The sequence below is a fragment of the Monodon monoceros genome, unplaced genomic scaffold (genome assembly GCF_005190385.1).
Source record: "Monodon monoceros isolate NGI ecotype Baffin Bay Population unplaced genomic scaffold, NGI_Narwhal_1 Super_Scaffold_21, whole genome shotgun sequence".
NCBI lineage: Eukaryota > Metazoa > Chordata > Mammalia > Artiodactyla > Monodontidae > Monodon > Monodon monoceros.
The window spans coordinates 56,259,078-56,485,693 of record NW_021703778.1 but is presented as its reverse complement, the minus strand read 5'-3'; the positions used below and the strand labels follow the sequence as shown (position 1 = coordinate 56,485,693).

General features: G+C 39.5%; 2 protein-coding genes across 7 annotated transcripts; both read left to right on the top strand.

Moving 5' to 3' along the window:
* Positions 1 to 5,253: 5,253 nt before the first annotated feature.
* On the top strand, positions 5,254 to 19,937 carry ARPP19 (cAMP regulated phosphoprotein 19). 2 transcript variants are annotated; one of them, XM_029239026.1, is made up of 4 exons: positions 5,254 to 5,339; positions 5,570 to 5,624; positions 15,039 to 15,161; positions 19,018 to 19,933. In XM_029239026.1, the coding sequence occupies exons 2-4, from the start codon at positions 5,580 to 5,582 to the stop codon at positions 19,186 to 19,188; spliced, it is 339 nt and encodes a 112-aa protein (XP_029094859.1). In that variant the 5' UTR covers positions 5,254 to 5,339; positions 5,570 to 5,579; the 3' UTR covers positions 19,189 to 19,933. The 2 variants fall into 2 exon arrangements, with proteins under 2 accessions (XP_029094859.1, XP_029094858.1); XM_029239025.1 differs by lacking the exon at positions 5,254 to 5,339 and having other exon boundaries at positions 5,444 to 5,624; positions 19,018 to 19,937.
* Positions 19,938 to 35,351: 15,414 nt separating this feature from the next.
* On the top strand, positions 35,352 to 222,510 carry MYO5A (myosin VA). 5 transcript variants are annotated; one of them, XM_029236767.1, is made up of 41 exons: positions 35,352 to 35,510; positions 95,648 to 95,758; positions 98,898 to 99,069; positions 101,065 to 101,209; positions 110,583 to 110,739; positions 115,776 to 115,919; positions 118,213 to 118,294; positions 118,938 to 119,045; positions 121,211 to 121,317; positions 132,600 to 132,865; positions 133,495 to 133,576; positions 136,884 to 137,024; positions 139,248 to 139,373; positions 140,672 to 140,755; positions 146,488 to 146,649; positions 147,837 to 147,934; positions 149,981 to 150,067; positions 150,156 to 150,264; positions 152,697 to 152,908; positions 153,827 to 153,983; positions 158,381 to 158,620; positions 159,627 to 159,875; positions 162,549 to 162,642; positions 164,834 to 164,982; positions 170,758 to 170,871; positions 177,012 to 177,155; positions 177,394 to 177,447; positions 179,575 to 179,802; positions 184,868 to 184,968; positions 188,664 to 188,744; positions 190,541 to 190,739; positions 193,811 to 193,885; positions 195,307 to 195,400; positions 200,683 to 200,829; positions 201,389 to 201,543; positions 203,354 to 203,443; positions 205,056 to 205,206; positions 207,368 to 207,650; positions 209,515 to 209,689; positions 215,197 to 215,277; positions 215,570 to 222,510. In XM_029236767.1, exons 1-41 carry the CDS (start codon positions 35,484 to 35,486, stop codon positions 215,720 to 215,722), a joined length of 5,634 nt encoding a protein of 1,877 aa, XP_029092600.1. In that variant the 5' UTR covers positions 35,352 to 35,483; the 3' UTR covers positions 215,723 to 222,510. The 5 variants fall into 5 exon arrangements, with proteins under 5 accessions (XP_029092600.1, XP_029092601.1, XP_029092604.1 ...); XM_029236768.1 differs by having other exon boundaries at positions 164,834 to 164,979; positions 215,570 to 216,233; XM_029236771.1 differs by lacking the exon at positions 188,664 to 188,744 and having other exon boundaries at positions 215,570 to 216,233.
* The last annotated feature ends 4,106 nt before the right edge of the window (positions 222,511 to 226,616 follow it).

Below are 226,616 nucleotides of genomic sequence, written 5' to 3'. Positions count from 1 at the left end.
GACTTTAAAAAAAATTTTTATTGGCGTACGGTTGATTTACAATGTTAGTTTGAGGTGTACAGCAAAGTGATTCAGTTATACATACACATGTATCCACTCTTTTTAGATTCTTTTCCTGTACAGGCCATTACAGAGTATAGCAGAGTTCCCTGTGCTATACAGTAAGTCCTTATTAGTTATTTTATATATAGTAGTGCGTATATGTCAATCCCAATAGACTTTTTATATACATTTGACAAAAGTCAATATTGATAATTTTATATAAAACTCGGAAGATACCAAGTATTTAAACATCAAAATGCCTTTATTTAATTTAAAAAAATGTTATTGCTGCTTTAATCTCTCTAGTACTCCAAAAATTAATGATGTATGTGTATGCAGGTGTCTTTTTCTGTGGATACGACACTGCAATCTTTCTAGAATTATTTCTAGTACCTGGTTTTCCACCTTTCTGGGCATTTTAAAGAAAATTTCCAGAAAATGACTGAAGCAGCTGGATGCATCTTGTGCTTTTCCTGGCAAGTTTGTGCAAGGGAAACAAGTGCTGACATTTTGTCCATCTACTTCTTAAGGCCTTTTTTGTCTGTGTTCTTTTTCCCAGTGAGGTATGGTGACCCAGCACCTGTCTGCTCTCACTTGCCCTGGCACTATCTCTATCATAATGGTTCTTTTTCTACCCTTCTTTTGTCATAGGCCGAGACTTTACCACACTTCCTGTGTGGCTCCTCTTTGTACTCACAGATTATGTCACTACACTGAGAGTTGGCTTGCAGGTAAAGACAACCAACACTGCTACCTGTGACAGATAATAGAGATCTCCTCACTTACTGCAGGCTCACTTGGCAGTTTTGCAGACTAACAAAATGAGTGATAACTTCTTTTTAAAAGAAACTTCAGGACACAAGTAACCTCCGGAAAGTCCTTGGAGATTTTCTTATCAGAAGAGAATGAAAAATATTAATAAGAAGTGATGACAATGGGGACCGGCTGCAAGGCACCCAACAGAAGGTTCCCTCTCCTGTCATTTTACCCCACCAGTTCTCTCTCATTCCCAGAGGGTTAGAGAAAGGAAGCAATTTCTCCTTCAAAAACTTCACCCTTGGGATCCCCACTCTCCCTGGTCAGTTTGTGAGTGAAGCAATGATTTGTTTTTAAATTTAATTGTTTTAATTTATGCAATACATGTTTACTATAAAATTTTTTTACAGTACATAGTTATGTAAAGTAAATGTGAAAGTCCCTCCTTCGATCCACCTTTCTAGTTATCACTTTACAGATGTGGTGGCTCTTAAAATTTTAGTATATGACACTCCACATGATCTACTAGACCTGGGAACACAGTATCAGTCTAGATGGGAAGTAGGCTTTTCATCATGGTAGGAATTCACTCTCAATCCCTAAGACTGTCTCTGTGTGACATTGGAATCAGCTCACTGTAGTCCACCATGGATTATCTGTGAGAGATATATGTCTTAAACTTGAACACTGTGGGAAGAGGCAGGGAACATATGAATGCCTACTGTGTGCCAGGCATTGTAAACAATTTATATGTTATTTAATACTTAAAGCCATGATTCAGAGAGAGTATGGATATAGTCTACAATGAAAGAAAAAGGACACTTGAAGTACTTGCCCAAGGTCCCATGGTCAGTAAGTTGAAGAGCCAGGATTCAAATCTAGGTTAAATCTTCTCTTTTCCACTCTACTACACTGGCATTTCACCCCTTTTTTCTTTTTTCTTTTTTCTACTACTAATTGTGGCCTGGCATCAAAATATACTTTTCATCAATATTCTTGGCAAAAAAGTTAATTTGCTGTGTAATGAGATTATATAATAAGGCAATGCCTATTAATCATTAGGGGGGAAAATATTTTGATTAAAAAATAAAAGACTTTAGGAAGGAATGTCCTAAAGCAACTCAGAGGCCCTTCAACTTAGTATACTGTCAGGAGGCATGCAAATACAGTTGTGAGACGTTTTAGAAACATATTGTGGCAAATATTTTATGAGATTTAAATGTTTAAAGTTTTAAACATCTCTTCCAGACCCCACCGTTCATCATTCTTTTTAATTCATTCAAAAATTTCCTATTCCAGCCTTTCTAGTTCGTATAACATTCTCTTGTCTCACTAAGTCCCTAGAGAAGTGGCATCCTCCACTCTCTTAAGTTCCACTTCCAACACTCAAGTTGTTAAAACTTTTATTTTGTTTTTTTACAGTTCTCTGACCTACTTATTCAGGTAATGTTCCCTGAGTTTTCTCACAGACATCACCATTTATACTCAGGGTTTTTTGGCACACTGTTATCTAACTTGGTTTCTCTGCATTGGTCTTCCAGTCTCTCCCTTTCATTAAAAATGTATTCTGTTTTTAGAAAGACAAATATCATATGATATCACTTATATGTGGAACCTAAAAAAAAATGATACAAATGAACTTATTTACAAAACAGAAACAGACTCACAGAATTAGAAAACAAACTTGTTACCAAAGGAGAAAGGGAATAGGGATAAATTAGGAGTTTGGGATTAATAGATACAAGCTACTATATATAAAGTAGATAAACAACAAGGACCTACTGTATACCACAGGGAACTATATTCAATATCTTATAATAACCTATAATGGAAAATAATCTGAAAAAGAACATATTTATATATATATATATATGAATGAACGTATATATAAATATATATATATATGCATCACTTTGCTGTACACCTGAAACTAACACAACGTTGTAAATCAACTATACTTCAATTAAAAAAAAGATATTCAGTTCTTGATATTTGCTACAATATCAGCAATGATGCAGGTAGACTTCCTCGCTCAGCTGTTTGAGGAATGGATTGGGTGTGACTTCTCATCTCCTTTACTCACTCCTACAAACCCTTGAGCTAGGGCACCTAAACCTCAAAAAGACCCCTGATCTTTTTAAAACTTTTATATACCTACCTAGTTCCAAGCCTGAAAAATCTTTTGTGCGTGTATGCACCAGAATCACCAGGGGGAGCTTTGGCTAAACATCAGTTCTTTGACTTTGCCCCAGACTTAATGCGAATCTCTGTCACTAGGGTTTCTCAGTGATTCTAATCCTTGTAGCTAATTTAATTTAATTAAATAAAATTGAAAATTCACTTAGTTGTGCCAGTCACATTTCAGATGCTCATTATTCATATATGGCTACTGGCCACTGTATTGGCTAGCACAGATACAGAATATTTCCATCATCACAGAAAGTTCTCTTGGACAGCACTGATCTAGAATATATAAATGGCAGTTGAAGCTATGAGGATGGAAATGATTTCTCAGAAAGTATAAAACTGGAAAAGAAGGGGATCCAAGGACAAAATTGTTAAAATCCTCCCATTAAGAGGCAGGTAAAGACTCAGCGAAGCAATGAGAAGTAAGAGAGAATAAGGGAGTGGTATCCTAAACATCAAGGGAAGAAAGTTTTGAGAAACAGGGAATTGGTGATCGCTGTGTAATTTTAAACATTAAGGTACATGGTTGATGATGCAAAAAGGAATATTACTTGGGGAAGGATGGCTTCTCAGACAGTCCCCACAGTGGGACATTGGCCTTTGTGGATTCTCCATTGACCAAAATCTGCCTCCCAGAAATCCAAACTTGCCCTCATGTGAGTGTCAGTATCTTTCAGGAACAGATTCTCTTTATCTAAGGTTACATATACTGATTTTCTATATGTGTGCATCTATCAGATTTTAGCTCACAAATACATTGATGTAGGATATATACCAGAATGTCAACTCAATAAAAATAAAACTGTTAGATGCTTAAGTTAGCCTGACTAGTGCATTCTGCCTTCTCCCTGTAGGTCTGCATAAAAGAAAGGCAAATTTTCAGTAGGTTACTTTGTGAGTATGAAATGAGAACAAATATTTAGTTGATCTTATGAAGTTTCTCAGCTGGCCCAGCTTAGGTCACTCCCAAGGCATATACTTGTCAAAGAAAGAGCTCAGTCTCTTGAACCCTTGTATTTTAAATGCTCCCTTGCCTGACAAACCCCTTCTTTTCTTTCTCCAAAAGGAGTGCACTTTTTGTTTTTCAAGTTGCAATCCCAGTGCAATTTTTCCTGCCTGAGAGTCTACGTAGGACAACCTGGTTGAGTTTTTATGGTTTCCAAATTCCCACAGAACTGCATTCATCATCTGTTGCTTTTTACTAGTTTAACTTTTAGAGGGCAATCTTATTTCCAAGTTTCTGAGAGATGCTTCATTGGAACCACCACATATTGCCTGTATCTATTCAGATGTCAAGTAGAATAAGGATTCAATGTAAAGCCAACGGATTTGGCAATTAAGAAAGTCATTGAGGGACCTCCCCGGTGGCACAGTGGTTAAAAATACACCTGCCAATGCGGGGGCCATGGGTTCGAGCCCTGGTCCAGGAAGATCCCACATGCCACGGAGCAACTAAGCCCGTGTGCCACAACTACGGAGCCTGCACTCTAGAGCCCGTGTGCCACAACTGCTGAAGCCCACATGCCTAGAGCCTGTGCTCCCCAACAAGAGAAGCCACTGCAATGAGAAGCCTGTGCACCGCAGCAAAGAGTAGCCCCCGCTCACTGCAACTAGAGAAAGCCTGTGTGCAGCAATGAAGACCCAACGCAGCCAAAACTAAAATAAATAAATTTATTTAAAAAAATCATTGGAGGAGTTTGGTGTCAGCAGTTTGAGTAAATTTGTGGGAGTGGACCCCTGGGAGTTGACAAATGAGTAGAAGCTGAATTCCTTCATCAGATATTTATTAACTATCTAGGAATTTCTGGGCTCTGGGAACAAAACATAAGCAAATATGGACGAGGTCCCTGCCCTGATGTGGCTTATCTAAAGAGGAAAGGTGACATAAATAATCACAACAAATACTGTCTAATGATAAAGCGTGCATTGTCGAACTATGCAGAGATGTGACATCATTTAAGAGGTGGATCTGACCTAGTAGGGTCTCAGTAAAAGCCCGAGGCGATGACGTAGTATTGAAGATGTGAAAAATAGGGTTAAGAAGGCGAAGCAGAGTGGGGAGAGACTTGTGGAGCACAGAGCTATGGGGCGCCCAAAAGAAAGTATGTATGGCCGCAGCGCGGAGAGCCAGGAGGAGAGCGGAACCAGGCGAGCCTGGGGAAGTGAAAATAGGAACGCTCCTGGAACCGAAGGGACCAGACTAGGTAGGTAAGGGCGGGGAGAGGCGGCTCCACTCATAAACTACAATTCCCAGGAAGCATTCGGCGGACGGATGTGAGGTGAGGCGCGAGCCGCGACCTTTGAAGGAAAGAAGGAAGTTCTTGGGCGTCGCAGAGCGGGAGAAGCAGGCTAAGGTAGGTGAGGGCGCGGCGGGCCGAAGGGGCGGGCGGGCCAGCGGCGGGCCGTAGTGGTGGCGCCCGCCGGGCGCGGCGGGGCTGCGTGTCGTCATAAGGCGGCGGCCATTTTTGCGGGCAGAGACGGCCCGGGCGGGCGCTCGGGGAGCGGGGCGGGCTTGAGGCTGCGCGGCGGGCGGGCGGCCTTGGCCACCCGGTAATTGCTTCTCTTCCCGGCGTTTTGTCCGCAGAGGGAGCAGTATGTCCGCGGAAGTCCCCGAGGCAGCCTCCGCGGAGGAGCAGAAGGTGAGTGTGCCCGTGGAGCGGGCCGGGGAGCCCGCAAGGCCCAGGGCCGTCGCTGCCGTGGGCCGGGCCTGGCGGCGGCCTGGTCCCACCGCGGGCGGAGGGGCGCAGCCGGAGCCAGCCCGGCGCCGGTGCAGAGCCGGTGTGCCGCTCCTCCTCACCTGGCAAGGCCACACACTCCGGAACCGGCCGCCCGCAGGAGCTCGGGTAGTTAGCGCCGGCGTGGTGTGAGTTGGAGGTTCTCAGCGTCCTGGCTGAAACGTTCCTTTAGCGCCTGGGTGTGTCGGGGTTTCCCTTAATACTCAACTGTACACAAGAGCCCGTGACTTGGTCCTTATGCGTGGAGCCTAAGTTTTTCCGTGGGCTACACTTGGCTCATGAACCTTTATTTTTCCCTCGAAGAACTAACTGTCCAACTGCTTGTATTGTCTGCGTGTTCTTAACTCTAAAGGCGGTATCTCGTGTTGGGGCGGTGACTTAGACCTGGGTTGGAATTTCAGGTCCAGTCATTGTTAGCCGTGTAACTTTGGTCAGTTACTAAACTGTTCAAGCTTCAGTCTTCTCATCTGTAAAATAAGAATAATAGTCCTTGCTGGATACAGTTGTTGTGAAGCTTAAATGTGGTGGATAACTTACCGCTTTGGCGCAGCGTGTGCTCCGAAATGTGTGCCAGTGGGATTCGCCTATGGTGCTTGACTAAAACTCGAAAGGTTGGAATTTAAATTTTTTTTTTGCCAGCTGACTTGATCACGTGTTTCGTGGAAACATGGGAACATTTTGTAAACTCACTTGTAATACCTTGCTGATGTAGGGAAATAGGCCACGGATCGGTGTGATTCAGATTATGGATATAAAGGCTTTATATTTGTCTAGGCTAGTGCTTGCTTCTAAATAACCATAATTATTTAAAGAGTCAGAGGGCATTGTCATAAATAAGATTTGGTCTAATACTTGAATTTTGTAAGGGCTTCTGCTTTAGGTTACAACCATGCTCCTAATCAGGCTGAAAATTTGATTAGTGTTTTAAACCCATTCCATGTGTTCTTTACCATGTTAACTTTCCCTGAATTGGATGGTTCTGTTATGATATTACTTGTAAAGTAACTGGAGAAAAAAGCAATAACAAATAACAGGCCAAGTCACTACCTTATTCGAGAATATTCCGATGTAAACTATGTTGGGTATTTTTCACACTTTGCTAAAAACCGAACTTGGGGGCAAAAGAAAAGTATATATGCTATATATAATTTGAGGATTACAGTCATAATTGTAATATTAAATATTTATTGTAAAATATTTATCATGATGTTCATTATTGCTTAGGACTTAGGAGCCCACATAAAACAGCAAACCCATGTCTGTGCTGTCTTGTCCTAAACACTAAAATCAACCTCAGTTTTGACTTCTGACGCACAATAATGTGCTATGTAATTTTCTTTTATGAGATGTGTTAATATGTTGCCAAAGCGTGGAGTGTTGATTTCTGCATTGTAAATGCTTTCACTTGGGAGAGCCTAATATTTATGTCTCTTAACAAGTTTAAGGCTATCTTCAATGTGTCCTTTTTGTGTCTACATTAAAATTTTAATTCAGGTCCTTTGGTTTTAGGGCTGCTGTGTGAGGTTAGTAATATAACGTCCCTTCTTGAATTAAGGTTTGGCTGTAGATGTTAAGTGCCCGTAGCATGGATACCATCCCTAAACATGAGGAAAATGTGCAGAGTCACTTCTGTGTTCCTGTGAGCCAAATCACCTGTTTCTTCTATTTGGAAGAATAGTTAGATGACCTAAAAAAATTGGATTATTGTTTTTGTACCCAATTGACCTTCGAATTAAAGCCAAAGTATTCAGCTAAAATACCTTTATAGTTTTATGGTACGTCAGCCTATTGCTTCTGAAAAACTAAGGTAAAGAGATGAGCCTGGCATAGAGTAAGAGCCAAGTCACTATTTATCTACCTGAGTAGTATGCGCACCCTTGTTAAGAGAAGAAAACTGTATAGGCCACTATTTTTTATTGCAATACTAATTAAATATTACAAATGTAAAAGTAAGTATAAACTCTTATCTCTCTTACACCACTCTAAATCTGAAACAAACTAAATACAGACAAAAAGATTCTAAATTATTAATTCACTGTGGCATGGTATTTTGCTGAAACTGAATTTCCAGTGTATTGAGACTATGGTAGCAATCGTTAAAGTGCAGGAGCCTTTTGAGTTTGGCAAGTTAACACTCCCTTAGACCATATGAATTCTCAGTTCTCCCTTTTTTAAGAGTTAGTTGTATGGTCATTTAACTGTAGTCTTAGGTAGATCATTTACATTTTAAATTCAGCTCTGTAGTTTTCTCATTATTTGGACAAATGGAGTAGTAAATGAAAGCTCAGACACCCAAGTACCATAGGACTGCTTAAATATAAGATGACAATTCAGATGCCCTAAGATATGCTTATCTTTTTCTTTAGATTATCACCGAAGTGAAAAGTCAACATTATTTTAGCAGAGACCTCGTGGATCCATCATCCACTTTGAATAATACTTAGCTGAGACACGCATGCAGTCTGATCCTGGGGGTGAAAAGGGGCATGTGGAGCCTTAAAACACATAGTTCTGTTTTCATTGTGAGCATCTTAAACTCAGGACTCTCCTTTATTTATCTTTTCTCCCATGGCACCTAGGATAGTGCCTGGCATTGTTCTGAAAATGTTGGTTGAATGAATTTTTCTCCAGACTTTTCAGTTGCCAAAGCACTATGTCAATACAAATGACGATACTAGTACTGCAGTTAAAAAAAGAGAGGGATAGACCATGGTAATATAAAAAACCTTACCTTAGACCCACTTAAGAAATCTGAATGAAAGTAGAAGGATGTTTATATGTATTTTTTCATATATATGGCTTTTAACTTTTCCTTAGAGAAGATCTTAATAGCAGATTCTCTAGAAAACAGGTTTTCTAGAGATTTTATTACAAAATTCATCAAATTAAGTTAGTAAGGTGTCTTGGGAAAGGCTAACTCAAGTAGAGCTTTCAACTTAAATATCTTTGTCAGTTTAAAAGGTATGCTTGGTGCTTTTGTGACTGGTGGAAGAGGAAGAGAACTACTGTTTAAATTACTTCATTATGTCATCAGTAAAGAGTGGATATAAATTGCTGTCCCATTTTCCCAGTTTTTAAAAAATCGTGGTTAATATTGGCCTTTTCTGGGACTGTTTTGACAGTACTTTTGGTAACCAAAAGGCTTAAGATATATTCAGTTTGGAGCACAACCTGCTCCTCTGGTTTGTTGTGCAACCATTGATTCTTAACAATCTAGAAGTAAACCTCAGAAAAGTTTTAAAATGTCTTTCAAAAAAAAAAAGCTCTTTCATTTGTTGTATAGTAAATTGCTGAGATAGCAACAGTGTTTAGGCTTGCCTGTGTTTGTGCAAGACTTCAATACTTAACAACTTCTATTCCTGAACTTATAGTGTCTACTAAACATGAAATATTCCAAAGATAAGCTGTTGGTGAAACTATCACACGTTTAGAAAGTTTCTTAACTTTTAAAAAACAGTTGGAGTACATTGTATTTGTTCATTCAGTAGACTTTTATTGAACACCAATTAAATGCCAGGCACTGGGCAAGCAGCAAGGACTTAATAGAACTACAGAATTTTTCCACAGAGGTTGATAACAGTATTGGTCCCTTCCTGACACTATACCAAAGGATTTGTTGGCTTTCATTAATCTTATTCATCAATCAGTGCATCAGTGAACATATTGCTGAGCAGATTGAGAATTTACTTAGAGAGGTCAGATTTTTATTTGCTGATGTAGTTGTGTAACTTCCCTGCTGAAGACCAAAAAGTGGTATTAATCATTCAAACTTACTATCAATTCCATGACAGACTACAAAATAATCCTTAATTATTTGAATATATGTATGTTTATATATGTGTATATATATGCTTTTATACCTTATACTCCTCCTACTTACAGAAAGCTTAGCTAGTATATTTCAATAGAATGATTCACAAAAATGCAAGTGCCTAACGTGAATAAATATTAGGCCCTGTGCTAATTGTAGAGTATACAACGAAGATTATTTTGGGGCATATGTTATTGCCAAGAGAATAACTACCACTTAAAATATTGTTTTTAAGTTTTTGTTTTTTGTACATCATAAGCATACATCTCTGTTGCAGTATCCTGGATTTCTGCTTTCCCAGTTTGTAGCCTAGAGTAAAAGTTCCAGAATTCTAATGATGCTTTTTCCCCCCTCCTCCCAAAGCTATTATCAGCATAGAAACCACTTAGCTAAATGAAGTCACTCATATTCCAGCATCTATTTCTAAAAACTAGTAAAATTTCTGTGTAACACAAAGGCCTCTTGGAGAGTAAAGATTCAAAACCAGACTTGAATTTTTAAAAATACTTTCTTCTTGGTTAAGCATGTCATTTCCCATCTTTGTTGATCCTTTCTATTGTATCTTTCTTTTTTATTTCATTAATTTCTGCTTTTTATTTTCTCCTGTTTTCTTTGGGTTCCGTTCTTTGTCTAACTTCTCAAGTTGGATGCATAGCTCATTGAGTTTTAGTTTTCTTTAATATAAGCCCTTAAGGGACACTTGTATCCCACAAATTTGGTATGTGTAGAATTTTTATTATTAGTTCCAAGTAATTTTTTTTATTCCTATGATTCCTTTTTTAACCATGAATTATTTAGTAATGTACTTTAATTTCCAAATGGCAGGGATATATACAGTTTGAAATAATTGACTTTTAACTTTCTGAATTGCAGTCATAGATTGTGGCCTGGATGGAAATGGTTAAGACTCGCTTTATGGCCTAATATTTAGTCAGTTTTTCCATTTGTCCTTGAGAAGAATATGTATTTCCTAATTGTTGGATGCAGAATTAAAATCAAGTATGTTGACTACTTTGTCTTTTTCACATACCAATATGAGGAAGGTCTGTTGAACTCTCCTATGCTGATAGACCTATCAGTTGCTCCCTATAATTTTGTTGATTTATTTATTTTGAGGCTTTCTTATTAGAGGCATAAACATTAGATCTTCTGTATTCCTAATAAAGCTTTTTGGTCTTTTTTTTTTTTTTTTCCATTTCTTGTCCTCCTCACCCCCCCCCCCCCCCTTTTTTTTTTTCAATTGACTGATTTTCTTCTTCCATTTTACCCCCACTATTAGTTTGGAAGTTATATACTTTATTTTGTTATTAAATTGATTCCCCCTGAAATTTTATCAAGCCTCTTCAACTAAGCAAAGTGTAAAATTAATATCATAAATCTTTTTGTAAATGAGACAGAAACATAGAACACTTAAAACTTTAAAAAACTGTTGTATATTTTTGTTCTGTCCTTTTTTAACCTCACATATTAAGACATTAAAATTAGGAAAGTGACTGTGTCAATTATATTTCAATAAAGCTGGGGAAAAAATTAGAAAAGTGACTTGTTCAGTATGCATACATACATACCAATTTCTTGTTTGCTTTTTCCTTCTTTATCTCAGACCTTTTGAGGGATGTATTTTCATTCTAGCTGGAATAAATGTTCAGAAATTCCTTTGAAGGATGTCCAGAAACATGCAATCACACCAGATTTTGTGTGCTTCTTTGCATTTTTTAACGTGACTGTAGGGATAAATTGCCTTTTTAAAAACAAATTTCTATTGCAGCTTTTTATTTTAAATCACTGTGAAATGAAGTTCTCACAACATAAGACCTCTTCAGACTCCAAAGTCAGGCATCTGGAGTAGACTCTCAGGTCACTTCTCCCTCTTAGCCCTGTGTCCACCCCAGTCACCCAAAATCCTGCCAGGACCATCCTGGTGATCTCTTTTTATTTGTAATAGTTCTAGCAAAAGTTATACAACAGTTTATTCCTTTAATTTTAATTGGCAGTTTACATATATACATACTGCTATACATATTACCTCCTTTCTTTTAAATTACACAAATACTTTCTAGGAACTATTTCAGTAAATTGCTTATTTTACCTGATTTTGTCAGTTAATGTCCTGCTCTGGAGAATAGAAATCAATTTGGGTATTTCAGACAGAAAGGGATATGATTTAGGGGGTTAGGTTACAAATTATTTGAAAGGATAGAGTAGCAGAAAGGGGAAGATGATGTTTCCAGAGGTGAGGGATTGCAAAAAAATCTTTGACCCTGCAAGAGTGAGCACTATTCTGAGCCCAGCATCCTCTGCCCCATCTCACGTAGCTGCTACAATAGACCCTAATCATGAGCTTGATGCCCTTCTGCAGGAACACACAGGAGCTACTGCTGTCTGCACATTGTGTGGCATCACCAGGAATAAAATGGATTCTTTTTCCCATGCCTTTTAATTTGTTGTAGGTACCATTGGCAGAACCTTATAGGAATTCAGTCTGAGAAATGTGCTTTCAGGCTTATTCTAACTGTAGTGATTCAGGGGAGTGTTTAGAGAAGGGTGAGTGTGGGCTGAATGCCCATGGACACAGTCCACCACCTGACATGTTATTAATACTCCACAAGCAAACTGTACCTGCGTCAGATCATTGGTGAACATCCAGGCATTTGAACTTGCTTATCAATAAGCCCTAGAACTGTATACATTTGCAGAAGGTTTAAGAATGTTTCTGTATGATCCATTAAAAGTATTGTATGTGTCTTGATGGTACTGACTACATTTAAAAAATGTAGCTTAGGTCATATTTTCCACCCTTTTGGTGTTAAATGTAGCTGAAATCCTGAATCCAACTGCCAAGTTACACCTAGCAGGGACTTGCCATTGTGCTATGTATTTGGCCAGGAAGTCCAAGAATTGGTTTGTTTTTCTAGGACGTATTACAAATTTATTGTAAATCTAAATAATATTTTCAGCTGTAGGTGCTGTTTTGCCCAAAATATTTTTCAATAGTAAACTGTTTCAATTTAATTAAACTGTTTCATTTAATTCAATATTATATGTAAATATATACATAAATGTGTTCCTTATTAAGAAAATAGGGGAGTGCCAGATAAGATGGCGTATTGTGCACAACTTTTTTCCCCTCGTATATAAAATGGGGAAATCTCCAGAAACGCTGGAAATTAGGGAAAGTTGCTACCCCATACTATAAATTTTAAGGAATCTTTTCTTAGATACAGAGAACTCATAATTCAAATCAAAGAAGTAGAGTGCTCTCATTTCCCAAGCCTAAGAAAGCTGGATGGTTTTAGTGGAAATGTAGGACTCTGTTAACACCCTTTAATTTGAAGGTGCTGGGACTGAAAGCCTATAATTGGGTTGGAGTCCTTTTCAACCAGTGTCCAAATTTAACGTCAGCCAATTTAAAAAACAATTGTATAGTGGAACCCAAGAGTAGGTCCCTCCCAAGTCCACTTATGAATTAACCACTATGGATACCCTGGGGCTGTAGTAGCGAAGTGAAGCCTCTGTGGTGACCCAGCGCACTCTCTTATACTAAACTGGGAACCTTAAATTTATATTATTTCTCCAGCTTATCTGATTAATACAATGTAGTCATATCTTGTATAGGGGTTAGGTTCTAAAGTTAGTAAGGCAAAAAATCACATATAACTGAAATCACCCTTGAAAAACCCAGTGAAGTCATGATCACATTAGAGACTGCCCCATCAATTCTCAGTAGGTCAGGTGGTAGTCACTTTTTTGTCTAGCGTTTGAACAGATGGCCGAGCTGGTTCTTCAGTTGATTGCCAGCTGAGGTAGTTGACTCCTGTTACAGGGGCCGAGTTTTTAAACACTGGAATGATAAACAGCATGTTGATACACTTACACTCTGAAAGAGACATACTCTGGGATTGAGACTCTCCTGGGAATGCAGGGTTGCGTCATAAACCTCACACTTGAGCTACCCTTTTTGAATGGAATGACTGGCAGAATCACCGATACTATTTAGAGTCTCTATCTCTGGCTGGGCACACATAGTTGAATTTTTTGTACATCGAGTGAATGATGCAACCACTGTAAAAAGAATGAAAATCAAAATATGTAGATGCATGAAACTGCAGCATAAGAAGAGAGTAGAACACTTGAAGCAGAAGGAAGCATACACAAAAGAAGCCCCATAGAAAGGGTATATTTGACAGCAGCAGCAGCTTTTTTCTCAAAATCCTCTAAGACTAAAAATGAGAAAAGGTAACGACACATGAGGAAGCTTTTGAAGATGGAAAAAAATATTGACAATCTATAGGGTGAATAAAGTTGATTATAAAACATGTATGAAAATACTTCTGAGGAAGATATATGCAAAAATTATATGAAGTTGTTTCTTGAGTTCCTAGATTAATAAATGATTACTTGCTGCTGTGTAAGAACAGTAGGCTTGGCATTTATGGATAACATTTCTGCTTTTTGACTATTCATAAATAACCTGGAAGAATCAAGATATGCAGAGGTGTGTAATTTTGCTGAGCTGGTGTGCAGAAGTGAGTCCATTAGCTAAAAAGTATGCCGTGCCATTGCCCAGCCTCCCCTATCAAGGCAGCTCTATTTTTCTTGATTCATTCTTTCTTCTGCACTACTTGCCATGAAGTGGTAAACACTGCTTCCCTATAAAATATTACTCTTGGGGACTTCCCTGCAGTCCAGTGGTTAACACTCCCCGCTTCCACTGCAGGGGGCACAGGTTCCATCCCTGGTTGGGGAACTAAGATCCCACGTGCCGTGTGGCACAGCCAATATATATATATATATATGGAAGAAAGTAAGCTATATCAAGACTGGTGTTAAAAGTGAATAGGCTTAAGATACTGATAGTCCTTGGTCAGAAAACATATTTTTGATGCATTAAAGATGGGATCTTTGGCATGAAAACTGTTTTCCATTAAATATGAGTAGAAATTAGGCAATAAAATATACAGATGTAAAGATTGACAGAGATGATGTTTCTCTTCTTTAAAAATAACAAGGTCTTCTGCATTATTCAAGGAAAATATGATGGTAAGTAAGCTGCTGTTAATTTCTATTAAAGATTCTCAGAGCTTTCAATTAAATATGATCTTGAATAAACAGGAGGTCAAAAAGCTCTTTTTTATTTTAACAGTATTAAGATGGTTCTCTAAATATGGGCAAAGAGCTGATGAGTTCCATAGAAGGTGACTGACTATAAATGTATTATACATGACTGGAAAGTAATGGCAAGCAAGACTTCAGAGCTGAGCTATCTTGATATTTTTATCCAGTGTGTGGGGTGTTATACATGCATCACAGCTATAATAGAGCTGTCACATGGATCATTTGAAAAACAAGACAGAGATGTTTTAAAAGCCTCTGTGCTTGATTTCTTAGTCTGTTGCTGCATTATTTGGTATTTGACAACTAAAACCAGAATCCAGATATTTAAAAGGTGGAATTATCTAAAATAACTGAATTGTAATAGACAAGTAATTTATTTAAAATTATTTCAGGAAATGGAAGACAAAGTGACTAGTCCAGAGAAAGCTGAAGAAGCAAAATTAAAAGCCAGGTATCCTCATCTGGGACAAAAGCCTGGAGGTTCAGATTTTTTAAGGAAACGATTGCAGAAAGGGGTAAGTTCTCATGTGTAAATCTTCATATGTTTTCAGTCCTGTGAACTCATTGTGCCGAAAGAGATTGTGAAATGGGTGTCTGTGTATATAGCTCTTTACCACCAGATGTGTGTGCATTGATAAGTATATATGTTGGCTATAGTTATATGTGGATTATTTTCTCAAATGAACCAAATTGCAAGGGAATATTTTTTTCAGCTTTATTGAGTTATAACTGATGTAAAATATTATGTAACTGTAAGGTGTACAGTGTGATGATTTGATACATGTACATATTGCTAAATGCTTACCATAATAAGGTTAGCTAACACATCTTTTACCTCACATAATTACCATTTTCTTCTTGTTATGGTGAGAATGTTAAAGCTTGACTCTCATAGCAACTTCCAAATATACAGTCCAATATTGTTAACTGTAGTTAACACCATGTTGTCCATTTATTAGATCCCTGGAACTTACTTATCTTATAATTGAAAGTTTGCACCCATTCACCAGCATCTCCCCATTTCCCCCACCACTCAGCCCCTGGCAACCACTGTTCTACTCTGTTTTCTATGAGTTTGATTCCACATATAAGTGATGTCATACACTAATTGTCTTTCTACCAAAAGAATATTTTAACATTAATTTTAGTTTAACAGATTACTTTTAAAAGTGGCAAAATATAGAATGGTGTTTTTATATAGCATGAAAGAATGACATTCACAGCTTTGAAATAATAGAATGACAAAGAAGGATTATACCAAAACATAAAAATAAAATCCTTGTTCCATGAAAAGTAATATGGTGGGGAAATTATTATAAAAATGTTAGTTAATATTTGTAATACATAAAATGGTTTTTCAAATACACAAGGAAAACATTAAGGTGCCCTAGATAAAGGATTTTAGCCGAGGAAATATTGTTATGAAACACAAAAAAATGTTTATCCAGGATAGAAATCAATGGAGTATGCATTAGAACAATTATTTCTTTGTAGCTTTAACTATAATAAAAAGCAGCATCATTATTCAACAGCAGAGATATAGTAAATAAATTGTGATAAGTCAACAAAGTAGAACATTATGTGGTCATTTAAAAAGCAAAGACCATAATATACAGGATAAGTAGAAAAAAGCAGCATTGAGAAACATGTTCTGCATTCTGTGTAAAATGTATCTGTACCAAGTCTCATTTTGAAATCATCCCATCAGATGTGGTTTTAGTATGAAATTATGTAATTTTCTTTGATTATTATTATTTGGATTTGGGATTTGACTATTAGTGTTTAGGAAACTTTTTTTCCTTTGCTAATCTTCAGTATAACTTATGCTAACAGCCTTTCCTCCAACATTTGGGCTGTTGACTTTGTCATTTTTCTAGCTTCAACGATTTATGACTTTAAGTATCTTCAAGTTAGAATTTATATACATTGTATCTTGGCGTTGGTGTTATAGATGTAAATAGTTGCCAATAAGAAAATGCCACTTGAATCAAGAAATTTATATAGAATTTGAGATGGGAGCTCTTGAATGATTCTGTATTTTACCAAAATGTCAGTGAATAAGCACTTTTATATTAGGGAAATGAAATGTTATATTCAACTATATAATTTCTTACTATGTTAAAAGAGTTTTTTAAAAAAATGTCTGGATCACAGGGTTTTAGCTTTCCTCTGTCGTAATAGCAAACTGACAAGTTATCTTAGTATCTTTAAACAGTTTCTTGTTCATTTGAGAGGGTTGGTTAGATATCATGTATTTTAGGTCCCTTTCTGTTTTATTGTACTTGTTAATGTTATTTATTCGGATACCTCTTTTTAGGCTTTTAACAATATGACGTGTAAGGGATATCAAGCAGCAGTCTGGCCCATGTTTTTTCATATTTGTGGAGTTTGTGAAGTCCCAAGAAAACTGAGGGTCCAGCTTTAAGAAACATGACCTTAAAATTAAGTATTGTCACTTTGGTGATCCATTAGTGTCAATGCAATTATAAATATGGATGTAAGTGTGGCCCTTAAATTGAAGTGGGAAAAGGCTCTTATAAGAGTGTCATCTAGATGGTACAGAATATGTTAATTTTTAAATTTTTCACTTATACAAAATTTAAAAATTGTTAAAGACAAGTAATATTGCCTTCTTGAACTGTATCTTTTCCAATATGAGAAACATTGATCTAGTTCATTCCTCTACCCAGAGCAGTTATAATTATTAAGCATTGAGTTTAGTTTTTCTCTCACCACACTAAATAAATTTAATCCCTTTTCCTCAAGCAAAGTAGCCTAATCTACAGATAAGTGTGACCCCTTGTGATGAACCTTTGTTTACTATAAAATAGGTAACATTAGAAACAGACTTTATTACATTGGGGAAACTCTGCCTAAAATTTGCGCTATGTGTTAAAGTTCTCATTTTGTGCTTTTGACTCTAAGAAATTTGGCAGTCTACTTTCTCTTTTAGAGGCTACTAAACTTCAGAAGTAGCTCTCTAATATAATATAGTACATCAGAAGTTCTGAGGTTTTTTTTTTCCACTACACTTATTTTAAAACATGCAGAAATGAAGCTGCAGCAAGTCTTAGAAAGGCCTGGTCCAAGTTTCCTACTCTATGTGTAGTGACACATGAAAAGCAATTTCTAACTTTAGACTCTGGCCTAAGGCCAAATGCTTATAAAAGAATAGTCACTGGAGGGAGGCAGCCAGTGAGACCTTTTATTTCAGGCCATTCAGCAATCTTAAACTAAGCTGTGAGTTCCTAGCTCCTTGATTTACCACTTGAGTTACCCCTGAAGGCTCAAAGAGGATATTTATATTTCCTCCCCTTCATCCTTTGTCCAAGCCCTCATCTCGTATCTGGATTCTTGTCTATGCTATAGGCAAAGGTTAGGTTCCCCTCCTTTGAGTAACCATAGCACCTCATGTATTTAAAACTGTAACAGTGGATTTACTTGGCTGTTGTCCATCTTTATATCTCTCTTCATGATTCACACAGTGCCTCGTGTAGTAATTGCAGGCACTCAGTAAAGGTAGGCTAAACATGATAGGTGAAAGTCATAACCCAGGCAAATTCATCTGTTTTTACCTCGGAACAGACTAACTCATGTAGGTTATCTATATTAAGGTTGATCTTTAGGTCCACAATTTCTATTTCAGTGATAAATGGTGTGGTTGTTACCGCATCCATCTCCAACTAATAAGAGCGATTGTTGTACTTAGTGTCTTAGGTGAAAAATGGTGGTATAGGATAGGGTTGTGTATTTTAAGTGATAATTAATTTCTAATGAGTTCATTTCTTTTATTACCCTAAGCATTTATATTTTAACCTTAATTTTTATGTTAGTGAACTGCTCTAATTCAAATAAATGGTTTAAATCCTTACAGAACAGTTCATCTTAGATGACAGAGTACCAGCAACTATAAATAATAGTTTTAATAATTGTAAGCTTGATTGGAGGTGGGTGACATCCCAAATGCAAGTTGGTGGATTGTGTGTTTTTATTTTCAAAATCATTTAAACAAGAAATTCATGCTGGTTTTTCCATTAGTAAGTGAAAGGCTTGTGTCCCACTCTTTAAGTCCAGGGCTATTAGCTCCCAGATAGATTGATATGGAAGTTGATGTCAATATTGAGGGTTCCATACTGGAACTAGAATGGTATATGTAAGCCTGAAGAAAGGGTTCTTGCCTGACTTCTCAGCTGTTGACTTGTGATAGAACTCACTGTAGAGTCATAGCTATTTCGTGTAGCTGATGTTTTTGTTTAAAAACTTTTAGGTTTATTTTATTTTGACAGTACACGGTCACATCTGTATCTTAAACCAGTGTAATTGCATATGAAAGCTTTTTAAACTCTACTCTGAATTTTTTTTTTCTTGTAGCAAAAATATTTTGATTCTGGGGATTACAACATGGCTAAAGCAAAAATGAAGAACAAGCAACTTCCTACTGCAGCTCCGGATAAGACAGACGTCACTGGTGACCACATTCCCACTCCACAGGACCTTCCTCAACGGAAACCATCTCTTGTTGCTAGCAAGCTGGCTGGCTGATTAAAAGAGCTGAACTGCATGAATCTTCTAATTCCCATTATTTCTCCTTAATATGTTACTTCTCCACTTTTTATTTCCTTTCACTCACTAAGTCGTTTGAGAGTTATGGCTTTGCAGGTAGTGGTAGTGTGTGTGTAAGGGAATATACACGTGTAGAGTTTTGATTAGTTTAACAGTGCACTGATGAAAAGAACATGTTAGAGCAATGTAAAGTAATCTACTTGAAAATAATTGTATATATTACCTAACTCCTAGTGTAGGACTGGTTCCAACAAGTAACAAGCAAGTTTTACAATTTTAATGTTTTGGCTTTCTTTAATTCATCTTAATTATAGCTTTGTATGTTACTCTTATTTAATGTAACCTTTATTGTGTTGATTTCTTCTGTATTTTCCTTTTGAATTTTGTAAAACGGAAGTTGAAGACCACAAGTTAGAAGAAAGGTCACATATTTCAAACATAAATAGATGCGGCTTCAAAAGATTTGTATCCTGTGCTTGAACTTGAATGGCCTTAAATCTGTTTCAGCTTTAACAATAGAATTTTACTTGGGCAATATTTGCCCATTCTGGTGTAACTTATGTGACTCTAGTGCTTAACAGCTGCTGTTGAAGAGTATTCTTATTCAGTTCTGTAGTGTTAGAATACCTTTTGTTGTTGAAGATGTGAATGAAGTGTGCATGTGCATCGACTGTTGAATTCACTTTTGTGCCATTTTTGTAAATACAGTAGTTTTGCACAACCTCTCACAACTGTCTGTATTAATTTCACATATTAAAGAGTAGATGATGTGCCAACCAGAAGCACAAGAGTTCCTACACAAAACCCTATGTGTCATTAGAGCTTCTGCATAGTAAGAGTAGTTTACAGTCTTGGGGTTATAGAATACCAAACTGAAATCTTTGCTCAGTCTGCCATAGACTTAAGCTTTTTCATTTGTTCCTCATATCCATGACATTCAGTGGCCTTGTGCAAATACGATATGTTGCTTAGGCATATCTTTTGTCCTATGCAGAACATTTCATTTTGACTTTTATGAAAATTACAATTCATGTAATTTATATAAACTTTTTTAATGTAGAAACTTTTTACTTCCACAGTCAATTTTGGGGACACTAGAATAAAATACTTTGCCTCCTGTGGCCCCTTCCTTCTTTTTTTCTTGCTTCTTTGACTCAAATTGCGTTGGGCTGTGCCGTTCAGTCTCTTCAGAAACATAGGTGTCTATATCTTTACTCTTGAAATTTGCTCTATTGAATGCTGTATATTCTAACACAATGATGATATTTTCCTTATAATATTTCTCAGTTGTTAATTAACCACTCTTAATCCTGTATTGTTAAGAATTGACAATTGTTTAAATAAAAGGAAATTTATAATGAAACAAATATTTGAGAAGATTGGCCCAGGAACCTAGTCAGGATGAGCTGAATTTTAAGTAATATAATGAGCTAGGTGAATTAGGCTTGTGACAATTAGAGGAATTTACGTGATAGGTGGAACATATTCATAATAAATACTTAGATATTTTGTTTCTATAGATATCACTTTAATAAAATACAATACTTATGGTTTATCTAGTTAGTAAGAACTTTAATTAACAGACTTAACTGGGAGAAATTTCCTGGTCTTTTAGGAGCTCTTCCCATGATGCTGAGGATATGTAGCCTGAAATGACAGTATATTTTTCTTCATCTTTGACTTGTGCAGGGCCTTCCCCTCTTTTGGATCCAGGCATCTTTTCTGGATCTTGGCTCCATTTGTATACCTGCTTTCCTATGACCCCATATCACCATAGATGGTGCCTTGAGCATAGTACCTGCACTTAAAGGCTGCCTAGCTCTCTGAGGAAAACTTGGTGATTATCTTCGTGCTTCACCCACCCCAAAAGGCAGAAAACAACAAAATCGATAATGTGTTAATTTGTTATTGTAAGGATTAGTTATATATAAATAGATTTCTAACAGGAGTATGTAGGTTATTCCAAAGTATGTATAATCATTGTAGGATTATTTAAGAATTACAAAATAGCCCAAAGTAGACTATCTAGTGGTTTTGTTTTGTTTTTATGACTATTTGCAAGCTATCACCATTAAATTCACACACACACATCAGAGATTAATCTCAAAGATCAGACCATGTTACTGATTATGGTAGGACTCCTGCTATGGTTTGTGACAAGTGATGTAATCTCTGCCTGAGTTTTCATTTGTAAAATACAATGCTAATATTAACCTACCTCAAAACTTGTTGAGGGTCTGTGAAATACTGAGTAAGTGCCCCAAATAAAACATTGTTGATTGTCTTTTTATTAAAACTAAATTTCCTCATTAAACCAACCTGCCTTCTGTAAAGTCACAGTAATAGAAATCTCAGGATTTTCCATCAGAAAAGACCTGTCATTTAGGATTTGTAGGTATAATTGCTTAGCCTCCATTATTGGTGCTTGGGATAGAGGTTTTACATTTTTCTGTTTTTGTTCTGCTTGAAAGCTCAGTTAATTGAAGACATATTTGCAGGCTGTTTCACCATTGCTTGAATGAAGATTTTTGACCAAGGTGGGCTTAATCAAACATTTCTGTGGTTTCAGAATTGTGGTTTGAGAAATGGCCAGTTTTAATCATTGTCCTTATTATAAATGAATGTTGGAGTAAACAAGTTGGAGATAAATACTTCATGAAAACTAGCTAATGTCTGAACTCAGTTACCTGTTTTATGTCCAGTAGCTCCTATTTGATAATACAGTTCTGAGAAACATTTCATTTTTAAAGGCTACATCTGACTAAAACAATTATTGGCATGTTGGGATAGTAAGGACCGTTGGATTGTTTTGAGGAACTGAAAGGAGCATTTTTGCAGTCTATTTACAAGTTATTCAATATTCCTTTGCTGCTCACCTAAAAATAAGTCTTAACTATTCATCAAGCCCTCTACTTGTTGTTACTTCACTTGGAATTTGTTGCTGTTTTTACTTGATGTAACAAAACTATACCTCTGAATGTTTATTGATACTTTTTACTAAATCAGACATGTATTCTTTCTCAATCCAAATTAGTGAAGTTTTATCAGTGCTGAAATATGATCTCTACTTGAATTGTGCTCTAAGCTTGGTGTTTGGTGATCCAGGGGCAAGTATCCAATAGGAAGAGCATGTCTGAATGGCAACTTAAGCAGTTTCTGTGCTTAAGAAACTTAAGCAGTTTCTTTTTACATTCCCCAACATTCAGACACATTTCTTCCATTTTTCATTTTCCTTTTTCACCTCATTTTACTTCAATTCTCCCCCCTCCCATCCCTGCTTATTTCTTAAGCCGCCTGATGGCATCTGTTAAATGGTATTTAGGACTGATGAAGGATCAATCCTTTAATACCCTTCTCAATATAACACAATTAAGGACCCATTTAAAATTTTCTAACACACTGTCCTCATCTGGATAATGACAAGTTTGAGCCACCGTCCCAACTCTGCAATTCAGCATGCACTGCCAGTCTTGCCCCATATCCCTTCTCCCCCTGACATCACACCACACCTTGTAAAATTGGGATCAAAGAAGTCTCATTCTGGGATTGTTAATCTAAGGATAAAAACACTGATTTTAATACTGTTTTACTAGTTTCTGCCTGTTAAAGCAGGTAGGCCTATAGGTTTTATTCTGGAAATCACTGATGGTCACGACAGCCATTAATTATGTTTGTATTTTGTTATTTATCAACTAAACAGCATTTGAAAGAAAAATCTAATTTCTTTAATATACCCTCAGATCTGTTACTGCATCTTTTATTTGTGATGCAGTAGGACACTTGCCTGTATTAAAAGGGCCAAGAGTAAATGCCTTTTTTGTTGAACATGTCTATAGAGTTGGCAGTTAATGCTGAAATTTGTTAAATAGCTCTTCCAAAATTACACTTGTGAAATACACAAAAATAAATTGATCTACTTAATTTCTATTGATTCGATTTGCAGTTTTTGTCTCATTTAAGTGTTATATTGTTTTTCAGTATATTTTCTGAAGTTGATCCCTTTAGATTTCAGCTACTACGATATGCAGAAAGAATTTGACTATGGTAGTCTTAAATTTTCTTGTAATTTACATAGTGTTTGTTTATGAGGTCTTAGCAGCCTAACTTATATTTGTAAAGGCTTTGTAATTTAGGTAACATGAAATGCTTGCAGATTGTGAGTCTTCTCCATCTCAGATATAAAACACTCTAGTACAATACTGTCAGAAATAGAAAGATGGATGAGACATTCGGAGAAATTTTATATACATACAGTTGACCCTTGAACAATATGGGGGGTTAGGGGTGCCAACCCTGGGCGCAGTTGAAATTTTGTGTATAACTTACAGTCTTTCCCCCTTATCCGTGGTTCTGCATCCACGGATTCAACCAATCACAGATCGTGTAATATTGTAGTGTGTATTTAGTGAAAACACCTCTAAGTGGTCCCGCACAATTCAAACCCGTGTTGTTTAAAGGGTCAACTGTATGTGTGTGTGTGCATTTAGATAGATGGATAGATAAAACTTAATGCAAGGTGGAAGTATTACATCCCTTAAGAGAAATAGGAATAAGAAAGTTCCAGGAAGTCTAGAGGAATGCATTATTAAATTTAGGGGATAAATGGGATGAGTGGTAAATTAGGGAAATTTTAGAGGTAATTTTGAGAGATGGGTTGCTGTAGGCATTGGTGGAGGGAAAGGGAGAAAGAAGCATTTTAGGTGGAGGGCTGTTATTTTCAAATAGGCAAGGAGTTGGGAAAATGTGGCTCTGTATAAGGAAGTTTGGTTGGAGATCAAGGCATGCGAAGGAACTTGATTTTCCTGCATAACACTGTCCTTTCCTCCAGCCTTCAACTCAGTAAATACACCTCTGTGCACTTGCCCACTTGAGTACTCGAGCCAACGTTAGAAGTTATCCTTTATTCCTCAGAGGCTGTGACCAACACCCACCTAAATACACTGAATTTGTCCATTTCTCTTCCCTGCTGGCACCATACCCAAAGCCACTATTTCTTACCTGGACAACTGCTATAGTTCTAACACGTAACTTTCTTTTTTTTGCGGTACACGGGTCTCTCGCTGTTGTGGCCTCTCCCGTTGCGGAGCACAGGCTCTGGACGCGCAGGCTCAGCGGCCATGGCTCACGGGCCCAGCCGCTCCGCGGCATGTAGGATCTTCCCGGACCGGGGCATGAACCCGTGTCCCCTGCATCAGCAGGCGGACTCTCGACCACTGCGCCACCAGGGAAGCCCTAACACATAACTTTCTACTCCTGCTCCCTTGTGTGTGCTGCAGTCCCACCCATTCCCACTGCCCCATCCCATTTCCATTCTGAAATCATATATCCAAGATCCTTTTGCCCCTGTTGAACATGTTTCTTTTCCATTAAACACTTCCCCTGTTTCATAGTTTGGCTAGCTCTTTTTCATTCTGAAGTCGGATCAAATTTAACTTCCTTAGATGAAGTCTGATTCGTTATTGCATCCCTAGCACCTAGAAACAGCTTATACATACTACATGCTTGTTGAATGAATAAAGTGAAATGGAATTGGAATACTGGGTTGGAAATTAAGTGAGAAACCAGATTAAGGTTATGGATGCAGAGAGATGATTCTCCATTCAGTCACGTCTGACCTTTCCTTCATTGCAGTAGGCCTTTATACTCTGTTTCTCTGCATGAGGAGAAATGTCAAAGAGCTTTGCTCTCATAAACCTCACATCACTGAAATTGGTGCGCCTGATTTTCCATGGCAAGGATGTATTAAATGTTCACTGCTTCTCTTGTGATCACAACCTTGCAAACATTCTGCATCTGGTTTCTGAGGCTCTTTATTGCCCCATTACCAATAACTTGGGCTGATTAGTGTCTTGTAGACTCTCACTTTCCTGCAACTATACAAGCTAACATTCCTAATGACTTTGTCTATAGATGTAAGGTGCCAGTTGCTTGAGTTACTGCAAAAATGATCACTATAGAGCAGCCATATTTTTAGGATAAAGATCAGAAGCACACACACCAGTGCGCAGCTTTCTGTCACACCACACTTAACAAGTTACAGAACACAAACCTTTCACTTCTTCAGTAGAATATCCTGGGTATATTCTGTTACAGTATTGCCAGCTGTTTGCAGTATATTCACATTCCTATGGGAGATTGGTTCTACAGAAGCAAAGGGAGGAAAAACTTCAATAAGAGGATGGTCGTCTACAGAGTAGAGTGCAGCAGAATGAAGAGTGGCACCTGAGAAAAGGCCACTGGAAATTGGTATCACTGATCATTTGGAGAGAGCAGTTTCAGTAGAGGTGTGCATGGGCCTGGGACAGAGGGACAGAAAAGGAACAATAAGTGATTAAAGGTGAGTTAGTGGAGAGGATGTGATTTTTTGAGAATTTCTGAGGTACATAAAAGAAGATACAGTCTTTGGCTTTGCTTTTAAATGTAGGAAAGATTTCAGTTTGGTTACAAATAGGCAAAACAAAAGCATGGGAGAAAAACCAAAGATACAGAAGAGGCAAGAGGGCAAGAGCTGGGGTTGAGAGCATGCGTGAGGAGATTAGCCTTGGCATGTCTTCTAAACAGAGGATGAATGACTAGAGTGCAGGTGGGGGAAAGGGATACTAGAGGAGAGTGGTCACTGAATGACCTTAGTCCTACTTGTAAGAGAGGGGGGTTGAGGTCATTTTCCTGGAGGGTATGAAGAGAAGAGGGTAGAGCTTTGAGACCCAGGGACTCTTTATAGCTTTGTAAAAGCATGCATGTACTTAACAGATCCAGAAAGGATCTAGAAATTTAAAAGTGGTTTCATTGGGATCATTGTTTGAATTCACAACGTTTTTTTAAATTTAAAATTTTTAAAGGAGAACTGAATGGAGCAAATGCCTTCTGTGGGGCATCAATCGTTGGGGTAAAAATGTGGAAAAGAATGGTAGAACCAAAACCTGGTTCTAAATTAAATTATTAGGTTTCTTTTCCTGCTCCTCTTCACTTTTTTAAAAGGTAGAAGTATACTTGTAATGATTCTAAAGTCAAGTAGTATAGAAGGACATGGTGAAAAGCTAAGAATCACAAAATATGCCTCTACCACCAAGTTTAGCTCCTCTACCACTGGAGACATTCAATCTGTTTTGTGTTTCTTCTGGTAGTTGCCTTCATGCCTCTCAATAGTATGTTTATACCACTGTTGCTTAATTTCTTAATTTTAAACATAATAGTTTTCAAGACTGATAAAAGGATTAAGCTTACATTTCCCACCTCCCTTCCCTCCCACCCTCTTTCTAGGATCATATCACTACTTTTGATTCCTCTATAGGCTTCCTTTACAATGTCTAATATATTTTCACCATTATTTCTTATCCCATTGGCTGTCAACAGTATTTCTTGTATCTCTAGTGTGTAATATGACAATATTAATACCACTATCCTTCCTTTTGACTCTCCTCCCTTCTCTTGGCCTTTGTCATCTGTGTTCTTACCTTATTAAGGTTGATAACACTTGCATTCTATTTTATAATCATTATTAATAGTCCTCTTAGCTTTATAGGTTGATATAGTTCACTGCAGATCACAGTGTATACTATGATTTCATTTTTTTAAATCGCTTTTTGTTTTTCTTGGTGTTTCTAATTATTTTTTCTCTTCATCCTTTTGGCCTCTATCATAACCACAATTATTTTAATGTCTCCCATCACATCAAGTATTCTATAGAGTCATCCTTTTACTCCAGAAAACTCCCCTGTAGGCAGGTCTCCTTGCTTCAGTCCGAACTTGTTGATTTCTTATCCTAATGCACAGTCATCATCTTGGGACTCAGCTGCTCTCCTGAACTGAATCCATTATTTTCTAGATTACATACATGGCAACCATTGCCTTTTGCCAGTGTCTTATGTCATATTCCCCAGAAGTGGGAACTTCCCTAGAAGTGGAAGTTCTTTATTTTTTAAAAATTTCATGGATAGTTTTATGTGTCATGAACATCTTTCTCCAGTCTGTGGCTTGCTTTGTCTTAGTTCGTGATATCTATTGATACATTCCTAGTTATATTTTAGAACTTAATTCAAACATACCTTTGTGAAAACTGAATATTCCCCTCCCCTACATCATGTTAAATGTTCCATTTTCTGAGACACAATAACCATTTCCATATAACACTGTTTTAGCGCTTAATCACAATACATTCTAATTGACTTCATTTATCCTTTCTTACAGGAAAATTATCTTATTTTGCTCCAGCACTTAGCCTAGTGCCTGGCCGTTTTAAGTGCCCAATAAATATTTTCTGAAAGAAACTATACCCTTGAGATATAGCCATTCCCATTCACCACATTCATCCCATATACCACTCTATAATGGTCAGGGTTCTTAATCACAAATTCATAATTGGCTCATTTAGGCGAAAATGGATTCACTGAAAGATTATCAGGTCACTTACAAAATTGTTAGAAAGGCTGGAGAAACAGTCTTGATGTAAATCTGGGAACAACCCCAGAAACGTGCTACAGCAATGGCCTGATGTGGATGCTGCTGCTGCTACCACTGCTGCCACCAACCACTGAACGCCAGGAGCCCGACTTTGATGTGACCACTGTTGTCCTACAAACTTGGCTACCTCTGCTACTACCTTCATTGGCAAATGGAAGTTCTGGGCAGAGCCTGTTTCTCCACGTTTCTCACTTCTGTAACCTAAGTCTTGTGCAGATGAATCTGATCTTTGTGGCTTAGGTCATATGACTGCATCCAAGCTGCAAAAGAGGAGGGAATTTGCAACTATCAGGAGGCAGGACTAGTGTAGAAAATTCCCCCAAATAGAGAAAAGATGACAGACAAGCACAAATATGATAGAGGCCATTATACCTTCCGGTGTGCTTCTGCAATACAACATTGCAATGTTGTCTACTTGAGGGTGCAAGAACTTCATGGAGCTTATGATTTCCTTACTCATTTTGATTTGACATGCCTGGAAGCATTAAAAGAGGATCTTAAACTATACAGCGGTAGTATACCCAAGTAAGTCAATAAATTGACACAGTGCTAATCTTTGAACTATTCATCATTTCTGGCTGACCCATCAAAATGCTCTTTTAGAAGTCACTCAGTTTTTATTCAGCTTCCATTGGATCCTGCAACATGGCACAACCAGGCAGTCAAAGGCAGGGAGTGAATATGTGAGGAGAGATAGGACTGAGAATTTGATTAATAATATCTTAAAATTGTAGAGCACTGTCGAGTTTCCAGTACACTTTCTCATTTATCTAATTTGAACCCCTCAACAACAATACACATATAAGTTGTCTGGTTTTTGCTTGTTTAAAAAAAAAAAAAAGGCTCAGGTTTCTCACACTGGTAGAGTTTATAGGTGAGCTAGGGGACAAGGCAAGAAATCTATGTGGTAATAGATACAGAGTTGCAGACATCAGTATGAACTCTTGTTTGATTTAATATAGAGAGCTACATCAGAAATATTTTTAGATATGTGTACATACACAGGTTAGTGTACACATAATTGCTTGCTCTGTGGCTGAGAGGGCCTAGAAGCAATGATACCCCAGTAGCAACAAGGCCCAGATCATAGCTTCTAATATCATTCTCCAATGAAATGAACCAGGACTCCCTGGAGAAATGGCTGATTCTAGGACTGTGGCAAGGAATAGACAAGATAGAATCTTGTAGTGCTAAAAAGAAAGTGCTTAAAAAATAAATAAAAAAACAAAACACACACAATGATGGGGCGGTATGTCAAATGGACACAGGTACCAACTGAAATCTCCCAACGGCCAAAGCTTGAACAATTTGAGCAGCAAAATAAAGCAGTATTAGATTATAATGCAGGGACTTCCCTGGTGGTCCAGTGGTTAAGAATCGCCTTCCAATGCAGGGGACATGAGTTCGATCCCCGGTCGGGAAACTAGGATCCCACATGCCGCATGGTGCAGCCAAAAAAAAAAAGTCAATTATAATGCAAAGTGTAAAATAAATATCCATGAGTCTACACTGATATAAATGAATGAATGAATAAGTGGGGAAGATGAGACAAATTGCCCACATAGAAGAATTCCAAGTTTATGGAGGTACTCTCCTCAAGGAGGTGGAGAACAACTCTCCACTCCTTAAGTGTGGGCTGCATATGGGACTGTGCTCAAGTGTATGGAAAGGGGCCCGAATTAGTTTGCTAGGGCTGCCATGACAAAATACCATAGACCGGGTGGCTTAAACAACAGAAATTTATTTTCTCAGAATTCTGGAGCCTAGAAGTCCAAAACCGAGGTGTCATCTATTTTGGTTTCTTCTGAGGTCTCTCTCCTTGGCTTACAGTTAGCTAACTTCTCCCTGTGTCCTCACACAGTCTTCCCCTTTATACATGTCTGTATCCTAATCTGTTTTCCTAAGGAAACCAGTCATATTGAATTAAGGTCCAATTGACCTCATTTTAACTTAACTACCTCTTTAAAGACACTATCTTAAAATACAGTTGTATTCTGAATTATTGGGGGTTAGAACTTCAACATATGAATTTTGAGGGGACACAATTCAGCCTACGACAGGGGAAAAGAATAGCTTTACAGTGAAAAAAACTTGACACTTCCTGAGCCAGATGATCAAGGTCAATGTCAATCATGATGTTACGTCAACGGTGTTGTCATGTTGATACTATGACCCTTGATATAATGTGGTGAAAATGGCATTTTACCTCTGTGGTTTTCCTCACAAAAACCTATAACCCCAGTCTAATCAAGACAAATCCCAACTGAGGGACATTCTACAAAATACTTGACTGGTACTACTCAAAATTCATGAAAAATATCCTTGTCATCAAAAACTAGGAAAGGGAGAAACTGTCAGCCAAGAAGATCTGAATGAGACATAATGACTAAATGTAATGTGGCATCCTGGAGGGATCCTGGAACGAAAAAGGACATGAGGTAAAAACTAAAGAAAAACTAAGGAAACCTGAATAAACATAGGTTTTAGTTAATGATACTATATCAACATCAGTTCAGTAATTGTAACAAACCTACCATACTAATGTAAGAAGCCAATAAGGCAAACTGATTTCTGGGTGTTTTAATCTGTTCAGGCTGCTGTAAAAAAATACCATAAACTATCGGGTGGCTTATAAACAATAGAAATTTATTTCTCACAGTTGTGGAGGCTAGGAAGTCCAAGATTAAGGTGCCAGCACATTCAGTGTCTGGTGAGAGCTGACTTCCTCATACATGACTGTTTTCTCACTGTATCGTTACATGGCAGAGGGGTGTGAGATCTTTGGGGGGGGGGTCTCTTTTATAAAAGGCACTAATCTCATTCATGAGGGCTCCACCCTCATGACTTAATCACCTCCCAAAGGCCCCACCTCCTACTATCATTCCCTTAAGGTTAGGGTTTCAACATATGAATTTGGGGGTGGCGGCATAAACATTCAGGCCATTGCACAGGGTATATGGAAACTCTGTATTATCTTTGCAGTTTTTCTATAAATCTAAAACTGTCTAAAACAAAATTTATTAAAAGACAAAACGGGGAGTTCCCTGGTGGCCTAGTGGTTGGGATTCCAGGTTTTCACTGCTGTGGCCTAGATTCAATCCCTGGTCGGGGAACTGAGATCCAACAAGCCCTGTGGCGTGGCCAAAAGAAAAAAAACAAAACAAAAAGCAAGGCTCATATTGGCTAAGAGGCTTGCCCCAGGTTAGCACTGGGACTAGCATCTAGGTCATTTGTTTCTAAGTCATTTTCACTACTGAGGGGCTTCCACCACTACTTCACGGAAGGGAGCTGTGTGTCAGTGGCTGTGGGAGGTACAGGATGAGAGTAGCTAATAAGTACTTACAATCCAGTAATTCTGGAAGACCGAGGCAGTATAAAGCACATGAGTGCTATGGATTCGAGCAGAAAGTATTTCACGATCTAGAACAATCAACTGATAGAAGGAGCTAGGTGCAGAGGCTGCTCCAATAGCAGGTGGTCAGCACACAAGCTAGAAAACTGGGAACAAAGGGCCAGAGATGAGAGATATTTTAGGAAACCCAAGATTAGAATCTAGAATTAGAGTAATAGGTACTGGGAATAAAAATAATAGTACCATTTGAGTTAAGTACTGTCCTTTTTATCCTCCTTGTCTGGGGAGACATAAAGTGTGGCTAGGCCTAAGCTCCCAAGTGAGAGGGAGTGAGGATAACTGGCTGGGGCTAGGGAATTGAAGGGGTGGGGATCCGGGAGTACCTGTCTGCCTTCCAAATTTCAAGTATTTTAGGTCAGTCTTCCTCTCTTCTTCACTCTGCTTTTTCTGCTTCAGAGCCTAGTTCCCTCTGGCTGTTCCTTTATATATCTTGCAATGATAAATGACCGCTCCTCAACTCCATATCATCATTTGGATCTCCTGATGAGCTATTTGGGGTTCCCACCCAAATGTCGCCTATGCCCATGGCTAGTCCTCTGAAACGTTAAATATTGGGATACGCAAATGCCAACGAATGTACTATAACCAGTAACACAGTACTTTGCCTCTGGCCTCTAGAATTACGCCAGTCTTACAGAATTAGAATTACTACTTTATATGACCATGCAGCATGGACTGCCCCTTCTCCTACCCTTGCAGCCACTCCTTGCAGTGAGTTCCCCCAGGCCAAGGACCATATTTCATTCACCTCCATCTTTACTGTCTTCAGTGCTACCACATGATAGACCCTCAATAGATTTTTTCTTCAATTTGAATAAAGCAATGACCACCCTACTAAAAATTGCTTTTTAGTTTTTCTCTCTCTTCCCTATTTAGTTTTTCTCCATTGTACATTGTTATGTGTTGAATTGTGTCCCCCTAAAACATGTTGAACTTCTAACCTCCACTACCTGTGAATGAGACTTTATTTGGAAATAGGGTCTGTGTAGATGATCAAGTTAAGATCAAGGCACTAGGGTGGACCCTAATCCAATATGACTGTGTCCTTAGAAAAAGGGGAAATTTGGACACAAGCACACATGCACACAGGGAGAACACCACGTGAAGATGAAGACAGAGATTGGGGTGATGCAGCCGAAGCCAAGGAACGCCAAAGATTGCTAGCAAAACTTTAGGATGTAGGAAAGAGGCATGGAGCAGATTCCCCCTTCCAGCTCCCAAAAGGAACTAACCCTCCCAACACCTTGTTCTGGGACTTCTAGCCTCCAGATCACCTAGTACATTACTGTCTAAAACACCCAGGTCATGGTACTTTATTATGGCCCTAGCAAATTAATACACTTATCACCTTCACCTTCTAACTTTATAATTGTCTATCTTCCAGACTAAAATGTAAGCTTCGTGGGGTCAGGGATTTTATCTGTTTTGTTTACTCTCGAATCCTCAACATGTAGAAGAGTTTCTGGTACACTGTAGCTCTCAATATTTGTTGAAAAAAGTAATATCCATGAATACTTTAGAGGAAAGGGATTGTTCACAATAACTTGGACACTGTTTTTATTTGGAAAACAACCTACATGAAAATATTCCCACTTATAAAGCAATAATTGAAAACATTATCAATTTAAAATAATATACAATATACTCTGGCTACTTTTTCGGAGGGGGAAATCTTAAACCCTCAGAAGTTGGTCCTATTGCTGGTTTCCCCAGTTTACCAATGACAGAGTGCTTGGGACCGTGAATATACATGGTTAAGGTAGGGAGGTCAGCCATCAGGGCTTCCTAGTTGTTTCTTCCACCTTTTTTTTTTTTGCTGTACGCGGGCCTCTCACTGCTGTGGCCTCTCCCGTTGCGCAGCACAGGCTCTGGACGCGCAGGCTCAGTGGCCATGGCTCACGGGCCCAGCCGCTCTGCGGCATGTGGGATCCTCCCGGACCAGGGCATGAACCCACGTCCCCTGCATCGGCAAGCAGACTCCCAACCACTGCGCTACCAGGGAAGCCCTCTTCCAGCTTTTAAGTCTGCTCTTCTGAAGGAGATAACGTAAGGTCCAGGGCAGAAAACCCTTCTCCCTTTCCTCATCCTTATTACCTTCCTCCTATCATGGGCCAAATATTTGAGTGGTTGAATGCATGTGTTCAGGTATTAGAAGAGAATAATTCTAGTGTCTTTTCTTCCCTCTGTCACTAGGGAAAACAAAACAAAACAAACCAAAAAACTTCGCTGACACCTGTAACACAACACCGTTTTAATTTTTTAGTTTTTTCTCAGTTTAGGGGAAGAAAATGTTTTCCTCCACCCTCCTAGGGTCCCTGGTTGGGCCTAAAAATTAAACTGACAGAAATAGATTAATGCAAGAAAAGCATGCTAATTCATAGTGTTTTACATGATACAGGAGCCTTCATAAGGAAATGAAGACCCAGATAAATGGTTAGCTTTTATATTGGGTTGAACAAAGAGAAGCAATTGTGGACAAGTGACTTAACAATGTGGGGAGGCTAAAGGAAGATAAGAACTATTTTAACAAGGTCTGTTTGTTTAGAATTCTCTTGGCCTTAACTTCTCTCCTTGATGATAAGAACGGTACTTTCCTTCAGATATTAGGGAGGACATCTTTCATATAGGAATTTCATCTTCTGCTTTTAAGAAAAAGAAGGAAGGTCATTATTTTTCTTGTATTTGATGTTTTGCAAGTGCCCCCAACTCAAAATAGTCAATATACCAAAGCAGCGTACCCTGGGGTGATACACCCTGCACCGCTTCATTGGCATACTCAGCATTTCTCAACAGTCCTAGGAGGTAGGTACTAGCTGGAGGATGAGAAAACAGAGTGGTTACCACCTTACACAAGGCACAAAGAAACTCTTAAATCTCAATCCAGTGCCTTTTCTGGTGTACTGCTGATAGCTGCGCAGGTTTTCTCTTTTAAAGAAAGGGTGGTATCCAAAAAGATGAAAGAGATTTACTTTCAGAATTGGAAGGTACAGAGCATTATGCAGGACTCTGTAGCTATTACCTCTGGCATGTCTGAGGAGACTGTGGGCAGTGAGCAAGGGGAGGAGAGGCCTGAGTTCCAGGGAGTGAGGACTGGCCCCAAGTGTCCCCCTCATCAATGATCTTCCTTCAAATACACACGCAGGATACACACACTACCAAGGGGGCCAGCCTTGAGAGACAGTTTTGATAAAAACCATCCCAGAGTCCCATGACTGGCACTGGGCACCACTTAAGAGTTCAAAGAAATAAGGAAAGATGAGCACACTAAAGAGGCTGGGATGAAAAAATGGAGATTAGCTAAACTGGAATGAAAGTGTGGGTGGGGAAGAGGTAGAGGGTGAAGACGGCATCAGGGTGGGGTGGAAAGATCACATTCTTGGGCTTGAAGTGCAAGGATAACAGCGATTAGATAGAGAAAGAGGGCTGGGGCAGAAGGTGAGTGGCACCGTTATGAAGGCGCAGGCCTAGGATAGAAGGAGGCTCTAGGGCCGCCCCCCGGGGGCATCTTGTTACCAGGTGCACTTAAATTTCTATAGCTTAAAACAGGCCCCTACGCTCTGGCTTCACGAAACGACCCTACGGCAGATGCCGAGGTGTTCAGGGTGACCTTGGTGATTCTTTCTCTCAGATTATCCGTCCTCGCTCACTCCCAGACGTGTACTGCTAATAAGGTTCTTCTGGAATTCTAAGTTATTCCATGGCCTTCCAAGAAGCTTCTCCCCCTATCCGTTCCCTACAAATGTTTGGAAGCACAGGAAAAGCAGCCTGCAGACTCCCATTCACCTGGACACCCTGAGTGACACCGCTATCGCTGCCCCTCTCGGGGGCTGGGCTATTCTGCACGGTCCAGGGCTCGCTTGGGGCCTGGGGCATCCCGGGGGCGGTGTGCGGCCAGTGGGTGTCCTGGGGCGGGCTTCTGGGCCTCGGCAGCGCGGGAGGAGGCAGCGGCGACGCTGGCTGACAGGCTGATGATGCCCGGTGCCCGCAGCCGATGGGAGGCAGCGTGAGCCCGACAGAACCCGGAGCAGCCGCGGTGGCAGCGCTGGAGCGCAGCCTCCTCCCGCTCCCACAATGCACAGGGCGAGGGCGGCGGCGGCGGCGGCAGCGGCAGCAGCATCACCGGCTGTAGGGTTGGCAGCGGCGGCAACCCCGAGGACCCCGGGCACGCCGAGCGCGCGACACTGCTCGCGGCGAGCCCGGGAGTGATGGCGAGGCCCTCGCTGGCCGCCCGCGGCTGAGACGCCCCACCCCACCCCGCCCCGCCCGGAGCGGCCCGCCCCGCCTGGCCCTGCCCTGCTCCCTGCCGGCTGCAGCCCCGGCGTTTCCTAGTCGGCGCGGGCAGCCGCCCAGAAGAGGTGCGGCCTCCGCACAGGCTGGGGGCGTCGGCGCCGCGGGGCCCGCCATGGCCGCGTCGGAGCTCTACACAAAGGTAAGGCGCCCCATGAGCCGCGCCTTGGGGAGGGGGCCGCGCGGCCCGGCGCCGCCAGCTGTCAGGCCGGGGAGGGGCCGGGGCGCGGGGACCCGGTCCGGCCCCTCCGGCACCACCCCCTTTCCGAGCATTTCGAAATCCTCTGCCTTGCCCGCCGGTCGCCCGCAGAGGCACCTCCCTTGTTCGGGCGTTGATGGTTAAGGCGGCGGAGGGAGGCCTGCCTCGGGGTGCCTCTGTGGCCCCTGCCACCCTTCTTGGCCTGGGAGCAGTGCGGGTTTTTAAGTGGAAAGCGGGTCTGTGTGGCTTTAGTAGGGCGAGCCTGGGCCAGGATTGCTCAGCCCTCCGTCTTGCTTTAGGAAAAATCCTGGCTGGTGGGAGATCCTAGATCTGACAGATTAGATGGTCGGTCCCTCCCCTGGGGACACGCGCTTAAAATAACGTCTGGTGTTGGTATGCGGTGCCACTTCTACCGCCACCCAACCTTTCTGTGAGGTATGGAATCTTGCAAAAGGTCGCCAGTCGATTTTCACCTTTAGGTGCCCGGTTTCCGATTGCTACCCTGTGGTGGAGAGCCCCTGGGGAAGATGCAGACGAATAAATGCGAGCTGATTCACTGGGATGGTCGGTACTCATTTGTCGCTGGGAGTTTGCAATCTGCATGTAATCCCTTAGAGCCTTGTTAGGCTCCATGTCTTCACTATCCTCTGGGGTGAGCCTTTTCCTTCTGGGTTTTGTTTAAGGGAAGTGGCAGCCTTTCCTTCTTTCCTGGGGCTGGTAATCTCTGAATGGCATATTTTGGAGAACTGTCCCTTCAAGACAGTGTGTGGTGCCCTTTGTGACTGTGTGTAGTCATGGCATTTTATACTATCACTCCTGTGTAGGTAGATGTTTTGCCAGCTGTTAATTACCTCTAATTCCAGTTAACAGAATTACCTTAACTTTTTGAGTTTGCATCTGCAGCCAAGTCTACATTTAAGGTCTCAGAATCACTGCTTCCAAATATGACCCAAGTAAGCCCAGGGCTCAAGTTGCAGCATGTTATAAAAGGAAGAGGTCTGGACCCGCCATCAAGAGAACTGGATTCTAGCCCTTGATTCTAGCCGGGGCCTTTTCACTTACTGTGTGACCTTGGGCAAATCACTTAACCTCTCTGTGCTTTAGTTTCCTCATCTGTAAATGGAGTTAATTATACCTGCCCTACATCTCTTACAAGGTTGTTGTTGTGAGGATCAAACAGTAATACATGGGAATGCTTTTCGTAACCTGTGAATTTCTCTACAAATATGAGGTATATTTCTTCAACCATGAAATGAGTTTGCATGAAACATTTCCTGGGACCTCTCTCTTTCCAGCTTCAGATTTGAGGACTACACAATGAAACTTCTCTCTAAACCTGGTAATTCTTTAGGCATTGTAGATACCTAATGTATGATTGAATGCAATTGGAAATTGATCCAAAGTTACTTTATAAACAAACATTTATATAAAGCTAACTATGTGCCAGGTACAGTTTTAAGTGCTTTACAAATATTAACTCATTTAATCCTCATAATAAACGTATGAGGTGGGCACTAAGAAATATCAGAGTCATTTTCACAAGAAGAGATATGGTCTGTAAATATTCCTTAGTTACTTTGTATAGACCCCATTCTTCACTGCCTGAGGAGTCCATCCTTCAGCTGCCTGACTAATTGTAGGCTGCTTAACTAGACACTGGTTGGATAATACGTTGCTCTTGGGTTTTGGGTCTGCTTTTTTCTCCCAAAATAATTGGCAAGAAAAAAATTTATAAGATCCTGTGATTTTTAAAATTGTAAGGTTTGGGGTGGGCTTTGGGCATAATCACAATCTGTTTTAAAATTCACCCTCTAGTCATTGTAAAGACAAACTGGTTTAGACATCAGTAGGGAAGTTGAGCTTAAGTTGCCTTCTCCTAAATGCATTTATACCTAAGGATAATCTGGTTACTTGGTTTGTTTGTTGGCTCATTCTTTTTGTGAATGGACCTTAGCTTAATGGCGGACAAAAATATTTATTGAGCACCTCCTGGGTGCCAGGTACTCTGCTTAATGTTGAGAGGTTCTAACATAAACAAGACACAGTCCTTTCCCTCGAAGGGTTTACAGTCTGCTTCTTATATTCTTTGCCCGCTTTGAATCTTCAAGGGCATAAATAACCTGCTGTTACCTCAGCAGCAGTCAGACAGCTGGTATGGTATTTATTTGTAGAAGTTAGGGCAGAGGTTGGGACATGAGAAGGTTGGAATGATTCTAGAGATAAAAGCTTGGGTAGTGATTTTTAGAGGACGAGGGAAATCATTAGAGGAATATAAATGGATATTAAACACAAGGATTAGACTTCCCTGGTGGTGCAGTGGTTAAGAATCCACCTGCCAATGCAAGGGACACAGGTTTGAGCCCTGGTCTAGGAAGATCCCACATGGTGGAGCAACTAAGCCCGTGTGCCACAACTACTGAGCCCACGTGCCACAACTACTGAACCCGTGTGCCACAACTACTGAAGCCCGTGCACCTAGAGCCCGCGCTCCGCAACAAGAGAAGCCACCGCAATGAGAAGCCCACGCACTGCAATGAAGAGTAGTCCTCGCTCGCCACAACTAGAGAAAGCCCTCATGCAGCAACGAAGACTCAGCGCAGCCAAAGATAAAATAAATAAATAAAATTTTAAAAAAATTGTATATAAACACAAGGATTTTCCCCTTGCAGAGGATTATAGGGAAGGAAATTCTGGGGGTAGACTACAAGGAAAGATATAATAGTGACATGCCATAATTATGGTATTCAACATAGTGGTTAAATTTGAAAAGTGCCCTTTTCAAAATGTCATTCAGAGCTTAAAGGCAGATTTTGATGTGTGATAGAAATCAGCTCCTATTACAGTGAAAGACAAAAGACCATTCAGTTTATTCTTTTTAGCTAAAATGATAATGGTTTTGTCACAGCAATTTAGCAGGGCTTCCCTTTTGTAAATTTTTCCAGCAGTATAAACATTTTAAAGGCAATAGCTGGGTTACTAGGATATAACATTTCTGGAAACTAACATTTTGGTTAAAACATGTTTGTTGATTGTTAAAATAACAGCTTTATTGAGGTATAATTCACATAATGTACAATTCACCAATTTAAAATGTACAATTCAAAGGTTTTTAGTATAATCACAGAGTTGTGTGTTGATTTATTTTTAGATCCACCTGACTCGTTCCTGAAAGAATTGAAGGTGGTTGTGACATCTTATTGTTTCTGGTTTTGAAAATATTTGCTGGTCTTGACTTTGCAGTGGGTGTCTGAATGATGACATCACTTGTAGCTACTTTCAGCAACTTCAAAGGATTCAGCATTTGTGGAGCAGGGTTTATTAATTAGACCTGGATGGATCACCGATAGCAATAAAATGGCATCCTAGTCATCCTCACATGAAGTTCCCAGACACCATGGGTACCACATAAATGCTGTAGAATGGCCAAGATTACCTGAAGTTTAATTAGGAGTCCCATAGTATGTCAGGATGCTGAATTTTCTAACAGTACAGAAACAGTCTAAAACCCTCACTCCAGAAGCCAAGTACACTTTCCTTAGGTGAAACAACTATTAGGCCAGTAGATTGTATATCTGTAATCTTCCTTTCCCACCATATTTCCTCATACCTACTGAAGCTGCATGGACTAGATTTTTTCTGGGATAGTCCCAATTTTATATTCTATGCCATTGTCCCTTTAAATCATCAATCCTGGAAATTCTAATATTTTGGTGTTGAAATTGCATTTCTTAGACTGCTTCCAGCCTCTTAAAGCAGAACAGAAATCTCTGATCATGTTCCCTGATTTGGGCTTTGGCAAGTACATTCACTTTTCTTAAATCTCCTGTCATGCTCCTCCTATCTGTATTTCTTCCTGATGTCCTTTGGCCTGTTAATGGCTCTGCTATTTTCCTAGTCCCTCATGCTGGAAACCTCTGTATCTTTTTCTTTGTCTCATATTCTACTTCTTCTTTACCAATTCTAATTTTACTTGACATCCAGCTGACAGTTCTCTGTCTTAATGACCTGTACACATTTCTATCTTATTATAGTTATCTGTATATATGTAAGCCACTCCCACAATACTGTAAGCCCCCTGAGATGCTGGTCAGGGTTTGTTTACCTCCTGTAGAGCCTATCACAATGTCTTCCACATAGTAGGTGTTCATTAAATATTTGTTGGGTGGATTAAAAACAATTTAAACAGGAGAGAAACAGAAAATAATGGTTTGGGAGGATTAGTCCACTTGTAGGAATGAAGCAGGGTGTAATGGAGTGGTTAAACAAGTAAGCACATTTTCAGGCATGATGAACGGGGTGAGTAATAAAGAGAGCTGGGAGCCAGGGAGACCAAGGAAAATGTGGTAGGAAGCAAAATGGAAAGTGATGAAAGTCTGGTAGATTGAAGTGCAGGCAGAAAGTGTGAGAGACAGGTCTCTGTGATGGAGTAGATACAGGAAGAGAGGGAGAGGGAATAGTGTAAGTTAACACCAGTGGCCCTAGCTTTGGAAACTGGAAGTTAATTCTCATTATATCATGCATTTTTGCTGACTCTGGAATTTGTAAGTGGCTCAGAAATACTTCTTTAGACTGTTTGAGCAAAGCAGAATGGTTGTGATCTCCTCTTGAAATTTGTTACTGTTTCTTGAAGTGTGACAGTTCGGTGTATTGCCCAGTGGCTAAAAGATTACAAAAAAAGTTATAATTTTAATGAGAGTTGCTACTGCCACATAAACAGGTTAATTCTTCCTGGTGCTTTTAGCTTTTTGAAGTAAGGGGATACTGGAGGAAGGTCTGAATGGGGTTCTGGGGATTTAACTTCAACCTCCAAAAGGTTGAGGTGGAGTGGGGGGGATAACTTTCCTATAGGAGACTGTGGGAGAGAAGAGTAATTTAGCTTTTGTGTTCTTCACTTTATCATGAATTTTGCCTCCATCAGGAGAATCTAGGGGCACATGGCCCACTAGAGGATGGATTGGACTTATCTGTCTCCACTTTAGGTAATTCCTCACGAACTATGAGGTATTATCAGAAGTATAAACTCCTGGCTGATCTATGGAATGAGGTCTGGCCCTAGGTGAAATATTGTGTGGGCGACACCACTCCACCCCACCAGGCGTGTCCTGTCCTACAGTAGTTTTCGCAGACTTTCTCCATTTGTCTACCTGGGGAGGTTGTCCTCTCCCTTCCCTCTGGCTCCTGCCTCTGTATCTCTGTCTCTCTCTAATCAACTTTATTGAGGTATAATTTACATTTAATAAAATTCACTCATTTGGGACTTCCCTGGTGGTCCAGTGGTTAAGACTCCATGCTCCCAATGCAGGGGGCCTGGGTTCGATCCCTGGTCAGGGAACTAGATCCCGTGTACCACAACCAAAACCCCATATGCCACAACTAAGACCTGGCGCAGCCAAATAAATAAATATTTTTTAAAAATCACTAATTTTAAGTGCATAGTTTAATGAATTTTGATAAATATATTCTGTCATGTAATCACCATCACAAACAAGATATAGAACGTTTCTATCACCCTCAAAAGTTCGTTGGTGCTTAGCTCCTTCTCTTCCCCAGTTTATTCAGAGAGTTTACTGGAGTTGGCTTGCCCGCTGGGGCAGAGGAAAGAGTTGTTTGTTTTCATAAGTGTATGTTATGATTCCACCTTAGCTCAACCAATGTTGATAACTGAATATAGAGACTTGACCTTGGGTGTGACTCCCATGGAGTTTCACTGACAGTGGGAAGTGGGAATAGTTGGAAAGGAGTTTAAGTGGTTTATTTAATCTTTTCTTCACACACTTACCACCTTACCTTTACTAATGGTGTCTGCTTTTGATGCCTTGTTTCCTTAGGTCCTTAGTGTGCTAAAATGCCCTTTAGTCAATTCTGCCCTTTAACAGTTCTCCTGCCTCATCTACCTTGGTAGTAATGTCCATCTGGGTTCGTGCTGATAGAGATTTTAAAACTTTGCAGAAACTTATCCCCGGCTTCTTCATGCCTCAGTCTCCACTTCGCTTCAAAGCCCTTCTCAGTTGAAAGTCTCCTTAACCAGCTGCCATTTGCCTTAAACATCTCCATGTACCACAGAGGCTTTTTGCCAATTATAGAACTTAGGGATGATGTAATTATGCTTTAGTTTCAAAATAATGGCTGCAAACTTGGTTGAAATCAAGGAAAAAGTGCGTTATCCACTCCTAAGTGTTCATGAAGATCGTCTATCTACCTCCTTTGGCCCGATGTCATGCTGTGTTCAAAAATGTGAGCACAGGGACTTCCCTGGCGGTCCAGTGATTATGATTAAGACTCTGCCCTTCCACTGCAGGGAGCGGGGGTTCGATCCCTGGTTGGGGAACTAAGATCCCACATGCCACACGGCATGGCCAAAAAGTTAAAAAAAAAAAAATGTGAGCACAGTGCTGGACTGGAGGGAGATGGGACATTAAAAAAAGACAAGTTTTGTCTCTCTTTAGTCACTTACACAAAAACATGCATTGTCCTGGCCAGGAATCCTGTGTATGTGCTTGGAGTTTCCTCTTTTTTTTTTTTGTATATTTATTTTTGTCTGTTTTGGGTCTTCGTTGCGGCACGTGGGCTTTCTCTAGTTGCGACTAGTGGGGGCTACTCTTCGTTGTGGTGTGCGGGCTTCTCACTCTGGTGGCTTCTCTTGTTGTGGAGCACGGGCTCTAGGCACACGGGTAGCAGTTGTGGCACATGAGCTCAGTAGTTGTGGCACATGGGCTCAGTAGTTGTGGCGCACGGGCTTAGTTGCTCCGCGGCATGTGGGATCTTCCCAGACCAGGGCTCGAACCCGTGTCCCCTGCATTGGCAGGCAGATTCTTAACCACTGCACCACCAGAGAAGTCCTTGGTTTCCTCTTGATAAATACATTCTGAAGGAATTTCAGAATGAGAGAAATAAAATGATCAGGGCAGTGAGGAGGCTAGACAGATTAAAAGGACAGACTTCAGAAAGATGAAGGTGAAGTGGGAAAATGGCAAAGTATTTATTTAACACCAAGATTAGAAGTTTATAACATCAAATCCCAGTTTAGTAAGGATACTTGTTAGTTCTTTAAATAAATAAATATGTCATTTAAAATGAATTTCTACTCTAACCATTGTTTTACACATATGAAACTCATTATCTCAAGTTATGATACCAGCTAAGATGTGGTAGATAAATAGAAAGGGTCTGGCTAATTCATGGATCATAGTTCTGATACACCGACTTTCCGAACCTCTCTTTGACAGTGTTAAACAATTTACCAGCCAGAGCTGTTTTAGTTGAAAGTGATGGAAACCCAACTCAAAGCCAAAAAGCATTTTATTTGCTTAGATGCCCTGAAAGCCCAGGCATGGCTAGATTCAAGACTCTGACATGGTACCTCTGGGGCTCTCTGTCACTGGCTTTCGTGTCAGACTGCTATTTAATATTGCTTTCATCCTCAGGACAGCTCTTTTCAGGGTCAGTGGCACCTGCAGACCACATGGTCTAGCTCTGGGCCTGGAGGAAGAGAGCCTGGTAGAGGAATTCTGGTTGTCCTTGCTTGTGGTTGTGTGCCGAGGAGGTGGTGGGAGGGAGACCGTGAGCAGTCCAGTCTTGCTCATCTCAGAGGCCAGAGAGAGGATGGGGCATCCTGACTGATAGTCGTACTCAGACCTGGTGGGGTGGCTGAAAACTGTTCCCCATCAGAAGGAATAGTGCTAGAGAGACAGAACAAAACAGCTACCCTCAACCAATGTCCACTATGAATCAGTCACCAAAAGTGACAAAGTGACTGAGTTCTGCCTCTCCTTTTCTGATTTTTGAGAAGATGAATAGGAGGGTTTTGACTAGGAGGACATTGGATATCTTTCCCCTAGAGAATCATTTTTAATTAAAAAAAAAAAGGCCATGGAGAATCAAGTGCAAATGTTGATAAAAGCATATGAGGGGCAGATAAATTAGGAGTATGGGATTAACAGATACACACTACTATATATAAAATAGGTAAGCAGCAAGGATTTATTGCATAGCACGGGAATTATATTTATAACAACCTATAATGGAAAATAATCTGGAAAAAAAATAGAACTGAATCACTTTGCTGTACACCTGAAACTAGCACAATATTGTAAATCAACTGTACTTCAACTAAAACAAAAAAAGCATATCAGAGATAGATGATTTAAAAAGTATTTTTATTCAGTCTTATTTAGGGGGCTCTGAACCGTATGTAACCTTCCCTTCTGATCTCTTTCTGCCATATTTCCTCAGCATTTTATTTTCCTTTATTTTCTTCACATCCTTGTATGCAAACATTATTCTCTTACCCCATTTTCACCCAAGGATAAGTTGCAAAATTTCTTATTTCCCCCTTTTGACTGTTCAGATCATCCATTATTCATCTACAGTGTTCTAACCTTTTTTTTTGCTCTCTTACTTTCCACCATGTCATCTACTTCTTGATCCTGTACTACTGACTGTAGTTCATGTACCCACTCCTAATGCTCTCTTGTGCTTTGTTATAACCAAATTTCTTATGGAGTGAATTATTTAGTAATTTAGGTTGAGGAGGGTACTTCATTTCCTCAAAGCTTTGTATTCTTGCTTTGTTACCATTCCCTGAATCTGACATCACCAAGTAGAAGTAATTTTGTGTGAGTTTACATAAATCATTTTCTGTGTATGTGAGTGTGTATGTGTTTCAAACAAACACTTTTGTGTTAGACTAGTTTTGACTAGTTAGACTAGACTAGTTAGAACTTAGTTTTTCATCTTATCATACTGGAGTGATTACAATAAGATAATCAGCTATTCCCTTAAGGATACGAGCTCACTTTAAAACATTTTTATAGCAGTACTTAAAAAACGTTTAAACAGATTTGGTCTCTCTATGCTCAAGCTGAAAAAAATCTTCTAATTTGATAAGCATCATGCTCAGTTTGGGAGCAGAACTGCTAGAGATATTTTCCATAAAATTAGGAAAAGTATATCTTAATAATAAGAAATTTGGGTCAAAACCTGGGCTAAACTTTCATCAATTCAGAATGTGTATTCGTTAAATCTTATTTTAGAAATGGAAAGTTAAACCCACTAGAGTTAATATTGTATTTTAACCCAATCTTCACGCTTATACTCATTTTCTTCATTCTAACCAAGATTTCTCAACCTCTGCACTATTCTTTTTTTCTGGGGGCTTGTCCTGCATGTTGTAGGATATTTAGCCTCATCTCTAACCTTTATCTGCTCGATCCAGTAGCGTCCTCCACCCCTAGTTGTGACAGCCAATCCGTATTGTCTACAGACTGCCAAATGTTCTCTGGGGAGCAGTCCCCCATCCCCCTGCCCCTGCTTGAGGACCACTGCCCTAGATCTTAAGACTTAGATTAGGGTAAGAAAAAGTGGGAAAGAGTTAAAAATAAAAATGGAGATTAATTGGAAAAACTTTTAAAAAATTGCCTTTTCAGGGAACTTCCCTGGTGGTGCAGTGGTTAAGGGTCCGCCTGACAATGCAGGGGACAGGGGTTCGATCCCTGGTCCAGGAAGTTCCCACATGCCGCGGAGCGACTGGGCCCATTTGCCACAACTACTGAGCCCGCGCTGTAGAGCCCATGCTCCACAACAAGAGAGGCCACCGCAGTGAGAAGCCCGCGCACCGCAACGAAGGGTAGCCCTGCTCGCCCCAACTAGAGAAAGCCCACGCGCAGCAACGAAGACCCAACGCAGCCGAAAAATTAAAAAAAATTTTTTTTAAATTGCCTTTTCAGTAATATCTCTTCTGCTTATAGGAATGATATATTGTAGACAATTTGGAGAATACAGAAACATAAAAAGGGGGCTTCCCTGGTGGCGCAGTGGTTAAGAATCGGCCTGCCAATGCAGGGGACACAGGTTTGAGCCCTGGTCCGGGAAGATCCCACATGCCACAGGGCAACTAAGCCTGTGTGCCACAACTACTGAGCCTGTGCTCTAGAGCCCGTGAGCCACAACTACTGAGCCCACATGCTGCAACTACTAAGCCCACGCACCTAGAGCCTGTGCTCCACAAGAGAAGCCACGGCAATGAGAAGCCTGCGCACCACAACGAAGAGTAGCCCCCACTCGCCGCAACTAGAGAAAACCTGCATGCAGCAACAAAGACCCAACACAGCCGAAAATAAATAAATAAAATTAAAAAAATAAAAAAGAAACATGTAAAGGAAGAAAATTAAAAAAAAACTGCCATCCAGAGATGATTATTTTCAACCATTAATTTACTTCAAGTCTTTTATCTATATTCATAATGTTAATTTTTATGATTTTTAAGCTTAATATGTATTGTGATAATTTTTATGTTATAGAATATTCTTTTTTTTTAATGAAAAAAACTTTTTTTAGGCTGCGCCATGCGGCATGTGGGATTGTAGTTCACTACCAAGGATTGAACCTGCGCCCCCTGCATTAGGAGTGCGGAGTCTTAACCACTGACCACCAAGGAAGTCCTATAAAATATTCACTGAAAATGTTTTTAGTGGCTGCATAATATTCCATCATCTGGGTGTACCATAATTTATTTACTGTTGGGCATTTTCACTGTAATAAGAAATGTACTATGATGAGCATTTATTGTACATAAATCTTTGCTTGGATTAGTCAGCTTTAGTCAATTTTAGATTCCACATTTCCCTGGCAAGGGTTCGCATTTACAATTATGCAAGATAGGGTATTCACATTTATTTCATTTTAAAAATAGCACTTTTTATGTACATTTCTTCAGGGCTAGGATGACCAGATGTCCCACTTCTGTGAGATGCTTTCTGCCATCCAGTACCTTTTTTCTGCTTTGAAAAATCCTCTAACAGTAGAACTATAATAAGTTTATTTCAAAAACTTAACCTTTTGGAAATCTAAACTATTTCCTTTTTCTGACAGTTTTCCTTATTGTTGCTCTTATTCACTGTTTCTCCTTGATCTTGGGTGAATCTGGGCCAGAAAGTATAATTGAATTAGAAAGATTTTAATTTTATTTTTTTAATCATCATTTGGTTATGTTTATTTTTAAAATTTATTTATTTACTTTTACATATCTTTATTGGAGTATAATTGCTTTACAATGGTGTGTTAGTTTCTGTTGTACAGCAAAGTGAATCAGCCGTGTGCATACATATATCCCCATATCACCTCCCTCTTGAGCCTCCCTCCTACCCTTCCTATCCCACCCCTCTAGGTGGTCACAAAGCACCGAGCTGATCTCCCTGTGCTATGCTGCTGCTTCCCACTAGCTAACTGTTTTACATTTGGTAGTGTATGTATGTCGCTGCTACTCTCTCTTTACCCCAGCTTCCCCTTGCCCACCCCATGTCCTCAAGTCCATTCTCTATGTCTACGTCTTTATCGTCTTTATTCCTGTGCTGCCACTAGGTTCATCAGTATCTTTTTTTTTTTTTTAGATTCCATATATATGCGTTAGCATACGATATTTCTCTTTCTGACTTACTTCACTCTGTATGACAGACTCTAGGTCCATCCATCTCACTACAGATAACTCAGTTTCGTTTCCTTTTATGGCTGAGTAATATTCCATTGTATATATGTGCCACATCTTCTTTATCCATTAATCTGTTGATGGACACGTAGGTTGCTTCCATGTCCTGGCAATTGTGAATAGAGCTGCAATGAACATTGTGGTACATGTCTCTCTTTTTTTTTTTTTTTTTTGCAGTGCGGGGGCTCTCACTGTTGTGGCCTTTCCCGTTGCGGAGCACAGGCTCCAGATGCGCAGGCTCAGCGGCCATGGCTAACGGGCCTAGCCGCTCCGCAGCATGTGCGATCTTCCCGGACTGGGGCACGAACCCGTGTCCCCTGCATCGGCAGGCGGACTCTCAACCACTGCGCCACCAGGGAAGCCCCCATGTCTCTTTTTGAATTATGGTTTTCTCAGGGTATATGTCCAGTAGTGGGATTGCTGGGTCATATGGTAGTTCTATTTTTAGATTTTTAAGGAACCTCAATAGTGTTCTCCCTAGTGGTTATATCAATTTACATTCCCACCAACAGTGCAGGAGGGTTCCCTTTTCACCACACCCTTTCCAGCATTTATTGTTTCTAGATATTTTGCTAATGGCCATTCTGACCAGTGTGAGGTAATACCTCATTGTAGTTTTGATTTGCATTTCTGTAGTAATTAGTGATGTTGAGCATCTTTTCATGTGCATCTTGGCCATCTGTATGTCTTCCTTGGTGAAATGTCCATTTAGGTCTTCCACGCATTTTTTTTTTTTTTTTTTTTTTTTTGTGGTACGCAGGCCTCTCACTGTTGTGCCTCTCTCATTGCAGAGCAGAGGCTCTGGACGTCCAGGCTCAGCGGCCGTGGCTCACGGGCCTAGCCGCTCCGTGGCATGTGACATCTTCCCGGACCGGGGCACGAACCCGTGTCCCCTGCCTCGGCAGGTGGACTCAACCACTGCGCCACCAGGGAAGCCCTTCCACGCATTTTTTAATTGGATTGTTTGTTTCTTTGATATTGAACTTCATGAGCTGTTTGTATATTTTGGAGATTAATCCTCTGTCCGTTGTTTCATTTGCAAATATTTTTCCCATTCTGAGGGTTGTCTTTTCATCTATTTATGGTTTCCTTTGTTGTGCAAAAGCTCTTAAGTTTCATTAGGTCCCATTTATTTATTTTATTTTTAAATTTTCATTACTTTAGGAGGTGGGTCAAAAAAGATCTTGCTGTGGTTTATGTCATAGAGTGCTTTTCCTATGTTTTCCTCTAAGAGTTTGATAATGCCTGGTCTTACATTTAGGTCTTTAATCCATTTGGAGTTTATTTTTGTGTATGGTGTTAGGTAGTGTTCAAATTTCATTCTTTTATTTGTAGCTGTCCAGTTTTCCTAGCACCACTTATTGAAGAGGCTGTCTTTTCTCCATTGTATGTTCTTGCCTCCTTTGTTGTAAATTAGGTGCCCATACGTGCGTGGGTTTATCTCTGGGCTTTCTATCCTGTACCATTGATCTATATTTCTGTTTTTGTGCCAGTACCTTACTGTCTTGATTACTGTAGCTTTGTAGTATAGTTTGAAGTCGGGGAGCCTGATTCTTTCAGCTTCATTTTTCTTTCTCAAGATTGCTTTGGCTATTCGGGGTCTTTTGTGTTTCCATATGAATTGTAAAATTTTTTGTTCTAATTCTGTGAAAAATGCCATTGATAGTTTGATAGGGATTGCATTGAATCTGTAGATTGCTTTGGGTAGTATAGTCATTTTGACAATATTGATTCTTCCAATCCAAGAAATGGTATATCTTTCCATCTCTTTATGTCATCTTTGATTTCTTTCATCAGTGTTTTATAGTTTTCTGAGTACAAGTCTTTTGCCTTCTTAGGTAGGTTTATTCCTAGGTATTTTATTCTTTTTGTTGCAATGATAAATGGGATTGTTTCCTTAATTTCTCTTTCTGATTTTTCGTTGTTACTGTATAGGAATGCCAGAGGTTTTTGTGCATTAATTTTGTATCCTGCAAACTTACCAAATTCATTGATTAGTTCTAGTAGTTTTCTGGTGGATTTTCTATGTATAGTTTCATGGCATCTGCAAACAGTGACAGTTTTACTTCTTCTTTTCTGATTTGGATTCCTTTTATTTCTTTTTCTTCTCTGATTGATGTGGCTAGGACTTTGAAAACTATGTTGAATAGGAGTGGCGAGAGTGGACATCCTTGGCTTGTTCCTGATCTTAGTGGAAATGCTTTCAGTTTTTCACCACTGAGTATGATGTTTGCTGTGGGTTTGTCATATATGGCCTTTATTATATTGAGGTAGGTTCTCTCTATGTCCATTTTCTGGAGAGTTTTTATCATAAATGGGTGTTGAATTTTGTCAAGAACTTTTTCTGCATCTATTGAGATGATCATATGGTTTTTATTCCTTACTTTGTTAATGTGATGTATCACATTGATTGATTTGCATATATTGAGGAATCCTTGCATCCCTGGGATAAATCCCACTTGATCATGGTGTATGATCCTTTTAATGTGCCATTGGATTCTGTTTGCTAGTATTTTGTTCAGGATTTTTGCACCTATGTTCATCAGTGATATTGGTCTATAATTTTCTTTTTTTGTGATATCTTTTTCTGGTTTTGGTGTCAGGGTGATGGTGGCTTCGTAGAATGAATTTGGGAGTGTTCGTCCCTCTGCAATTTTTTGGAAGAGTTTGAGAAGGATCGGAGTTAGCTCTTCTCTAAATGTTTGGTAGAATTCACCTGTGAAGCCATCTGGTCCTGGACTTTTGTTGGAAGATTTCTAATTACAGTTCCAATTTCATTACTTGTGATAGGTCTGTTTATATTTTCTAATTCTTCCTGGTTCGGTCTTGGAAAATTGTACCTTTCCAAGAATTTATCCATTTCATCGTGGTTGTCTGTTTTATCGGCATATAGTTGTTTGTAGTAGTCTCTTATAATCCTTTGTATTTCTGCAGTGTCAGCTGTGATTTCACCTTTTACATATCTAATTTTATTGATTTGCATCCTCTCCCCTTTTTTCTTGATGAGTCTGGCTAAGGGTTTGTCAAATTTGTTTATCTTCTCAAAGATCCAGCTTTTAGTTTTATTATCTTTGCTATTGTTTTCTTCATTTCTAGTTCATTTATTTCTGCTCTGATTTTTATGATTTCTTTCCTTCTACTGACTTTGGGTTTTCTTTGTTCTTATTTCTCAAGTTTGCTTTAGGAGTAGGGTTAGATTGTTTATTTGAGATTTTTCTTGTTTCTTGAGGTGAGATTGAATTGCTATAAACTTCCCTCTTAGAACTGCTTTTGCTGTCTGTCGTTGGTTTTGGGTTGTCATGTTTTCGTTGTCATTTGTTTCTATGAATATTTTAAATTTCTTCTTTGATTTCTTCAGTGATCTCTTGGTTTTTTAGTAGTGCACTGTTTAGCCTCCATGTATTTGTGTGTTTTTCAGTTTTTTTCCCTGTAATTGATATCCAGTCTCAAAGCATTGTGGTCAGAAAAGACTCTTGATACAATTTCAATTTTCTTAAATTTTCCAAAGCTTGATTTGTGACCCAAGATATGATCTATCCTGGAGAATGTTCAATGTGCACTTGAGAAGAAAGTGTATTCTGCCACTTTCAGGTGGAATGTTCTATAAATATCAAATGTATCTGGTTTATTGTGTCATTTAAAGCTTGTGTTTCCATATTTATTTTCTGTTTGGATGATCTGTCCAATGGATAAAAGTCTATTTTATCTGATACGAGTATTGCTACTCCAGCTTTTGATTTCCATTTGCCTGGAATATCTTTTTCCATCCCTTCACTTTCAGTCTGTATGTGTCCCTAGGTTTGAAGTGGGTCTCTTGTAGACAGCATATATATGGGTCTTATTTTTGTATCCATTCAGCCAGTTTGTGTCTTTTGGTTGGGACATTTAATCCATTTACATTCAAGGTTATTATTGATATGTATGTTCCTATTAACATTTTCTTAATTGTTTTAGGATTGTTTTTGTAGGTCTTTTTCTTCTCTTGTGTTTTCCTCCTAGAGGAGTTTGTTTAGTGTTTGTTGTAAAGCTGGTTTTGTAGTGGCTGAATTCTCTTAGCTTTTGCTTGTCTGAAAAGCTTTTGATTTCTCCATCAAATCTGTATGAGAGGACTTCCCTGGTGGCATAGTGGTTGAGCGTCTGCCTGCCGATGCAGGGGACGTGGGTTCGTGCCCCAGTCCGGGAAGATCCCACATGCCGTGGAGCGGCTGGGCCCGTGAGCCATAGCCGCTGAGCCTGCGCATCCGGAGCCTGTGCTCCTCAATGGGAGAGGCCACAACAGCGAGAGGCCCGCGTACCGCAAAAAAAAAGAAAACAAAAAACTGTATGAGATTCTTGCTCGGTAGAGTAATCTAGATTCTTGCTTGGTAGAGAAATCTTGGTTGTAGGTTTTTCTCTTTCATCACTTCAAGTGTATCCTGCTACTCCCTTGTGGCCTGCAGAGTTTCTGCAAAAATCAACTGATACTTACAGGGATTCCTTTGTATGTTGTTTTTTGTTTTTCCCTTGCTGCTTTTAATATTTTTTCTTTGAATTTAATTTTTGTTAATTTGATTAATATGTGTCTCAGTGTGTTTCTCCTAGGGTTTATCCTGTATGGGACTCTGTGCTTCCTGCACTTGGGTGACTTTCCTTTCCCATGTTAGGGAAGTTTTCCACTATAATCTCTTCAAATATTTTCTCAGACCCTTTCTTTTTCTCTTCTGCTTCTGGAACACTAAAGTGCGTTTAGTGTTGTCCCAGAGGTCTCTGATATTGTCTTCAATTCTTTTCATTCTTTTTTCTTTACTCTGTTCCTTGGCAGTTATTTCCACCATTTTGTCTTCCAGCTCACTTTGTTCTTCTGCCTCAGTTCTTCTGTTACTCAGTTATTCTGATATTTGTTTGTTCTTTAGTTCTTCTAGATCTTTGTTAAACATTTCTTGTATTTTCTTAATCCGTGCCTCCATTCTACTTCTGAGATTCTGGATCATCTTTACTATCATTACTCTGAATTCTTTTTCAGGTAGCTTGCCTATTTCCTCTTCATTTATTTGGCCTTGTAGGATTTTACCTTGCTTCTTCATCTGTGACATATTTTTTTGCCGTCTCATTTTTTTTTTTTTTTTTTTATGCGTGGGATTGTGTTCCTGGCTTACTGGTTGTTTGGCCTGAGGCTACCAGCACTGGAGTTTGTAGGCTGTTGAGTAGAGCTGGGTCTTGGTACCGAGATGCTGACCTCTGGGAGACCTAGGTCCAATAAATATTCCCTGCAGTCTGAGGTTCTCTGTTAGTCCAGTGGTTCGGACTTGGAGCTCCCACCACAGGAGCTTCAGCCCAACCCTCAGCTCATGAACCAAGGTCCCACAAGTTGCACAGGGTGGCAAAAAAAAAGAATGAGAACAAAGTAAAAAGAATTAGACTAGGAAACTAACAGATATGTTAGAAAGAATATAAAAGTAAAAATATAGACGAAACAACAACTGGAAGGTAAAACAGAACCAAAATAGTAAAAAAGAGGAGGAGAGAAAAAAAAAAAAGGTGGAAAAGGCCTTGTCTGTGGAGGTCAGGGCCTAAGCAGGGGTGGGGGCTGGGCAGTGGGCGGGGCATATGCTTAGGACCCACAGGGCTGGAAAAGGCCCTGGGAGGGGTGGGGGGTGGGGCTTAGGCTCAAGGAACAGAAGGGGCCCAGGCGTGCCTCTGCCTCTGGTCTCAGAGGCCAGGGGACCCCACCTGGGAGTACAGCCCTCTCCTGCTCCTCCTGTCCTGGAGGCCCCCTCCTTTCTGCCTCTCCTTTTCTCCCCTGGCCTCCCTCCTACGCCCCCAGGACCAACGTGGCCTGGAGGGGCCTCTGAGGGCGTAGGACCTGGCCTGAGAGCTTGGCAGACTTACCTGGTTGATTGCGCAGGGGAAATGCTCCCTGATCTGAGCCCCTGAGGGACCCTCCAGGCGTGGGAACCCCTCCCCACTCTCAGCCACCCTCAGGGGTGCTGGTCCTGTCCGGCCTCCACTTCTCCTCCCTCCTCAGTCCCCCCACGTCCTACCAGTTTGCTTGGGGGTTCCTCTTGTCTCCTTGGGTGATGAGGTCCCCCACCAGCGTCCGGCAGGCACCCTAGTTGTGGGGAGACACATACTCTGTGTCTTCCCACACCGCCATCTTGACTGCCCTAAAAAGATTTTTAAAAAGAGAAAAAAATCTGTGAAGCTAGTCTTTTTTTTTTTTTTTAAAGCATTAGTATTTTTATTTTATTTTATTTTATTTTGGCTGTCTGTGTTGGGTCTTCGTTGTAGTGCGTGGGCTTCCCCTTGCAGTGGCTTCTCTTTGTTGTGGAGCACCGGCTCTAGATGCACGGGCTTCAGTAGTTGTGGCACACGAGCTCAGTGGTTGTGGCTTGCGGGCTCTAGAGCGCAGTCTCAGTAGTTGTGGTGCATGGGCTTAGTTGCTGTACAGCATGTGGGATCTTTCTGGACCGGGAGGGTCAAACCCAGTGAAACCAGGGATCGAACTCATTATCCCTGGGTTCGACCCCATTGGCAGGTGGATTCTTAACCACAGCGCCTCCAGGGAAGTCCCTAAAACTACTGGCTTAAGCATATAAACAATGTAATTTTAACTTGAAAATTACCTGAAAATATGTTATTTCATTATAGACAACATACCCTTCTAATTAGAACAAACTACCATTTGTCTGGAGTGGTCAGAGGATGAGTTTTCCTTCAGTGGGCAGTCAAGAACCTGAGGGACCTTCAGTATCAACTACCTGCTTTAAAGCAATTAAGATGGAACAAAACACACCAGTGCTAAAGACAGTGTCGTAGAATGGAATGTTCATAGCTCCCAGAAGGTGTTTTGAGGTTTGTGAGGCCTGCAGGCATTGCTGTGCACAGCAGCCCTCCTTAAGGACTGGTAGCCAGAAATGTGGTTAAATGTTGATTGTGTGGAAGTTTAGGTATTGAAGACATAGGAAACTGAGTCGAAGCCTTAGCATCCTTGGTAGTTCTTTGCTTTTCTTCCTCCACTAAAACCTAAGATTTTTTTACCTTATTTAGTTTTCATTTGCTTTCTTCTAAAAGCTGCGACTAGCATAAATGCATGATTCCATGGCACTATAATTAACAAATAATAATGGCTAATATTTACTGAGGCCTTACTGTAGACCAGATACTGTTCAGAGGACTTTGTTACAACTGTTCCTTCCGGAACAGAGAGGCTTCCACCTCTCACAGTACCCGAAAGTCAGGCAGTGCATTATAGCTGTCAAGGCATGAGCTCTACACTTGAATTCTGGTTCGAATCCTGGCTTCTCTATTCACTTTCTCTGTGACCTTAACAAAGCCACTTAATCTCTCTATGCCTCAATTTCCTCATTTTTATAATGGGGATAATAATATCTACCTCATGTGGTTTTAATAATGACTGAATTATTTAATATATAAAACATACATAATACTACGCGCTTATAAACGTTAGCTGTTAGTATTGTTGCTGTTCAGTTATGGCTATCATTCTCCGTTCTATCCGGCTGCTTTGTCTTCTTTATAAACTTAGCTACCTCTTATTGCCTCTTAGAGATTGGTGCTCCTAGGCTGTGTCCTTGACCTACACTTTCTCCCACTGTGGCCTGATCTGCTCCTAATGAGTCAGGACCAACCCTGTGCTGATGATTTCCAAATCTGTTTCTGACCTACTTGCTCTCCTTACAAACTGAGATCCTTACAGACAACTGCCTATGGACACCTTTACAAGCACCTCAAACCTAGTGTAATTAAAATTGAAATTGTCATTTATTCCCTCTTCATGCTACTTAATTTCTCTGTGCTACTTAATTTCTCTGTCTTAGTTTTCTCATCTATATGATGGGATAACAGTAATACCTACTTCATAGAGTTGTTTTGAGGATTAAATGAGATAGTTCATGCAAAGCACTTACAAGAATGCCTGGTACAGGGACTTCCCTAGTGGTCCAGTGGTTAAGATTCTGAGCTCCCAATGCAGAGGGCCCAGGTTTGATCCCTGGTCAGGGAATTAGATCCCACATGCCGCAACTAAAAGGTCCCACACGCGGCAATGAAGATTCTGCGTGCTGCAGCTAAGACCTGGTCTAGCCAAATAAATAAATAAACAAATAAATAAATAAATATTTTTTTTAAAAAAAGAATGCCTGGTACATATTTAAGAAACATTCACCATTCTGATTGTTGTTTTTATTTGCTTTCCTTGTCTAGTGAATAGCATCAACATCTAAAGCATTAACCCAAACCAAAACTTAGAAATTTTCTTGATTTACTTCCCCTCCCGCATTCCCACCCCTGTACCCTAACTGATCAGTTTCCATTTCCTGGTATTATTTTCACTCTATTTGGACCCTTATTAATTCTTTCCTGGATCCCCAAACAGCTTCCTAAGCAATTTTTGGTCTTACCTCCTGTGATCTGTTTTTCGTTCTGCTACCAGAGTGATCTTTATGTAATGCACATATTTGATCATGTCACTCTCTGGCTTGAAATTCCTCAGTGATTCCCCATTGAATTTTGTCTTGAGAATAAATTTATTAATGTAGTGCTTCCTAAACTTTGGTGTCCATCTGAATCACCTGGGAATCTTGTTAAAGTGGAGATTCTGATGGAGATCTGTGATGGAGCCCCAAGACTGTATTTCTAACAACTTCCTGGTGATGCCAGTGCTGCTGGATTGAGGGCCATGCCTCGAGCAGTGAGGCTGTAATGCATAGGGCTCTTCCTGACCTACCTTCACCTTGGGCCTGCCTCATCTCTTGTGTTTCCCTCCAGGCATTCAGGTCTTCACTTTAAGTCAAGAGCTCTCCAGGGTGCCTTTTTGCCACATTGCAGCATTCGCCTTGCCTGGCTTTCTCTACTCCTGTTCGTGAATTAGTTCCCCCAGACCCATTCTGCCTAAGATGCCCCTGTGTCCTGACACTTACTACACTGCATTGCAGTTGTTTATCTCCTTGTGCTTCTCTGAGCCCCTTAAGGACAGGGGAAATATCTTGTTTGTTTTGTTTTAGTAACAACTTTATTTTAGATGTATATTTCACATACAATACAATTCATGCATTTAAAGCATGTAATTTAATTGTTCTCATCTGTTTTTTTTTAAGAAGATGTTGGGGGTAAGAGTTTATTAATTTATTTATTTTTGCTGTGTTGGGTTTTCGTTTCTGTGTGAGGGCTTTCTCTATTTGTGACAAGCGGGGGGCCACTCTTCATCGCGGTGCACGGGCCTCTCACTATCTATCGCGGCCTCTCTTGTTGCGGAGCACAGGCTCCAGAAGTGCAGGCTCAGTAGTTGTGGCTCACAGGCCTAGTTGCTCCGCGGCATGTGGGATCCTCCCAGACCAGGGCTCGAACCCATGTCCCCTGCATTGGCAGGCAGATTCTCAACCACCGTGCCACTAGGGAAGCCCCTCTCATCTGTTTTTTGAACCAACATCTAGACCAGGGTTTGGTCTAGTAACAAGTCCATGATTGAATGAATGCATTAATTAAATGACATAAAGTACCATTGGTAAGTTTTCTCTAAATTTTCCTCTCCATATCTATATTTTTGGGATTTAACATTTCGGCATTCACATCATCTTATTTATTCATCAATAACTCTTCATGAGCTTCCTCCTCCCACCCCTCTTTTTGACACCAGGGATGGGAACCACTTCATTCTTCCCTTGGTCAGTTTTGAGGCATTATTATAGATCACTGTCCTGGGTTCTCCAGTGCTTCCAGTTCTCTTTTTCAGCTCATGCTGTAACAAGCAGTACTGACTGAAAGCACAGATCTTTTTTTTTTTTTTTTAAACATCTTTATTGGAGTATAATTGCTTTACAATGTTGTGTTAGTTTCTGCTCTATAACGAAGTGAATCAGCTATATGTGTACATATATCCACCATCCCTTCCCTCTTGCGTCTCCCTCCCACCCTCCCTATCCCACCCCTCTAGGTGGTCACAAAGCACCGAGCTGATCTCCCTGTGCTATGCGGCTGCTTCCCACTAGCTAGCTATTTTACATTTGGTGGTGTGTGTATGTCAGTGCCACTCTATCACTTCGTCCCAGCTTACCCTTCTCCCTTCCCAGGTCCTCAAGTCCATTCTCTACGTCTGTGTCTTTTTTTTTTTTTTTTTTTGGCAGTACGCGGGCCTCTCACTGTTGTGGCCTCTCCCGTTGCGGAGTACAGGCTCCGGACGCACAGGCTCAGTGGCCATGGCTCACGGGCCCAGCCACTCCGCAGCATGTGGGATCTTCCCAGACCAGGGCACGAACCGTGTCCCCTGCATCGGCAGGCAGACTCTCAACCGCTGCGCCACCAGGGAAGCCCATGACTCTTTGAATTACGGTTTTCTCAGGGTATATGCCCAGTAGTGGGATTGCTGGGTCATATGGTAGTTCTAGTTTTAGGTTTTTAAGGAACCTCCATAGTGTTCTCCACAGTGGCTGTATCAATTTATATTTCCACCAACAGTGCAAGAGGGTTCCCTTTTCTCCACAGCCTCTCCAGCATTTATTGTTCGTAGATTTTTTGATGATGGCCATTCTGACTGGTGTGAGGTGATACCTCATTGTAGTTTTGATTTGCATTTCTCTAATGGTTAGTGATGTTGAGCATCCTTTCATGTGTTTGTTGGCAATCTGTATATCTTCTTTGGAGAAATGTCTGTTTAGATCTGCCTATTTTTGGATTTGGTTGTTTTTTTGTTTGTTTGTTTTTGATATTGAGTTGCATGAGCTGTTTGTATATTTTGGAGGTTAATCCTTTGTCAGTTGTTTCGTTTGCAAATATTTTCTCCCATTCTGAGGGTTGTCTTTTCATCTTGTTTATGGTTTCTTTTGCTGTGCAAAAGCTTTTAAGTTTCATTAGGTCCCATTTGTTTATTATTGTTTTTATTTCCATTTGTCTAGGAGGTGGGTCAAAAAGGACCTTGCTGTGATTTATGTCATAGAGTGTTTTTCCTATGTTTTCCTCTAAGAGTTTTATAGTGTGTGGCCTTACATTTAGGTCTTCAATCCATCCAGTCTCTTCTAAAATCATTCTTTTACATGTAGCTGTCCAGTTTTCCCAGCACCACTTATTGAAGAGACTGTCTTTTCTCCATTATATATCTTTGCCTCCTTTGTCATGGATTAGTTGACCATAGGTTCGTGGGTTTATCTCTGGGCAAAGCACAGATCTTAACATGCTGCTCTCCCGGTCAAAACCCCTGGCTAGTCTCCAACACCCCCCCCCCCCCCGCCACCTCCAAGTGTCTACTATAGAATTAACTTATTCCTTAGCCTGACATTCAAGACTTGTGATCTCTCTAACTGTAATCTCTTGACTTGATCTTTTGCAGCACTGGGAGTTCTCAGACTTTACTATATGTAGCAATCAACTGGAATACTTTTTAAAATGTAAATTCCTGGGTCTTTCCTCCAGAAATTTAGCCAGTGGTTTTGAGAGTCCCACGAATCTGTTTTTAACCAGTGCGCCGTAAGGGATTCTGATACAGGTGGTCTGTGGAAGCCCACTCTCAGACGCTGAAGCAACCTTGCTGCTGGAGACTGTGTTCCAGTGTTGCTTGACTCTGGACTTTGTTCACCATGCTTCCCTCTTGCCACCTAGGAAACACTCAATAAGAGTTAATGGAATTGAACTATTTGTTGAGTGGTGGTGCTGAGTCTTTTTAAAATTGTAAGATGACATTACTGTAGACATATTTTCAGCCACTTTTTTTTCCCTGGCTGTCCTTAATGTGTTACTTTTAATAGAATATGTGAGAAGACCTGGCACATGGTAGTGACCCAGTAAATCTTTTTGCTATTTTTAAAGGCAACTGGAAAAACTGCCTCTTATATTAAAACTTAATTGAGAGTCTTCTATGGTGAAAGATATTCCATTACCTTTACTAATAATAGGTGTGAAATAGTATAAGAAATGACTTGCAAAATTACTTTGGGAGCTTTTTTTTTTTTTTGTTAAATAAAGTTTTTAAAAAACGGTAAAAATAGGGACTTCCCTGGTGGTTCAGTGGGTAAGACTCTGTGCTTCCATGCGGGGGGCCCTGGTTCAATCACGGGCTGGGGAAATAAGATACCACAGGCCACGCCGTGCTGCAAAAAAAAAAAAAAAAAAAAAGTAAAAATAATGTTCAGTGCAGAACCTTTGGAAATTCAGAAATACAAAAGGAAAAACTTGCATGTAATACCTCTATCCTTAGATACTTTTAATATTTGATGTAAGTCTGCTCATTTTCCTGTGTATATTTTCTCTAGCAAAATGATTTATTTTGTGCATACTAGTTTGTAGCAAGATTTTTTCTCTAAGGAGTATATGTGAACATTTTCCTGTACCAATACATACTCTTCTACACTGTGTTTTTAATGCTTCAGGGTATTATATTGCATGAATTAGTCATATGTTATTCAACCAATCCCCTACGATAAGTACGTCCAACTTTTTGACAATTTAACTGAAGAGAACCAAAAGCCTTTGTGTGTTCCTTTGAAAAGAAACGAATTGTAGTTGTTAATGAATCCGACTATAATTAAAAAACATCGCATTTTTCTATGATAACAATATTGGTACAGAAACTTGGTGATTATCATATCAGTATTAAGAAGATTAATCTAGTTAGAGCTTAGAAGGACTAAAAAGAATACAGGAATATCAAAGCACTCAAGAGTAAGTCCTTAAATATAACTGCATATTTGGTCTCAGAGTGTGTCAGCCACAACAGCTCTCTAGAGGAAATTCTCCAGACTAGAGTTAGATAGATCAAGATTATTAATCAGAGTGCCAAGGCAATCAAGCTGTAGGTTAGCTCCAACCTGAGAGGACACTGGATCCCTTCCTTCTCTAGTATTTTGGAAACCATACAGTAGGATAAGTTGTATTATAATGAACACATTTACATACCTGCCTATTCTTGTTAGTCGAGGAGACTATCTCTGACTGATAAAAGCTATTTGGGATTTGTCAAGCTCCTTCATCCATATTTAATGGCAGGATAGCCTGGTTGCTCAGAAATTGCTGGCTTTAGAAATGAAAAAGTTGACTTAGGCTAGAGGGGAAAGAAATATAACAGAGGCAGTTATTTAAAAAAAAACACATTTACTAAGTAACTTGGGAAATAATCCATGAGACATGAGATCTTGAAAACCCTGAAAAGGAGTCTTTTTGTTAATGTATTTCAAATAGGCCCCCCTGGTTTACAAATACTGTAAATACATGTTTCTTACAATGAGCTTCCAACTGAAATATGTCTGGGAAACTGGCCAGGGGTTCTTAGGGCCTGGTTCTTCAGAAGATGTTCAGTCCCCTGGGGGCAGAGGTGGCACCTCTTTGGGTCCAAGAGTTTTCTGAGTCTGTGTCAGGAACAGTGCCTTATACTCAGGAAAATTGGAATAATTTGCGGACCGTGCAAAGTTGCCTCCTCGGTCATTGCCTGCTGGAGTCCTCAAGGTCCAGTTTGTCTCTTGGAGCCAGGGCTCCCACTATGGTGTGTTTAACAAGGATCTGGACAAAATGTGTAGCGTGCAGTTTAACTGTTTAGAGTAAGGATTGGGCTGTCTCATTTGAGTTTATGAAAATCTACGTGGTGGGGTCATTTAAAAGAACGTTAGTACCAATTTAACAAATCTGTAAGAGTCAGTTGTAATCTATGCCATTTTGTACATTAAACCTAGATTCTTAAAATAATGTTTTTCTTAAGGTTAAACATCTCCTGTATTCTTATTTGGGTTGCGTATCTATTGGTTATTTTTCAGGATTTTCTAAGGTAACTATCATAGACTGGTGAAATTTAATAAGTCTGAATGAGTAGAGGCCAAATTAATTATTGTAAAATATATATGGGTAAAATAGTGTCACTACACATGATTCCAGCTTGCAAACTGCTTCTCTTGGGCAGCAGTTAAGGTTTTATAAGAAAGTATATAGGTTGAGTTTATTCAGAATGTGGTCAGTACATAGACAGAGAGTCTCAGCCAGAGCGCCAGAACTACCTCTGTGCATGCTTTCCACTTTAATTCCATAAGTAGCCAGTTGTCCTTTGGTTTTCACTCTTCACTGTCATAGCATAGTAACATCAGATGCAGCTGGAGCTTAAAGAAGAAGGGTCATGTTAATTAATTCCAGTGAAACAAAAACTGCCTCAAATAATTAATGGAATACAGTCTCATTAAAAGACCTTAGAGCTTTTTTTTTTCTGCTCTTCCCCCCCTCCACTCCCCAAGGACTAGAGAAGGAGAATGGCACAGATTGTTCACTTGAGACCATTTTAAGCTATTGATGCATCATCTTACAGTCCTCATTTGGTGGTTCTGATTTCAACATGAATCATTCAGGCCATGTAGTAATTTTCTCTTATTTTCTGTTGAGGCTCTCTTTTTGCCTTCAGTGACAGTTTTCAAGAGAGCAGTTCATGAACTTAGGCTTTGTCAGAATCTAAAAATGGCCTCTATTTTATTGTCTTATTTATATCTGTCATATTTTAGTTTAAATACAGCTGACCTAGCAAGCAAACATTTGTGTGTACAAGTAGGGTGGCAAATACCAGGTCAGGTTGCCTGCTGGGTTATTGGAGGGAAGAAGAGGCTATGTGTGTTCCCATCATTGTTTCTATCAGCTGATCTTGCTATTATAAGGTTCTTTCTTTTTTTTTCTTCCAAATAGTTAAGGAAAGAGGGATTATTGGACTGAGAAAGCCAGAGTTAGGGAAAACCAGGTTGAGAGATAAGTAGGATGATCTTTTCCCATGCGATTGATTATCTTGGTTTTCCAACCCAACATCTTATAATCAGTAGAAGCTTCCATCCTGTGACCTATCCTTTGAGGACACTGCCTTTGAGCAAACTAGAAAGTTTAATCCACTTCTAATTTTAATAGTAGGTAAAAAGAGAATAAGAGGAAATTAACATATAACATGTGGTTTGCAGGGTTTTTTTTAACAGATAAAAAGATCTAGATTTTGTTGTGTTGTTGAAAACATGTTCAAGATTTTATGTGTGTTCCAGAGCTGCATTTTTGGTAGCGTAATAACAAAGATGTAAAGAAAAATACATACATACATACATACCATAGAAATGTAAAAAAAAGCTGAGGAAAGGATGGCTTGAGACTGAGAGATTTGGGTATGCTTGCCCAAATATGTGTTACCATGTATGTGCGGGGCAAGCATTATTATGTCTGGGAAAGGAAACAGCCCAATAACTCAGGGAACCAATGACTCATCTACAAGTAATATTGGCCATTGTGCTATAGAGGTAGCACACTCAAGAGTAGATGAAACGGAGGAGGGGTCAGACAAACAGGGCTAATAGAGATATATAGTTATGTTTCTACTTTTGTTTGTACATTGTGTTGTGATATCTTTTTTTTTTGGTTGGTTGTTTTGTCAGGTTAGTTGTAGTTTTTATCTAAGCTTTCTCAAACTAGCTACAAAAGATTTGGATTATTTGACTCTATGTTTTGGAAAGATGTGATGTGATTGAAACAGCTTTGCCACTTTAGGATTTGTGTGAATCAGATACACTATGAAAAGGAAGTAGAGAAAAGGCTATTTAAATATATAAACAAGAGTTAAGCTTTATGAATCTGAATGAATTAAATAACAAATACATAAAGTGAACGGGAAATACTGAGAACAAATAGTATTTGTTCAGTAACGTGATATGGTTAAAAGTATGGTGTCCAGTGTTATGTTGAGCTTCTTCCTGTGTGACTATAGGCAAATAGTAAATGTACCCACTCACAGGGCAGCTTGGAGGTTTTATATATAAGTATATATGTAAAGCACTTAGCTCAGTACTTGGCACATCATAATGGAGCCCATTAATATTAACTCTTCAGCTGGTATTATTGGCTTGTGTATTTCAAATGATTTGTAAGAATTCATTTTGTTAAAAGAGAAATCATAGCCCTAGGTAGTTCTCTACTTATCGTACTTTTAACGCTTCTAGAAGGTTTCAGGACCTAAGTTATACACACTAATACAATTCTCCCTTCATTCTAGATAGGACTTGGCTAGAAATACTCTTTCAGTTATAATCCATCTACAATTCAGCATTGTCAGCACCATCTGACATAGCTGTAGCTTTCATACCAGGCCCTTTTGAATGTCTCCTTCATCAGCATTCTCAACCTTTTTTTTCTGCCAGAAAGAGGAACTTATTCTAAACCAGGGCTCTTAAAGGTCCTGCACCCAGTTGTAATTAGCCAGCATAACTAGCACTTTATGAATCATATAGACATGTGTCATAAACTACTGGTTAAATCTCAAGAGCTAGTCCCAACCCTGTTTCTCTTGCCAGTATAAAGGTTTGAAAGACAGATACTCCTTTTTCTAACTTCCGTTGTAGTTAGAGCTAGCTGTGTGATTCAGCTTTGGTTAATGTGATATAATCAGAAATCTTCTGGAGGGCCTCTACGGGGGTGGGGAGGTGGGGATTGCTTTTCAGATAAAAGGAACAGAAGCAAGAGAACAGTTTGGTTGCGTATCTTCTTTCTTCCATTCATAAGTGTGGAATATGATGTATGGACTTGTGGGCAGCAAAATTGCAATCATGAGATAACAAGCCTGAGAATGGAAAGTTAACAAGCGGAGGTGACAACAGCAGAAAGATGGAGTCTGGGTTCTATGTGATATTACTGAGCTGTCAGAACAACCCTGAGGTAACCTTCTCTGGACTCTTCATACATTATTAAAGTCTATTTAGTCAGACTTTTCTGTTCCTTGTAGTTGAAAGCATTCCTAACTTAAACAAGATGTAGCAGCTTTAATGTGAATAAATTAATATAAATTTGGGAGATTTTTTTCAATTTGTACAAATACAAATTTGTACAAATTCATGCATAAATAACATGGGAATATGACAGAATCCAAGAGGCGAAATGTGAATTCTCATCAAGCTTTTGACATTGCACAATATCAGCAGTAATGTCATATAAACTAGTCTTAGGCATAATTTATAGGTTCTCTGGCTACCTTGTGAGTCCTTTCTCACATTACCTATGGCTTTTTAAAGTCTTGCTTTCTTCAGGCTTAGCCACCTGAACATGACAGGGGCAAGGACTGAAGTTTCAATAATAAGGGAAAAGCTGGATATGAGAGAAAATGAGTGGGTGGAAGACATCAGTTAAAAGATGAGTGTGTAAAGACCATACCAGTCTTCCAGCCAGGGTTGTCTCTAGGCTGTCCTGTAGTTCCATGTTCTTGAATTCCAGTGGGGCAAGAGGAGAACAAGATATTAAAAAGGCAAAGAAGGGCTTCCCTGGTGGCGCAGTGGTTGAGAGTCCGCCTGCCGATGCAGGGGACATGGGTTCGTGCCCCGGTCCGGGAAGATCCCACATGCCGCGGAGCGGCTGGACCCATGAGCCATGGCCGCTGAGCCTGCACATCCGGAGCCTGTGCTTCACAACGGGAGAGGCCACAACAGTGAGAGGCCCGCGTACCAAAAAAAAAAAAAATAAATAAAAAACAAAAAGGCAAAGAAGCAGCAGCAGCCGCAGCAGCCGGTGAAGGCCTAGAAGAATTCCTGGCAAGCATTAAAAGCTCCTTCAACTCTGGGGTTCATTTCACTTGGTCTCTCAACTCTATATGAAGTTTATGGTGAAGCCATACCAAACACACGCTTAGCTCAATGCTTGAAATTTTAGATTATCCAGCGGTGTTAAGATGTTTGGTAAGTCTGTCCGTTTGGTATGAAAATTTAAAGTAGAGGTAGGCAAGGAAGGGAATACAGGTGAGAAAATAAAGAGGACTCTTGTGGAGAAAAGTAGTTAGAAAATTAAGAAAATTTGACCATATCATAGATGAACATGGTAGTAACATTTTCCACTGAGGAATTGCTCTTACTTAAATTTTGTCATTTGCTGAGACTCCCAAGGGAATGCCTCTTATGAGCATCTTTTAAAAAGTTAATCATAAAGGAAGACTAATTTTTTGTGTAACTAAAGAAATAAACCAAAATATTTTTTTACCAATGGCACAAAGAATCATACTTTATTTTTTTTAATTTAAAAATAAATTAAAAATAATTAATTAATTGATTTTTGGCTGCGTTGGGTCTTCGTTGCTGTGTGCGGGCTTTCTCTAGTTGGGGTGAGTGGGGGCTACTCTTCATTGTGGTGCGCGGGCTTCTCATTGCCGTGGCTTCTCTTGTTGTGGAGCTTGGGCTCTAGGTGCGTGGGCTTCAGTAGTTGTGGCATGTGGGCTCAGTGGTTGTGGCTCGCGGGCTCTAGAGCGCAGGCTCAGTGGTTGTGGCGCTTAGTTGCTCCGCTGCATGTGGGATCTTCCCAGACCAGGGCTCGAACCCACATCCCCCACATTGGCAGGCGGATTCTTAACCACTGCACCATGAGGGAAGTCCGAGAATTATAATTTAAATGGAGGCTGGCACATGCAAACTCCTATTCATGTTCATTTGTTGATCATCAAGCTTGACAGTCTCTCTTTTCTCTCACTATACGTTTGGGACATGACTGGCCTTACTGATCACACATTTCTGTAGATGCAGCCTTGTTTCTGGTACGGAGTGAGAAGGCATTTGTAAAAGCACTGTAGGCAGATGTGGAGGGGCTGCAACAGCAGCAGTATTAGATTTAGATCTTATGTATAAGTGATACAGTGTAATCACAGGCTCCACTTTCCATTTCCTCCTCACTCTGTTGTTAATAGACTCTGAAGTGCTTTTCATCTTATTAGAGTCTATTTATCTTGTGAATTTTTTAAAATTCAATTTTAGCTTATGTATATAGATATTTTCATGACTGCTATTAAAAAAGATAATTAACGTTTTGTATTGATATGGATAGATGTCCAGGATATATTGTTAAGTCAAAAAAAAGTGTAGAAGTATGTATGTGTGCACATATGTGTGCGTGTGTATGCCTACGTTCTGGAAGAATTTATACTAGACTGTTGAGATTATTGAAAGCAGTTATTTCTAGAGGTGTGATTATGGGAGACCTTTACTTTCTAATTTATCTATATCTATAATATTTGGATTTTTATAATCAGCATACTTTTTTGTGATCAGAAAAAAACAAGTCTTTTCTTTCTTTAAGTAGTATAAACAAAGATGTTTCAGGGCTTCCTTGGTGGCGCAGTGGTTGAGAGTCCGCCTGCTGATGCAGGGGACGTGGGTTTGTGCCCCGGTCCGGGAAGATCCCACATGCGGCGGAGCGGCTAGGCCCGTTAGCCATGGCCGCTGAGCCTGCGCATCCGGAGCCTGTGCTCCGCAACGGGAGAGGCCACACAGTGAGAGGCCCGCGTACCGCCAAAAACAAAAGAAAATGCTTTTTGTTTGGAAACCAAGAATGGCACTGCTCAGTGATGATCACATGTTTTCTTCATATAAGTCAGGAAAAATGTATGAGTCTTTATTCCTGGTTTGGGCTGGTCCTCCCTGCCTCATTTGTCTCCATCTGTTACAGGTTGAGCTATCATATCGTGGGGTGTTAGAGCAAGGGGCCAGGCAGCGAAGCTTGTTATGCTGGTAGTTCATCCTTTAGCTTTTAGTTGTTCTTTCCAACCTTATATAAGACAAGCTAAAACATGGTTTTGTTATATTTTTGTTACAAATAATTTATTATTAAAATCAGATTATTTTAAGCTTCAGAGGAAAAAGTATATACTTTTACTCATACTTCTCCCTACCTCCTGTATACCCAGCTAAGTAAACCAAAATTTAATGGGGTCTATGGAGGCTGTATAGCAGTGAGTCAGAATGCTCAGTATGTCTAGTGTTTGGAACTTCTTGCCAAGGTTGTAGGTGCTCTGAGTCTAATGTTTTCCTGAGTACAGTATTGTGTGAGTTGCATGTTTCAGTGCTAAAGAACACATTTTTAAAATGGAAGCATTCTCCAGTCTTTGTTAATGGGCTTTGGGAAAGAGTGGCTACATATTTATTTTATGGTTCAGCAATTAATGACGCAAAGTATAATAAATCTGATTTGCAAAACACTATAAATTGTTTAAGATCATTTGTCGGTCACTTAATCTGTGGGTACAGTCAAATCACTCTCAAACTGTTGGCTTTGAGATATAGTTTGCCTTGGACAAGAGGCTGCTCTTTCTGTCCCTTTCTTCCAGAGCATGTTAAATGACTCTCGAGTGCCAAGGTTCACAGCCTATTCACACATGGCCTGGGACAACCTCTCTCCCCTCGAACCGTGGTAGCAGCCCAAGGGTTCTACAAGCTTCAGTTCTTATCCCCACATGCCCATAGCCCTGTTGATGGTTCTGAGTTTTCTCCTATGATTAAAAACAAACAAAATAGCTTTCCATTGATGGAAAAATCTAAAACATGTACTAAAGTAGAAAAAACAGTACAATAAGTTCCCATGTACCCATCCTCCATCTTTAACAATATCAACTCATGGCCAGTCTTCTACCCCCACCCACTTCTGCTCTTCCATATTATTATTATTATTTTTGGGGGGGTACACGGGCCTCTCACTGTTGTGGCCTCTCCCGTTGCGGAGCACAGGCTCCGGACGCGCAGGCTCAGCGGCCATGACTCACGGGCCCTTCCCAGACCGGGGCACGAACCTGTGTCCCCTGCATTAGCAGGTGGACTCTCAACCACTGCGCCATCAGGGAAGCCCTCTTCCGTATTATTTTGAAGCAAATCCCAGATGTACTGTCATTTTATTCCAAATATTTCAGTATGTGCAGAAAAGAATTACCATATTAGGCCTGACTGTTGTTCTTTGAAAGGCTTGCTTACAGGTTTGGCCCTTGGCTAGCAACTGGGAACTTGGATTTTGGGAGGGTTCTCACTGTCTTAACTGATAGTGGTGCACTGTGCTTAAGCTTTGTGTACAAATAATATCGTTTATGCTGAACACCTGCTTTCCTTCTGGGAAACTGGAATCTTGGAACGTGCTAGACAGAGTGGGCCTCTGTAACCAGCCCCCAATAAAACCTTGGGTACCAAGTCTCTAATGAGCTTCTCTTGTAGACCCTATTGTCACAACTTGTTCCTGGGAGAAATTCAGCGCATCCTGTGTGACTCCACTGGGAGAAAACTCTTGGAAGCTCTCACCTGGTTTCCTGTAGACATCACCCAATGTACCTTTTCCTTTTGCTGATTTTGCTTGGTATACTTTTGTTGTAATAAATCTTAGCTATGAGTATGGTATAGGCTGAGTCCTGTGAACCGTCCTAGGATATCACTGAACCTGGGAGCGGTCTTGGGGATCCCTGACACAGTATCTCTAACACAAGCACTTAAAAAAAATATATATATATATATACACACACACACACACACATATATATACACACACACAAACATACATACAATCTCCATAATATCCTTATTATTCAAAAAAATTAATAAAATTTTTTTAATGTCATCAAATGTGAAATCGGTATTTGCATTTCCAATTGTATCATAAATTGAATCAAGGTTCTGGTACTACAACTGGTTGATATTTCTTTAAGTCTCTCTTAATCTATATGTTCCCTCTCCTTCTCTTTTCTTTTTCTTTCTTTCTTTTTTTTTTTATTTCCTTGAAATTTATTTGTTGAAGAAACTGGGTCATTTGTCCTATAGAATATCCTACAGTCTGGTTTTTGCTGATTATATTGCCATAGTGTAGTTTAACGTGTTTCTCTGTAAATTGCTAGTTGAACCTAGAGGCTTTTTGTATGAGTTCTTGAAAGCCCAGTGCCTTCATATGTCTTGAGGCTATGCCTTAATTTCTATTTGATTAATGTTTGCCAAACACTTTGAGGTACTTGTATAAAAGGCGTTCTAACAGTAAATAGCTTTGTTTTCATTAGCATGAGAGTACATCTTCTGACACTTGGAGCCTGAGTCATTGCACTTTAGAGAATCCAATAGAAAGTACATGGCTTAGTGTTCACTATCTGTCTTAAGGTACTACCCCTGGCAGAGTTCCCTGAGCTAAAGGTGGCTTTAGTGATTTAGGGTTGGTACAGTGCCATGGGGACCAGATATTATGACGTAAGTGGAAATGTAGTTTTTTCTTAAAATCTATCTTACTGGTTTTGAAGACCCTAAAACTTAAGATAGAAAACATCAGAAACCTACTAAAATCTGTAAACCCGTTAAATTAATTTGCTATGCAACAGATCCCTTCAGTATCTCAGTAACTAAGTTCTAATTAATGTTACTAAGTTCCTCTTATTTCAACTCTATAGGAATAGTCTGACAACAAAGATCCAATGTAGGTGTCACAGGTCATCTTTGGTGATGTGCTTTTTTGAAATGACTATGTATTTGGGCATTTAATAAACATTTAAAATACAGGTGTACACTTTAATTTTTAAAATTTTTAATAAAATAAAGATTCCCATCTTAACCATTTGTAAGTATACAGTTCAACAGTATTACGTACATTCATATTGTGTAACTAATCTTTGGAACACTTTTCATCTTGCAAAACTAGAACTCTGTACACATTAAACAACAGCTCCCCATTCCCTCCTCCTTCCAGCCCCATGGCAGCCACTCTTCTACTTTCTGTCTATGAATTTGGCTACTCTGGGTATCTCATATAAGGGGAATTACAGTATTTGTCTTTTTTGTGACTGGCTTATTTCATTTAGTATAATGTCCTCAAGGTTCATCCTTGTTGTAGCGTGTGTCAGGATTTCCTTCCCTTCCAGAGCTGAATAATATTTCGCTAAATGTATATATAGTAGTCCCCCCTTATCTGTAATTTCATTTTCAGCTTCAGTTGCCTGTGGTCAACCACAGTCCAAAAATATTAAATGGAAAATTCCTGATATTAGATTTGGCAGTGATTTCTTGGACATGAAAAATCTTCGTAAGTTTTAAATTGTGCACTGTTCTGAATAATGTGATAAAATCTTGCACCATCCTGCTCCTTCCTGCCCAGGACATGAATCATATTTGATGTCCTTTGTCCAGCATATCCCTCCTGTTAGTTACTTAGTAGCCCTCTTGGTTCAGATCAACTGTCCTGGTATCACAGTGCTTGTGTTTAAGTCACCCTTATTTTACTTAATAATGGTCCAAAGCACAAGAATAGTGATGCTGGCAATTCAGATATTCTCTTACTGTGCCTAAATTATAAGTTACTTTATCATAAGTATGTATGTATAGGAAAAAAATAGTGTGTATAAGAGTTTGGTACTATTCAGAGTTTCAGGCATCCTCTGGGGGTCTTGGAATGTATCCCCCACGGAAAAGGGGGAACTACTCTACTACATTTTGTTTACCCATTCATCTGTTGATGGATACTTGGATTGGTTCTACGTTTTGGATGTTATGTATAATGCTGCTGTGAGTATGGGTGTACAAATATCTCTAAACCTGCTTTCAATTCTTTTGGGTATATACCAAGAAGTGGAATTGCTGGATTGGATGTCAATTCTCTATTGTTTTTTTAAAGAACTGCCATCTTGTTTTCCACAGCAGCTGTACCATTTTACATTCCCAACATCAATTTCTTCACATCCTCTTTAACAGTTGTTATTTTCTGGGTTTTTTTTGAGAGGTTAGGCAAGTATCTCATTGTGGTTTTCATTTGCATCTCCCTAATGATTAATGTTGCTGGCCATTTGTATATCTTTTTTGGAGAAAAATCCTTTGCCCATTTTTGATCAGATTGGTTGTTTTTGTTGTTGTTGTTGAATTGTAGGAGTTCCTTATATATTCTGGATATTAGCCCCTTATCAGATACATGATTTGCAAATATTTTCTCCCATTCTCTGGGTTGCCTTTCACTCTTGGCCACACCTCACAGCATGCAGGATCTTAGTTCCCAGACTAGGGATCAAGCCCGTGCCCCCTGCAATGGAAGCAGGGAGTCTTAACCACTGGACCACCAGGGAAGTCCCTGCCTTTTCACTCTTGATTGTGTACTTTGATGCACAGATTTTTAATTTTAATGAAGTCCGATTTATCTGTTCTTTTTCTTTTGCTGCCTCTGATTTTGGTGTCAGAGCCAAGAAATCATTGACAAATCTAGTGTCAGGAAGATTTTCCCCTATGCTTTCTTCCAAAAGTTTTATAGTTGTAGCTTTTACATTTAGATCTTTGATCCATTTTGAGTTAATTTTTGTACGCGGTGTAAGGTTAAAGTCTAACTTCATTCTCTGCAGTTAACGCTTTTACACTTTGGTTTAATAATGCATGAGCACACCATCTCAAAGGTTGGGGGAGGGCTCTCAAGTCAGTTGCACTGTTGACAACTGCTTGCTGTGGGAAACTTGGGTCAGTGCCTCTCCCCAGGGGCAATTGTTACCGATCTATCTCATTTTTCTCCAAAGAAAATTTTTTCTAAGTTTTAATAAGGTAAGAGAAATTGTTAAATAAATTTTACTAATTGTAAGTAGTAATTAATTTATGACTTTTAGCTTAGATTCTTAAACTTTTTGTTATGAAAAGTTTTTAAACATACACAATGTAAAGAGAATAGTAAAACAAACCCCTAAGCACACAGCACCATCAGATCTTAGCATTTTGCACATATTGCTTCTTCTCTTCCCTCTCCAAACATTTTTTCTTTCTGGAGTATTTTAAGGCAAACCCTAGTCATTTTATCATTTCGCTCATATTTATATGTTTAATGTAAACATACAGATTTCAAATCAAATATGTATTATGTCAGAGTATGCTTTTTCTATGTGCTTTATAGTAGAATATTTGTATAATCAATTTGTATTGTTTTAAAACCTAGGACTCGGACCAGCAGCATAATTTTAATATTTGAAATTGCTTCACAGTTTTATAATTTTGCATATTGCTTTTTGGCATTTCTTGGATCATATCTACGACTAGTATGCTACCTAAGCCTCGGGGACCCAAACCTCAGTTGTAACATTGCTCTTTTAGGAAAATATGAACTGCTTTACAGCTCTCCATGGTAGAATGTGGTTTCCGAGAACTCATTTTTTACAGTTATCAGCTACATATATTTATAAACTGCTATATGAGAATGCACAGGAAAGATTACAAAAATATGCTTCTCTTTTTTTACTTTCTCCCTTGATGTTTTGAGTCCTAGTAGATATCATGTAACAAGTCCAGCCACCTGATCCATTATTCTTTCAACCCCTTACTTTTTTTTAAACTGGAGAATTTAGTAAAGTGGGGGATTTTTTGCTCTAGAAGAAGGGCTACTTGGAAGTTAAGAATTCAGAAACACATGACCATTGAATTGAGAGATATTCAAAGGCCTCATCCAAGGTTAAGAAGTTTTCTTCTTAGTTTTCTTATTGCCTGATTATCCAGTGCTACTGGAACCCAAAGATGGACTCCAGATAGGTCATCTCATCAGGCTGTTTGGTAATTGGGAGGTTGGGAGCGAAGTGGATCAGAGGTGTGGAGAGCTCTTGCTGTACAAGTTAATTTCTTTAATCAGAGAGGAATAAACACCTTATACAGGGTCTGGAAACCCAAGAATGATGGTCAAGAGTAATGCAAAATTGAAACCAAGAAAAGCCATAGTGTAAAACCCATTTTAGCACACTGTCCCATACATGCCTCAGATAGGTAGTTTTGTGTCGTATAATCTATTTCTCCTCTCTGAGAGCCCCTGCATTTTTAATATCGAGGTAAAAACTATCACAGAGTCTTCTGAATAGATATTTAAGAAGTATTCATACCTAACACAAATACTAATTCATTACTTTCTTAAGAAAGCCCACATTCCCCATGCTGACATTTCAAACTCTGAATATCTGCTTCACCCACGTGCCTCAAGGGCTGTTTGTGGGGAATCTTCCACAGAGGCTTGATTGTGAGCATCTGATGACTCCAGGGAGCATGATGGTGGTTAGGTGTGCACACTTGGCCTTTGGAATCGGCCCCCACTCCTCTTAGCCTTTCAGTGAATGACAAGGAGAAAGTATAATTCTGTTTCATTTCTTTTTTTTTTTTCTCCTGTTTTAGAAGAATTTCACCTAAGTTGCTCTTTGAAAAAATAGCAAAAAACTTTTTTTTTTTCCAGCTGGAAAAGCCTCTCATAATTTATTAATGGAGCCAATCTCTTTAAAAATGTGAAGAAAATAATAAAACTGCTAATATAAAAGGATGACCTCTCTGAGATGGTGACATTTGAGCTGAGGTTTGAATAAGAAAGCTCCTAACAGCACAGTGTAATACAGAGAGAGGTAAAGTTGGAACTAGACAATCTTGGGTCAAATCCTGGCTTCACCATTTAACTAGACATGCCATCTTAGTTACCTTACCTCACCCAACTTCAGTTCAGCGTAAAAGATTTGCTATAGTGTTTTCACAAGGACAACATGCAGAGCAGACAAATACGTTTTATTGTTAAAAAAAACAGGGGGGTGGTTTAAAAATCTTTATTCTTCTCCATTAAAGTTGTGGGGCTTTTTCTACAAAAAGTGTTTTTTTGTTGTTGTTTTAAAAATAGTCCATCCACTTCAGTTCCTAGCTGTAGTGTGTATAGTAGAAACATGTACAGTTAGTATCCATGGAGGAGGTCACTTAATAAATCTAAAAAAAAAGTGTAAAGATTATGCTAATTTATGTTATTATTTCATTTCAGTAACATTGATCAGTACAACCCAGGGTAAGAATTTCCAAAAATAGACCTTGTTTTGTGAGAATTCAGTATCTCATGATCTAATCAGAGGTTTCATGGAGAGATCAACTGACTTCTTTTAAACAGGCTACTTAACTCATGTGATGGATAACTTGACCTCTCCAGGAGTCCCGTTTATTCCAGGAGTATTTGTGAATGTGCTCTACTTTGTTCAAATCTAACATCCAAAACATTTTTTGACAATGAAATGATTCATCATCTGACAATCGTTTTTCACATGACAAACTCATATTTTATTCTCTTTTAAAGATTAGTGCACTATCATGTACAGATCATTAGTAGAGGCAGAATAATCTAAAGTATTAGGAACTTCTGTGTCCACTGAAGACGTATTAGAAACGAGGATAATTTTTAGTGACAGGTACTTAGGTATGAAAGATCTGTAATTATTCAACTCAGTCTCTTTGCTTATTATGATCACTCAAAAGAACAGTTTATTCAATTTAAAAAAGACAGTATTAAATCAGAAAATACTGGGGAGAATAAGAAAATACCTGCAATTTTTGATTCTGTCTACAAAATTGTTTTATTAATTTAGGACCATAAAAATGCACTCTGTATTCTATGTCTTCTCATATAATGATCACTTTGAAATATTTACATCTGCAAAAGCCTGTGAAAACTGAAACAATGGTCAGGGTTAAAGTTCATCTCCTGCCCCTTTTTTTTCTGGTACTAAAAAGAATTAGAAGGGTACAGTGTTTTCCCCCTAAATATCTACCTCCTCCCTCCCTGGCTGTTGGAACAGGTTTACATTATTATTTTTTTAAAAGGGGCGTGTGTGTTTGTGCACATGTGTTCTATTGCAGCTACCCAACTACCCAGGGCCTCTTGTGTTACACTTCTTTGCATCTAACTCAACTATACTTTTGAGAAAAGTGTAATGTGTGAAAGCAAGGCACAGGTATAAAATATAAAATGTTCAACTTTCTACAGTTGTCACAGAATAGTTTTGATTCTGCTTGTATAGTTATTTGTTCGTTTAGTGAATGAATCTAATCAATTTATTTTTCCTTAAAATGGAGCTTCAAAGACTAGCTGCCTTCTACCTGACACACTTATTCGTGTGTCAGAGCTCAAAATTCCTGTGTATACTAACAAATCTTTGAGGAGGAATAAAGAAAGTGGTCTCTCTAGTGCCGACTGATTTCTTAGGGAGACTTCCGGAGCTCTGGTTGCTCTGGATGCTTCCCGATTGGGAGAGGGCTGCTTGTAATTACTTTAGGAAGGGATTAGGACCACCAGAAGCAAGGCTTTTGGTCAGAACTACTCATTTCTATAGTGTGACATTAGCCATACAGACCTGACTGTTTTTCCAAATTACTATATTATAACGATAAAACTTGAAGAACCACAGTTAGGGCTATGATAAGGGTGTGGACACTACCATAAGCTAAGGAAAAGTTCATCTGGTTTAGGAATGGAACTTCAAATCCTTGCCATTGTGTCTTTTAAGGTCATTTGCTCGATTAAAATGCCTTCAGAACCTAGGATACTGGAGAGTGGGGGCAGATGTTTTTCTAAATTATGGGATTGGAATGGGTGGGGAAGGAGTGCTGAGTGCTAGGAATGGATTTTTCAGAAATGTCTAGGTGTGTCTTGACTGCTAAAGGCCTCACACACAAACTTTTTTATTGCTAAGTCTCTACTACCACCCGGGTGTCACTTTTTCCATCTTCTACGCCTGAGACTTCTGCCAAGGCATTGCCATCATCAGTGTATCATAAATGAATTCACAGTGCTTGCCATACCCACAGTTCCTTCTAAGGGCAACTGTCCTCACCCTCTAGGACTCCTGCTGAGGAAACACATGACCCAGCCTCTCTGGCCAAGCTGACTAGACCAGGAGAGGACCTGACCCAAGGATAGCTCATTCATAGGCCAACTAGGGTCATATGATGTTGCCTAGTCTCAAAAGTTCAGTCTAAATAGAGGCAGTAGGATTTAACTGAGCCCTTCAGATGTTCTGTTTTGGAAATCACAACTGAAGAGGAGAATAAAAAAGATAAACTAGACAAGAGTGATGTAGACACATGGGCAATAATGACCCCATTAACAGTGGTACATCAGAAAGGCCAACAAATCCCTACCACTGAGCTTCCTGAGTCTGCCTTGGAATCAACACTATGTGTCATTTTTGGCCTCTGTGAGACTCAGCCCTTCTTTAGTTCCTTATCCTTTTGTTTCCCCTGTATTCTTAATACTGTATGCTCTTCCTGTTCTTCACTTGAATGAGCTTAAGTGAGTCTCAGATTCTCGTAATCATCTGACCCCAATTATAGGCCCTTAGATACCTGGAGGAATAAAAACAGGTAGGTGGTCCAAGGGTGTCAGGGGTCAGAGTCACAATTCAGGGCCAGGGATTAGGAGCCTGGGCCTTAGACTCCCAGCCTTGAGCTGCTTCAACTTCTATACTAATGGACTGTGTCATGTTTTTGTTTTCTGTTTTTTAAAATTTTAAATTTATTTAATTTTGGCTGCATTGGGTCTTCATTGCTGCGCGCGGGCTTTCTCTAGTTGCGGAGAGCCAGGTCTGCTGTTCATTGCAGTGTGTGGGCTTCTAATTGCGGTGGCTTCTTTTGTTGTGGAGTACAGGCACTAGGCGCGTGGGCTTCAGTAGTTGTGGCTCGCGGTCTCTAGAGCACAGCCTCAGTAGTTGTGGTGCACGGGCTTAGTTGCCCCATGGCATGTGGGATCTTCCTGGACCGGGCCTCGAACCCATGTCCCCAGCATTGGCAGGCGGATTCTTAACCACTCAGCCACCAGGGAAGTCCTGTCATGTTTTTTTAAAAAACAGATTTTACATTTTAGAGCAGTTTTAGATTCACAGCAAAATTGAGCAGAAAGTAGAGAGTTCTCATATAGCCCTCCCCACACACATGCACAGCCCCCTTTTTAAGTAAAAAACAAAAAATAAAAAAAGATATACTGTGAACAGAAAGTCAGTGTTAGAGATAGCAAAAGGTTAAATTTCACCTTGTTGAGTTGTTTTTTTCCTCTATTTTATTTTTTATTTTATTTTTTGACCACGCCAAGCAGCATGTGGGATCTTAGTTCCCCGACCAGGGATCGAACCTGCATCCCCTGCATTGGGAGCACGGAGTCTTAACCACTGGACCACCACGGAAGTCCTGTTGAGTTGTATTTGATGTAAGTGTGATGAAAGATTTTTAGAACTTATGACCAGTAGTTATGGTGTCTTCTGCCCCTTAACCTCATTGCTTCTGTTTTCTTATACTTATAGAAAATCTGTTCTGGCCCAGAGTTCCTATTGTTTTTGATATGAAATTGTTAGAGTATAGGTTGTGTTAACTTCCTTTTCTCCCAGCTCTGGGTATTCTCTTGCCTCTTCAACAGCAGCAAAGGACTGAAGCCCACTCAAAAAACCACCATCAGGGCTTCCCTGGTGGTGCAGTGGTTGAGAGTCCGCCTGCCGATACAGGGGACACGGGTTCATGCCCCAGTCCGGGAAGATCCCACATGCTGCGGAGCGGCTGGTCCCGTGAGCCATGGCCGCTGGGCCTGCGCGTCCGGATCCTGTGCTCCGCAACGGGAGAGGCCACAACAGTGAGAGGCCCGCATACCGCAAAAACAAAAACAAAAACAAAAAAAACAACCATCAGGAATAATATGAGTTCTGTTCCTTCCTAGTTCAGGGTTTCCTCCATGTGATGCCATGAGGAAGGACGGGTAGAGTTACAGACGATTTATTTATGTGGGCTGTATCTAGGCCAGTGGGAGAAAAAAGACATGGTTGCCATATCCAAGAAGCTTTCAAGCTGACAGATCCTGAGCATCCCCCTCTTATCTTTCTCCATATGATCTCAGCCCATATCTTCTGTACAGACACCACCCCAGCTCTTCCCTCTCTTGTGGTCATAAGAATATCACAACTATGCAGCCACTTTCTCTTTATTATGCCTGCAGCTCCAAGTATCATGCTGAGTGAGCCATATTCTTGCTGACTGCCTCATTTTCTTATAATTCTATTGATGCATTATATTCTGTTTCTACTAACAAAATGAATATACACAATTTGCCCAACATGCCTAACTATATAATCATACCTTTTTTTTTCGTTTGTGTTTGTTTTTGTTTTTGTTTTTTTTGCGGTACGCGGGCCTCTCACTGTTGTGGCCTCTCCCGTTGCGGAGCACAGGCTGCGGACGCGCAGGCTCAGCGGCCATGGCTCACGGGCCCAGCCGCTCCGCGGCATGTGGGATCTTCCCAGACTGGGGCACGAACCCGTGTCCCCTGCATCAGCAGGCAGACTTTCAACCACTGTGCCACCAGGGAAGCCCCCCCCTTTTTTTTTTTTTTTGATGAAAGCTCTAGCCAATTCTTTCATCAACAGGTATTTATTGAACACCTATTATGTGCCAGGCGTGAGCTCTGGGTATCTCTCTGGTGTCCTCTCATTTCTTGTTATAATGATTCTAAACTGCTCATTATTCCTCACACGTATTTCATTCTGCTTCACATCTTCATGGCTTTACTCATGTTGTCTCTGTCTGGAACACGCTTCCCCCATTTGCCTAGGTAATTCCTTTTTGTCCTACTACCCCCTATTCAGGTGTCCCCTCCTTCAGGCAGCCTCTGTGTGCTCCATTCCTTTGCCCAAGATGAGTGAGGTTTGCCTCCACTGGGCTCCTGTGTTGTCACCTTGTGCATACCTCCACCACCACCCTTACCACATCAGTGTGACCATGTCTGTGTCCATCTCATCAGCAGACCCTTGAGGGGAAGGCCAATATCTTACTCATCTTTGTTTCCACAGTTCTTGGAACAGTGCATGGAATAGAATATACACATAATAAACGTTTGTGGAACCAAACAGAAAATCTTGTAGAATCGCCAGGTAATCCATGGTTGCATTCAACATTATTTTTTATTGCTAGAGACCGTTTGCCCAAATCTCCAGCAAGGACAACCCTAGCATCCATTGCAACAATATGCAATCATGAATTGTAGGCACACCAGCTTTTTTTTTTTTACAGGTGAATTTATTTATTTACTTTTCAATTGGGATATAGTTGTTTTACAATGTTTTGTGAGTTTCTACTGTACAGCGAAGTGAAGTAGAGTTCCCTGTGCTATACAGCAGGTTCTCATTAGTTATCTATTTTATACATATTAGTGTATATATGTTAATCCCAATCTCCCAATTCATCCCACCCCCCCTTTCCCCCCTTGGTGTCCATACATTTGTTCTCTACATCTGTGTCTCTATTTCTGCCTTGCAAACTGGTTCATCTGTACCATTTTTCAAGATAAATGTTCTTAAATCTAGTGCTGGTCTTGACCTCTGAAGCCAGTCAGTCGGCATGATTATGAAGATTCTTAATTCAATGAGTGTGTACAGTGTGGTCCATAGCACAAATGCCATGGCTCTTGCAGACCCTCCAGTACTCCCAAGTGGATAGGTATAAGGCAACCCAAGCATAAGCCTAGCTACCAGTGCAGATGCTATATCCCAGGACCTAGATCTGTGCCTCGTACAAAGTCGGTACTCAGTAAATACTTGTTGAGTAAACAAATACTATTGGATAAATGGATTTAGTTATATGTGAAGGAAGCTATGATTTGTCACTTGGTAGCTGTGTAGATTTTCATTGTGCTGGAGGGTTGAAGTTAAGGGGAGATGATATGAAGGAAAAAGTTTTCTTGTGGGACTTCTTATACAACAGTCTCCAATAACTGTTTACTAGGGAAAAAGTGTAGGAAACCAGTTGTGCAATAATGAAAGAATTTTAGTTGAGTCTTGATTTTGCTTTCCTCTTGCCATCTGTGCTGCTGTACAATTTCTTACAGATCTGTTAACTCTGACTCAGAGAGGAAGTTGATGGGAGAGAGGCAGAGGGAGCGAGAAAGAGCCTTAGGACTTGGGCTCAAGGCTTCCTGGGTCTGGTGCTGGGCCTGGGTTGAGCCAGCTTTGCAGTCTAGATATATTGCCCTTGGAACTTTATATTTCCTTGTGAATGAGATGTTTGGGCCAAATGAGCTTTAACCTCTCTTCTGGTTCTGAAATTTCACACTCTCTATGGGGTTTGAAAGAGGGGATTTCCTAAATTCTGCAGGTGTTTCCTGGGTAGGTTAAAAGCTGAATATAAATAGATCAAATTATAGATGATATAGTGGAGGTTCCTTGAGTTTTAGGTAAAGACTCTGTAGTTGTTTAACAATTAAATTTCCATGGTGATTAGTATTTAGTTCTTATTTCTTCTCACATGAAAAGTAAAATAAACATGCTGTAGAAAATTTAAAGGAACCAATTTCTCTTCCTGTCATAATCCCAATTAATTATTAGAGCCAACACTGTGATTGATATGAAAAGATAGACCTCGTTTATGTAAATGACAAATTTGAACAAAGTGGGTAACCTTTTTTTTAAGACATTTTTTTTTTTTTAGAGCAGGTTAGGGTTCATAGCAAAATTGAGTGGGAGGTACAGAGATTTCTCATATACCCCCTACCCTCACACATGCACAGCCTCCCCCATTATCAGCATCTCCCACTAAGGTGGTACATTTGTTATAGTTGAAGAACCTACACTGATACTTTATAATAACCCAAAGTTCACAGTTTACACTGTGGTTCGTTCTCAGTGTTGTACATACTTTGGATTCAGATAAGTAAATAATGACATATAGCTATCATTATGGTATCATTACAGAATTTGGGTTTTTTGGTTGGTTGATTGGTTGTTTTTTTCTTAAACTGCCCTAAATATCTTCTATGCTCTGCCTGTTCATCTCTCCCCACCCCCATCCCTGGCAACCACAGATCTTTTTATTGTGTGTACCTGTAGTTTTGCCTTTTCCAGAATGTCATCTAGTTGGAATCATACAGTATGTAGTCTTTTCAGATTCCTCATGCCTTTTCATGGTTTGATAGCTCATTTCTTTTTAGTGCTGAATAATATTCCATTATCTAGAGATATACCGGTTTATTTACCCATTCACCTACTGAAAGACATCTTGGTTGCTTTCAAGTTTTGGCAATTATGAATAAAACTGCTATAAACATCTTTGTGTAGGTTTTTATGTGGACATAAGTTTTCAGCTCCTTTGGGTAAATACCACAGAGTGCAATTGCTGGATCATATGGTAAGAGTATATTTAGTTTTGGAAGAAACCACCAGGCTTTCTTCTAAAGTTGCACTACCATTTTGATTCCCACCAGCAGTGAATGAGAGTTCCTGTTGCTCCATATCCTTGCTAACATTTGGTGTTGTCAGTGTTCCAAATTTTGGACATTCTAATAGGTGTGTAGTGATAGTTCATTGATATCTTTTTTTTTTTTTTTTTGCGGTATGCAGGCCTCTCACTGTTGTGGCCTCTCCCATTGTGGAGCACAGGCTCCAGACGTGCAGGCTCAGCGGCCATGGCTCACGGGCCCAGCCGCTCTGCGGCATGTGGGATCTTCCCGGACCGGGGCACAAACCCGTGTCCCCTACATCGACAGGCAGACTCTCAACCACTGCACCACCAGGGAAGCCCAGGGGCTACTCTTCGTTGCAGTTCCCAGGCTTCTCATTGTGGTGGCTTTTCTTGTTGTGGAGCACCAGCTCTGGACGTGTGGGCTCAGTAGTTGTGGCTCGCAGGCTGTAGAGCACAGGCTCAGTAGTTGTGGCACATGGGCTTAGTTGCTCCGTGGCATGTAGGATCTTCCTGGACCAGGGCTCGAACCCATGTCCCCTACATTGGCAGGCGGATTCTTAACCACTGCACCACCAGGGAAGTCCCCAGTGCCATTTATTGACAAGACTATTTTTGCTCCATTATACTGTCTTTGTTCCTTTGTCAAAGGTCAGTTGACTACATTTATGTGGATCTATTTCTGGCCTCTCTATTCTGTTCCATTGATCCATTTGTCTTTTCTTTCACCAATACCCCACTCTTTTTTATTACTGTAGCTTTATAGTAATTCTTAAGTCAGATAATGTCAGTCCTCCAACTTTGTTCTTCTTCAGTATTGTGTTGGCTATTCTGGGTCTTTTGCCTCTCCCTGTAAACTTTAGAATCACTTTGTAGATATCCATAAAATAACTTGCTGGGCTTTTGATTGGGATTTCACTGAATCTATAAGTCAAGTTGGGAAGAGCTGACATCTTGACAATATTGAGTCTTCCTAATCATGAACATGGAATATCTTTCTACTTATTTAGTTCTTCTTTGATTTCATTAATCAGAGTTTTGTGGTTTTCCTCATGTAAGTCTTGTGCATATATTGTTAGGCTTATACATAAGTATTTCATTTTTGGAGGATTCCAGTGTAAATGGTACTTCCAGTGTAAGTGAATTTCAAATTCTACTTGTTCATAGTTGGTGGTAACTTTTTGTATGGTGTGTTTAATATATTATCCATAATCATACATTCATATACACATACTGTTCATTCATGTGCCAGGCACTGTTTTGGGTGGTAGACGTGCAACAGTGAGTAAAAATAGACAGGATGGAGCTTAGTGGGAGGAGAGAGACAAATAACTGTGCTAAGCACCCAAAAGGGGAGGTTTCACATTGCTGTGAAGACACACAGAGCAACAGGAGGTAATCAGTCAGGGGAGCTTCTCAGAAAGAGTGTAGGCCAAGCTGAGGTTTGAAAGAAGCCAAGCTGTTAATGAGGGGAGGGGAGGAGAGTTCCAAGCAGAGGGCACAGATTGTGAGAAGTCTCATGGTAGGGAGAGTCTGGCACTTTTGAGAAACTGAAAAAGACCAGTGGAGTTGGAGCACAAAAAAGTGAGGGGAGGTGTGGTCAGAGAGAAAGCTTGAGAGGAGGGCAGGGACCTGTGACTTTGTGGAACAAAGCTGGGCAGGGTTGTGGGGATTGGGATAGAGGAGATAGCATATGGTTAGAACAGTCACTTTCAGAGACCTCTTTACATAAGCTTCACTTCTATCACACGTACAAACAGGTGGCTTTTTTTTCACAGCTCTCTCCTACAAAGAAACATTTTCTTAAATCTCTTTAGGAGGACACACATAGACTAATGGAGAGGAACAAAGCCACACTGAGATGGAGTCCAAGGCACGGCCAGCCCCACTGCCCAGCTGTGGTCTCCCTTCCCCAGAGAGGTCTCACAGAGGGTGTCACTCATTCATGATTGGGCAGAAGGATGAATGTTCTAATGACAGACTTTAAGCATTGTTCACAAGAGTGTAAACCATAAATGAAAACCTGTTGACTGTCAAGCCACCATATTATATGGATATATGAATATATATTAAACAAAAATAGAATCATAAAATTATGCTGTTTTGCATCTTACCGTTTCCAATCAACAGTAGCTTTCCACGTCAGTACATATAGACCTACCTTATTATTATTGTTTTTTTTAATATTCCATTATATAGATATACCATAAATTTTTAACTATATATTACTATAGTTATATTAACCTTTATATTAATGTAGATATATATTAACCATTTTGATTTCTAAGTTTTCACTTTTGCAAACAATGCTACAGAACATTTTTGGAAATAATTATTTGTATTTTCTAGTATTTCGTGGGAAAATTTCCTAAAGACGTTATGAGTCAAGGATGTGCATATTTTTAAAACTTTTGGTTTTATTATAAAACTAATACTTATCAAGAAATGTACAATATAGAAATACATAAAATACAAAGTCAGAAGTCTGCCTGCATCCCAGTTTGGTATGCATCCCTGAAGTATACATTTTACATTGTAAAAGAAATTACCAAATTGCTGTCTAAAAAGGTTGTGCCTGCTTATCCTATCACCAATATGTGAAAATGCTTAATTGTCCACTTTCTTCCCCACACATGTTGTTATCAATTCTTTAAATCTTTTCAAATCCAGTACACATTATTTTAAATTGTGCTTTTGCGTTTCTTTAACTATTAGTGAATTGGACATCTTATGTTTAATTTTTTTTAATGATGCTTCTGAGAGTTGCCTGTTTTCTTTTGCCTATTTTGCTACAGGGTTATTTATCTTTTTCTTATTAATTTGTAGGAGCTCTTTATATGATAAGGGAATTAGTTTGCTACAAAATTTTGGGGGAGCCAATTTGTATTTTGACTTTGTTTATGATGTATTTTGCCACCCAGAAGTTTTAAATTTTTCTTAAACATCTTTTGAGCTAGCCTTTTTTTTCCAAATATAAAGCCTAGGGCAACTTTTTCCACTGCTTTCCCCAGCTGAAATTCAGCTAAAAGGACATTTGTTTTAAAAAAGAGAGGCGGATGGGATAGGGAAATGGCCTGGAGCCCAGGGTTAGTGCTTTCATTGAGAAGCAGGCTAGCAGGGTTCTTTTCCTTAGGTGATTCAACCAGCCTGCAAGGTGTCTTGCTCATTTGCTCTCTCAGAGCTATAGCTCATTTAAGTGTCCCTCCCCTTGCCCCTGCCATTGAACTTACTCCCAAGGCTCTTGCTTCCAGGGTAAGAATTTTTCCTCTAGCTCCCAGCATTCATGAAATAATACAAACTGGACCACCCTCCCAGCCCCTGCTCTTAGGCAAAGATGACTCCCAATCCCTCCAATGCAGACCCCATTTGCCTAATATGAATGACATTTTGGAAGCATTGTGTATATTAGATAAATTTTGTTTACATTTAAAATGTGAGTGACAGTAGTATACACACAACTTGGGGGAAGAACAACTAATAACAAGCAGAAGTGGTACAAGATATGCTTTTGACTGTGATTAAGGAACTGCTGATGAGAAATAGGCTATTAGAAACATCTGGTCACTCATTACCCTGCTTACAGGCCGTTGATGAATCCCTATCTTCTGCAGTGTAAAGGCCAAACTGCTTAACATGAGATGTGAGGTCTTTCACATCCTGGTCCTGACCTATTTTTTCAGCCATATAGACAGTATGCTAACCACTTTTATCCACACATATTTATTGATTACTTGCCAGGCGTTGTTCTAGGTTCTAGAATTAGTGGTGGTCCCTGCTTTCACAGGGCTTTCAGACTAGTTGGGGAGACAGATAATCAAGTAAACAAATCAATTTATAGGGTGGCCAGGGAGGACCTTTCTGCAAAGGAGACATCTAAAGTGAGACCTGAAGAGTGAGGAGCCAGCTGTAAGAAGCGTTGGGAGTTGAGTGGAGGATGCTCTCAGCAGAGGGCACAGTAACAGCCTTGAAGTCAGAGAGAGTTGGGGTGTTCTAGGAACAAGAGAAGGCTGGCACAGTCAGCTCAGAGGAAGGGAGAAGACCCCAATGAGGTGATGTTAAACCCAAGGGCAGGGACCAGACTGCACAGTACATTGTAGACTCTAGTAAAGGAATTTAGGTTAAGCCAAATGAGGTGCTTAAATCTGGGGTTGGGGTGGAATAGGGATGGTGACAATATAATGTAAAGGTCTTTAAATTTTAGCTCATTTTTCTGCTAACAACTCTTTGACGTGAGTATTATTAGTAATTAGTTTTATATGGTGAGGTCACTGAGGAAGGAAGTTGGGTAATTTGCTCCAAGTCTTCCAACCCAGTGGAAGTATTGAGCCACTGGATCCGTCTGACTCCAAAGCCGGTGTGCTTAACCTTGACTCTAAATTCTCTATTTTCTAATTGCTTTATTTTGTAAGTGAGAAAATTGAAATTCAGAGAGATTAAAAATAAGAATAAGGCACTGTTCAAAAAAATTGGACTCTTCAATCTGAAAGGATAAAGAATGAACTTTTTATCTGGTGAAATCTCAGAAATCTCACAAGAAGAGGGCAACGTGGACTTATTCACTGTATACATAAGGACTCGGGGGCATCTTCTGAAGCCTCGAAGAAGTGATTATAGGTCAAATAAAAGGAAGTACTTTTTATACTGTGGGTAGTAAATAGAAGAAGCTGATTATCCCAGATACAGATTGAAAATGAAATAAATTTAGAGTAGCTTTTATGAAGGCTGTAGAGTGAGATAGCAAAGCAGAATCTGTTTTGTATGAAGCATGCTAAAATAACTTATGAAATTGTCCATAATAGAAGCTTAAATAACTAAGAAAGTTAGGAAAAATGAGTGAGGGAAAACTAATTCTATGTATAATAATAAAAAAGGAAAGCAATTTTAGGTGTGATAATTTTGCAGTATTTAAAAATTTTAGTTTTTTATGTATTAAGAAGAAGTACATAGACTCATAAAATTTTTGTAAGAGTGAGAAGCCACTATAAAGGGGTAGAAAGAAGTAATGTCCTCCTCAGTCATCACAGACAGAATAAAATTTTTATTTCCAGGGAAATCCATTTTGATCAGCTAGAAGGGTGTGGTCACATCAGTGCCAGGACCCCAGCTTGACTTCTGAGGAAAAAGCTGAGGCCTTAGTTCTTTTACAGCCTCTGCTTCTTGTGCTGCATTTGTCTTTCAAAATATTCTCTCAGCATATGCAGTTGGAGTAACTCTTGCTTAAGAACCAATGTCCTTTATTTCATAAACTAGGAGATTTTTACATCCTAAAATAGAGCAGCAGTTGAATTTGAGCTTTCTCATATCCCCATTGTCCAGTCAATTTCTGTCAGTCCTGTGGAGAACCCCCAGCCCTTGTCAGTTCAGTGCTCCTGATGCTGATTCGGATGCTCTTGTCAGTTCAGTACTACTCTTTAGCACCTTAAGGCTGTCACAGTTGAGGGAAGAAGAGTGTACTCTTGGTCTCTAGAAGTTTGGGAATTGCTGAGTTAGAGTTTCATAACCTCAATATCTAATGATTTCTGCTTCTTGGTTTTCTAGTAATTGTCTCACCATGATCAAGGTGCAAGCATGGCCAGCAGCTGGCCTGAGTCCAGCAGCACTTCTTCTGTGGTTCTCTTCCCTTAGGGTATCTCTGGGGGCACCTGCCTCCTTGGTACTCATCACACACCTAGTTGAACTTTCAATATATCAAACGAACACTGCAACCTTGTACTATTAGCCTAGCCTGTTGTATATGCAATTAAAAATATTAATGCTACAAAGTAGAAACTGTGAGTTTTGTTCAAACAGTTTTTAAGGGAATTCTGTTGATCAAAAGTCTACCCAAGCTATGGACAGAGAGATAGTTAGCACATAAGATATAAATATGAATATCTTTTACTAACACAGAGGCTCTTCATGTTCTGTTCCTTATCTTTAAAGTAACTTCCTGTTGGGAAATGGTATTTCATTTGCGCAAGCCAGCCTTTGGTATTTTTAAGTGTGAGTGACTCATGCTTGCACTGGTAGCTAATGAAATTATTTTCAGTTCTATGGCTTCTGCCATGACTGGCTTTGTGTTTTAGTGTACCATTTCTCACATTTCAAATCTGTGGAAGTTCTGTGACTCCTAAAGACTCGTCTATTCAGTTATTCATTCATTCAACTGACATCTCCTGGCATCTACTTTGCTAAGCATTGGGCCAGGTATGGGTATGATGCCAATGGGCATATCATAGATCCTGTCCTCAAGGAGGTCACAATCTAGTTAAAAAGACAGGCCTGTGGGAAGATAATTACAGTGGAATGTGAAAAGTGCATAGAGATAAAACCCAGAAATTATGCAAGGTCCAAGCAGGAGCCCCTACCTTAACTTAATGGTCAAGGAAGGCTTTCTAGAGGTCAGAACACTTAAACTGGGTTTTGTTAAGTGGGTTGTTTTATTTTTAAAATTCTGCCTTGGGACTTCCCTGGTGACGCAGTGGTTAAGAATCTGCCTACGAATGCATGGGACACGGGTTCCATCCCTGGTTCGGGAAGATCTCACATGACGTGGAGCAGATAAGCCTATGCCCCACAACTACTGAGCCTGCACTCTAGAGCCCGCGAGTCACAACTACTGAGCCCGTGTGTCACAACTTCTGAAGCCCGCGTTCTTAGAGCCCGTGCTCCACAACAAGAGAAGCCACTGCATTGAGAAGCCCGCGCACCACAACTAAGAGTAGCCCCCGCTTGCCGCAACTAGAGAAAGCCCGCATGCAGCAACAAGACCCAATGCAGCCAAAAATAAATAAATTAAAAATTTTTTTTAAATTAAATAAAATTCTGCCTCATTCAAGAAAGGGTATAAATTTCTTTTAGACAAATTTGAAAAAGTAGCAGAAAAGGAAAAAATGCAGAGATATAGAGTCAGAGATGTGGGTAAGAACAATGTGTACAATAATAACCTGTCATATTTATTGAATTCTAACATTTACAATGGTTTTCACATTAGGAATGTATCTTATTATTGATGGTGTCTTAGATGTGATGAAACAGGCAATTCATTTATTCAGTAGGTACTTATCAGACACCTGTTATAGATAAGACAATATGTTTAGCTCTGGGCATCAGTTTTGAGCAAAATAGACCCAGTCCCTGTCTTCATGGTCTTTATAGTGAAGAAAAAGTACAGGATTATGTGAGAAAGCATTAGCAACAGGGCTTAATTTAGATGGAGAGGTCAGGGAGGGTCTTTTCAAATAACAGATACTTAAGCTGAGATGTGAAAGATTAAGTAGGAATCAGTCACATAACCAGTGAAGCTAAGGGTTCCAGGCCAAGAGAAAGCATGAGAGAAGGTCTTGAGGCTTGAGGTAGCACGAATTGTTTAAGCGGTTGAAGGAAAACCAGTGTAGATGGCCCTTGGTGGGGTGAAGAAAGGGGATAGAGTAGGGACTGTCATGAGATGAGGCTGGTTCTCCAAAACCTTCTGGAGGAGGTGCCAAATAATACAAGGCTCTAGAGGTTATGTGAATGTTTTATCCCAAGTCATTAAGGATTTTAATAGTTATGTGAATGTTTTATCCCAATTTATTTAAAATGATTTTTCAAAGTAATTTAATATTTTATTTGTTTTTGGCTGTGTTGGGTCTTTGTTACTGCGTGTGGGCTTTCTCTTGTTGCTGTGAACGGGGGCTACTCTTCGTTGTGGTGCGCAGGCTTCTCAATGCAGTGGCTTCTCTTGTTGCGGAGCACAAGCTCTAGGCGTGTGGGCTTCAGTAGTAGTTGCAGCACGCAGGCTCAGTAGTTGTGGCTTGCAGGCTCTAGAACGCAGGCTCAGTAGTTGTGGCGCACGGGCTTAGTTGCTCCACGGCATGTGGGATCTTCCCGGACCAGGTCCCCTGCATTGGCAGGCAGAATTTTAGCCACTGCGCCACCAGGGAAGTCCCAAGATGAGACAGTCTTAAGTCTTACCTGATGACATGGACCAGTCTAATAGCAGTTTACATTACAACACAAAGGGGAACAATTTTGGAGTGGGAGAGGGGAGTTTCTTCTTTCTGAAATCTACTGTTTTTACTAGGGAGAAGGGAGGTGGAAGGGAAAGAATGTTTGTCTTGTAGTGTAGACATAGATTTGGATCCCAGCTCTACTACCTTTTTTTTTTTTTTTTGTGGTACGCGGGCCTCTCACTGTTGTGGCCTCTCCCGTTGCAGAGCACAGGCTCTGGACGCGCATACTCAGCGGCCATGGCTCACGGGCCCAGCCGCTACGCGGCATGTGGGATCTTCCCGGACCGGGGCACGAACCCGTGTCCCCTGCATCGGCAGGTGGACGGTCAACCACTGCGCCACCAGGGAAGCCCACCAGTTCTAGTACTTTTAAGGTCTAAGCCTTGGCACAGGCATACCTTGGAGATATTGTGGGTTCAGTTCTGGACCACCACAATAAAGTGAATATCGCAATAAAGTGAGTCACAATAATTTTTTGGTTTCCCAGTGCATAATAAAAGTTATGTTTACACTATACTGTAGTCTATTAAGTATACAATAGCATTATGTCTAAAAAAACAATGTACAATACCTAATTAAAAATTACTTTGTTGCTAAAAAATGCTAACCATCATCTAAGCCTTCAGTGGGTCATAATCTTTTTGCTGGTTGAGGGTCTTGCCTCGATGTTGATGGCTGCTTGCTGATCAGGGTAATGGTTATTGAAGGTTGGAATGGCTGTGGCAATTTCATAAGACAACAGTGAAATCTGCCACATCGATTGACTCTTCCTTTCGTGAACTATTTCTCTGTATCATGCAGTACTGGTTTATAGTGCTTTACCCAGAGAGCTTCTTGCAAAATTGGAGTCAATCCTCTCAAACCCTGCTGCTTTATCAACTAAGTTTAAATCTTTTGTTGTAATTTCAGCCATCTTCACCAGGAGTAGATTTCCCTCTCAAAAAAATACTTTCTTTGCTTCTCCACAGGAAGCAACTCCTCATCCATTAAAGTTATGTCATGAGGTTGCCCTAATTCAGTCACAACTTCAGGCTCCACTTCTAATGCTAGTTCTCTTGCCATTTCTACCACATCTGTAATTACTTCCTCCACTGAAGTCTTGAACTCCTCAAAGACATCCATGAGGGCTGGAATCAACTTCTTTTAAACTCCTGTTAATGTTGGTATTTGACCTATTCTCATGAATCACAAACGTCCTTAATGGCATCTAGAGTGGTGACTCCTTTCCAGAATGGTTCAATTACTTTGCCCAGTTCCATTAGAGGAATCACTGTCTATGGCAATTAAAAGTATTTCTTAAAGAATAAAAAAAGTATTTATTGGGACTTTCCTGGTGACTCAGTGGTTAAGAATCCGCCTGCCAATGCAGGGGACATGGGTTCGAGCCCCGGTCCAGGAAGATCCCACATGCCATGGAGCAACTAAGCCCGTGTGCCACAAATACTGAGCCTGCGCGCTAGAGCCCGCAAGCCACAACTACTGAGCCCACGTGCCACAACTACTGAAGCCTGTGCACCTAGAGCCCATGCCCCACAGTAAGAGAAGCCACCACAATGAGGCACCCGTGCACCGCAACAAAGAGTAGCCCCTGCTTGACACAAGTAGACAAAGCCTGCATGCAGCAACAAAGACCCAACGCAGCCAAAAATAAATAAATAAATTTCTTAAAAAAAAAAAAAAAAAGTATTTCTTGGGCTTCCCTGGTGGCGCAGTGGTTGAGAGTCCGCCTGCTGATGCAGGGGACACGGGTTCGTGCCCCGGTCCGGGAGGATCCCACATGCCGCGGAGTGGCTGGGCCCGTGAGCCATGGCCGCTGAGCCTGCGCGTCCGGAGCCTGTGCTCCGCAATGGGAGAGGCCACAGCAGTGAGAGGCCCGCGTACCGCAAAAAAAAAAAAAAAAAAAAAGTATTTCTTAAAGAATAAGACTTGAAAGTCAAAATGACTCCTCATCTGTGAGCTGCAGAATGAATGTTGTGTTAATAGTTATGAAAACAATATTAATCTTGTTTTACATCCCCATCAGAGGTCTTGGATGGCCAGGTGCCTTGTCAATGAGCAGTAACATTTTGAAAGGAATCTTTTTTTTTCCCGAGCAATTGGTCTCAACAGTGGGCTTAAAATATTCAGTAAACCATGTTGTCAACAGGTGTGCTGTCATCCAAGCTTTGTTCCATTTATAGAGCATAGGCAGAGTAGTTTTAGCATAATTCTTAAGGACCCTAGGTTTTGGGGAATGGTAAGTGAGCACTGGCTTCAGTTTCAAATCACCATCTCCACTGGCCTCTAACAAGAGAGTCAGCCTGTCCTTTGAAGCTTTGAAGCCAAGCGTTGACTTTTCTTTAGCTATGAAAGTCCTAGATGGCATCTTCTTCCAAAATAAGGCTGTTTTGTCTACACTGAAAATCTGTTGTTTAGTGTAGCCACCTTCATTATCTTAGCTAGATCTTCAGGATAACTTGCTGCAGCTTCTACATCAGCCCTTGCTGCTTCACCTTGCACTCATGTTATGGAGATGGCTTCTTTCCTTCAACCTCACAAACCAACCTCTGCTATCTTCACATTTTTCTTCAGCTTCCTCACCTCTCTCAGGCTTCATGTAATTGAAGAGAGTTAGAGCCTTGCTCTGGATTTGGCTTTGGCTTAAGGGAATGTGTCTGGTTTGATCTGCCTTCCAGACTCTAAAACTTTCTCCATATCAGCAATAAGGCTGTTCTTCTTTCTTATCATTTGCGTGTTCATTGGAGTAGCACTTTTAATTTCCTTCAAGAACTTTTTCTTTGCATTCACAACTTGGCCAACTATTTGGTGTAAGTGCTTTCAGCCTATCTGAGCTTTTGATGCACCATCCTCACTAAGCTTAATCATTTCTAGCTTTTGACTTAAAGTGAGAGGCCTGCAACTCTTCCTTTCACTTGAATGCTTAGAGGCCATTATAAGATTATTAATTGGCCTAATACCAATATTGTTGTGTCTCAGAGAATAGGGAGGCCCAAGGAGAGGAAGAGACAGGCAAAGAGCCAGTAGTTGGTGGAGCAGTCAGAACACACAGAACGTTATCATTTAGGTTCGTCATCTTATGTGGGTGCGGTTCACGGCACCGCAAAACAATTACAATAGTAACATCAAAGATCACAGATCACCATAACAAATATAACAATAATGAAAAAGTTTCAAATATTGTGAGAATTATCAAAATGTGACACAGAGATGAAGTCAGCAAATCCTGTTGGAAAATGGCACCAGTAGACTTGCCTGAAACAGGGTTGCCACAAACCTTCAATTTGTAAAAAAGCCATATCTGCAAAGTACAATAAAGCAAAGCACAATAAAATGAGGTATGCTTGTATCTGTTAAAAAGCTGCAGTAGGGGCACAGGACACTTGCTCTTTACTTCCAGCCCTACTCAGAATGCACCTTGTGTTCACTCCAGCCGATCTTTTCTCCTTCCGCCATTTTAGTGTGACCCTCTTTCCCTGCTCTAACCCCTTGGCCTACCTTTCTTCCCATCTGTTCTCCCCTTTGCTGCTCCAGGAGATGGCTGGTAGAAGTGGTGGTCACAACACCTCTTTGCCTTCTAAGTAAAGAATTTGTGGTGGGATTGGAAGTGGGGCTCTCTGTTCTGGAAGTGAGGTATAGCTTCCACTCTAAATACATGAATTATGAAGAGATGGAGGTTTGCGGTGGTGGGGAGGAAAGGGTGTTTCATTACTTCTGTACTCCTTTCATGTCTGGCTCTTTTTCCTTCTGTCACACCAAGATTTCCTGTATAACTCACCTCTCCAATGTCACTTTCATCTTTCTCTACTTCTGGAAATTATAGACCCTTTTAGAAGATTCTGGGAGCCTCTGGCCCATACTTCTTTTAATCTGCCCTCTTAGAGTATAATGTCTAAGGCCAGGAACATTCATATAACAAAAGTTTATTAAGAAATTATTAGGCAAGCCCTGTGTTAAGTGCTGAAGAGACAGAGATGAATAAGATGCACCCCTCCTCTCAAGGAACCTACAGTCTACCGAGTGAGATAGGCAAGCAAAGTCATCACTTAGTGGGGTAAGGATTCTGGAGGAAGATTGTATGAGGTAATGAGGACATTGAGAACAGAGTGCCGAATGATGATGATAAGTCAGGAAAGTCTTCTTAGAGAAGGAGGTACTTTAACACAGATGTGAAGAATACATAGGAGTCTGCTATCTGAAAGGGGGAGGGGCTGTGTTTCAGATGGAGGAAATAGGCAAAGCAAATGTAAGGCAGCAGGGCTTATTCAGGATACTGCAAACACATAGTTTGGCATGACCGGGCAATGGCAGTAGTGACTGAAAATGGAGAGAAAATGAAATGTTTAAGAATATATCCCACTGAGGAGTAATGTTCTATTTCTGAACCTAAGTGGTGGGTATATGGGAGTTCATTATATCACTCTTTCATTCAACAGATATTTGTGTGTGTGTGTGTGTGTGTGTGTGTGTGTGTGTGTGTGTAATTTCTGGAAGCCCATTATGTGCTTTAGCATAGTAGGAATAGAAAATTCCATAGAATTTTCTACCTCAAAAATATGCCTTAAGGGTTATGTGAATTACTTAGTAACCATATGGAGTGTCAGTGTTAATGTCAGCGTTCAGAGGAAGGGGTGTTGATGATTTGGGATTTTTCTTCTGCTTCAGTTCATAGCCTAGAGGGACACTTAGTTTTTATTATAGGCTTGTTTGAATTGTCACATAAAGCATTCATTTTTTGTGAACATTCACAATGGGGTATCAAAAATGAACCAAGCAGATTCCATGTTGCCAAGCTGCTTATTATTTAATAGGGGAGCTAGGAAAGATGTGCACATGTGCTGTATGAAAAGCAAATTATGTGTGTGGGAGTTTGGGGAAGGAGAGAGAATCACATGGGTCAGACTTTTTGGGATTCAGGGACTGGTCATTTACTGTTAGTGCTGTCAGTCTTGTTCCCAAAGTGTCTGAGGCATCAGAAACAATTACTCTTGGTGCCCACACTTTAGGGTTCCTTGACTGACAAAATGCAAGTTAGCAAAACTTCCAGTGAGTCATCTGCATTAATCAAGGACCTCTTGAGTGTTGTCCTTGTGGTAGGATACAGTAAGAAAAATGCCTGCTACCTCCTTACGCACACAGGATGGGTGTAACCCCTGAGAAACCATGCTAGGCTGAACCAGTGCTGTTTGGTGCCCCTCTCTGCACATACCAGTGCAGGCATGTCCCCTGAACCCACCTTGCCAGTGCTTTCCCATTAGACTCGGTCAGAATTACCTCATCATAAATTGTATTGTAGAAGAACAGATGGTTTTTATTTTCCTTGAAAGCTACTATGCAACTTAAATCTGTGCTAGCACTCTTTTCTCAGATTTTGACTGTTTCCATAAGATTTAGCCCATCTCCATTTTTGCCCTTACTCTCCTTTCTAATTAGGGGTACCTTTGGATTGTCATAAATCTTTGATGTGTGTTTATATTTTAGTGTATCTAGTTTAAGGCTTTTTCTCTCTTCTTCATCTCCTACAGTTTTTGTGGCTTTAGTCACAGTACCTCAGATCCCAAATCCTTGTTTATCCTTCTCCTACAGTTCCTACATCAGTGTTTACCCTTTCTTTGCCTACTACTCCATGAATCTCTTCCCTGAGTCTCTGACTCCTACCCCATCTCAGCTGTGCTTTGTGGCTTCAGGAAAAATCCTGAGGTGGGTCTGTGATGTTTGCCTTTGCTACCTCTCATCCCCATTCTCCTGACTTTGTTTCCTTCCCTTGTCCTACCTCTGTCTTACATAAAATCAAGACAAATGCCCCACGAACTGTGGGCAAGGAGCTGAGCCAACCTCTAGGGGGCTCAAAGATGGCTTAAGGAGCATGCAGCCTAGTGTAGGAGGTGGACAGATCCATAAATAACTAAAATAAGGTCTGAGGAATCATAAGTGAGATATTTGAGGGACTCACAAGGTAACGAGGGGTAAAACTAGAGCAGCATGAGTAAAATAGGGAATGGGGAGCATTGCAGGAAAGTCACACCCTCTATTAGCTAGTGGAGACAGCTGGTGACAGAGCTGTTATGTGACACTGGACCCTCCCTTGTCTTGCTGGGAGCTCTGTCGGCTGGTTCACTTTGGCTTGGGTTATCTGTCGCTAACTGCTTCTGTTTCACCAGGTACCTGAGCAGACTCAGTGGGTAGGTGTGTCCAGCCCTATTTCTAATTCCTCCCTGACTCTTGCTGCCACATCCGATTTCTAGGTTTCTCATGGGATCTTAGGACCTTGCCTTCTTGTCTTCCTTCCCAGTCTTCACACTGGATGTGGCTGAACAAGCTTAGTCCTCTTCCTCAGGGCTGCCATGTGTATTTTCACTGGGGGTCTAAGGGGAGAGTGGAAAGTAGGGTTGGAGGTGATAGAGGCAATAGGAAGGGGCATTGGCAAGTTGAGCTTGCTCTCCGTCTCAACATCTAAGTTATATATACCTTCCAGACTGACCCAGTTCTGGTATAGTTGTTTCTGCAGAGCTACCGATCTCATTGGTTAAGATGGAAAAGAATTATAAAAAGACAGTGGTAATAATAGACTGACTTCTGACCTGTTTCTCTTTGGATACCTTCCCCAGAGATAGAGATAGGATAAAGGGGAAGTTGGTTGTCAGAGTGATGTTTGCTATTTAAATATCTTGTCTCTGGTGAGTGTAAGGGCCTTAGCCTCTGTCTACTATCTGTAAGTGTTGTTAACACCTAGCTCTTGGAAATCTAACCTTTGGCAAACTACCTACTCATTACTGTTTCCAAAATACTTGTGGAAGTCTGAACTGGAGCTTGCTGTTGACAAAACACAAAGGTGCTTCTTTCCAGATTTAGTTGAAAATCTCCTCATGTTTAGCGCAGGTCAAGAATGCTTGATTTGCTGGTTTAAAATTTTTTTTTCTTTTTGTCTTCTAGTTTGCCAGGGTTTGGATACCTGATCCCGAGGAAGTTTGGAAGTCAGCAGAGTTGCTCAAAGATTATAAGCCAGGAGATAAAGTCCTCCTGCTTCACCTTGAGGATGGAAGGGTAAGAATTTTGCTTTTATTTGTTGTTATTGGCATAAAGTGAAGGAAATTCAAAAGTGTAAATTTGCTGTGACATATTTAACTTCACTTGGAAGTTAAATTTTGAATTAATATAATATTTTCACTTACTTAATTATCAAAAATAGCAAAATGGCAAACTCAATTTTCTATCCCAATGGCTTAGTGAAAATAGCAGGTACTTTTAAACATCCATTATTTTGATTTATGAATTTATTATGACCTGGTTTAGATTCACATCTAATCCTCCCAAAGATATTCCTGTTTATCTGTATTTTGTTTAGGATACTATTAAAATTATTCACATTAACTAAGAAAGCAACATTTAAGGAGCCAGTTTGAGATATGATATTTGCTGGAACTAGATATTTGAAAAATATTTGCTTAGAAGCTGTTATATAAAATACTTTGCTAGTGGCCAGAAAAACTTAAAACCAGTTGTATCTCTTTCCCATCAGCATTCACTGCATGAGTGGAGTCTTAGTTCTACCCTTTTTAATCTCTCCACTGCATTTAACAGGGCATGTCACACTTTTTTCTTAAAAACCTTTATGACGTTAATTTCCTCTAAACAAGTTATAAGCTAGCCAGGAAAACATAGGATATAAAAAGTAGTTCAACACAGCAATATTAAGATGTCAAAAGATAAGCTTATGATTAACTGCCAAGTGAATAATGCTGTCCTGACTGTTAATATATATTGAGCACTTACTATGTACAGGCATAGTTCTAAGTGCTTTATATGCTGTAACTCACTTAATCCTCATAACAGTCCTGTGAGGTTGGGCTATTATCTTTACCACTTTATGGATGAAGAACCTGAGGCTCAGAGAGTTTGGGACTTGTTCCGGGTTATACACGCATTAAGGGATGAAGCTGGGAGTTAAAGCCAGGAGATTGCCTTTCTGGTCTGTGCTCATTACCACTCTGCTGTACTGTAAAGACAGTGAGGACTTTAGGATCCCAATAGAGGGAAGTATCACTGTGGGCTGCTTCAAGGAAGGCTTCAAAGAGAAGGAAGAATTTTGACTAGATAGAATTTGGATTAACAAAGAGAAGGGAGTAGACTTTGTGAGGACTGGAATATATTTTGGAGATACTGAATATCACAAGTTGACTGGAGCAGAGATTTAGAAATGTGTGCGTACTAATTCAAGGCTTGTGTGTTAAGGTACCTGCTATATACCATGTTGAGAGGTGGCAAAAGATATGCTTTCTGACATTAATGTCAGGTAGGAAAAGTACATATACTTATGAATAGTGTGACACATGATATAATAAATATAAACAAGAAACAAAAATAGAACAGAGTGGGTAGTGGCCAGAGGGACTGGTGAAGGTTAAGGGTCAGAGAGGCATTGTCTAAAGAATGAGTAGACAAGGAGGAGTGCATTTCAGGGATCTAGAAAAGCATGGACAAAGGCAGGGAGGCTTGTACAGTGATGTGTGTTTGGGGAACTGCACAAGTTCCATGTTGTTGGGATGTGAAGTGAGGGTACAGGACTGGCAAGAGGATGGAGGTGGGAACCAGATCACAGAGGGCCTGTTGTTCATGCTGAAACTCTTGGACTTCAACTGGTGTGCTATGGGGAGTGATTTTAGTGTTTTTAAACAGAAGAAGGGTGCCAGGTTTGTGTTTTAGAAAGGACTCACTGTTGGCAGTATGGAGGATGAATTTTAGGAGAGCAAAACAGAGACAAGGAGATTATTCAGAAAGAAGGCAGGGAAGAATTGAGGGCCTTGACTGCTAACTAAGGAATTAATTTATTCAACATTCATTGATCATCCACTCTGTGAGGCGTGATGTTAGGTACCTTAGGCTATATTTTCTTCTTCTTTTTTGGCCGTGCATGTGGGATCTTAGTTCCCCAACCAGGGATTGAACCCGTGCCCCCTGCAGTGGAAGGGCGAAGTCTTAACCACTGGACCACCAGGGGAGTCCCTATATTTTCTTATGTTAATTCTCACAGCAATCCTGTGGGTTCACAGGTGGTATTATAACCATTTTCCAAATAAGGAAACCAAGACATTAAGTAGTCTACCTGAGATCACACAGCCAGAAGTGGCTTTTTTGTATGGTAGGAGCCAATGCAAGGACCAGTCTGCTTTGGAAAAGTTTTATTATTATACCCTAATAAACAGGCAGCGAGATTGTAAAAATTTCCTCCCCATTTTGCAGTCATTCCAACCTGATTTGAACATTTGACCTCTATATATCTCTTTAGTATTAACAAAAGTATTAACAAAAGTCTTTTTACAAAATCAGCTTGTCCCTCTCTGCAATTATATTGCCATTTTTTTTTCCTTTTCATGTGTCGTGTGTTGTTTGTTCTTAATACGTAGTTGAGTAACAATCTCCATGCTTGGCTTTGCCATAAAGCCATATTCCCTTGGCTTTAAAGTAAGTAGTACTTCTTAATTTGGGGGCCCAAGCACCTCATTAAAAGTTGAATAAAAACTATGGACTGTGTTTTTTAAAAAATACACATATATGTATATATTTATACATATGTTCATACACACAAAGTGTTAACACCTAATTTTAGGGGATTCTTGGACCTCTCAGGGTTCAGGAGTTCCCAAGTCCGTAGCACATACCAGGCACTGTCTCACTTAATTTTTACCACACCCCTATGAGCTATTTCCATTATGCCCATTTTACAAATGAAAGATTTAGGTTAAATAATATACCCAAGACCACAAAAGGAGTAAGTACCAGTTTTAGGATTTGAACCTGGGTTGATCTGGCTCTAGAGCCAAGCTCTTACCACTCTCTTATGCTGTCTGTCACTTATAATAGGTGAAGAGGAAAAAAAAAAGCTTATTTAACTAAAGATTAAAAACTCTGGTCTAGTAACTAGGTAAAAAAAATTCTAGGCTTTGACTTTTCAAAGTGTATTATCAAAAATTGTTAATATGAGTTAATACATCTAGTGAAAACAAAGACTCTCCTTATTTTTTTTGCCATTTCCACCAGTTTCTGTGGTTTTGGAAGGTGCCAGGAAAAGAATGTATTTGATAGCTGAGAAGCAAATCAGGAATAGGAAATAAGCAAAATGTATGTGCCTGTTTGGGGTTTATTGTCATTATTTATCCAGATGCTATATCTTGTGCATTTTCAGGATTTGGAATATCGTCTAGATCCAAAGACGAAGGAGCTGCCTCACTTAAGAAACCCTGACATACTTGTGGGTGAAAATGACCTCACAGCCCTCAGCTATCTTCACGAGCCTGCTGTACTCCACAATCTCAGAGTCCGCTTTATTGATTCCAAACTTATTTATACATATTGTGGTGAGTGTGCGTTGCTGTCTGAGTGAAGACTGTGAATTCTTTTCTCTAATGGACAGGACCATGGAAATATTGTGCATGGGGACAATTCTTATTTTCTCCCATGTCCCCAGCTCTTTTTTCTCTACTGACTTCTTATCCTTCTTTCACTAATCATTCTCTGCTGAGACCCAGGTCTGGGATTTCCATTCATTTCCTTCTAAATCTACTTGCTTGGTGTACCCAACTCAGCACTCAGTATTTCTTCATTACGCTCCTGTTTTGGAAAGGAACAGGTATCTTTTCTTCTTAAAAGAATTTATACCTTTTATATCCTTGATATTTGCTCTTTTTCTTCCCTACCTATTGACTGAATATTTATTTTTCTGAATTTTCATTTTTCTTCAATTTATTTTTTTCTTGCACATGTGCTACCTTCTCAGTGAAGCCTTTCCTGTCCGCCCTATCTTTTCTTCTCCTAGTTGTCTATCTTCCTTCTCTGTTTAATTTTCCCCCCTTTTCCTTACTACTGTCTAACCTATGATATATATTTTTCTTATTTTATTGTCTGAATTTCCCTCTAGAATATAAGGTTCATAAGGGCAAAATTTTTTCCTTTTGTTAAAAAATTTTTTATTGAAATATAATTGATGTACAATGTTGTATAGTTTACAGGTATACAGTACAGTGATACACTTTTTGTTTTGTTTTGCTTTTTTTGGCTGCGTTGGGTCTTTGTTGCTGACATGGGCTTTCTCCAGTTGTGGCGAACAGGGGCTACTCTTTGTTGTGGTGTGCGGGCTTCTCATTGTGGTGGCTTCTCTTCTTGCAGAACACAGACTCGAGGCACAAGGGCTTCAGTAGTTGTGGCCCGTGGGCTCAGTTGTTGTGGCTTACAGGCTCAGTAGTTGTGGCCCATAGGCTTAGTTGATCCACGGCATGTGGGATCTTTCCGGACCAGGGATGGAACCCGTGTCCCCTGCATTCGCAGGTGGATTCTTAACCACCGCGCCACCAGGGAAGTCCCCACAATTTTTAAGCGTTATACTCCATTTAGATTTGTCTTTTTGTTTGTTTACTGTTATAAATATAGCACTTAGTAATGACTTGAAAGCTAGCTGTAGTCAAATATTTGTTGAATGAATGACTTTATTAAGTTAATATATACTTGCTGTAAAATGTAAGGAAATACCAAAAAAAGTATAAAAAATGAAAAAGAATTACATGTAATTTACCACTGAAAAATAACCAGTATTATGTTGTCTTATATCCTGTGTGTATATGTGAGAGAGTATAAATAGATATAAAATTGGAATCAGTCTATATATAGTTTTGTGTCATGTTTTCCTATGACACAATATTTTTTATAGACATGATTTGTGGTGGTAGCTCAATAGTCTGTTACATGGATATAATAATACATATTAAACCACTCTCCCTTTTTAAAAAAAATTTATTGAAGTATAGTTGATTCACAATGTTGTGTTTAGTTTTTGCTATACAGCGAAGTGACTCAGTTGTACATATATATATGTTTTTTCATCCTTTTGCATTAAGGTTTATCACAGGATATTGAATATAGTTCCCTGTGCTGTACATAACCACTCTCCCTTTATTATATACTTTGTTTCCACTTTTCACTGTTATGAATAACATTATGATAAACATCTTTATTTCAAAAAAAAAACCTTTATGTGAATCTATGATTATTTCATTTGGATAAATTTCTAGAAGTGGAATTTTTGGTTTAAATATTACAAAAATATTTAAAGTCCTTTCAACATTGCCACCGTTTTTATTATTTTAAATCACCTAGTCTAGTTCGTAAATGGTGTTTTAGTTAGGACTAGGTATAATGGGTTCAGAGGCAAAGGCTATGATATATTTTGACCCTTAACAATTTGTTAGTTCAATATTAACTGAAATTGAATTAGTATTAACTATGATTCTCACTTTACCAAGTTTGATATGCCCATGAGGATATTATTGACTTTTGCTTTTGTTTACCTTTCTCCCCAGGTATAGTCCTAGTAGCTATAAATCCTTATGAACAGCTGCCTATTTATGGAGAAGATATTATTAATGCATATAGTGGTCAGAACATGGGTGATATGGATCCACATATCTTTGCAGTAGCTGAAGAAGCTTACAAGCAAATGGCCAGGTTGGTGGAAGCTCTATTTATTATTTCATGACTTTTATTAGATGTGATAATTTCTTCTTTGCTGAGTCACAGATATTTTAAAATACAGTGAATAACAACTAGTAAATTATTAATTAAACAGCCTTGATTGATTTGTCTCAGATGGCCTGCATTTTTTTTTTTGGCCGTGCCGTGCGGCATGTGGGATCTTAGTTCCCTGACCAGGGATCTAACCCATGCCCCTTGCAGTGGAGGTGCGGAGTCTTAACCACTGGACTGCCAGGGAAGTCCCTGGCCTGCATTATTATTAAAATAACCTAACATTTGTAAAAGGACATATAGTTTATAAAAGCTGCCTTTGGAATCTCATTGTAATTCTGTGACCATGCAAGGACAGATGTTATGTTTTACAGATGAGTGGATCAAGGTTTGTAGGTATTAAGTGACTTGCCCAATGTCATTCATCTAGTGAGTGGCAGACCAGAGCTAAAAGGCCTAAGTGCTGAAAGAAATCTGTCTGTATCTGGTAGAATTAAATCTCAAGGAAAGTGTGAATTTTAAGGTTAGCAGATGCTGGAGCGTCAGGGATCCTGAACAGCATCAGGGAAATGTCTTTGATGTTAATCGGGGAACCCTACTATTTTGAGAGTGGAGAATGGGAGAAAAAAAGCTATTTTCAAGACTAGATTATACTCTTGATAATATAATGTAATGCAAAACTGTGCATGTGTAGAAGTGTGAAATGTGCATGTGACAAGTGAGAAATGGTATCCTAGTGTTGTTTTTTTTTCTTTTGCGGTACGCGGGCCTCTCACTGTTGTGGCCTCTTCCGTTGCGGAGCACAGGCTCCAGACGCACAGGCTCAGCGGCCATGACTCACGGGCCTAGCCACTCCGTGGCATGTGGGATCTTCCCGGACCAGGGCACGAACCCGTGTCCCCTGCATCGGCAGGTGGACTCTCAACCACTGCGCCACCAGGGAAGCCCCTAGTGTTGTTTTAATTTACCTTTCTCTAAGTAGGAAAGACTTTGCACTTTTTTACACACATACACACGCACATACCTATTTGTATATTTAATATATATATTAAAAACCATAAGTTCACACTGATACCTCCAAATCCAGTTCAACACCACAATTTTTATTCTTGATTTCTTTTTCCTTCTTTTAACTTTTTTTTTGACCTTGAAAACCCTGGCTCTCATTATCCATAGTTTATTTACTTGTTTGCTCAATCCTGGAATACTCTTTGTATCAGAAATGCTAACCCATATCCCTGTGAAAAGCAAATATACCACTCAAGTACATTTGCGTCCAATTCATTTTGTCTTTAGCCTTATGTAATATAAAGTGCCAGTTTCCAAAGTTACTTAGGTTGGTTCCTTTCTTCCCCACCACTTTATGAATTTATTCAACCACTCTCCCATATATGATCACTTAGATTGTTTTCAACATTTTGCAATTGCAAACAGTGCTACAGTAAATAACCTTGTGCATATACATTTTTGTATTTATTTATTGCTCTTCCGAATTGCTTTTAATGAAGCTATGGCAGCAAAATATACAACGTGACCCAGATACACTGTGGAGCAAAGGCCTAGATAATGAGATGGTTTTGTCCACATCTTGGGGAAAAAGGTGATATGTATGTCTTTATGAATAAAATATCTAGGAATAAACTTGCCTCACATTCTTGCCAGTCTTTTCTCATGCTGAAACTCACTGCTCTCTGATAACTAAATCACAATATTTTATTCCTTAAAACATCAGGGTTTTTTTTTTTTTCTTTTTGTTTCCTTAAAACCAAGTAATATTGATTGCTTTGATTTGGTATTTTTTTCCTCCCTTGTTAATGGTAGAGCAAATAAATTTGATCGATTAAGTTTCATTTATGAGTTTTCTTGAAATAAATTAGAGAGTTATAGTCATAACCTTAGTGTAATGGAAAAGATATCTATACTAGTCACAGCTCCATCAGTAAATAACTATATAAGCTTAAATCTTCTGGTCTCCCAGGGCCTCAGTTTTATCACCTATAAAATAGAACACTTGCACTAGATGGTCTAGCTTTACATTTAAGGCATTCTGTTGTACACACTTGTTACCTTTCAGTTTCATGGGCACTAATGCATAAGTCTTTTACTCTTTCTAGTGGAGGGCAGGCTATGATAAGGAGCTTGTAGCAAAGCAGAAGGAGCATAGTATAGACTTTTCCTCTGGAAGCTAAGAGATGTGGAGTATAACAACCCAACTCTACTCTAAACTTGGATAAGCCGTCTGACCTTTCTGTGTTATTGTTTCCCCCAATGAAGAAAAGATAATATTTATCATGCTTACTTCAGAGGTGAAAATTACATTAGATGATAAACATGAAAAGCACTTTGAAAAACACTATTTAAATATAAGCTGTTACTGTCATCACGGTCTTCATCATCATGGAGTCTCATGTCTGCATTCTCTTTCTGTTCATTTTAGCCTCTCATCGGGTTTTATTCTTCCTGACTCTCTTGCTAGGCCTTTCCTTAGAGTGGCCCCTTCTTGCATTTGTTTAGGCAGACTCTGAATGCTTCACACTTCTAAGGTCCATTGGCCAAGTGGATGCTGGCTGTTATAGATTATAAAATCTCTCCTGTTGCCAATTGTGACTCACCTGCCATGTGGTACCAAGTATTCCTACTTAGGCAAGTAGACATGCTACCTGATAAGGAATTTTATGTATGATTTATAAAGGTGAATTAACTCCTATTAGTTAGCAGCTACCATGTTTAGAGGTATACTGTGTGCCAAGCATGATGTCAGGCATGTTACCTCTAATCTTCATTACACCCCTGGGAGCAGACATCATCACCTCTGCTTTACAAATGAGGAGACTGAGGAAAGTAACTTTCAGACTATCATGCTAATAAATAGTATCTGGGAGCTGAGATATGAATCAAGCTCTGAGGCTACAGAGCCTTTCTTCTTTGTTGTTTAATTTTCTTACTTCCAACTGTATGACCCTATTCTAACACAGTATTATCACAATATTAATCTATTCCCTCAGATTAACTAATGTTGCATACTTTTATTTCTGTACCTTTTATTCAGCCTAGAGTATCCTTCTCCATGCTCTGTTATCTGCCTGGTTTCTATTTATTTTTCATGATCCCACTCAATTTTTACTTTGAGACCACCTCAGTTCCTGATAAATGATTCCTCCTCAGAATTCTTTACTATATGAATTTGGGACTTATTGAGAACTATCTACCCAGTAAGTTTGTAGTAGGAATAAAGTACAGTAAGTATATGAGTCTATAAAAGTTACAAACAAATAAAATTGGCTATTTCTGAGAGAAAGACAAATACCATATGATGTCACTTATATGTGGAATCTAAAATACGACACAAATGAACTTATCTATGAAACAGAAACAGAATCATAGAGAACAGACTGGTGGTTGCCAAGGGGGAGGGGGTTGGGGGAGGGAGTGAGTGGGAGGTTGAGGTTAGCAGCTGTAAGCTTTTACATATCGGATAGATAAACAACAGGGTCCTACTGTATAGCACAGGGCACTATATTCAATACCCTATGATAAACCATAATGGAAAAGAATATTAAAAAAATATGTATAACTAGAAACAATTGGCTATTTTTGTTATGGAATCTTTATATTAATTTCATAGGCTCTATACTGATGGAACAGAAAAGTCAGATTGACATGAGAAGATCTGATAGTCATGTAACAGACTTCTCAGCAGGAATTTGGTGTATCTCCAGGAAATGCTTATTTTCATTTCCTGAATAATCTCTCTACCTCTCTAGCACAGCTTTCATCAGTGTGCCAGCACAGTCTTATGGTAAATATTTATACTTAAAAACTGATACTGCACATTGTCTTGTGAGCTCATTGTCTAGTATCCACTTTAGAGTGTAAATCTTTTCTTCTTGGGATTTTGATCAAGAGCAGAAATCTTGGAAAAACAGAGCTGAGCAGCTTGAGGTTTGACAAGTGATAAAAATGTAGAAAAACTTAGCACCTCTCTAACAAGAGAAATGAGGATTAGAGTCTCAAGTGAAAGCCACATCACAGTAAATACACAATGTTGGAAGAAAGCATTATATTACACTAACTTAATAATTTTCCTTTTTAGCAAGGGATCAGATAAAGGAGAAGCAATTAGATTGAGTGCCTGCAAGAAAATAAAACTCTAGATTTTGTTTCATGAGAACATGTTCACTCATAAGCTAAAAATTAGACCTAGGTGCTTGTACACTTAACCAAGGTACATGGCAACACCCAGTGGATGGTTATGAGAGAGTCAACATTGAGGTGTGTGGATATAGTAAAGTGGGTCCTGCATGAGTCAGGTCTGAGGCTGGCATTACTTAGTTTCCTCATTAACAACCTGGATGTGAATGGAAAGTATGCTCATTAAGTTTGCAGAGGACAAGATGATGGTCTTGGAAAATATGAGCACCATAACCTAGAGAGATTACATTTTTAAAGGGTAAAGTTCAGAAGGAAAATGTATAAAATAATATAACTGATATGAAATGAATCTTACTAGGTATAATCTAAGGAAAGGCTGGACAAACCAAATATATAGATAGAAGGAATATAGACTCAAGTGTAACATCTCTCTCTTTCATCAACCCAGAGTGGATAGTCTATCCTTGAATAATTTATTTCCTGGGGTTTCAGGTACCTCTCCATAGTTTAATTCCTATTGCCTTTTCCCCATACAACCTAGTTTTCTCCTAATTATCGTATAAGGGTCAATTCAGGCATCACCTTCTCTAGAAAGCATTTCCTGACAGCTCTTCCTCACATCTTCCACTAGTTCTATACCCCTTCTCCATGCTTTCATAATATCCTGGATAGACCTCTTTTCTTGTAATTACTCCACTGTATTTAAACTGTACTTTTCAGTCTCTCTCAATAGGCTATGACCCTAGAGTCTTTTATCTTCATAAAGTGTTTGGCACATTGTGGCTACTCATTACATATTTGTTGCATGCATGAATGAAGCAGTATATTTACGTAGTGGCTTTTCGTTCACATTATAGCCTCTGGAAGCAACATTGACTGAAACAGGCCGCAAGAGTTCACCTCTGCTTCGGGGCACCCAGTACACAGGCTATTTAGGATCATTGCAGGGGCCCTTGAGAGGACTAGCCAAGCCAGAAATCATAAATTTTCAGTTCCTGCATCCTTAGGATGCTCCAGATTGATCTGTCCTTGAGGAAGAGTGGTGAATCTCTGTTCCTTAACTTGGTTTTATCAGGTCCTTGAAGTGATATCTACATCCCAAAAGTAAAAGAAGTTTCTTATAAGGACAAGAAACCTGAAGAATTGTGAATAGTGGCTGACCAGCTAATCAAAATTTCAAAGAATAATGAATTATTATTTACATAGATGTAACAATCTAAAGCTTACAGCTCAAATAAATAGAGTAGGGTAGACTCTGATATTCACGTTAAAACCATAAAATTTTTTATCCCTGGTGTTTTTGTCTATTTTCGCCGCATCTCTATTATACTTTCCTTGTTTTTCCCTTTGCATGTCTTTATTATGTATTACCCTTCTCCCTTCTGTGTCTCTAGTTGGCTCCCTACTTCTACCTGTCTCTGCTCTTGTCTCTTTTTGGCATTTCTTCCTGTGGCTACATATAACTGAAAAATGTTTTAAAAACTACTGTTCTTACTTTATAAAGATTTCTGTTTCCTGTTCTTAATTTAAAAGCAGGGGGATGGAATTTACATTTTTTCTCTTTGTAGCCCTTTATTGATTTTGGCCATCTCAGATTCAGGGGTCCTACGGAGAAGAAATGTTTGCCCATTTCAAGTACAGCCCTTCAAGCCCATCTGAGCATCTGTAAGCATGTCCTATTCCAATTGTACTTGAGTTTACCTGGCTTAGACTGCAGGCTATGGCCCATCCAACATCTGAAAAATCAACTCTGGAGTTAGTTTAACTTTTACGTTATAGTACTTTAGAATTGAGAAAGACTTTAGATGCTATTTAATCTTAAAAATGAGGGAAACTGTGACCCAGAGAGGGCATGCAATTGCTCAGTCATGAAATTGGTAAATGACAGATCGAAGACCAGAGCCCGTCAGAGAAATTTATGTAATGGAAAAGTCATACTTACTTATATATTGGAATGCTCTACTAGGCTTCAAGAAGAAGGGAAGCCTCTGCCAAAGTCAGGGAAGTGTAATAAATAATAAAGTCCCTTAAAAATTGTTGGTCATATGGATCCAGGATCGTAAATCCTGGAAGAGAAAATGTATCTGGTATGTGCTTGACATCAATGTGTATATGTGTGTATTTGTACAAATCTGTGTGATTCATTTGAATAATCCTCAACCTTATCTCCTTTAACAGTTCTCTTCTTCCCCATGGTATAGGAAAGGGCTACTACATAATGAATGCTTCAGTTTTTTTGACGTAACATTTTGTCATAAAGACTTGAAATAGTATTTCAAAGGCAGTACAGTTTAGGATAGCAGTTCCCACTAATAATTCCTTTTTGTCAGACTAGTGGAAGTCTCTTCACCTTGTTTGTTATTGGAAGGAATGCTGGGAGAATTTTGTCAAGGTAGCTATCACACAGGGTGTAGTGACAGAACTGATCATGCAGGAATTAGGAAGAGATCATTTTTCTAGTTATATTTTGGAAGGGAATCCAAAGAATGATGGTACTGTCCTTGATTAATGTATCAAAGACATCAACTCTGAGAACATTAAAATATTCTAAATGACAAAAATAAGGGACATTGGCCCCACAATGAGAACTGTTTGGGTTTTTTGTTTTTGTTTTTGAGTGATTTATCTTGAAATCAGGCATGTATGAACAGAGGCAGTGGGAATATCCAGTTGAGTCTAGAAGTTCAAATAAAAAGGGAATGAGATAGTATGAGGTTCAAGAATGTTTTATAAAAATGAGGGTTACATGCAAGCCTTTACTATAAGTATTAAACATTCCTTGTGTCACCTAGGTCCTCCTGATTTTCCCCACAGTATGGGAGTCAGAGTATCTGAACAGGCTGCTTACAGGTGCTGGTAGTGTGATGTGAATGTACTTAATCAGGCCTGAGTTGGGTACTCCTATTGTATTTTTCAGTTTGTAAAATAATACAGTGACCACCCTTTCTCAACGAAAAAACAACCTTTACCGTAGAAAAGTCTTTCTACTTTGGAAACTTATTGCAGGTACTTTTGATTCTGTCACTTTGGTGTCTCTTAAACCCATCTGCCTGTCTCAGTCATGGCCACCATAGTCTTTGTTCAGACTTTCATATCTTTTCATCTGGATCTCTGCCACCCATATCCACATTGCTGCCAGAGCGTTTTTACTAATTAGATTGTTTATTTTCTGTTTAAAACCCTGCAGTAACACTCCGTGACCTTTAGGTAAACTTCAGATTCCTTAACATCTCATTTAAGATCTTTATGATCCATTTCTCATTAACCTCTGCAACCTTATCTGTCATTACTTCATGTTCTAGTCAAATTAAATTATCTGATGTTTCCTAATTTCTCATGCATCTGAGCCTTCATTTATGTTATCTCCTTTCCCTGGAATGTTTCCTTCTTAACTTACTTTTCCCTTGCTTGCTTTCTCTTACTCATCTTTCTAGACTTTGCTGAGGTATCATCTCCAGGGTGCCTTCCCTGATCACCTCTTCCTTCTCTCAGTACCCCATCCCATGTATTATAATCTTTAATTATTAGTTTGTCTTTCCTCTTAGACCCTCAACCACTTGAGGATGCAGATCATGGCTTTTTAAACTTGTATCCCTAGTATTTAGCACAATGTTTGGCACATAGTAGGTGTTTGCTAAATGTTTGTTGGATAAATAAATTTCTTTTAAAAGATAAAAAGATCGTCTTCTATAGTGAAATAACCTCATAATCTTGTGGCCTAAAAACCTTTGAACTCATTTTGTCTCTCCATAAATTGAGGGCAAAATTGTTACTACCGGGCTTCCCTGGTGGCGCAGTAGTTGAGAGTCTGCCTGCCGATGCAGGGGACACGGGTTCGTGCCCCGGTCCGGGAGGATCCCACATGCCGCAGAGCGGCTGGGCCCGTGAGCCATTGCCGCTGAGCCTGCGCGAATGGAGCGTGTGCAACGGGAGAGGCCACAACAGTGAAAGGGGCCCGCGTACCACAAAAAAAAAAAAAAAGTTACTACCTTTATGTACTTGTTCAGTTAATTTGATGGATTGAAGCTGACTGCTGGTTTCATCTCAGGAAGTGGAAGTCTCCTGCTTCTTTCCCAGTCGAAATCGTGGCCAAAGCAGATTTATTCCTAGGCTAGGTTGGTTATTAAAGTTTTATTTACTTATAATCAATACACATTTACTGAGCACTTGTGATGTGTCAGACTCTGGACTAGTTGCTGGATATTAATGATATGGTGACATAGGTCCTCATCCTCAAAGAAATGATAGTCTTATGAGCAAGTTCTTCACCTAGACTTTTGAGTCATTGTATGAATGAATTAAAGATGTAATAGTAGATAGTCTTTGTTTTTTTAATTAATTAATTAATCTTTTTTAGCTGCATTGGGTCTTCATTGCTGCATGCAGCCTTTCTCTAGTTGCAGCGAGTGGGGCTACTCTTCGATGCGCGGGCTTTTCATTGCAGTGGCTTCTCTTGTCGCAGAGCACGGGCTCTAGGCATGTGGGCGTCAGTAGTTGTGGCTTGTGGGCTGAGTAGTTGTGGTTCACGGGCTCTAGAGAGCAGGCTTAGTAGTTTTGGTGCATGGGCTTCGTTGCTCCACGGCATGTGGGATCTTCCCAGACCAGGGCTCGAACCCGTGTCCCCGGCATTGGCAGGCGGATTCTTAACCACTGCGCCACCAGGGAAGTCCAGTTGGTAGTCTTTGAGTTCTAACATATTTGAATGAATCAGCCAACAAATGAACCATTTCTTCTCTGGTAATGAGGGTACTTTAGTAAGAGCTGGAGTTTGTGGGAGACACTACAGACAGTTAGCTAGTAGATAATTTTTTTTTCAATTAAGTAGTATTTTCTTCTAAATTTGTTTGCTGTAACTTCTGTCTCTTCTAAAGGTGGTTGACAACAGTACTCTAATAGACCAAATTAATTCTCTAGGAATAAAGTGTGTTTGAGATATGTACACACAAAAAATTCAGAGATTATTCATCCTTAGATGTGATGCTCTCTAATTTAATGCCTGATATTTCTTCTCCCTCTCTGTTCATTGTTAATTTATAAGTAGTTGTTTTTATTAGGAAATGTCATTCTTAGGTTCCTTCCCACATTTTTGCATGTGTGAACCAGCAGGAACTCTCCATGGCTCATTGATGAGAATACAGAGAAAATCATGTTAATCACATTCAAAAGTGAGCAGCACTGTCAGTTACTCTTCTTTGTTTTACAGAGATGAACGAAATCAGTCCATCATTGTAAGTGGAGAGTCTGGGGCAGGAAAAACAGTTTCAGCTAAGTATGCCATGCGATACTTTGCAACTGTAAGTGGTTCCGCCAGTGAAGCCAATGTTGAGGAAAAGGTGTTGGCATCCAACCCCATCATGGAGGTAAGGCCATAGCGTTCTTACTATATTCTCTCATTAAGAAACAGGCTCAAAAAATTGATTGATACAGCACATGTCAGAAAGTCTAGGATCTCTCAACCAGTAATAGTAGGAAAATACTTTTCTGGATGTTAGTGAGAGATCTAGGAAAAGTAAAAATTCAGTAAGGTAGACATTTTGAGTAAAGTCTAGCTATAGAGGAAGCTACTTTATTCCATAAACCTGCATTTTTAACCTACCATTGGATCGTTGCCTCCAAGTAGCTGGCAATGGCACTTCATTTCCTAAAGTTTCTTTTCTCCCAGTTAATTGACTTGTATCTATTGCTCCTTATACTGGAAGTATAAGTTACTCCTTTTCCCACAATGCTGAGCTTATTTAAGCTCTTTCTAAAATACAGGATTCACTATGCTCAAGCATGAATGAGTTTCATTATTCCTTTGCCCGCATTTCGTTTTCTGTACTTAGTCCAACCTGTTTAGCTATAAGTTTTTACATTTTTCCAGATATGAACTATAAACTTAAATATAATCTTGAAAGCATTTTTCTGCTTGTTTCTGTCAAGCATATCACACAGCTTTAGTTTAGAAAAAGAAATTCAATAATATAAATTCTTGGAAAAGGAAGATCTGTGAAAGGATATCCTTTCAAAAGTGGACTACGTATACAAAGTAGACGTGCTCATGCCAAAGAAAACAGACCTTTTTGTGTGAGAATTTGAGTATTTTAGGATTTGTAATTAGAGAATTATTTGTGTATTAATATGATTTTAGGAAACTTACATTTTTGTAAGTATTCCCATTAAATGGAGAAAATAAGTCTCAATAAATGGAGAGAAATTACTTTGGGCATGCAGAAACAAACCTTTCTTAATAAAAACCCAAGTCAGCATTCTTTATTCCTGTTTTTTTTCCTTTGTCAAGCCTTACATGTCACCCAAACACAGATGGCGTTTAGGACTGGCTTGGTGCACCCGTGGTGCAAGTGGTTTTCGCACTGATCAGTCCAGAGGTAATTGTGCCTGGTGTGCAGTGCTGTGTGTGACACTTCAGAATAGTATGCTGTGACCCCTTGCCCACAGGGCTGCCCTCTAGTGCAGCATGACTTCTGTTCTTGGGATTAAGAAAATAAGAGATGCTGGGGAAGTTAAGAGCCTCCTGGGCTGGGTGACCTATGGAAAGAGAACTGGAAATGTTTTCTGAAATAACACAGACAGGAGAAAACAGATGCTTATGCCAAAAGAGAGTAGTAAAGATTTTAAGCAAATATTAAGATTTTGAAAGAATTTAAGCTACAGATATAGTGGTGGATCCCACTTGTGTTAATATTGCGAAAATATAATCTGTATAGCCAGTTTCTGATTTCGGTTCAGAAAACAACAGGGCTTTGCTTTCTACCATTATTTTGACTGTTTTTGATCATAACAACAAATTCTTGGTATTTGGCAGTAGTTTAGGCCATTCTTAGTCCCTAATGTTAGAAGATCCCAGAGTCTTGATTATGAACGCATCAGGAAATCCCATTTCTCCTAGGCCTAGACCATATAATAACATAACTCTGGAATACGTCAAGTTGAATGAACTATTTTATGACCTTGCTATAGTCTCGTTCAAAAACTAGCTCTACTGTTTTTTCTACAACGCAGGTTTGAGTTGTGTTAGTAGGAGTGATATTAAAAATTTGGAATGACTACAGATACTACTTTTTAATATGCAGTTATAAGGAATTTACCCTGTTTGCTAGGATGAACAAAAAAAGATAAAGACAGCAGTTATACTTTTTAAAAAAATTTAGGAAAAAAAATTTTTTTAAAGACAATAGTTATACTTAGCTACTTCACGCTATATTATTTAGTTTCTCTGCAAGAATTTGGATTTAGAAAATTTGTTAAAGAGAGAACTAATTTTCAACAGCTACAAATGAGGGCATCCCAACTTGAAAGATTAAAATGGAATGTAGGGCTGAAGAATGGTGACAAAGGGTTTGCAGTTACAGGAAGAAAATATAGGTAAAATATTGAATATGTGGCCTAGAAAATTTGTAGCTTTTAAACCTGCCTCAAGATTATGTCTCTGGAGGCATGGACATATATACACTACCAAATGTAAGGTAGATAGCTAGTGGGAAGCAGCCGCACAGCACAGGGAGATCAGCTCGGTGCTTTGTGACCACCTAGAGGGGTGGGATAGGGAGGGTGGGAGGGAGGGAGACGCAAGAGGGAAGAGATATGGGAACATATGTATATGTATAACTGATTCACTTTGATATAAAGCAGAAACTAGCACACCATTGTAAAGCAATTATACTCCAATAAGGATGTAAAAAAAAAAAAGATTATGTCTCTATATCAGAGTCCTTTACTGTGATGTCAAGAAAGGAATGTCTGGGTCTCCAGTGATCACGAGCATCCCACACCTTGAACATCACAGCCCAGTGCCGTATGGGATTTGCACATTATCCTTTAGAAAGCAAGCTCCTCATCCTCGTCATAGGCTCCTTTTGCAAAATACGAATAATGTACAGTGAAATAAATGATTCTCTTTTACTCAATTTTATGACATTTTCCTTTTCATCCTTTTTTCCTAGAAATTTTCATCCTAAGATGGGGACAGGGAAGATGTTGGGGGCACACTGGGTCTTTTTTTTTTTTAATTTTAATTAATTAATTTATTTTTGGCTGTGTTGAGTCTTTGTTGCTGTGCGCAGGCTTTCTCTAGTTGCAGTGAGTGGGGGCTACTCTTTGTTGCGGTGCACGGGCTTCTCATTGCGTTGGCTTCTCTCATTGCAGAGCACGGGTTCTAGGCACATGGGCTTCAGTAGTTGTGGCTCATGGGCTCAGTAGTTGTGGCTTGCGGGCTCTAGAGCGCAGGCTCAGTAGTTGTGGCTCACGGGCTTAGTTGCTCCGCGGCACGTGGGATCTTCCCAGACCAGGGATCAAACCCATGTCCCCTGCATTGGCAGGCAGATTCTTAACCTCTGCACCACCAGGGAAGGCCCCACACTGGGTCTTAATAGTTCTATTTCCTCTTGAATAACTGTAGTTGAAGATTTTCATCTCCATTTAGTAAAGAAGAATAATTCACTCAACATTTCTCTGAAATCAGTAGTAAAATCAAGACCACAAAACTTCTTTCCTTTAACAATTTCTTGCTGTTTGAAATGAAAATAGCATTAGGGAGGCTGTTATAAATATAGTACTTATAAGGCAGAGGGAGCAATTAGGGGGAATGAACAAAATAAATGAATAAATGAATAAACATCATTTATATACAGAACCTTCTTTCCATATTGGGTTAAAGGCTTAGAATCATAGAGTTTTATTTTTGAAAGGGACCCTAGAGCTCATGTATTCCAGTCAGTTTACACCTGGGGACACTAATGCTCCTTAGAGGATTAAATGATGGCAAGTTAGTGGTAGGCCCTGGTGTGATACCCAGATCTTCAGACTTCTATTTCATTTACTCCTTCTACCATTCTTTGCTATATGTTTATATACCTTGTACTCAAAGACAAAAGGGTCTGTTTCAACTCTGGCCTACTCACTTCTTCTCACAGAGTGTAGTATTATCTGGGCAGGTTGGCCACTCTGATCCCCACTGTAAGTAGATTGGGGCAGGGGGATGACATATGGAGGTTGGGATAAGAGTCTGGGAGGGAGGAGAAGCTGTGGACCACCCTCCCCTAACTTGCTTAGTTGCTGGGGGAAAGTGCTTAGGACAGTGCCTGGTAAACACTCAGTAATTATTACTGCTGCTGCCACTGCTACTACATGTAACCCTTCATCTGCTCTTTGACAGAATATGTTGTGCTGAAAGAAAATTTCACGTTTATTTTTCTAAACAAAATAAAAATAATGGGAATATATGGAGACTTTTTGTTGTGCTTTTTGTAATATCAAGTTTTGCTGGGAAAATAGCTTCCAACTATTCTTTCAATCTATAATGTTAATCTGAAAGTTAGCAGTGTTCTCATTGCCAAGACAGAATAGGGTAATACATGTCTTATATTTCAGAGAGTGAAGATACGTTTTCTTTGATTGATCAGAGAATCTAATGTGTTGACTTTTATGGCTCTGTTACTACTGTTTTCATCACTTGTGTTTGTATTGCTTTTTTTTTTTTGTATTGCTTTCTTAATGCTCCAGAGCATTTTCGTATCTTTCTCTCTGCTGTGGTTTCAATATACTAATCCTAATAGTCACAGGCTTTGCGCAGTGAAAGATATTAATTGTATGAAATTATCTTATTAAGCATTTAATTTATGCAATATGTTAACACTTGCTTTTCTAACTACAGCATGTTTTTTGCTTTGCTTTGAAAGAAAAATGTATAGATGCATGTTACCTAAATCAGAAAGCAGTGCATATTCAATTTAAATTTTTAGGATTATATGAAAAATTTAGCAGAAAGTTACATTCTCTGCATTCTTTAGCAGATGTCTTGCCAAGTTAGATACAACTATCAAAATCCAAAGCCAAATTTTACTGTCTCTGGTTTCTGAAAATGGCTTTGAATTAAGTGGGTAATTACTAACACTCCACTAATAAGCAGTCCGTCTGGGCCTACTGGCTAAAGAGACCCTGAACACCAAAGCAATATTTCCAGGAAAATATTAATTTGTCTTAACCAGCTTATTTACATAAAACAGACTAAGTTTTTCAAGAAACCAAACCCTGTTATTTAACTAAGAGGGCATGTGCCTAGGCAGCCCCTGGTCCCATCCGTTCTTTTCCTTTGTTGACATGAATATGTTCCATACCACAAATGGTGGGCGAAGACCTCCCAGGCACTGGGCTCGAGTCTGCTGTTTCTGAAAATAATTTGTGCGAGATAAACAAGGCCGATACGGACTATTAGTGTATACCTGTGTGGTTGTGCAGTGAGCAAAGCATACAGTTGTGCCTGCAGGGGCCAAACTGGTTCTGTTTTTAAAAGAATCAATTTAAAAGGGTTGTGTTCTTTCTCTCCCTGAACAAATCTGTAAATGTCAGGGCATGAATTGCACTTCTAAAACCTTATTGTTTTCCCTTTGTCTCTTAGTCAATCGGAAATGCTAAGACAACCAGGAATGATAATAGCAGCCGTTTTGGGAAGTACATTGAGATTGGTTTTGATAAGAGACATCGAATCATTGGTGCCAATATGAGAACTTACCTTTTAGAGAAATCCAGAGTGGTGTTCCAGGTAAGCCGGGCAGGTATACATATAGATTGCCATAAAATTCCAGAGCTCGTGTTTGTTGGTGTGCATTTTATTCCCAGATGTTCTTGAGCATGTTATGACAATATTACTGCAATATTACTGCAAACCACACTTGGACTGGAGCATGTAAAACAGTGCCTATCAGAGGGTACCCCTTAGACTAATAGTCTTTGGGACTGGGCACTGATTTAGGTTTAATGGTTTTGACTGTTTTCTCCAAATGCTTGTAGGAGAAGCTTAGTTAAGAAGAGGCGCTATTAGTTTAGTCTCGTCTGTCACATTTCCCAGTTGATAGGGACGACATTGGTCTATGCTTCAGTGAGTTACAGTTTAAACTCAGTTCAAGAAGAAAAATATTATCCTTGTCCTTCTTCCTTCCTTCTTCTCTCAGAATGTAATACTGTTTAGATAGAATAATGAGGGTTAAAAGATCTTCACAACTCAGTTGTGAACTACTGTCAAAGAACACACTCAAGTGTATGGATCAGTGCCAGACTTGCATTTGCACATATGCTCTTACTCCTTTTCGGGGGGCGGGGATCTCAGTTCCCCAACGAGGACTAAACCCAGGCCACGGCAGTGAAAGCCCGGAATCCTCACCAGGGAACTTACTCCTTTTTTATTTGTAAATGGGAAGTACTACACATTACAGCACCGGCAGGTGTGCGTTCACATGTTTATAGGTATACTCAGGGAATGTGGACTTATCATTGGAAAACTCCCCATATAGGACTTCTGGTGACCCACTGCATGCTGAGATGGGGCTCCTGTAGTCCCTTAACTAGATGCTCACCATATTGAGGTTCAAATAGCCCTGGCACCACCATGTAGCAGAGTCTACAATTTCCATTGCACAAGTGTCTTAAGGCTTTGAAACTGTCTGGGACATACTGAGAGTCATGAGTTTGGGCAGCCTAGAGCTACCCTGGCTTTGACTTTGGGGGTGTGCCTGATTTGTGGCTACCTAAATGTAATACCTGATTTGTATAGCGAAGGAATAGTCACCCTCCTCCATTGTTCTAATATCTAGACACATGCAGAGCTGTGTTACTGTGCACACATGTATACTTGAATAGGTCCAAAAAAAAATGTTTAGTAGCCAGAGGAAACAATGGGGGAAATATATGTAGACCTAAGAGAAGATTGAGTCTAAATAGTACAGATTTGATTGATAGGTGGACGATTAAAGGGAAAATGGGTATGGTGACCAGAGGCTAGTGGTGCTTAAGACAGAATGTTAAGGCCTAATCCTTATTGTCTTGTCTAGAAACATTGAAGCAATTCTAGCTGTTCCCCAACACACAGGGCTATATAATGTTGTGGGTGTTTGGTTATATCAAAGTGAGTCAAACAGTCAGAAAGAGCATACTTGATATTGTCCTTCGTGTACAAAGATGACCAAAGCATTTCTGCAGATCCCCCTGCTTTTCTAGTTGTCTGTGTACTGAAACCCCTGACCTCTTGCCTATTCATGCTTCTGGTCATTGGTATATTGTTAATTTGTTTAGTGTATTCTGTGCACTAAACACAGAAAACTAAGTTTTCTTTACCAGACACCAGCCCCTGTTGGGCATCAAACCTGACCTTGGCCTTACTTGCTCTATTCTTCAGTTAACTGAATACACTGTAGAATTCAAGGATATGACAATAGAGTATAATAATATTGTATAAACAATATGATTACAACTGTATTTTTAAAGTATATATGTGGAAAAAGACTGTCAGAAAATAGTAAGAAATGATCTTAGCATTGTACATGATTTATTTTCTATTTAAAAATTTTTTTATTTATTTTTAAATATATAAACTGAAATGATATGGACGATGTAGTGCATTTGAGGATTTCTTACAAACAGCTACAGTACATATGGCAAAAATGGGATTTTTTTTTTTCTAGTCAGAAGTCTTAGGAAGACCATGAATCTAAGAAAATACTGTGAGAAAATATTGAGTGTTGCAGGGAAAAAAATAAAAAGGTTTTAGCTTGCCGCGGAGGCACTGATCTCTTATGACAGTGCCATAGAGCAAGCTGTTCACTAGTTCAAAAAGCATTACTATCAGGTATATTATTTTGAATGTGACCAACAGATACACACTCACACAGATGCACATAGCTAATAAATCACAAGGTTTAATAATCATAGATATGTATTAGGAAATTTGGGAGAGGACAGTTTATTTCATCAAATGAGATAATTAAATTTTTATTTTTATGATTGAATTTTCTGAGTTTTAGATTAAAATGCTGTAATTGAAAACTCTTCTTTTTTCAAAGGCAGAAGAGGAGAGAAACTATCATATCTTCTATCAGCTTTGTGCCTCAGCAAAGTTACCTGAATTTAAAATGCTGCGATTAGGTATGAATATGGCACTAGATTTATTGTGCTGGTATTGTCTTATGTTAATTTCTGAGTTCACAAATTTACTTCTTAAAAAGGAGATTATCTCATACTGAAATATTTATGGGTGAAATGATAAGAGGCCTACAGTTGGCTTCAAGATAACTCATGGGATGAGGAAGTGGTGAGTGGCCGTATAAATGGAACAAGATTGGCCTTGAGTTGATACTTGTTTAAGATGAGTGATGAGTACACAAGGGCTCATTATACTAGTTTCTGTACTTTTCTATATGTTTGAAATTTGCCTTGATTAAAAGGAAAAAAAATGTAAAGGAGTTTACGTGGTGGAAATCTATGCGGTTCCATAGGTGGAACTCTATGAAGAAGGGAGTAAAGTGTTTGAAGAAATTATCCTAGCCTGTAGATTGGAATAAAACCTTTAGGAAAGGACTATTCATTTCACAAATTCTACAAACATTTCACTCCATTATTTAATTTTGAGTCTTGTATTAAAATATAACTAAAAACACAGGAAGTCAAATTTCAGACTCTATACACTTAATTGTGCTGTCACTGTCTCTAATTCAGAGTGGACATAAGGGTAGAAGTCAAGGCCTTTTCATAGACTGCACATCTTTTAAAAATTTTTCCTTAATTGCAGGAGACGCAAATAACTTTCATTACACGAAGCAAGGTGGCAGTCCTGTGATTGAAGGAGTAGATGATGCCAAGGAGATGGCACAAACCAGGCAGGCCTGCACTTTGCTAGGTATGTAATCTTATTCTTGCATTTTTAGAAGCAATAGCTTTTTGACTCGAGCAACCTTTGATTGGAACATTGGCTTAGCTTCATATTAAGTAGTGAGAATTGTTGAGAGACTTAACATTCATTTTTGGTGTTTTGTTTTTAATTTATTTTTAGATTCTTTATAAAACACAGTTGGACAGCAGATGAGCACAGTGTTTCTCTTGGAGGTGATGGGGACTGTACTGAAATTAGGTTATGGTGATGGCTGCACAACTCTGTAAATTTACTAAAAACCATTGAATTGCATATTTAACACGGGTAAATTTTATGGTATGCAAATTATTCCTCAGTAAAGCTATTTAAAACATACATTCGAGGGCTTCCCTGGTGGCGCAGTGGTTACGAATCCGCCTGTCAATGCTGGGGACACAGGTTCGAGCCTTGGGCTGGAAAGATCCCACGTGCCGCGGAGCAACTAAGCCCATGCACCACGACTACTGAGCCCACGTGCTGCAACTGCTGAAGCCCACACACCTAGAGCCCGTGCTCCGCAACAAGAGAAGCCACCATAATGAGAAGCCCGCACACCGCAACGAAGAGTAGCCCCCGCTCGCCACAACTAGAGAAAGCCCATGTGCAGCCACAAAGACCCAGTGCAGCCAAAAATAAAATAAATAAGTTTATTAAAAAAAAATACATTGAGGGCATCAGGGGATGTGGGACTGTTTACTTAAATTTTTACAAAATCTGAAAGCTAGAGCCAAATGAAATGGGTTTCTATACAGAAACTCATGTTTTATAGGATTTTTTTGTGTTTGTTTTTTCGATTTGGGTGTCTTTTGTGGCCTGGAAATGTGGTTAAGCTGGCTTGGTGACAAAATACTGTATTACATGTAGTTTATTCTGTTTCTGAAATAGCTCATGTCACTGTCTTGTTTCTGGATTAAAAAAAAATATTGGATCTACATATAAATAAATTGACCTTTAGAAATGTACTTATATAACTTTTAGTGTTGAATTATTTATTTAAAAGCTTCAGAATATGAATAATTCTGAAGTCATATATTGGTACTTTGAGGAATAACCTGAGGTGAGTTAATTTAATTTAAAAGCATTGCTAATCAGAGTATGGTCCAGGACCACTATGGAGCTTGCAAAAATTTAGAATCTCAGACCCCGTCTCAGACCTACTAAACCAGAATCTGCATTTTAACCAGATCCATTGGTGATTCATGTGCATATTATAGTTTGAGAAACACTGCTTTACTTCCGGGGCTAATTCTGTTTGTAAATAGAAAATTGCAAATTTGAAAAAGCCATAATTCAGGAGATGGCAGAAACATTCCTTGTAAGATGAACTGTCTATTACTCTGTATATAGTTACACATTTGGAAATCATTTTACTATTTTTACTCGAATATAATTTATATGTAGTATTCTGGAAAAATCTTACCTTATTGAAAAATGAAGCCCGAGCTGGTAAAATACCAAGGGCTGTCCAGCTTTCTCATCCTGCCTGATCCTTCAGGTCCTGTTCTAATGCTGTGTTTAGATACTCGCTCATCAGGCTGGAGTGCAACACCAGCCTGAGCACTTCTAATCTTGGGGTCTCTTTGACTTATAGTTGGTCTGTAGTTAGAAGAAGTAATTAAATAATCTGACTTAAAACAGCCTTATTGGGCTACAACTTGCATTTGGAGTAGAGATAAATAGAAAAGGTAATAATGTTAATGAGATACTTAAATTCATTGTGTGACAATGATGGTGATAGTTTGTTTAGCACCTACCATGTGTCACATAGTGTGTTAAGTTTACTATGTGCATTTTCTTATTTAATGTTTACAAACTCCCTTTGAGATAGTCCCTATTGTCCCTGTATCTCAAATGAGGAAACAGAAGAATAGAAGGGTGAAGTTACCTGCCAATGTCAGATGGCAGGTCAGGAGCAGAGCCAGGCCTCAAGCTGAGGTCTGTCTCATTCCACAGCCCATGCTCTCAACCATAATGCTAAAGCGCATTATGTGTTAATGTCAACAAAGATGAAAGTGTTGTTAACTATGACACATTATAATGTGTACAACATCTGGCATTATTCAAGGGTTAAAGATGGGCTTAAAATTGTCTGCTATAATTGTTTAGTTCCTGTTCTGAAATTGATCACTTGTTCATTTACTCTGCTGTTTCAGGAATTAGTGAATCTTATCAGATGGGAATTTTCCGAATACTTGCTGGCATCCTTCACTTAGGCAATGTTGGATTTATGTCTCGAGATTCAGACAGCTGCACAATCCCTGTAAGTTCAGAGCAAGCTTCGTGTGATGACAGTTGATTTATATTTTAGTTTTGTTGATTCTTTATGGAAACAATGTGTTTGAAGTCTCTCTATTAACTAACATTAGTAACTATCAGAGGTAATTATTAGACAGATACACTATGCAGAGTAGAATCTTGAATTGTAAACAAAGAAAAGTGGATTCAGATCCCTGGTGCACAGTGATTGGGGTGGGGGGCGCGGAGGGAGGGGAGGAGAGAACTTGGATATATGTCTGAGCCATATAAACAGCAGTGGGAAATATTAGATGTGAAAGTTGGATTGGTGAGACTAGAGAGAAGGGCTCATTTGGCCCGTGGCTCACATAGCAGAATTGGTAAGTTCATTTGTCTCCTCAGCTGTGGAAATGTAATATGGTTTAAAAGTTACTGAAGAAACTGTTAAAAATAGCTACTCCTGGGAAGAAGAATTAGATGGCTGGGGAGATAGGCCGTCTTCACTATGATTTATATATTCTTCCGCACATAGTGATAACTACACACTGAGCATTAAAATTCAGTTCATTTGTTTAAACTGTAACAAAACCTGACAGTCTCAGATTGTTCTTATTGGGCATTTGTGATTTGTGGTATTTTCTGATCACCACCATCAAAGATCACACACATACACACACTCACACTTACACACACGTACATATACAGTATATATTAGGTATTTTTAACTTTATTAAAATGGAGGCAGTTTTAATATAATTCTTTTTCCATCCTGCTTCCTCAAGGAGTATAATAGGAAACAATTTTGAGATTTATGTTTCACTCTTAGGACACCCAAGTTGATATTTGCAAATCTACATGTAGATTAATTCATGTGACTTAAATTTGGGTAAATTAGACTTTAGTTTTGAAATATGTGTTTCAGTGTCTCTGTCTGGGTTCAATCCCAACTTTACTATTTACTCTCTCTGTTTTGGGGTGAGTTGCTTAGCTTTTCTGAAGCTCAGTTTGCTCATCTGTAAAATGAAAGAGACTTTCTTTTCTAGCAGTTTTGGACTGGTTGCTCTGATTGAGCTTCATGCTGGATAAATTATATTTTAAAATATTTTTAATAAATACATAAGAACTTCTCAGAGGCCATAAACTAAGTGAAAACAGGAACTCAGAGAATGAAGCAGAACTCTGAAACTAAGACTCACTTGGAGGGCGTTTGCTGAACCCAGTGACGTTGAGCTTCAGTTTTCATAGCCAAATGGGGTGCAGAAGACAAAAAAACAAAGCCTAGGACTCGTATAAACAGGGGAACAGGAAGGAAAACTTCTGGCTAAAGCTGAGACCCTAAATGAGGAATTTGCTCACCGCACTCTCCAAGAGTACAAAGAAAAAGCAAGTCTCAAAGCTAAGTGGAGGGGGAAAACATAGTTCCCTAAAAAGTTATAACAATAAACTGACCCTCACACATACTTCCCAGTCTGATTTCATAGTTCCTGGATGGTCCTCAAAAGCCACATACACAAAACTTAGTTTAAATTGGTCCTGGATTGGTAGTGCCCTGGATGCCTGACAGAAGCAAATGCAAATCCACCTTCAATCCAGGACTCAACAGAGTCCCAGAAGAAAAGTTACAAGAAATATTGGCTCACAGTCAAAAATCTCAAATCCCATGGTAAAACAAAATAGAGCTAGGTGAAACAACAGAGAGCAGAGTCAAACCTACTAATAATGCTGAAAGAAATTAATAGCATATTTGACACAACTGAGTAGGGAAGTGATGAGCTGGAAGACAGAAGTGAAGAAATGATGCAACATGGGCCCCAAGCTGGAGCCCTTAACAATAGTTAAAAGAGACTGAAGGATGGAGTAATAAAATCTAATTTTAATATAATGAGAATTCCTAAGGGAGAGAAAGAAGAGAATGAGGCAGACATAATGTTTGAAGAGGTAATTACTAACAAATTTCAGAACTTGTGAAAATGACACTACACCACAGATTTGGAAAGGCCAAAAAATCCCAGTTAGGATAAATAAAAAGAAATCCACACCTAGGCACACCGTAATGCTACCACAGGCGAAGAGAAAAATCTTAAAACAGGAGAGAAATAAGACATACTACTCTTGAAGTAGCAATTAAACTGATAGCTCACTTGCCAACTGCAGTAATAGGAGCCAGAAAACAGGGGACTATCATCAGTGTTCTAGAGTGAATAACTACTAACTTAGAACTGTATATCCAGTAAAGATACCTTTCTACAATGAGGAAAAAAACAGAGGTGTTTTCAGACAAATAGAAACTTGTGAGAATTTGTCACCAATAGGCCCTCACTAAAGGAAGTATTAAAAGACATAGTTTAGGCAGAAGGAAAGGGATCCAGATACAAGATCTAAAATTCCAGAAGAAATGGTGAATCAATAAACTAGTAAAGGGCTTCCCTGGTGGCGCAGTGGTTGGGAATCTGCCTGCCAATGCAGGGGACACAGGTTTGAGCCCTGGTCCGGGAAGACCCCACATGCCACGGAGCAGCTAGGCCCATGAGCCACAAGTACTGAAGCCCGTGCACCTAGAGCCCATGCTTCGCAACGGGAGAGGCCACCACAATGAGAGGCCCACGCACTGTGGCAGGGAGTGGCCTCGGCTCGCCACAACTGGAGAGGGCCCACACGTAGCAGCGAAGACCCAACGCAGCCATAAATAAATAAAATGTTTTTAAAATAAATGAACTAGTAAAGTATGGGCAAATGTAGATAAAATTTGATTAATTAAAAGAATAATAATAATGACTAGTGTATTGGGCCACAAAATACTTATTCATTACAGAGGGAAAGGTAGTGGAGAAACCTGGCAGCTACTCCCTTAACCAAGCAACCAGTCAGCATCACATGAGTTCTGATGCAGCACCCTGAGGGGGGTGCCACATCACTTCTCTAGCATTCCGGCCAAAAAGGCATGGCCCAAATCTGAGGCAACATAATACAGACCCAAACTGAGAGACATACTATTCTTCTAAAATGTCAAGTTCTCAAAAGACAAAAAAAAAAGAGTGAAGAGCTATTCAAATTAAAGGTGATTAATGAAACAAGATGACTAAATTCAATGTATAAACCTAGATTGGATCCTGGACCACAGAAATGTGGCCCCTCCCCAGCCCGCCCTCAGAGGACATTATTAGGTCAATCAGCAAAATTTGAATTAGATCTGCAGGCTAGGTAATAGGGTTGTATCATTGCTAATTTCCTGATTTTACTCACTATACTATAGTTTTATAAGATAATGTTTTTGGATTTTAGGAAATGAACAGTGAAATATTTAGAACCAAAAGGGCATTATGTTTGTAACATGCTCTCAAAAGGTTCTGAAAAAATAACATGTATGTAGTATATGTACGTGAAAGAGCGAGGAAGAGAATGATGCAAGCCAACTTGGTAAAGTATTAATATTTAGGGAATCTGGGTGAAGGGAATTCTTAGTACTCTTCTTGCAACTTTTCTGTTAGTCTGAAATTAGTTCAAAATAAAAAGTTTAAAAAAAATAAAGTGAATCACCAGGCCCTCCTTCCCCGCAAAAAGATGGAACTAAAGTACTGGATAACAAAGCTTATAGATTGGGATGGAGTGTTTGGAGTTTGTGTTAGTTAATTACACTAAGTTAACTAATGTAACTTAATGCTTCTATCATAAAAATAGAAACAGAAGGTAAACCTTTCGAACTAGTAGAGAGAAAAATTAACTGAAAAAAATAATCCAAACATAGCAAGAGAGGTAGAGAAAATTTTAGAAAAGGTGGGACAAGTAAAGGCACAAAAGAAGGTAGAAATAATTACAAATGAACCACTGTTTCAGCTAATATGGATTGTCAGACTGGTTTTAGAATTCAGGTATGTACTTTTGAAAGACGCATTCCTAACACATAAAGATACAGATAGTTCGAAAGTAAAAGGTTTAGAAAACACACACCATAGTAGCTAGAAAAAAACTGGCAGACCTGTATTGATACTGGACAAAAAAGACTTTGAGGCCAAAAGCAATACTGGAGATAGAGTCACTATGTATTTTTATTTTGAATTTTATTTATTTATTTATACAGCAGGTTCTTATTAGTCATCCATTTTATACATATCAGTGTATACATGTCAATCCCAATCTCCCAATTCATCTCACACACACACACACACACACACACACACACACACACACCACTTTGCCCCGTTGGTGTCCATACATTTGTTCTCTGCATCTGTGTCTCAATTTCTGCCTTGCAAACTGGTTCATCTGTACCATTTATCTAGGTTCCACATATATGCGTTAATATATGATACTTGTTTTTCTCTTCTGACTTACTTCACTCTGTATGACAGTCTCTAGATCCATCCACGTCTCTACAAATGACCCAATTTCGTTCTTTTTTATGGCTGAGTAATATTCCATTGTATATATGTACCACATCTTCTTTATCCATTCATCTGTCGATGGGCTTTTAGGTTGCTTCCATGTCCTAGCTATTGTAAATAGTGCTGCATTGAACATTGGGGTACATGTGTCTTTTTGAATTATGGTTTTCTCAGGGTGTATGCCCAGTAGTGGGATTGCTGGGTCATATGGTAATTCCATTTTTAGTTTTTTAAGGAACCTCCATACTGTTCTCCATTGTAGCTGTATCAATTTACATTCCCACCAACAGTACAAGAGGGTTCCCTTTTCTCAACACCCTCTCCAGCATTTGTTTTTTGTAGATTTTCTGATGATGCCCATTCTAACTGGTGTGAGATGATACCTCATTGTAGATTTGATTTGCATTTCTCTAATAATTAGTGATGTTTAGCAGCTTTTCATGTGCTTCTTGGCCATCTGTTTGTCTTCTTTGGAAAAATGTCTATTTAGGTCTTCTGCCCACTTTTGGATTGGGTTGTTTATTTTTTTAATATTGAGCTGTGTGAGCTCTTTATATATTTTGGAGATTAATCCTTTCTCCGTTGATTTGTTTGCAAATATTTTCTTCCATTCTGAGGGTTGTCTTTTGGTCTTGTTTGTAGTTTCCTTTGCTGTGCAAAAACTTTTAAGTTTCATTAGGTCTCATTTGTTTATTTTTGTTTTTATTTCCATTACTCTAGGAGGTGGACCAAAAAAGATCTTGCTGTGATTTATGTCAAAGAGTGTTCTTCCTGTGTTTTCCTCTAAGAGTTTATAGTGTCAGGTCTTAGATTTAGGTCTCTAATCCATTTTGAGTTTATTTTTGTGTATGGGGTTAGGGAGTGTTCTAATTTCATTCTTTTACATGTAGCTGTCCAGTTCTCCCAGCACCACTTATTGAAGAGGCTGTCTTCTCTCCATTGTATATCCTTGCCTCCTTTGTCATAGATTAGTTGACCATAGATGCGTGGGTTTATCTCTGGGCTTTCTATCCTGTTCCATTGATCTATATTTCTGTTTTTGTGCCAGTACCATATTATCTTGATTACTGTAGCTTTGTAGTATAGTCTGAAGTCCGGGAGCCTTATTCCTCCAGCTCTGTTTTTTTCCCTCAAGACTGCTTTGGCTATTCGGGGTCTTTTGTGTCTCCATACAAATTTTAAGATTTTTTGTTCTAGTTCTGTAAAAAATGCCATTGGTAATTTGATGGGGATTGCACTGAATCTGTAGATCGCTTTGGGTAGTATAGTCACTTTCACAGTGTTGATTCTTCCAATCCAAGAACATGGTATATCTCTCCATCTGTTGGTATCATCTTTAATTTCTTTCATCAGTGTCATATAATTTTCTGCATACAGGTCTTTTGTCTCTCTAGGTAGGTTTATTCCTAGGTATTCTATTCTTCTTGTTAAAAATGGGAGTGTTTCCTTAATTTCTCTTTCAGATTTTTCATCATTAGTATATAGGAATGCAAGAGATTTCTGTGCATTAATTTTGTATCCTGCAACTTTACCAAATTCATTGATTAGCTCTAGTAGTTTTCTGGTGGCATCTTTTTCTCTACCTATAGTATCATGTCATCTGCAAACAGTGACAGTGTTACTTCTTTTCCAATTTGTATTCCTTTTATTTCTTTCTCTTCTCTGATTGCTGTGGCCAGGACTTCCAAAACTATGTTGAATAATAGTGGTGAGAGTGGACATCCTTGTCTTATTCCTGATCTGAGAGGAAATGCTTTCAGTTTTTCACCATAAAGAATGATGTTTGCTGTGTGTTTGTTGTATATGGCCTTTATTATGTTGAGGTAGGTTCCCTCTATACCTACTTTCTGGAGAGTTTTTATCATAAATGGGTGTTGAATTTTGTCAAAAGCTTTTTCTGCATCTGTTGAGATGACCATGTTTTAGTTTTCAATTTGTTAATATGGTGTATCACATTGATTGATTTCTGTACATTGAAGAATCCTTGCATCCCTGGGATAAATCCCACTCGATCATGGTGTATTTTTAATGTGTTGTTGGATTCTGTTTGCTAGCATTTTGTTGAGGATTTTTGCATCTATATTCATCAATGATATTGGTCTGTAATTTCCTTTTTTTTATAGTATCTTTGTCTGCTTTTGGTATCAGGGTGATGGTGGTCTCATAGAATGAGTTTGGGAGTGTTCCTTCCTCTGCAGTTTTTTGGAAGAGTTTGGAAAGGATGAGTGTTAGCTCTTCTCTAAATGTTTGATAGAATACACCTGTGAAGCCATCTGGTCCTGGACTTTTGTTTGTTGGAAGATTTTTAATCACAGTTTCAATTTCATTACTTGTGATTGGTCTGTTCATATTTTCTATTTCTTCCTGGTTCAGTCTTGGAAGGTTATACCTCTGTCAGAATTTGTCCGTTTCTTCCAGGTTGTCCATTTTATTGGCATAGAGTTGCTTGTAGTAGTCTCTTAGGATGCTTTGTATTTCTGTGGTGTCTGTTGTAACTTCTCCTTTTTCATTTCTAATTTTAATGATTTGAGTTCTCTCCCTCTTTTTCTTGATGAGTCTGGCTAATGGTTTTCAATATTGTTTATCTTCTCAAAGAAGCAGCTTTTAGTTTTATTGATCTTTGCTATTGTTTTCTTTGTTTCCCTTTCATTTATTTCTGCTCTGATATTTATGATTTCTTTCCTTCTAATAACTTTGGGTTTTGTTTGTTCTTCTTTCTCTAGTTCCTTTAGGTGTAAGGTTAGATTGTTTATTTGAGATGTTTGTTGTTTCTTGAGGTAGGATTGTATTGCTATAAACTTCCCTCTTAGAACTGCTTTTGCTGTATCCCATAGGTTTTGGATCATCATGTTTTCATTGTCATTTGTCTCTAGGTAGTTTTTGATTTCCTCTTTGATTTCTTCAGTGATCTCTTAGTTATTTAGTAAAGTATTGTTTAGCCTCCACATGTTTATGTTTTTGATGTTCTTTTCCCTGTAATTGATTTCTAATCTCATAGCGTTGTGGCCAGAAAAGATGCTTGATATGATTTCAGTTTTCTTAAATTTACTTAGGCTTGACTTGTGACCCAAGATGTGATCAATCCTGGAGAATATTCTGTGCGCACTTGAGAAGAAAGTGTAATCTGCTGGTTTTGGATGGAATGTCCTATAAATATCAATTAAATCTATCTGGTCTATTGTGTCATTTAAAGCTTCTGTTTCCTTATTAATTTTCTGTTTACATGATCTGTCCATTGGTGTAAGTGAGGTGTTAAAGTCCCCCACTATTACTGTGTTACTGTCGATTTCCTCTTTTATAGCTGTTAGCAGTTGCCTTATGTATTGAGGTGCTCCTATGTTGGGTGCATATATATTTATAATTGTTATATCATCTTCTTGGATTGATCCCTTGATCATTATGTAGTGTCCTTCCTTGTCTCTTGTAACATTCTTTATTTTAAAGTCTGTTTTATCTGATATGAGTATTGCTACTCCAGCTTTGTTTTGATTTCCATTTGCATGGAATATCTTTTTCCATCCCCCAACTTTCAGTCTGTATGTGCCCCTAGGTCTGAAGTGGGTCTCTTGTAGACAGCATATATATGGGTCTTGTTTTTGTATTCATTCAGCAAGCCTCTGTCTTTTGGTTGGAGCATTTAATCCATTCACTTTTAAGGTAATTATCGATATGTAGGTTCCTATTACCATTTTATTAATTGCTTTGGGTTTGTTTTTGTAGGTCCTTTTCTTCTCTTGTGTTTCCCACTTAGAGAAGTTCCTTTAGCATTTGTTGTAGAGGTGGTTTCGTGGTTGCTGAATTCTCTTACCTTTTGTTTGTCTGTGAAGCTTTTGATTTCTCCATCGAATCTGAATGAGATCCTTGCCGGGTAGAGTCATCTTGGTTGTAGTTTCTTCCATTTCATCACTTTAAATATGTCATGCCACTCCCTTCTGGCTTGTAGAGTTTCTGCTGAGAAATCAGCTGTTAACCTTATGGGAGTTCCCTTGTATGTTATTTGTCGTTTTTCCCTTGCTGCTTTCAATAATTTTTCTTTGTCTTTAATTTTTGCCAATTTGATTACTGTGTGTCTAGGCATGTTTCTCCTTGGGTTTATCCTGTATGGGACTCTCTGTGCTTCCTGGACTTGGGTGGCTATTTCCTTTCCCAGGCTAGGGAAGTTTTCGACTATAATCTCTTCAAATATTTCCTCGGGTTCTTTCTCTCTCTCTTCCCCTTTTGGGACCCCTATAATGCGAACGTTGTTGCGTTTAATGTTGTCCCAGAGGTCTCTTAGGCTGTCTTCATTTCTTTTCATTCTTTTTTCTTGATTCTGTTCTGCAACAGTGAATTCCACCATTCTGTCTTCCAGATCACTTATCTGTTCTTCTGCCTCAGTTATTCTGCTATTGATTCCTTCTAATGTAGTTTTCAATTCAGTTATTGTATTGTTCATCTCTGTTTGTTTGTTCTTTAATTCTTCTAGGTCTTTGCTAAACATTTCTTGCATCTTCTCAGTCTTTGCCTCCATTCTTTTTCCGAGGTCCTGGATCATCTTCACTATCATTATTTTTTTATATATTTTTTAACATCTTTATTGGGGTTTAATTGCTTTACAATGGTATATTAGTTTCTGCTTTATAACAAAGCGAATCAGTTATACATATACATATGTCCCCATATCTCTTCCCTCTTGCATCTCCCTACCTCCCACCCTCGCTATCCCACCCCTCTAGGTGGTCACAGAGCACCGAGATGATCTCCCTGTGCTATGCGGCTGCTTCCCACTACCTATCTATTTTACATTTGGTAGTGTATATATGTCCATGTCACTCTCTCACTTTGTCACAGCTTACCCTTCCCCCTCCCCGTATCCTCAAGTCCATTCTCTAGTAGCTCTGCATCTTTATTCCCGTCTTGCCCCTAGGTTCTTCTGACCATTTTCTTTTTTTTTTTTTTTAGATTCCATGTGTATGTGTTAGCATACGGTATTTGTTTTTCTGTTTCTGACTTACTTCACTCTGTATGACAGTCTCTAGGTCCATCCACCTCACTACAAATAACTCAGTTTCATTCCTTTTTATGGCTGAGTAATATTCCATTGTGTATATATGCCACATCCCCGCATAGCCCAGGGAGATCAGCTCGGTGCTTTGTGACCACCTAGAGGGGTGGGATAGGGAGAGTGGGAGGGAGGGAGACGCAAGAGGGAAGAGATTTGGGCACATATGTATATGTATAACTGATTCACTTTGTTATAAAGCAGAAACTGACACACCATTGTAAAGCAATTATACTCCAATAAAGATGTTAAAAAAAAAAGACAAATCCATCATAGTGGGATATTACTGACCTCTCTAAATTATTGATAGGTAAAGAAGTCCAAAAATTAGTTAAGTTATAGAAAATTTGAACAAAACAGTTAACAACGTTGATCTAATAGAATGTTTAGAGAGTGCTGATCCACTTCTAAATGGTGTCACACCATTCATGTATATAAATGAATGAAATAAGCTGCTTATTTAAGGGAGTTGATCCATGTTGTTGGTAATGGTGGTGATTTGTATCTGAAGTGATTACTTGGGAGGAGGGGAGATGAAAGAAGGAAGGGACTGCTTCAGTGGGAAGGGTCAGGGGATGAGGCTGTCAGGAGACCCAGGTTCTAATGGCAATTCTGACATAAACTTGTTGTGTGATAGTTTTAAAAAAATATTTATTTATTTATTTGGCTGTGCCGGGTCTTAGTTGTGGCATGCGGGATCTGTACTTGTGGCATGCGAACTCTTAGTTGCCGCATGTGGGGTCTAGTTCCCTGACTAGGGATCAAACCTGAGCCTCCTGCATTGGGAGCATGGAGCCTTAGCCACTGGACCACCAGGGAAGTCCCTGGTTGTGTGATTTTCAACAAACTATTCTCTTGGATCTTATTTCCTCATTTGTAAATTAGAGATGAATGTTCACCCTACCTATTCCCCAGGAATGTTATCAGGTGCAGTTGAAACGTGTGAGTGAAGGTGTTGAAAAATATAATGCACTAACATGGGTTAAATTAAACAAGTATTTATTGAATGCCTACTCATGCAAAGCCTGTGGAAGACAGCTGTAGGGGATACAGGGATCCCTGTAGGTGATACAGGGGATGCTTAGATTAGAGATTCTAGTCTAAGAAGTCACACAAATAACCATCAGGTTAACTGTTTATAACCTTTCAGTACCCCCGCCATGGGCCCCCATTGCTCTTAGCAGAAAGACCAGCCATAGTATAGCCTCTGGCTTCATCTCATATATTTTCTCCCTCACTCAGCTTCAATCCCTCACATCTCTGGTTTCCCTCCCACCACAGGACTTCTATACCAGATGTCCCCTCAGCTTGGAAGACCCTTTCACCAAGTTAACACCTTCTCATCCTTCAGATCTCAACTCCATTTCTCAAGGCCCTGTCTCCTGCCTCCCTCAATAGGGCATTCTCCTTTCACATGGCATCTTAGTATAGTGTCCTCCTTTGTAGTAATTTTAATTTTAGGGAGCAATCATTTAGTTAACACCTATTTCCCCTAGTGACTCTAAGTTCTAGGAGGACAGGGTACATGTCTGTTTTTGTTTGCTGGCATATAATAGACGCTCAGTAAACATTTGTAGACAAGCTGACTCATTTTCTGACTGACTGACTGACTGAATGTGCCTGAAGAGAGATCCAAACAAGTACTGTCAGGAAACAAAGGAAGAGGTAATTTTAAAAATGAGCCCTAGAAGAGATTACAAAATGCTGCCTAGATGCTGGTTTGTTGGATGATTGTGATTATCATTGATCAGCTTCAGGTGATCTTGGTGTTTGTTATAACAAAGAAATTGTGGGGTTTTAATTGTTCCCTCTTTCTTAGTATTTTTTAGTAAATTTTTGCTTAATTGATCTGGTCCTAGGAAATAACCCATTCTCTTTTGGCAGCCCAAGCATGAACCTCTCAGCATCTTCTGTGACCTCATGGCTGTGGACTTTGAGGAGATGTGTCACTGGCTCTGCCATCGGAAGCTGGCTACTGCCGCGGAGACATACATCAAGCCCATCTCCAAGCTGCAGGCCACGAATGCCCGCGATGCACTGGCCAAGCACATCTATGCCAAGCTCTTTAACTGGATTGTAGATCATGTCAATCAGGTTCTCCATTCTGCTGTCAAACAGCACTCTTTTATCGGCGTGCTGGACATTTATGGGTAAGTGTATTTGGCTTAGTGGTCTGAGCATTTCTTTCTAGAGACTATCTAGTAACTCTAAGTGGGTATTTGATTATGTTTCCTACTGGTGAGGAGAAGGGAAAATTAGAAGAGAATTTTTAAAAGCCTAATTTCATTTGCTAGTTTGCCTTCTCTGGGTACCTTTCTTTAATGTTAAAACCCTTCCTGTACATTTGCGCTGTACGATGCCTTTTTCATTATCTGGTTCAGTTTTTCAAAAGAGTGTATGAAATTTCTATTCCCCGTTCCTTTCTATGTGTATATAGACACTGTGCATCTGTGACCTGACAAGAGCAATGGCTTTATCGTAATTCTGATCGTTCCCTACTTGAGGATGAATATGCCGTCCAAAGCATATACTGTTAGACACATCCATAGGCTGCAGCCTTTAAAAAAATCTCTCTACCACCTGGCTGATGCTTATCTGCTGGGTACATATTTCATGTTACTGAGTTAAAAACCCTTATTTATCTTCACTGATGTGGAAAGGAAGTTTCACAATGTTGAGGAATTTCCTATTTCTTTCTTTCTGATTTGCACATTTTGAATATTTTTTAAAGTTATTTCTTCCTTTTTCTCCTCTTCCCATATTATTTTTGGTTTTACAGATTTGAAACATTTGAGATAAATAGTTTTGAACAGTTCTGCATAAATTATGCAAATGAAAAACTACAGCAGCAATTCAATATGGTAAGAATTTTCTTGCTTGAATAATATTCTACCAAAAATTATTCTCTCGAATTCCTAGTATGTGTTTAAAGTTTGGTTCCAGAAATGAAGTTGTGAATTACAATTATTACCTATGGTTTAAAACAGCTAAACTGCTGAGGAATTTAGGATTAGTAAATGCTGCAACCTTGGAAAGATGTTTATGGTCCAGATTGGATTCAAGGTCATCCTTAGATTGCTGTCTGAGAATAGTGAAAACTTGGTCCAAATAAATTGAGAGAGGGAAGCCGAAAGTGTGTTAAGGAGTAATATAGGGGGTGTAAAACTTTGATCCCAGGGATATCCTTCAGTTGGTCGTTCCTGAGGCTAACTATATGTGGAGTTATGACTGTCTTAACTCTTACTTGCTGTATTAGCAAGAGGTCAGAACAAGAAAGCCAGGACAGATTCTCTTTTCTATATATATATATCAATAAATCAATAGATAATGTTTCAAATGAATAAGTAAAAAAATAGCTGGTAAGCATATTCTTTAGAGGTAAATATCAGAAGAAATAGCTGAGGGAGTTAAAAATGGCCACTTCCAGGGAATGAGACTGGGGTTGGGGAGGGATAGGACAAAGGATTGTTGCTCGTCATCATAAAACCTTTAAACTATTTCATTTTCAAAAAATATTGCATGTACTTTGATAAAAATTTGGACCACCTTTATTTAGCAAATTAAGCTACTTAGTATAGTGAAATAATGTAGAGGTGATCTTAAAATCCTAGGCTTATGACTGTTTCTACAAGAACACGACTGGTGTATTTTGCATCTCTGCATAAGGAACATTAATAAAAACCTATCAGAGACTAAATTGAGCTTTATTTTTTCTCAAGGTTTTCCTGAGTTTCTTAATATTTTAATCAGTGGCGTAGCCTTCTGTTCTCTCCCAGTATATTTTGGCACAAGGTGACTAGAAGTATAAGGAACCAGTGCCAGCCTTATTAAGGACTGGCTAATTTGTTTATTTCTCAAGGACCTCATATCTCTGCATGTGTGTTTCTGACTCTCTCCTTTCTCTTTCCCTCTTTCTGTCTCTATCCATCTGTTTCTCCTCTCTCTCTCTCTCTCTCTCTCTCTCTCTCACACACACACACACACACACACACACACACACTGCATCCTAGCCTCTCTCTGCACAACTGCTCCACTCCCTCTTATCAGATGGCATATATTTTTTTTCTGTTCTGTATATATTTTGTCAAGGTTTCTGCTTCCTCACTCACCTCACACTTCCTGTGAACCAAGCAGTGGTTGGAATGCTCCCATCCTCTTAACTTGTTTAACTCTCATTCATCTTGACTTCTTTCAGCATCAGCTTCCACTGTTAATTGCCTGTTTCCTAGTTTTTATACCCGAGAAACAGAATTTGATTAACCCAGTTCATTCGTTCATCAGAGATCTCTGGCACTTGACTAGCTGTGACTAGGAGCATGGGGTCTCACAGTAAAGAATTTGGTGCTTAGGACTGCTCCCTCAGCAGGGGCTGTGGGTAGGGTAGTGGGCAGGAGAAACATGGTGATTGGCAGGTTTAGTGCTTGGAGGCATTACCTTATCCACCAAGGATCTCTTGCCATATTGAACCTCATGCCCACCTGTCATTTTGGAAATTGAGAATCGAAAATTTTTGGGGCGCCATGGATTTTTCCAAACTAAACGTAGAGACTTGTATGAGAAACAGGCTCTAAAGTTTGGAGCAGTGTTTTGTTGTCAATGTGGAAACTGCACTGCATGTAAATTTAAAAAATTTTAAAAAAGATAGGGCTCATTGTTTTGGAAATTATTGGTACCATCAGACAGGGCATCTTGCTGACACATGGTGCCCTATTTTCCTTCTCATTAATCAAAAGAACAGAAGAAATTTGCTTTCTAATTAACATGACGTAAATATTCATATGGATGACAGGTTTGGTTGTTGTTGTTTTTTTTAACTAAAGCTTTTGTAGCTGGTTAGACTATAAATGCTGTAAATGAGCCAAGAGCAGCATTATAATAAGTGTAAAATAAAGTGGAAAAGTTCCAGATGCGTGAGGAGAGTAAAGCATCAGAAATCTTGGTAACCCCTAAGTTTCATGGGGTTTTGGGTTCTAGGAAATATATGTTGTCTGGTAATAGCCACAGAGGGCTTATCTTCCCAGAAAAGTTGCAAGATGTGTGAGATGAACCAAGGTGACAAAGGAGACAAGAAAGAAAGCAGAACCCTCCAAGAACAAATGAGTAGAGGTCATTAGCATCTGTAGAGACTAGAATTTATGGGTTGGCTTCATTGGCTGTGCAGCTTGAAGCAGGAGCTGCAGCAGTGGTTGGATTGCCCTTCCCTCCTGGACCAACTTAACTACCTTTCACTGAAGGACTCAGATCACACAGCCCTTCCTCAAGGAAGCCTTCCCTCGCCACCCTGTATCCAAACTGGATAAGGACTCCTGCTCTCATAGTTCGCCATTATTTTCCTCTGGAACATTATTACAGTTTGTAATTATATTTCTTGTGATTACTTGATTTCTGTTTCTCCCACTAGTCTTCAAAGTCCATGAGGGCAGAGCCCATGTCTGTTTTGCTAATGGTATGCAGTGACTGGCCTAGGATAGGCAGTCAATACATATTTCTGCTAAATGCTTCAGCCATTGCTTCTCAGTGGAGATGAGAAGCATTTAGCAGAAATAGCAATGGATTCATAGTGGTTGCAGCTGCTTGCAGATTTGGATGTAGAAGCCAGAAAAGTGAGCCGTAGATTCCCTGACTGTGGAGGATAATCAAGGCAGACACAAAAGACCAACCAAATGTTAATCTAATTCTGAGACACATGAACTTCAACACCACAGTCCCTTAAGAGAATTACTTTGTTATGCTGTAAGCATCACCCAGAGTGTTTCAGTAGTCTGGAGGGCATCCTCTCTGCATAGTTGTTCAAGGCCAGCTAAGACATTTCTGTGCCCATGTGGTCAGCAACACTGTGCAATAATTTAAGGGACCAAAAAGTATATAGTGCAGTTTGGGATATATATCAAAAAATCAAAAAGACTGCCATATTTATCAGCTATTTAAGTATTCACATACTTAGATTTTCTTGTTTGCCAAAAATCCTATATTGCTGAGGCTTTACTGTCTGTGGTTTATATTTGCTTTCTTATTTTGTTCTCTGCATGTAAATCATGCTTCTCCAAGATTGTTGCTAGAAGCCATTGACTATCTCAAATTATGTTGGTGTCCTTTTATAAATGTTTCTTGACTAACATTATTTATGACAATGATGCAGTAATGCCAACTTTTTCTTTTTCATTTCAGCATGTCTTCAAATTAGAACAAGAGGAATATATGAAAGAACAAATTCCATGGACACTCATAGATTTTTATGATAATCAGCCTTGCATTAATCTTATAGAATCTAAACTGGGCATTCTAGATTTGCTGGATGAGGAATGCAAGGTAAGTATGGTTTTCTGATGTACTTAGTATATGAAAATTGATACATCAAGGTCAAATGGTAAATGGGTTTAAGCAGAGATTCACTAGTATACCATGAGGTGCCATGGTGGCAACAAGTGTAGGTCACCCTAACTTGCATTCTGAAGGGTCACTAGACCCAAAGAGTTCAAAATACATTTGAAACCAGGAGAATCTCCCTTCTCATTGGCATTAGATACAACTACTACCAATTTTAGCCACTTTTGTTATTGATATGCTTATATTTGGTACTTTCTGTTCAGTGGTATGATATAGTTAAAGAAATGCAAGAAACTGTACAAAAGGCATTTTGAATAACAGTTCTAAATATCCATAATTTTAAAATTGACTAGTTGTTCTTTAGTACTGATATATATGGTGGAGAGGGAGTTTTAGCTTTAATATTTGAAGATGCAGCATGTGGAAAATATATCAGATTCCCAGCTTTACTGCTAACTGAGTTATCCTAGACAAATAACCTATCCTTTCTCTTAGTTGCTCTTTAATTTATATGCCATAAATTACCACTTAACGTAGGTTGATCCTCCTAAGCATCCAGATTTCCTGCAACATTAAGAATGCAAAGACAAATACTGTATCTTTTCACGTATATGTAGAATCTAAAAAATGAAACAAACGAATGTAAGAAAACAAAAAGAGCTTCACAGATACTAGAGAACAAACTAGTGGTTACCATTGCGAAGATGGTTAGAAGGAAGGGCAAGGTAGGTGAAGGCGGGATTAAGAGGAACAAACTACTAGCTATAAGATAAATAAGAGATACAAGGATGTTATGTACAGCACAGAGAATATAGCCAATATTTTATAATAACTTCACATGGAGTATAATCTGTAAAAATATTGAATCACTATATTGTACTGAAACTAATATAATATTATATGTCAACTATACTTCAGTAAACAAAAAGAATGCATGTAAAGGTGCTCTACCTTGCTTGAAATTAAATAAAATGTAAATCAAAACAAAAATGGGATACTGCTTTTTACCTATCAAATGAGTTTAAATTTGATAATACCAAATTGATATTTTTTTAATGACTTTTTTTTTTTTTTTGCGGTATGCGGGCCTCTCACTGTTGTGGCCTCTCCCGTTGCGGAGCACAGGCTCCGGAAGCGCAGGCTCAGCGGCCATGGCTCACGGGCCCAGCTGCTCCGTGGCATGTGGGATCCTCCCGGACCGGGGCACGAACCCGTGTTCCCTGCATCGGCAGGTGGACTCTCAAGCACTGTGCCACCAGGGAAGCCCCTTAACGATGTTTTTGATGTGGATCATGTTTAAAGTCTTTATTGAATTTGTTACAATATTGCTTCTGTTTTATGTTTTGATTTTTTGGCCACAAGGCATGTGGGATCTTAGCTCCCCAGCCAGGGGTCGAACCCGCACACCCTACATTGGACGGCAAAGTCTCAACCACTGGACCCCCAGGGAAGTCCACCAGATTGACATTTATTGCATATATACTCTTGATGAAGGGCATGAGTTAGTACAACATATTTTTGAGGAAATTTGACAATATTTGTGAAGATTTTAAATACACATACCTTTTGACCCAGCCGTGGAACTGCTGAGAATTTACCCTATGAATATGCTTACAAAAGTATTCAAGCTTTTTGTGTAAAAGGAGCCATTGTGGCAGTTTTCATAATAACAAAAAATCAGTATCAACCTAGTGGCCATAAATACAAGAATGCTATTGTTAAGAAGAAAAAAAAATGCAAGGAGTTTATAGAATAATCCTATTTGTGTCCATGCCTTTAAAGACAGAAAGATAAAGAAATTGGTGGAAATGGTGAGAGGAGACTATTCTCTATTTTATACCTTTCTGAATTATATAAATGGCCCACTGTGTGCAAATGTTATTTTTATTTAACAAATTTTAAAAAATACATGATAGTCATGATATTTCATCTTTCATCTGTGAGGCTTTTGTTGCTTTAAAAGCATATCGTATATTTATTTGATGACCTCTGGTATAGGCAGGTTGAGTTGCTGAAGGTCTCAGTCATAGCTTGTCATTAGTCATTGGTTTGGGGCCTCTAAGAGAGAAATGTGGAAGGAATGAGTTCCTAAACTGGATGTAAAATTTGTTAGGAAAGCCAAAACCTGGTCTCTTGGTTGATGCATCAGAAGCATCTCATAACAATATTCACCTTGTTTTCTTCTTTTTTTCCCCCTGAATGTAGATGCCTAAAGGCACAGATGACACTTGGGCCCAAAAATTGTACAACACACATTTGAACAAATGTGCACTCTTTGAGAAGCCCCGTCTATCAAACAAAGCTTTCATCATCCAGCATTTTGCTGACAAAGTAAGGAAGTTTTATTATCTCTCTTCTTTTTGAATACTTAAGCTCAAAGAGGAAAAAAATCAGTAGTCAATAGATAGCATTTTTTTCTTTGCTGAGCTTGCATTCTTTAGCTCCGTTTAGGAAAAGTAAGCTTAAGTGTTGGCTTATTGGTTTTCTCTTTCTTTAACCTAAATGGGATTATATTAAGAAATAAATACATGTTTACAGTCCTCTATCTATAATTCTGAAATCCAAGAAACTCTGAAATCCATGTCTTTTCATAATTCATTTAGTGGCTAAGCCTGATTTTTGACCCGAATTAACATGAGGTTATTTATAGTCTTTATTTATCCCAGTTAGGCTGGATATTTATATATTTCAATGTAGAAATGTTAATATGTTTGATTACAGATTGCTGCCTCAGATTCTGCTAAAAGATTCTGGGTTCTGAAACCCAATGGTTTCAGAATAGAAACTGTGGACGTGTGTCACCCTCTGTGATTGATTCAGTGGGTCCCTACTAATGAGGCATGCAGACTTGCTGCTTCACAGGTTCTGTAGTATACTCAGAAAATCTGGAGCTATGACACTAGTTTATATTTCCAGGAGGTTGTGGGGTGGCCTTCTGGTAAGCTCCCCATGGTCCCCTTTAGGAACCCTTTAGGAGGGTTTTCCGAGTCTGTCCTGCTCCTAGCTGGAGACCTTGGAATGGCTTCAGGGCCACCTAACGGCTTTGTGGTACAGGCTGGGGACTCTGAGTGGTAGATGGCTGACGTCTTCTAGAAGCAGGGAGAGTCCATTCTCACGTAGTTCTACTTACCGGATCATACAGTGTTTACCCAGCCTCCATCTACATCTATCGTCGCCACTTCAACTTTCTGCCAGACAGCCATTTGTTCCTTCTGACCCTCTCTCCAGCTTTTATCTCTTCTCTCCCAGAGGAGACTTACCCCTGCGGGACCGTGAGCTAGGTTTGAAGGAAATGCAGTGGGTCAGCCTTGGAGGAGCTCTCTTTGGCCTGCATGAGAGAAGAGAACAGCTTCTTATGAGTCTGCTTACCCATGAACTGGGATGATCTTAGATCACAGTTAATCAGCACTGCCACTCTTCCCTAGGAAAAACAATATTTGGGGAGTTTTACTCTAGAGTTAACATGCTTCTTACTAAGAATGGTACTAGTTTCTTAGAATAAAACTAATGATAACACTTCACTGAGAGCCCATCACATAGCCTGAGCCTAATAAATATTTTTGTTGTTGATGACAATCATATCTATTCAAAAGTTTATTAGCTAAGGAGATTTTCCCATGTGTTTTCAGGTGGAATACCAGTGTGAAGGCTTTCTGGAAAAGAATAAAGACACTGTTTTTGAAGAACAAATTAAAGTTCTTAAATCAAGCAAGGTAACCATGTATAGGCTTTCTCCAATCAGGATATATTCATTAAAATGTTTCTTATTTAAGCATTAGCTTTTTAACAGTAATAATAATTGTTCTAACAAAATCAGCTTTACTGTTAGTTTTCTATTTATCAATACATGTGTCAGGTCCTGTTTTTTTAAATGCCTTACAAGTGTTAACCCACCTAATCCTATGATGAAGTGATATTATCATTACTCCCATTTTACAGATGAGGGAACTGAGGCAGGGAAACTTCATAGCTAGTAAGTTTTCAAGCCAAATTATTGATAAAACCCAGGCTGTTGAGCTCAGAGTCTGCACTCTTAACCACTATGCAGTGGTGTTTTATGTGAAATTTTTGCCTCCACAGCGGTTATAGGCTCTCTTGTGCCTTTGTGAGAGACCATGAGAGAAAACATTTTGTTGTTGTTGTTGTTTTTGGCTGTGTAATTTTGAAGGGATACGCTAGAGACATGGCCTTAAGCATTCCATCCAAATAAAGATTGACCTCTGGATCATTGAGTGCAATTTTCAGGTATGGTCCAAAGCACTTTGAAATTATTCTTCTTAGGTATAGATACCAGAAACACTGCTTTCTAGTGGGAGCAGAATATTCCAGATTGCAAAGAACTATGATGGCTCTCTGAGGTTAATCCCAACCTCCACCCTTTGACTTTCTTCAGGAAAGTATGGGGAGGGGAGCACGGCTCACTTTCATCCTGTAGGGAGCAAACCAGAAAGCTGGTTACTTACATTTAACAAAGTAAATATTCAAATATTCAGTGAAAGACTAAAAATATTCATGTGAATTCTTCCGGATTTCCGACCAGCACTTTTTGTTTTTCTGGTTTATTCTAACAAAATCGTTTTAACTTCAATGGAATGTTATATGAACATTTTTTTTTTTTTTTTTTTTTTTTTTGCGGTACGCGGGCCTCTCACTGTCGTGGCCTCGCCGTTGCGGAGCACAGGCTCCGGACGCACAGGCTCAGCGGCCATGGCTCACGGGCCCAGCCGCTCCGCGGCATGTGGGATCTTCCCAGACCGGGGCACGAACCCACGTCCCCTGCATTGGCAGGCAGACTCTCAGCCACTGCACCACCAGGGAAGCCCCTATATGAACATTTTGACTCTTGTTTTTGGAATAAAAACTTTTACTTTCAATTATTTTGGTAAAAGAAAGATGATGTAAGGACCAAATTCCAGTTTTAACCCTCAGAAAAGAATGAGTCTATAGTCTTAAATGTCTGTAGAAAAAATCATTTTTTCATTTATCCTCTTAAGCCCTGGACATTAACACTTTATACCTTATAAGAATGATGTATAAGAGAAAATTCTCTCACAGTGCCGATCCCTGATTCAGTTAAAGATTATAAATCATTTTAGTTTATGAATACTGATGAAAACCCTGGAATTCTAGTGTTACTACTCTAAATAATTTAGCTGACACAGAACATTCACAGGTTCTCATTCCCCAGGCACCCATAATCTTTTGTGTCTTTTTTCTGACCTAACTTTTCTGACTGGCTCGTGGCTCCTTAATTTCCAGAAAGTAGCTATGCATTCTGAGGAATCATTTGCAGTGACTGCCAGTCTATATAGCACTGTTGCAGTTGGGTGGAGGTGGTGTGAGGTTTACATAGCTTAAAGGCCTACACTGCTCCCAGTCAGCAGAAACCCAACCCAAGCGTATGAACTTTATGTTTTAATTTTTCTGCACCTGATAGGAAGCAAGTGTAACCTAGTGTTGATTTGTCCTCTTGGAAGTACTAATTTTAGAAGATCAGTATTTGTGTTATGTGTTTTCAACAGAATTATTTTTGTGGTAATACAGTGTGGGGTTCTGTTTGTGTGTATGTGTTTTGTCTTTTATTTTTCTTTCTTTCATTTTGCAGCTTCTAGCCACTTTAAAAGGAATTAAGGTATAAAAAAACTTAACAGAAGGTGTCTTAATTTATGTTTTCCCACCATAAAGATATCTGTTGCTACATCAAATAACAAGAAGCACATAAGTAAATTGCAGCTCGATGAAATACTACTAAATTGCAACTCTACTAAATGTCACTAAAAAGAGTTATATCCCCTACTTTCCATGTTGCTAATTGATGAAGGGAAGCACAGTTCATCTACTGAGTTTATGCCTCAAATCTCTCATCTGTAAAATAGAATCATGATAGTATCTACTTTCAGAGGTTGTTATAAACATTAAATAGGTTGTATTAAGCCCTTAGAGCAGTGCTTCATGTGTAAAAAGCTCTTAGTGAATAATGTTGTTGTTGTTGTTACTGAGATGATTTCCCACATCTTTATGAAGCAGTTACTTGGATTCTTCTGTCTTCTTTAACACTCTTTCCTAGACATATAAGTTCAGTCTGAAGCAATTCAGAGCCCTGTCTTAAGCATAGACAGATCAAAGAAACAAGATGGAATGTCCAGGCATATCTACCTACTTACATATTTGACTTTCTGTTTATCTGCCTTTCTCTCTTCAAATGAAGTTGGCCTCCTCAGTCAGTGGGGAATGGCTAAATTTTTCAATGAATGATTTAAGAAAATTGGGGATTTAGCAAGGTAAACAGGTAAATGAGATAGGCAGAGGAGTTAGGTAATAACCGCTTAACCAAATATTTAGATGATATCATATCATAAAGTGGTAAGTGCTATAAAGAAAGTAAACAGGGCTTCCCTGGTGGCGCAGTGGTTGAGAGTCCGCCTGCCGATGCGGGGGACACGGGTTCGTGCCCCGGTCCGGGAAGATCCCACATGCCGCGGAGCGGCTGGGCCCGTGAGCCATGGCCGCTGGGCCTGCGCGTCTGGAGCCTGTGCTCCGCGACGGGAGAGGCCACAGTGGTGAGAGGCCCGTGTACCGCAAAAAAATAAATAAATAAATAAAAAGAAAGTAAAACAGGGTACCAAGCTAGAGAGCGACTAAGCTTGGGCAGAGGTGAGGTGCTTCACCAGCCACAGTGGTCAGGAAAGGCCTCTCTGAGGATGTAACATTTGGGCTGTACCCTGAATAATAGGAGACAACTGTGTCAGTGGAAGAGCAAGTGCTGAGAGGAGTGCTGAGACTGTATAAGATGGTTGTGTTTGAGGTCCGTAAAGAAGGCCAGTATGACTGGAGCATGGTAGCTGAGTAGGATGGGTAGACAGGGGCCACTTTCTGGAGGGAAGTGTGGTAAAGAGTATAGATTTTATTCCTGTTCCTGTGGAAAGTCTGAACAGTTTTCATATGGGGAATGATATGCTACTGTGTGGAGATATGGTGGGAGGGCTGGGGATAGGGGGGTAGTAATCTAGGGGACAGATAGTGGACTGAGATACTGAAATTATAGCAGTGGAAATGGCTTATGATTTGTGGGTAGAGTTGACTGGTCTTGTTGATGGTTTGAGTATGGAGAGTGAGAGAAGGAGAGAAATTGAAGATGACTTCTATGTTTTGGGCCTGAGATGCTGGATGGATAATGGTGCCACTTACTGAGGTGAAGACTTGTAAAAGATCAGGCTTCAAGAGAAAGAATCAAGAGTTCTGTCTTGGACTCATGGATATGGAGAACAGACTTATGGCTGCCAAGGGGGAGGGGGTTGGGGGAAGGATGGAGTGGGAGGTTGGGGTTAGCAGCTGTAAGCTACTATACATAGAATGGATAGACAATGGGGTCTCGCTCTGTATAGCACAGGGAACTATATTCAGTATCCTTTGATAAACCATAATGGAAAAGAATATGAGAAAAAAGAATGTATATATATGTATAACTGAGTCGCTTTGCCGTTCAGTGGAAATTAGCACGATATTGTGGGTCAGCTATGCTTCAATTAAAAAAAAAAACAGTTTTATCTTGGACATGTTTTGCCTGAGATGGCAATTAGATAGTCAAGTGGACATGTCATATAGGAAGTAGTAAATGAAAGTCAGCAGGTCAAAGGCAAAGTCAGAGTCAGTGATATAAATTTGGTAGTCTTTAGAACTAGATGGCATTTAAAGCAGTAGGACTGGATAAGATTGCTTAGGGAGAACAAGTAGGTGAAAAATAGTAGAGAGTAAGGCATTCCAACTCCCAGAGACTGGCCTGAGGAAGAACCAGGAAAGAAGTCTGAGAAAAATGGCCCACAAGGAAGCAGAAATACTGCCTAAAGAAGAAATTGTAGAGTAGTTTCTAATATGACAATGTGAAGTGTTCTCTTATTTTTTTTTAATGAAAACTCAATGTAGAGAATTTTAAATTTATAACTTGTATGAAGAGGAAGACATATATATGCATCTATATGTGTGTATGTGTTCTGAACTCTCAACACTGAGTAGTTTTCTGGTAGATATTGTAGAACTTCAGTTAAATTGTAACACTAGTGGTGAATATGATATTTCAAGCCAGCTCTATTAACCATTTCACACAGAAGAGAGAAAAACAAAGTTTAGGTAGGCAGCGCTAATGTAGAGCTAGCAATTTACTCGGAAATGACAGAAGTGTGTCAGATAGATCCTAGAGTCTTTGGCCTATTATCGAATAGCCTTACATCTTAACTCTGTGCTGAGTTTTCAAATCAAATCTATTAGGAACTCGTATTTTTCCCCTTTGTGATACAAGATAATGGTAAAACGTTCCCCTACCCCCACCCCCTGCCCTGCTTTGTAGCTAACCAAGCTATATGTATTCCGTAAAGCTAGGGATACATTCCTTTGTGCAGCAAGCAACCATTATTGGTATGTCATGTATAACAATTTGTTATATACATCATGAATTGTATCCTAAATTACCCTTATAATTGATAGATACATTATACCAAATGAAATTAATTTTGTTTTTAAATGAAAGAACTCTCTTAAGAAAATTATTGCTTCTGGAGATATTCTGAGTTTATTAGATAAATAATTGGCTGTTGCAGTTACACTTTGACTTATAAGAAGGATTTATTTTATGTATGTGGACTGTTTCACTCTTGTAAACATATGTACGTATATCAAAATGTTACTGTCGATTAGTCTGAAGTCTCTTTTGTTCCATAAAATGTCTTCCAACCACATTAAATTATACTATCCACCCATTTATTAACTACCAGATCTTTTAATAGCCTTTCATTTCCTTAACCTGGTAGAACACAAAATTGATTGCAGATTATGCAGTCATGCAAAGCTTACAGGATACGGGCAGGGTTTCCTTTTACTTTTTTTTCCCAATAATGCACATTACTTTCTAAAAATTACTGTTAATTCATGATTTTTTAAAATCTTATTAAATTGTAGAACTAGTTCATGACACCCTTTCTGATGAGATTTTCAGTGATAGTTTTTAGTTGGTACTCACCATTTGAGTTATTGGGTAGACAGATGAAGCATGATGATAAAACATTTGGTGGAACTGATGTAATAAGACTTTCAATTAGTATGTTGCTCATAAAATAATTATCGTTTAAAACCAGTAAAATGGTTAGAGCGGCCATTTCCTGTGGATTAAGATTTCAAGTCTCAGTGGAGTAGTTTTGATTTTGTTTTCCCCCAAATAAGGTTGTAGAATTACTGCATTTTTTCCATCTATATTTTTGTAGCATTGATGTCACCTCCCTCTCATATTTTTGGCTCCTAACATAGATACTGATTATTTCTGGAATGTGACTCTGAAAGGGGTTACTTAAGGAAGGGAATCACTATGGATTGCAAATCATCATAGTGTTTCTGCGAAGATCTCCAATTGAGTTTGGGTTTAGAGTGTGATTTCCTTTTACTGTTTTTGACTCAGTTTAAGATGCTACCAGAATTATTTCAAGATGATGAGAAGGCCATCAGTCCAAGCTCAGCCACCTCTTCAGGGCGCACGCTCCTTACCCGCACTCCTGCAAAGCCCACCAAAGGCAGACCAGGCCAGGCAGCCAAAGAGCACAAGAAGACGGTGGGGCACCAGGTGAGTTCAGGGAGCCGCTGCTGCAGTGCTACTTCCCCTCTGGCTCAGCTGGAGCCTCAGGTCTTCCTTTGTCAGCCTCCCAGGTGGGGTCCTCAGGTGAGGAGAGGCTGGAGCTTTCACTGTGAGAACACAGAACACTGTCCACTCATACTTCTCCCCTCCTAACATAGACCCGTAACTCTGCTTAAGCGTTTTCCAAAATAATTTTCTCTACATTTTAATTCTTCCAGTACATATCCTCCCTCACAAACCACTGCTGCCTTTGTTTTGTTCTCTGGTTGTTTCCTCTCTGGATTTGTACAGCTCCTTCAGCCCAGGAACCGTGCCCTCTGCTTTCTTTGATGTTTTATGCACCATGGGGACTGGGAAACATGACACACGTGCTTAGTGCCTGAACTAGGGCTGGGGGCTTTGGGCAGGAGGCTGAGTGCTAGTCAGCTTGTTTTCCTGAGCAGATAGGAAGCAGGACCTGGCACAGGTCCACAGCCCCCAGTATGATCCCATGTCCCTAAAGGTAACCCCACCCTGGCTGTACTCTTCCATCCTCTGCCCCCCCCCATTTCCTATACTCTTTTAAGTCATCTGCTACTTTTTTCAGTATCATACAGCAAAATTCCTACTGTACATGATTAAATGACCTTAATATCTTTAAAGCAAGCTTATATTTTTAGTCAAAGTTTTAAGTGTACAACATAAAGCTACAGAAATCTATATTAAAAGGGTGGGTGGAAGAATGAACTCTAATGTAATGATGATAATGATGTGTGATAATGATGTGTCTAAGTAGGTTCATCAACTGTAACACATGTACCACTGTGGTGGAGAATGTAGATAATGGAGGAGGCCATGCCTGTGCCAGGGTAGGGGGTATGGAGGACATCTCTGTACCTTCTGTTTGATTTTGCTGTGAACCTCAAACTGCTCTAAGGAAATAAAGTCTATTTTAAAGAGGCGGGGGCAGTGGTGGTGGTGGGAGGAGCGAGAATATCTGTTTGGCAGAGTGAGCATGTAAATGGTAGGGTTTAAGCAAATTTGAACCAAAAGCCCTAGCAGCTCCACTGTTGAGGGCTGGTCAGGTTCACAGGTGGCAAAGTCATCTCCACTAGTGTCATTTGAAGAAAATTTTCAGTTGTTTTATGTCATCTTTGACAAAACCTTGATGCCCCTTTCTGCTCTTTTTCATGCAGTTCCGAAACTCCCTTCACCTGCTTATGGAGACCCTGAATGCCACTACCCCTCACTACGTGCGCTGTATTAAGCCTAACGACTTCAAGTTCCCATTCACGTAAGTATTTCTCAACTGCTGAATTTAAAGTATCCATATCTCATAAGGATTGCCAAACCAGCAGCAGAGAAAAAATACTTAGGTAAATCTTCATGCCTTGTAGAGGGAAACAACTAGTTAACAGAACTTTTTCCGTTTTTGTTCCCTTTTAAGAACGTGAAAACAGGGAATTCCCTGGTGGTCCAGTGGTTAGGACTCCACGCTTCCACTGCCAGGGACCCGGGTTCCATCCTTGGTCGGATCAGGGAACTAAGATCCCACAAAGCCTCACGACGTGGCCAAAAAAAAAAAAAAATGTGAGAACAAATTAGTAGTTGGCCTTCTGATGATTTTAAAAGTTGAGATCAACCACACATTTCTAGTACTATTTTCTATTTGTAATTTACTTCATTTCAAGATCTTTTTGGTTAACTTGGGCTTTAGTTAAAACCAGAGCTGGGTGAGATAAGGTTGCTTTGGCAAAGGCTCACAATCATCCCTGCTACTTTTCAACTGTTGAAACTATCAGAGAATGTCTACTTTTACCAAACATCTTGTCCTGTGTCAAATACCATTTGTGAGAGGAAGTTTTTTCCAAAACGGAAATATTTCTCTAATTTTGAAAGTAATGTATGCACATTATAAAAACAATTTTCAGGAAATATAAAGTGGTGTAAAAACAAATGAAAGAGCATTTCATTATACCCAGAGAGATAATAAGTATTAAGTGGCATAGATCCTTCTTGATCATTCCTTCCCTGCTATATGTGTGTGTGTGTGTGTGTGTGTGTGAGAGAGAGAGAGAGAGAGAGAGAGAGAGAGAGAGAGAGAAAGAGAGAGAGAGATTAATAAAATGGAAGGGATCATGCTGTAATTGTTGTTTTGTATCTGCTTTCAACTTATGGGTGTTTTCCGTGTTAGTAAATACAAATCCACATCATCATTTTAATGGCTACATCATATCCCATTATATACACATAACACCATTCTTTTAAATTATTCCCTATTGATGGCCATTTGGGTTATTCCTATGGCTATGATAAACATCTTTTGCCAAACATTTTTATATATTTGCCTGATTATCTCCTTAGAATAATGTATTTCTAGAAGTGGATTTTGTGGGTCAGAGATTAGGCACGCTTACCAAAGGCTGTAATAACTCCCACTCCGCAGTGTGTGCGTGCTCCTTTACCTACACCCATGCCAGTCTTGCCCTTGGAGAGTCGGCCTTAGACTGCAGGGCACTTCTCAAAGACTGTTGTATTCTTCTCATTGCCAAGAAGCCCTTTCTGGAGGAAGTGAGAAGCTGGAAGATGCTGCCACGCCCTGGGTGACTTTCCTGGACAGCCCTAGGGGCCATTACCTTCTGTCAGCCAACCGCATCTCCCATCACCAACAAAACACTTGAGAAGATAGCGCAGCAGAAGCCTCGGATAGGTTACTCAGGGCTTAACTGGGGAGTAAGAGGAATCATCATCCCGTAAGAAGCAGGCCTTGCTACTTCTTCTTTTAGTGTCAATTTAACATTAAGGTGCCGTTTATCTAGAGTGAAATACACATAAGATATAATATAAAATATTTTTCACTGACATGGACACTATTAATGCTTAGTATGTATACACTGAGTTGAATAGCTTTTAGAACACCAATAATTTTTTAAAAATACCTGAATGGGGCATATTTAATTTGTTCTTCTTGCTAGAGAAATCTCCAGGGCTGGCCAGTCTTTATTCCAGGGGAGCTCTGCATGGTGAACTAATGAGTTATGAGAACAGCTAGTCAGGCCAAGGCATGTAATGAGCATGGCAGTGCAGAGGAGTTTGGGCTTTTTAAATATGTTTAATGGCATTTCTTATAAGTTTGTGGTATGTATTTTTACTGCTAATGGTCTCTTCCCCTCTCTTGCATGGAGTTTTCCATTCTGATCACTGTTCCAACTTTTGAATTTTTTTTCTAATTTATCCATTTGGCTCTTTACAAAAGAATTCAGTCTCTGGACTGAGGAAAGTAGTTTGTGGCTAGAGCCACGCTTCTTTGTGTATTAATGATTTCCATTTTTACACATAGGTTTGATGAGAAGAGGGCAGTACAGCAGCTGAGAGCGTGCGGTGTCCTGGAAACCATCCGAATCAGCGCAGCAGGTTTCCCCTCTCGGTGGGCTTGACATTTTTCAAATATAAGGGATCCTAAAGGGGGAGGTTCCTGCTTCTTTAAATAAGCTGACATGAGTTTCTTTTTATAGGTGGACTTACCAAGAATTTTTCAGCCGCTACCGTGTCCTAATGAAGCAAAAAGATGTGCTAAGTGAGAGAAAACAAACATGCAAGAATGTTTTAGAGAAACTGATACAGGTAAGAAAGATTTTTCACTTACCTTTATCGGAACAGATGTTTGCCAAAGGCCTTGTGATTGTAACCTGTGAATGTCCTAGGAATATCCATAATACTACTAATCCGGGTTATTCAGGGGTGGAAAGGTGGAGAGGCACACTGTCTTGGAGGTCAAGGTTCCCTGTCTTTACGATGGAAGGACTAGTAAAGATGATGGTCCAGTATCAAGATACAGGATGGTGAGGCCTGGACCCAGACTTGAGACACATTCTTTTTATTTATTTATTTATTTATTTTGCGGTACGCGGGCCTCTCACTGTTGTGGCCTCTTCCGTTGCGGAGCACAGGCTCTGGACGCGCAGGCTCAGCGGCCATGGCTCACGGGCCCAGCCGCTCCGCAGCATGTGGGGTCTTCCCGGACCGGGGCACGAACCCGTGTCCCCTGCATCGGCAGGCGGACTCTCAACCACTGCGCCACCAGGGAGGCCCCCAAGTACTAAATTTTTATTGAAAATTACTTATGACAGACACCAAGCCAGATGCTGTGTGATTAAGAAAAATAAGTCCTGTCCTCAGGTGACATAGTGTGTCTTGGAAGTTAATGCATTTTAAAGATAAGTATAATATACCTTAGTGTCTGTCAAATGCTGAGTGAGTGAGATAAGAAATCAACGGAAGACAAAGCCATATCTGCTGTGGGAAGCAGGAACTATTTCATGGAAGACATGTATTTTGAGTCAGGCCCTGAAGAGTGGGTAAGATTGTATAAAGTGGAAGGAGACTATCCTACTAGGGAGCAAGGAGCAGAAAAGCATAGTTTTCTCAAAAAGCAGTTAGAGTCGGATTTTTGTTTTTGCTTTTGCAGTAAAAGAAATGGTGCATGGGACAGTAGGGAATTGGTTAGGAAATGTGGGTTGGTGTTTGAAGAGACTTGCATACCGAGCTAAGGCGTTCACAGACTTTAGAATGCACCAGAGTCACCTTCAGGGCTTGTTAAACTTCAGAGTGCTGGGCCCCACCCCTAGAACATCTGATTTGGTAGGTCTGGGACGTGTCCAATAATGTGCATTTCTAACAAGTTCCCAGGTGATGCCGATGCTGGTTTGAGGACTACATTTTGATAACCACTGATGTAGGTTGTAGAGAATTTAAGACTCATGAGATGCTGTTTAAAGAATATTTTCACTTATTTGACACTAGGTTGGATGGATTACCTCACTTTGAAGTAATTAGTCATAATTATTAGCTATTAACTAGATGTAATATCTCTTCTTTGGTGATAATAACTTTATTTTTCTTGAAAGCACTTAGGCCACTTTCCTGGTAATGTGTAAAAGAATCTGATACATTTTGAATCTGGCCTAAGTCCTTTCTAGGGAATGGAGAGCAGAAAGTAGGGAAAGCCTCCTCCCCCAGACTGCTCCCCCCTGCGCTTGGGGCCACAAGGTAAAGGAGTGCAGGCTTGGGGGCGAGGGAGAGAGAGCTGAGATGAAATGGGGCAGGGAGAAGGAGACAGGGAGAGGGAACCACTTTCTAGCTCTTCCAGCTAGCCTCCTTTGCAAACTTTATTGATTTAAACTGAAACAGTTTTAGATATATGTGGAGATTTCTGATGTTCTGTTTTCATGTACAAGATAGGAAATATTTGCTTACAGTGAAAAGTGATTTTCTCTGTTTTCACTTAGAATTTCAGATCACAGTATTGATTAGTATAAATAAATTCTACTCTTCTTTTGATATAAGATGGTTAATAACTTGCATGCTTCTAGATAAGTTGGATCAGAATATAATAGACCAAAAATAGCATCATATATATCTGTGTTTACTGCTCAGCTTTGTTTATAATCAGAAGTCAATGAGCGTTATAAATGATTACATTTTTGTAAAAGGAGTTTTGAAATTTGTAGGAAGATTTACTGTTGATAAAACCAAGAGATAACTGTTGAGAAACTTAACTCTTAACATGAATATGCAAGATTTTTTATCTTTTAGTTTTTATTTTGTGTGCATTACTTCCTGCCTTTTTCTTCATATTGGTGTTTTTGTCCCTTCAGCTTTCTCATGGAACACACAGCCCGATGTAATTCTTACAGCCTGGGTCAGTCAGAGGGAGTGTCAGCATCTCCATTTCCTTGAGCTATTTAAAATACAGACAAGCAAATAGTAGCTGCCTATAACCCACAACCAAGTTTTGGGCCTCATTTAATAATTCCAGGTAGAATAATTCTGGAAAATAACTCTTAACCTGCAGTTTTCCTTGAAGTCCCTTCTATTTGCTCCACTTGCATAGGATCAAAAAGCTGGCTCCATTAGTTAATTGTGATGTAGCCCAAGTTTTAGCTAATAGTTTTATCCCTTTACTAATTCTGCTTTTAGACATATATTTTCTCTTTAAAATTCATTTATCTAGTCATCATTTCTACTTCTGAGTATACAGTTTCTTCCAAAAATAGGACAAGGACAAATACCAGTTTGGGAAGACAAAGATCTTTTTCCGTGCCGGTCAAGTGGCCTATCTGGAAAAATTGAGGGCAGACAAATTGAGGGCTGCCTGCATCCGGATCCAGAAGACGATCCGAGGGTGGCTGCTGCGGAAGAAGTTCCTGCGCATGCGCAAGGCTGCCATCACTGTGCAGAGATACGTGCGAGGCCACCAAGCCCGATGGTAGGTCTCCTGGCAGCATGTCCACTCTGGCTCATGGGCAGCGAAGATTGGCGGGCTCATCTGATTGATTGTCCAAACTAGGACAGTTTTGAGTGGTCACCCTACCTGAGAAGGCAGCACCTTACCTCTTCTTAGGTCCAAGGAATTAACTCATAAGACAGTTAAATAGAATACAATTTCACTCACCTTTGTGAATGATTCAGATTGAACCTCAAAAAAATAATTAAAAATTACTGCCTACTCATGTCCTCAGTATTTATTTTTTATACATTTATATGGGCTTGAAGAAATCATCTGTACATTAGAACAGTCATGAATATAACTAGTTAATAATGACTCTGTTGAGGAGTTTGGGGGAGCAGTTAACTGAGAAGGTGTAGAAGAGAGTTAGTTACACTTACGTGTGATTACGTATTAGGATAATTTTAATTTAGAGATATCAAAAGACATGAATTAATGGTAAAGAACTTGTGCCCAAATGGATAGATTAAGGAAAAACATCGTGCATTAGCAATGGATAGAGCTAAGAAGGCTGGGTGATAAGTAAGTACAGGATTACTGTGTAAGCTCATCTGCTATGTAAAGGGGACATAGCCTGGGGTAATGAGCACAGTCCTAGAAGGAATAAGCCTTTATGACCTTCGCTTTCTGTATTGTAAAATCAAGTAATATGGGACATCCCACTTTTCAGGGTTAGGTAAGACTCAAATGAGATAATGGATGCACAGATATTTGGGGGATCATCAAATAACTATACAAATATAAGAAATATAAATGTTGATTTAACATGTATGTTATTAGAATAATACAATGGAGGTGCTACTTATTCTGCCAAAGATATTGGTGATTTCAGCCTCTACAAAAGGTATTCATGGGTTTTTCTGATTACTGACTACGCACCACTCTTTCTCTGGCCAGTTATGCTAAGTTCCTGCGCAGAACCAAGGCAGCAACCATCATTCAGAAGTACTGGCGCATGTATGTAATCCGCCGGAGGTACAAGATCTGGCGGACTGCCACGATCGTCCTTCAGTCTTACCTTCGAGGCTACTTGGCCAGAAATAGGTATCGCAAGGTGAGGCCTTGTTTTCAACTTTGTTTATTCATTCCATTAACGTTAATCAAATTCCATGTCTGTACAAAGTGCCACGGGGGCTCCTATGGATGTAGGAGTCATATGGAGACAACCAACAATTGAAATACATTTTTAAATATTAAATAAGCCACATATATTTATTAACATGATGTTGAAAAAGAAAATTTACATTTTTCTTCCCCTGTCTGTAATTTGAAAAAAAAGTGAGTATATTAGTTTCCTGTGGCTGCTGTCATAAATTACCACCAACTTGGTAGCTTAAAACAACAGAAGTTTATTTTCTCACAGTTCTGGAGGCAAGAACTGTGAAATTAAGGTGTCAGCAGGGCTGCTCTCCCTCCAGAAGCTATGGGGGAGAACCCATTCCCTGCCTCTTCTAGTGCTGGTGGCCACCAGTATTCCTAATAATTGTGGCCATATCACTCCAGTCTCTGATTCCATCTTCACATCATCTTCTCTCTGTGTCTAACTTCACTTCTTTTGTCTGTCTCTTATGAGAACACTTGTGATGGATTTAGGGCCCACCCAGATAATCCAGGATAATCTCTCCATCTAGAGATCCTTATCTTAATCGTATCTGCAAAGGCCCTTTTCCCAAATAAGGTAATATTTACAGATTCTTAGTATTGGGGGCCTTTATTCAGCTGACTGTGGTGAGCTTTGAATAGGTAAAAATATTGGGTAGGCCAAAAAGTTTGTTCGGGTTTTTCTGTAACATCTTACAGAAAACCCAAACGATTTTTTTTTTTCTTTTTTTTTTTTTTTGGCGGTACGTGGGCCTCTCACTGCTGTGGCCTCTCCCGTTGTGGAGCGCAGGCTCCGGATGCGCAGGCTCAGCGGCCATGGCCTACGGGCCCAGCTGCTCCGCGGCATGTGGGATCCTCCCGGACCAGGGCACGAACCCGCGTCCCCCGCATCGGCAGGCGGACTCCCAACCACTGCGCCACCAGGGAAGCCCCGAACGAACTTTTTGGCCGACCCAATATATGGCAGATGAACAGATTAAGAATGAAACAACCTTGGAACAATTTACCATGGTAAAAATGAAATCAAATATAACATCAATGTGGTCAAAGTTGTATTGACTGGAGTATTATGCTCTAGAAAGTTTTGACAAATAATCTTTATGTCTAGCAATAATCATCATGGCTATAGACAGTGGATCACCAGATTAGTCTTAGTCATCACCTCTAACAATATATGATCTAGTCGATGAAAGTTTTTCCTCTTTCATTTCGGCAAGGTTTTGAGTCGGTTCTTTAGAATATAGCCCTAATAAGCCAAAAATACAGTCTGGATCTTGGAGCTCTCTGGGCATCACTGTTAGGAGTGTCAGTAGAGTGATGTGAAGGACATTTCTCTAATCACAGGCAGTGATTATGTGGGTGTGCCCTAGGCCCTATTCATGTATTTATTTTATTTTCTTATTTTGAATTAATTTTATATAACAAAGAAAAATGGAACGCTAATGAGGCTTGAATGAGCATATTTAATAGCTATGTTTTGAAGAAAATTTGAAGACTTAGCTACTCCAGGTCTTTCTGCCCACGCCTGCTTTATAGTCAGATGTTCTTTCTCTTCAAGCATGAGCTTTCAAGGGAGGGAAAAGCCTTATTAAACTTGACCTTTTAGATATACCAAACCAGTTACCCTCCTGTTTTCCTCACTACTCTCCTCAGGAACATCTGAACTGGCGTGTGAGGCCTTTGGTTTAGCAGTAGCAGTCTCTAGCTAGCTTAGCTCCCAGTGTGACTGGACATAGTAGGGGAGGCAGGTTAGAGACAGGCTCGTGTGTAGGCCAGTAGTACCCCCTTAGTGATCCTTCTAGCTGTGATTCCAATCCAAGCTTCCCCCAAGCTTTGGGGGTCTTAAAGTGAGAGCAAGTGTTATTTAATGTCTCTGACTCACTGATGGAAATGAGATTGAGAATGGAAGCTCTAATTATATACTGTTTCCATTTGACTGAAATTAGAGAAATGGACCAGTATCTGAAGTTACATGGGGAGAAGGAAATGGAACAGGAATATTGGCATTAATACCTTTGCCTCTGTGTGCTGCTTGAGTTTTAAAGTCTGAAAGCCTTCAATTTGCCATCACTGAGTCTTATCCAGTTTGTCACTAGTCATCCAGATAAGATAGGTGGCTCCCTTGGGATTGTGTTGTTGAGTGAGAGCTCAGGATGCCCTGCCTCACTGCGGCATGATGCACGGTGACTGCACTTAGTGGGAACTGAAGGCTGCCTTAGCATTAGGAAAACATCCCAAAGGGACAGCCTTGAGTTGGCTGAAGATACTATGAAGGTCTCCTAAACACCTGTGTTTATTTTGTATTTGTTGGCTTTAAACACAACGACTTATTTCTTAATTGTATCCTCTAGGATGGCATATGTTTTTCATGGTTTTTCTCAGCTACATAACCTAAAAATAGGAACTGTTCTTTTAATGATCTTACTAAACTGCTACCTATCTGAATAGATGGTTTCAGAGATTTTTTACATTTAAAAAGTTTCATAAAAGATACATTGTATCCATTTATAATAATCACTAATAAGTACTTAATCAAGTGCATACATTTAAACATTTATATCACACAAGACTTATTTTGTAATATCGTAGACTTGAAAGGACATCAAAGTTTTGCTAGTTCAACCGTTCTTAAAATTTAAGAACTTCTTCCCCATCATTCCTGGAAACTGTTTACACAATCTCTGCTTGATGGTCATTAGTGACAAGAAATTCATCTCATAAGGCAATCTTATTTTTTAAATTTTATTTTTATTATTATTATTTTTTTGGCTACATTGGGTCTTCATTGCTGCCTGAGGGCTTTCTCTAGTTGCGGCGAGCGGGAGCTACTCTTCGTTGTGGTGCACGGGCCCTAGGCAAGTGGGCTTCAGTAGTTGTGGGACGCGGGCTCAGTACTTGCAGCGCGTGGGCTTCAGGGCACACAGGCTTCAGTAGTTGTGGCACACGGGCTTCAGTAGTTGTGGCATGCGGGCTCAGTAGTTGTGGCCTGAGGGCTCTAGAGCACAGGCTCAGTAGTTGTGGCACACAGGCTTAGATGCTCCATGGCGTGTGGGATCTTCCCAGAGCAGAAATCAAACCCGTGTCCCCCTCATTGGCAGGCGGATTCTTAGCCACTGTGCCACCAGGGAAATGCAAGGCAATCTTATTGTTATAAGTTGTTTATAAGTTTAGGGCAATATCTTTTTTTTTAAGAAAATACAATATAAAATTAAGATTTGTTTACTTCACTTTATCTTCTTTTTAGCTTTCCTTTTAAAGTTCTCTCCCTACTACCTTTGAATCCCGTAAATGGATTTGTGCTGCATTTATAATAGCAATGGGAAATCCTCACTAGGATGGTATTCCTCAAATATAGCAAACAAGAGTGTCATTTTTTTGTTGCTGGGGAAAAAAATCAATAAATCAGTAATAAACTTTGCAGTACCCCAAGTGTCGTCTTCTACAGCCTGCTTACTGGCCATACCCCATGTCCTCAAGCAGAGACCTAATGCACAGTGACATGGTATCAGCAGTAAGGGTAGTAGGTAAATCTCTTATTTTACTAGCACATAGTTCACAGGGTACCAAGTTCTCCTTATTTTCTAAAGGATCACCTGTTGCTTATAGAAATCATAGAGCAATAAGAAACCTAATGCATTTTTTCTTTCTTTGTAGACTAGTTTTCTATTTAGTAATCTGGTACCTTTTATTTAGACAGCTTCTATCTGTATACTCCATTTATCATCATACATATACATGTAATCATACATATGACATGTGGATATAATACATATTTTTATATATGTCTCTGAAATCTCCTCTTTTTTTTATAAAATGAGTTGAGTTTTTAAAAAATTTATCTTTATTTTATTTATTTATTTTTGGCTGTGTTGGGTCTTCGTTGCTGCACGCAGGCTTTCTCTAGTTGCGGCGAGCGGGGGCTACTCTTTGTTGCGGTCCGCGGACTTCTCATTGCAGTGGCTTCTCTCGTTGCAGAGCACGGGCTCTAGGCGCGCGCGCTTCAGTATTTGTGGCTCGCAGGCTTAGTTGCTCTGCAGCATGTGGGATCTTCCCAGACCAGGGATCAAACCTGTGTCCCCCTCATTGGCAGGCAGATTCTTATCCACTGCACCACCAGGGAAGCCCTCAAATTGCCTTTTAAAGACTACATTTCAATCACCTTTTAAAATAATTTTGTGCTTCCATATATTTGTGATAAATACAATCCACATAATACATTGTTGCTTCAACTTTTATGTCTTTCCCTTTAGGTAATGTGTGGGTTCTCAGCCTGACATCCATAGGTTGATAGAGTTGAATATTGAGTCTAGTCCAGGGTCTGACGTTACTTGCACTTACCCTCTTCTGCAGATACTCCGTGAGCACAAAGCAGTCATCATTCAGAAGTGGGTCCGGGGCTGGCTGGCTCGCACCTACTACAAGAGGAGTATGCACGCCATCATCTACCTTCAGTGCTGCTTCCGGCGGATGATGGCCAAGCGCGAGCTGAAGAAGCTCAAGATCGAGGCCCGCTCCGTGGAGCGCTACAAGAAGCTCCACATTGGCATGGAGAACAAGATCATGCAGCTGCAGCGCAAAGTTGACGAACAGGTGTGTTTTAAACAGGAGTCCTGAAAGTGCAGCATGCCTAACAAAGTCCACTGGGGTCATCTTCAGCATTGTCCCCTCTTGACTTTACCTTTCAGTCTTCGCAAAAAAAGTAAAATAATAATGGCATTAATGAATGTGGAAATAGTGACAAGCTCATAGGTAAGATTATAATTGCAAGGACCAAGGCAGGAAATTATTTTCGAGAACACAGACAGGTTTACTAGCACTCCAAACAGTTAGGACCGAGAGTCATATTGTACTTTATATTTTACAAAGCTCTTTCATCATTATCATTCATTTGTGTGTAGTGTATTGTTCCTTTTACAGATGAGTTGTTTAGCATTGAGATGACAAAAGAAGCAGGAAAATGTCCATGCTTCTTGGAAATCTGCAGTCTATTTGCAGAGATAAAAGTTTGATTTCTTAGAGATAGTTACCAAGTAATATTTTAGCACATGCAAATGATATAAAGGTAGTTAGTAATACATAAATACTAAGGATGACAAAGAAAAACAGAAAACAGAATGAAATAGGATTCATCAGAAAGGTTTTCTGAGTGGGAAGAGGAGTTTCCAGATGGTAAACAAAGGGATTTGTAAGAAACTTGTGATTCTTGAGGCCATCTTATCATTCTTATGCATCACTAGCCGGCACCTGGCTTTCAGCAGCACACTGATTTGTTTTCAAAAGCAAGTATAGATTTTCCTATTCCTGGATTAAGAATCAAGAAAGAGAATTTACTGTGGGAACTCACCTTGTGACTATGAGAAAATCACATCTATGTTGCTCATCATGTAAAACAGAAATAATTGTGCCCATTCTCTCTTTGTATCACTACGAGGGTGCTGATGGTGTTATTTTAAATATTGTCATTAGTAATTTTGGTTAGATACTATATCAGCACTATGATGATATAGCATGAATACGATGAATAGGCATGGTTTTCTCACTAAATACATTTGTGGTGTGTATATTTACTTTTTGTCACTTATGTGTGTGTTTAAAGAACAAAGACTACAAATGCCTCATGGAGAAACTGACCAATCTGGAAGGAATGTACAACTCTGAGACCGAGAAACTACGAAGTGACTTAGAACGTCTTCAACTAAGTGAGGAAGAAGCTAAGATTGCTACTGGACGTGTCCTCAGTCTGCAGGAAGAAATTGCCAAGCTCCGGAAAGACCTGGAACAAACTCAGTGTGAGAAAAAATCCATTGAAGAGTGTGCTGATAGATACAAACAAGAAACTGAGCAGGTAGGAGCTAATGTTCATATCCCCATCTACTCCTTCCACAAAGGAGTTGTGCTGTCATCTTGACCTGGCCCTTGTGGCTCAATATTGGTTTCAATCGAAGGTAAACACACATTTCAGTTGGTTTACTGTTCATTATTAGTGTTTCCCCCAAGCAGCTGTTCCATATGCTGGATGAGTACCTATAGGTCTTTTAGTAAAACCTTTTACTCTCCTAAAGCAGAGGCAAAGCAGTGTTACAAGAAGAGAAGTGATGGCCAAGAACCTACTATACACCCTTTTTCTTTGAATGAATAGATCTGTGTGGAGTGTAGACTCTTTTTTTCTTCAGCAGGTTAAAGGTGATTAAGAAGTAAATCACAATGAACTGTCAGTAGCTGATAGTAGGGATCTTTATGGAAACCTGCATTAAGACTGTTTTGAGAAGTCCAACAGGAAAAAATCCAAATGTCTGCACACTGATCGTAGCCAAGAGCTGCTATGCAGATAGAACAACAATGAAAATGCTTACAGATTGACCAGTGCTTCCACACTACAAATTTGTATTAACTTATATCAAAACTTTATTAAATACAGAAAACACTAAGGTTCTCAAGCAGTAATGAGATGTATTGGTTAAACAAAGTAAAGATACCTCAACATAAGGCTTACTGGAAAAAAGTAATAGGTTTTCAGAGATTCCACTAGTATTACCATCTTTAAATGAAAACAGAGTTGACTGATGGCTGTAACTATGGCAAGAATCCCAATATGCTTTTTCCTTACTGACTTCTGAACCTTAACAGCAGCTTATACAGTAAGAACCTCGAAGGAACTTAGACACAATTCAGGTAGGATAGTGTAGCTAATAAAGTTGCAATCCTTCCATGGTATTCAGGGTCCTGATAAAATAATCCCTTCTATATCTATAGCAGATCTGGGCTCTGATCTGGAAACAGCAGTGCTATTAATATGTTACTTTGACATAGCAAGCTTGTTCTCTCAGAATTCAGATATGTATCCAATGGGATACTGTTGAGGTTTAAGATCTCTCTTGTGCTCTCTCTCTCTTTTTTCCCCATTTCCTGAGTCCCTGGAAGCTTTCCAAATTCCTCCGAAACTATAGAGAATTAAGGTTGGTAGGAGTATTCTCGTTTCCTTTTCAAAGTCAAGTTCATACCTTTCTCGTCTGATAGAATAGTATACCTGAACATATTCAGATTTCTCCTTTCGTTTTATTATCTGCTGACTTCACAAGGATAGCTGTAGGCACTACCATTAATTCTTTTAGATGGAGTGTGATAATGAGGAAGAATGAAAAAATTTCCCTGTGAGAGCTAGCTTTGTGGTCTGGAAAGCTACATTGCCAGTTAGCCTGACAAAGGAGCCTAGAAGGTCCAGCAGAACTGTGGTTCTTAACCAGGAGTGTATTTCAGAATATGCTGGAGAGTTTTTAAAAAGATACCTGCCCAAGCTCTGGGAGTGTGGGCCAGGCACATGTATTTTGAAAAAGCACCACAGGTGATTGGTTGCATGCCCTGACAAAGAGCAGCCTCTCTCAAGAGCACATAGAGAACTCAACCTTTCTACTGAGAGCAGACGTTAAGACCTTATCAGCACAGAGGGAAGACACTGGACCATCAGAAGGAACACCTTCTGGCCTGACTTGTGCAGTGGCACAGTGCTGTAATCTCAGTTCCCTGTTCTTCAGGGATCCTTAGTCAGAGAGCCCGCTTTCTCTGTCTCTGAAGTCCTAAACTTTCTCTTTATTAGTAAAGCTGTTGCTTTAAGAGTCCCTTGAACTTATGCTTAGAGAAAGGAATTCAAATTTCACTTATAACAAGCACACATTCTATTCCAAAGGTGAACTGTATAAATTATGAACTTAGCAAAGTTTCCTTTGGTTTTGATTTTTGCTTCCTGAGAATCCTTATCCAACCAGGAAATAGAAAGTTAAAGGTCAATATTTTTTTATTGTGGTAAAATATGCTTATATGTAACATAAAATTTACCATTTTAATCGCTTTAAGTGTACGGTTCTGTGGCATTAAGTGTATTCACAGTGTTGTAAGGTCAATGCTTAAATGTGGAATAAAAGTTTGCAATCTTGCAAAACTCTTGAAAGGAGATGAAAATGAAATTCTCTTTCTCGGGACAGAGAGCAGGGAGCTTCGGAAGGTCTTCAGTGAATTTCCAAAACCAAAATGCCTTTCATATTTTTCTTAACCTCTGTAATCTCTCTGCTTGAATCATGGGTACACATAAACATTGCATTAGGTTGTTGGTGTGAAAAGGCATTATCATTGCTTCAAGCGCAAATGCTTACTAGGTGCCAGGCAATTGCTAAATGCTCAAGGTACAAAGTAAAACAATAACAGCAAGTCATTTTTGTCCTCCAAGAATTTCTAGTCAATCAGGGAAGTAAAAGTAAATCATTTATAAGGGCTATAAAGAGGCATATTCAGGGTCCTGTAGTAGCCCAAAGGAGAGACATATAATTGGAGGGAGTTTCTGGGAAAGCTTTCTGGAGGGTAATGCTAGAAACAAGTTTGAAGGATGACCAGATATAACTCGGCAAAGAAGTGAGGCAGTGAGATGTGGAAGTAAGGAGTGACTGCTGTATGTGTGGTCTTTGTATTCAGTATCGGGCTGCCTCTGTCTGTGGCAGCCATCTCAGTTTATTGTTTCATTTTATAGTTGGTATCAAATCTGAAGGAAGAAAATACTTTGCTGAAGCAGGAAAAAGAGGCCCTCAATCACCTTATCGTGGAGCAGGCTAAGGAGATGACAGGTAAGCCTCATGTGGGCCCAACCTACTGCACTCCAACCAACCTCAGACCAAAGGTTTATAAGTTACAACTTTGCTTAGACTGTCATCAGTAAATTTGCAGAGTTCTGGAGGCAGGCACTCTAAATATTTGGTTGAATTAGTTGGTGAACTTGTAAATCTGGTCTCCCTATGTACAAATATCAATTCATATTAGTCAGTATCATGGGACTTTTAAAAAAATTGTTCTGTATGTATGATCTATGGCTTATAGGAGTCCTGTTGTTTTAGGACCAATTCTTGAGCTAATATGTATATGTATATGAGTATATGCATCTGTATATATTATTTATTTTGCTAAACCAATGGATATTATTTTCCTAAGATCAACCACTTTTTGCCACCTTAAAAAAAAGGGCACTAGATGTGGACATTTACTTCATTTGCTGTTTGTAAGATAAATTAAAATGGTGATAATTTACAAGGAATCCACATGTACATAAACATGAGCTAAGAAAATATGTATCTAAACTACAATAATTGGTGATAGAAATAAAAAGGAAGAGATTTGATTAGAGTGAAAATATATTATATGAAAAGAATTGTATATCATATATCATCATTTTTGATGTATTCAAAAAAGGAGTAAAAATTTTCTAAAGTTTCTGAAAATTTTCTAAAGTTTTGAGATGAGTTATCAAAACAATAATGTGTTATTAGTAATGAGGAAATTGAGGGGAACAAGTCTCTGTTTATGAGGCAAATTAACGAGGTCAGTTGTTTGAGTGTTAAAATTTGGATGTCAGCTGGGGCCTCCAGATAGAGATGATGTGAAAGCAAATTGAGATGAAAGAGAGAGCCCTCTGTGGTTTTCCCCATACTGCCCCATTCCTCCCAATTAAGGGGAATACTATATAGAAAAGAGAAGAAAATCTGGAATTAAGCCTTACAGGATAACCATAAATAAGGGATAAGGTGAAGAAAAGGAGCAAGAAAAGAAAAGAGGGAAGGAGAAAAGTCATTGAAAACATGGAAAAAAGGAGGCTAGGATGCAGAATGCAGTGGAAAAATCCAGAATGATGAGAATTCTTGAAGGAAAATAGAAAATGTTATTTGATACTGAAAGATAAGAACAAAGACAGTAACAGTGGATTTGCCTAAGGAAAATTTGTTGATAGCCTTGGGCAGCTTCCACAAACTTGTGAGAATAAAAAGCAATTTACAGAACGTTATAGAGAGAAGAAGTTCTTTCATTCATTTATTTACAAATTATTAAAGCCCTAGGGTAGGGAAACACTGTATTGGACACCAGGGAGGCATTTGTAACAAGACGTTTGGCAGCCCTTGCCCTCATGGAGCTGACAGAGAAAGAAATGGTGAAGCAATAGAAGCAGGCAGGGCAGATTAAGATATAGCCACAAAATATGAGGGTAAAATGGGCCATAATGGTAGGAAGCTTAATGTTTATAAATGTGACTGGGTCAGCTCATTGAGATAAAACATAGAGCTGAGATTTAAGGCTTTTTTACTGTGCTTGATTTGCAATCAAGGGCTAATCTCCAATCTCCAAATGATGTCCTATCTAAGTGCCAGCCCCTGGCAACAGAGAGAGTAGAGTGAGGTGAGTAAATGGAAAGGTCAGGTCCCCCAGCAGCACATAGGAGTGGTAACAACAGAGGACCAGGTGTGGGGATCTTACCTGATTAGAATCGAGGGAGTAATAGGACAACAAGGGAGCTCACAGCGTTGGGAAATTGTAAGACAGAACCTGGGGACTGAGATGAGTGGAGACACTCTGTAGAGCAGTACAGCTGGGTCCGCTGAGAAGTCGTTGTTCCCCCAGAGGCTTGAGGAATGTCTCTGACTTTTGGGACAAAAGAATTTTATGAATAGCCTGAAACAGAATAATAAAAAAATGTATACTCTAGTTACTAGATGATGGCTAGTGGAAGTTTATGAAGGATGTGCTATAACCAATGAATGAACTAGTTCTGTTCATGGAACAATGCAATGGATGATGGTTGTTGTTGTTATTAAATTATTCTTTGGTCATGGTATTTTCTCTTTCCCTACCTCCACTAAGATACTCTTCATAGATCATAGTGGTGCTAAAAGTAGAACCCCTCCCAAAGAAACTGGAAGTCAGTGTCCATGTTTGTATTCTTGCATTCTGTGGAGCCATCTTTGGTATGCTTTTCCCTCTCCTTTCTTTCAGAGACTATGGAAAAGAAGTTAATAGAAGAAACAAAACAACTGGAACTCGATCTTAATGATGAAAGGCTGAGATATCAGAACCTTCTGAATGAGTTCAGTCGCTTGGAAGAACGATATGATGACCTCAAGGAAGAGATGACTTTGATGGTTGTGAGTCAAATACTTTTGATTTTTTTTATATATAAAAATTTGAGGGCTTCCCTGGTGGTGCAGTGGTTGAGAGTCCGCCTGCCGTTGCAGGGGACACAGGTTCGTGCCCCGGTCCGGGAAGATCCCACATGCCGCGGAGCGGCTAGGCCCGTGAGCCATGGCCGCTGAGCCTGTGTTCCGCAACGGGAGAGGCCACAACAGTGAGAGGCCCATGTACCGCGAAAAAAAAAAAAAAAAATGAAACATATGCAAAACTAGATAGAAAAGTAGAATGAACCCCCCTGCACTCCATGTACCCATCACTCAATCCAAAATGGTCAACACGTTTCTATCCCCCATTCTACCCTCCATCCCACTCCATCCAGTGGATTGGATTGTTTTAAAGCACATCCCAGAAATCATATCACTTTTTTCATAAATATTTTGTAAAGTCAAACACTTTGAAGACTGGATTATAAGATAGTATAAAGTCAGTGTAGGTGGACTTTGTTTTATGTATTGAATGACTTAAAATAAAATTTGCTTATAAAGCAAATATTTATATAATCAAGTATTATATAGTTTTTGTAGTTTCAAAGATATAGTCCTAGAAAAAGAAAATTCAGCCTCTATTTGTAATAAATTGTCTTATCTATTTCAAGGACTCTTCTGCATCTGCCAAAGTACATTTTGAACTTTTAATAGTTCTGCATACCCTCCCTGTTCTACTTATCCTGCTATCAGGAAACAAAGAGTCCCCTAGCAATCTTGTTCCTACAGCTATCAGCCTTAAACGTAACCTAATGGCACAGATGGCCAGAAATGCTCTGAAATATCTGTTATAAAACACAAGGTAATTTGGAGGGGAGTGGCCAAGACGGCAGAGTAGGAAGACCCTGAGCTCACCTCCTCCCACAGGCACACCAAGATTATAACTATTTACAGAGCAGCTGTATATAAGAATGACCTAAAGACTAGCAGAAACTATTTTATGAAACTAAAGATATAAAAGGGAACCTCAACAAGATGGGTAGGAGGGGTGGAGACATGTATAGTCAAGACCCACACCCCATGTAAATGACCCACAAACAGGAAGATAAACACAATTGCAGAGGTTCTCCCCAAGGCACAAGGGGTCTGAGCCCCACATCGGGCTCCCCAGCCTGGGGTTCCTGCACCAGGAAAACAAGTCCCCAGGCATCTGGACTTGAAGGCAGTGGGGCTTGTGTACAAGAGAGCCACAGGGCTGTGGGAAACAGAGACTCCACTCTTAAAGGGCGTATACAAAATCTCACATGTCCAAGACCCAGTGCAGAAGCAATAATTTGAAAGGAGCCTGGTTCAGACCTACTTGCTAACCTTGGAGAGCCTTCCAGAGGGCATGAGGCCACTGGAGCTCACCCTGGGGACATAGACATTGGCTGCAGGCATTTTGGGGAGCTCCAACCATGAGGACACTGCTGCAGACAAGTTTCATTTTGGAGTCCTCCCTCTAGCCTATTAGGGCCAGAGGTTTACCTGCTCACAAGTGAGCTGGCACCAGCCCCATGAGCCCCCCATCCAGCCACCCTGGTCACTGACCCATCCATCCGTAACCTGGGACCAGCCTTGAGACACCCCCCCAGGCTATGCAGCCTCTGCCACACCAGCACCCAAAGCCACCACCAGCCGGCTGGCAGTTATTGCACTAGGTAGGACCTGGAAGCCAAGCAGGCCGAGGGCCATCCCAATGTACCAGTGCATCCAAGCAGTGATCCCCACCACAGCAGAAGGGCCCATGCAGCCCACATAGGGGCACCCGTAGAGCATATAGATCTTGTGACTAAAAGGATGGGCTGCTGGGGCCCATAGGATGTCTCCTTCATAAGGCCACTTCTCCAAGACTGGGAATCCTAAACAACCTACCTAATGCACAGAAATAAACACAAACAGTAAGCAACACGAGTAGATAGAGGAATATATTCCAAACAAAGGAACAAGACAAGACCCTAGAAGAAGAACTAAACGAAGTGGAGATAAGCAATCTACCCAATAAAGAGTTCAAGGTAATGATCATAAAGGTGTTCAGTGCACTCGGGAAAAGAACGAATGAACATGGTGATAAGTTTAACAAAGGGAAAACATAAAGAAGAACCAAACAGAGTTAAGGAATACAATAACTGAAATTTAAAAATACACTAGAAGGAATCAACAGTAGGTTAGATGATACAGAGGAATGGATTGGTGAACGGCAAGACAGAGTAGTAGAAATCAACAATTCAGAACAGCTAAAAGAAAAAAGAATTTTAAAAAATGAGGATAGTTTGAGAGAGGCCTCTGGGACAGCATCAAGCATAATAACATTCTCATAGGGGTCCCAGACGGGGAAGAGAGAGAAAGGGGCAGAGAACTTATTTGAAGAAATAATAGCTGAAAACTTTGCTAACCTGGGAAAGAAAAGAGACATCCAGGTTCAGGAAGCAGAGGGAGTCCCAAACAAGGTCAACCCGAAGAGGTCAACACCAAGACACATTATAATTTAAATGGTAAAAATTAAAGATAAAGAGAGAATCTTAAAAGCAGCAAGAGAAAAGCAACTAATTACATAGAAAGAATTTCCTTGAGACCGTAAGCTGACTTTTCAGCAGAAACTTTGCAGACCAGCAGGGAGTGGCATGATATATTCAAAGTGATAAAAGGAAAAAACCTACAACCAAGAATACTCTACCCAGCAAAGCTATCATTCCAATTTGAAGGGAAGATAAAAAGATAAAACAAGCAAAAGCTAAAGAATTCAGGACCACTAAACCTTTTTACAGGAAATGTTAAAAGGACTTATATAGGCAGGAGAGAAAAGGCCACAACTAGAAAGGGAAACTCTCACTGATAAAAGTAAACATACAGTACTGGTAGTAGATCAATCACATATAAATCTAGTAGGAAGGCTAAAAGACAAAAAAGTAGTAAAACAACCTATATCCACAGTATGTAGTTAAGGGGTACACAAAACAAAAAGATGTAAAATATGATGACAAAAACACTAGTCATGGAGAGGGGACTGAGAATGCATGGTTGTTAAAATGCGTTTGCACTTGAGATCATCGTATTTAAATAATTAAATATATTTGTATATGTATGTATATGTATATATGTGTGATTGAACCTCATTTATTGTTGTTTTTATGAACTTCATTGTAACCACAAACATATTATAGATACACACACACACACACACACACAAAGAAAGTAATCCAAATATAACACTAAAGAAAGTCATCAAATCACAAGGGAAGAAAGCAAAAGAAGAAAGGAACAAAAAAGAACTACAACAACCAGAAAACAACTAACAAAATGGCAGTAAGTACATACCTATCAATAATTACTTTCAATGTAAATGGACTAAGTGCTCTAATCAAAAGACATAGAGTGGCAGAATGGATAATAGAAACAAGACAAATACACACACACACACACACACACACACACACACACACCTGTGAGAGACTTCAGTTCTAAAGACACACAGACTGAGAGTGAGGGGATGGAAAAATGTATTCCATGGAAATGGAAAGACAGCTGGGGTAGCAATAGTCAGACAAAATAGACTTTAAGACAAACACTATAACAAGAGACAAAAAAGGACATTACATAATGACAAAGGGATCAATCCAACAAGAAAATATAACAGTTGTAAACATATGTTCACCCAACATAGGAGCACCTGAATACATACAGCAAATATTAACAAACATAAAGGAAGAGATTGACAGTGACACAATAATAGTAGGGGACTTTAACACCCCACTTATATCAAAGGACAGATCATCCAGAAGATTGAAATTACATCAAGCATCTTTTTCCACCACAATGCCGTGAGACTAGAAATCAACTACAGGAAAAAAAACTTGAAAAAGCAAACACATGGAGGCTAAGCAAACCACTACTAAACAACAAATAGGTCACTGAAGAAACCAAAGAAGAAATTTTTAAAATAGCCAGAGACAAATGAAAGTGGAAACAAAATGATTAAAATCTATGGACTGCAGCAAAAACAGTTCTAAGAGGGAAGTTTAATGGTGATACATGCTACCTCAGGTAACAAGAAAAATCTCAAATAAACAATCTAACCTTGCACCTAAAGGAACTAGTAAAAGTACAAACAAAGCCCAACATTAGTAGAAGGAGAAAAAAAAAGATCAGAGTGGAAATGAAATAGAGACTAAAAATCAGTTTAAAAGATGAACAAAACTAAGAGCTGGTCTTTTGAAAAAAATAAGCAAAATTGATAAACTATTAGCCACACTCATCAAGACAAAAAGAGAGAGCCCAAATAAATAAAATCAGAAATGAAAGAGGAGCGGTTACAGGCAACACCACAGAAATACACAGTATCATAAGAGATTACTACAAACAATTACATGCCAATAAAATGGACAACCTGGAAGAAACGGACAAATTCCTGGAAACATACAATATCCCAATACTGAATCAGGAAGAAATAGAAAATATGAACAGATCAAATATCAGAAATGAAATGGAATCAGCAGTCAAAACTCCCAACAAAAAACATTTAAAGAAGAGTTAATACCTATGCTTCTCAAACTATTCCAAAAAATTGAAGAGGGAGCAGTTTCCCAACTGATCCTGTGAGGCCAGCATCACACTGATACCAAAACCAGACAAAGATGTCACACACACACAAAAAATTACACTAATGAACATAGAACATACAGGTTGGGCTGGGCTGAGGGGCTTTCAACTGCCCCTGGGGCCTGGCTTCCCTGTGGTTGCACAGATGGGTCTGCTCTCTATAAGCCTGGATGTTGGAAGGAAAGAGGCAAAAAGCTCTTTGTGGCTTCTGGCTCTTTTCCTGCACCTGGGAAGGAGTAAAGGAAATTGGACAGATCCCAAAGCTCTTGGAGGCCTTTCTGAAGCTCTCAGGGTTTGTAACCCTAGAAAATCCAGGCCACTGAACCTTTCCATGTCTTCTGCTGGGGGCACCCTAGGAGTGAGGGGCCCAAACCCAGCCTTTTTATTCCTTCTTCCTTTGAGTCATTCTCTAACCCCTTTTCCTACAGAAAGGAAGGGACTACAATTGCTTAACTTTTCTGTTCCCCACAAGCTTTCTGAACACTAGTTCATATGCCACATGCCTTAAAAGTGTCACCTGGACTCCCTGAATTAATAACCCAAGGATCTTCCCAGGATTCTTCGAGCAGCTTCCTTGCCTCTTCTGCACATTCATCCTTCCCACTGCTGACTCCAGAGATTCAGCTTCAGGCATAAAACTAACAGAAACTGTAGTCGCCTAAGTGGAAACTCCCCTCCCCTGACTTTTTTTTTTTTTTTTTTTTTTTACCATTTATGCCCAAATACGGTGCAGTAAAATGATTATGCTATCATTAAATATATCCTATGAACTTTTTGGTAGGTTTTATTTGATCGCAACATGGAAGTCAGTTGCAGTCCTTAGATGCTGAGGCATCATACCTATGCTTCACCCAGTGCGACTAGCCACTCACAACTTTAAAAAGCGGACTCTGCCAGTAATCACAGACGATTTTTGTTCGAGTATTTGGTTTTGTGACTGCGCTTGTCCCGCCCTCCTGGTGCATCTTTCTCATTCTTTGAGGAGCTCCGAAGGTGACCCTTTTGTAAGAGTTTGTTAATACAACATGGAACAGATCGTTTGGGCATGAGAACATTGAGTCAGTGAGTGAGGATTAGAACTGAGTTAAGGTGGATGCTGTCTTAACTATGCCTAGTTCAGTTATTTAATTATGTTGTGTTAACTGTAACTGCTTATTTGTCTTGCAGAATGTGCCTAAGCCTGGACACAGGAGAACAGACTCCACCCACAGCAGCAATGAGTCCGAATACACCTTTAGCTCTGAAATTGCAGAAACTGAAGACATTCCATCAAGGACAGAGGTACATTTTAGACACCTATCAGTAAAAGTAAGATGTGCCCATGCTGTTACTAACAGAGAACACTTTCTTTGCAGGGAGGGCCCCATTTGTCCATAAACGTAACGTTTGTTGTATGCTGTTTATTCTTCATAAGTGACTTAAAGGTGCTTAATTAGCTGTGTACATACCTACTTATTGCATATATTTTTTTGTCAATAAACATTTTAATTTTCATTTTTAATGTAATTTTGAGGATCAGATTTTCCCTTCTGTAATTCCCTTTTACACCTTAACATGTTCTATGTGCAAAAAACATAGCCTGTCATGAATTTATTTCAGACTGAGGTAAATTATTTGAAAGGTAAGCCCTCTGTCCTAGAATATTATAAATACCAACGCCCAGGAGTTTAGCAAAATTGCTGCCTGTTTGATGATAGTTTGTACCAATGTAATTCCCTCCCACAAAAATGCATGAAAAACAGCTTATAAATCTGCCTTAGTGTTTTGTGTTACATGGTTTGAAATCAAAATGACATGTTACTGTAACTCCAAGAGTACAGTGACTTTAAGTTAGATCGTTCCCAAACCAATTCTCAGATCTTCTTCAAATATGACATTAGTTTCTGTAACGGGTAATTCAGGCACAACTCTTCTATTTTTGTATCATATTCTGAGAGAATGGCCAAGTCAGAAATAGACTGCTTCTGACAGAACAGCTGAAAAAAAATGAATAATTCTTTCCTTTCTTGTCTTAGTTCCACTTGGGATGAAAAGTTTCTCCATCTCATTCTGTTCCTTTTAAAGAAAAGTGTCATATAATTGGACTCATACATAGGAGAGGGCTAAGTTGCTGGCCCAAGGTCACAGCTTGTAAGTGGCAGAGCCAGTATTCTAACTGAGGCCTGTCTGTTCAGAGCTCCACACTCTACCTCCTAGCACTCAGGGGTTCTACACTGCAGTTCTCCAGTCCCACTTCTGTCTACAGATAACGTTAGGCTGGCGATATTGATACAGCAGTATGACCTGTATATAGCAGGACAGAGGTTGTTCAGGTTACCTATTGTTGTGCAACAAACCATCCCTGACTTTAGTGGTTTCAAACTACAGCAAGTCATTATTGCTCACAGTTCTTTGGGTTTTTTTTTTTTTCTTGAATTTTTGAATTTTATTTATTTTTTTATACAGCAGGTTCTTATTAGTTATCCATTTTATACATATTAGTGTATATACGTCAATCCCAATCTCCCAATTCATCCTCCGCTCCCCCCACCCACTGCCGCTTTCCCCCCTTGGTCTTGGTGTCCATATGTTTGTTCTCTACATCTGTGTCTCTATTTCTGCCTTGCAAACTGGTTCATCTGTACCATTTTTCTAGATTCCACATATATACAGTTAATATACAGTATTCCACATATATACAGTTAATATACGATATTTGTTTTTCTCTTTCTGACTTACTTCACTCTGTATGACAGTCTCTAGGTCCATCCACATCTCTATAAATGACCCAATTTCATTCCTTTTTATGGCTGAGTAATATTCCACTGTGTATATATGTACCATTCGTCGTCTTTATCCATTTGTCTGTAGATGGGCATTTAGGTTGATTCCATGACCTGGCTATTGTAAATAGTGCTGCAATGAACATTGGGGTGCATGTGTCTTTTTGAATTATGGTTTTCTCTGGGTATATGCCCAGTAGTGGGCATTACATTTTTAAACTCAAAACTCTTATATGCTTTACCTAATTTTTACTAGTAACAGTTTTTGTCAGGGTCTCTATTCTTTTCAGGTTTTCTCCAGATTCTTACAGATTTGAGGGGAGGGGTAACCTTTTCATTTCTATTCTCACTTGTTTTCTGTCAAGGCTTTTCTCAAGTTAAGAGATAGATTAGAGTGGGATTTGGTACATTTTTCATCTTTTTTGAATAATGAAGTGTGTGAATTGTGCTCCAGAAATCACCTACAGATCTTGGATTATTGTTAGTGTCTGTCATGTGCACTGACCACCAACAGTAGGTCATACACTGGAAGCCTTCTCTCAATAATGAGGAAGGCTGTTGACAAGTAGTCATGCTTGTTTCTTGTGACTAAGTGCATGCATCTGAGATGTGGCTGGCTTTGGTTAGTGCTGTCTTTACCATGGGACAGACTACAGTAACTCTTCTCCTTGGGACTGAGTCCATAACCTTAGCCTCAATCTCTCTGTGTTTCAGTTTCCCCATCTGTGAAGTGGCAATGCTATTATTATCTTACTTTATAGTGATATTTTGAAGATTAAATGAGTTAATTTTTATAAAACACTTGTAGCAGTGTTGATACATAGTAAACTAGTGTTCAATAAACAGAGGTTTTTGCTCTAATAAACAGGCTTCCAGTGACCACCCTACAATTCTGACTGGGTGTGGCCAGGATCAGAAAGATGGAAATCTGCACAACTAGTAATGGAAAAAGAGAGATTGATTATCAGAAGGGAAATTGTGCAGGACGTAACTTTGTACTTCGAGTTACTTATGACTTGCAGGTTTGCATTTCTTCCTGCAACTACCCCTGTAATGGCCAGGTTTACAAATTGCCCCTTTCAAACTAAAGGAAAACTTTCAACTCCTATGTGTAATATTCCCAAGTAGCTCTTTTAGAATCCAGTGCCAGGAAAATAATGGGATCACTCTTGTTTATGAATTGATTTTTTAAAAATTAAAACAGACAAATTGTTTTGAAACACAGAATTCCGACCTTAGTCGTGTAATAATAGCAAAATTTGATGTAAAAATAAAAGATTAATGTCTCTGTAGTCAGAAATCACAAACCTGTGATTGTTTATTCACAAGACACAATGACACCTCCATTGCTCTTTCTCTCTGAAGAACTCACCTGCCAGCTCTACTTGCCTTGCAGCCCTCCCACACTTCCAGCATCTTCGTGGTTTGGGGTTATTTTTTTGGAACCATTGCTTCTCCACGCTCTGTAATGCCCCTTTCTTAGTAGCCATTAACAAATTATCTCAGTTCTGCTATTGCTGTCGAGCTTTCTCATACCTGTCAAATCCAGGAAAAGCGTCACCATAACTTTCTCAGCTATTGTCAGCAGTTAATTCCAGAATGACTGCCAAGCCTGTTGTGGTAATTTTGTGAACAAATTCTGTTATCTTCCTGATTTTCCTCTAATGAGAGACTGTTGCTATTTTTTAGATTAATTTTAAAGCTTCACTTTCTTGGAAAAGCCCTAGATGACAAAGTCCTAACAAAGGAAAGAAAGCAAAACAAAACCCCAGAAACTTCCCTGAGCCAGATGGCCCAAACTTCCTTCTTGCTTACGTGGTATAGAGAGGACAATATCTCTTTGATTTTACGTGTCATTAGGGATAAGAATGGGCACCATTTGGAGCTCTCTTAATTACTAATCATTATGCCTCAATTTTTGCAGTTGTCAAATGTTCCTGTCTATAGGTACAATGATGAAATATTATATTCATTCATAGAATGAAGGCTTCTATCATAGTGTGAAAAAAGGATTAAATAGTTAAAAGTTTTCAGGGATACATACACCATTAATAGAGGAACAAACATTAAAATACATAAGATAGAATGTTTACATTATAAATAAGCTAAAATATAAGTATTTGTGGGATGTATAGAAATGAATTTTCGTATGAATGAAATTCTGTGGTAATTTCATGCTCGGGGAAGATGTTACCTCTGTTGTACTAAGTCAGGACAGACTTTATGGTTAAGGTCATCTACCTAAACTTTTTGTTACTCTGAGCAGTGCAAAAGTGGACAGATGGACTTCCCTGGTGGCGCAGTGGTTAAGAATCCGCCTGCCAATGCAGGGGACACGGGTTTGAGCCCTGGTCTGGGATGATCCCACATACCACTGAGCCCGTATGCCACAACTACTGAGCCTGCGCTCTAGAGCCCGAGAGCCACAACTGCTGAGCCCGTGTGCCACAACTACTGAAGCCTGTGCACTTAGAGCCTGTGCTCCACAAGAAGAGAAGCCAGCACAATGAGAAGCCCATGCACCACAACAAAGAGTAGCCCGTTCTTGCTGCAACTAGAGAAAGCCCGAACGCAGCAACGAAGACCCAACACGGTCAAAAATAAATAAATAAATAAAAATAAATTTTTTTTTTTTTTAAAGTGGACACAAAGAAAAAGACCAGGTCTGACTAGTTTGTAGATAAATGACCCTGACAGCCTATAAATGCCCCACTTCTTAGTTTAGTTGATTCTTCTTAGGTGTCTTTTTAGAACTGGGATAATACTGAACTTAGCACTACCAAGAATTCACAAAAAATCAAAGATTGCTCATGAATACAAAAATTATTCAACCTCATCAAAAGATAAAGAAATATAAATTAAAACAATAATGAAAAACCACTATTGGTCTACCAGCTGAGCCAACTTTTTTTAATGATGACAGTCATTGCTGTTCCAGGCAAGTTGGTGGCTGCTGATGGAAGTATAAACAGGCTCAACCAATTTAATAGACTTAAAAACATTAATGTTTAGATATTTATGTACTAGGTTGTTTATTTTAGTATATTTCAATAGCAAAAAATTAGAAATAACCCCGGTGATCACCAGTAAGGTAATAGCTAAGCAAATGATGGTACACATGTCAATACAGCCATTAAAAATTGTGCTTTCAAGTATCATATTATAAATTTGGAAAACGATTATAATACGATGCTAAGTTTTAAAGACAGTACAAAATTATAATGAAAGTACTATTCCAGTTCTTTAAATTTGTTTAATAAAAAAGACTGGACAAAAATTGTGGGTTTTCTCTGGGTATGAGATTATGCTTACAGCTCTCCTCTTTGTACTTTTCTTATTTCCTAAACTTATTTTGCTTTTATATGAGGAAAAAACTTTTTTAAAAAAATTGACAATTGGAAATATAAGATTTGCTGATCAGTTAAGAATTATACTTCGATCATTTAATTAAATAAATAAGTTGTTGTTACCATTCTCTTTCTCTCTAACAAAAAGATGATCTTTATCCTCTCAAAATCTAATGATACAATTGTTTCTCTTCTTACCTCATTAAAAATTCAAACCCAAAGTAAAGAAAGTAAAACAATTATGGAGCCTCCAGAATTTCTATGATGGTGGTTAGGGGTTAATTATTTCCTTTTGCTTAGCTTTAGTTAGTGTATCTTTATCTATCCTACTAGTTCTCCCTGTGACTCTGTTTTAGAACCAATTGACATGCTTTTAAATGCTACTAGGTTATCTTTCAGTTTATTAAGTGCTGTATATATTTTGTTTTTTTAGTTTTCTCTCTGACATCAATATATTTATGCTAGCATCTCACCTTTTCAAAAATCATTTTTCCTAATTACAAAAGTAATACATGCTCATTGTAAACAATTCAAATATAGAAATGTGTGAAATAGAAAACGAAAGTTTCCCACAGTACCTCCCATTCTCTAAGATAACCTCGATGGCCTTCTAGATATTTGTATGCCATGTGCTAGGTATACTTAAAAGTCACGTGTATTGGGTTTTGTTTTTTTTTAAGAAAAATGAGATACTATCCTGCAACTTGTTCATTTCACTTAATACTTTTATCTAGAACATATTTATCTACTCATATAGATCTACTTCATTATTTTTAACAGCTATAAAATACTTTATAGTTTAGCTATACCATAATTTATTTAAGCAACTCTCCTATTGACCAACATTTGAATTCTTTTTAGTTTTTTGCAATTACAAAAAATATTACAGTGAACATCTTTCCCCATATATTTTTGTGTATTTGTGCAGGATTAATTCTTAAACATATATTGCTATGTTTGTCCTATGTTAAAGAATATACAGACTTAAATTTTAATAAATACAGCTAACTTGCCCTTCCAAAGGGCCTACTTATAACTTCCACCAATATCTTATAAGACACTGTTACTAACACATGGCCTTATTAATCTTATTAGTCTTTGCCAATATGATAGGGGGAAAGTGGTACCTCGCTGTTGTTTAATTCACATTTCTCCATTTATTAGCTGGTTGGATGTGTTAGTTGTATATACTTTGGCCATTTATATTTCTCCTATAAGTTTGCCTGTTTCTCTGTTGAGCTGTTCATCATTTTCTCATTGGCTTGTACATCTTCCGAACCATCTTGACCATCTTCTGCTTTCTGGGGTTTAGGAGCCAAGCGAGAAGAAGGTGCCTCTGGACATGTCATTGTTCCTCAAGCTCCAGAAGCGGGTCACAGAGCTGGAGCAGGAGAAGCAGGTGATGCAGGATGAGCTGGACCGCAAGGAGGAGCAGGTGCTCCGAAGTAAGGCGAAGGTGCGCAGTGCTCTCCCACCCTAGGGCCATGGCAAACCGAGTTCTTCAGTTTCTTCTTTAATGGCAACTCAGCCCAGAAGTACTTTAACTTTAACCAAGTAGGTTTTGGTTCAAGTAGTGAGGGCTTAACTCTCCTCACTCTTTTCTGCTGAGCTAGGAAATATTCTAAGAGTAAAAATGTGACAATTAAAATATAACTACTTACTTATAAAGTTTTTAACTTTGTGTGTTTCCCTAGGAAGAAGAAAGACCACAAATTAGAGGTGCAGAACTGGAATATGAGTCACTCAAGGTAATGGGAAGTTTCAGCCCAAGACTTTGAATATCTTGTGGCAAGAGACCTGCTCAGAGCTTCTTTCTCTCAGAGAACATCCTTAAGGGTACCTGAGGCCCTAGCTTAAGGCTTATTCAGGCATTAGTTGTAGCCCTGTGTCATTCCCTTTTTAAAATTCTCTTTCATATAAGCTAGAGTTCAGTCTAAGCAGAAGCAGGAGCAGTAGCTGCCATTTGAGGCTGTAGAAGGTAGTAAAGGACATGGACCCAGGTGACACACTGCCTGGGTTCAAATGCTAGATCTGCCACTGTATGACTGTGTGCAAATTCTCCTTTCTGTGCCTTGGTTTTCTCATCTATAAAGTGGGAATAATGATAATATGTATCTTATAGGACTGTCATGAGGATTATATGAAGTAATTCATGTAAACTGCTTAGAATAGTGCCTGGCACATCATAAGGACCCAACGAATGTTGGCTGCTGTCATTACCTTCATCATTTTAAAATACAAGCACTTTACACATCAGCCTTAATTTTTAACAACCATCCTGCAAGTTAGCATTTTAATTCCCATTTTATAGATGAAGCAATTGACACTAAGAAGTATAAGTAACTTCCCTGAGATGACCCCACTAGAAACCGACAGGAATGGAATTTGAACATTGGTATCTCTAGCTCCAAACCCCATGCTCTAACCATCAAACCCCACTGAAACTATGTGTTTGTAGAGAAAGACAGTTCCCAAGTATTAGCTCAGTGTTTCGAAATGTCCCTGGTCCATCTGCGTCAGCGTGACCTGGTAATTTGATGGAAATGCAAATTTACGGGCCTCACACCAAACCTATTGAATCAGAAACCGTGGGTGTGGCACCAAGCCATCCGTCCTCCGGGTGATTCCGATGCACACTAAAGTTTGGGAAACATGGCATCAGAGCTTAGGTGTCGAAGTAAAGACATTCGTACGTTTTCAGAAATAGCAATACGAATCTGATTACCAGTTGGTAGGAGACTGGGGATAGGAAGGAGCATTCATTTTCACGTTTGAATGGACTAATTCATGAAAGAAAGTGTTATACATTCTTAAGCTAGGGGAAAAAAGGACTTTAATTAGTCTTACTATAACATGTTGAAAGGTCTAATATGGTGCTATAAACCTAAGATTGCTTCTCTGGAAGAAATGGTAAAATATTTTATCTTTGTGTGGAAGTGTCTCACTTCCACTATCATAAAGCCTTAATGTCATGTGCTAAATAAATCAGCATGGTGCTTTTAAATGCCAGTCTGCTTCACTATTTCCCAACCAGCATCCTGTGACATTTGTATTTTAGGGTCAGTAAATAGAGTTTAGCGGCAGATCTCTATTCTGGGTTCCACTGCCGTTGGTTGAGCAGAGCCTACAAAGGGCAGCACTAACTGGTGATGGGAGGATGGCTGGTAGTATGTGGAAGTATGGAGATGGTAAAGGATGTGTATGTCCATCTAGATGACTGAAGGAAGAGGTCGCCCATCCTCTCCTCCTGCTTCTCAAGGCTTCCGCCAGCAGCTTCACAAGCATGTCACACAGGAAAGAAGTTTCAAAAATATATTGTTTGTTGTTACTGAAACACTATAGAGAATTTTATTAGTTTAAATGCTATGTAATTTTTAAATTAGAAGCTAAAAGCCTAAAATTTCAGTGGTCTTTCCCCTCTCCTTTACAAAAGAAATAAGAGGGTACTACTCAACACTTCAGGGATCTGCTCTCTGAACCATTCATTGGAAATAACCTGACCATTTGGACCTTCATATTTGTGCTTGTATTTGCCCATAAAGAAAACCTGGGCTTCTTAGTACTGAGATAAACTCACCCCTTAGGACTCAGCCTTCTCTTCAGGCCTGTGACCACACCCTGGGCAGCCTGGAATAAATTTGATTCTGGAATTTAGGTTGATGAAGCAAACTACCATTCACCTTGCTCAATTCCACTTGACGTTGACTTTCTTAATTTTAAGAGCAGAGTTCCCAGTAGAACCAGGGGAGCCATTCACTAGGGGAGCTCTGGCGATCTTTTCCAGCAGAATTCTTCTACTATCTTAGGGAAGGATGAGTATTCCAATGTAAAGTTGAGGATGACAGTGATGAACTATTCTTTATCTATTCATACAGCGTCAAGAACTAGAATCAGAAAACAAAAAACTGAAAAATGAGCTGAATGAGTTACGCAAGGCCCTTAGTGAGAAAAGTGCCCCCGAGGTGACCGCTCCAGGTGCCCCAGCCTACCGTGTCCTCATGGAGCAGCTGACCTCTGTGAGTGAGGAGCTCGATGTCCGCAAGGAGGAAGTCCTCATCTTGAGGTCTCAACTGGTGAGCCAGAAAGAGGCCATCCAACCCAAGGTAAGCATGAGCAAGTGGCTCAGGTGGGTGTTTGGGGACTGGCCTCTTTCTTCATACCCTTTCCCTCCAATTTATTTATTTATTTATTTATTTATTTTTGCGGTACGCGGGCCTCTCAACTGCTGTGGCCTCTCCCGTTGCGGATCACAGGCTCCGGACGTGCAGGCTCAGCAGCCATGGCCCACGGGCCCAGCCACCCCACGGCATGCGGGATCCTCCTGGACCGGGGCACGAACCTGTGTCCCCTGCATCTGCAGGCAGACTCTCAACGACTGTGCCACCAGGGAAGCCCTCTCTCCAATTTATAACAAAGCAAACATTTAAGAGCATTTTTAGTCTAATTGAGGATACCATCATTTTTGGGGAAAAATCTCAATGTTGTTTTAAAACTGTTGCAAATACCAATTGGAGTGAACAAGAAGCAAATGATATCCCAAATGCTCTTCAAAGTTTCACCGCTCACTCATGAGCAAAAGGCTTTTAAAATTAATCGTTTTTTAGTAATCTGGTCATGATAAATTTTGATCAAAAATACAATTCTATTAAATACAAAAATCCATAAGTTGTCTTGCTGTGGGAAGGCATTAAATACAATTTAAAATTATTTGTTGAAAATAGCCTGTTTAAAGATAGGAAAGATAACACATGAAAAGGTTAGAAATGAGATCAGTGAGTAGAAGTGACATGGTGATGATTTCTGCTCACTTCAAGAAGTTCTGTTTAATGGTGGGAGTTGTCCCAGCTAGGAGGGGCTGTGTTTAGTGATTCCACAGAAGGGACCCAGGCTGAAGCATATAGATGGCCCTTTGAACGCCTTCCCTGACCTCAGATAACTTGAGATCCAACTGCCATGTGTTGGTGAGAAATGGACCTTTTAGTCATTTGACATCGGGGGGAATCTGAATAATCATCTTAAAACCTGGTTTTTGTCCCTACCCATGTTCATGAAGCAAAGTGTTACCAAGAATTAGGCAATCAAGTATCCCAGCTGCATGACCTGCCACATAAAAAATGACTATAAGACAGAGAATGAAAAAAAAAAAAAAAGACAGAGATGACACATCCCATATGATTTCACTTAGTATGTGTGAAATCTAAAAAACAAAACAGAAACAGACTCATAGCTAGAACAAACTAGTGTTTGCCAGAAGGGAGGGGTTTAGAGGGTTGGGTGACATAGATAAAGGGGATTCAGAGTTACAAACTTCCAGTTATAAAATAAATAAGTCACAGGGATGTAATGTACATCATAGGGAATGTAGTCAATGATATTGTAATAACTCTGTATGGTGACAGATGGTAACTAGACTTATCCTGGTGATCATTTCATAATGTATAAAAATATCAAATCACTATATTGTACAAATGAAACTGACATTGTATGTCAATATAATTCAATTTTTAAAAGACTATAACATATAATGAATGGGATGCCTGAAAGATCTGAGAGCACTTCTCTTAGAAATGGTAGTTCTGGGGCTTCCCTGGTGGTGCAGTGGTTAAGAATCCTCCTGCCAATGCAGGGGACATGGGTTCGAGCCCTGGTCCAGGAAGACCCCTCATGCCGCAGAGCAACTAATCCCGTGTGCCACAACTACTGAGCCTGCGCACCTAGAGCCCGAGCTCCGCAACAAGAGAAGCCACTGCAATGAGAAGCCCGCACACAGCAACGAAGAGTAGCCCCTGCTCGCCGCAATTAGAGAAAGCCCGCGTGCAGCAACGAAGACCCAACACAGCCAAAAATAAATAAATAAAAATAAAAGAAGATTGAAAGCCTCCAAATTTTGAAAAAAAAAGAAAAGAAAAGAAAAAAAGAAACGGTAGTTCTGCATGTGGTTAAGATACCATACCTGGCACATAACATTTGTATTTGATAACGACAACTCACACCTGGGATTGGGCCTCAAGAAACAAGCCTCCCTCTGCATGCTAGCTGGAACAGAGTCCAAAATTAGAATTCCTTTCTCTGGTTCCCTGTGATGAACTAATATTCTAACAAGAAACTTTAGTAAAAGTCAGTAGAAAGAAAAAGAAAAATGAACCAAGGGGTATAAAAACAATCCAGCTCACAAGAGCACATAGCTTTGGTACCTCACACTGTCACCTACCCAGCTCACATACTCCACGTGACAACTTATCTCCAGCGCCTAATGGGCTGGCCCTGTCTAACCAAGGTCCCTGCTCTCCAGGCTCCAAGCCTACACATAGCATCAGCTTGTTTTCTCTTAGGAGAAATGCCCAGGACACTGACTAAGCCCTTTCAAACCCAGGGCTGTTTATCCCACTCCGTTTCTAGTCAAGAGACACATCATTTCACAACTCCTTTGCAAGCAAGTGGTAAGTGATATCCCGTGAGCCAGGTGATGATCCAGCCCAGCCAGCCACATCTAGTTTACGTGCTCCACCTCCACAAGTGTTCGGGAGGCTTCACTTGGACAAATGACCTCCTACCAAGGCGTTACTGTTAACTCTCACAGACCTGGGATAAGAATTTTACCATAATACATTAACAGGAGGTTCATTTTCCTCATACCCTCACAAATACTTTATAATTAGAAAAATCAAAACAACTCAAAAGAATTTCAAGAGTCTGTTCCTGACAATTAAGGGTTGCCATTACATAAATATATATTAATGTCCACGTCATGCCAGTTCCATGGATAGTAATTTACATACAGACTTAATTTTAGGAGAAACAAACTTGGTTGTTTTCACAGTTAGCTTTTATCTGTTTTGATGAGGACTCAAGATGGAATTTATTTGTGGAACTAAGGGTTTGTTGTTTTCTCCATTTGTTTCTTGTGCCTGCTGACTTGTGATTTTCAGGATGACAAGGTAATTATATTTTTTTTAAATTTTTAGTAAACACTTCTATTTAATCCTGATTTTTACAAGTATCCCCCAGTTTTGCAGTTGATATTTTCTGGCCAACAAGTCTATTTTGATATTTACAAATTAATTTCCTATTTGACCCCCTGCTATTTGAGAAGTCAGTGGGAAAATAATGGATGTCATAGGCTCCAGTCTGGATCGCAGAGAGGCCTCCATGACTTTTGAATTCGTAGTCAGCTCTGTGACTCATAGTGGTAGTTATGGCAGGCCATCCACAAGCGGGGGAGGGAAGCCCTTAACTCGGAGCACACTCCAAAGTGCAAGCTCTCCCATACTCTCATTTCTACGAGCTGTGGGTTTGTTGGCCAAGGGAGAGGAGGGGCCTGAGGAGCTGAGCATGCCCTTCTTGGGAAGAGTGGGATTTTCCTACATGGCGCAACCCTTTCAGAACTTCTGGTCCTGTCTTGGCAGGGACTCTTTGAGCAGTGAGTCAGGAACTTCCTAGCGCTGGCAGTCCAAGTCTGACCCCATGCCCAGCCCCTGCTTCTTAGCTATGATAGGCCAGATAAGGGAAGGACTGGCTACTTTCTACTATCTTTCCTTTGGATGAGTTCATTAGATCTACTTACCTAATTTACTAAAAGTTAAAAACCAGATCATGTAGGTCCTCAGATGTCAAAGAATACATGTAGCGTTATTTAACATAGAAACTGGCTCTTTGAGTTACTATCTAAAACTTAAAAATCTGAGTATGGTCCTTTATAGAGTAGAAAGATTTTCTGCCTTTCAATAAAAGAGAAAAAGAAATTTTCTATGAAATATGTACTAAAATATTTATAAAACATACCTAGAATATTTATAAAAATGCTATATGTGGTGCTTATGGGAAAGATTTTTAAAACCAGTAAAGCATAAGCTCTTGTTAATAGCTCTTATCAGATTATATTTGGTCTTCTCTAAGTGTGCATTTATAGACTCACAAAAGGACAGCATTAGGATAAAACTGGGATTTTTTTTAAAAAAGGATGTTTTTTATTATAAACACTGGAATTCAAAAGCGAGTATTCGTAGGCCTCTAGTTGACATTAAAGTTATCTTGGTCTCTAAGATCATGATATTTGAAGTGTATTCTATAATCTCCACTTCACTGTGAGATCTGGCTTTAGAGCAAACGTTGACTAAAGGATCAGACATATACTATTTAGACAAATAGAATGGGCTCTTGGGTTCTAAAGAGTATTATTCTTTAGAGGCTATAGAGCAGTTGTTCTTATTGTCTGTTCTTGCCCTGGTTTAGGAGAGAGAGAGAGTGGCTGAGTAGAGGCAAGATTTTGAAATTACATTGGTTGTCAGACAGATTACACCAAAAAGGAAAAATAAAAAAGGAAGTAAAAATGTTAGCAGAAAAGTCCTTTCTATGCAAAATCGTTAGTAATTCTGACCTGCCAGATGTTGATTTCAAAAGCTTATGTACCATGCTATACTGTAACAGAGGAAAAAAGAATTGAATAACAGCAGATGGTAGACATTTCCAAGGAGCTAAATCCTTCCCATTTATATATATCTAAAGATGTGAGGAAAAAAACATTTAATTTTGCTGAAACACATGATCTGAACACCACTTGTTTTGTACTGAGTTGTTAATGGAAAAATGAGCTTTATGTCAAACTTTTCGTGTTTATTAGGGCATTTGTTTTGTTATAACTGGTCTGGAAGTAGAAGAAAGAACAGCTTTGTACATTGCATTGAATACTTGGTGTTCTTGCCTGGTTATTGTTTTAATGCTGTATATAGTTTATATCTATATGTATATTTTTTAAAGTATATATACAACATTAGAATAATAACCAGGCAAGGACACTGAATATATATATATATATATTTACACTGTGTGTGTGTGTGTGTGTGTGTGTGTGTGTGTGTATACACACAGTGTTTTACACACAGTGTAAAACACATGGGACCCATCAGTGATTTTATTTACTCTAGAATCACACCATCTTTGTAGTAGAGTGTTAGGGATTCTCAAGAGAGGGACTGGAGGTGCCTCTTCCTCTTAACTGCCTGTGCCCCACTCTCTGTAGTTGTACCCGGGCTAGGGCAGATGCTCTGGTGGGGCAGAGGTGTTGTAGAACACAGAAACCCCCTATTCTGGAGGAAAGAAAAATGTTGTATGAGGTTCAAAGCTTTAGAGTTAACACTTAATGTGGAAATGTGTCTTTTCCCCCTTCAGAATACAATGACAGATTCCACAATACTTTTAGAAGATGTACAAAAAATGAAAGATAAAGGCGAAATAGCACAAGCATATATCGGTTTGAAAGAAACAAACAGGTAAGTTGATGTTTCTTTTATTCATTTTGGTTTAATCATATTGATCTTTAATCTTCAAGCCAGCCTCTTATACAGTAAGTCCAAGTGTTTATGCGTTGTTTTGTTAGACATCAGCTGACCTTCAAAGGGGATCCAAGGTTTCCAATATATTCCCAGTTAAAATCTCATTTATAATAATATAAGGTAGCATTACCTTATATTATTATAAGAGGTGAGAGATGGAAAGGAAAATATTCTTTACATTAAGGGAATATATTTCTGTATATTTAGGGTCTTAGCCTTGAGAAGAAAACCAGTTGCTTACTATACAGCTTGGTCTATCTTGGGTAGTCACTTCCATTTGTTATTCAGGATGGTTATTGTGAAAGTTTGTAGGGACAGCTGCAGCTTTCAATAATTGAAATTTAGTGTGAAGAGAAGTGATGAAGTAGCAGAATCACATCTGTGTTGGCCATGTAATTCTAGAAGGGTACCATGACTTCTAGGATGGGACCCTGATATATGAGACCAAGTTTTTGTCACGTTTCCTAAGGTGTTCTGAGAAAATTCTAACCTTGGTTTCATCTCATTTACTCATGAGTGAACTTGTAGATGGCATTTAGCTCCGTCTTAAGAGCCTTGGGTGGGCTGAGAGTACAGATCTGCAGTCACTAAGTGACCAAACTTTCCCAGAAGTTTTCCCTATAGCTTAGAGTATCACAGCTCATTGCTGGAATTCCTCAGCCTTCCTACCATTCCTGCTTCCCAAAGAGCCTTCATGCTATTGAACTCTGAACTTAAAAGACTACATGCTTAAAAGAACACAGCCAGTGATGATAACAGAGATTTATCAGTGTACTTCTAGGTCTCCTGGTGCGTAATGTCAGGATTGGTATACAGAAATACTTCACAAACTAAAGAATATTACCATGCAAAATGTAAGGTACTTACTACCTTCTTTTATGGGCAAGAGTGGAGAATGCTTATAAAAGTATTTGGTTAAACTTAAATTTTAATTTATGTATGTAGGTTGTAAGCATATCTTATAGCTAAGAATGTGTTAGTATAAAAAGAGCTATATTACATTGTTCATCCATCCTCTCAGCTGTTCGGTCACCAGATATGTATTGCATGCCTGCTTCATCCCAGGCCCTGTGCCACACACTGGGAATATAGCAGTAAGCAAGATAAATACAGTCCTTCCTTTCACAGAGTTTTATAGGCTGTTGGGGAGATAGCCAAGATAATTTGGACTTCCCTCCAGTGACAGGAAGGAAGTCATTTTTTTTTTTTAATTTATTTATTTTTATTTTTGTCTGCGTTGGGTCTTTGTTGCTGCCCGCTGGCTTTTCTCTAGTTATGGCGAGCAGGGGCTACTCTTCGTTGCCATGCATGGGCTTCTCATTGCGGTGGCTTCTCTTGTTGCGGAGCACGGGCTCTAGGCGCGCAGGCTTCAGTAGTTGTGGCTCGCGGGCTTAGTTGCTCTGTGGCATGTGGGATCTTCCTGGACCAGGGCTCGAACGCGTGTCCCCTGCATTGGCAGGCGGATTCTTAACCACTGCACCACCAGGGAAGCTGCTGAAAGATTTTAAGTAGGAGAATGATATGATGAGATTGGAATTTTAGAAAGCTAGCCCTGGCTTTTATGTTAGAGAATAGATTGTAGTGGAACAAGATTGAGAGCATAAAGACCAGTTAAGAGGTTACCACTATAATTGAATGACTGATTATAGTGACTTTGACTTAGTTGGTAACAGTTGGGATTGAAGAAAATGGGACACTTTGAAAGATACATAAGAAGATGGGGTGTGTAGCCTTGCAGTTTGTTGGCTGTGTGGGATGGGGACCGTGAAGGGTAACTTTGCAGTGTCTGCTATGGATACTTGGTTGGATATAGTGATGCCAGTTTGTGATCCTGGGTCTGGGATGTGGGGAAGTACAGGAAATGATCAGTAGATTTACAAATATTTAAGGAGGTAGGAAGACATCCAAGGAGAGAAATTCATTAGGCAGTTGAAAATATAGGTCTGGAACAGGAGAGATATGTAGGCTGAGATGTAAATATTGAAGTCATCAGCATGTAATAATACAGTTGAGACCGTGCAAATAAATCAACTCTCTAGGGATAGATGGTAGATGGAAAATAGAAGAGCAATGTCTGAAATTTGTTTTATGTAAACATCGTATCAACAAGAGAAGTCTAGGGGCTTCCCTGGTGGCACAGTGGTTAAGAATCCGCCTGCCAACGGAGGGGACATGGGTTCCAGCCCTGGTCTGGGAAGACCCCACATGCCGCGCAGCAACTAACCCCGTGTGCCACAACTACGGAGCCTGTGCTCTAGAGCCTGTGAGCCACAACAACTGCAGCCCACGCGCCTAGAGCCCGTGCTCTGAAATGGGAGAGGCCACCACAATGAGAAGCCCGCGCACCGCAACGAAGAGTAGCCCCTGCTCGCCGCAACTAGGGAAAGCCCGCGTGCAGCAACAAAGACCCAACACAGCCATAAATAAACAAACAAACAAACAAAACAGAAGTCTAGTAGGAGAAGTAAGAACCTGGGCTCTGGAGTCACATAGCCCTGGCCTTCACCACTTGCCAACTGTGCAACCCCTGCAGGTATCTTACGTCTAAGCCTCAGTGTCTTCTTCTGCAGTGTGGCAAATGATATATATTGGGTTACTGGGAGAACTAAATGAAATGGTACATGTGGAAGGTTGTAGAATGGTGTCTGACACTTGACAAACAGTCAAAAATATTATTTTTATACCCTCAGTAGAAAAAAAACTATAACCAACTCTGTCAGTTTTGTTAATTCTACATACTTTTAATAAAATGTGTCACACTTCTAGTAAAAAAGAAGTTTCCCCAGGTCTTAAAATTAATTTTTGACACAACAAACCTTTTAAAAGTTGTGTCATGAAAGCTGGGAACTTTGGACATATACTGGCTTATAAGTTACTCCTATAAGAATTTTAAAAAATAATTTTAAAAATACAAAATCAGATTTTATTAAGCTAAAACAAATTCCTACCCAGAAGACTTAAAACTTCATTTTGAAATGAATTATGAAAATTGCCACATGAAGACAGTAGCTGAAATTTTCATTCTATATGTACATGACTATTTTGGTTAGTCTCTAACATAATATGTGACATATAAGATCACTCTGCTAGCTGAAGTGGGAAGCAGCCACATAGCACAGGGAGATCAGCTCGGTGCTTTGTGACCACCTAGAGAGGTGAGATGGGGGAGGGTGGGAGGGAGCCGCAAGAGGGAGGAGATAATGGGGATATATGTATATGTATAGCTGATTCACTTTGTTATAAAGCAGAAAATAACACACTATTGTAAAGCAATTGTACCCCAGTAAAGATGTTAAAAAAAAAAGATCACTCTGTTAGCTGAATAAAATGTTAAAAATAGAACCTCCTTCTTACCTCTTCAGTCATTTATTATTTTGCAGGAAAAGTAGCTCTAGATGTTGATTATTTTGTTTTAATTTCTACACATTTACATGTGATGTTACATGTTACCCATTTTTTAAAAAAAATTAACCAAAAATGATTTTTGTGGTAACATCTTAAAGTCATCTGTAATTAATAAAAGCAGTCCTGTTGACTTAATAAAATATTGAAATATCACATGCTGCTCTTGACCATCATCATCTCATTACCATCGCTTTGTGTTTTGCATTATTTTTCCTTTTGCATGGAAGATCATCTGCTATGGATGGCCATGAGTTGAATGAGGATGGAGAGCTGTTGCTGGTTTATGAAGGGTTGAAACAAGCCAACAGGTTATATTTGTCTCCTCAAAATGGAATGTTATTAATTTGTTGTTTTTCTTACTAACAGTGGCCTCCGGACTTTAACTTCTGTATTTCTTATTCATTAAGTGTCTTCCTGGGTAAATTTCAGACACTAAAGTTTGTGAATATCTCACTAAAAGTGGAAGAAATTCCAAACCTCTCAACTGGAGCCCAAGCTACTACTGCAGGAGAGATTAATACCTATTACTTAGTGGTTTCTTGTTTGGAATAATGATCAATTTAAAGGATATATGTGCCTGAGCAATGTGTCTACATTCTCATATATTATGATCATGCTGCCTAACAGCAGTGTTAAGCAGTGTTAAGTGCACGATTTGGCATTCTGTGTGGTTATTGTGAAATTCCGATTTATGAAACCGCAAGCAAAGAGGGTTTCCTGCATTGCTACAGTTCAAACTAATCACCCTAACTCAACATGTTAAATATGTTTAGGGGAAAGCAAATGAAAATGAAACAGCAGCACCTTTCTAACACAGACACTCATCTCCTCTAGTGAGATTTGTGTCTTAAAATCTCTTAAAAATGCCATTTTAGTGATAAATTTAAAAAATATTTAGAAATATTTAATTTTTAATATTTATATTAAATATTAATATATAAATATTTAATTTTAAAATATTTAGACTCTTTGTTCGAGGGGCTTCTACTTATTCTGCTTTGTTCTAATCACAAACCATTGTCATTAACTTTGTGGTGTTATTGGTTCAAATCCTTTTGAAATTTTATAATCATTAAAATATTTTTAGTCTGCTGTTAACTGTTTGCTTGCAATGGCATCAGTGTTTCCCAGCATTTGATAACAAAGGGGGTTCGAATAAAAGAACATCTTTGCTTTCTTCATGTTAGTTAATTCCTATCCATAACTTTGTCTTGGCTTTGGAAAAGGGGGTGAATGTAGAAATGGGGGTGCCTGGTGAAGGGAGGATGCCAGTTCGCTCTAGTATCCTCCTGCCCTAGACTACTCACGGCGCAGCTGACTTGTATGTTTGCTCAGAGAAGCAGTAGCTGCTTTGTTGGTCCCACTAATATTGATGTTCTAAAACCATATCTTGTTAGGATTCTGTTACTGGTAAGGAAGTTTATGGGGAAAGAGAAAATGACAGATTTTATATATATATATATATATATATATATATATATTTATATATATATATGAAATTTCAGAGCTATCTGTCTGGATTTGGGTAAATCTGTATGTATTTCAGAGTAGCACTGCAGCCTTTCTGCCCTTCAGAGATAAAAGTAGAAAGTAAAAATGGGACCCTGGTCATACCCTCTGCCTGGAATTAGTAATGCTGAAAGTCTTCAAGGCATATTTAATTAGATGGGGCATTTGTAATCTTGCCCTCCATAGTGCGGTGATTTTGTGACGAAGGTACTAGCTTTGCCAACTTTAATGCTAGTTTGTGAATGTAGTAAGCCAGGTTCTTTAACCTATGTCTTTTCATTGATTGATCAATTTTTAATTGATTGATTGATCATCATTTCCTATGAACCTTTCAAAAGAGCTAAAATTTTCCTGTTTCTAGGGGCCTTTGAGAACTTTGTAGCAGGGTCCACAGTTCAGAAAGACACAAATGTGAGCACATTTGTTTCCATTTCTGGCCCTTGGTTGAGTTCCTAGACTCTAATCAAGTCAGAAGCTACACAGTCACTACAGAGCCCCCGCTTTTCTGCCCTTGCAAGTGAGCATGGAGTCTTGCACCCTTCAGGCAGGGACCCTGGTGTCACCTCCCTTTCCTACTCGTGTGGCTTCTCCGCAGGCTCCTGGAATCCCAGCTGCAGTCGCAGAAGAGGAGCCATGAGAATGAGGCCGAAGCCCTCCGCGGGGAGATCCAGAGCCTGAAGGAGGAGAACAACCGGCAGCAGCAGCTGCTGGCCCAGAACCTGCAGCTGCCCCCAGAGGCCCGCATCGAGGCCAGCCTGCAGCACGAGATCACCCGGCTCACCAACGAGAACCTGGTAAGGGAGGTGCCAGGCCACACTCCTCAGCACGCAGGCCCTAGCCCTGCAGGGCGGCCTTCCTTGCTTTTTGAGCAAAATGTCTTTCCTGACTGGGAAACACTCACTGCCCCACACTTGTTCCCCTCTTTCCCTATCAGGGACAGAGTAAGGAAAATAGGACTATGTTGGTAGAAGTGAAAAAGGCGTGTACTTGGGTTGTTTCTCACAGAAGGCTCTGGTGCATCTCAGCATCCTCAGCCCTCACTTGGAGGGGCTGGAAGATATCGGCCGACTGTGTGCTGGGCTTTTGATATCCTCAGGAACTCAGCTTCCTCCACGTCAGCTGCAGCTTCTCTGCCACCGAGGAGGTTATATAGTTGTCACAACCTTTGGTCCCCAAGCACCACTGTGGCCATCCCAGCCCCTGTCTCTAGCAGACAGCGGGGTTAGAGTTAGGGTCAGGCAAGGCAGTTGGCAGAACCAACGTGGGGCTGTAGGTTGACCTTGGTTCTAGCTCCAAGGTCAGGGAGGAGGAACGTCAGGATTCAAGTTTATACATTCGTGATTCTTTTTTAGCAGAACTTGGGCAGTGAATGAGGAGATTTTTTTCCCCTTGCCAGATTCTGAGTGCTGGCACAGAGTCCAAGTTTGTTCTTTTTCTCTTTTTTTCTTTCTGTCCTTCTTTCTTTTATAGAAAATATTTTCTAAAATGTTTCTTTCTCAGTCACAAAGTAACTTTTATTACAGATTTATACTTAAGTTTGATAAACATATTTATTAAAGTAAAAGTGATTGAAAAAGTATAATTCCACTTTTTTTTTTTTTATTTTTGGCTGTACCACATGGTTTGTGGGATCTCAGTTCCTCAGTTACCCGACCAGGGAACTCCCAATGCCATATTTCTATATAAAATCTATATTGTAGTGTCAGTCTGGTTTTGAGAAAAGCTGTTTAGGGCTAGTGGTAATTTGTTTCTGTTTTGGGTTATTTTTAATTAATTAATTTGTTTGTTTATTTATTTATTTATTTTTGGCTGTGTTGGGTCTTCGTTGCGGTGTGCAGGCTTCTCATTGTGGTGGTGGCTTCTCCCGTTATGGAGCATGGGCTCTAGGCGTGAGGGTTTCAGTAGTTGTGGCACGTGGGCTCAGTAGTTGTGGTTCACGGGCTCTAGAGCACAGGTTTAGTAGTGTGGCGCATGGGCTTAGTTGCTTTGTGGCATGTGGGATCTTCCCGGACCAGGGCTCGAACCTGTGTCCCCTGCATTGTCAGGCAGATTCCCAACCACTTCGCCACCAGGGAAGCGCTGTTTCTGTTTCTTCAATTCAGGGTTTTAATGAGCTGTACTAAAATAGTTTGGATTTTCTCTGAAGATTTAACAATCTGAATTATCCCTCCATTATTTCATTAGTGATCATTTACATTACAAATAGTTTTCTGGTGTCATCTATTCAACCATCTTTTATATTAATTTGAAGCAAAACTCAAAGGTATGGGACTTCCCTGGTGGCGCAGTGGTTAAGAATCCACCTGCCAATGCAGGGGACACGGGCTCAAGCCCTGGTCTGGGAAAATCCCACATGCCGCAGAGCAACTAAGCCCGTGTGCAACAACTACTGAGCCTGTGCTCTAGAACCCAAGAGCCACAACTCCTGAGCCCACGTGCCACAGGTACTGAAGCCCGTGCACCTAGAGCCTGTGCTTCGCAACAAGAGAAGCCACCACAATGAGAAGCCAGCACACCGCAGTGAAGAGTAGCCCCCCTCACTGCAACTAGAGAAAGCCCGCGCACAGCAAGGAAGACCCAATGCAGCCTAATTAATTAATCTAAAAAAAAAAAAAAAAAAGGTATTCTTTTTCCTGTCTGTGCTTCCCTCTGAGGACAGCTTGCTGGTGAGGCTACATTGTAGGAATGGGAAAGGTGGGTGAGGGCAGAGTTTGGACTCTTTCCAAAGGGCCTGAAATATCACTAATTTGTGGGGGAAGGTCTTCTGAATCATGGAATATTTCTGAGATGTCATTTTATTACTCACAAGTATATTGTTGCTTAAACTAAACTAACAATGCTTTATTGCCTAAGAATTGATATACTAAATAATATAATAATAATTGATCAGCATATAAATTCTGTGCTTTTTAAATGATTATCTTAAAATACAAGGTGAAACCATGAAATAAAGATGATTCTGGGTGGTAGATTCTCAGAGTTTTTTCACTAAGCTGGTTAAGCATTTCCCTTTCAACCTTATGCACAGTATTACTTTTCTTCTCAATTTTTAATAGCTAATACAAACATAAACTAAGCCCTCAAATTCTCAACTGGTAGAATCTAGTTAACGAGTTTGAATTTTAGGAAAACCCTTCGTAGGTCAGCTGCTTCTGCCTCGCTGACTACTTATTCAGGAGAGTGGATTCAAACTTACAGATAGGGGATGATGTACTTTTTCACAATCATTATAGTGTCTCAATCTTAATTGTGCATTTCTTTAGGAAACACTTGGGCAGATATTAAAGCAGCAGTGGGCCTAGGCTTAGTGTTCTGAGAAACTACCCTGCAAATCCTTCCCACCCACCTTCCCCCCAACACAATCACAGAAATGGTTTTTCTCCCTCCTCTAGTGGGCAAGCGTCACAGGCCACCCGCAAGCTGCCTTTCAGGGAAGGAAGGCACACAGCTTCTCATCAGTCTTTCCAACTTCAAACAAGAGCTCCAACTTTGCCATTATTTTCACTTTTGTTTTAAGGGAATTCCCCACTCTTGCCACTGCTACTGGCAGCAAAGAAAGTGCAACAACTTGTGAACAGGTCTGAGAATTGAAATAACAGCCTTATCTGGGGAATATGGACCACAGCTCTGTTTACCTGCTAACATAGTCTGTTTCCTCTGAGCATGTGAAAATATATTTGTGTATATATAATCAGAATCATCTGTACTAGAAAAATTAGAGGGCAATGGCAGGTGACAAATCAGAGCCTTTTGAGTATACGTGGTTTCATTATTTGTGTTTTAAAATATTTTAAAATTGATTTTGCTGAGAGGTAGCATTCCCCTCACAGAGAAAAACAAATGTCCATTGTGCCTGTTTTTTCAGTATTTTGAGGAATTATATGCAGATGATCCTAAGAAGTATCAATCATATCGGATTTCACTTTACAAACGGATGATTGTATGTAAACTCAGAGTGCTTCTCTGTCGTCTTCCCTGCTAATTCTAGCCCTCTGTAACTGAAGAGCACACCGCTGCCTGCCCCGCCCCAGGAAGTCTCTTCAAAAAGTGTCACAAAACCTTTCTCCCCACAGCTGTCTTTTACCCAGTGATGTCGCCTCTATCAGTGTCCTGCGTCCATTGTCACCTTCAGTTTGTTATTAACACTAGGCTTACAGTGTGATGGAAGCAAAATTTGAAAGATAAAGTAAAATCCAAGAAACAACTGAACGCTTTGAAATGTTAGCAACTGTTCCTTTTGAATCATTGATCTAGTATCTAAATCAGCCTTGTCTAAACTAAACTGGAAAATGAATGAATATTTGTATTTATAAAAGCTTTTCTAATCCATAACCTGAATAACAACCACAGACTTATTAAATCACTGATTTATTTCCCTTCCAAGTTCCTAGTCTGCTGTTGTCCACTTTTCTTCTTAATTATCGATCTTTTAATTATGCCGGTCATTTGAAAGAATTCTTGATTAGAGAGCCAATTATCACAGTTTTTTTAACCCCCCACCTTTGAGCGAACTGCTTTTGTTTTCTCTTTTTGCATAAACCATGTGGAATTATCCCTTTTTCTCTATAAACAAACTTATATCACCTGGGAGATTTTTATGGGAACGTTATCCAACCTGCCACTTGGTCTGCAGACCACTCTATCCTGTTTTCTGTCGTTATTTATTTTTTTTAAACATCTTTATTGGAGTATAATTGCTTCACAGTGGTGTGTTAGTTTGTGCTTTATAGCAAAGTGAATCAGCTATACATATACATACATCCCCATATCTCCTCCCTCTTGCATCTCCCTCCCACCCTCCCTATCCCACCCCCCTGTCGTTATTTTTTAACTTACCTTTTAATTCCCAAAACTTCTTAACTTTTCTTAAGTTACAGGACTAGTTTTAGCCTCTCCAAAGGGTGGGACTCATAGAGACAGTGCTTCACACACATAGGTGTTAATCAAAAGCCCCTAAGTTCAACCATCCTTAAAACTTCCCAAAAAACTGTGTGCATTCATCAGAATTTACTTTGCCTGTTCCTCCTTTAAAAGAAAAACTTGCTACTGGAATAGCAGTACATTTTACGAGCATTTTAATTGTTGTGGAGTCTACTGGAAAAGACTCCACAGTGAGCCTGCTGTCCATCACGCTGTAAAGGAGTTTACTGCCTTGTATATTTTAACATTTGGCTTTTATTATAGCTGCATTTCCCATTGCCTGCCAGTTTTAGCCAGGTGGGGCTCTACCCATGAGCTTTCATGGAGCTTTTATGTAAAACTAACAAGTGCTGTTTCTGTAATTTTGTGTCTGCTCTCCTTCTGTGCATTTTAGAAGGTTTATTTTGGTCTTTCTGTTATATTTCTCATTTTGATCTTTAGGATTTGATGGAACAACTCGAAAAACAAGATAAGACTGTCCGGAAACTGAAAAAACAACTGAAAGTATTTGCCAAAAAAATCGGTGAACTAGAAGGTATTTAAACATGTTTCTATGACAGTTGCTGAACCTTGGTTTTATATGCAATACTAGTGGCTTAAAAGGTTTTTGTGTGAATATTAGGGACAATAACAAAAATGACGTTCAGCAAACCTGGCCTCCGTGGAGTGGAAATTTTCATTACTAGGTGGGGGAAAATGTTCTTTTCGTGGTAGTAATAATTTACAAAGAGAGAATTCATTCAGCAAACATCTAATGACCGTCTTCTATAGACCAGGCACTATGCTAGGCAGTATTGCATAGTGGTTAAAAGCATGGCTTCTGTAGCTAAGCTTCTCGGGCTTAAATACTGCCTCTTCCACTATTAGTCATCTGATATTGGGCAAGTTACTGAACCTCTCTATGCCTCAGTGTTCCCACCTGTTAAATGGGAATGATAATGGTGTCTACCTGACACGGTTTGTAAGGGTTAAATTAATTAATATGTGGAATGCATTTGGTATATTTCCTGACACACAGTAAATCCTATATACACCTTATTTTTATTACTGTTAGTATTAGGGATACTAAGATGAGTAAGACAGAGTCTGTGTCCTCAAAGAACTTACATCTAATGGAGAACAAAAAGAGAAGTAAATAAGAAAAAAAAGAATTATGATTATAAAGAAATAAGATTTTAGAAAACATCTCATGATTTATATATGATGATGGGAAAACACCTTGAGAAGTGATCAAATATCGGTTATTATTATATACAAATGATTCTTGTCTTGTGGGTTAGTGTTTGTTCCTTCAGTAAGTAGGTGCCAGGGATATAGCAGTGAACAGGGCTAAAGCCACATTCTCAGCTTAGTCCAGCAATGATCTCATTGTTCAAGAGATCCTGAGACCCTCTTTGGAATTGCCTTCAGACCTATGCAGGCTATTACCATTTTGACCAAAAATGATACTGTGCAGCCTGCCCGTCTATTCTGTCATTGTCACTCTGAATAATTTTTGCTCTGCTCAAAGGGTGAAGATTCCCCATCACTGGGAATGTCCAAAAGAATCTACCATGATTAACTGTGTGGCTCTCATTCCTCCAACGTGCCAGGCCTGTCGTAACTGTTCCACCTGTTTGATCTTTTTGCTTCTCTTAGTCAAGTCCTGCTTATCCTTTGAGACCAGAGTTATATGTCACATGCTCAAGAGCAGCCTTTCCTGATCACACAGATAGACCCTACGGCTCTACCCTCTGTGTACCGCAATTTGCCTCCCATCTTTTGTGGTTTTCACTGTCATATTTTTAGCAGTTTTTCTGTTTGAATTACTGCCTTCCTCAATGGACTATGAACTTCCTGAGCATGGTGACCACCTCTTATTTCCTCTTGTTTTCACAGCACCTAGTATATTGTCTGACCTGTCATAATCATTCCATTTATTAAAATTTTGAACCTCTGAATTACAGACCCAGACTATATGTCTGTTGGCGGAACTTTAAAAATCTTTATTCAGGGCTTCCCTGGTGGCGCAGTGGTTGAGAGTCCATCTGCCGATGCAGGGGACGCGGGTTCGTGCCCCGGTCCGGGAGGATCCCACGTGCCGCGGAGCAGCTGGGCCCGTGAGCCATGGCCGCTGAGCCTGAGCATCTGGAGCCTGTGCTCCGCAACGGGAGAGGCCACAACAGTGAGAGGCCCGCGTACCGCAAAAAAAAAAAAAAAAAAGTCTTTATTCAGAGAACCTTTCTGTACTTAACTCTGCATTAATTATATCATGAGATGATAATTAGACAGCAGAGTATCCGCTTGAACGAAACTGATTTTAAGGGTATTAACTTGTAAGATTATTTTTTAAGCTCCTAATCGTTTCTTTACCATATGTTAGTAACTTTTGATAAATAGAAAAGCCATTTATTATTTTACATTTTTACTTAGCTTTCTTTGATATGTATATTTTACTTAAAGAGAAAGCTTAGAGCAATTTTAAGCCATTATCAATCAGAATTCAACCTCATCAGTTAAACTATCCTGCCAGCTATATTCTTAAATCTATAAGTACATTTGAGAAGGCAATTCATAGATTAAACAAAAAAGTCATTATGATATTCTTAAGAAAAGTTGAGTTACATAATACATATCTACAGAATAAGATGAAATAGATTTATGTGACTTGAGCGTTCGCTGAGTGCAGTGTACCTCCCCTCCCCAAGGCAGAGAAGAAAGACAACACGCTTTTCCAACACCTTTCTCTCCTGTCCCCTTATCCCCACAGTGTACAGAAAACACTGATAACCTTGTACAGCAAAGCACCTTCTAATATCTAAAAGTTTTCTTATATTTTTCTAAATATAATATACTTAAATGCTTCTGGTTTAAAATAGCAAGACTCTTACCTCCTCCTATGGGCTACACTTAATTAAGGAGACATTTTTAGAAGCCAGTGAAGACTTTTTAAATGCCAACATACATAATTTTTAGCAGAAATTATATGGCTAAATGGAGAGTGTTTCAAAATTTGATATGCTTTATGCTGTATTTTAATCCAGGAGTGGGTGTTCCATCTCAATTTTCATAGAGTCGGGGAATTTAGACCTAAAAGAATTCTAGAAATCAGTTAATTATTTCATAGGAGAACAGAGCTTAGGCCCAGAAACCATAAGGGACTTCCAAAGTCTCAGCCACTTAGTGGCCAAAATGGGACTAGAACCCAAGCCTTCTGAAGAGCACTGACTTCTTTGTGTCATATTTTCCAACAGACCCTCTCTACTTATAATAATTCATTTGACTCTCAATTAAACCTGAGATCAAGATCTTCCCTGTACCAAAGTGAGGGGAGGAAAAAAAATTTTCCAATTTCCTTTCTATTTCTAGGACAAAAAGGTTCAGGAATGTTTTTCTCTCAAGCATAAAGAATCTATTATACTTGAAAATGGAAATAGATGTTGCTTCAGATCTTCCTAGAAGATTGCTGTATTAGATGGAGCATTCGACTAAATGACCCCCAAGGTCCCCTGAGTCTCTTAAAAACTGGGTGGTATTCTGGCTTCTCTCTTTCAGGCTTTATATTTTCCTGATACTACGTAAGGGTTGACATTTTAATTATATGATTTGTTAAATAAATCAAGGTCATGTTGAGCTGACATCTATATTTTACCTGTGAGTTTTTGTGAAGACTCTAATCTCTGGGAAGAATTCAAAGACAGAGTAAAATTTTAATGAAAGTATGGCAGATTTTATCTCTGACATTTTTGTACAGAACCAAAAATATCTTCGTTAGAGATTTTGCAAAAGGAAAGTGAAGCTTTCTTTTAAAACATAATATCTCTTAGTTAAAATATTCACCATATTTCATAAATTCTGTGGTGCACAATTTTTCATATTTTAACATCTCTGAAATTAGGATGTATCTTACAGAAGTTGATGGGTTTTAGTTTAACTGGCAATATTTTTCCTTCTTTAGTGTTATATAAAATAATACTATATGTCATAATCAGTGGCACCTTAGATATGATAAAATGAGTAGGTTTAAAACATTCTTTTTGAGTTATACAGAGTCCAAATGTGTGCATTTGTTGATAAACTTAGTATGTTGAATCTGTTTTCTCCCAGTTTCCCCTCATTGAATCGTTTCTGTGGCTTAAAGCAACCAGTAACATAGATGGCAGGGATCTTATTATTTTGTTTTACATGCAGAATATATACAGGAGCTGTGAAGGTCACAGCTCTGTACTGATCCTGAGATCCTCATGCTGTTGTGTTTAAACTAACTCCAGAAATAACTTATGTAAAACTAAATAGTTTGAATCTCCTATCTCTTGTAGAGAGGCATACAAGGCATTCAGTTAGTCCTGCGGTTCCGGACTGCATCATGCATATGAAATGCTAGGTTATGGGAGGTGGCCACAGCCCTGATTTGTCCAATCACAGTATGATCGCTCTTTAGATATCATAACGTTGGTGGATGGTGGTGATTTTCAGCGCTGATGGTCCCGGTGTGTGATGCTGCGGCATAAGGTGGACGAGGTGTCACCAGGCTCTGTGCCACATGAGCAAGAGCACTGGCAGGTATTGGTGTTCTCTGTGATAACCTCATGCTGTGGAACTGGCTTCCCAGAACTAACACCGGAAGTTGCCCAGAGTGACAGGAGAAGCATGGCTGATACCTCGTGGAGTCAGCAAGATTAAACTTTCTAATGCATCTGATCTGCGTTTTGTTTGTTTGCCAGCAGTCTCTGAACTCAAACTTAAACTACACCCAAATAGATTTCTTTTTTTTTTTTTTAACATCTTTATTGGAGTATAATTGCTTTACAATGTTGTGTTGGTTTCTGCTGTATAACACTAAATAGATTTCTTAACTGCCCCCCTTCCTGTAGATAAGAGAATTAAAAATCTTACTAGCATATAGCTCCACAAACACCATCATAACTCAAGTTTCCCTTTACCTTCCCTTGAATTTCCCATTCAGTTCTCAATTTTGAGATGAAATTGGAGACTTTTTCTTAACTCTCAGTTTTTCTCTGGCAGCTGCCATCAACAGTGGTGATCATTTTTAACATCTGAAAGGGTTGTTAGCCAGCGGTTGTACTTTAATGGTTGCAGCTTTGTGGTGGGACTTTTAGCACTTTACTAAAAACAAACAAACAAAAAGTGAATAATATTTAGGAAATCATATTAAATACAGGTTGTTTTATCTGCTCATGATTTCTTTGGGAGTGAGGGGTGACAGGAGAACATTAAGCCTTTTCCTCATGAAGGCTTTGTGAGAAATAATACATTTCACATCAACTAGTGTGAAGAAACTCGGTTCTACCAGCTATCTTGATGTGGTTTGAACTGACTGCAATGATACATTTAAAGTAAATGTTCTTTTTCTTTAATGACCAGATTCATAGAGCTAAAGGTAAAGGGGAATCTTTTATAGTCTGGCTGCCTCTTTGTAGAATATTGTTTTTTCCTTCTGTAAATTAAAGTCGAAATATATTTAGATATTTATGATTGATACTGATTAGTTAACTAAGAAGTTAAACCACTTACTTTGGAGACATTTAATCTTATTACAAAGTAAACCTTATTACAAAAATAAATGCTTTTGAATCTAGTAAGATTCTTTGGTGTTCATAGTAGCCAAGCACTAGTGGTTGTTAGAGTGACATTACCATATAAATTTATCATCTATCCACCCAGTTTTACCAGAAAAAATACTGAAAGAAGGGACAATTAAGTGGTAAATATGGCAAACTTCTGTTGTTATAGAGTTTACTTAAAATTATAGGAACATGGAAACCTCTCATCTTTTCTACCTGGAAGACATTTTTCTTCTTTTTGTTTCTGATGAAGTGGGCCAAATGGAGAACATATCCCCAGGACAGATCATTGATGAGCCCATTCGTCCAGTCAACATTCCCAGAAAAGAAAAGGATTTCCAAGGAATGCTGGAATACAAGAAGGAGGATGAGCAAAAACTTGTTAAGAACTTGATTCTGGGCAAGTATTTCCTGCGTGAGATAAAAGGTCTTTCTGGTACATGTGTCGGTGGTGGGAAAGGCTAGTCACTCATTTATTAAATATTCACACTGGTTTCTTTAGTCATCCTTGACTGCTGTGCGTATAGTGCTGTAGCAGCATCCTGACCACATCATGGATGTCAGTCACACTGCAGGGACACTTGGTAGGACCCACCTAACTCCTGGAAGAGCAGGTTCCATAGGGAATGAAGAGTTTAGTTTGGGATGGGCTTAGTTTGACATGCCTGAGCAGAGATGTCAAAAGCCACTTGATACATGAGCCTAGAATTCAAAGGAAAAGTCAGGGCAGGAGATAGACATTTGGCAGTTGTTGTATAAGCAGCTAAGATTCACATGTTCCTACCCTCAAGAATTTCTCCACTTAGTCAGCCTTTAAAATATGCTTTTTTAAAAACACGACCTATTTACCCTGAATGATTGAACTCTTACATGAGAGCTGTGCTTTTGTATCTCAAAAAGCATTCCTCGTGAAGACTTTCAAAGTTATATAAGATTATTTTTCCTCTTTTCTTTTTTAGAACTGAAGCCACGTGGTGTAGCAGTCAATTTGATTCCAGGGTTACCAGCGTATATCCTGTTTATGTGTGTTCGACACGCTGACTACCTGAATGATGATCAGAAAGTAAGGTCGTTGCTAACATCAACAATAAACAGCATCAAAAAAGTATTAAAGGTCAGTTCATGTTCAACAAAATTCTCATAATGAATATTAATGATGACAGAGTCTGCACAGAGGTATTTTTCCTTCCTTAGACTTGAGCTAAGTTTCCAGTTATGACCACTTTTAGTCTTAATCTATACCTTCCATTGTAGGAAACATTCATTCTGTGAAGTGTCTATGTGCCTTCTTTCAAAACAGGGCTCAGGTTGAACAGTAATCAAAATTAAGTCAATATACTTGCATTTGATTGTGAAGCAAATTCAGTTTCGTCATAGAAGTTTTCTGCTTTGAGGTCTTAGAAGTAAATTAAAAATACCTAGTGAAGTTCATATATACAGGGAATATGATGCTATAGTTAAAATAGGTATTAAGTAAGTTTAGTAATACCTAGCCCATTCATATAAAAAAATGTTTGATAAAACATTTAAAATTCTCTTCTGACTTTTCTTCCCATTATTCTCCAGCTCATCTCATAATTTTCCTTGTTACCTTAAATGCCTGGTTCCATGTGAGAAGCAACACACAGATACTAATCAGAGAGGAAAGACTTGGAAAAGGCAGCAAAGTTACATAATAGAACAGAAAGCCCTGCATAACTCAGTAATCACTGAGTCACTTGCATGATCATCCTCTTGACAATCTAGAAAAACAGTGAACATTATTCTTAGTTTTAACCATTTTTCAGTTCTGTGGCATTAAGTACATTCATACTGTTGTATAACCATCACCACCATCATCTCCAGAACTTTTTCATCTTCCCCAGAACTTTTTCACCTTCCCCATCTGAAACTCTGTACCCATTAGACACACCCTCCCCCAGCCCCTGGTCATAACTTTTAATGCCGGTTCTCAGTCCCTCCTGCACAGATAGTCTATGTGGTTACTTTCTACAGTGCTTACTAAAGTGTGGAGTTTCTGAATATTTAACATTCAAAAATTGATGAATGTCTTCTGAATGTAACTCATTTAATTTTTGGTGTATTGATGCTGTATTACATTTAGATAGACTACGAGTTTTACTACTTCTTAAGTCAACTCCTACAAAGACAACAAAGCCAAATCGTAAAGTTTTCTCCCTCTCATCTTACTTGCAAGATGAGAAAATTTGGATAAATTCTTCCAAATTTATCTAATTTGACTAATTATTGTACCAAATTGTTTAAAGATTAAAATGGAGTAGATACTTGAACACAGCACCCTTTTGATACCATTTTAAATGGATGTGCATTTGTTTCACATCCCTTTTTAAACTGAAGTGTATTTGTCGTGTGTCCCTGGTTTGATTTCGCAGAGGTGGTTTGACATGTGGCCCAGACCTGATGAAGAGCCACACTCTCCACTGCTCTGCACAGGGCTTCCTCCATTCCATTTCTGATTAGCTCCCCAGAAATTTTACCTTATCATTGACAAGATTTTTAACCTAATCTGGGTTTCAGTGCTTCACAGTATTTGTAATTCCCTTTTGTGCCTTTAGTCCTTTCTGATTCCCTTCAGTAACCCTCAGGGAAGTGAGTTTGGGTAAGCTGTGGCTTGGTGAATTGTTTTCTGCTTAAAGGGACCGCTAAGCGAATATCAATTGCATGACCAGGCATCATTTTCTAATGGCATTTTCTAATTGCCAAGCAAAGTAACAAACAAACAGTGAACTCAGTGGTTGAAATTCTCTAGCAACGATATGAGGCTTTACAACTGCAATGTGATTTATTTTTATAACTGTTGTTAATGGTAAGTGAAGGAAATGGGCCTTCTGGTATCTGTTTGGTTTTCTCAGGCTATTATTTCCCTAAGGAAAAAGCTAATTTAGGCTTATTCTCTCTTTCAGAAAAGAGGTGATGATTTTGAAACTGTCTCCTTCTGGCTTTCTAACACATGCCGATTTTTGCACTGTTTGAAGCAGTACAGTGGAGAAGAGGTGAGAAAGCCTTGATCACAAAACCAGCATGCTATACTTTCTCTGACCTTTTTAAGGAAAAAAATTTAAAGCACAAACTAATTAGCCATTTGTTAATTTAGAAACCCGAATTCAGAGATGGCTTGGAAGTTCATAGCTTTGTTTGGTGTTCATTATTTACAAAACTGACTTGGGAAGTGACACAGTTTCTTCCCTCGGAGAGTTTGTATTATGAGAAAGCACAGCAGAAATAAAATGAGCATTGGTCATTGAATGGTTATCGCACTGAAACTTTTTGTTAAGATGTGAAAATGGGCTTTTCAAGGACTGATGTAGGAATATTGAGCTATTTAAAGAAATTAATCAGTTTTGGCTTGTGTAATACATTAAAGGTGATCAGGGTAAAACATGTCTCTTTAGATTTGTCCATAGATATTTTTGCTTTTGCTTATAGTGATGTGGTCATCAGTTGGTTGATAGACTTCATATTTCAAAACTATGTAATATATTAATAATTATCATTTATTAAGGGCTGCTTAGTATGTATCAGACAGCATTTATTGTACATTATGTTGTTTAATTCTTGTTTAACATCTCAGTGAGGTAGGAATTATAACCCAGTTTTACAGATGAGGAAACTAAATCTCATCACTTTGCCCAAGTGCTCTCAGTCATAAGGAGCTGAGCTAGGATTCTGGGTCTGTCCACCTCCAAGAGCCTCTGTCCATAACCACTGCCCTTCATACCTCCCCATCCTTTGCCGGGAGGGCAGGCAGAGAAGCTGAGCAGTAGTACTTTCTGAGCACCCACAGGCTAGGGGCAGAGGACTGTCCTGGCAGATGATGGGAAATGCAATATGAGCAAGACATGGTCCTTGAGCAGATGGGACTAGCAGAACAGAATCCTCCAGAAGGCCTGTTAACTGTCCTTTCAGTCCCCAGTTCTAGACCATGTTGTTAAGTAGGTTGCAGGGAGGCAGATGCTCGAGTGTGGGCAGAATCCATCAAGTAGGCAATTGTCTTTGTCAGGCAGTGCCTGACAGAAGTACCTGCCTGTACAGTTGGCTTTCCATTTTAACAAATACCACCAAAAGATTCCATTCTAAGCTCGGACTGAGAATCATGTGTGGATACAGTAAAATATAGTAAAGAGAATTTTTTTATTTATTCACCAGTCTCTCTAGAAATTGATCAATTTTAAGAAGATTATTTATGTCCTTCCAGTGTAGTATTTATAAATAGGGCTATATTTAATGAACTGAAGTTAAGAGATTACTGCTTTAGATAATTTAGTGCTTGGCAGTGAACCAGCTGTTTCATAAGTGAAAACACTCATTAGTTTTTTTTTCAAATCAAGTTCCCCCATCTTGTTTCATTGACATTGCTGGTGGAAAAGCTTAAATGCTAGGTTGCCAAGTTTAGATTATTCAAACGCTAGTAAGAAGTGGAAGGGGAGACGTGATGGAAACAAACACACAGAATTTGAGAAGGAGTATCCTGGCATTTATGTGTAGGTTGGAATGGGAACTCTTTGGAGAAAGGAAAAAATAGCATGAGGATGCCGATCAAATGAGAGAGTTAAACAGGAGACATTTTACTTCATCTGTATCATTAACTCTCCATTATGGCTCTAGGGCTTTATGAAACACAACACATCTCGCCAGAATGAACACTGCCTCACCAATTTTGACCTGGCTGAGTACCGACAGGTGCTAAGTGACTTGGCCATTCAGATCTACCAGCAGCTCGTGCGGGTGTTAGAGAATATCCTTCAGCCAATGATCGGTAAGGCCAGGGCATATTGCTGACATCCAGGTCTGTCTACCTCATGTGCCCGCCAGTAGATGACCACCAGTGGCACATGTGTTGGAGCATGTATTCATATGGAGAACATAAAGTAGTAAGACTCAGTCTCAAAATTAGCTGAGGAATCCCAGAACCCCAGCCATGATGAACTGGGGTACCTCAAAATCACTGCTTCCACATGATGGAAATGGCAGTATATAGTTTACTTCCCTAATGTGTAATGCCTCTCTCTTATGATTGGGTCATGCTTTATACCCAGCAGTAGACCTCAGACCTCATCCAGTTTTCAAAAATACTTTAAACTTTGGTCTAACGTACTACTACACAGAGCTTCCTAGGGATCCATCTAAAATGCAGGAGGCTTGGGAGGGTATGTACTTTGCCTATTAGGCTACAGTAAGAGGGCTGGGAAGGTACCATGGCAACAAGAACAGGTCTCAGACACTCCATGCTGAGTGGAACATCTCATGACCCCTATGGAATTGTTAAAGGCAATTTGGTTTAAAGTAGCACTTTCTCATTGGATGAGAAACTGGGGTGTGTGTGTGTGTGTGTGTGTGTGTGTGTGTGTGTGTGTGTGTGTGTTTCTATGTATGCGTGATTTCATGTACCTATCTTTATATGTGTGTACTCACTCTGGGTGTGTATTTGTGTATCGTTCTACCTGTATTCCTTTGGAATGTGTAGCAGGTGTGAAATAGGAATTAGAAGGCATGTACAAATTGCAGGCTGCTAATTTTGAATGCACTGAACTTTTTTTTTTAATTTTTTAAGTTACCAAACTGTATTATTGTCAAGCAAATTATCAACAGCCTCTTAAGGCTACTACCAGTTACCCTTTCTTTCCCCATCTATGTGTTTTCCACATTTCTACAACTTCGTCTCACCTCTGTGGGCTCCTAGTGTCCCATTTTTTATTGCAGGCCCCCCTTTAACCAACTAGAAACATAGAAGGCTGAGGAAGCCATGGGGGATGGCAGTGGTTTCTTCAGCTGACGCCTAAAAGGTCATGAATTTAAAGCAACCTAGGTCAGCAAAAATGCTTGAGGTAACACAGATGCAGAGGTCAGCTTCAGTCCATTCTCTTCTACTTTTGCCTGGTTTCATTGGCTAAATAAGAAATTTTACCTTTAGATGTGCCACTAGCTGCATCTCCCAATGATTTTACAACAACAAATGTTTTGAGTCAGTATGAGGTTCTTTGGAAGCTGCATTTAGCTCTAGGACACATAACAGTGAATCAGGAATGGCCCCTGCTCTCAAGGGGGCTTCCAGTCCAGGGAGTGGGCATCCCAAAACCATCCTAGAGGAGGCATAAGCCAAATGCTGCAAGAGCGTAATAGAGGGTGCAGCAGTGCCCCAGATGAGAAGACTGAGTCCTGGGAGGCTAAGGCCAGCCCGAGGTCTCCCTACTGTTGTGGGAAGCTCAGGGCAAGGAAGGGCCCAGCTCTCTAGCCCCACACAGCTGCCCTCTCCCAAGTCTTCTCCAAGACCACTGCCTGATCTCCTGCCTTTCTTGCTACTTGATTTGTTTGCCTCTGGGGCTCGATATTACTGGAGAATTTTTTTTTTTTTTTTTTTTTTTTTTTTGTGGTATGCGGGCCTCTCACTGTTGTGGCCTCTCCCGTTGTGGAGCACAGGCTCCGGACGCACAGGCTCAGCGGCCATGGCTCACGGGCCCAGCCGCTCCGCGGCATGTGGGATCTTCCCGGACCAGGGCACGAACCTGCATCCCCTGCATCAGCAGGCAGACTCTCAACCACTGCACCACCAGGGAAGCCCTACTGGAGAATTTTTATCTTCTCCCTAACTGCTCCATACATCTCTCTCAAAAACCCTCCCAAGATACCTCACACGTGCTATTACAAGGCTTCATATTTCAGAAAATGGGCCATTAAGAGTTCTTAATTTCATGGTAAATTTTTGAATTTAAGAATTATTACTATTTTTTTGAATTTAAGAATTATTCCTTCATTAAAGTTTAAAATCCAGAAGCCCTTTTATTGAGTTCTTTTCCCCTCTATGTTGATACTCAAATCATTTTCATAAACTGCATGTGTGTATGTCTGTGTCTTTGTGTGTGTGTGTGCACACGCTTCCTTCCAGATCTTCTTTTCTGACACTTGAACTTCTCTTGCAGTCTCCGGAATGCTAGAGCATGAAACCATTCAGGGTGTGTCTGGGGTGAAGCCCACAGGGCTAAGAAAGCGAACCTCCAGCATTGCTGATGAGGGTACCTACACACTGGACTCCATCCTGCGGCAGCTCAACTCTTTCCACTCAGTCATGTGTCAGCACGGCATGGACCCCGAACTGATCAAGCAGGTGGTCAAGCAGATGTTCTACATCGTGGGGGCCGTCACACTGAACAACCTCCTCCTCCGGAAGGACATGTGCTCCTGGAGTAAAGGCATGCAGATCAGGTGAGCGAACGCCAACAGCTGCCATGGCCTTTTCATGCTGCCCAACCGCTTGCCGGGGCTCGTGTGAGGCTAGTGTACCTGATGTCCACTGTCCCCCCCACCACCGACTCCCCGCCAGGCGAGCAGCAAGGGCAGACCGAGCACAGAGCTGCTTCCTCTTGTCTGGCTGGACCCTCCACTCTCATTCGTGATTGCTCCTGGCCGTGCCTTGCAACCCACTGCTTGTTAGGAACCTGCTCCATGTGAAGATAACTCGTTACTGTTTTTTTAAAGGGAACTTTATTTATTTTTATTTATTTATTTTTGGCTGTGTTGTGTCTTCGTTGCTGTGGGGGCTATTCTTCGTTGTGGTGCGCGGGCTTCTCATTGTGGTGGATTCTCTTGTGGAGCACGAGCTCTAGGCATGCGGGCTTCAGTAGTTGTGGCACGTGGGCTCAGTAGTTGTGGCTCGCGGGCTCTAGAGCACAGGCTCAGTAGTTGTGGCACGTGGGCTCAGTAGTTGTGGCTTGCGGTCTTTAGAGCGCAGGCTCAGTAGTTGTGACGCACAGGCTTAGTTGCCCCGTGGCATGTGGGATCTTCCCGGACCAGGGCTCAAACTTGTGTCCCCTGCGTTGGCAGGCGGATTCTTAACCACTACGCCACCAGGAAAGCCCCGATAACTCGTCTGAGGGAGTGGGGAGATGATGAAAACTACATAAAGATGAGATAGCTGCTTCCTCTCCTTTTGTGTGTGTTTTAATTATACAATAACAAAATATCAAATTATAATGAAGATTGCTAATGTTTGATTGCTCTTATAAATTTATTTTGACAAAATACCTTTTTGTACCTATGGCAACAAGAACATGTCTAATAGATCTTTTACTGATGTTTGAAATACACCCCTCTCCATTTTAAGATAAGCTGTGCTCAATTTTGTCCAGCTGCTCCTCAGCATAACCTTATTAGCATAATGGAATTTTTTTTTCAAATAATTTATTTTAAAACAGCTAGAAAATTCACCAAGAGGGGGAAAAAGGATTTCTCCTATGAAAGCCTGTAGTTAATCTCAGGAAGCGTTGGCTTTCTTTTCAAATTTTCCATTACTCACATCTACTGTAGGTAGTGGTAAGAAGATAATGCTTTCCACTCAGGTCGTAGAATTTATTTTTCTGCAAGCTCTGTTCATACCTATGAAGCCCCTCTTTGCCTAATTACTAAATCCTGACTGTGGGTCCATTTATCTCACTCTCATTTGCGAACCACTATCACTTGGTTGGCCACCTCTTAAAACCTCGCACCTGTGTAGTTTCTATGCCTCTCTTCATATTTGGGGTCTTTGTCTCTTCCCACGGCCCCCACTTGCCCTTCTCGCCTTCATCCCTGAGCTCCCTCAGGCCACTACCTCCATCACCCAGACTCTTCCCTAAAGAGGGCCGGAGCACAGGGTCTATGTGGGGATCTTGTTATTATGTCTACTAGCTTGGAGTCTGACTTAAGGAAGAGAGAGTACTTAAAGGATTATCAATTCTCACCTCTCAAGTTGTAAGAAACTATAAAGTGTTTTCTGCTTGGCTCTTTAATAAGGACACAGCCATATTATGTGTTCTATTTTGGTTTTTAGCACATCTTATTTCATAACTTGCTGTAATGGCTACATTTCTAGCTCCCATTAAAGAGAATTATAGTCTCTAGAATTATACCTACTCTTAATATAATTATGATTATAAACCTCCTGATGATGTATAGTGATCAATTTTTAAGCACAGCTAATGATTTAAAAAAACAATTTCACTGAAATTCCTGACAAAGCCATGCACAGAAAAATTAAGACATTTATGATAACGTTCAGTAAATTTGCATCACCCCCCTTTTTCTGGCATAGGTACAATGTCAGTCAACTAGAAGAATGGCTGCGTGACAAGAATCTGATGAACAGCGGGGCTAAGGAAACCCTGGAACCTCTCATTCAGGCTGCTCAGCTTTTGCAAGTGAAAAAGAAAACAGATGATGATGCAGAAGCCATTTGTTCCATGTGCAATGCTTTAACTACTGCCCAGGTAAGGTGACTTTCCCGATTATAAAACAAGTTAACATTCATCAACGGTGACATTGGGAAGTAAAGAAGGCTTCTAGCTATTGCTTTTGTCTCTGAGCTGACTTCATCTGTGTCAGAGATGATATATATCAATATTGTAGATCTTGAAGAAGGGAGATTTTGCCACAAAGCATATTTCAGTACTAGTCACAGTCCTGCACATTCAACATTCAGTACTTATTTATCCACTGTCTACACTGTTCTATATAATGTTCTAGCCACTAAGATAAAACCATGAACAAAACAAAGTCCCTGTTTTCATGGGGGTGTACATTCTACACATTCTATGGAGTTTGTACTCCATAAAAGAATTTTCCATATTATTTAATAATTGAATGATTCTTTAGACTTCTCTATTTTAAGACAAATAATTGTGTTTTTTTAATTGAAATACAGCTGATGTATAATATGATGTTAGTTTCAGGTATACTACACAGTGATTTGACATTTCCATACATTATTAAATGATAACCGTGATAAGTCTAGCAATCATATGTCCCCATACAAAGTTATTACAATATTATTAACCATATTCCTTATATTGTAGATTACATCCACATGCTTTATTTATTTATTTTATAACTGGAGGTTTGTACCTCTTAATCCCCTTCACCTATTTTAATACCCCATGCCCCTCCCCTCTGGCAACCACCCATTTGTTCTCTGTATCTGTGAGTATATTTTCATTTTTTTGGTTTCTTTGTTTTGTTTTTTGGATTCCACATATAAGTGAGCTCTTATAGTATTTGTCATTGTCTGACTTATTTCACTTAGCATAATGTCTGCAAAGTCCATTCATAGTGTTGCAAATGGCAATATTTCATTCTTTTTTATGACTAAGTGATATTCTTGTGTGTGTGTGTGTGTGTGTGTGTGTGTGTGTGTGTGTGTACACCAGTATTCTTTATCCATTTGTCTGTCGACAGACACTTAGATTGCTTCCATATCTTGGCTATTGTAAATAATGCTGCAATGAACAGAGGGGTGCATATATCTTTTCAAACTAGTGTTTTTGTTGTCTTTGGGAAAATACCCAGAAGTGGAATGGCTGGGTTGTATCATAGTTGTATTTTTAATTTTTTGAGCAACCTCCATAGTGGCTGCACCAATTTACATTCCCACCAGCAGTGCACGAGGATTCCCTTTTCTCCACATCCTCACCAACACTTACTATTTATTGTCTTTTTGATAATAGCCATTCTGACTAGTATGAGGTAGTACTTCATTGTGGTTTTGATTCGTATTTCTCTGGTGATTAGTGATGTTGAGCATTTTTTCACGTGCCTGTTGCCCATCAGTATGTCTTCTTTGGAAAAATGTCTGTTGAGTTCCTCTGCCCATTTTTTAATCAGGTCATTTGTTTTTTTGATTTGAGTTATATGAATTCTTTGTATATTTTGGATATTAACCCCTTCTTAGATATATTGTTTGCAAATATGTTCTTCCATTCAGTAGGCTGCTTTTTCATTTTGTGGATAATTTCTTTCACTGTGCAAAAGTTTTTTAGTTTGATGTGGTCCCATTTGTTTATTTTTGCTTTTGTTTCTCTTGCCTGAGAAGACAGATCAAAAAAATATTGCTAAGACCAGTGTCAAAAATGTACTGCTTGTATTTTCTTCTAAGAGTTTAAGGTCCTAAATTTAAGTCCTTAATCCATTTTGAGTTTATTTTTCTAAGTGGTATGAAAAAATGGTCTAGTTTGATTCTTTTGCGTATAGCTGTCCAGTTTTCACAACACCGTTTCCTGAAGAAACTGTCTTTTCCACATTGTATGTTCTTGCCTCCCTTACTGTAGATTAATTGACCGTAAAAGAGTAGGTTTATTTCTGGGCTCTCTTTCCTTTTCCATCAATCTATGTGTCAGTTTTTGTGCCAGTACCATACTGTTTTGATTACTGTAGCTTTTTAGTATGGTTTGAAATCAGGGAGCATGATAACTCTAGCTTTGTATTAGTACTTCTTTCTCAAGATTGCTTTGGCTACTCAGTTTTTTGTGTTTCCATACAAATTTTAGAATTATTTGTTCTGTGAAAAATGCTTTTGGTATTTTGATAGAGATTGTATTGAATATGTAGTTGCCTTGGGTAATATGGTCATTTTAACCATATTAATTCTTCCACTTTATGAGCCCGGTACATCTTTCGATTTGTTTATGTCATCTGTACTTTCTTTTATCAATGTCTTATAGTTTTCCAAGTTCAGGTCTTTCACTTCCTTGTTTAGATTTATTCCTAGGTATTTTATTCTTTTTGGTGCAATTATAAATGGGATTGTGTTCTGATAATTTATTATTAGTGTATAGAAATGCAAGAGTTGTCTGTATATTAATTTTGTATCCTGAAACTTTACTGAATTCATTTATTGGTTCTAATAGTTTCTTGGTGGCATCTTTAGGATTTTCTATATACAGTTTCCTGTCATCTGCAAACAGTGACAGTTTTACTTCTTCCATTTCAATTTGGATTCCTTTTACTTTTTTTTTCCTGTCTAATTTCTGTGGCTAAGATTTTCAATACCATTTTGAATAAAAGTGGTGAGAATGGGTATCCTTGTTTTGTTAGAGGAAATGCTTTCACCGTTTTACCATGAGTATGATGTTGACTGTGGGTTTGTCATATATGTGTTTTATTATGTTGAGGTATGTTCCGTCTATACCCACTTTGTTGAGAGTTTTTATCATTAATGGATGTTGAGTTTTGTCAAAAGCTTTTTCTGCATCTATTGAGATGATCATATGATTTTCATTCTTCAGTTTGCTAATGGGGTGTATCACATTGACTGTTTTGTAGTTATTGTAAAATCCTTGCATCCCTGAGATAATTCCCACTTGATCGTGTTGTATGATTCTTTTAATGTTCTGTTAAATTCAATTGGCAAATATTTTGTTGAGGATTTCTACAACTATGTTCATCAGTGATACTGACCTATAATTTCCTTTTTTGTGGTATTTTTGTCTGGTTTTGGTATCAGGGTGATGTGGACTCGCAGAATGAGTTCAGAAGTTTTCCTTTCTCTTCTGTTCTTTTGGAATAGATTGAGATGGGTAGATTCAGGTGTTAACTCTTATATTTGGCAGAATTCCCCTGTGAAGCCATCTAGTCCTAGATATTTGTCTGTTGGGAGTTTTTTGATTACTGATTTGATTTAATTACTTGTAATTTGTCCATATTTTCTATTTCTTCCTGATTCAGTCTTGGGAGACTGTACATTTCTAGGAACTTATCCATTTCTTCTAGGTTGTCCATTTTATTGGCATATAATTATTCATAATAATGTCTTACGATCGTTTGTATTTCTGTGATGTCAGTTGTAACTTCTCTCTTTCATTTCTGATTTTATGTATTTGGGCCCTCTCTCTTTTTGTCTTGATAAATGTGGCTAATAGTTTATCAATTTTGTTTATCTTTTCAAAGGACCAGCTCTTAGTTTCATTGATTTTTATTCTGTTGTTTTTGTAGTCTCTATTTCATTCATGTCCATTCTGATTTCTTTTCCTTCTACTAACTTTGGATTTTGTTTGTTCTTCTTTTTCTAGTTCCTTTAGGTATAAGGTTAAATTGTTTATTTGAGATTTTTCTTGTTTCTTGACCTAGGCTTTTATCTCTTAAACTTTCCTCTTCCCTCCCTTTTCATATTTCTAGTTGTGGCCTTTTCTTTTCCACTTAGAGAAGTCCCATTAAAAAAATAAAAATATAAACATAAAGCTAGTTTGATGGTGCTGAACTCCTTTAGCTTTTGCTTGTCTGTAAAACTCTATATCTCTCCTTCAAATATGAATGATAACGTTGCCAGGTAGAATATTCTTGGTTATAGGTTTTTTCCTTTCATTACTTTGAATATATCACCCCACACCCTTCTGGCCGGCAAAATTTCTGCTGAAAAGTCTGCTCATGTTGTTATGGGAGTTCCTTTTTATGTAACTAGTTGCTTTTCTCTTGATGCTTTTAAGATTTTCTCTTTATCTTAAATTTTTGCCATTTTAATTATAATCTGTCTTGGTGTGGACCTCTTTGGGTTGACCTTGTTTGAGACTCTGTGCTTACTGGATCTAGATGTCTGTTTCCTTTCCCAGCTATTATTTCTTCAAATAAGTTCTCTGTCCCTTTCTCTCTGTCTTCTCCTTCTGGAACCCCTACCATGTGAGTATTAGTGCACTTAAGTTGTCCCAGAGGTCTCTTAAACCATCCTCATTTTTTTTCATTCTTTTTTGTTGTTGTTCAGTTTCAGTGATTTCCACTATTGTCTTCCAGCTCAGCTCACTGATCCATTCCTCTGTATAATTTAGTCTGCTGTTGTATTCTTCAGCTCTTTTGGTTCTTCTTTATATTTTCTAACTCTTTGTTGAAGTTCTCACTATATTCATCCCTTCTTCTCCTGAGTTCACTGAGCATCTTTATAATCATAACCTTGTAGATTGCTCATCTCCACTTCTATTAGTACTTTTTCTGAGGTTATGTCTCGTTCCTTTGTTTGGAACATATTGCTCTGTCTTCTCATTTTGCCCAGTTTGCTGTCTTTTTTCTGTGTATTAAGTAGGTCATATACATTTCCCAATCTTAAAGAAGGAAACATCCTATAGCACTCAGAAGCATGCTGCCCTCTGGTCACCAGAGCTATATGTCTAGGGGTACCCCCTATGTGGGCTGTGTAGGCCCTTCTGTTGTGGCAGGGCTGAACTACTGTTGGCTCAGTGGTGGGTGGGGCTGGCCCCTGGCCTGGTTGGCTGCCCCACCCTGTTTCCTTTGGTTTCTGCTGCCCATTTTTTGGCAGGGCCAGCTTATAGCATGGCTGGTCACAGGGCTCATGGGAGGCCAGGGCTGGTGCTGGCCCATTGGTAGGTAGTTAAGCCCTCAGCACTAATTAGCTAGAGGGGGGATTCCAAAATGGTGCTGAGGGACAATAACTGATCATTCAGGGAAAGTCTTATTTAGCTGTGCATTGAATTTAAGGAAATGAAAAGATGGGAAGGGCATTTGAGAACAATGGCCACAGCATAAGGCAAGGCATAGGCATAAACATACCCACATTTCTTTTGCCTAGTTATTTCTGTGCTGACTCTTGGATTTTTTAATGTCCATCACTTATCTCAAAACATAGAAATCTTACATAGGTTACACATAGAATACATATAGAAAGTAACTAGCTGAATACACAGGACACTGTTAACTATTGTTACTTTGAGAGACTGAGAGCATGCAGGTGGGAGCACTTTTACTTTTCATGTTTTTTCAAATTTATGTTGCTTCTTAAAGTATAAAATATTATATTAATACATTCTTATTTTAAAAATTCAGCTAATAAAGGTAAATGTGCCTTCAGAACCACTCCCTCTCCCCTCTTGCCCTAACCAAGCCCTGAGTAGAACTGAAAACTGAATGCAGAGATCCTTTTAGTTTTCCAGATAACAGGTACCCAGCATGTATGTATTTGATAATATGCTAAAGACTTTGATCATTTTATTTCTCCCAGATTGTCAAAGTGTTGAATTTGTATACTCCAGTTAACGAGTTTGAAGAAAGAGTCTCTGTGTCATTTATTCGTACTATACAGGTAAGATCTCCCAGGCTTTCTTTTGCTTTGATTCACCAACACAGTCGTTTGAATGGAAATTTTATAATTTATTGAAGGGTAATGCAGTTTTTATTATAATTATTTTATCTCATTTTTATAGTGCATTAACTTTCTTGATAACACCTTATTGGAAAAATGAAGTGATTTTAAAACAAATATAAATATTCTTCATTAGTTGAGGATTTTTGGTAGAATTTTGTCAAAAAAAATCTTTATAGATTCAAAGAATTGATGCTCTGTTTTTTTGTTTTTCTTTTTTTAATCTTCTCAGATGCGTTTACGAGACAGGAAAGACTCTCCTCAGCTGCTCATGGATGCTAAACACATCTTTCCTGTCACCTTTCCTTTTAACCCATCTTCCCTTGCACTAGAAACCATCCAGATTCCAGCCAGCCTGGGCCTGGGATTCATATCACGGGTCTGAAAGTGATATCAAGGAAAATATTGACAATACAATACTTGCCTGAAATAACCCATTATTTCAAGTGAGGTACTGAAAACACATTTTAAAAGAGATAGTACTTATTATCTCCCAAACAAGGGGTTATTGACTGGAACTCCCCCTAGAATACTTTTCATCATCTTGGAAAGAAAGATAGGCTCCTTTGTGCTGTGTTACCTTTTAACAACACTGATCCTTGATCAGTTAGGTATCTGCAGTTGACGTGCAGGTGAATGATGGAAGGAAGGAAAAAAATGTGTCTTCAGCTGCCAGCATTTATTTTAAATCCTTATCACTGCATCTAAATGATATCAAAAACCTAAATTCCAGATATGAATATGAGCTGCTGTTAGAAAGGTACCAATAAGGAACCTCCTGTGTGGTAACCAGAAGAATTGAAAGAAAAATCATCACTGAGTACGTATCATACCAGTTTAGGAATCAATTATGTTGCTACTGTCCAACTGGAACAAAGAAATAAACTGGCGATATGTAAAGTAACTGGCCAAGTAGCTCCCTTCTATGTGTCACTATGATGTAGAGATACTAAGAGAATGTTGGTTTGCTATAGAGCATGGAAGTCCGTTTGTACCATAGTTTACTGAGCATTTTAAATTGCTGCTACATACTATGTTCTTTAAAATGTAAGCGATATTCATATTAGGCACTACGATAATAAGCTTCTCTTTTATCAACTCTGTTTACAGTTCAATCAGATCAGTTTTAACTGGATTATGTGCACATAGCTTCAGATTCACCTGCACAAGTAGCAGACACTGGGAAGTCATGTAGTAATATGACACAATGTTTGACATTTAGGGATAGGATTAGGCAAAGTGGCTATTGTTGATGTCCTTTATTCAGGATGTGTTACATTGATGTGCTCATTAATTTTCCCTGGGCACATATCACATCAGGGTACAGTGTTCTGTGAAGTGACCTATTTTTAGTTATCAGATCTGCTTCCTGCAGTGCATATTTTCAACCTTGACAGGTTTTCTTTCTTCTTAATTTATTAAGAATTAATGTCAGTCAATATCTAGAGAGGATTGTCAGAATCTTCATGATTTAGGTCTTGAAATCTTAATTATTTTATAAATTATGCAAAAGAAAGTATATAACAAATAATTACGATTCCATTTTTTAGGCTTTGCAACTTCTATAAATGTTCTCAATACCACTAGATACTTTAAAGAGCATCATATTAGAAATACATTGACCTATATAAAAATATAAGGAGATTGCTGAATTTTACAGAGGATTTGGTTTAATAAGACCCAGATTCTATATGTTTTCATTCTGAAATTCTAATTAAACGTAGTCTCCATTTTTCCTACAAATCTTATACAATAAATGTTTCAGGTTGTGCAAAAGCAAATTCTTAGCTTTCTTTAGAAACTTTGGTTCTGAATTACAATCATAGATTTATATAAATTAACTATTAGATGATCTATAAAAAAAGACATCTTATTAAAATATGTGCAATATTATAAATGCAAGTAAAACATTTTCAAATCAGTGATAAATATTGCTATTAAAAGATAAATTCTGTCTGTTAACTTATTTGGGCCTCAAATTCCTCATTTATTCAGTGAGAGTGTTAGACAGCTGGTTCTTAAGGTCCCTTCCACATCTGAAGTTCTCTCCTCACCGTACCTGAACCACAGAGAAGTGAGATGCAGGTACTCAGTAAGGTTACCCTCCAATGGAAAGACTAGTGTTTGGTGCCTGTTAATTTTGAGGGATTAATAAAATGTAAAATCACAGGTTTGTGTAGCTGTAATCTTTCTTAAATGTACATGATTTATGTACATGCTTTTTCAAAGTTAATGAGTTTAGGTAGTTTTTATTGAATTGTGCACTGCTGTATTCAGTTTGGATACATTTATTCATTTGCAAAACCAAGAAAAATACTAACTCAATCCTATTTTCCCTGGTTGTCAATGTGGTTTTCAATGAACTGTTGAAACCACGTGGTTAGTACTGAATCTGTCAGAGTCTTAAGAACATAGATGGGACTTGGGTGGGAGAGATGCTCCAAAAAATGCCAGCATGATTGTAGGCTCTCCCCCTCAGACCTAGAAATCCTCCCAGGCCCTTTCCCAGCTCAGTCCTGTGTAGCATGTCCTGTACACACCCTGAGTCTTGTCAGGTCTTCAGGATCACGCTCTAGCTTCCACTGCCACTGCAGCCCTTTATCTTTCCTGCAGACAGCTCATATCCTGAAACATGTCTTGTCTGGGCCTTTCTCTCTCTCCTGTCTTCCATCTTTCTGCTGCAAAGTGCTGGAGCCTCTGTTCCACACCTGGGCCAGAGTCTCTCCTGTTCAGGGATGGCCACACAAAGATTATGATATTTCAGGGCTCCAACTTCCTCCAAGGCCTATCTAAAACCCCAGAAGCGGATCTGAATTAATTTCTCTTAGTGGTCTAAAGATCTTTGGTCATAACAGAAATAGCTTACAACCAGGGAACCTCAAGTCCTGGTAAGTCATTCTGTGTCCTACTTTCTTGAGGATGCAGGAATATTCTGCTGACTGTGGGTATCCTTGGCCTCTGAGGACTGCTCACCTTTCCCTTTGTCCATCCACACTTTCTCACCCAGCTTCAAACACACCTGCACCAGCCCTCCACTCCGTCCACCCACTCATTTATCTGCTCACTCTGTCCCTTCCTTCAGCCACATCCTGTGTCCCATTGCCTGTCCATTCACCTGCTCTGACTCTTTTGAAGGCTGTGGGTGAAGGCAGTCCTCAGTTGCCCCACTGGCCTGCATGGGGGCTACCCTTCAGGCCACTCTTTGCATGAGTTCTTGCTGTTCTCACTTCTCTGCAGTACGATCTTTAGCATTATCACTAATTTGCTTTTTCATAATTCCTCTATGACATACAATAGGAATTCAAAGAAAGAATTATTTGAGAAAGCAACAGTTCATTGTTTTAATAGCCCCTTCTCAATAGTCTCCTCCCCACTCACTGTACAGAGAAACTCAGCTCACACCTTGGAAAGCAAAGCTGAAAACTTAGAAGCAGTTTCCCTTCTTGTAGCTTTTCTTAGGTTAAGGCTTTGCTCTGCCTGAGAGTAACTATAATGAAGGGGAAAGATGAGTATGGGGTAAACTCCATGAAGTGTAGCTTCATTATTCCTTTGGAAGTTGTGAAAGTGCACCTGACACTTCTTTCATCAATTGCAAAAGTACAACAATATATATTCCAAAGCCAACTGATAGGAGATTTGGGGATTCGGGCCAGTTTGTGTCATTTATTATTTCCTTCATTTTAATGGATAATTGAGAGTTGTCTCTTTCTGAGTAAGTGATTACGTATAATATAGATCAAATCTTTTAGTAACAGTGGCAGAGGCCGTGAAAATATTTTATTAGAATTTCAGTATAGTGATTGTTGTGAGAAATGACTTCCCTGGTAACCCTAGGTAAAAGGGCATCTGGCACCATCCTGAGATGTCCTCATATTCTCTCTCTCTCTCTTTCTCTCTCTCTCTCTCTTTCTTACACACACACAGAGAGTCTTCAGTATCTTCAACTATTTAGAATAAAACAGAAAGCAAAATGTCATGTGTGGCCCTTCAGTTCTCCTGGTGAAAGGTAATGTAGAGACAGTACCTTGTGTCTGGCTATGCTTCACTTCAGCCTTTCTCTGTTACCTCATTGTGTCCTCACAGCAGCCCTAGAAGGTAGAAGGGCAGCTACTACAGTCCTTAGCTGATGATAATTTGAGAGAGAGATAAGGGCAGTGACTTGCCTGAGGTCACTCAGCCCTCCAGCTGTGCTGTCTTCCCATATGCAGCAGTGGCACTGAGGGCACATGCGGGGCAGGAGACTTTAGAAAGTCCTGAGGTTCCATTCTGTTCCTCCTGGTACCTGTGGGGTGCCCCAGTCCAGCAAGAGGTGCTCCTTTTCCTTATCAGAGTTGGCAACTGGCATATGGGAGGTGAGGAAATGATGGGTACCAAGTTCTTGGTGCTAATCAGATGGGGTGCCTTGTGGTTTCCTCTTTGTTGTAGTTACCTGCTATAACTAGGTTTGGCTTTTGTAATGAATCAGTGCCCCCCTGGAGGGTACAGTACTCTGTTTTGGTCATTAATTAGTAGCAAGCTCTCCCAGCCTGACAAGAAGCGGTGAGAGCCTCCCAAAAGGAAAGAGGAAGGTCGCTCTCAACACACAGACCTCAGAGTCACTGTCAGAGCCACCAGGTGAGCTGTGCAGCCTGCAGAGAACCTGCAGCTGCAGGCCAAGCCCCTGGGTCCCTTCTGAGGGCTGTCTCCCAGGCAGGCCATACATAAGTCAGTGTGTAGTTGAACATGACGGTGTGTGCATGCTTCCAGTGTTGGATTTGGAGCCAAGAGGTGTGCTGTGTGCATGTGTGTTAGAGAGGCTCAGTGTATGGGTAAGTGCATTGTGATTTCTTCTCAGGCTGTGCTGTGAGGGCCGCCTTAACCCCTGCTCCCTTCCCTCCTAGAGCTGCCTTAAGTTCTCTGGAACTTCTCCTCTGTAAGGGGATGTCTTGCCTGGAAAGGATATCTTGCCCTGTTTCTCAAGGTGTTGTGAGGGTTTGGGTGGGTGCGGCCTCCTTTCTTCCTTCGTTCCCTTTCTGCATGACCCTCCCCTCCTGTTACTTCTCCTTCCTTTCTTTTCTCTCATTTCCAAACAGGTATTAGAACTGTGAGGCAGCAGCAATCTCAGAGCCAATGAAATGTGGTCTGAGAGAGTGTTTCCTGAGGTTAGGGGGCTCTGTGTTACAATTAAGCAAATGAATATATGGAAGAAATATAGAGATAAGTTAGATTCTTGGTAATATTTAAATGGCTTGTTTTCCACTGAACTGACCTGTGCTTAGTAAAGCTAAAAGGTATAACTGTAAAATCTTTCATGGACATTCATTAAAAAAAATTTTGAGAACCCTTTACGCATATCAAAGATGGAGTGAAAATAGGAAAGAGTGCTATAAATTCTAATTCATTGTATTCAGTATTACCCTAAATTAAGTGAACCTGAGGTTACAGTACATTTCTCAATAGACCAGGAACTGAAAAGCACTATGTAAAATATCTGCCAAAATGCATTTTATACATTTTTTTTTAATTTTATAATTTGGTTTAGCTAAAATGTTCATTAGCTCAATTTAATGGGTGTTATTAGATTCACTAAGATGTCTGAAAATGACTAACATTTCCTTAGTATTGTAATGTTTCTTGAAATATTTGAAAGAAAAAATGTTTTTTGAGTTGAATCTGGTATGTGCAATTTAGTGCTTGGTAGGTCAGTACATTCTCATGGCATTTTTCAGAGTCAGTAGTTTTAAATATTGTCATTATATGTTATAAAAACTTGGTCGACATTTCAGGCTCTCTACATGAGCCATTTAATTTTATCCAACATATGCTGAATTTTTCCTTTAAATGTGGGTATGTGTGTTATAATTTATGATTCCTATTTATGTATTTTTGTGGAACACTGGAGTTAGGTTGATTTTCATGTGTCCTTGGAAAATTTAAATTGCTCTAACAGTGTTGCACAGAAATGAGCTTATGACATTTGATATATTGTATTTTGATTACTAACTTTAATTGTTAACTTACTGTGAAATGGATATGCCTTTTAACTACAATGACATTGAACATTGCCCATTGCAGTTTTTCAAATGTTTTCCCTTGTTGGATCTGGAAAAGAAATTCTACTCTGATCTACATAGAAAAACATGATATAGTTAATGTTTGAAAAGTTCTTAGGTAAAATAGTCATCCATTAAAAATCAAAAGTAGGGCTTCCCTGGTGGTGCAGTGGTTGAGAGTCCACCTGCCAATGCAGGGGACGCGGGTTTGTGCCCTGGTCCGGGAAGATCCCACATGCCGTGGAGCGGCTGGGCCCGTGAGCCATGGCCGCTGAGCCTGCGCGTCCGGAGCCTGTGCTCCGCAACGGGAGAGGCCACAACAGTGAGAGGCCCGCGTACCGCCAAAAAAACAAAAAAACAAAAAACAAAAGCAAAAGTACTGAGAAGTGAAACGCATTATCAACCAATACTACTTTTAAACTAAACCTACCCCAGCATATCTCACATGGAATTTTAAAGAATAAGTTAATAATACACCTCATATCAACAAAAGCCTTTGAAACATGGATTTTCACCAGATATCACCTAGTGCTAAGATGAAAACCAAAACAATATCAGATTGACATTTATGCTCTAAATTTGTAGTTGTCTAATGTTGTACTTAGTAAATGTGCATCACTAATGTTGTATTCTCCTAGATATTATAGAAAATTGTTCAAATAAAGATATGGATATAAAGGATTTTTGGTAGTGTCTTATAAATAAACCCACAGCACATACACCAACGTAGATCACATTTGGGACTATAAAACACACCTTTAAAATTTAAAAGAATAGAATTAAACTAGAAATTAGTGACACAAAAATAGCTGGAAAATCCCAGAATACTTGGAGATTAAACAACACACTTCTAAATAACACATGTATCAAAGAAGAAATTGCTAGAGAAATTTTAAAATATTTTGAAGTAAATATAAATGAATATACAGCTTAAAATTTCTGGGACGCAGGGAAAGCAGTACGTAAAGAGAAATGTATAGCATTGAATGCATGTATTAGAAAATAAGAAAGACCTAAAATCAGTCTTCTAAGTTTCCACTTTAGGAAACTAAGAAAAGAAGAGAAAATTAAATACAAAGTAAGCAGAAGAAAAGAAATAATAAAAATTAGAGCAGAAATCAATGAAATTGAGGACAGGAAATTAATAGAGAAAATCAATTAAACCAAAAGCTGGTTCTTTTTAAAGATCAATAAAATTGATAAGCCTCTAACCAGGCTTACTAAGAAAAGGAAAGAGATGACATGTAGTAGATTGGTGGTTGCTCAGGGCTGGGAGGAAGAGAGGAAGTGAGGGGATAGGGAGCAATAACTAAAGAGCAAGGAGTTTCTTTTTGAGATGATGAAAATGTTTTAAAATTGACTGTGCTGATAGTTTAACATATCTGTGAATATATTAAAAAACACTGAGTTATATACTTTAAATGGGTGAAGTGTATGCTATGAGAATTGTATCTCAATAAAACTATTTTTGAGTAAACTTGTGACCTCTAATATGGCAGACTGAAGAGCTCAGCAAATTCTCCCCTCAAAAAAGCAAGGACAGGGGCTTCCCTGGTGGTGCAGTGGTTAAGAATCCACCTGCCAGTGCATGGGACATGGGTTCGAGCCCTGGTCCAGGAAGATCCCACATGCTGCAGAGCAGCTAAGCCCATGTGCCACAACTACTGATCCTGTGCTCTAGAGCCCGTGAGCCACAACTACTGAGCCCAAGTGCTACAACTACTGAAGCCCACGCACTCTAGGGCCCATGCTCTGCAGCAAAGAGAAGCCACTGCAGTGAGAAGCCCGTGCACTTCAACAAAGAGTAGCCCCTGCTCGCCATAACTAGAGAAAGCCCGTGCACAGAAATGAAGACCCAATGCAGCCAAAAATAAGTAAATAAATAAATTTATTTAAAAAAAAAAAAACCAAGGAGATGAAAGACCCATATGCTGAAAACTATAAAACATTGATAAAGGAAATTGAAGATGATTCAAAGAAATGGAAAGATATCCCATGCTCTTGGGTTGGAAGAATTAATATTGTTAAAATGGCCATACTATCCAGAGCAATCTACAGACTTAGATAGCAATCCCTATCAAAATACTTATGACATTTTTCAAAGAACTAGGACAAATAATCCTAAAGTTTATATGGAACCACGAAGACCCAGAACTGCCAAAGCAATCCTGAGGAAAAAGAACAGCTGGAAGCATAACCCTCCCAGACTTCAGACAATACTACAAAGCTACAGTAATCAAAACAGTGTGGCACTGGCACAAAAACAGATATATAGCTCAGTGGAACAGAATAGAAGGCCCAGAAATAAACCCACACACCTACCTACAAAAAAGGGGGCAAGAACATACAATGGAGAAAAGAGCCTCTTCAACAAGTGGTATTGGGAAAGCTGGACAGCTACATGTAAATCAATGAAATTAGAACACTCTCTCACACCATATGCAAAAATAAACTCCAAATGGTTTAAAGACCTAAATATAAGACATGACACCATAAAACTCCCAGAAGAGAACATAGGCAAAACATCCTTGGACATAAATCATAGCAAAATTTTCTTAGCTCAGTTTCCCAAGGCAAAAGAAATAAAAGCAAAAATAAACAAATGGGGCCTAATCAGACTTGAAAGCTTTTTCACAGCAAAGGAAACCATCATCAAAACAAAAAGGCACCTATGGAATGGGACAAAATATTTGCAAATGCTATAACCAACAAGGGGTTAATATCTAAAATATACAAGCAGCTCACATAACTCAATACCGAAAAAACAACCCACTTAAAAAGGGGCAGAAGGGGGAAGCTTCAAGATGGCGGAAGAGTAAGACACAGAGATCACCTTCCTCCTGACAGATACATCAGAAATACATCTACATGTGGAACAATTCCTACAGAACACCTACTGAATGCTGGCAGAAGACCTCAGACCTCCCAAAAAGCAAGAAACTCCCCCACGTACCTGGGTAGGGCAAAAGAAAAAAGAAAAAACAGAGACAAAGAATAGGGACGGGACCTGCACCATTGGGAGGGAGCTGTGAAGAAGGAAAGGTTTCCACACTTTGGGAAGGCCCTTCACGGGCGGAGACTACAGGTGGCAGAGGGGGGAAGCTTCAGAGCCATGGAGGAGAGCGCAGCAACAGGGCTGCAGAGGGCAAGGCAGAGAGATTCCCGCACAGAGGAGCAGTGCCAACCACCACTCACCAGCTCGAGAGGCTTGTCTGCTCACCCGTTGGGACGGGTGGGGGCTGGGAGCTGAGGCTCGGGCTTCGGAGGTCGGATCCCAGGGAGAGGACTGGGGTTGGCTGCATGAACACAGACTGAAGGGGGCTAGTGCACCACGGCTGGCCGGGAGGTAGTCCGGGAAAAAGTCTGGAGCTGCTGAAGAGGCAAGAGACTTTTTCTTGCCTCTTTGTTTCCTGGTGCACGAGGAGAGCAGATTAAGAGCGCTGCTTAAAGGAACTCCAGAGATGGGTGCAAGCCGCGGCTATCAGCACGGACCCCAGAGACGGGCATGGGACACTAAGGCTGCTGCTGCAGCCAGCAAGAAGCCTGTGTGCAAGCACAGGTCACTATCCACACCTCCCCTCCCGGAAGCCTGTGCAGCCCGCCGCTGCCAGGGTCCCGTGATCCAGGGACAACTTCCCCAGGGGAACACACAGTGCGCCTCAGGCTGGTGCAACGTGACACTGGCCTCTGCCGCTGCAGGCTCAACCGGCACTCCATGCCCCTCCCTCCCCCCGGCCCGAGTGAGCCAGAGCCCCCGAATCAGCTGCTCCTTTAACCCCGTCCTGTCTGAGGAAAGGACAGACACCCTCAGGCGACCTACACGCAGAGGTGGGGCCAATCCAAAGCTGAACCCCAGGAGCTGTGCGAACAAAGAGAAAGGGAAATCTCTCCCAGCAGCCTCAGGAGCAGCAGGTTAAATCTCCACAGTCGACATGATGTACCCTGCATCTGTGGAATACCTGAAGACAACAAATCATCCCAACTTGTGGAGGTGGACTTTGGGAGCAACGATATATATTTTTTTTCCCCTTTTTCTCTTTTTGTGAGTGTGTATGTGTATGCTTCCGTGTGTGATTTTGTCTATATAGCTTTGCTTTTGCCATTTGTCCTAGGGTTCTGTCTGTCCGTTTTTTTGTTTTTTGGGTTTTTCTAGTATAGTTGTTAGCACTTGTTATCATTGGTGGATTTGTTTTTCGGTTTGGTTGCTCTCTTTTTTTTTATTACTTAAAAAAATTTTAATAATTATTTCTTATTTTAATAACTTTATTTTATTTTATCTTCTTGTTTCTTTCTTTCTTTTTCTCCCTTTTATCCTGAGCCGTGTGGATGACAGGCTCTTGGTGCTCCAGCCAGGCATCAGGGCTGTGCCTCTGAGGTGGGAGAGCCAAGTTCGGGAGGTTGGTCCACAAGAGACCTCCCAGCTCCATGTACTATCAAACGGTGAAAATCTCCCAGAGATCTCCATCTCAACACCAAGACCCAGCTCCACTCAAAGACCAGCAAGCTACAGTGCTGGACACCCTATGCCAAACAACTAGCAAGACAGGAACACAACCCCATCCATTAGCAGAGAAGCTGCCTAAAATCATAATAAGGTCACAGATACCCCAAAACACACCACCAGACGTGGACCTGCCCACCAGAAAGACAAGATCCAGCCTCATCCACCAGAACACAGGCACTAGTCCCCTCCACCAGGAAGCCTACACAACCCACTGAACCAACCTTAGCCACTAGGGACAGACACCAAAAACAATGGAAACTATGAACCTGCAGCCTGCGAAAAGGAGACCCCAAGCACAGTAAGTTAAGCAAAATGAGAAGATAGAGAAACACACAGCAGATGAAGGAGCAAGGCAAAAGCCCACCAGACCTAAGAAATGAAGAAATAGGCAGTCTACCTGAAAAAGAATTCAGAATAATGATAGTAAAGATGATCCAAAATCTTGGAAATAGAATAGAGAAAATAAAAGAAACGTTTAACAAGGACCTAGAAGAACTAAAGAGCAAACAAACAGTGATGAACAACACAATAAATGAAATTAAAAATTCTCTAGAAGGGATCAATAGCAGAGTAACTGAGGCAGAAGAACGGTTAAGTGACCTGGAAGATAAAAGAGTGGAAATAACTACTGCAGAGCAGAATAAAGAAAAAAGAGTAAAAATAATTGAGGACAGTCTCAGAGACCTCTGGGAAAACACTGAATACACCAACATCCGAATTATAGGGGTCCCAGAAGAAGAAGA

Coding starts and splice junctions, on each gene's coding strand:
- ARPP19 (XM_029239025.1), top strand. CDS start 5,580: ATGTCCGCGGAAGTCCCCGAGGCAGCCTCCGCGGAGGAGCAGAAG. Junction 5,625..15,038: donor CCTCCGCGGAGGAGCAGAAG/GTGAGTGTGCCC, acceptor AAATTATTTCAG/GAAATGGAAGACAAAGTGAC. Junction 15,162..19,017: donor GGAAACGATTGCAGAAAGGG/GTAAGTTCTCAT, acceptor TTTTTCTTGTAG/CAAAAATATTTTGATTCTGG.
- MYO5A (XM_029236767.1), top strand. CDS start 35,484: ATGGCCGCGTCGGAGCTCTACACAAAG. Junction 110,740..115,775: donor CATCCAACCCCATCATGGAG/GTAAGGCCATAG, acceptor TTTGTCTCTTAG/TCAATCGGAAATGCTAAGAC. Junction 152,909..153,826: donor CGAGGCCACCAAGCCCGATG/GTAGGTCTCCTG, acceptor TTCTCTGGCCAG/TTATGCTAAGTTCCTGCGCA.